At 37.8% G+C, this 241,234-nt stretch overlaps 1 protein-coding gene across 5 annotated transcripts; it reads right to left on the minus strand.

Moving 5' to 3' along the window:
• Positions 1–28,510: 28,510 nt before the first annotated feature.
• PTPRC (protein tyrosine phosphatase receptor type C) lies at positions 28,511–154,807 on the minus strand. 5 transcript variants are annotated; one of them, XM_038541952.1, is made up of 33 exons: positions 154,651–154,807; positions 154,454–154,569; positions 95,098–95,118; positions 91,433–91,624; positions 88,863–88,994; positions 86,556–86,696; positions 85,686–85,751; positions 84,481–84,507; positions 82,174–82,380; positions 79,933–80,061; positions 78,624–78,764; positions 74,374–74,493; positions 69,387–69,590; positions 67,589–67,800; positions 63,321–63,381; positions 55,063–55,171; positions 54,308–54,342; positions 52,318–52,427; positions 51,670–51,760; positions 51,503–51,579; positions 47,608–47,644; positions 47,416–47,513; positions 46,578–46,703; positions 44,191–44,348; positions 43,848–43,983; positions 41,790–41,939; positions 37,765–37,855; positions 36,371–36,504; positions 35,071–35,205; positions 33,142–33,264; positions 32,744–32,919; positions 31,096–31,231; positions 28,511–29,600 (listed from the first exon to the last, which is right to left on the minus strand). In XM_038541952.1, the coding sequence occupies exons 2-33, from the start codon at positions 154,524–154,526 to the stop codon at positions 29,322–29,324; spliced, it is 3,927 nt and encodes a 1,308-aa protein (XP_038397880.1). In that variant the 5' UTR covers positions 154,527–154,569; positions 154,651–154,807; the 3' UTR covers positions 28,511–29,321. The 5 variants fall into 5 exon arrangements, with proteins under 5 accessions (XP_038397880.1, XP_038397881.1, XP_038397882.1 ...); XM_038541953.1 differs by lacking the exon at positions 91,433–91,624; XM_038541954.1 differs by lacking the exons at positions 88,863–88,994; positions 91,433–91,624.
• Positions 154,808–241,234: the final 86,427 nt, after the last annotated feature.

Here is a 241,234-nt window from a genome sequence, read left to right on the forward strand (position 1 = left end):
TTCTCCCTCTTCCTCTGCCCTTCCGCCTTGCTTGTGCTCTCACTCGCTCGTGCTCTCTCTCAAATGAATAAATAAAAAATATTCTAAAAATTTAATGATTCAGTAAATACTCTTCTACAGTTCCTTTTTCTTTACTTTGTTTTTCATACCTGTAGCTGTCGTTCACTCATTTTCATTCATTTTATAGTCATGCAAGACGTTTTCAAGTATCTATGAAATCACTGGGTTACAGAGCATGTACATCTTCAAATTTGCACATTTAAACCTAAGTGTTTGTCGCAGCAGTTGTAGCAAAGTACGTCACAGCAGTGGATGAGAGTTCTTGTTCCTCACCAACCTTTGGGTCATACCTTTAATTTTTGTTTTCCTTGTTACTAATAAGGCTAAACTATTCTTTCGCATGTTTAGAAACCATTTATTTTCTCCTCATTACTATATAAAACCTTCCCAACTCTTTTCGTTATGTTTTCCACTTTCCATAGGACTTATATGTATGTGTATGTTTATATCTGTGTGCATGTGTGTACATATTTAGATATTAATTCAGCACTGGTCATACATGTGACAAATCTATACTCCAAATTTGAGACTTGCCTCTTCACTCTTCGCACAGTATGTTTCAATGAACAGAAGTTCATACTTCTAATGCAATGAAAATCCTTGTCCATCCTACCCAATGAAGTTATGTTCCTATTTGTTTATCTAAAAACTTAAATTTCTTCCTTTTGCATTTAAATCCCTATACTAAATGGAATTAATGTCTGTGTATGATATGAGATGGAAATTCAATTTATTTCTTTGTCATATGACTAATTATCTCAGTGGTTCCCCCCATTGATCTGCTTTGCCAGGTGGATCGTGAATTATGTCTCCCACATATCAGTTCTATTGGTCTATCATGGCTCCCTGCCATCCTATATGAAGCTGAATAGCTTTAAAATATATGTTCAGGGATGCCTGGGTGGCTCAGTGGTTGAGCATCTGCCTTTGACTCATCAGGTCATGATCCCAGGGTCCCGGGATCAAGCCCCGCATTGGGCTCCCCACAGGGAGCCTGCTTCTCCCTCTGTCTGTGTCTCTGCTTCTCTCTGTTTCTCTCATGAACAAATAAATAATACATATATGTTCATATTTGGTGATACAAGTTCTTTGTTTGGTCTTTCTGATGATCATCTGTCTCCTTCATCTTTGTCATCCTCTTTCTTCTACCCGGCTCCCCAACTTATTCTCCCACCTATTTCTCTCTCTCTTCTCCCCTTCTCTCCTTCCCTCACATCCCACCTTTCCCCTTCTCTTCTCCCCCTACAGTTCATTATATTTCTTTTCTCCCTCTCCCTCTTTCTCCTCCTTCTCTCTTTATTCCCAGATGCCCATTCCATTACTTTATTCTTGAAGTCAGTAAAAGCTGGATTGCCACTCAAATAAATGTCAACTGAGTTGGAGACAAAAATGTTGAGTAAGATTTGAGTTGAGGGGGAAATAACTTCCAAGATGAATATATACAAAAGGAGAGGGAAACAGGATCCAGAAATCATTCTCACAACATTTTTGTTAGGACTTAAAAAGACAGATCCCTTTTAAGGTGCATATTCACCAGGGTCAAAGCCTTTTAAGCAAGGGAACACACTGAAATAAGTTCTAGGAACAAAAATGGTAGATGATAGTATGCAGTGAGTAGACTGTTCAGCTAGTATATAGGGTGCAGATGTAGGGTGTCAAGCTGATGAGAGAGTGACCTTAGTGACCTTCCCCTGGGAACCATTGGAGAACCACAAAAGGATAATGTTATGATCAGAGATATATTATAGGAATATTATTGGACAGCAAAGTGTCACATAAACCAAAGATGAGAGCAAATGGCATCTAGGATATCATAAATTAGTCTTGAAATATTCTAGTCAAAAGATGGGAAGGGCATCTACGGAGCTTTGGTGGCAGGTATCAAAGTAATGGATACCTGCCAGGTCCTTTGCAGAAGGAGAATCAACTAGTTTTGGTGATCCTGGGCAGTGAGGGAGAGGAATAAGTCAAAGACAACACAGGAGCCTTAATCCTGGAACATTGGGAGATTCTGGAGTCCATTTACCAAGGCTAACTGGGAATATCCAGTACTAAGTTGAAAATGAAAGTATGGGTCCTCAGAGAAGGAGTTGATGTCTACATTTTTGTTTAGAGTCTATATAAATAAGACACAAATAGCACCACCCATAAAGGAAAAAAAAAATCATACACTTAAAAGTAAGAACTTTTGTTCATTGAAATATACCATATTAAAAGTAATACTATATTGTGGAGGAAGCTAAGGAAAAATTCACCGCATCATTGAACATGGCCAAAATGGATGTCATCATCCTACAGTAGGGAAAAGGCCAGCAGGACCTATTGTCCTTGGGGAAATCAGTGTCCTTCCCCAGGTCCAGTGTTCAATGCCAGGCCATGACATTGAAGAAGGAGCAGCGGGCGGCTGGCGTCTCTAGGTCCAGGTTAGTGGGCGACTGGGATGAAGGAATCAATGTGCAGTGCCATCTGCCACAGAAGTCAAGAAGCAGAGGACTAAAAGGAATCATTCAATTCGATAATCCCGAGATTATTAGATTTGGAAAGGCTGGTTTCAAGAGTGGGTTTCCGGATAGACGTTCGATTGTGGGTAGTAAGGGTGACAAATGAAGCAATGTAGGCAGCTGACTGACGCCACTATTTTGAGAACTTGGAGTTGATCCAGGGGAAGCTCTGATGGGAGGAGCTGGGGGGGGGATGGCAAAAGAGAAAACTGTTGTTGGGATGGGGGAACCGTTGTTTGTAGCTCAGCAAGAGCCAGAGAAGAAACAAATCTGAAGACGTGGAGGCTGATAAAAGTGGCGAGGGGGTGTGAGGCCCTGCGACCAAGGACGCAGGTAAGGGGGCCTGGTGGAAAGAAGGACAGAGAAGCAACACCTCCCACCCAAGGAAGGAGGCTGAGGGAAGGAAGGCAGAGGGATTCTGAGTTAGGAAGAGGCTTGCCAAGGAGACACATGGAATCATCCTGCTCTCAGTGAAGCAGAAGGAAGAGTCATCTGCTTTGAGTAGTAAGGGGGCGGAGTGGACTCAATGCCGATGCCGGAGAATCACAAAGGACTGCAAACAATAGCTTTGCAAAACGTGATAGAGATTTAATCACTGATCTGTGGTGGAATGCACGAGAATGCACCCCTTCCTCTCTCTTTTTTTATTATGCTGCAGATTTGCTGTTCTCGTTACATTTTTTCATAATTTCAGAGATTTACTTCCCTCATAATATCAGCACTGAGTAGTGGAGGGAAAGATTTCAGCTTTCTGCCCCACTGCTTATAGAATATGCTAATAGGCAAAAATATAAATCAAAGCCATCTCTCTCTCTCTCCTTCTTTTTTTTATGTGAAATTACAGAGTCCACGTTTAAAAAACAAGTTTTCCTTTAACTCTAGAGGCAGACCTACATCTTGAGGGGTATAAAAAAAGGTTTCACATGGGAAGCTGGATTTTTAGGCTAATGAATACAACTCTATTTTTGATACTATGCTGTGTGTTTATATAAAATCGAGGAGCATTTTAGGCCAATTAGTGGCTTGCAAACCCTATACTTTTTCCAGCAAGGGCTAAGCTTGACGAACCCGAGAAGTTAATACAGAGAAGTGTTGGCAGTGAATAATGTGGTTGGCTTGATTCGAGGCAACAAAGCTTTAGCATAAATTAGCTTTTAGTTGTTAAAAGAAAAACAAATTCTGTTTGTTTTTGTAATACGGTTTGTTAGTTCTTTTAATTTGGGGGAAAATTTGGGGAATTCCAGTGCTCGGAGAAGTGGGAGGCGCGCAGGCCCTGGGTCAACAGCCCCACGCGGCTGGGCCCCTGGACGGCGGCCCGCGGCTGCAGCCGGGCCTGTTATGCCTGGACCTGGGCTGGGCCAGTGCTGCCAGCGGGCGAGGGCTGCTGGGGAGCCACCCGGGTTATTCCGACCACCAAGAGGGAGCCCCTGGCCCTTTCCCCAGCACCCTCTGCGTCTTGGCCTGTATGTGGTGGCTACAGGGAAACCAGAGGTGGACAGAGAAGGCTCCTGCTCGGGTGCAGTGGGAAGACCAGGTGCCACCCCCAGTTCTGCAGGTGAGGGAGGTGCAAGGTGAGACGCAGGCCCCTCGCTCCCCCTTGACAAAGTCGCTTCCCGAACTGCGTGACCCACAGCCCCCTTTGCTCAGCAGGCCACGGCCTGAGAACAGCAGGAAACGAGAGGCTTCGGGGGGGCCTCCAGTCGGGACACGGTGACACACACAGGAATCAAATGACTCGCAGCACAGCTAACGGTAACACCTCCTGAATTCAGGCTTCCCGGGGTCGCTTGCCCTTCACTGGGCAGCGGGCATTCGAGGCCTGGGCTGCAGCTCCCCCTGCAAGGAGCCCGGCCCCCCGGGAGGCCGGATGGGGGGAGGCTTGCCACGTTCTCCTTGGGTGAGTGGGTTGGTTATTTCAAGATTTGCAGGGCAAGGGTTTCTTTAGAAGGAGCCTGCGACTCCGAGGAGGTCAGGGGTCATGCTGCGCTCCCCAGGACAGCGCTGCGGTGCCCTGGCAGCAGGCCTACTTGTCCCCGAGGCCCATGCGTTGTTTTCTGTGAGTGTGTGTGGTTTTATCTAGAGCAGTGAAGTGTCTGTGTCTGTCCGGGTTCACCAGAGGAGCAGGACTAAGAGGATGGTTAAGGCAGGTATGAGGCCAGCTGCAGGCCCAGGGAGCTGCAGGTGTAGGGAGACAGATGAAGGGGGTACTAGAAATGGGCTCACAAGGTCGGGGAGCCAAGAGGCCCACAGTGAGGCAGCTGGCAGCTGCAGGACCAGGACAGGCCCGAACTGCTTAAGAACCAGCAGTTCTGCTGTCCTAGCGCAGGAAAAGATGGCTATTTTTGTTCTGTTGGGCCCCCAATAAACCGGATGATGCCTGTGACTCTGGGGGAGCGGGTCTCCTTACCTCAGTCGCCTGGATCGAACGCCTAACCTCTTCCAGAAACAGCCTCACAGACAACCCCCACCCCCGAAATAATATTTTGCCAGCTGTGTGGGCATCCCTCAGCCCAGAGAAGTTGATGCACAAAATTAACAATCACAATCCTTAATTTTGATATGGACACAAATAAAGACCACACGTGCTCGCCTGTTTTTTGTTTTGTTTTGTTTTGTTTTGTTTTCCATCTAGATGTGACCCTACAGCCAAGTTCTGGCTGATGGGCTGAGGCTGAAGGCAATGAAACGTGGGTAGGATTCAGGGATTCTGCCCCCCAATTACTCCATGACGAGGCAGTGGTGCCCCATCCTCCCCTTCTCACTTCCCACCAGAGTATGACACGAGTGGCTCCAAGCTTGGGGAACGTTCTAGGGGACTTAGCCTCACTCGTGAATAATGAATGCAAAAGATTGCTGTAAGTGTTAGTAAGTCCCGGGGGTGGGGGGGCGACTGGGGAAGGTGGCAAGGCCAGGGACGCTTGGGAGCAGACGCCAAGGCCCATGTTGGAAGGTGCTTTTCCCTCCGTGAGACCACTGCGGGGGTTTCCTTAGTGGACAAGACAGGGCCCTGTGGTCAGTGCTGGCCTCTGTGTCCTGAATTCACAGTAACAGGAAGAGTGACTCAATATCCCGCCTCCAAGGATGGAGAAGCTGAGTCTGGTTTGGAACTTCCCCCACTCAAGTCAGGATAGGTCTGGAAACCAGAAGAGGATAATGGAATGTTAGCATGATTCAGAGAGACCAGTGGGCCCAGCGGAGGTCGCGGGGGTGGGAAATGAGGCAAAGGGAGCAACAGGGGGCCGCCAGCGGGGAGTTATGGGCCTGGTGGTGTGAGCTAAGGTTATGTAACAGCCAATGGGCCTACGCGTGAATCCCGGATCGACATTACTTAGCAACTGTCCTTGATACTAACTTGCACATCTTTAAAGTCGGGGAATGACTACCTGTGGAGACTGTCACTAAGAGCCATTGGGTACTGCGTTCTCATTACAAGTCTATCATTCTGGTAAACAGTTTTTGCACATTTTATCAGGTGTTCTTCACAACGACCTGGGAGGTAAGAACCCTCATGATTCTGGAGCCGTGGCAGGTCACAGAATAGGGCCGTCACCAGACCCTACTGCATGGTTGCTTTTCCAGGCAGGAGCATGTAAGAAAACCTAAAGTGCTCAACTCCATGCTGGGGCTGTTGCCTTTGAATAAAAGGTAATTTTAAAAAATATATTGTCCCTATTATAGAGATGCAGAAATGGAAGCTGAGAACAGTTCAGGAACTTGCTCCAAATCGCGTGGCCGGGTTGGTGGAATGAGGCTGGAGCCTTCAGCTGCAGAGCCGCTACCTGGCCTCCACGTTCCACCTTGCACCTCAAGAGCTTCCAGATGCTTCCAGGCAGCCGCCTCCCCCAGGGCCCAGCAGCCGTGGTCAACCGGCGCTGGGAGGTTGAACAGAATGCCCGGGTTCTTAAGGACACGACCTCATCCTTCTCAGAGAGGATGTTTTCGTTGTTTGCTGCATCTCGCCCACAGCAGCCAAGAGCAGCGTGGAGCCCACTGCCCCGACCCCCTCCCTCCGCACATCAGCGGCCTGCAGGGCTCCAGTCACATGGTCCCTCCTCACTTCTGTTTATGGAGTTTCTCAGCCAAGAGGAAAACCATTAGGTGTCAAATTGCAAGTAGAAAGCATCCAAGAAGCTGCCTATTCCAGCACAAGTTCCTGCCAGAGAGCCTTAAATAAACTTGGTGGAGGGAAGATGTCTAAACCGGTTCTGTGCGCCGTATATTTAGTTTGTGAGGTTAATGCCTAGAGCTTGGTTTCATCGGATTCATGAATTTGGATCCTGAAAGCAGATTAAAAACGCTAGGCTGCTTCTTCTTCTTCTTCTTCTTCTTTTTTTTTTTTTTTTTCTTTTCTCCTTTCTTTCTAATTCTCTTCATGAGTTTCTCTTGGGTAAAAAGTTAGTCTATCCACTCCTTAGGATAAAAGAAAAATCTATGTAAAGAGTTAAGTAACTCCTTATTTATTTATATTTTTAGCCAAAGGTGTGAGGTAGAGTCAAGCAGTGTCTCTAAGAATCAATGGCCATGGACAGTGGGAATATAGAAAGAAGGTCTGAACATGTAAGGGGAAAAACATCGATACAGTTAAAAACTAGAATCAAACACTTAAGAGGCTTTGCCTCCATTAAAAAAAAAAAAGTCTATTGTTTTAACACAAATATTTCTGAAGGAATCTGAACAGTTACCTTCTTTTAATTTATCATCTATCATCTATCTATCAATGTATCAATCTATCAATCTATCTATCATCTATCATCTATCTATCTGTCAACCTATCAATCTATCATCTATTTATCATCTATCTATCACCTATCACCTATCAATCTATCATTTATCTATCATCTATCTATCAATGTGTCAATCTATCATCTATCTATCTATCTATCTATCTATCTATCTATCTATCATCTATCTATCTAAAATAAGATCAGATTCCCTCATGTTTTACATGACTTAATGAATTTCGTGCTACCTGACAAATTTCCCTACCCCAAGGTGCATTAATATAAATGACTCGCTAAAGCAATAGAAGCTGGAGGCGAAAGCTCCTCTGCCCCCAGAGGTCCCCGTTAGGAAGAGAGGTGAGCAGCAGCCAGGCGAGTCCTAATTTCTAAAACTGAAAAGGAGGGAGAGCTGGCAAGGACAGGGAAGAAAACAGGATCTGACACTTTACCTTTAAGTGAAATTTATTTTCTCAGAAGCAAAGTCACAGGGGAGAGAAAGCAGATTTCCCCTACGCTCATTTCTCTAAATGCTCCAGGAAACTTTTTTTTTTTTTTTTTTTTTTGAGCGGAAGCAAGGTAGCATTCAAGACAGGTGCTCAGACTTTCTGGAAACCCAGAAAGCAGTCGGAGATCATTCAGGGTGGAAGGCTTGAGGTCTGAGAGATGAATGCGGCTCCAAGAAAATGAGGCAAGAGTTAAAAACTGTAGGAATCAAGCACCGAGAAGTAGCCACCTGGGTATCTAGATGGTCAGATGTTAGGGTCGCCAGTCAAGAGGAAAGCAGGGGGCAGTTACTTGAGTGGAGAGCAGGCGAGGGGTCAGCAGGACAAATAAAACCCTAAAATAAAGGGCAGGAAAGTGATAAACACAAAAGCAGAGAAGGATCTAAAAATCCAAGCTGTGAGGTCAGTTGGTTTAGAGGGTGGGTCAGGAATAGTGCGTGAAGGAAAACCTACAGTGTTTACAAATGATAAAAGGAACCTCCCTCTCCTGAGACACAGCAGCTCAAAAGGGAGAAAAAAAATGCATTTATACAAAAAGCAAGGTCATTTGGCCTTTTGGCACGAAGCTGTGGAAAAAGGGAGAATGTTTGGAAAGAAGAAAGGAAGGCACCTTAAGGAAGATGGTCTCCCTCCCCGGGGCCCAGTCCTCCACACCCCGCACCCCAGGGTGAGCGTGTCCTGCCTCCCCCTGGGCCGCAGGGCAGCAGGTGCCTCAGCAGCGAGAGGACAGGCCGCAGGCTCCCAGGCACAGAGTCTGCATCACGGGAGCTAGAAATCCAAGGCCACTTCGGGGCCACAGCGAGTCCCAACCCAGCACGGTCCCTGAGGACCCGCCGATGGTGAGCTGCTCCGCAGACCACAGTCCCTTGGCCCAAGTGATGGCTGACCGGTGTCTCATAAGGGTCCGCTTCCCAAACTTGGCCACCTCAGGGGCAAGACACTAAGTGAAAGTAGTTGAAAGGCACATGGGAGCGAAGAGCAAATCGAAGAAGCCAGTTTTTACACAAGGATTCTTATCCCTGTAGGTGACCAGGGTCAAGAGTCCTGTGGCTTCAGAACCCTATGCAGGTCAATGTCGAGGTGGACTAAGGTGGCCCGCTTACCTGGTTGAGAAGCTTTGGCTTGGGGGAGACTTGAGACCTCCTGAGAGAACTGCCCTTAGAGGCAGATATTCCCACAGCAGAAGAAATGGCTGGAAACAAATATCAAAGCTAACTAGAAAGGCCTGAAAACGGTTGTAGAGAGAAACTGAGCCCAGCACAGGTTAAAGTGATGTTTCCAGTCGGAGGAACAGCAAAAGAAGCCACTGTTTCTTTGAACAAAGGAGACACTCTCCTCTTCTCCTCCTTTTCCTCCACCGGTTCCTGCTCCTCTTCAGGGCATGGAACTTACTGGGTAGGAAGGCCCGAGGCAGGCGAAGAGGACAGACCCAACAGACCTACCACCCAGTCACATGATGGAAGAGGCATTTGTAAGATGTGGTGCAGGGATGGCAAATGTTCAGGCTGCTGGTGTGTTTTGTCAGGCCAGAGCCACGTTTTTAGAATAATTGAATTTGAGTGCTTTTATAGGTAAGGTATGCAATTTTTATGTTTTTGAAGTTGCCACCACTTAACATTTCACAAACCTGTTTTATTCTTTTTTTTTTTTCTTTCAAAAAAGTGTTTTTAACCTTTGAAGATATCTGGATTTGCACACTCCAGCTCTTAAGCAGTTCTGGGAAGACCTTGAAGCCAGCATTTTTAGAGGCATGACCTCTAAAGATGGCCAGCCCCACAGAGATAAATCTGGAGCCTAAGGAGAGGAATGTACAAAAACAAGATGACAACTAGCATGAAGGCAGAAATGATTTCTAGGAAGGAAGTATTGTTACTAAGAATTATCATGGCAGTTTCACATTTTTATAATAAACCACCCGGGTTTATACCCATGTATTTTTTTTCTAATAACACTACTCCTAAATTATCTTTTGAAACATATATCAAATTGACCGTCATATTTTATTGAGTTCTCTTCAATTTTTTCGTTTCAAGAGGTATCTAAAGAGGATGTTGAAGTACCTAAATTTACATGAACTCAATCTGCCATCTGATAAACGTCTAATTGTTTTGGCAGTAAGAGCCCTTGAGTGAGTCTCCCAAGTATCCCAAAATACGCAGTACATGTTGACTTCCATGGTTGTATTTCTATACCTTGTTAGAGACACAGGCTTTTGTAACATTGTTCTGGTTTGGGACAAAGCAAAATATGGGTCAACCTGGAGCTCCTTATCTGTTTTTGGATAGAAAGGAGGTAACATGTGGGATAGATCAAAGAATATGCCTGTTAGAGAGAGGTATGAGATCTAAACATGGAAGCCCTGATCCTACAAGGCACTCACTTCCTGGGAGTTCCTGCTGTCAGAACAGTGAGATAGGGATGGATTTCTGTAATGGGTCAGTGGAGATATCATACCTGGTCCACCGTAGAATGGTTGTATGGGGAATCTGGTCTAGAGCAAAATAATTTTCCATGGAAAGAATATGATTGGTTTACCCTAGTAGTATCATTCTTAAGTAAGTGTGAATGAACCAGATGTCATAAAATACCAGCATGCACGTGGAAATCTGTAATGGAAACATGTATGAATATACTATGTGGTTTACTGACCTAATACGCATATAAGTTGTAGTATTTAGAAGCACCCCCTCCTGTCTCTTTCTGAATAAAACCATTGCAAAGGTTTTAGCACAACCTGGTGGTCATTCTACATTCTACAGTAAGGTAATGGAAAGTATTCAAATCTATCTACGTAAAAACACTTCAGCTGAAGAAAATCATACCAGAAAAAAATACATTTTTTCCCATGAAAGTTACTATTCTGTTACCTAATACTAAGATGTGAGCACAGATCAGTAAAATAAAATACGAGTTTTCTCAAATTTGTTTTTATGTAGCATTCATTCCAAAAGGGTCTACGGATTTTGGATGAAAAATTGTCTTTGGCTAAAAGTCCAGTCTTCACAGACTTTTTTTTTCCTTTTGCTCAAAGAGTTAGTTATTTCCATAGAACTAATTTTTAAAAATATTTTAAAGTTAATTATTTGGTCTTAGCCAAAGAAAGGAAAAATTGGGGTCCAAAAATAAGTTAATGATGGTTTGTTTATATAAGGAAAAAGTCTTAGAAAGTCCAAATTTAAACACTGAATATTTACATTTTGTTTCACCAATAAATGAACATTATAGTTAGCCTAATAAAAAAGTAAGTTTAAAGTAATTGTATAACTTATTTGCCTGGTTTTCACATCCTACCATACAAATCCCACTAAAATCATTTATGTTGTGTGTGAAGTTCATAAGCTTAAAAAAAATTCTATTTCTCATAAAGCAAGGGATATAATAGTTAATATGGTTGAGATAAGGATGAAGCTACCAATAGAAGATTTACTTTCCAGGGGGCATTCAGGGACTTATTTCTTCTGAGATTTTAGATTACAAATTATTGAGGGTCAAAACTGTTTATGTCTAAAAATTTTGAATCTTTTTCTAAGATGTTTTTTATAGTTTTTGAAGGAAATTTTTATTAAGCAAATGTATAAGTAAAGCCCAGAATGTCCCCATTGCGTGTATTATGAAACCACAGTCATACCTCTTTGGTGATCTTTACAGTTTCTTTAAAGATGGTATGGTTTTTAAAGGATTAAATATCAGTTTATTTCTAAATTAATGAATTATGTTAAAAATTAATAGCTAAATATTAGTATCTCAATAACTGAAAAATGACTATCTTACTGAAATTGGAGTAGAATATGTAACTAACTCTGTATCATGGGCTCCCCAATGTTAAAGAGCTTTATACAATGAAAAAAATATATAAAAGCTTCTTTTTTAAAATACTACAAGGCATTTACACTTTCCCTTGGTGAAACTCCCTTATTTGGGAGTTTAGTCCTATAAAGATGAGATATTTGAAACTTATAAATGATCATTTATTAAAAATACTTATAGGGAGGGCAGGGCAAGATGGCGGAAGAGTAAGGTCCCCAAGTCACCTGTCCCCACCAACTTACCTAGATAACTTTCAAATCATCCTGAAAACCTATGAATTTAGCCTGAGATTTAAAGAGAATAGCTGGAACGCTACAGAGAGAAGAGTTTGTGCTTCTAAGAAGTACAACTCATTTTTAGCCACTCTGCACTGAGCAAAATGACTAGAAAGAAAAACTCACCACAAAAGAAAGAATCAGAAACAGTCCTCTCTCCCACACTCCCACAGAGTTACAGAATTTGGATTACAATTTGATGTCAGAAAGCCAACTCAGAAGCACAATTATAAAACTATAGGTAGCTCTGGAAAAAAGGATAAAGGATTCAAGAGACTTCATGACTGCAGAATTTAGACCTAATCAGGCCAAAATTAAAAATCAGTTAAATGAGATGCAATCCAAACTGGAGGTCCTAACAACGAGGGTTAATGAGGTAGAAGAAAGAGTGAGTGACATAGAAGACAAGTTGATGGCAAGGAAGGAAGCTGAGGAGAAAAGAGAAAAACAATTAAAATATCATGAGGAAAGGTTAAGAGAAATAAATGACAGCATCAGAAGGAAAAATCTACGTTTAATTGGGGTTCCAAAGGGTGCCGAAAGGGACAGAGGACCAGAAAGTGTATTTGAACAAACCATAGCTGAGAACTTCCCTAACTTGGGGAGGGAAACAGGCATTCAGATCCAGGAGATAGAGAGACTCCCCCCACAAAATCCATAAAAACAGTTCAACACTTCGACATTTAATAGTGAAACTTGCAAATTCCAAAGATAAAGAGAAAATCCTTAAAGCAGCAAGAGACAAAAGATCCCTAACTTATGCAGGAGAAATATTAGATTAACAGCAGATCTCTCCACAGAGACCTGGCAGGCCAGAAAGGACTGGTAGGATATATCCAGTCTAAATGAGAAGAACATGCAGCCAAGAATAATCTATCAAGCAAGGCTCTCATTCAGAATAGAAGGAGAGATAAAGACCGTCCAAGATAGGCAGAAACTGAAAGAATATGTGACCACCAAACCAGCTCTGCAAGAAATATTAAGGGGGACTCTGTAAAAGAAAGAGGAAGTCCAAGGAAACAATCCACAAAAAACAGGGACTGAATAGGTATTATGATGACACTAAATTCATATCTTTCTATAGTAACTCTGAATGTGAATGGGCTTAATGATCCCATCAAAAGGTGCAGTTTCAGACTGGATAAGATAGAAAGACCCATCTATTTGCTGTCTACAAGAGACTCATTTGAGACCTAAGGACACATCCAGCCTGAAAATAAAAGGTTAGAGAACCATTTACCATTCAAATGGTCCTCAAAAGAAAGCAGGGGTAGCCATCCTCGTATCAAATAAATTAAAGTTTATCCCAAAGACTGTAGTAAGAGATGAAGAGGGACACTATATCATACTTAAAGGATCTGGGATCCCTGGGTGGCGCAGCGGTTTGGCGCCTGCCTTTGGCCCAGGGCACGATCCTGGAGACCCAGGATCGAATCCCACGTCGGGCTCTCGGTGCATGGAGCCTGCTTCTCCCTCTGCCTGTGTCTTTGCCTCTCTCTCTCTCTCTCTCTGTGACTATCATAAAAAAAAAGGATCTAACCAGGACCTAACAATTATGAATATTTATGGCCCTAATGTGGGAGCTGCCAAGTATATCAATCAATTAATAACCAAAGTTAAGACATAGATAATACGCTTATACTGGGAGACTTCAACATGGCGCTTTCTACAAATGACAGATCTTCTAAGCACACATTTCCAAAGAAACAAGAGCTTTAAATGATACAATGGACTAGATGGATTTCACAGATATTTACAGAACTTTACATCCAAATGCAACTGAATACACAATCTTCTCAGTGCACATGGAACTTTCTCCAGAATAGACCACATACTGGGTCACAAATCAGGTCTTAACTGATACGAAAAGATTGGGATTGTCCCCTGCATATTTTCAGACCATAATGCTTTGAAACTAGAACTCAATCACAAGAAGAAATTTGGAAGAAATTCAAACATGTGGAGGTTAAATAGCATCCTGCTAAAAGATGAAAGGGTCAACCAGGAAATTAGAGAAGAATTAAAAAGATTCATGGAAACTAATGAGAATGAAGATAAAATGGTTCAAAATCTTTGGGATACAGCAAAAGCAGTCCTAAGAGGGAAATACATCTCAATACAAGCATCCCTCAAAAAACTGGAAAAAACTCAAATACAAAAGCTAACTTTGCACCTAAAGGAACTGGAGAAAGAACAGCAAATAAAACCTACAGCCAGCAGAAGAAGAGAGTTAATAAAGATTCAAGCAGAACTCAATGAAATAGAGACCAGAAGAACTGTGGAACAGACCCACAAAACCGGTAGTTAGTTCTTTGAAAGAATTAATAAAATAGATAAATCATTAGCCAGCCTTATTAAAAACAAAAGAGAAAAGACTCTAATTAATAAAATCACTAATGAAAAAGGAGAGATCACCACCAATACCAAGGAAATACAAACGATTTTAAAAACATATTATGAACAGCTATACGCCAATAAATTAGGCAATCTAGAAGAAATGGACGCATTTCTGGAAAACCACAAACCACCAAAACTGGAACAAGAAGAAATAGAAAACCTGAACAGGCCGATAACCAGGGAGGAAATTGAAACAGTCATCAAAAACCTCACAAAAGTCCAGGGCCAGATGGCTTTCCAGGGGAATTCTATCAAATGTTTAAAGAAGAAACCATACCTATTTTACTAAAGCTGTTTGGAAAGATAGAAAGGGATGGAATACTTCCAAACTCGTTCTATGAGGCAAGCATCACATTAATTCCAAAACCAGACAGATACCCCACCAAAAAGAAGAATTACAGACCAATATCTCTGAAGAACACAGATATAGAAATTCTCAAAAAGATCCTAGCCAATAGGATCCAACAATACGTTAAGAAGATTATTCACCATGACCAAGTGGGATTCATCCCTGGGATGCAAGGCTGGTTCAACACTCATAAAGCAATCAACGTGATAGATCATATCAGCAAGAGAAAAAACAAGAACCATATGATCCTCTCAATAGATGCAGAGAAAGCATTTGACAAAATACAACATCAATTCCTGATCAAACTCTTCAGAGTGTAGGGATAGAGGGAACATTCCTCAGAATCTTTAAAGCCATCTACAAAAAGCCCACAGCAAATATCATTCTCAATGGGGAAACACTGGGAGCCTTTCCCCTAAGATCAGTAACACAACAGGGATGTCCACTCTCACCACTGCTATTCAACATAGTACTAGAAGTCCTGGACTCAGCAATCAGGCAACAAAAAGAAATAAAAGGCATTCAAATTGGCGAAGAAGAAGTCAAACTCTCCCTCTTTGCAGATGACATGATACTGTACATAGAAAACCCAAAAGACTTCACCCAAAGATTGCTAGAACTCATATAGCCTTGTGGCAGTGTGGCAGGATACAAAATCAATGCCCAGAAATCAGTGGCATTTCTATACACTAACAGTGAGACTGAAGAAAGAGAAATTAAGGAGTCAATCCCATTTACAATTGCACCCAAAAGCATAAGATATCTAGGAATAAACCTAACCAAAGAGGTAAAGGATCTATACCCTAAAAACTACACAACACTTCTGAAAGAAATTGAGGAAGACACAAAGAGATGGAAAAATATTTCATGCTCATGAATTGGAAGAATTAATATTGTGAAAATGTCAATGTTACCCAGAGCAATTTACACATTTAACACAATACCTATCAAAATACCATGGACTTTCTTCAGAGAGTTGGAGCAAATAATCTTAAAATTTGTGTGGAATCAGAAAAGATCCCAAATAGCCAGGGGAATATTAAAAAAGAAAACTATAGCTGGGGGCATCACAACGCCAGATTTCAGGTTGTACTACAAAGCTGTGGTCATCAAGACAGTGTGGTACTGGCACAAAAACAGACACATAGATCAATGGAACAGAATAGAGAACCCAGAAGTGGGCCTCAACTGTATAGTTAACTAATATTCAACAAAGCAGGAAAGACTATCCACTGGAAAAAGGACAGTCTCTTCAATAAATGGTGCTGGGAAAATTGGACAGCCACGTGCAGAAGAATGAAACTAGACCACTCTCTTACACCATACACAAAGATAAAATCAAAATGGATGAAAGATCTAAATGTGAGACAAAAATCCATCAAAATCCTAGAAGAGAACACAGGCAACACCCTTTTTGAACTTGGCCACAGCAACTTCTTGCAAGGTACATCCATGAAGGCAAGAGAAACAAAAGCATAAATGAATTATTGGGACTTAAGATAAAAAGCTTCTGCACAGCAAAAGAAACAGTCAACAAAACTAAAAGACAACCTACAGAATGGGAGAAGATAATTGCAAATGACCTGTCAGATAAAGGGCTAGTATCCAAGATCTGTAAAGAACTTATTAGGGATCCCTGGGTGGCGCAGCGGTTTGGCGCCTGCCTTTGGCCCAGGGCGCGATCCTGGAGACCCGGGATCGAATCCCACATCGGGCTCTCGGTGCATGGAGCCTGCTTCTCCCTCTGCCTGTGTCTCTGCCTCTCTCTCTCTCTCTGACTATCATAAATAAATAAATTTAAAAAAAGAACTTATTAAATTCAACAGCAAAGAAACAAACAATCCAATCATGAAATGGGCAGAAGACATGAACAGACATTTCACCGAGGAAGACAGACATGGCCAACAAGCACATGAGAAAATGCTCTGCATCACTTGCCATCAGGGAAATACAAATCAAAACCACAATGAGATACCACCTCACCCCAGTGAGAATGGGGAAAATTAACAAGGCGGGAAAATTAACAAGGCAGGAAACCACAAATGTTGGAGAGGATGCGGAGAAAAGGGAACCCTCTTACACTGTTGGTGGGAATGTGAACTGGTGCAGCCACTCTGGAAAACTGTGTGGAGGTTCCTCAAAGAGTTAAAAATAGACCTGCCCTACGCCCCAGCAATTGCACTGCTGGGGATTTACCCCAAAGATACAGATGCAGTGAAACGCTGGACACCTGCACCCCGATGTTTATAGCAGCAATGTCCACAATAGCCACACTGTGGAAGGAGCCTCAGTGTCCATCGAAAGATGAATGGATAGAGAAGATGGGATCTGTGTATGCAATGGAATATCACTCAGCCATTAGAAACGACAAATACCCACCATTTGCTTTGACATGGATAGAACTGGAGGGTATTATGCTGAGTAAAGTAAGTCAATCAGAGAAGGACAACAAACATTATATGGTCTCACTCACACGGGCAATATAAAAAATAGTGAAAGGGATTATAGGGGAAAGGAGAGAAAATGAGTGGGAAATGTAAGAGAGGGAGACAGAACATGAGAGACCCCTAACTCTGGGAAATGAACAAGGGGTGGTGGAAAGGGAGGTGGGCAGGGGGTTGGGGTGATTGGGTGATGGGCAATGAGGGGGACACTTGACAGGATGAGCACTGGGTGATATGCTATATGTTGGCTAATTGAACTCCAATAAAAATTTTTTTAAGAATACTTATAAAAGAATCACAGTTTTAAATGCTTATTTAGTAATAAAATCACTTCACTGAGACCCTGTAAAATTCATGAGACATTACACTATTTATACATAGTGTTTATTATTTATTTATTGCAATGGTAATAATACCTGTGTAGTTGGGTAAAGTGGAATTGTCAAGTGTGTATCCAAATGGAAGTCAATCACATATTTAATTTTGCTCAAGTCCAATAGAAAAAAAATGTCATTTGACACCTGATGTGTTGTATTTTATTTTTTTTAAAAAGATTTTGTTTATTTATTCATGAGAGACACAGAAAGGGCAGAGACACAGGCAGAGGGAGAAGCAAGCTCCCTGTGGGGAGCTGGACTCAGGACTTGATCCCAGGACTCTGGGATCACGACCTGAGCTGAAGGCAGATTTCAACATTTGAGGCCCCCAGGCGCCCATGAGGCACTGAATTTTAGTAGTAGTTTCCAATCAATCCCCACTTCTTATCTTAAAACATGGTAAGAAAAATGTGAAGTTATTTATGAGATAAGAAAACTAGACAGAAAGGACCTAAAACCAGAAGCTTCCCTCCAGGACAAAAGCTCCTAACCAGAAGAGGCCTCAGAACAGCAATTCTAAGTTCGTTTAGCATCATTAAGTGGCTCCTGGAAGTTCCTGTCTGCGTTCCCCTCTCTGAGCCCTCCCCTTCCTGTCTGGTGGCAGGAAGATGGCCCGAGACTGCATGCCACACTGTCTCCTGAGCAGTTATATTCTGCTTTCTGGATGGGGTTTGTGGCAAACCACAGAGTCCCCCACAAACCTGCTTCCTTTCACTTATTAACCTTTTTCATGAAAAAGCCTCTGGAGCCTACCATGTGACAGGTACTTGAAACACAAGTGACAAGCTCACTGAGCCTTCAGCTCTGTTAAGATAAGTCATGATGAAGAAAAATCCCAGGGGCTGGAGGAGGTATTGGAAATAATCTGCAGTAGGGGGAGAACTAAAGCAGCTAAGAATTCTAGAAAGTGAGGAGAATAGCACAACTTTTGTTCCAAAACATGGAACTTAAATGTGGGGTACTTGGTTGAAAAAAACATGGTAATTAAGTTGAGGATCATCTACAGGAAATAGTTCACTTGAGTTTGGTATAAATTTATACTCAAAAAAAAAAAAAAAAAAGGAATGCCATGACTGAAATGGGAGGTAACTTGCAGCGTCTAAAACATGCTTACCCACCCTTCCAATGTTCTTGCTGTTGCAAGGTGCTGGAAAAGGGCTACACAGATGGGTTCAGGTACAGCTCCTGAAGTTGAGGGACTATGTTTCCTGAGAGAAACACTTGTAAAAAAGCTACAGTGGAGCATGACCAGCACTATGGTAGAGTTGTAATCACTGTGGTGTAAGAGTCAGATGAAGGGAGCATTGAACTCTGGCTGAGGTTAGGAAGGAGATATTTACAAGTTTAGTGATCTTCAGGATGTGTCTTAACATAAATATTTAGCATTCAGTGAAAAGAACTCACCTTACCGCGTCAGAAAAGGAGAAATATCTGCAGTGGAGCAACCATAACGCAGATGCAAAGACAATATCTGGGATGGGATATCTCTGGGTAATTAATATGCCCAGAGAACTATCCCCACCATCAAGTATCAACATGAGCTCATTAAAAATGAAGATTTTGAGAATAAATAAATAAATAAGAATTCTTGGTGCACCTGGGTGGCTCAGTAGGTTAAGTGTCTGCCTTCTGCTCAGGTCATGATCTTGGGGTCCTGGGATTGAGTCCTGTGTTGGGCTCCCTGCTCAGTGGGGACTGTGCTTCACTCTCTCCCTCTGCCTCCTCCCTCTGCTCATGTTCTCTCTCTCTCTCTCTCTCTCTCGCAAATAAACATCTTAAAAAAAAAACAAAAAATTCTTATAGATAAAATTATATTTTAGAGAGAATAAGTCAATATAAGCTCGAAAAATAACGTTGAAGACCCTCAGAGAGATATTAAAAGGGCACCAAGATTGGGCAAATCGCAAAGTAAATGTGAGAAAGAGAATTTGGAGTTTCAATTTAAAAAGAAAGGTGATCCTCAGCTATCCCAAATGTACACTTGAAACAAAAAAAGGACAAGATGGGGGCAGGTAGGAAAGAAAGATTGAGAGTTAGAGCATGGGAAGAAGCCAGGGGAGAAATAATTTAGGGAGATTTATCCAAACTGAACAATATTCTTTTCATATAGAAGGGTCCGCCAAAAGAGTAAAACAATCATCAAACATAAACATACAACACCTGCCCACATCGTGTCACCTTGTGAAAATTTAATTGGTGGCAAAGAAAAGATTCCCAAGATTTTAGGAACAAAAACAAAAACAGGTCGGTAACCAGGAATCAGGAGTGAAGTGGCATCAGGAACTTATTCACAGAAGCAAAAGTCAATGCTGGAGAACAAGAGAGGTGCCTTTAAGAATCTGGAAGAAAAAAAAAAAAGGAATCTGGAAGAAAAAAAAATTGAAAAGAATTTGAAAGAATCCGATGGACAAAGAAAGTTGAACAAGATTCCCTGAAGGAAACCAACAAGATGGAGGAAAAAATTCAAAGATACATTAAAAGAAAAAAAGCTTATGGAACTTATGGAAACACTGAAATCTGCACCTAAAGATTGAAAGTTTACACCGTGTCCCAGGGAGACCTCATACAGTTGATCAAGATCAAGATTGGGCAGAAGGAGTTTCTGAATTTCAAAGATCAAGAAAGAATTATGAAATTACCCAGGAAGAAAACACAAGTTAATGCTTAAAAGAGGAAACGTTTGGGTCGGTGCCAACATTCCACTGCATCAAAGACAGGATTCATTGAAACACAGTCCATAAAATTTTTTTTGGAATGAAAAACGTGACTCCTAAATTTTATACCTCCTGCATGCTGTCCTCCCAGTATAAAGACAACTGTGCACATTCTTAACTATCAGATCAGAGGGAAACAGCATCATAAAGAATATCTGATAAGACTCATTTCATAATGAAATCAAGCTAATTAGAGATGAATCAAAAATAGAAATTCAGGAATTTAGAACCTCTCGCAAGGACTCAAGACTCTGGCTTGGTTTAGATAGAGATCTAACTCAGTACCAGAACTGAACTTGTATTGTGAAATTAGGGATACAAGCAGGAGAAGTATCAAGAGGTGGAGAGAGACAGTGTTGGATGATATGTGGACATGATTCTTTCAATAGCAGAGAGATAAATAATGACAAGAGAAGTTAAAACAGTTTGAAACTTTTATAAACTTTGCCTTAAGCTTGATGTAAAGTTATTTAAATTTAGTACATGTTGTAAAAAAGAAAATTTAAGTATAGGTTAAAGTCTATTTCAACTCATTCAAATCCCTCTTTCAATAAGTTCAATCGAATTAAACATAATCCTTTTATTAAAAGAATAAGAAGAAAATCTATATTGTCAAAATTTTGTTATCCTAAATTTTTCTACACTTTTCCTGATCTGAAAATATCTATTTTGATCTTCTTCCCTCACTCTTTGCCTCCTTTCTTCCTTCTTTCCTAACCTCTCTATATATGGAGAAATGACTACAATAATATTCACGAAATTGTAATGATACTCCTATCTGAAAGTATGTTTGGGAATTTTTTCTTTAAAATGTGTTGTTTTTCAAGTAGGTGATAAATTGAGTTTAAATTTCAAAAATTTATGCCAAGACATACAAGCTTCTACTCATGTCACTATCCCTCATCAGCCCCTGTAGGTAAGCATATATTTCACTGAATGGTAATACGTTAATTTATTTATCCAGACATCTATAGATGGACACGTGGGTTTTTTCCAATAATTTCCAGTTTGCAAGAAAGGTATAAAATTTGTACATGTGACATTTTATGACTTTATAGATATGTTTGGATGGTTAATTACAAGATGTGGGGTTTCTAGGGTAAAAGTGGAAATTTGTCTGTAAATTTGATAGCTATGGCCACATTGCTACAGGGTTGGTTCTTTGTACTGGTAAAATCATGAGAGTCCTTATTTTCCCACAGCATATGGGAAAACAACAGCATATGGACAAGCATTATTTTTCATTTTGTGGTTTTTTTTTGCATATATATCATTATGAACTGGCTATCTCAATGTAGTTTTTTACATTAGTGCTTTTCTGATTGCTTGTTTTTCTGTCAGAATCTATCAGTTGTATAAAACAACGCTTATTCTAAAAAACATAAAAATGTATGGATAAAGAGTTTGGCCTGACAAAGTGTAAGGAAGCCTTCTCTGAGAAAGGAAAGAAAAAGTGAGTATAGTAAGGATAGAAATATATATATATATATATATATATATATATATATATATATATATTAAGAAGTGAATAAGAAGAAATTCAGGTGAGTGGATTCTCTTTTTTTTTTTTTTTCCCCCAGGAAAAAAAAATCAATGGCATTTGATGAAAGTAGTAGCCTTGGGGTTGGTTCGAGTTTGGAAGAACACCAAGGAAGACAGTAAAAGAGATCAATTTAGAACAGAAAATAATCCAGTGTGGTCCTGAATCAAATTTGGAGTCATCCATATTTAATGATACCAGTAGGAAATTTAAGTTTCTGTTGTTGTTGTTGTTTTAAATAATAGTAGTTTCAAGCAGAGAAGCTGCAGGGCTGGAAGTGGAGACAGAGATCTGAGAAATCGGACTAATACACACTTACTTACTTGTCAGCTGGACAGGAGTGCTCGTGGCCCAAGGTGGTACAAGGACCTGATAATGCTGTTGCATAAGTATTTGAAGTCAGGGTACAGAGAGAAAAGAAGAACCAGGGTGGAAAGAAGGTTTAGAGTTCTCCATGGAGGAACTAGAAATCCCAGACTTCTTCTTTTGTTTTTTGTTTTTTTTTCTCGTTTTTTGTTTTCTCTTGTGAAAATGAATTACCAAAACACGTCTTGCCCTTGACATAATTTCAGCAGCTACATAAAATTACCAAACGTAAATCCCAGGCGATATTCCCACAGAGATATCTTATACGTAAATCCCCATAGGATTATGTCAGATAATGAATAGCCTACAAAGTGTATCATCTTGCAATGCTACATAAAATTAATCTCTCCAAGGATGCCTGGGTGGCTCAGTAATTGAGAATCTTCTTTGGCCAAGGGTGTGGTCCGGAAGACCTGGGATCGAGTCCCACATCGGACTCCCTGCATGGAGCCTGCTTCTCCCTCTGCCTGTGTCTCTGCCTCTCTCTGTCCCCCCATCTCCCTCTCTGGTCTCTCATGAATAAATAAATAAAATCTTTAAAAAACCCAAATATTGTTAAAAAAATTAATCTCTCCCTTCAACACTGTATACATGTAGAATTGGTATTAGTTCTGAAATTCATATATTCTCCAAATAACTATAGGGCATTCAGTTGAAACGTACTAAAAAATATAATAATAAAATCTGTAGAAACTCAGTGGGTTTTAGTAAATTGGCTAAACTTGTCATGGATTTGACTGATCTTGACCTTTCTAACTTCCTGCATTTAAATTGTGAACAAATATTTTGCTACCTCTTGAAAGAACAAATAGAGTTTATTTCCTACTGATTCTCATCAAAAAGAAATTTGACTTCCATGATTTAACGCTACTTTAAACAAAGAGAAAACTGCCAAATCATGTTTTATTTACAAAAATAACTTGTTTCCTTTAAGAAGTCATTCTATAAAACTAAAACGGACTGTGATTCCAGATGAGAACCATTAGACCATCTTAAGGAAAACCCACACGCTTGCACACACACACTGAAAAATCCAGACCAAATGTACTGGATTTATGTCACTGATACATATATGCTCACATAATTAACATGACTCAGGTTCTTAAAAAAAGTGCTTCTTGTATGTAACCAAGTGTAATTCTTTATGGTGTCCTTGTGTCCTTCAATAAGGAGGGAGAATTATTTAGAATTACCAGATAATCAAAGATATTATGGGGAACAAAGTCAAGGTGCAGCTTCAAGGACAAAGATCTCATGGATTATTAAAGACTTGTCACCAGATCAGTATGCACCCCTGTGGGAAAAGAATAGTGTGTAGAGGAAGGAAAGCATGTTTTCAAGAGATAATGTCAAAATAATAATTGCTAAAATGTTCTACAGCGTGTTCAACTTTAGATAGCCAACCGCTCTTTGCTATTCTTTATGAAGATCCATCTCAAGATGCGATAAATGATGGAAAATGTATTGGCCAAAGCGATTTATTTTTTTTTAGTTTTTAAAGATTTATTTTATTTATTTGAGAGGGGGGGACAGAGGAGGAAGGAGAGAATCCCAAGTAGGATCCCCACTGAACACAGAGCCTACCAGGGAGCTCAATCCCACAATGCTGAGCTTATGACCTGAGCCGAAATCGAGAGTCAGATGCCCATCTGACTGAGCCACCCAAGTGCCCCTTGGCCAAGACAATTTAAAGTAAGTTAAAACAGTTAATAAGTGACCATTAAGTTTACTTTTTTATTTATTTCAGTTATGAAAAAAAGAAAACCTATCCTAATTTATGGTATTAGATTTTCTGCATATCCATCCCGGTCTTTAGGTTGTCAATGCAATGAAAATAAGTAATTAAATTAAATATAAATGGGATTTGCTACATGCGAATTTCTTACAAATATAATAATTCCTTTCTCCCCTTTCTGTTTTATGACTTATAACACATAACAAAAGCCATGAAGTATAATTCATGAAGGATAATATAGTCTGAATTAATGAAAAATCTGAATTATTGATTACCAGTAAAAATTCTCAGTACACAGTTACCTAAGTATACTGCCAGGAACCCTCTGCTTTGAGTCTGTGTCAACCAGTGGGGTTGGGGGGGACAGGTTCTGTGGGTGTCCTGATACTATCCCACCCTCCATCCCATGTAATTATAATGGGCAGATTATTTCCCTTCCTAGTGCCCCATCTTGCCCCCACTTCTTAGAGTGTACCTGAAAAAAGATTGCACAATTGCATGAAAACTCAAGACAATACTTTTATTCTTTGACAGTTCATCAGCCTCTGCAGATCTGGTTTGCCTACTATGTAGGAGAGATAGTAATGAACCCAGGAAGTTCTTCTTTCCAGGAGAATTAAATATGTGGACAGAGGTCCCACGTTAACTGTGATACAAAGGTGCCTATGAATCAAGGAGGTCCTGGTTTTTCTAAAGGGCAATGCATGTGTGATTTTACATAGAAAGTCCATTGCCAGTTACCTGGCGTCCTAAGTTTGGGGACAGCGATAGGTCAAAAGAACCAAGCTCCCTTGGACTCGCTTACCAGAGAGACTGGATGAGTCATTCTCTCCATAAATGTGGTTTGCATTTTATGGTGCCCTGTTAACTTGTTTCAAGCACTGATTGATGGGTTCTCTGACAAACACACTGAAATGTGATCCAAACAGTAAGAACTTGTTCTGATTACCAAATTGAGAGACAATGGAACAGTGACATTTGTGATTTATTGTTGCATTTTATTTCCTGGCACTCACTTTAGCGATGAGGTGATCTTTGTTTATATGCATTATGAGAACGATCCTTTCCCATGGATGTTTAAGAGTGTGTTTATTTTGTGTAATAACTTCAGTGCTGTGAGTTCAACCAAGCTGACTACCTTGTGCAATGCTGTTGAGAGCGCATGTTACACGTGGCTTTGTTTTGTTTTTGTTTTAATCATGAATAAAGAAAAGACGTAAAATAAATTCAGATTATCTTCTCCACTAATTTTTCAAAAACGCATGAACATAGTTGATACTCAGAGCCAGAAGAGCCAAAGGTTATGAACACAGCCTGTGGTGCCAGTAAGAGCTGGTTCACATCTTGGCTCTGTCACCTGCTACATGTGTCAACACACGCTGGCTACCAAGCTCTTCTAAGCCTCAGTTCCTTGTCTATAAAATGGAGATACTAAGAGTCGGTGCTGCACAGAATTTGTCCTGATAAACAAATGCAGGCAAAACAATTAACAAAATACCAGGCGTGCATAATGCCTGGATAAACATTAGTTATAACGATGATTATTACTTTTTTATTTAAAAATAATGACACAGCATGCACACCCTTTCATTTGGGTTAGTAGTGAACAAAAAAAAAAAAGTGTTTGCTGAGAAAATGTAAAGAGAAATGTAAAGCAGTTCACAAAGGAATGGTTACAGAAAATAGACCCTTTAGCAATGTAAATCTTTTCACCTGTAATAGGAAATGAAAAAGCTCAATTCTGAAATGTGTCTCTTTGAAGACCCTTCAGATAGTTCCAGTTGTAAAATTTGTATAAGAGAATGAAAGCATAGCCTATTCTACTCATTTTAACAAATGCTCTTTTCCTTTGAAGTTGTACATTTGAAAGTCTTCATACCAAGAAACATGTTATGATTAAGCAGGAGCAATTACCACCTATTTAATTTGACCTATTATAGTGCAATGAGAACATTTTATAACAAATCTCTGGTGTCAATTAAAAATTAAGATCAATCTTAGTTAGTTAAAAGAAATAATAAACTTTGTATCCAGTGTTTTTAGGGGGAAAAGAGAAAAAAATAGATGTGAAAATTTCACTGCACATGTATTAGAGTTTTGACTAGAAGCTTATACTTCTAAATCATTGCAAAGACATTCAGGTAATCGCTACACAAAGTTTTATAATTGCAAGGGACTATTAAAATGTATAAATCTTTTCTGCAAATATTTACTTGTAACTGTAAAAAATTAATGGCTTGGGAGCTGAATTTGAAGAATAGTAAATGTATCTCCAATTAATCTTGGTACCAGAAATAAAGTAAACTCCGAAAGAAACATAGCATAGTCTCTTTTTGCCCAATAAGTACACAAGGGGACCCGCAGCTTTAACCCTAAAATGGACCAAGCTTTATTAAACTGGAGCTTTTTGCTTAATTTTTCTAACGAGGTCTTGGAATTCCTAATGGCAGTGCCAAACTTCAGAAAAAGAATCTTCTACATCTCATGATAGGTTCTCTAGGAATGCAACTGATAGTCCTAGACATAAGTCTATAACTCAGGTGTTATCTTCTTTTTAAAAATAAAAATCATAGACATATAATTCCATGTTCTAACACAAAGGGCCCCGTCTTCTGATAGTCTCACAGAGTAATAGGCCTTCTGACCCCTTCCTCTAGCTCTTCCTTTACCACAACTTCTCATTGAAAAAAGAAAAAAAATGAAGTTTCCAACTTGCTTCTTAAACTAACAGAAACTACCAGGGCTCTATTTTTCTAAGTATTTACTCTGTATCTCAAAGGAATAGACTCAAGTAAAAAATACACATGGAAAACACACAACATCCACATTTGGAAGATGCCACTTGCAGCTGGGATCTCAGAGGAAAACTTTACTTGTACACTATTTAAAATTCAGAACTTTTGCTGGTTGTATTTTGAAGCAGCTCGCAGATAAAATAGACACTAGTCTGCCACATATAAAACTGTATTTTTTAACATTATCTAGTAAATGGCAACTGATCTTGTTTCAGTTGGAGAAACCAAGGCATAAAAGTTTGAGTGACTAACGAGAGAAGTGAAAGCAAGCTTTATTTCTTCGTGGTCCCCTTAATGGGTGACTCTAGGCTCCCCTTTCACATTAATAAGTAAGGCAATAGTAAGTCAACCCAATATAAATTAAAAATTACCCTTTCGTTCTAAAATTCACTTCTTTTCTTATGTGAACAGGGTACTGTCCAATAATGTAAGAATTAATTGCTAACTTCCCATGTCTAATAAAAGAATTAGAAAGATGAATAAGATAAATTGAGTTGAATGGAAAGTAATTGATGATGTATAGTTAAGACATTTAAAATCACTCAGGAGTGTGAAGATATAGAAAACCAACCTAACCTAAATGTAGCGTGTGACTAATGTCATAAGCTGATGCAGAATTCACCAGAAACAGCGTTGTTCATTACTTTTTTGAAAAAAAAAATGACATTTTTCTTAAATTTTGTATGATCCTAAACAATTAATTAGATTATGGATCTTTTAAAATGAAAATTGAGACTTGTGACAGGGGCACCTGGGTGGCTCGGTCCTCTTGATTTCGGCTCATGGTCATGATCTCAATCGTGGGGATCCAGCCGCCTGTCAGCCTTGACACTCAGTGGGGGGTCTGCTTGAGATTCTCTCTCTCCCTGCCTCTGCCCCACCCGTCCCCCATGCATGGGGTGCACTCTCTCTCAAAAATTTTTTTTAAATGGAGATCTGTGAAATGTCCCACAAATGTTCATTGCATTATGCCTACAACTTAATATGCACTTATATAATTCATATAGGAACATGTAACACAATACATGATGTATAAGAAAAGATAATGATTCAATTTCATTATGATTATTGGTGTCAATTTCTGGTAAAAGCAGTCTAAGAATATTTTTTAAGATTTAATTTAAATTCTAGTTAATTAACATACAGTATTTATTTGTTTCAGGTGTAACAATACAGTGATTCACTTCCATACGTCACCTAGTGCTCATCGCAACAAGTGCCCTCCTTAACCCCCATCCCTTATTTCACCCATCCCCCACCCACCTCCCTACTGGTAACCAGCAGTGTGTTCTCTATAGTTGAGTCTGTTTCTTGGTTGGCCTGTCTTTCACTCTCTTTTTTTTCCCTTTGCTTGTTTGTTTTATTTCTAAAATTCCACATGTGGTATCTGTCTTTCTCTGACTGATTTCCCTTAGCATAATATTCTCTAGCTCTATGCATGTTGTTGCAAATAGCAAGATTTCAGTCTTTTTTTTTTTTTTTTTTTTGGCTGAGTAGTATTCCATTGTGTATATATACCACATCTTCTTTATCCGTTCACCAAGCTACGGCCCTTGGGCTTTTTCCAGAATTCAGCTATTGCAGTTTAAACATTTGAGAAATTCAATGCCAATGCATTTCTGTTGTGATGAGCACTGGATGATGTATGGAATTGTTGAATCACTACATTGTACACCTGAAACTGATATAACACTGTATATCAACTATCCTGGAATTAAAATCAAATGGATAAAAAACAAAGTAAAGGCACTTGAGTGAAAGTTAAGGATGGATTTTAACATGAAAAGTATGCATGTGCAATATTGCATTTCTCATATCAGTGTTGTATTCCATAAAAATAGCTAGATCATGTTTCAAATGTAAATATTTCACACAAGTATGTTGACATAATTCTATTTTCGCCTATGAATATTAATATATATGGTATTTGTTTAAAGATGTTTATTTAAATTCAGCTGCAACAAACATAATTCTTGGTCAAAAGTATCAAGCAATGAATTTCACATATTATACAGAAGATAACCCAGGCTGCAAAATTATAAACACCGTGTGAATCTAACAAGATAAGCTTGCTTGAAAATTTTAAATTAGATTAAATGAGCTTGAAAGATACGGACTAAACGTTAACATATGGAATATAAGATTTCCAAATGTTAATTTTGTTAACTTTCTTGTAGTAACCACACACACACATACTACATTTATGTCTATTTCTAGAAGTAAACTAGTAAACTATAAGATATATATGAGTAGAACAAGGAGGACATCTTGAGGTCATTCTAGAAATGTACATTTTATCCTTAGAGGCCACACACAATTTATGATTTAAAAAGTAGGTCCTGTAAACTAACTTAATATGTTCTGTATAAAATGTATTTTTTCTTCAAAAAAAAGGGCAAGGTTTCTCAAAAGCATTTAAATTCACTTAAAAGCAACCCCTTTCTCTCTTTCTGTTGCTGTCTCTGTCTCTCACACACACACAGACACACACACCCAAAGACTACAAAGAAGTTATTTTTTTGCTAAGTGATAGGTAAAATTTTAAAATATGCATAAAACTGTACAAAGTTTTTAGCAAAATTGTCTTAAATATGTTTCTACAGTAGTAAAATAGAAGCTTCTCACATATTGGTCCAATGTACTGCATTAATCCACTGTATATCTATTTTGTCCTCCTACTCCTAAAAAAACAGAAATAACACCTAATACAATGCTTGAGTCCTGTATATGTCTTTTCCTATGCATTTTGAGTTAAACCTGGACTCGCAGGACCATTGGCAGAATGTTCTGGCTCCTCAGGGCTACTTGTGACTTTAGTACCTTCATCTTCTTTGTTTCCTTCATTGGTCTTATCAGGAGCACCAGGAGAACTAACACAATTAGCATCCTGCTTTGCTTTGTCCACCAATTCGTTAGCAAATTCAACTTTATCATCTTGATTGTTGCTTTTCTTTATTTGTCCATTCTGGGCAGGATAGGTGTTAGCAATGACATCATAGAGGAATTGGTATTGCTCCTGGTAAAAAGAAAGAAGCAAGAAAGCGTATGTAATTATGATAAAGAAAGTGTATGTGATGATTTTTTATGTCAAGTGAAAAGCAGCAAGAACTAGTCGTTGACTTGAAAGTCTTGGATAACAGGAACTACTCTATGTTGTTATCAAAAGAGCATTTTAAATGGCTTAGTCCCCTTACAGTTCTAAAGGTCCTACTGCGGGGTAGTCCTCAAAGTTTGCTGTGGAGCAACATCAAGCATGTTCATACCCCTCACGCACCACCACGTGGTGTCTCCTTTCCATGGCCCACGAGGCCACTTTTTGTGCTTATCTTCTTGGTTAAGGCCAATGCATCCTTCATCTAAGTATCGTAGCAGAAGTCACTTGCTTCTGGAAGCCAATCTGGGTAGCCACAGATTAAATTTGGTGCTGTCATTCAGGCTCCTCGCATAATCTCTCTGTCATTTCGATTACTACATTGTTTAGTAAATCTTTGCCTTTTCCTCACACTAAACAGTGAGTCTCTTAATGGCAAATGCACATAACAGGCACTCAGTGCACTTTTAAAATCAATTATATGCCAGCTCAAGGTCCTGCCCGATTACATGCTGCAGAGATCTGAGTGACTGGTTAGGTTGATATGGTGACTAGTTATGCCTTTCCAGACTACCCTCTACAGATGATCCATGTTAGCTTGACTACAAAAATGCCACGCTCATTATCCTCTGTATCCACACCTGTTTGCAGTGTGGCTTTGCAGACCCTTTCAAGGAGAGGTGGAGCCAACTTTCCCATTCCTTGAATCTGAGCTGGCCTTGTGACTTGTTTAGATAAGGAAAATGCAGAGGAAGGCAGGTTGGGCCAGTTCCAAGCCTGTACCTCAAGAATTCTCACACACCGCTGCCTACTTCTTGGAACTCGGTTGCCTTTATATGAATATACCTAGGCCAGTCTTCTGGAGAAGGAAAGACCTGGTGTCTACCCACCTCCGTTGCCGGAGCTAAAAGCTAGCAGCCACCATCTGTTGGTAGTAGGGATCATTTTGGACAAGCCAAACCCTAGCAGACACATCAGCCGCCGCAAAACTATGAGCAAGCCTGGTCCAAACTGGCTGAAGTTGATATTGGCAGAATTATTCAGTTGCTCCAATAGACTATTGAACTATAATAATTTATTTTCTGTCCCTAATTCTGGGGTGGTTTGTTACATAGCAATACACATTAATACAGGAGTGAAGATGGAGGAAATTAGGGAATTCATGGACGTTTGAAGAAACGTTCTCCGTGGATTGCCACAACAAGTTGCTGGCAGGCTCTAATTAGTTCTTTTATTTATATTAATAATGACTTCATGTGACTTATGTAGAAAAGGAAGATAGAAAAGAAGACTAGAAAGGTGGATGGAAGGGAAGAAAAAGAAGTAGAGGACTGGAGAAGAGGAAGAGGAAGGAAAGAGAGAAGAAGCCATCAAAATAAGAATGCAAAACACTTCAAAAGCAACTGTGAGGTCTACTTACAAACGTGGGAACCATTCCTGGTCTAGCTCTGCGGAGAGATTTTACTACTTGAAAAACATCTATTACTTCTTCTGTTTCTGCGCTTTCCAAGAGATTTAACAAAGCACAAAATAGTCCTGTTTGCTGAGATCCATCTCTATAAAAGGAAGAAAAGTTTTAAAAGGAAAAAAATCCTACATTTTATGGAGAAAGTCATATGAGAATAAAAACTGAAAGAGATGGAATGCATTCTTCACTTCGTGTTCTCTTAAGAGCAACACATTTCTGCTAAAAGCATTATTTGGACAAACCTTTTCAGTTTGAGACTATAATAATCCTATAGTTTTTAAAAAAATACTTGTCTCAGGCTTTAAAAATATTTTGTTTTCTTCTGTTTAGTACCTTATGGGTTATAATGCATTTTAATTTACATCTGGAGTTGTAAGGAAGTTGCTAGGACAAGTGCCAGAATGCCAATTTGACAGATGAGGACGTCAAGATTTAGGGAAGATAAAGACATGCCTAGAAATCAATAAAACCAGAAATACTAGACCCAATATTTTGTATATTGCTAGATCGCCTGCTTTTTCTCCTTTCTTCTGCCTCTCTCATGTGTTTTCACAAATGTCCAGATTTCTGCGTCAATAGAAAAATGATACGTAGTAGAATTATTCATTAAAAAGAGGACAATTCAATGATTTACTTAACTGTAGGTAAGTACGTTATAATAAAGATTCAATGTAGAGAATATGTTATTAGCAGGATTTTATTTATGGCACGTAAATTTAGTTAAAGGACATAAAATAGGCTTTCAGCCATATCCTAGGAAACACATATAGTTTTAAAGCTTAACCTTGCCTTCTTTAGCTTTCTTTCTGCATAAATTTTCACCTTTGAAAATGCTGATAAAGGCTGAAAAATAGTGTATCTCTAAGGACTTGATAATAGTGTATGCAATTCTAATAATAGTAATAATAATAACAAAGCTTTCTCAAAAATTCTAAAAGCATCTTGCTAAATTTACATTTCTCATTTTACTTTATATTTTTCATTTTGCACTTACTTTAATATGTTTTATGTAAACATTTTATATTATGCATCCGTCTTTCAATATCTCTTATTTAAGGTAGATATGTAGGCATCTCTCACAGAGGAAAGTTAAGAGCCTACAGAGCAGAAACTAATAAGGTCAAAAATTATACGTATTATTAAAGTCTTTTGGGTGAATACATAACTTAAGAAATGTTTACCGAAGGAAAGCATTCATTCCTCTGGATTCTGTTAGTACCTAACAGAGTGGATCAATGCACATAAGCATAAATAAAATGTGGGATCCATCCATCTGTTCACGCATCCTACCATTCATTCATTAATTCACCCAGGACACATGACATTCCAGATTCAATGTTAGGCACTGGGAGTCAAACATGAGGTGACGCTGGCATTAAGAAACTTATAAACTAACACTAAAACTGTAGCATAATCACCGCTCTCATATTTCTATATAGTTAAGCTGTGGGAGTGAAACAGAGAGAGTGACGCCACAGGAGGCTTTCACTGTGGTCATGCATTTTATAGGTCAGGATAAAGAGAATTTAACAGGAAGTGTAAACCATGAAGTCAAGCATTGTGATGATTTTTAGAGAATATCTTATCAAATCCCACCCACCTGCAGTGAATGAGGAGAGGCACATTCTTGTGATGCTTATTCCCTTCAGTGGAATTCTTGGGAGATTTTTCTTTGAGAGCCTGAATCATAGAGATTAGTTCTTTGGGTTCTGCAGGAAGCTCATCCACATTCCAGTTATTATATTGGTACTGGTACACAGTCCGAGAATCTTTCCTCTAAAACCAGAAAAGAAGGGAATGTGAATTCAAGTCAGGTTCAGTCCATTTAATAATTTGATAGTCACACTTTGGCCACAATTACTTTCTTTTAACTCCTCTTAAAGTTTGATTCTGAAAACAGGTGGATTTTCCTTTGCTTTTAGAGAGTAATTTACATTTGTTTCTCTAGAAGATCAATTCCCAGATCAAAAATAGGTATTCCTGAAATGATTTACATACCTTGGAATGTCTCAGTTCAAATACACGGAGGGTATAAGCTGAAGATTTGTTGGTCTCTTTCATATCAACTTGTACATCTCCATATGTTTGCTTTCCTTCTCCCCAGTACTGAGCACAGGCTTCCTAAGAAAGAATAAGATTCAAGATTCAACAACTTCCACACAAGTGTTCTGTTTGCTTTTAAGGTATACAGTGCACCTCTTACTGTCTCTGTCTCTCTCCCCTCTCTCTTTCCCTCTATTTTATTAAGTGGAAATGACTAACTGTCTTCTAAAATGGAAAGCTGGCCATAAAACTCTAAATCTACCTTACGTATGTGGGGCGTCCACTCCACAGTACCTGGTGTTTCCTTGTGCAAATCAAGGGAACTGAGGAATAACCAAAGTGGCCAGGACACCACAGAGATGGCTCTGTCACCACTGGTGTAGGTCTTTGAGATTTGATTCTTCCTTCCATACCCTTATTTTCACCTCTTTGAGATTTATAGATTGAGCTGGTGTTGATCGTGACCACTGCAATCACAAGTGTCACTGCCCCTCCAGTGGTCCTTGAGAAAGCATCTTTGGGAGTTTTGTCTCTGTACCTTGAGGACCATCACCCTGAGCAGCTTTATATGAGTTGACTGTGTACCTAAGTAAAGGGTCAGACTGAAGAGCAAGTGAATTACAAAAATGTGTTCTCTCTCTGCAAATGGTCCTACACCAACTACAGTCTCACAACCGCTGACAGCAACAAGTGTTCCTGCCTAAACCAGCATTTGGTACCTGGCTTTCACAATTTAGATGAAAGAAAAGATCACTAGGATTCCATGCCGGAAATCTGAACATGTTATTTCTTTTTTAAAAAGGAAAAAGAGGGATCCCTGGGTGGCGCAGCGGTTTAGCGCCTGCCTTTGGCCCAGGGCGTGATCCTGGAGACCCGGGATCGAGTCACACGTCGGGCTCCCGGTGCATGGAGCCTGCTTCTCCCTCTGCCTATGTCTCTGCCTCTCTCTCTCTCTCTCTCTGTGACTATCATAAATAAAAAAATAAAATAAAATTTAAATAAAAAGGAAAAAGAAAAAAAAAAGAAAAGAAAAGAGAAAGAAAACCTAAAATAAAACAGGTCCTATGTTCAGGGGTAGGGAATTAAAGAAAAGAAAGAAGGTGAAGGCATGTTTATGAGAGTATTCATTAAATAGGATTTAACATATGCCACATAATGTGCCACAACTATGGAGCGTCTACTACCAATGAGATTTTGATAACTCAAGGTATTAAGGAAAAGATCAAATACACAGCTCAGACATTAAGCAGATCAAATGAGATCTTAGGTTCACCTCCAACTTCATAATTATAAATATTATATGAACATAAAGAAGGCATTTTGTAGATAAATTTTTCAGGAGTTCTATTTAGCTAGAAGAAAAGGATCAAAATGGGAATAGAGGACACATTTAGACATATGGAATGCCACTAAATTAAGTCTCAGTGATGAAAATGAAATGGTGTCAAGATTCAGTCAGGAAATCTGCTTCTCCAGAATAGAAATTATGGAAAACATTAAAAAAATGAAGAAAATGGAATGATATATGAGGGTCTGGTTATTGAAGATCTTAAATATCACACTGAGGAGTTTGGTTTTCATTTGAAGAAAATAGAAGGAAAATGTGTCTGTTGCTTGTTTGTAGCAAGCAGTGATGCTGGGCTTGCTGTGCACTAGACGATCCACAGACGGAGTGTAGGACCAGAGAAAGGAGGGCAGGAGAACCCAGACATGAGATGCCAACTGCCAACACTTGGATGGAAGATGGGAAGAATGAACAAAGGCAACTTTGTGACAGAAGGGTCAAAAATCCTAGGGTAGAGCAATCAAGCAAGTCATCCGAGAATAGAGAATGATATTTTATGACAGAAAGACAAAAAAAAAAATATTCTTAAAGACACAAACCTGGTCTCCATCCTTCAGCTGTGTCAGCATAACAATGACTTTGACTTTTCTTTGGAATATCATCTGCCAAAAGTCACCAATGGTCTCTTTTAGGGGTCCCTGAGCAGCAATCATCACTTCAGGTTTCCAGTAACTCTTTAAAAAGAGAGGGAGAAAAAGATTCTTTTACTCTCGCTCACTGATGAGAGAGCAATGGATTCTTAAAATAACCATTTGAAAATATCGTCACTTAATTTGATATCAATGTTGTTACATAAAAACCCTAAGATCCTTAGGCCCAAGAAACAGTATGATGTCTATATTTATTTAATTAATATCTTATTTCATTAATGATAATACTTAGCTAATAATATGAAGTCAAGTTTAGAACATCTTAACAAAACAAGTTTTTTTTTCCAAAAAGAACTAAAAAAAGTAAATGTGGTTGTAAAAAAAATACATAATTATTTGATCCTCATCATGTATCTAGTTGATGTCTACACAGTCTTATGATAACTTTATTTATTTATTTATTTATTTATTTATTTATTTATTTATTTATTTGTTTTGATAACTTAGATATAAACTAATATTCTATAAGTGTGTTTTAGAAAAATTTGGAAAATAAATCCAACTTGGTATATATGCAAAAAGTATTTTTCCTTGTTAGAATTCTATTTACTAAAAAAAGAAAAAAGGTTATGTGACACAGACTCATCTAATAATTTAGATAATCTGAATGAAATTTTTTAGCTATGCAAATATGCAAATTCTTACTTGCCTACAATTTGTGTATCTGAGTAAGTATAAACATTTTCAAATACTTGTATTTTCTCAAATTGTATTATTTTTCAAATTCGTATGAAGAGTCCTATTGGTCCATCAATTGTAACTAATAAGCATTGTCTTATTTCATATCAACACATTAAGTTTTAATATCTTTAAGTCTTTCAGTAAGTTAAAATATAGTATTAAAAATTGAGGGACACCTGAGTGGCTCAGTGGTTGAGTATCTACCTTCAGCTCAGGTCATGATCCCAGGTCCTGGGATTGAGTCCCACATCGGGCTCCCTGTGAGGAGCCTGCCTCTCCCTCTGCCTCTGTCTCTGCCTCTCTCTCTTTCTGTGTCTCTCATGAATAAATAAATTAAAATAAAATTGAAACTTTTGTATCAATCAATATATAGTTATGGCCAAGCTCATCATTCTTTTAGAAAATCACTTAATGAATGGCCATAAAAATATAGATTTTTTTTACAATGTATTTCAAAATACATTTTTTAAAGGGTTAGATCTTGGGCTTTGGAAATTTAAGTACCTACCATAACAAAAGACGCATTGATGTATCTACTTGTTTCCTCTGAGTCACTGTCATCATCAGAAGATTCATCTGAATCATGCTCACTCTCTTTGCTCATCTCCAGTTCATGTTTTAGTGGCACTCTGTTAAAGTCATCTATGTAAGATAAATTAGTAGTAAGTCTTTCTTTAAAAAAATTCAAATCTCTGCTTGATTGTCATGTGAAATTAAAGAAGTGACAGATTGCATTATGCAAATGTACTGATGTACATGAAATGAGACCCTACATAAAATTCAGTTCATATTGATAAACAAATTATAAAAAAGAAATCTAAGAAAAAGAAGCTTTCAAAAAAGTTCCTAGAAAAAAAATGGGATAAAACACCATGTTAAACAACAAATAGATATCATAATATTCCATATGATCACTCAATCTTTGACATACCTACTTTCATTTTCCATGAAATATCATCATTCTGCTAGATATGTTTAAAAATACATATATAAAATTTTAAAAATACATAGCTTAGGTAAAAAATCTAATTTCTCTATTATATCCCACTAACAGCAAATTAACAACCTTAGTTAAAACGGTATCTCAGTTGATTTATTATTTGATCAAAAAAATTATTTAGTCCATAATTTCTCACTGTTTTTCTATTTCTTTAGTCTATAATATCCTGATCAAGTGATCTGATTAGCTACATCACCATCAATTCCAGATTTTGAACGCATATTTATAAGGACTTCAGAAATTAACTAGGTCAACCAATCTTTAATATGATGTATTTGGTTGTCTAGTTGATTAGCTTGGGTTATATTTTCTCCATGCTAATTTTAGTTTATGCAAATGAATAAAATTAAAGTTGTACCAGATATAGTCCTGTAATATTCTTAGGTAACAGAATTCAAGTATTGAAATTGTACTTTTGTTGATCTACTAAACTTGATGATTAACAGTTTGCAGGGTACTTTTTATCTACGGTTAATCTCCCAGATAGGAGGAAGGGATAAAAAGAAAACAGAAAGGAAAAAAAGGAAGTAATGTTTGCTATTGGCAATTCCCCTGAAGCAAATACCTGAAATTAGCTAAAGATGAGAGAGAACTAGTAAAGAAGACTTGGCCTTTTCCCTCTCAGCTTCAGAGGTTATGTCTTTCTGACAGCCCATTTCTAAAATAACTGGTAGAAGGAAAATACTGGATTCAGTTTATCCTCCAAAGTCTATTGTAAAGGTTTGGGGTGCAAAGTGTTTGCTATAATTAAATTTAAATAGACAGTTATTTTTTACTGTCAACCCAATGTTGAAAACTTGCTTCAAAATCATTTGTGTGTGCACATCTTACATTAAACAAACCTGAAAAAGAGTTTAATTTTATCTGATACCAAAAAAAATAACATAAAATACTCTACATACATGGAATGATGTAAGAATTCCTGTTTTTGCTTTTATTTTGTTCTTGATTTCCAACATGCTGTGTCCTCCAGCTCCTATATGAAGGAAGTCTCTGAGAGTGAGAAAATAGAATGGAACACCATTGTTAAGATGTGAGTAGTGGTTTTGTTTATTACTATGGCCAAAGATGTTCCCTAAAGAAAAGTATGTCATTAAGGTTTGTGAAATTTGTATGCATTCCTTATAGTTCATAATTTTTAAGTTTGCCTCTGAATTTTTCCTTTTATTTTTTTTCAGGCATTTAATATTTTTGAATTGGCAAGTTTGGACTCAATGCATCCAATTTTATAACAAAATAGGTTTCCTACTTAAGAGCTGCTGGAGAACAAAACAGTATGGTTTGTTCTTGTACAAGTTGAAGCACTGTACAGATGGTGATGATTATCCATATTGCAGCGGTACATCATTGTAAATGATGAGTAATAAACTCTCCAGATACAGAAGGCTTGTCTCATGCTTCCAATAATTGATACTTCATTGGTTTATGCCTTCCCTACTGCTTTCCCTCCCATTTACAGTAGCTAATCAGTCAGCAAGACTTCTCATTTCTGCTGGTGAGGTTCTCAGATCCTCTGGCTTTTCCCTCTACTTGGTACGTCCCACGTTCATTTCTCACTTGACAACATCAACAGTTTCTTAACTGGCCTCTTGATCTTCAATCTCACCTGCTCTAATCCTAACTCTGGGAAACAAACTAAGGGTGGTGGAAGGGGAGGTGGGCGGGGGGTCGGGGTGACTGTACAGGCACTGAGGTGGACACTTGACGGGATGAGCCTTGGGTGTTATTCTATATGTTGGCAAATTGAACACAATAAAAAATAAATTTCTAAAAATAAAAAAAAAAAACAAAAACAAAAAACAAACAGAGTCCCACAGAGGCTCCTCAGCAGTCTTTACGGGTGCATTCTTGATGGTCAGGCCAGCCTCACCCTTTGATGGTCCCCTTCCACCTCAGCCACACGACCTCCTCAACTCTGGGAAGAGGCTGAGTTGTCCGTTCACTCCGTGTGTCCTGTGCCCACCCTTTTCCCTTATTGTCGCTCTGCTAACATCTACTTGCCTTTGAGCTATCAGCGTGAATGTCATTTCCTCTGGACGATCTCTCTGCCTACAGCCCTGTCTTCCCATTAGTCCTTAAATAAATATTTGTCATGCGGATGAATAATCTAAACCAAAAGACTGCATCATATATAGTTTAGTAGGATTTTATACACGCACAAACATACGTGCATATGGATGTATGTGTGGTCTATATATGTATCTTTTAACATGGTGCGCTCTTTCAAACTAATCATGGCATCCTGTTTCAAACCCCATGCATTGCTGTGTCACCGAGTGAATGAAGACCTCATCATGGAATACCAGGCCACTTGAACTCACCCCAATGAACTGCATGAAGGCTGACTGCCTTGGAAGGCATCACACTTTTTGCTTGTCAAAATGGTCACCCAGTGGCCCCTGTCCTCCCACCAATACCCAGTATTATAGATAAAGCCAAAGGCTTACCTTCATTTAAGACACAAATGGTTTTTCACACCTCAGTCCCTGCAACAAGTCTCAGCCCCAATGCATTGTATTTGCTAGAGCTCTATTACTGAATAATTACCTAGATGGTCCTCCTCAAATGCAACTCAGTCTCTTACATCTCACCAGTCTCTGGTACTCAGGGTCTGTCAGCAGCAAACTGCTATCCATCTTAATGCTTATCTCCCAACAGGTCCCTTCACCTATTATTTCTTGGGGGAGGGGGAGGAGGAAGAGGAAGAGGAAGGGTGGGAATGGGGGCCTGCACACCAGGTAAAACCTGAGTGTCCCTTGGGAGCACCACCAAAAATGCAACAGTAGCTCTTTTTAAAAAACACTGAATTCCCCACTTATATCCCATATATATCACATCCAATGTGCTGTTTCTACATGTAAACCGTTTCTATTCATTTCTCCTTCAAAAAGCCCAACTGCTTTGATTTTTCCCAACATCATGCCACATTCCTTTGGCTTTTCTTAGAGGCTTCGGGTACGGATTACTGGATCACTCCACTTCACTTAGTTTTAGATTTGCCTAATTTGTCTCCCCAGATCTGTCTGTCATCATTCTTGGTTACTTCAACATTGACAAGGATGATCTATGCAACTTTCTGGTCCATTCTTAGCTTCTTTACCTCTTATCATCACCTTTCCCTCCACTCTTCTGCCATTCATGTTTCTCCATCTAGCTTTGTAAGAATCATTTCAAACATTCATTTAAAAATTACAATTTCAACCATCTGATTATTGAAAATTACCTCTTTTCTCCCTACTCCTTTATTCTAGTATCTTCAGCCTCTCAAGGTGGGATTCTATTAAAACCTTCCACATACTGGCCTTACTACTTTCCTTATGGACCCCATGCCCTTCTCTGGCCAGTTTTCTCTGTATCATCCACCACTGTATCATTCATGTGCAAACACCCTCTATTTGTCTGTCTCCAACTTTCAGTCACTTTAAGAAATTCTAGATGAGTTTAACTCAACTATCTGTATACACAGCCCCTATTTTCAATGTTTCTGTAGAAAACAATAAAACCAACGGACTCTCTTTAAATTCATGACCATACATTTCAAATGACCCAGCAACAATTTCCAGCAATCTACTACCTTTGTCTAGGGAGACTGCTTTCCTATGTTGATATAACTGTTTCATATACTTTTCCCTTCCTCAAGCATAAGCTCTTCTTTTCCCTACTCATTCCTGTCCCCTTGAACTTTTAACTGATGATTTTGCTACATACTCTCTTAAGAAAAAAAGACAATTGACGAGAACTGTCTTAACTTCCTATCACCAGATCTACCAAGTAACCTACATCTCTCCTCTTATTTTCTGTCTTCCTTTATGAATAATTTCACTGTTTCTATCAGTTACAGTCAGTACCTGTGACCTGGGTTACACTCTATCACCATGTCTACCTGCAAACCACTTTGAATCTCGTGCCCAGAACTGTACTTGACACAGAGCAAGTACCAAGTCATATTTGTTCAGTCACAGAATTTACTCTTTTCTTTAGTGACTTTACATATGAATGTTCAAGTTACAAGTATTTACAAACAGTATCTAAGTATATGCAGTTTAGCAGGGTGAGCGTACTGAAATGTGGTTGACATGTCAGCTAAAAGAACAAGAAAACAACAATTAAACGTCCTTCTACTCAAGACTACTCTGGGAGCCTGCTAGTTCCTCCAGGATACCATGGTCTTCGGGTGGATTGTGCTACGTGGTGATTAGTGTATGCTCCACCTCCACCAGCACCCCCCCTTCATCCTCTCTTTGAACCAAAACGTTAAACAATTCTGCATCTGATTAAAACCATGTTCCTGGTCTTATAAACTCTCCAAGTTGACCAGTTGGGTAGTTTACTGAAAGTTTCAGTACACTGGGAATCATAAGAGAAAAATGATAAAAAATTTTTTGACAACTGAACAATTAATTTGGAGATAGTTAAAAGAACTCTGAATGAGCGAACTACATCCTAAGCTAGCTTTCAGAGTAATGGCCCAATAAATAGGGTAGGACACATGTATTTATCTTTTAGTTTCTGTCTACCAGCTTCAGCCAGTTAAACTTCCTAAGTAGTCATAAACTCCTCTAATTATTTCCTTTACAAACCAAAACCAGATGTCGTTTTAAAAGGTGAGATGCTACATTGCCTTTGGCGGACCAATTTTGTGGGTATATACTATTATTTTGACACTTTATTATATACCAGCTTAATGAGGAATGGTTAAAAGTGTGGGCTGAAGACATGCTTGTAGATTAAAACAAGTCTCCTACTTAACAGCCGTGTGTTTTCAGGTATTTTTCTTAGACTCTCTGTCTTAGTTTCCTCATCTGTGCTCTGTTGGTTATGGTAAGGCCCAAATTCGAGAACCATGTCAAACATATAGTGCAGTGCTAGAAAACAGCCCTCAATGAAAGCTATCCATAACTATCATTATTGCTATCGCTATTATTACCTGGAATTCGGCCTCTAGTGGAGATGGCTCACTGGGCGGGTCTCTTTTCTTCATGTTCAATAGATATGGGTGTAATTCAGACAAACTCACTTCTGTCTCCCCAAATTGGTTGTATTCCACCAAGGCTTGATGGATCAAGATATACTGGGCCTACAATTTCAAAGAAAAATGTGGATAATTAACTGATAATTTACAGTTCTATAAATCACATTTAATAAATTATGCATCTCCATAATTTTGCCCATATTGATACAATGTATGCAAAAGAAAACTGATACATGTGACATTTAAATATTATGGAATTTGGCTCTCACAGTTCTCTGGAATGTGAGCAAATTCCATATCAGATATTTTTCCAGGAAAAAATAGCTTGCTAAAAAGATTAAATATCTACTATATAATGCCTTTTATTTTATTTCTAAAAATTAGAAAGCATTGTCTGTTACTTCCTTCAGTGACTATTATTGAGCAACTAAGTCAAGTCACTGACATATAAAACTATAACAAATTTCACACTGGACCTAAGAAGAAAAGAATGCACGTTAAAATTCCATAGAACACATTTTTAAAAAGAGTCTTTTAGAATCTTTTAAAATAGAGGAATTTATCAAAAAAACCCACAATATGCCAAATCTACATTTAACGGCTTCTAACTTTTTTTTTATCACATTTGAATCCAATATTTTTAAATAAATGACATATTTCTGATAAAGCTCAAGCCTCTTTAACCACTAGCTCCAGTTCCCTGACTTTGTACTCTTTTGCCCCATTTACTTTTTCCACAGGAAGTAATTTTTCTTTTTTTCTTTTTCCTGGTTGAATTTTTTTTTATACTTCTGCACTAATATCTATGTATCTCTAAACACTGTACATTTTTGTGTGCTTCCTTAAAATTCCATAAATTGTATCTTATATGTTTTATTCAGTGATTTTATTCACTCATGGTTTACAGCTGAGCATCTAACCACATAGATAGATACAGACCAAGATTATTCCTTTCAACTGCAGCAGAGCATACATTGTATGGAGTCCATATGTCCACATTTTTTTGCCTTTTCTCCCTGAGATATGAATAAAGATACTCCTTCCTTCCATCCTTGACTAAGTTGGATGTCTTGTCTGAGGGTAGGAAGGGGGTTCTGATGAGCTGACGGGCGGAGCGGGAGAGGAGGAGAGGGCTTAGTTAGGCTGGGAGTAGGGGAGTTCGGAGATATTATAACCTCCTCCTCCTCCTCCTCCTCCTCCTCCTCCTCCTCCTTCTTCTTCTTCTTCTTCTTCTTCTTCTTCTTCTTCTTCTTCTTCTTCTTCCTCTTCCTCTTCTTCTCCTTCTCCTCTATTCTATCAGTGCTGAATTCAAAGAACATTCTTGCACATGTTTCTAGTTGTGCACATTTCCAAGTGCTTCTCTTGGATATAAACATACATGTGAAATTGCTGGCTTGAATGCAGTCATTTTCAATAATAACCATCACAAACAATTACTGACTACATACATGTGCCAGGGACTTGCCTACATACTTTCCTACATACTTTCCTTCTCATCATAACTCTGTAGGGTAAATAGATCATTGTTTCCAGCTTATAGATGACTAAACTGAAGCACAGAAACATTAAAAATGTGTGAAAGAATAGACAGTGTTAAGAACAAAAAGTGAGATATGAACTTTGTAAGCCGAGTTCCAAAATCCAGGCTCTTAATCACTATACTATTCTGTCTCCTTCGTTTTAATTTAATGAGCTGCTGCCAAATCAGTTTTTGGTTTTTTATTTATTTATTTTTCCTTTCTGACACACTTAAATGGTATTTTATTATTTATTTATGTGTTTATTTGTTTATATATTTTAGAATCATCCTTCCTCTATGGCCACATTTAGCCACATGCAAAATGCTTCTGACTATGATTGGTGCCTATCAGTTGATTGAGTTTTCAGGAAATGAAAATAAAACCATTTCACCCACTGTTTAAAGTTGAGAAGAATTTAGATTTCTTTTAAGATGACCATTCCCACCCACCCTTTTATCAAAGGGGAGAATAGTAACTGAAGGCTAGCACATACCTCCACTTGGACCATCAAGCATCTCTGTCGCCTTAGCTTGACAACATAACCATAAACATCTACTTTGTTTTCCGCTTCCAGGCCTTCTAGCATGGCATCAATTCCAATATAGGTGCCTGTGCGTCCCACACCAGCACTGGCAAAACAAACAAACAAAGTGAAGGCATGATCGTGGTAGGGAAATGAGTAGAAAAGCTGACAAGGGCAGAAGCAGATGAAAGAATATAAGTTTCTCCTCGCAAACTGTTTTCCAAAAGAGCAATTGTCAAAGGGAAAGATGTCCCTAACAGCCCCAGAGGAAGGACTGGAATAGCCCTGGTGCCTGCTGTGGGAGTTCCCTTACCTGCAGTGCACCACAATGGGGCCACTGAAGAAGTTGCTGAAAGCGTTCACTCTCCTCCGCAGCTTCAGAAGCAGGTGAGGATCTTCAGGCACCCCATGGTCTGGCCAGCTGGTGAACTGAATGTGAGTCACCTCTCTTCCGGTGGCCTTCTCTTTTTTCTAGGAAAGAGATAATATTTTCTGTGAGATTTTTTTCCTTTTCTTTTTTTCAGGGCAGACTACCTGACATAAATTAAGTAAAAGAGAACATCAGGGCCCAAAACTCCTCATGCAACTTTTTCAGCCATGATTGCATTTTCCTTTCCAATTAATAACTGGTAGCTGAGATGTCATGCAAGGTTGGCATGCATGAACCAGTGAGCAATAACTTATTGGTAAGGTAAGTAAGGTATGACAAGTTAGCTGAAGCTGCTAGGAACTTTCATGCCGCCACACCGAAAACAAACAACAAAAACAAATACACACACACCAAAAAATGGAGATGTAGGTGGGTGGAAAAAGACATAAAGTAAAGGCCATTCTCACAGCTGTTTGAAATACTTCCACTTGGTAGGCCAGCTAATTTTCTTCATGTGAAGAAAGTCCGATAAATTGTTTGGTTAATGCTATATTTCTTAGGCCGTCCTATATTTAGAAATGTCAGCTCAAACTGTGGAGAGACACCTGAGGAAGGTCAGCCCCAGACTACAGCTCATATTTGCTCCAACGTCAAAGTAACCACTACAAGATGAATTCTTTGACCTGGTACGAAGAAGAACCATCTACATTTAGATACCAGAAGAAACAACAAAACTTGGTTGGTTTTAATTTTCTGATAGGAATATAATTAAGAATAATAATGAGACCAATCAATGCAGCCAGCTCTAAATAGGACCCATATATGTGGCCTGGAGATCTCATGCCTCAAGTCCACCATGTATTTTACCATGAACTATTGGTGGTAGATTCATTGTCTCACAGCCCTCTGGGGGCCTAATGCCATGGGAGCCTTAGAAGGCCTTGGAAGAAATGTACAATTGGTAGGGATATTTTTTTGCATCTTTAAACCACTTTAAGATATATTCACATACCATAAAATGTATTCATTTAAAGTATAGCATTTTTTATTATATTCCCAGAGTTGTAAAATCCTCACCATGAACTACAGGACATTTTCATTATCTCCCAAAAGAAACTTACTGATTAATAGTCATCCCTCCTCCTGCTTCACCTCCAACAGTTCCAAGCAATCCTAATCAATGTTCTGTCTCCATAAATTTGCCTATTATAGAACTTTTCATAAACATGGAATCCCAGGAAGTGCCTGGCTGGCTCAGTCAGTTAAGTGTCCCACTCTTTTTTTTTTTCCTAAGATTTTATTCATTTATTCATGAGAGACAAAGAAAGAGAGGCAGAAACATAGGCAGAGGGAGAAGCAGGCTCCCTGTGGGGAGGCTGATGTGAGACTAAATCCCAGGACCCTAGGGCACGACCTGAGCCAAAGGCAGATGCTCAACCACTGAGCCACCCAGGCGCCCCAAGTGTCTGACTCTTAATATCAGCTCAGGTCTTGACCTCAGGGTTGTGAACTCAAACCCCACATTGGACTCCATGCTGGGAGTGAAGCCTACTTAAAAAATAAATTTAAAAGTAAATTTAAAAAATTTTTAAAAATCCCCCCCAAAAAAATTTTAAAAATCCAATAACATGCGTGAGGACCTCTATTTTAACTATTATCTAAGGTTATATTGACAGTTTTCTTTTCTGAACTAAACATTTTATCTTTACTACATAATTAGAACTTTGTATTTCTTACAGTCTTTAATTTTGGCATTTGGTTTTGGGTTTTTTTGTGTGTGCAAGAAGGTGGTTTTATTAAAGCACAGGGGAAAGGACCTATAGACAGAAAGAGCTCTCCAATTGTGCCATTTGTATAAATATTCTTTCCGTAATGATAACAGACCAATGAGAAAAGAGCCATTGTACCATTCATTCAATAATTCAATCATTTAGTCAATATAATTAATGAGATGTTTATACATCAAGAGTCACAGCATTTTACATATATATATTTGTTTTTTGAGAGACAGAGTGGGATGGGGAAAAGAGGAAGAGAGAATCTTAAGCAGGTCCAACCCTGAGACTATAACTTGAGCCAAAATCAAGAGTTGGATGCTTAACTGACTGAGCCACTCAGGGGCTTCTACAAATACTTTTGATACCAGTAGATTTGACTAGGTTTAACTTGACCCCGTTGGCCCATGTTATTGTTCCAATGCAAATCCTCCTCCCGTAGGCTGTTAAATATATTTTTTCTTAAATATATTATAATTTCTCATATTACACTTACTTCCATAATTGTGTTTTTAGACAACCCATATGGAAATAAATGTCATGTAATAAACTCACATTTGTAATGTTCAACTTCTGAATGATATAATCTGGGCATCTTTTGTGCTCGGTGATCTTTACAATGACATCTCCAAAAGCCCGTGTGCCCTCTTCCATTGATGGCCAGTATTCTGCACACTTGTTCTGTATTTTAGAAAACATTAAGAATTTTACAAATTTGCTAGTTATTTAAACAAATTTGCTTGTTAAAATTCTTTTAAAAACAAAACAACAAAAGTCATCCATCTGAAAGTCTCAAACCATTGGTGTATTCTCCTTTCAGCACATGTACACCTGAAGCTGTGATGCTTGAAAGGTATTCCATTTCCCATTAATGTGTCCTGAAAGATTTCTTCATACTACCTAGTAAACCTAGTAAAAGGATGATCTTGCCAGGCTTAGCTGCATATTTAAAGGGGATGTGCTGGGTTGTCAGTAGAAATGATGTGATTGCATGCAGTTGATTTCAGGCTGGAAGATGGGGAGGCTTTCACTCTTCCTAAAGTCCTATTACATAAATTACCACCTATATCCCCAAGGACAGTTTTAAGTTTTCACAAGTCCTTGTGAAATCACCTCACTGAGATGCACCACTCTTACCACAATACTGCAAAGAAATAGGAATCAAATGTAAGTCCAGCAAGTAAGCAGAAACACTTAAACTGTATTCCTGTATACATCTCTTTCGGTATTACACATTTTATTTTTCTACAGGTATAAAAAGTTTTAAATCAAGTGTTATACTGACTAAAATGGAGAACTGTCTGTTTTTGTCACTAAGCACATATATATGGTCTTTTCGAAATGCAATCCAACCCCCTTTTCCTAACCCCAATCTTCACCCTATGACTCTTACCCTGTTTCCTTCCTCACATCGAGTGACCATGACAATGACTGTGGCTTTCTGTTCCCAGATCATCCTCCAGAAATCATCAACAGTTTCATCCCTTGGGCCTAGGAGGTAAATAAATACAAACTGATAAATATCTTCTTCAAGGTGCTATGAAACAATTTTCAAAAAAGAATGTTAGACTAGCAGATAAATTACCTTGTGCAGCAATGTATTTCCTGGGTTCTTTGAAGCCCTGTTCAAAACACACACAAAGGCATATAATTTATTGAACACTCAATTACTCATGTACATGCAAAACTATGAGTTAGAGGAAATTGATTTAGACCCACCGTTTCTTGTGGATTTCTCTGAACATTTTCAGATTATAAGGGGGATTTTATTAACTCAAGCTCACTCATTAAACTGTGCCAAACGTGTTAGCATTTACAGACAATATTCATGGCTTTCGTGTGTCTTTGCTATATACCCAAAACAACTTCATTTTATTTTTTTCCCAAAAACAATTTTAAAAACTAGACTTCATCCTCATCAGGGATGGTGCAGCAATTTACAAAAGTAATCTAGACATTCTTATATTTTATGTCCTGCCAACCGTTAGAGTGCCATCTGTTACAATTTAAACCTTCTTACAAGCTGTATGGTTGCTTTTGGGATTTTTATTCAATTTCTTTCAATAAATCATTCTGATATGATCCCCACACTTCTTCCTTTAACTAGTTCTGGGATAGGCCACAGATTCCCTAGACTTCTTCTCTGCCTTTGTAGATAAGAGACACGATAACTTTCATTTCATTACCTACAATGTCTACTTTTTCCACTCCTTTCACCAAAGCAGAGAAGGAGTACAGAGGCAGATAAAACACTGTGCTAATTTCTTCCAAATGACCATATTCCTTAAATTCACCTCAGCAATCAGAGAAGCCCTTCAGAGAGATAACCTTTGCCCATTAGATGAAATATAGTGACATGGGACACAAAAATTCAGGATTAATATTAGTAACTTCTGGAAACTTCTACCTTATGACATGGTATTATTCATATATTAACTCATTTGACATTTATTGAGGGGCCACAATATGTCAAGCAACTATCCAAAGGCTGAAGACATGCTTTTCAGGAACTCCCAGCTCTGGTAGAGAAAAATAAGTGTAACTCAATACCCTAATTATTATATATATTTGAATAAAAATAATAAGTTTTTTTTCCCAGAGACTATCTAAATCCTTATAAAAATCTGTTCTCAGTTTATGTTGAAAAACAATGTGGAAGAAACACTATGCACTGAAATAAAGTTTATTAGTGCTAATTGTGAAAGCCTGCAGAAATTACCAGCAGAAGCAGTTAAAATAGAAGTCAAAATTATGATGCAGTACTAGTGATTATTTTTAAATGATGACCTCACATTTCTAAGTCTTGCTTGTCATTATAAACAAGCCTTTTGATAATCATATTAAAAAGGAATAAAGTAAGTAATTGTACTGTGACTACCAGGACCACATGTCAATGGAAGAGATATTTGTTGCTTGGGAGATAACTTACAGGGGCAACAGTTAATAAGGTTACAAAACGTGTCATGTATCAAACAAAGGGGATGGGAGGCTGGACATTTCTATAGGGTAGAGCGCTGTCTCTAGGGACAGAATGCTTTAGAAGAAAAATCCCAGCTCTCATGAATGATTCACGTAAAAAAATACTTTTACATTTTTCTATCATTTTGCATAATCTGTGTGTAGAGGCTTAAATAGCATTCCTCAAAAACACATATCCAGTCAGAATGTGATTTCATTTGCAAATAGGATCTTTGTGGAAGATGAAGCTATACCCATGGAGGATGAGCCCTAAACCTAATGACTTGTGTCTATGGGAGAAAGGTGACACAGTGAGGTAGAAGCACACAAGGAAGAAGGTCACGGATGATGGAAACATAGATTAGGATGAAGGAAGGATCTCCCTGGGACCCTTCCAAGGGAGCATGGCTCTGTTGACACCTTGATTTTGGACTTTTTGTCTCCAGAAACTTCAAAGAGAATATATTTATGTTGTTTTGAGGCCACCCAGTTTGTGGCACTTTGCTATATCAGCGCTAGGAAATGAATACATCATGTGAATAAATAGATAAATATGATTTGACCATTTTACCTATTCCACTAAACGTTCATGTATTCACATAGATTCAAACAAACAAACAAACCTCAATTTCAATTTTTTTCTTTAAGAAAAGATTGTGAATTACCTTACACACCAGCATATATAGTAGTAGCATGATATACACTGTCAACTATTTGACTGTCAAAAAATTTTTTGTTAGTCACCCTTTTGGCAGTCTGTGGAAATAAGCACCCTTCGTACATTGCTGATGGAACGTAAATTGACATGACCCTAGTGGAAGACCATTTGGAAATGTCTTTTAAAATTACAAATGTAATCTGGGTGGCTCAGTCAGTTTAGCATCTGTCTTTGGCTCAGGTCATGATCCTGGGTTCCTGGGATCAAGTCCCAAGGGGGCTCCTTGCACAGCAGGGAGTCTGCATCTCCCGCTCCCCCTCCCCTCTGTTCATGCTCTCTCTCTCTCTCGAAAATAAATAAATACAATCTTAAAAAAAATTGCAAATGCATATTCTCTTTGACCTAGAAATTTTTCTGAGGGATTTATCCTAGATATACTAAAACCCCATGTAAAATAATGAGTCAAGATTATTCATTGAACCATTGTGGGTAAAAGCAGATTAGAAAACACATTTAATGTCCATTAATATAGGAACTGATTAACTAAATCACAATTTGGCTACACCATGAATGATTTATAAAATATAGAAGAAAGAGGTACAAGTGCTCTAACCAGGGTCAGCAAACTACAACTTGTGTCTGATTTTGTAAAAAAGAAAAAAACAAAAACAAAAAAAAAATGGGAACACATTCACATTATGTATTAAAGTGTGGCCACTAAACTTCAGAACTAAGTAGTTGTGACAGAGTGGTATGTCCTGGAAAACCCAAAATACTTGTTGTCTGGCCCCTTATACAAAAAAAAAAAAAAAAAAAAAAAAAAAAAAATTTGCCACTCCCTGTTCTTGTAGTGATGTTTTACACATATATCACCTACATTTAAAAAGCCTGGCACAGAACAATGTGAATAGTATGTTAACATTTTTGGGTAAAGGAGATGATAAATAATGTTGGCGTTTTCTTGTTTATAAAGAAATTGCCTGGATAAAGAAGAAGCAACATAGAGGTTACCTCTTCTGGTAAACGGGGGCTTTGGGCAAATGGCAGAAGGAAGATTTTTTTCAGTCTTTATCTTTATACTGCTCAAGTTTTTTTTAAAAATTGTGTGATTCATCACTTATTTTACAATTATATAATAAGTAACATTTTAAAATATTTTGGATAAGTCAACCATACAAAATATTTGGTTTTAAGTAAATACAATGATCTGGGGCAATGGAGAACACCTCTGCTGAAAGGCAATGTTGTATAATTGAAGCACAAGTTTGGAGTCACACAGACCTGCGTTTGAAATCCCAACTCAATCTTGTACTGATTGAGCAAGGGAAGGATAACTAATTCACCAGAGCCTCCCAGTCCTCACCTCTGCAGTGAGCATGGTGCACGTGGTCGGGGCAAATGTGGGGCTCTTATGAGAAATACATACATGGATCCTTTAGTCTAACACCCCACACATAGTGGTCACCCAAGTACTTTAACTATTACTATCATTTTTTGGTGGAGAAAAATTCTACAATGTGCCTAGTACCAATAACAAATCATCAATAGCTATCCTAGCAGATATTAACGATTTTGTTGTTTATATCAGTGACAATAGGGGTTTACATCAAACCATTTCTTTTAACTTTTTTCTGATCTTTAAAAAGATTTATTCTTTTTCTTTATTTGATTTAAAATTCAATTTCCCAACATATTGTATAATACCCAGCGTTCATCATACAAATTATTTCTAATAATATTTCTAAAATTTTGCCATGACAAAGAAGGAATCGGATGGAATGCATGATTATAAGGAAAATGAAAATGATCAATGGCAAAATAACAAAGATGTAAAATAATCTGGCAGTTATGCATTTTTACTCACATCAATGTAACTGGCATTTATGTAATTTGACCCTGCATCTCCATTTATATCAGAGAGTTCAACACGGTTATAATCATCTGTTCAAAGAAAAGAAATATAAACAAATGAAATAATGAATAATCAAGTAGCCTAAATACATGTAAATCCAATTCTCAATGAGTACTTACAAGGAAGGATGTCAACGTAACGGTTTTTATTCTGGTTAAAAGGTTTTCGAGCATCCTTGATAGAAAACTTGCTGAACACCCGTGGAATGCTCTGAAAGACATAAAGATCCTTTGGGTCACAGCAGATTCAAGAAAAATAATTTTCTGCTGGCCACTGATCATTTTGAGCAAAGGAGACATTCTATAAGGTATTTCCTTTATGCTCATGAACAAGTCCTGTATGGTAATTGAAATTAGCATTATTAACTGTTATGCAAAAAACACCTAGAAAATGAATGATGGGCTACTTTGAGAATAAAACCCACGAGCAAGAGCAAATTCAGAATTAATTGCCACTTGAAAATTCATTTAAAAACACATACTTAGATAGTTAATTAGACTACAAGTACAAAACCAGCCAAATATGTTTTGTGACACAGCTTCATAACTGATAATGATATATGGAAGAATTATTTTGAAATATTTTCTAGTTCCATGACTATGTGTCTCTCTTTTGTTCTATAAATATGTTAATAATATCTGCTTTGACTATGTTGTAGTGTTACGTGGGACAAACTACAAAGTCAAATAGTTATATAATACCTTTAAAACAGAATTTAGGTTAATAATTGAGTAAATTTCTCATCATATATCAAGAGGAGCACACACCTGAAATTCAGCCAGAAACAGTCTTCCTTCATCAGCGATCTTCCTCTTATAAGTTTCCAACAAAATATCTGCATGGATTGGCTCCACAGTCATCAGTTGTTTTTCATCATCTTTAAACATATTAAGGATTCATGACAAGGGTTATGTCTATCTTTCAAGTGTTCATATGAATTTCACTAACTTTATAGCTTGGATTCCATTTTTCATTTCTTTCCTTCCCTCACACACTTCACCCAGAAAATCTCACTCCCATACGAGGGTTCACCTAGAAGCCTATGACATCTGAATCTTGTGCTCCAGCCCTCTTCTGGACTTTATAATAACCTTTCAGACTCTCTCCCAGAGTTTCCACACAGTTATCCTACATTTACCTCAAAGTCAAAATATTCAAAGTAAAAATAATTTTTCCTTTACTCTAGTATTCAAATCTCAGGAAACAAGATCACCACTTGCAAACTAATTTAAGGCTGTAACGTTCATGCTATCCAAAGTTTCCCCCTCCCTCCGCATATCCAGTAGGTCACTGGGTGCTTCCCATCCCTTCTGTCCCTGGTCAGGTGCAAGCAGTCCTCCTCATCTGTGGAATGACAACCTCCTAACTCCTCTCCCTGTCTCTGTTTTTTTCCTCATCCTGATTTATCTTTTCAACTGCCTCAAATTTGTCTTCTGAATACACATATGAGCATGTAACTCTATTTGTTAAAAAGATTCTAATACTATTATGTGTTCCATTGCCTAAATCCAAAGTTTGAATATGTAATGCAATATAAGAATTACTATACTTTATTAGCTATACTATAGTTATAAGAGAATACGATTAATACCTTCTACTCAAGACTCAGCTTCATTTGATATTCCCTTTACACTATGCTATAAACAAGTTGCATTAATTTGTTATGCCTCCAGGGTATGGAACATATTATATGCTCTGCTTTTATAATAACTTAGTAAAGAGTAAAAATATATTAACCATAAAGAACTACAATTGTATATGGCACCTGAAAAACAAAAATTTCAGAAGAATAAGAGAATGTGAAGTGTCACACATGTAAAAAATATGTTCCTTCTATTCATGTTAGTGTTCTCTACTTTTCAGATCAAGAAAGATGTCCACTAGGGTATCTTATTGTCTGTGGAAATTTATTATCCAAATACGAGTATCACATTGGGCATGTACAGTTGCTCCTTTAGGTCTCCGAAAACCTCTGATATTCATTCATTCTGAAATTAGGGCCACCTTTCAGGTTTTATGGAGTTTGGGTAATAGGAGTACTTAAATTTTTCCTGTCCTGAATATGAGAAAATACATTTTCTTTATTGTAAACAGAGTTCCAATCTTTAACTCCACCCCCTTTTACCAGATCAAAAATCACATTTAAAATATTAAAGGAACAATGTAACAGTTGAAAAAAGAAGAGAAAAATGAAATTCCTTTCCTCTTCTAAGTCAAATTGCAACTTTTTTGTCATGTCCATTAGTGGTCCTTTAGTGGAAACAGCCACCATCCCACCGGACTTGTACACACATACTACCAAGTCTTCCACTTTGTGACTTTCAATCTGTTCTTCCATCCACCACTCCCTCATTTGTTGATCTAATGTCTCCCCACAATCTTAGAAGACCCAGATGGCTGCCTTTGCCACTCACAGTCTTCTATCTTCTATCTTTCCATAGAACCATATACATTCAATTCTATGGCATTTACCAAACTACTGTCATATTTGTTGATATTTCTGTTTTCCTCTATTAGATTTCAAACCCTTTAAGAGTGGAGTCTGTGGCCTGTCACTGCCATATCTTCAGTGCTAGCACAATATATATGTATAGAATAAATAAAAAAAATATATATATGTATAATAAATGAATTAAGTTTCATCATTATATCATCAGAATAAGTCCAGATTATATTTTTAAATGTTGAATTCTTATTTAAAATGAATGGATTCAAACATGAAGGGGATATTCACCAGTAAAAAGTAAGTATACTTACCCCTTTCAACAAGTTCCTGCTCTTCATCTAAATCACTGTGAAAATAAGAAGCGTAAGTTTATATATTTTTAAGAAACATAGAATTCAGTTGGGGTTCAATGTATATTTAATGAATCAATTCACTTTATATTTATTGAAGGAAGGAGGGAATGGAGCCAGGGAGTAAAGAGGAAAGGAGAGGAGGAAGAGAGAAGAGGGGAGAGGAAGAGGGAACGAGGAGAGAAGGGGAGGAGAGGAGGAAGGATCATGGCAGGGGAGGCAGGAAAGAATGAAGAAGAGTTGTAGGAAAGAGAGAGGAATAAAGAAAAAGTAAGGGAGGAAGACATCAACCAAGGGTTGTCTGCTAAATTCAGGTAAGTGACTAAATTATTTTATTTTTTTATTATTTTATTTTAGAATTATTTTTCATAAAATGCAGTTGTTCCTGGCCAAAGGAATACATAATTCCCTAGGTATTTTCTCTTTTCTTTTTGCCTTTATCATTTCTAGATTCCTCTGACCTACTTTGTACTAAAAGAATAAATATCTATTCTTTTCATTGGTTATTATTTTTAAAACTCTATAACATTATTAGTAAATGTAGAAAATATTAGTATTTACTATAAACCAAGAAGACTACAGTAAGTTTTTGTTCACAAGTTCATTGATGAACTGAACTTTGTGCTACTTTTCATTCTTCACTTAATTGGTTTTAAACTTACCTCTTAGATTGGTGCTTTCAGCATTATTATATTATATTGAAATCAAACTCTTACCTGGACCTCTTGTTGCGTAGGTCATAGATTTTATAGAGAACAACAAGCAGAGCTAAGAATGTCACAATGATGAGAAACACCAGAAATATAATCAGTGCTCTAGAATTATCTAGAAATGAAAAATAACATGAAGAAAGATTATTATGTCAGATATTTTGCTGAGTTCTTTGAATAATCACCTTTAAAGTATTTTCATTTTAATATGCTCATTTCTTTTGAGGCTTTCAAAGAATAAATTTTTAAAATAATACTAGATACAATAAATCCCTGATTTTGCATATTTTGCCTATATTATTCAAAACAAATAAAAGCATCTGATACTTTAAGAGAACAATTAGAATTTAGAAGAGAAACTCTCCTTCCACAAAATACTATTCCTTCTGTGATACTATCATTTCAGCTTACTTCTTTCTTTTAGTCACTCCATTTTGAAGGCATCAGAGAGGTAATCTAGTTATTATAAATCTCAGAGAGAAACTCATATAGTTTAACTTTATGTGCAGAAGTAGATAGTCTCCCAAAGGGATCCGAAAGGCTTCTGTCCCACACAGATAAAATTTCTCACCTGCTCACTGAGGTATAAAATCAATTTAACAGGGGACAAAACTGTTTCACTCTACCATTAGGAGTACTTATCCTGATGTAAATTTTCACCAAAGTTTGACATGAAACCATGCCTTTTCTGGAAGAAAGCCAGAGAACAGAGAATGTACTGGAAATATCCCTTGCCCTGGATTAATATCTTACACTTTTCACATACAATGGGAGTGCAGAAAGGAATGTAGTGAAATCCAGGGCCTCACTTCTAGAGCCAGACTGCTTGGGTTCCAATCCAAGCTCAACCACTTCCAAGGTGCGACCTTGGCTAGAATCTTTATTACCTTTGTGACTCCATTCCCTAATTCTTAAAATGAGGTTAAATGAGCTGATTTACAGTAAAAATGTGACACAGTGTCTGGGATATAATAAATAGCAATTATTCATGATTTGCAAAAAGTAGTGTTGAATCTTACTGTATGTCAAACACTGATTTAGGTACTTAAGATATCTTGGAGAACAAAACAAGGATCCTTGTCCTCATGGAAATAACTTTGTGAGAGGAAAAACAGACACTTAACAATATACATAATGAATAAGCACTTGGTAAGAGAAGTTAGAAGACAATAAAGACTATGAGAAAGTGAGGGAGATAACGAAGCAGGTATCTGAAAGTTGCATGTTTGAGGCAGAGTATAGTTAGGGCAAGAACCCAAAGGCAGGAGCATGCTGGGCATGTCCAAGGAATAGCAGGGAGACTCATGCGGCTGGAATGGAGAGAGTGAGGCAGCATGAGCTGCCACCTGAAAGTACGATGGGGAGTAGGAGGAGGCAAAGCTCAGATTTGTAGGGCCCTGAAACCATTTTAAGGATACATTAGTTTTTGAGTTAAACAGGTAGCACCTGCAAGATTTTGAACAGAGAAGTAATATGCTCTGACTAGTGCATTTTACAGATTTTTATGACAATTTGAGAATACTATAATCTAAGCAAAGTAGGGCAGTGGTTCAGACCAGGTTGGCATCTCTAGAGTTAGGAGAAATAGTCTATATAGAGTTACAATTAATGGACTGATCAGGAAGACTGTGGGTGCAACAGTTTAAACATTGCTGGTTCTTTGACATAATTAACAAAATTTATAAGCCCCTCGCCAGATTTATCAAAAAGAAAAGAGAAAGGACCCAAATAAATAAAAACACAAATGACAGAGGAGAGATCACAATCAACACCATAGAGATATAAACAATTATAAGTGAATATTATGAGCAATTATATGCCAACAAATTGAGCAATCTGGGAGAAATTAGACATATAAATTACTAAAACTGAAACAGGAAGAAATAGAAATTTTGAACAGACCCATAACCAGCCAAGACATTGAATCAGTAATAAAAATCTCCCAACAAACAAGAGTCCAGGGCCGGATGGCTTTCCGGGGGAGTTCTACCAAATGTTTAAAGAAGAGTTAATACCTATTCTCCTGAAGCTGTTCCAAAAAATAGAAATAGAAGGAAAACTTCCAAACTCATTCCTTGATTCCAAAATCAGACAGAGACCCCACTAAAAAGAATTATCAGCCAATATCTCTGATGAACATGAACGCAAACATTCTCAACAGGATACTAGCAAATCAAATCCAACAGTGCATTAGAATAACTATTCATCATGATCAAGTGGATTTTTTCCTGAGCTACAGAGGTGGTCCAATATCTGCCCTTCAATTGACGTAATACACCACGTTAATAAAAGAAAGGATAAAAATCTTACAATCCTTTCAATATAGGCAAAAAAAAATTTTTTTGACAAACTACAGCATCCATTCTTGATAAAACCCCTCAATAAAGTTGGGATACAGGGAACATACTTCAACATCATAAAGGCCATATACCAAAGAGCCTCAGCAAATATCATTCTCAATGAGGAAAAACTGAGAGCTTTTCCCCTAAGGTCAGGAACACAAGAGGGATGTCCACTCTCACCACTGTTGTTCAACATTGTACTGGAAGTCCTAGCCTCAGCAATCAGACAACAAAAATAAAGAAAAAGCATCTACATTGGCAAGGAAGAAATCAAACTATCACTCTTGACAGATGATATGATACTCTATGTAGAAAACCCAAAAGATTTCACCAAAAATTGTTAGAATTTATACATAAATTCAGCAAAGTCATAGGATATAAAATCAACATACAGAAATCTGTTGCATTTCTGTACACCAATAATGAAGCATCAGAAAGATAAATCAAGGAACTGATCCCATTTACAACTGTACCAAAAATCATAAAATACTTAAAAATAAATATAACCAAAGAGGTAAAAGATCTATACACTGAGAATTGTAGGACACTTATGAAAGAAACTGAAAGAGACACACACAAAAAAATGGAAAAATATTTGAGGGGTGCCTGGGTGGCTCAGTTGGGTTGAGCCACTGACTCTTGATTTTGGCTCAGGTCATGATCTTGAGGTCATGTGATCTAGCCCTGCGTGGGCTCTGCCCTGGGCACGGAGACTGCTTAAGATTTTCTATTCCTTTCCCTCTGCCCCTCTCCCTTCATTCGTCCTCCCCACCCCCACCACATTTAAGCTTGATCTTTCTCTAAAAAGACAAACAAACAAACAAAACTAAAAGACATTCCATGCTCATGGATTGAAAGAATGAATATTAAAACATATATATCACCTACAGCAATCTATACATTCAATACAATTTGCATCAAAATAACATCAGCATTTTTCAAAGAACTAAAATAAATAATCTAAAATTTTATATGGAACTAGAAAAGACTCCAAATAGCCAAATTAATGTTGATAAAAATAAAAAGAAAGAAAAAAAGAAAGAAAGAGAAAGAAAGAAAGAAAGAAAGAAAGAAAGAAAGAGAAAGAAAGTAAAACCAAAGCAGAAGGCATCACAATTCCAGACTTCAAGCTGTATTAGCAAGCTGTGGTCATCAAGACAGTGTGGTACTGACACAAAAACAGACACACAGATCAATGGAACAGAATAGCGAACCCAGAAATGGGCCTTCAACTCTATGGCCAACTAATTTTTGACAAAGCAGGAAAGAATAGCCAATGGAAGAAAGTCTCTTCAACAAATGGTGTTGAAAAAACTGGGCAGCCACATGCAGAAGTATTAAACAGGATGACTTTCTTACACCACACACTAAAATAAATTCAAAATGTATGAAAGACCTCAATGTGATATAGGAAACCATCCAAATGCTAGAGGAGAACATAGGCAGTGACCTCTTTCACCTGGGCGGTAGCAGCTTTCTACTAGACACATTTCCAGAGGCAAGGGAAACAAAAGCAAAGATGAACTACTGGGACTTCATCAAGATAAAAAGCTTCTACACACCAAAGAAAACAATCAACAAAATTAAAAGGCAACTTATAGAATGGGAGAAGATATTTATAAATGACATATTCAATAGGAAGAAGATATTTATAAATGACATATCCAATAGAGTGTTAGTATCCAAAATCTATAAAGAATTTATCAAACTCAACACACAAAAAACAAATAATTCAGGCAAGATATGGGCAGAAGACATGAATAGACATTTTTCCAAAGAAGACCTCCAGATGGCCAACAGACACATGAAAAGATGCTCAACATCACTCATCATCAGGGAAATACACATCAAAACCATGATGAGATACCACCTCACACCTTTCAGAAGGGCTGAAATTAAAAACAGGAGACAATAGAAGTTGGTGAGGATGCAGAAAAAGGGGAAGCCTCATATACTGTTGGTGGGAATGCAAACCGGTGTAGCCATTCTGGAAAACAGTATGGAAGTTCCTCAAAAAGTTAAAAATAGAGTTACTCTACTACCCAGCAATTCCATTACTAGGTATTTACCCAAAGGATACAAAAATACAGATATAATGGGGGACGTGCACCCTGATGTTTATAGCAGCATTATCAACAATAGCTAAACTACGGACAGAGCTCATGTGTCATCAACTCGATGAATGGATAAAGAAGATGTGGTGTGTGTACATACAATGGAATATTATTCAGCCATCAAAAAGAACGAAATCTTTCCATTTGCAATGGCAGAGATGGAACTAAAATGTATTGTTAGGTGAAATAAGTCAGAGAAAGACAAATACCTTATGATTACACTCATATGTGGAATTTAAGAAACAAAACAGATGAACAGAGGGGAAGGGAAGGACAAATAAAATAAGGTAATAACAGGGAGAGGTAAACCATAAGAGACTCTTAACTATAGAGAACAAACTGAGGGTTCCTGGAGAGGAGGTGAGTGGGGAATGGGCTAACTGGATGATGAGCATTAAGGAGGGCACTTGTGTTGAGCACTGGGTGTTATATGTAAGTGGTGAATTACTGAAATTTTACTCTTCAAACCAATACTACGTTATATAGTTAACTAACTTGAATTTAAATAAAAACGAGAAAAAAAATTTAAATAAGTAAAAAGTAGATGTTATCTAAGTAAATAGTTAAGTAAGATTTTATTTACATAAAAGTAGGAAATAATAATAATTATGATGATGATAATAATAATAATAATAATAATAATAATAATAATACAGGGGATCCCTGGGTGGCTCAGCAGTTTAGTGCCGCCTTCCACCGAGGGCGTGATCCTAAAGTCCCAGGATCGAGTCCCGCATCAGGCCTGCTTGGAGCCTGCTTCTCCCTCTGCCTGTGTCTCTGCCTCTCTTTCTCTCTCTCTCTCTCATGAACAAAAAAAAAAAAAAAAAGAATTTTAAAAATAATAATAATACAAAGAATCTCAGTCAACAAACCCTCTGAGGATCACAGAACTTCTAATCAACTTTTCCTATTGTCTCACAATAGCTTTCATCCGACTGCTGATAAGAACCAAACTCTCAAGGAAACCCTCAACAAGAAAGGGGGATTCTAAAATAACAAACTGACATACAATTTCCAAAATGAGATTAACAGGAGCTCCAAAAGGACTACAGAGAAAAAAAAACTGGAGCAAAGAAAATTTCTCAGAGATTGAAGTCACAAAAGCCTATAGTATCCAGGAAAATAAATGAAAAAGACCCAAGCAAGACCGAGAATAAAGAGGAAAGTCTAAAAGTTCCAAAGGGAAAAAAAGTATGGGAATATAGAAAAAGAACGAGAAATGGGATGGCATTAGAAAGTAATGCCAGATGTAGGAGAACAAAACAGAAATACTTTTTCAAGTCTCGATTTTTTTAACTTAGAATTTTACACCAAGTCAAAATATTGATCAAGTGCCAGAGTAGAACCAAGCATTGCATTTTCATGTGTGCAAGAACTAGAATATTTTCTTCTTACGCTAGAGAATATATACCACTACATTTTTTTAAAAATGAAATTCAGATGTAGCCATTCTAAAACAGGAAACCAAAGAAGGTAAGTTTTACGACAGCCCCTGAGCTGTCCACCTAGGGAGTCCACTTCAGTGCAGGAAGAAAGGGGCCCCAGCAGTTCAACTGGGAATGTTGTCAAAATACAGATGATGAAATCTTATGCCAGAGAAGCTCAGCAATACTTTTCTAGAAGGTGTATTCTTGGCAAGTCACAACCTGAGACCTCCCCTGGAGACGATGTCACTATTAAAAAGTCACTATATTATTTATCTCTAATAAAGATGCCATTGTGAGCAAAAAGTCAATAAAACTTTTTCTGTGTTATGGAAGGAAGGCCATGGGATGACTCTCTAGCTCCACGGACATGGAAATCTGGTAAAAGTGGGTGATCAGCTGTTAATAGGCAACATTCCTAATGGTGAAAAAGACCCTTGATTGCTAACCTGAATCTGGACAGGGAGGTTTGTGTATGAACTACACTGTCCTGGGAGAAGCCCTAGCTTTAGGTGTCCCTGAGCGGAGTCACCCAGGGCAGCACATCTCATCTCTGGACACACTCCTGCTGACGTGTCTGGAAGCCCTGCCTGTGGAACTATTCTAAGAGATATTGGTTCCTTTCTTAACATGGAGCTGCTAAGCCAGGACATCTCTCACCACCACACACATGATCTGATGCTCTCACTTGCCCCAGGGAGGGTGGCAGTACAGCTCTGGCACTGCCATGTGCACTGCTACTATCATTGCTGCTGCCAGCCTTCCTTGCTGGCACGCTCTGTTTCCTGTTCTGTGTCTCTCTGAGCGAAGTGGTGTCATGTCTGGCTTATTAAGATGTGATTGTGCAATGTCCAGTTGAGTCTGTGACGACACCCCCCCCCCAGGAGTGGGTGCTGCAGCTCTAAGTGACCTGCAAGGTAGAAAACAATTCAACGAAGCTGTTTTTATTGTAAGGAATCATAAAAGAAAAAGACTTATATGAAAATAAAATCAAAGCCCTCTCACTGAATTTGGCGGGCATTTCATATTGGCAGCTTTTCTTTTGACCTTTGAGTAGAAAGAAGAAAACTGTACAAGGGCCTTAGGAAAGCTATTTGGAACACGAGCTTTCATAGCTTTTGGAAAAGAAGGCATTAGTGATTGTGCAGATGCATAGGTGTGTAAGAGAGTAAAACTGAGACGGTGCAATGATAGCATCAAAAATTGTCTACGGTTGATAACACAACACATAGAGATTTAAATAATTTAATTTAATTTAATTTAATTTAATTTAATTTAATTTACAAGCCAACAACCAGAGAAACTTAAAATAGTGTAGTAAGTCTTCTTCCTCGATAGGATCAGATCAATGGGCAATGTTAGTAACTCTAGAAAGAATAGCAGCTAATACTCTTGACATATACTGAGGGAGCTATAAGGAGAAGTGAAAATAGAAATGGTGAAAAGTGGTCATCTCAGCGAGCAGGACAATGAGGAGTGGGGAGTGGTGATATGCACCTGTTATTTTCATTATTATGATGACATTTAAATTTAAGTGATTTTTAAAATCTGCAGCTTTATTTTGATTAAACTACTTAAAATATTAATGATAAAAAATTAAATAGCCATATTGCTATTAAGCAGTGCTTATCTTAGCTTTAGTTAAGTTAAACCAGGACAGATTTGTATCTAAGGCCTGCTTCTACCGAGCTTACTTTGGAGGGACAGAATAAGATAAAATGAGTAACAATCTCTAAAACAGTACACGAAACAAACCTGCCGTGTTAACAAACATGAAAAAATGTCATAAACCTAATTGAATTTTAAGTCTACACAGATAAATCCTCTTTTGAATTATGTTATGAAATCAATGAGCCCTTTAATAATTGAATCTCCTAATTGAATTTAAAATACTGTATTTTACAGGGAACAAAGTGATGGTTGTCTATGGGAAGAGAGGTAGGGGGATGGGTAAAATGGGAGAAGGAGAGAGGGAGGCCAGGCTTCCAGTTATGAAATGAATAAATCAGAATAAAATAAAATAAATCAGAATAAAACGCACAGCGTAAAGAATATAGTCAATGATATCATAATAGCTTTTTTGCATGGTGACAGATGGTAGCTTGTGGTGAGCACAGCATCATGTATGGATTGTTAAATCACCGTGTTGTACAACTGAAACTACTGTAACATTGTGTGTCAACTATACTCAGATAAAAAGTTAAAAATAAAATAAAATACTGTATTTTATTTACCTATACATGTTTTTCAGACAACTTAAAATACTATGTTTATGGAAAATATATGAACATTTAAAAATTAAATATAAGTTTGAATATAAAATAAAGCTTAAGTGCTAATATATATTTAATAGAATTATAATAAATAGCCATGTAATGACTTACAAGATGTTGTGTGAGAAAAATTTTGTGAAGCTCCATCAAATTTTCCATTGTTATAGTAGACCTGAATTTCAATAGTAAAAGAGAAAATAGTTTTCCAATGTAAATTTATTTATGTAGCACATACCTTACTTCTCATACAATGCTATTTAATTTAATATATACAGGATAACTTTAAAATCAAAATCAAGGTTAGGTCAATATGTTGTTATCAAATATTTTTTAACAGAAAATATTTAACAGTGAAAAAGTCAAGGAAATATTAGCCTATTTAGCAGTAATAATAATAATAATAATAATAATAATAATAATAATGGTTATAATCAGCAAGAATAAGTGAAACTGAAGATATAAAATCCACACATCAAAGTATTCAAATCTTTAAGGTAAAATTCCCTATTGATAAGCTAATATCTTTACATTGGCAAATTTGGAAAATATGGATCTAAGTTTTTACCCTTTGGAGGATATAAAAATCCCTAGTATTCACAGAGTATTTGTAAACATTCATTATACATTGAGCTATAAAAAATACTTTATAAATTCCAAAAAGTAGGAATTGTAAAAGCTAATTATCTTTTTACAGCTAATAATTAATAACAATAAAATCCAAGCACCAGAAATGCAAAAACACTCTCTTTAAAAACAGATAAATTAAAAACTCTTTCAAATTGCAGATATAAATTCTTTGAAAGTTATCAATAACAAGAACATTCTACTTTAAAATCCACTCATTAAACTTTATGTCAGTCACTTAAAAATTAGTAACAAATAACACAGTCATGGCATACAGTCAAAATTTTACCAAAGGACAGTTCATAGCTTTAACTTTTCTTTTTTTGTTATTTTGTTGTTAGATAATAAAGATAGAAAGAGATGGACAGAAAAGTACTTTTAATCCCAAATTACCAGGAGAACATAAAAATAAATCCACGTTAATTAAGTATGATGAAAACAACTTTATCAATCTACTAACCAGAGATCACAATGAAGAATAAAGCTAAGGTGATTGGTTCCTTGTGATGGCATAAATTTTGTAGTGGAGACAAAAAGAAACATGAAAATGAATTATGTAATGTGCAATGAAGAAAACAAGAGACAATCTTCTGGAGGGCAGAGAAAAGAATGAATTACTAAATAATTATATACCAATTTAAATTTGAAGATTGTATTTTAATATGATGTTTACCTGTATTTTTCCAGAATAACTTATCATATTGACAAATAGGAGAAGAAAATTCTAGAGAGAGAAGAGCATCAGATAAAGTACCTAAATATATGTACTTGAGAAACTAAAAAGAAATAGAATTTAATGGGTGGGTGCTGGAAAAGTAATGGGAGATGAAATATAACGTATATGATATGTGATAACAAAATATTTCTTTTATATGGACTATTCTTTGGAAAAAAAGTGTAAAATATCTGAAAGCACAATGATATTGAAAGAAAATGTAAATGGTTCAGAAAGAATTCCTCTGTGTTAAAAGGCTTAATTAAAACAAATTACTCAGAGAACAAATCATCCCTGTTCTATTTAAAGTTATAAAATGTAGAAAAACAGGAAAATGTCTCCAATGTGCTTTATCAGGTTAGCACAACCTTTATACCAAAATATAATAAGAATGATGCATGGCCACGCCTATGCCAAATGCCTATGCCCACTACCTCTACCCCCTTATTGAGTGATCTCATTGATGAATATCCATTCATAAAGACAAAAAAAAAATAAGCTATTTAATTCAATTATACTTTCAAGGAATAATGCACAACAACAGAGCACGATTTTCTCTTGGAATGTGACATGGTTTAGCATCACAAAACCTATTACTATAATTCACCATATAAACAAATCACATCATGTCATCACAACCATGGCATCATCTAATATAGTGCAATTGAAACATTTGATGTCTCTGATTAAACAAACAAGAAGAAAGGTTACATATTTATATACATTATAATATATAAAATATATTATAAGAAATATATAATATATACATATGTATATATAAATGTATATAATATGTATAATATATTATTATATATATGAACATTTCTTTAAGTGATAAAGGATATGAAACCAATTGTCAACATTATATTGAAGAGTCAACTATTGACTGTGGAAATTTTCATTAAATCAGAAATAAAACTGATAAATTTGGCTAAATAAAGGTAAAAGGAAAAACTGTGTGTCTTAAAGTATTATAAATAAAATTTAGAAACAAACTCCAGACTGGGAATAAAACTTGCAACTCATAAGACAAAGATTTGAATATCATCAATATCTGAAAAGTTCCCCAAATAAAACTAGGCAAAGGATGTAAAGAGTATGTTACCACAGGAGCCATAATAGTAACAACAAAAACTATATTTATCTTCAACAGCAAAACAAAGAGACGTCAATACCATATTTCACCTACTAAACATCAAAGAAAAAGGACATGCCCAGTATTGGTGAGACTCTCAAGAGCAGTCACTTCATATACTGTAATAGGAAGGATAATTTGGTAAAATTATCGCAGAAAAAAAAAATCATCGCAAAAACTCTTAAAATACATGTAAATTCCTTTTGACCCCAAACATTTGTTATCAGGAATTCATTTAAACAGAAATGGCTAAAGACACATTCAAAGATTTTGCTTTTTACCCGTAAGTGTGTTTGTGGATTGTTGATTATAGCAGAGATGAAAACAAACACAGTTCATAGAACGTGATAAAGCCATATGATAAAAATCTTATACGACCATTAAAAATTGCATAGTAGCAGAATATTTAATGTGGAAAAATGTTCACGATGTAGTGATATATGAAAAAGTGTGTGTTCAGAATGTTGATAATATATAAGCTGCGTACATATAAATATGCATCACATGGGATGGAAGTTGTGAGATAATGGAAAATATATTTTGGTCTCTGCCTGGTTCCTGTTTCAGGAACAGAACTCCTGAAACCCTTAGAATTTCCCTGATAGGAGTGTCTTTCATTCTAACGAGGTGAATGAATGGGCTCCCGACCGAGGGCTAGTCATTGGAAGGATAAAGCCATGAGTAGAAGCTTGGAATTTTCAGCCCCGCCGCCCATTATCTCAAGAAGGTAGAAGGGCTGAAAATGAAGTTAACGGCTGATTATTAATCTTTCCAATCGATTTTTTAAAAATCTCCAAAGAACAAAGTTTTGGGGAGCTATCAGATGGCAAACACACCCACATCAGGAGAGTGATGCACCCCAACTTCATGGGAACTTCATGGGAACAGAAGCTCCCGTGTGTGGAGCCTTCTCAGACATCACCCTACATAGCTCTTCTTCTGAATGCTCATTTGCATCCTTTATCAGATCCTTTAATAAGCTGGTAAATGTAAATAAGCATTTCCCTGAGTTCCATGAGCCACACAAATAATCAGACCTAAGGAGAGGGTCATGGGAATCCCTGATTTGTAGCGAAGTTGGACAGAAGTTGAAGGTAACCTAGGGACCAACTACTTGCACTTGGCATCTGAAGTGGGGTGGGAGCAGTCTTGTGGGACTGAGCCCTTAACTATCTCCAGGCGGATAGTGTCTGATTTGACCTAAATTGTAGGACACCCAGCTGGTGCCATGAAGACTTGCTTGATACGGGGAAAAGCCCCCACCCATTTAGTGACCTGAGGTGTCATCAGTGTAGTCTTGCCTGTGAACAGTACAGGAGACTCACAGAGGACACAGAACAGAAGACTGAGCTGGGGTTTTTCCCTACAACCAGGGCAAAGATGGAGTTTTTTCATTTTCGAGGTACATTCACAAAATGATTAGTAGACACTAAGCTTACGGGTGAGTCTTTTCATTCCCCATGTTCACTGGTATTTCGTAATGTCTATTTCTACTGTTTTCTAACCTGGATGTACCTGTAAGATATTTTGTAATTAAAAAATTCATGTTAACAAAGACAAAAAGTCAAGGTAAATACAAGATTTGACAAAGTCATATGCCACGGCATTAAAATGTTGTGCTTCTTGACACAGGAGCAATACTTTTGCTGTAAGTAAATCATTTTGAAGGTCAAAAATATTCCAACAAAATATTTACCTGAAACCACTATTTTAAGAACTAGAGATGCAGAGTTTGGAGTTAAACATAAGGCATTTCTAAGTCTTCATTAGACTTTAAATGTGATTTCATTAGACACAGAGTTTCTCCAGCTCACATGAACGCTGATCTTAGTATTATTTAAGTAGGACCTAACAGTCATATGATGTATATCAGTACTACAGTGACTATAGAAGTCATACTCTTACCTTAAACTTATATTCTGTTGAATAGTGAAGATTTTCTACAAGGAATTCGCAAGCTTTGTTAAGCAAATCATTAACCAGGACATCTCCAATTCTGATTTGCAGGTGGTAGTTGCCATTCTTGGGGCCATTATAGGCAGCAGGAGGCTTACACCTCACTTGCACACTATTATCTGACTTCCGTGAAAAATGTAAGTCCCTGACTGGGCCTGGATCTATCAAAATGAAGAAACATTTGTTACTTTAGTCCCTTTGCAAATGCATATTTAAATCACTGGGCAATATACGTGTACAATGTAAATTATCTTAAGTGTTGATTTTGCGGGTTATGGATGAGGAAGTTATAATAGCATATACATCAAAACGCTGTAACAAAACACCTAAAGATAAGCCACCTAGTCATTTAATAAATATTAGCATATATGTTGTACTTGAAGTCATGAGAGTTTATGCCACCCCCTAAGGGGAGTATATAGAATTAGAGGAGAGAAGGAAAGAAAGGGAAGTGGAGAGGAGGGGAAGGAAGGGGCAGGGAGAGAAGAGAATGATACGGGACCCTGAGGGCCTCTATAAAGTCCAGTACCTCCATTTTTTTTTTTGAGATTTTTGTTTTTAAGTAATCTCTACACCCAACATGGGGCTCGAACTCACAACCCCAAGATCAAGAGTTGCATGCCCTACCCCCTGAGTGAGCCAGCCAGCTGCCCCGAGCTCCTCTGTTCTTGAGGTACGTACAGGACCCTAGTAACCACCTGGCTGGCTGCTTTCTTCAGGAGCAGCAACAAATTATCTTTGTTTTCTGTGACTTCACAGAAATTTAGGAAAATAAACCTATAAAGCTCAAGGATCTGGACTTTTTTTTTTTTAAGTTTTATTTATTTATCTGAGTAGACAGAGTGAGCGAGAGAGAAAGCGTGCATGCAAGAGCGGCAGGGAGAGAGAGGCAGGCTCTCGCTGGGTAGGGAGCCCAACGCAGGGCTCGATCCCAGGACCTTGAGGTCAGGGCTTGAGCTGAAGGCAGGTGCTTAACCAGCTGAGCCACCCAGGCACTCTGAGGATCTGGACTTTTAAAACCAGAACCTAACCGACATTACATTTCATTAAAAGCATTCTACTGTCAGCCCCGAATAAGACAATTTTTTTTTCATGAGCCTGGTGCCAGATACTGGCTGACACCGGGGCGTTTCTTCCTTCCTGACTTCCTTCCTCTCCTGAGAGATAGATTTAGCTTTAGATCCTGGAAACTATAACTACATCATACAGTTGGCAAGAGGCCTTTGAAAGGAAACTTCGAATGCAAATATGCCATAAAATAAAATAGGTAGTTAAGCGTAACAAAGAGAAGAAAAGGCCAATAAAGTAGTATGTTTTATAAGGTGGTTTGTCAGGTAAGCAGAGGTTAGCAAGTGAACGATTTGCTCTCCGAGTGAGACGTTATTGGGCATCTGATTACAGTTAGTATTTCTAGATACTAAAGAAAACAATAGATCATGCATTTTTATCTAAGTTGATTAGGTACCTAAATGGCCTGAAATCTTAAAAATTGTACCAGTTAATATGCCCTCATGCTTCATTCTTATGATTCTATGATAATACACAAGGAATACAGAGAACCCAGGGTATCAGTTTTCAAATCACTGTATTTTAAGTCATTATAAACCCTAGATGTTAACACATGAGCCACTGAGCCACGTCAATGTGTTTCCCAAATGAAGCATAAGGATGGATGGATGCTGTACTCAAAAGTTCATACTTCGCTCCTTGCCTTTCACAGGACAAAAAAACAAAGCATATAACTTACTTGATTCATTTGTCTTAACATCACACACTTCACAACTTCCTTCACGTCGCACTTTTCCATTGGTGTAGGCTTTTACTGATACCCTGTACTTTGTATAAGGGTTCAACTGTTGCAGTTGATGTTGTTTCACTGTTTCACCCAACTCTTGGCACATTTCCTGATGAAAGTAAGCTTCTTCTTGGCCAGAGGCATGTGACTGAATCTCTATAAGGGAAAAAAAGGAAGCATTACAAATGAAAGAAGGAGCATTCTGAATGTAGGGATGAGCCTGACACGAGCAGCAGATTCTGGCCAGAAGGTGTAGGGGACATAGGACCAAGCCGTAGAGTTAGCATTTGTTAAACTGCAAATTCACCAGCTACTATTTTTGAGTAGCCGAGTGGCATCAGTCAAGACGTATTAAAAGAAGATCAAAGTTGACATCATGAGGCTGGATAGCAATTACGTGATAACATGATGATCTTGATGATGATGATGATGATGATGATGATGATGATCAAAATAATGAATAGATAGATCATCCTATGTGCCAAGCACAATCATACGTGGTGTACACGGATTCATTAGCACCAGAGGCCAGTTCTCTTAATATCATCACATTTTACAGATGAGAAAACTGAGCCATAGAAACACTAAGCAATCAGCCCGTGAGCTCACAGGAAAGGAGGAACAGAGTCAGGATGGGAACCAGGCTTTGAGGTTCCAGAATCTATGCTCTTGTCTTCACCACTGTGCATACTGTCTGGTGCGGAAGAAGGGACAAGGGTTTGCAGTGGGGCCAAGACGGTTTTTTGGTCTTGGACACCTCACTTCTCTGGTCCAGCTTGCTGTGCCTGTGGACTTGCCAAAATAGTATCAGAAAAGATCTAACACGTACTAATTTCTTGTCTCCATAATACGGAGATTCTACATAATATCTCTACTTTACCATGGAATCCTAAATAAGTAAGATACGGTGCTCCAGAGGGTCTATTTTCCCAGAAATCCCCAAAGCGAGAGTTAACTGAGGCACACTTGCCAGCTCAGTTCTACTCTCTCCCCAGTTAGAATTCTCTTTGAGGGCAGGAAAGGTGTGAGCTCACGAGAGGGGCAGGCACCCAAACCCCCACTTCCCCACCCCCTCTCACAGCTTCTGCATGCTCCTTCCATGGCATCTGGCAGCTAGAACGATGCCCAACTTCTTACTCAGCTAAAATCTAAATATCAAGATGCTGTTATCAAGGCCATTCTGGCTTCCACTCAGTGACCTAATTTTGTATGTTTGCATATATAACCTCACAACCTTTCTGTATCAAAATGGTTCATTTATGTAGTTCTATGAAGCTTTTATCCTAGCTCATTTGATAAAAGTCAAATTTCTGATTTAATTTTGAAGAATGTGTTGTTCAAAAGATACTGCTATTTGGGAATTAAAGTTTTCAGTGCTTAAAAAGGTGGTTCAGAATGTTCATTTCCAGTTGAAAAGGGTTTCAAGCTTTTGGTTGCAATGCCAAGATATTTTATGTGCACATCTCTACCTCTTCTACTTTGTCTAAAGGACACTGAATCCAAAAGCACATGGTGTACAGAACATGTTAAGGATTAACTTGACATAGTACTTTGAAATTTGTCTTTTCTTAGAGCAACAGAGAGACAGACCTAACTTTCAAGTCACATATGTTACACTTAAGGGTTAGAAAGACACTGGCTTCCTTACTTGTCATTTCCTTTTTTTTTTTTTTTTAATATATCAATACCTCAGGAAATCCATTAACAGCTTCCTAGATGGCTCTAAAGTATCTTCTTGAACACTATGCCACATAGTGTAAACCTGTTGATCCCCAAAGAATTTTGTGCTGGAATGAAAAGAAAAAAAAATAGCCTTTTCCTGGAGAAGAAGAAGAAGAAGAAGAAGAAGAACGAAGAAGAAGAAGAAGAAGAAGGAGAAGGAGAATTAGAAGGAGAAGGAAAGTAGAAGGAGAAGAAAGAAGATAACGCCGAATAAGAATACAAATCCGCCTACGAATCTCCTAAGACGACGCATAACCATATCCGAATACATGCTATTCTTCTTATTCTTCGGATGTCATTCTTCCTCTTTTCCCTTCTTCCTCTTCTTCTTCTTTCTTTCTCTTCTTTTTCCCCTCCTCACCCCAAAAGATATTATACAAAATTTCCAGCAACATTATTACAATCTTGAAGGGTGCAGACTGGTTTCAGTAACCTTTAAAAATAATACTTTAAAAAAAATAAAATTAAATTAATACTTTGGATGCAACAAAGCATAGAAGTCTGTTCTCCATTGTTGAAGCTTGGCACCTTTAATTAAGCTAATACAAAATACTTCAGTGCCCCAAAGTAGCTCATGCTAAAAACATCACAACACAGTAACAAAAAGAGCTGCTGAATTTGAACATTTTTCAGAAGTTCTGTGACCCTCAGTTGCATCATATGAACTATGAATACATTTATGCAGCTCTCCTTTCAGCATTATTATTGAGATGTTTAAGAGAATCTTAAAATATTACAAAAACGGGCAGCCCAGGTGCCTCAGTGGTTTAATGCCGCCTTCAGCACAGGGCCTGATCCTGGAGACCCGGGATCGAGTCCTACGCCGGGCTCCCTGCATGGGGCCTGCTTCTCCCTCTGCCTGCCTCTCTCTCTCTCTCTCACTCTGTGTCGCTCATGAATAAATAAAGAAAATCTTTAAAAAAAATTACAAAAACACCCAATGAACAGAAGAAACTAAATAAATGTTAATACCACTTTCCTCCTCTTTCAATACCTAACATTCAGAGACCTTGAAATGAATGAATTTTGAAATAATGAAATCAAATGTAATACCTAATTTTAAAAAGTAATATAAACCGCAATAGCTTCATTCCTGTGAATTTTTTAGAGATTTATGTATTTATTTTAGAGAAAGAGAGAGAGAGCGTGGAGGGGTGAGTGGCAGAGAGAATCTTCAAGCAGACTCTGAGTGCAGAGCTTGATCCCAGGACCCTGAGATCATGACCTGAACCAAAATCAAGAGTCAGAGGCTTAACCAACGGAATCACCCAGGAGCCCCAGTCCTGTGGATTTTGAATAGTGACATTATTTGAAATAATGAGAATGGTTAAAAGAATCACTTTAACAATATTATAATCCTATCAACTTCATGATAAAATGGAAGGGGATCCCATGGCAGATGTTTGAGATTAGTGGAGGAACAGAAGAATGCTCTTCTGCTTAGGGCAGTTGATTTTGATAGCTATAGGGGAGAACGGACTGTGTGTAGGCTGGTTCCAAATGGTTCTTCAAGCAGGTGCAGGATCCAAGGCAGAGGTTGGATTCAGTTATCAATCAACAGTTTTGGAGGAAAGAACACACATACCGCCATATGGGCCCGCTCGCCCTTTTCCTCCTCCCAATCCTGTTCAAGTGTTACATTATTTAAATGTATTTAAGCCACATATTTGGGTAGCTCTAAATAAAAAGGAGCCACACTAGTTGCAAAAAAAATAAAAAATAAAAAACTTGTCAGTCTGCTAATAAATAATTACACCCCCCTTAACCTGACTTCTTAAAATACAGGCTTAAAAAACTGTACAGAGTACAAAGGGCAATAAACACTGCTCATAAATTTTCACCATATACCCTTCCGTACAAAATACTCTGTGGCAGACAGTGTAGAAAAGAAAGAATGCAGAGCAAGGAGTAGTGAGTAGAAGATTCAGAGGAGAGAAAAGAAAGCCAGACAATGTGTCCACGCAGAATCCAAACCAAGAAAGTTTGTACAAGTGATGTCTGATGAAGCAGCAAGTATCTAATTGTCTTGCTATTTTTTCCTCCTGCGATTTCCATTTTTTCCTTTCTCTTAGACTTAACTTTTGAAATTACCATAACATCAAATACAAGACATATATTTCTTCTCCACAACCGTTGAGCCCTCTTCTGCTAATTTGAAAATGCATTGTGTATTTGACTTTGCTTTACTAGTTTCATTATTAAGATTCAAACAATCGGCAGCATTAATGTCACTAAAATATAAAACAACATGCTAAAAATAAGTGATTTCAGCATTTTAAATTTATGTCTGTTTTGCCCACCAAACAGAGAGATGGAACTCTGTGTGATGTTTGGCTCGGCGCTACTGTAGAGCTGCAAGTAAGGGATTGGCAAGTGGGTCATGTCATGTGCTGAGTCTGCTTGGAGAGGGTCCACTGATGCTTGCATTTTTCTACAAGCATTTTGGATACTTTAAGTTATCTGGGAGATGTTTTTCTCTTAAATAGCTTCTCATTTGGAGGACTCATGGTTGAACGAGACATAGCACATTTTGGGGGGCAACATTTATGTCCCCAAAGCCTAACTAGAACTATGTTCCAAGATTCCATCTGCCACCAAACTGGCTTCCATGACTAAATGGGTACATGTTCATTTTTATTTACCCGATATTTTGTGTGCATCACCAGGAGCAAGGTTTGGAAGGCATTTGTTTGATTGTTTCTTTCCAGGCCTGAATAATGAGTTCAAACCGTGCAACTCACATATATTTGGAAGACAATAATGAGTATTATCTTCCGGAGATTTTCTTTCTCCAGACTTTGGAGTTAAAGATTGGAAGTTACATCAGGAAAGACAAGCAAATATTGGGGATGTTCTGGGCTTTAGTCATGTCAGAGGCTGGAGAGCCCATAGTGAGTAGAGGCTGTTCTAAAATCAAGGCCTGGTGGCCCAGCGGTTTAGCGCTGCCTTCAGCCCAGAGTGTGGTCTTGGAGACTTGGGATCGAGTCACACATCGGGTTCCCTGTGTGGAGCCTGCTTCTCCCTCTGCCTGTGTCTCTGCCTCTCTCTCTCTGTGTCTCTCATGAATGGATAAATAAAATCTTAAAAAAATAAAATCAAGGCAGATTGAGTGCCTATCACAGTCACTCTGTGGTTCACTAGTTCAATCCACATTTCTAGTGCTTTCCACTTCTGGATTTATTTTTCCTGACATAGAATTAAATTGCATACAAATTACCTTCATTAATGTGATAACAAACATTGTAACCATGAAAAGTATTTATAGGGGGTTCCCAGATGATCACTACGCTATTTGCGTTTTTACTGCTGCAGATAAGATTCTTAGGTGGGTCTGGACCTGTTAAAAGAATAAGAATACAAAATATTAAAAGTAAGACATGGAAAATACATTCTTCAAATCATAATTATGATGATCAATAAACCACATATTGAGGATGGAATTAATGAAATTAAAAGAAAGACATCTGGTCTTATTCAATTTGCTTTAGAGGTCACTTGACAGAGGAAACGTCACTCTAAAGTGGCACTGTGGACCCAAAGTATTCTACTGACATGAAGATATTTAAGAACATCCTCAGGATCCCTGGGTGGCGCAGTGGTTTGGCACCTGCCTTTGGCCCATGGCGCGATCCTGGAGACCCAGGATCGAATCCCACATCGGGCTCCCGGTGCATGGAGCCTGCTTCTCCCTCTGCTTGTGTCTCTGCCTCTCTCTCTCTCTCTCTCTGTGACTATCATAAATAAATAAAAAATTAAAAAAAAAAGAACATCCTCTTCCTCTCATATACATTATTGTTGACTTGTCTTGGGATTTCTAGATTTCACTGTGCTGAAAATCTGCCATTGGTAGTACTGGTAAACTTAACCGTCATTATTTGGAAGCTTCCAGTAACTAGTCATCATAACTTGAGATGAAGAATATAATCAATGCGTATAAATTAGAACCCTCGCACATTGTTCACGGGAATGTAAAGTGATGGAACCACTTTGGAAAACAGACTGACAGGTCTTCAAAATTCAAAACATAAGGTTGTCGTATGATCCCCAAATTCCAATCTGAGGTGTGAACACAAGAGTAATGAAAACATATGTCTACACGAAACTTAGAAATGGACATTCATAGCAGCATTATTCGTAATAGCCAAAAAGTGGAAACAACCTAAACAACTGATGAACGAACAAACAAAACAAGGTGTGTCCATACAATGGAATATTATCAGGCGATACACAAATTGAAGTATCGATACATTTTACAACATAGAAGCACCCCTAATACATTATGCTAAGTGAAAGAAGCCAGTCACAAAAGACAACATACTATGCAATTCCATTTATATGAAATATCCAGAATAGGCACATCCATTGGAGCAGGAAATAGATTGGTAAATACCTAGATGCGGAAAGTAGGAGGGAAATGGGGACCAACTACTAACAGAGATGAGGTTTCTTTTTGGTGTGATGAAAATGTTCTACAGTTGATTCTGATGGGGAGTCTTAATATATTTTTTAAACACTGAATTACATGCTTTCAACTGGTGAATCATGAAGTAGGTGAATTAATAAAGCTTTTTCTTTGTTGTTTTTAAGAATGTGGCTCCTTTTGCAATGGTCTTGGAGAAATGCCTTGTTTCCTGAATTAAGTGCTATGTAAAATGGTTGAACTGCTATTTTCTAAGGCTGAAGGATTCTTACATTACTGGAGTAAAACTTACTTAAAAACATTATTATTATTATTATTTATTATTATTATTAAGACTTACTTTTTTAAGAGCAGTTTTAGATTCACAGCAAAATTGAGGGGAAGGTACTGAGATTTCTCATATTCCCCTGCCTTCACACATGCATAGTATCCCCCATTACTAACCTCCCCCACCAGGGTGGTCCCAGTGATGAGCACACACTGACACATCACCATCTCCCAGGGTCCATAGTTCATATTAGGGCTCACTCTGGGTGTCATATTCTACGGGTTTGAGCAAATGTATCATATGACATGTACCCATTATTATGGTATCGTACAGAGTATTTTTACTGCCCTAAAAATGCTCTGTGCTCTATTTATTTCTCCCTCCTCTCCCACTCCTGGCAGCCACTGATCTTTTTACCGCTTCCATAGTTTTTTCAGAATATCATAGAGTCAGAACCATACAGTATGTAGCCTTTCATCAGGTAGTAATGGGCACTTAAAGTTCTTTCATGTCTTCCCATGGCTTGACAGGTCATTTCTTTTTAGTGAGAATAGTACTCCATTGTCCGATTATACTATAGTTTACCCATGAACCTACTGAAGCACATCCTGGTTGCCTCTGGGTTTTGGCAATTATGAATAAAGCTCCTATGAACAACCCTGTGCAGGTTTTTGTGTGGACATAACTTTTCAACTCCTTTGAGTAAATACCAAGGAGTGTAGATTGTATGGTAATAGTATGTTTCGTTTTGCAGAAACCACCAAAATGTCCTCCAGAGTGTGGCTGTACCACTCGCATTCCTACTAGTCAAGAATGCTTTTATTTTTGATTGCAGCCTTGTTCCGTGTGTTGTAAGTACCTGATGCTCTGAGTGTTCCAGATTCTGGACATTCTAATAGGCATGTAGTAGTATCTCATTCTTGTTTTCATTTGAATTTCCCTGATGGCATAGGATGTAGAGCATCTTCTCATATCCTTATTTGCCACTTGTATATCTTTTTTTTTTTTTGGTAATTATATATATTTTTAATACACTGAAGGATCCTACTTTGCTAATACTTAATTTACTATTTGGTATGTATGTTCACAGGAGAGACTGGCCTATAGTTGCCTGAGTCTTTCTCAAGTTGCAAATTCACTGAACATTAACCTTTAGCCTATCCCAAACCTTAAGAATAATCAAAATGAGCTGATAGAGTTCCATGTCTTCTATTCTGTTGAGTAGTTTGAACACGTGGCAAATTTGTCTTCATGTTTTTTTTGTTTTGTTTTGTTTTGTTTTGTCTTCATGTTTTCTTAAGAGCAAGCGAGAGAAGCAGACAGTGAGTGGGAAATGAGTAGAGAGATATTATACTGTAAGGTTAATTCCAATTTTCTAACCCCTCCCAGGTAAATTTTCATAATTTGTAAGCTCTAGAAAATTATTCATTTTACCTGACTTTTCATATTGGATGCAGAATTGCTTTTAATTTGTAAAAATAATTTACTCTTAGTTCTCTTTTTTTTTTTCAGTCAATAGGAGAGTTTCATTTTTTTGCTAGAGGACTACTTTATTATTCTTTTAAAAAACAAGTCTTTACGTTGCTGAATAAATTCTTACTATAATTTTGTTCCTTCTTTCAATAACTTTTTTTTTCTCTTCTTTCAGTAACTTGATACTCTACACTTGGTTATTTTCTCCCTTCTACTATCTTTGCATTTTGTTGTTTTGGTTCTTAAAAGCACTCTCCATTGGTTGTCATTCGGCATACAGCAAAGTGATAAAATTTCTCCTAAAATATCACTTGCTATCCCTTCAGGCTACAAAATCCTGCCACATTATGTCTTTACTCAAGTCTGAGTATCTGTCTTTCAAAAGGTAAATTGAGGCCATATTTATTTGTGGTGATTTTTGATATATCGTGGCATATTTCTGCTGTCTTACTGCTTTCTACTAGTATTTTTTTCCTCTCCCTTTCTCTTTCCCTCCCTGACACTTCCACTCCTCCACCTCCTCTTCTCTCTCCCTCTCTCTCTCTCTCCTCTCTTTTCCTCCTCCTCCTCTTCCTCTTTCTTCTCCCTCTGCTTCTTCTTCCTTTTCTCTACTACTTTTTCCTCCTCTCTCTGTCTTTCTTTGGTGGTTACTCATCAATTGTCATACACATAATTCACATATTTTTTCCTAATAGAGTCTACATTTTGGAATCTCCATCCTTCTGTTGAATAGGAGTAGGATTTTAGCACTTTTTCCTCCCTTCACCGAATCTCCAACCCCTCAAATGCTATGATTTTTCCAGAATGGTATTTTCCAACTGTTATTGGCTATTGCAGTCTTGTGATTTACATTGCCGGCATCCTAGTAGTGCTAATTATTATTTTGCCATTGATATTTAGATTCGCTGCTGTGTTTACTAGCCATGTGCTCACTCCTGTCAAAGGCAGCGCTTGACAGAAGGGCAGAGGGTGCAGTAGCACACCACGAGAATGATGCTGCAGGAGGAAAGGGGAAGTGAGTGAACAAACCATATCATTACCTCAGTTTTGTTTCTACCTTAATCTCACAACAGCCTACAATTTGCAGTTGAAACAACAAACAAGCAAACACACACACACACACACACAGAAAAACTTGACAAAAGTTTGGATCTTTGCTCATGCGTTTTGAAATCCTACTTTAAAAAGGGGTACGTATCCATTTCCTGAAACCTCTTCACACCTACGACATCATTTTCTGTGCTCCTCAAAGAATTGTAAGAATATAAGAAGAAATTTTACGCATACGCATAAGCAATATACTCACTTCCAAAATCTGTTTCAATAATTTTACTTAAGTTCAAAACAAGCTGGCCATTATAGGATACATTCAAGTAACAGGAATAATCTGTTTCAGGTACAAAGCCTTCCCATTCAAATTGCATGTCTTTAGATGGAGTACGATTATCTGAAAGAAATAAATATCCCATATTAGTATATGAATACAATATATCACATTTAACTTTCTCTTTAGATTGCATAACTATAATATCTGTCAGATGGGAAACTTTTACAAATAGTAAATAATATGTAAAAGATACTAGGAACTATCATCATAATGCACAATTTTCCCACACTCAATTTTAAAGAAAATATTAAGAAGTCTAACTGAATTTGAGAGTGTCTCTAATTTAATTGATGGAATGAGTTCTCTGTTCGGAAGCTGAGACTGCATCTGTGCTAGCCTTTGCCTAATAGGTACTTTAGATACATCATTGTTTTGCCATCAGTTCATCGTGAGTTTGTTCTTGCTTTCCTCACACTACCTGTCTTATAGCCATGAATCTTCTTTTTAGCATGATGACTACAACCAGAGTCACTCTGCACCCTTGATGTATGTGTGTATGTGTGTCTGTCTATCTGAATTGCCAAGTATGGCTCAGCAGATGGATTTATACCAAAAAAAAAGGAGCTTCCACTTTAAGAAATTCCAATATAAATAAATCATTGTCATTAGTTATTAAAAAGAACCTGTATCTCAATTATTGTCCCTCATATGAACCCAAATTCCTATTCCTCGGGGTACTTACTGTACTTTTCCCATTTTTGTCTTTCATGTAAGTGTTCTTGAGGTCGTCTATAAATTTTGTTGATGGAGGGCTGACCACATAAACTCTTGAGTAGTATGACCTTACTTTTGCTTTTTATTTATTTTATTTTTTTTTACATTTGCTTTTATTACAGTATGTGTATCATAATTATCCTATAACATCCTTCTCTGATAATCCTTCAACAATGCCTTGGGCATTGTGTATAACAGTTGCCAAGAAAATTCTTGTAAATTAATTGACTATTTACTATTTCAAAGATTATCTTTTTGGGAATGTATTTGTCTGTTTGGTGAATGTGAGTGGTATAAAGAATACAAAGTTTTGACTCCAAGTATACTATGGATCAAAAGAGTGGGGGGTGGGAGGAAGGTAGAGGGTGGTGGGGGGCTTAAGAGGAAGGAGGAAGGGAAGGAGGGAGGGAAGGATACAGGAAGGAAGAAAGGAAGGAGGAAGGAAGGAAGGCATAGATAATATCTAGAACAACTTTCTACCATAAAAATACTCTAATCAAAGCTATATTCTTACCACACTGAAGTCTGTATTTAATTTTACTTTTGTCACAAGTAAAGTTTTTCTTTTCTTCTACTCTTACACAAATAGAAGTATTTGCTTTCTCTTTCTGTGTACAGTCTTCCAGATCAAAATTTCCACGATCTGTCAAAAACCAGATATAGAAATAGATGATGAGTGTTTCATAATGTGTGCCGCATGCTCAATTAAAATGACTGAAATTATATTCATAATATAATCTTTGGCAAGCGTTTAGAGTGCTTTTGACAGAGTCTAATAATTCAGAGTTAGGCATGTCTCAGTTTTTTAGCTTATTCTTTTTAATATCACACATTTGGGCAGCATTTTATTGAGAATTTATCTTACCTTTAAAAAATGGGACCCAAGCAAATGTATAGATGAAATTGCATTTTTTTTTGCACATTTTAAAACACTCTCTTCATTCTTCTTCTTACTTATATCTTCAGTTTTTTAATTACTCTGATTTTTTTATTAAATGATTATTACACAGAATTATGGGGGTTTCTGCCTCAGGGAATGCGTCTTTTAAGTTGTCACTTTCTGTTTCTAATTGATAATTAACTTCAGTAACTTTTCAAAAATATATCAAACTTTGACCTATGTATTTTTAAAGTTTTTACTTTAACTCTAGTTGGTTAACATACAGTGTAATATTAGTTACAAGTGTACAGTATAGCAATTCAACAATTCCATACAGTAACAAGGGCACTCCTTAATCCCCATCACCTACTGATCCCCTTTCCCCTCTGGTAACATCAGAGTATTCTCTATACTTAAGAGTCTGTTTCTTGGGACACCTGGGTGGCTCAGTGGTTGAGCGACTGCCTTTGGCTCAAGGCCTGATCCCAGGTCCCGGGATTGAGTCCTGCATCAGGCTCCCCACGGGGAGCCTATTTCTCCCTCTGCCTGTGTCTCTGCCTCTCTCTCTGTGTCTCTCATGAATAAATAAGTAAAATCTTCTTTTTTAAAAAAAGAATCTGTTTCTTGCTTTCTCTGGCTCTCTCTCTCTCTCTCTTATTTTTCCCTCTTTGTTTGTTTTGTTTCTTAAATCCCATATATGAGTGAAGTCATATGGTACTTGTCTTTCTCTAACAATTTCACTTAGCATTATACTCTCTAGCTATATCCATGATGTTGCAAATGGCATATCCAATAAAGGGCTAGCATCCAGAATATATAAAGAGGTTATACAAATCAACGCCTAAAAAACAAGTGACCCAATTAAAACAGGGGCGGAAGGCATGAACAGACTTTTCTTTAAAGATGACATGCAGATGGCCAACAGACCCATGAAGAGATGCTCATCATCACTTATCATCAGGGAAATGCGAATCAAAACTACATGAGCTATAGCATCACACCCACACCCATCAGAATAGCTAAAAGCAACAACACTAGAAACAAGAGGTGTTGGTGAGGATATGGAGAAAAAGGACCCCTCCTGCACTATTGGTGGGAATACAAATGGGTGCAGCCCCTGTGGAAAACAGTAGGGCGGTTAAAATTAGAACTACCTTAGGATCCAGCAATTTCACTGCTGGATGTTTACCCACAGAATACAAGAATGCTAATTCAAAAGGATCCATCCAACCCTATGGTTAAAGAAGCATCATTTACAATAGCCAAGATATGAAAGCAAACTTTAGCCTATTTAGATGTTAACAAATCAATGTTCTTGAATTATTAGGTGATGGCAGAGAGTCAACAAATTTACACAATTCCTGAATCCCTTTTCCAAAACACATTTTGTTAAGATAGGCTGTAGTGGAGTGGGCCCGAGGCCCTAGGCCCTTCTTCCCAGCAGTAGCTGAGGAGCAAACCTGCCTTGATCACCTTAACGTGATTATAGCTCTCTTTTTTTGTGTGAAAGTATTTTTGTTCTTTCCACTACCATCAAATCCTTGACTTCATGTTTTCCCCCAATATACTTCAGACACACCTGTATTTAGAAAGCTTGTGGATAATCACTTATCCACAGTGGAATAAATTACACCTAATCTACACGAAATACTGTGTAAAAGGAGTGTAAGGAAGGGAAAATAATTAAGAAGGCTTATAAGAGTTTCTAACTTCACTGGGTCAGGAGAATGGAAAGTTCACCCACTGGCCTCCAGCTGACTTCCTGTCCCTCATCCCTGCTCACTCAGCCGACAGATTCCAGCAACCACTAGAATGCAAGACACATAGAATTGTACTTTTTTGCATATATACAAATAGAAACCAATTTATATTTACCTGGTGGTACCTCTAAGGTTAAGGTTTTATTTGGACTGTCACATGAACTGTGACTTATAGTAATATTCAGGTTTTCACATTCTTTTAGGTTAGAGATCTCATTTTTCTTACATTGGTCACAATTCACGGTATCATTAACATTTAGTTTTGCTACAAATGAGTTAGGTTCATAATAATATTCCACGGTGATATTTGCGTATCTGTCCTCTGAAAGAAAAAAAGTGAGGGTTATTTATCATTTAAAAATTTTTTTTCAGAACAAATAAACCTACCTCAAATGCAAACGCCTTAATATAGATTTTCAAAAATATCAAGTATCTAACAAAATATCCCCAGAAACATTAAAATGAGAAGAAACACATCAAGTGTATCCTTAATTGATTTTTCAAAATTCCCTTTTATTGCTGCCCATCAAGGACCTCAGCTCTTAAGTTTATACTTGGGTGGTTAATAGATTACTGTCTTTCTAACTAGACTGTATTTTCTATGACAGCAAAGTCCAGTCTACGTTGATCATCATAAACCCAAATTGTTGCATGAAACTTGTCATTAGCACGGGCTCATTTGTTTGAATTATTTGTTGAATGATGCACAAATGAATGAGGTGTCTAGCAAATTTCTTCTTGCTTATCGTTTTCCTTTCTTTCTGAAATGCAGTTTTTGATTACCTGTTTCTCCAAATATGTGGAACGTTAATTCTAGGACCACAGGCTTTATTATTCCTTTACCTATGTAAAGTTATTTATAATAAACCCTCCGAAGTACCTCTCCTGGTGCCATGTCGCATTCTCTCCTTTATTTAAACACATTCCATTGACTGGTAAAAATATCTTTTCCACAAATGCTAATTTATTCACTCATTTTTAATCCAAAGAACATTATTAACCCCTTATTCTGTTTAAGACATTGTCCCGGGACCCCTGAGGGGCTCAGCGGTGGAGCGTCTGCCTTCTGCTGAGGGCGTGACCCCAGGGACCCAGGATTGAGTCCCGCATCGGGCTCCCCGGGCAGATCCTACTTCTCCCTCTGTCTGGGTCTCTCATGAATAAATCAATAAAATCTTTAAAAAAGAAAAAAGAAGTCCCAAGCCCTAGGAATGATCAGCTTTTAGAAACATGGAGTCTAACATAGAGACAAGCACAGGTGTGAGTTGCATAAGATATGCAAACACTAAAACAAGATTATGCACAAAATAATATGGGAGTAGGGTGGGGGGACACTTATTCTGATTGCAGGGATAGGAGAGGCTCTCCAGAGGAGATGGGTGACTCAGTTTGTGTTTTAAAATACAAGCAGGACATAGCAAAACAGATGGGGGGGGCTGGATAAAGATGTAAAGATGGAGTGGGGTCCTAAGTGTGGGGGACGAAGAGCGGGGAAGAGCACAGAGGCATTGTGCAATCACTGTGTGTTTAGAAAACGGTAAGTAGTTTCACACTGGTTAAGTGACGAGTGTAAGGAGGCAAAAATACAGGAGGAATGTGATCATAAAAGGCCATATTGGGATCCCTGGGTGGCGCAGCGGTTTGGTGCCTGCCTTTGGCCCAGGGCGCGATCCTGGAGACCCGGGATCGAATCCCACGTCGGGCTCCCGGTGCATGGAGCCTGCATCTCCCTCTGCCTGTGTCTCTGCCTCTCTGTCTCTCTCTGTGTGACTATCATGAATAAATAAATAAAATCTTAAAAAAAAAAGGCCATATTAATTAAGCCAACATATGAGGGCTGATCTTTGCATCAGGTGCATGGGGAGCTGCTGAAGGCGGAAACTTTAGCGGTGAGATTCCCAAACATTTGTAGGGTGAAGCCCCCACCATGGAAGACTTTCTCCGAGAGGAGAGTAGGAAGGTGGGAAGAGTTGTACAAACTGTCCTCAAGCACCTGCTTTGAGCCAAAACCCCAGCAAGACAGAAAGACAGGGGCAGAGACAAAAACAGATTCTTCTTGACCAGCCTTGAAGGCCTGCTCCCCATTGCACGTGTATCATCACACTGCATCCCCACCCCCGGCAACCCTAAAGCAAACTTGCTATCTTCATTTCACGCATACCCAAACTCAAGTTAAGTGGCTTCACCAAAGTCGTTTAGCTAGTAATTAGTATTCCTGGTGCTCCAAATTAGGTTTGGACATGACGTCAAAGCTTCTTGCCCCTGAAGGTCACTGGCTCTGAAGATTTGGGACTAATCATTGCTGGGAAATGAGAGCCAGTGGATTTAGTGTACTACTACTGGGTCTTGAAGCTTGGAAGGAAGAAGGAAATAATTAAAGTGATATTCTAAAATGATATACACAACCTCTAGATAAACTTACCACATGTTTGCCTAGGTTCTGGGGAAACTGTAAGAGAAAAAAAAAGGGAGTGCAAATTATTAAAATTTCATTTACAATATCTCTGCTATAGTCATTGTGGGAAAGGGTGGTTTATCATGTTTCAAGTTCATAAATTGTCAAGTCTATGAATTAGGTTTAATAGTGCAGGGTTTGCCTAATACGATGTTTTCCCATCAAAACTTCAAATGTTATAAACTCATGAGCTAGTTCTAGAAAAACGTTTTCATTAATTTCCCCACTAAACGTGATTGTGATCGTAATAATATTCAGATTTTTGAGCACACATTTGATTACGGGGTGGTGACATGCCCAACTATCCACGCAGCCAAAGACATTTAAAGCTCCTCATCCCCTTGATTAATCTCAAAACAGACTTATATAATTATAACCCCTGGAGAGTTCAGCTTACACCTTTGCTTAAAAATTCAGAAAATAGGCACAGGCTGCTTCATTCCCTAGTTTAACTGTTGCTAAGTTGTTTGCGCATCTACTGGATCCAGGGTAATTAATGGCTCTTTCCAGAAACTGAAACACATCTTGGGTGAAGCACATGTACTAAACTAAACAACGAGTGGAAATGTGCTTTGTGAAAGCCGAGAGAGCTCTGCTAATCTGGTCTCTGCATTGCAAGAATTGGGGAAAGAACGGTGGGCCTGCAGTCTCCGCCACCGCCGACCCACCCACTGGCACTGCTGACTGCTGGGTTCGTTCTCTAGAGGCCCCTCGCCTTGGCTTCCTGCTCCACATCGCATGACTGGGGCTCTAGAAACAATCCCCTGCTATTCACCACTTGGAATGGAGAATTCCATTGATAGAATCATTCTTTTTCATACTAATACCTCAGCCCACTCTTGGAGAAAGAAGTCTCAGTGTATGCGATTATTTCTCTACGCATCTGCACACAGTACACAACTCCTGGGGGCTGCTCACTAGAGCAGTGGGGTGGTAGGGTATTCCGGTAGCAGGAATGCCCTACAACAGCTGGCCCTGATCTCACCAGCTGTTGCCCTGCTAAAATACGTGGTGCGAGGCTCACTGCTATGCCACAGCCCCCGTGGTTAGAATACTTCATTGAACTTCTCAAGAGAAGGAGCCCAGTGTAGAGCAAATGGAAGACCCTTCTAGGAGCCCATCCCAGGTACATGGTGGTGGTGTGATTGTATGGCTGGGGGTAAGATTGTCACCTATTGTTGTGGGAGCAGTTGTATGGTTAGTGCTTGTTGCGGGTGAAGTGGACGTATGAGTCTCATCTGCAAGGAAATGAACAGAGAATAAAAGTTAATGAGTTTGTCATACGGAAGGGCAACCGCATCTTCACTACAGGAGTCCTCCTTGGAATGAACGCTTGCTCTTTTTTTTTTTTTTTTTTTTGTGCTTATTTTTAAAATAAGAAAATGAATCAGCACTTTCTCTGCCAATGGCCTTTTAAGATAACCAACATTTCCAATAATTAGGGCTTGACGTCATGTAAGTCTGGAGAAACTATCCACTCCTTGGTGCGCTTCTTACCTGATGTGCCATCTTCCTCACACTACTCCTTTCTCCTTCAATTACAACTTCCTTATTTTAATTCAAATACGGATTCCAAATACGGATACCAGTTACTCTTTATTATTATTATTATTATTATTATTATTATTATTATTATTATTAATTGCCTGCCAGCCTTTCTACATATTCAGTTCCCATATCAATCCTATAACATGGATATTATAATATCCTTTTTTTTTCTTTTTAACAGAGGAGACACACACAAATTATGAGTAGCTTATGCATAAGTCAACGAGGCTGGATTTGACCCCGGGTGGGGCTAGAGGACACAAGAGCCTGTTATCTTTCTTCTTTGCCATCAACGTTCACGGTGCGAATAACAAAATAAAATATGCAAAGAAAAAAGAAAAAAGCTTCCTGGCAAGTTTATTTTGTCTAATTTAATATCAATATGTGAAACTTGGTAAACCGGGAAACCTCCAAATGATGTCCGGCCTGAGGTTAAAGGGCTGCAGGGCGTCCCTAGCTTGCACGTCACTGTCCCCCCGACCCGGGGCTCGAACCTGAGGAGCTGGCATTGGCCGGGATGCTGGAGGCGCGCGGAGGCGCCGCGGAGCTGCTGCGTGCGGGCGGGGGGGAGGCTACTGGGGTGGCAGCTGGGTCCGCGGGGAAGGTGCGAGGGGTGGTCCACTCTCCCGAGGACCCTGCAAGCACAAAGGCCGTCGCCGCTGGCGTCGTGTCTCCCACACAAGGGGACGGCCAGACGGGCCCCCCAGCGGACCCCGGACCCCGAGGCCCAGCCCCGGGGGGCCCTTGCTCTGTAGAACCGCGCGGACACCTGCAAGGTGCGTGGGACCCCGGGCGCACGCGGCACGTGCCATCGGGGCGAGCACTGCCGGTCCGGGGGCCCCACCCAGAGAAGCCCCCCCTGGGTGGCGGGTGGCCTTGGGTGGCAGTGGGAATGCACCCAGGGGACCGCGTGGGGGGCTGACACCCCAGGCCGGCCGCGGAGCTCCGGGTGTGCAAGCCCGGGTGGAGGGTGGCGGACGGGGAAGCGCAACCTGCCCTGTGCACCCATGGGTGCGCCTCTCTGGGTGCAGAGAGGAGCTGGGTGGGGTGGTGGGTGCAGGTGCTTCGGGCCACTGTCGGATGCCTCTGCCTCCCCGCCCCCAGGACACCCCCTCCGCCGTAGGAGCCCCTCCCCGGGGGAAAGCAGGTGGCTCTGGAGCCCGCGGCGCCCGACGATCCTGGCACCCCTCCCCTGGGGTGCAAGCCCCCCCAGGAGCACACCGATAGAGAGGCGGGGGTCAGGGGGTCAGAGCTCAGGGCCCCCCCAACCCCGCCCCCGGGCATCGCGCAGCGCTCACCGCGGGGCCGCACCCAGCGCACCCCAACCGCACCTGCCAAGACTCTGGGTTTGGGTCTCTGCTCGTCTCCCCAATCCGCCCCCCCACTCGCCCCCGGTTTAACTGCGCCGCCACGGAAACCGTCAGCAGCCGCTCCCCAGGCCCTTTCCTGCTTTAAAAAATAATAATAATATATATATTTTTTTTGACCCAGAACTGGTCCTCTGCCAAGTTTTAAGAATCGGCGGGTTTGTCTCTTGCCTTCTAGCGTGTTCTTTCCCAGTCCCCTGCGCAAGCCTGGCCTCCCCCCCACCCCACCTCCCTGCCCGGGCCCTTGCTCTCCAGCTCCCCCCTCCCCCGCCCCCTCCTTAAATCCCCTACCTTCCTATTTTATAGGAAAACTACAGTTCCCTTGCGTAGGTAATCTCTGAGCTGCTTTCGAAGTGACTTTTACAATTTTAATTAGGGGAATTAATCCTAATCAGTTTTTAATCAGTGCAAGGAGCGGCTTGGAGGGGAGGAGTCCCCTGGGGAGGGCAGGGCGCCTCCGGTGAGGGACCGCCCAGCTCACGCACCGCCTGGGAATTCCTGGCTTTGCTGGAAGCTCCACTTTTTTTTTTTTTTTTTTTTTTTTTTTCTCCCTGCGGTTCTGGGGCAGCTGGCCTGGGTGGAGCGAGGCGGGGCCGAGGGCAGCTCCCTTGACAGCTCTTAAAGCAGGTGCACAGCCTGTCATGATCTTTGCACCAAGGGAAGAGCGTTAATACTGCAAAAAAAAAAACCCATCATTCTCCGTGATTTGCTTGGTTTCCGTGTTCAATTCCCGCTTGAGGCAAGGCCACTGCGGTGCCAGCCCCGTGGGCTCCCCCGTTTAGATCTCTGAAATGATCCGAGGCCCTCGGGCCACTACAGTCTTGCAGGTGTCTGCCCGCATCGCGGTTCTCGGGATAAAAAACGACACCACGAAGCGATGGAGATGCTGACTTTGGAAAGACCAGGGGGAGGATGCTTTGCCTTGTTTCTATACACGGAGATGCTCAGCTGGAAAGAAGCTTTAATGTTTGAATGGGGACTGGGAAGCATCTATTTCTTTTTTTTTTTTTTCCATTCTTGAAAAAAAAAGCAATTAAATTGTGGTTATGATTTCTTAGTGCCCTTCATTGATGATGGAAGTCATTCACCCTTCACGATTTTGTTTATTGGTCAGAGGTCTTTAAGCAACAAATCACATATACTGTTCTTTATTGCCAGCAAGAAGTTTTCACTGGGCAACGGTGCTGGCCTCAAATATAAACGTATAGAGCACCCTACATAACTGTTTCCCCCAAAACAGGTCTGTCCTTTATTCTCGAAAGATTCCTTCTGGGCAATCTCCTCTCTGCCACAAGGACCTGAGTGGTGCGGCCTCACAGACTAAGCGTAACCAGGAAAGTAGGAAATTGCAAATTCACCAACTGGCAGGTGCTACCCGTTTAGCAAGTGGCTGGACTCCCTCACACTGGTCTTAAGCCTGACAGCCCCGCAAACCTGATGGGTCATTCCTGCCTGGTGCAGGGGTGCGTGCGAGAAGGGCAACAGTGCTGTTGGGTGTCTGCGGGTCGGGTCCGGCAGAGGATGCCTGCGAGCCTGTGTGCGTGAGGAGAGGCGGCTGTGTGACACCTAAGGTAAGAAAGCAAGATCATTTCAGTATTTCCCCGCAGATGAGACATTTAAATACTAGGAGGTTATAACTATATTGGTTACCAGACCGTGAAATGTGTGTCTGCCTCTACTTAAATTCACCTGGCAGGAAGGTGGCACCTGAGTCCTTGATTTACATATTCCCAGAGGCTCCCTTTGGGCCATGATATCACAGATGACTCAGGTTTCCAGGTGGCTTTGGACCCCCTAGGCCCTAGGAGCTTTTTGAACCAACTCTCCTTCAACTCGACACACTGAAAGTTGAAAGAGTGCTTTGTAGGAAGAATCAGGAAAGAATCCCTCAATATACAATATATAATATGCAAATCGAAAAAAGAAAAATGGGCAAGACATGTAACAGATATCTAATATATACAGTGGCCAAAAGGCATATGCAAAAATGCTCATCACATGACAGTTTTTCAATGTAAAAATGAAACACTTTATCACACTACGTTTATTATATCTAGTATTGGAAAAAAATGTGGGGAAACAGTTGCACACACGCACACACATACACATTGTCACAGAATCCATGTCTAGAGTCTGGAGGGTTTACCACCCATATAAACAGTATCTTTAAAGGATCAGGATTTGCAGATTTCATTGTGCCTGTGTGTAAAGTAAATACTGTGTGTGTGTATATATATATATATATATATATATATATATATATATATATACGTTTTAGTATATATAAGCATAAGTATATACTTTGTATAGACTTCTATAGTGGTGTTTTGCAAAAGGCATAACACATTTTTATAAAAATAATATTAAATGATTATGTTAATTATTGTTGAACGATTCTGAAAACGTTTGAAGATATTACAGTGTTAGAAAAATGGATTGAGGGAATTTTCCCCCCTATACTTATCAGTAAGCAGGAAATTCCAATTGTATCCCACAGCATACATCAATTACAAACAAAAATTAAATAACACATACAGATTTTACCCCAGTAGATAATTGAAATATCACCTGATAGCAAGATGACTCTCTAGAGGAGAAAAAATGGGTTCTTTTATTGGAAAGTGTAAGAAAACCTTCCAAGCTAATCTCACTAGCAGTATTATTGTGCCAGGGCAAGTTAGTATTAATATTGTTCATCTTCATTCCCAATATATTCCATTTTAAACTTTTCTTCTCACATTTTGCTTCATATGGAATGGTGTATGCATGTGTTTGTGTACAAGAAGTAAATGCGGAACCTTTGAAATGGAACCTCTGAAGTGTGCCATTTATTTAGGAAAAACCTTTAGCCTGAAATGTTCTACTTAGCCATCAACACCCTCATCCTCACATTCATTTTTTTTTTTTTTAATTTTGGGCCATGAAACCGATTGCTTGCAATGTTCACAGAGGTCCTGGCCACTACTCTGCTAGGGCAGCAGAGAAAGATGGAATGTTCGGTTCTGTAATCAACATAAGGAGGCATTTATCATTTATTTAACTGCATATTACAGGCAATAAACTTTATCAATATGGTATTCAAAACATTACAATGTACCCCCCCAAAAAAATTTCTCAGATAGTGCCATACATACGTGTTTTCCAAACCGAGATTAATGGCAGTGTTAAGCAAATAGCTGAGGCTCTGATCGGAGTATGTCTATAAACCTACTTGCCTCAGAAAACGACAGGATGGCACATTATTTCAGAAAAGGCATAAACAAACCTCACGATGGTTGATTTAGGTACTGAATACGCTGACAGAACTAACAATAAATAAATATAGAATGAGCAAATCACAGATTTATTGGGATTCCGAAGAGCCTCCGTGGTCTTCCGTGGAAAGAAAATGCCTCCCACGTCACTGGTAGTTTGTTATGAATGTGGCCACAGAACCTTAAATTAAACCATTAGGACTCTCAACCTTGATTATTTTTTTAATAATGAAAATATCCCTGGAGGAAGTGCACATAGCAAAACTGGATTATTCATCCTCAGTGTGGTTTTTTAAAAAAATAATTTGTCTATCTCCACTAATTTTCTGATATTGAGAATCTGGAGTTGAACAGAGAAAGGTTCTTCTTCTGAATTACAGCCAGGGAGGGCTAGACTGACAAAGCCTTGAAATAGTGAAATCTGATGTCCAGAGCTGCGAAAAACTTAAGTAAGCAGAAACCGGGCCGATGATGCAGAGCGTGTAGCTCAGAGGTTGCCCAAGAAACTCCCCTCCTACCCCCCAACGTGACTTGTGGGGGCCCCCCTTCCACCCCTCCTTGCCAGTATGCATTCATTACTTTGGTCAGTCAGTATCGCATGAACACCTAGACGTCCTACACTTTGCACACTTGAGTAACATCACACATAGAAACTGCACATAGAATTTAGAGAAAAGCTGTTCTGATAACTTTCGAATTCAAAAAGACGAGTGCTCCCAAACTCATTTCAATTAACACTTCTGTGCCAACCTTTCACATCATGAGAATTAGCATTATCCAAAGAATTCCGGGATTCTTCAGTCGATGTACTGTCTGGACTAAGAGGAGGCGTGGTCTCTGATGAGTAATTTTCTCTTTCAGAGATGCTTGGGAGTGAGAATGCAGTGGTGCGGGTGGGTAAGGGGTCGCCTGGAGCACTGGGCTTTTCTGTTGAGTTCAGTCCTATTGTGTTCATGGGAGATGGAAGAAGGAAAACAAAATAAGTGTGTGAATCATATCCTGCAACATATATTCATCTGAGTTTACTAACTGCCCAGTCCTTTATGGCACGCATATAAATATTTATACATATATGTGTATATGCACGCACAACATACAGACATGATATATGGTCTGTGTATATATACATATATGTGTACACGGTGTGTGTATATGTTAGTAAATACCAAAACATATATACACACATGCGTATATATATAAATATAAATATGGAGGTACAGATGCATAGACTTAGATATAAAATGAGCTATAGAACAGAGGCTAAAGATACAAATGGGGAAGTGAAGTTGAAAGCAATTATTCCCTGCCCTCTTCCCATTTAATTGCTAGATTCTCAGAAGGGTGGAGCACATGCAGAAAGAAAACTGATCAACAGAAATTGTAAAAAAAAATATATGGATATACATATGCATATAATATATATGACTTATCAATGAGGAAAAGAGAAAGAGAAACTCCAAAGGAGATTATAGGAGGACTAGTGTTCCAGGAGAAAGAATGAAAGATAAAATCCTAAGTACAAGTGATTATTTTTTAAAAAATCAGAGTCAAACAAAGCAAAGATTGGGTAAAAGGGAAACAAAGTCTCAGGTACACAAGTGGCCCAAGTCTACAAAATGTTTTCAACTTTTTGAGAATATAAGAAATACAATTTGAGAACTTGAAATAACATTTTCCGCAGTTTCAATTCCCCTTGGAAGAAAAAACCATGTGAAAAGGTGGTGTTGAAATAGGTATAGGCCCAGCTGACTGGAGTCTATAATTGGTAAAAGCTTTCTGCAGGGCACATTAGTACCCTATACTAAAGGCCTTTAAATTTTTGGTATTCTCTTACTCACAATGTGTATTTCTTTATACAAGAATGGGGGGAGGGGGTGCAGAGATTACACCAAACGTTATTAAAAAACAAAACAAAAAAAGTGCCACATTGTGATTTCTGGATATTGAGGTTATAGTATTTTTTCTACATCATCTATCTTTACCATGCATTTGCTTCTACGAATAGCCAAATTTATGTTTTTCAATATTCAATGAACAAAAAATTGCATGATATTACACAAGTATTTTAACAATTCAGTTCAACAAGAATGGGTAAGAGAACATGGCACGAATAAGGGAAGAGAAAGAAGTGGAGAAACTGTAAAGAGTAGAAGTGATAAGAATCAAGAACCAAAATTAAAAGATTACTGAATAGGGAATTAAGAAAATGGAAGTAGAAAGGACACACAGAAGTCCTAATTTCATTCCCTAATACCAAAGGCAAAGTGAAATTGATGTTTGCTAAATAGGTAAAAAAAACATCTATACCCTCTTGAACTGCCCCAAGGTCATGCACATGAAATAATGTGGAACTCTTCTGTGGCTACAGAAATCCAAAGTGATAGTACAGTTGTTACTATCTTTGTTTTCCAGGGAAAATTTTCAGTCTCTAGAAGGTCGTAACCCAATAACTCCCAAATAAACATATTTACTGACAAACTTTCACCCATAGTACAAGTCAACAGATCTAGCTAAGTAATAGGCAAGTGGCTCCTTCTTGGCTTCAGTGTAAAATTGTAAGTCTAGCTTGACTTATTCTCTCATCTGCTCATTGTTGAGTAAGAGGGAGGCATGGGGGTGGAAGAAAAGACAGCAGAAAGGAAGAGAGGGAGAGAACAGGGAAGGGAGAGAGGGAGGAGCTTACAATTCTATGCAATAACATTAGTACACTTTCATCATTAGAGACTTGAACAATTTCTCATTTGTTGTTTTCAGGTTAAACTATCTTTGGTGTTGGCAGGATTCCGCTGATACATCCACTTTGAGAGAAACGTCCTAATGTCGTCCCTTTATCACCCACTCCCACTTTTCTTTTAGATTTGAATTACAAAGAGACTAATGGGAAAATCACTCCAAATACCTCGCATAATAGTGCTGTGCTTCGTTGAAGAGTAGCATTCCTAAAGATTCTATCTCACCAAGCAAATTCACTTCAAGATCTATGAAAAAATGGTGTTCAGAAAATTGCCTTCCTACCTAGAAGCCTTAATATTCTTGCATATGTCTGAAGCTCAATGCACTTTCCCTAATTCAATGGAATAAGAATTTAATTCAGGATCAAAAAAAAAAAAAACCACACTCCAATTGCCAATTCTACATTGTCCTTCATCTTCACTTTGGAGATACTACTGGTTTCCATTGATCATTTTCGTGCTGGCAACATTCACCAGAGCCATTCTCGTTTGCATTTGGGGTCACTATTTTGACTTACCTGATGTCATCACTTGGAGGCTTGACAGTTCAGACACAATGGGAACTCTCTCAAGAAGATGATGAGTCATCTACCATTTTAAACATTCACTCCCCATCCTACCCCCTTCTTCCTCCCCTCCTGCAACAATAGCTAATTTATATGATTGAAATGAACTTAATCTTTTGTAAAAGGTGGAGATGCTAAAATGCATGAGAGTAGCCGGCATAAACCAATCACATCTATGCACTAATGATTTTCATGTTTTTATGAAACTTCTCTGCCATACCATGCACCTATAAAATCTTAATATTACATCTTTTAAAAAATAAGAGAGTATACTACTTACACAGATTCAGGAATGTTTTATTATTTTTCACATAGTTCTTTGTTTTAATAGTTTGGAATGAATTTTAATTACACAAATAATTCCTTTAATTACCCAATTCCCAGAACATTTTGAATGCACCTAACTGGAACTCTGCATTAGAATTATGAAATCAGAATTATCGTAGTGGCTGTACTTACCTTTTTATTGTATAACGTCAACCATATGGTGAATCAAGAAATCAGTAATACATTTTAAACAACAATAACATTTAAGTGATATAACTTATTTTCTTATTTTGCATGTAGTATGTATGAAGTTATTTTTAACATTTTCATTGTTTAAACTTAACTTATCTCAGGGTTAGAATATTCATTAAGGCTACTAATTCCATTGTGACAATAGAACTTAGACATGATTATGATAAAATATCTTACTAAACTCAAAGTTTCTCATTTTTATATATATGTATATACATATATATAATATGTATAGAAGTCTAATTTCTCAGATAATTCCTTAACCAATTTTTGAGCTACAAAATTTTGTGATCTAACTTGAACTGTTTGTAACGATAAAATTTAAAGAGATTGGAATCCTGCCATGTAATTTATTACCAAGTTTAAGAAAAGCTATAAATTATACACAATAATATGTATACAAATGATACATTCAAGTAGTTTCAAACTTTATGTCTTATAAGCAGGAATATTAAGAACAAGAAAATATCAAGAATGATTATTATAACATTCGTCCTTATAAAATGATTTTACTAGATAATAATAGAAAATTCTATCAACATTAAATACGTAAATTTGCAAAAAAATAAATAAATAAAATGCAAATATTAATTCTTACCAGAACTGGAAACATTCACTCCTGAAAATAAGAAAACAAACATCTCTTAGAAAATGTCAAATTTCATATATATGTGTATACATACATGAATACATATACACATTATATATATGTATATATATAATCTCCATGCTAGTTAACATTCACAAAGTGGCAATTTTCAGTACATTTTACCCCACTGAAGCTACATTCCTTCGCTGAATGTCATGTTTAGAAAGCCCAAGTGTGTGTGTCAAAACTATGTTATTAGTTTTTGAATCTCAGGTAAAATAAGAAAAATAATAAAATAAAGGAGAGCTATTAGAATTAATCTCAAGCCTGCAAAAGATTCCCCCAAATTGATTCATTTATTTAGATAACGATTATTTATTGAGTGCCTACTTTGTGCTAGACATTATGCCACGTTCTAGGGATATAACATAACCAAGATGTAGAAATTTCCTGTCCATTGAGCTGAGTTCACTGTGAGATATAGACCAAAAAAAAAAAAAAAAAAAAAGTCATACAATGTGATCAATGAGACAGAATGTGCTATAGAAGCACATAGAGGGATCATCTAATTTAGACTTCCAGGGTTGATGGCCAGCTGGTGGAGGAGGTAATAGAGAGGGTTTCTTGAATACATTTAAGGTGTGACCTAAAGGATTATGGACAGTTAGCTTAGTCCTAGAGGAGTAAGAAGTTGGGATTTGTCCTACAGGCTTTCGATAGCCATCAGAGAAAGGTGTTTAAGGGAGGTCTAATGCAGAAGCATTTTAATTTTTTATTGACCCTGTTGTAGAATGGAAAATGGGTTATCAGGGGACAGAAATATCGGGAGACCAAAATAAAAACGTGAGAAAGATGATGTTCTACATGAGGAAAATGGTACCAAAAAAAAAAAAAAAAAAGAAAGAAAAAGAAAAAGACACGAAAAAAAATCTGTGAAATATTTGAAAGCAGTTATCAAGATTTTGTGGATCCTTAAAAATAAAATAAAAGACTTTGTGGATCTTTGCAAGTAAGAAAGGCAGGGATTGAGTCAAAAGGAAAACGTTCAGGTTGATGGTTTAGCATACTAGGCAATTACAGTTAGATAGATTATGGAGGCTTTCACCAAGCTAAAGGAGAAAGAAAAGCAAAAGACACAGGAAAATTTGGTATGTTTGAGACTTTTGTTTAAACATGTTTAGTAATATGTGGAGGTGGAGGTTGGTAGCTCAGGATGTGCATTTGGGCTAAGGCTCTGGATCAGCATATAAATGGATATTGTGGCTACAAAGGGGAAGGAGATCCCCAGTCATAAAAAAAGAGGACTGCCCAGGATAGAATCCCGAAGTTGAATAAATATTAAAGGAGAGGGACAGCAAAGGTGACTTAATTTTCTATGTAGGAGGGAAATTGAAGTCAACAAGAGTTACGAATAGAGGGTGTTATCAAGAAGGAAATAAATGAAATCAAATGAGATGAGAGCTAACGTGGATCGATTGGATGGATTTATCAAGTGGGCTGGTGGGAATGTTGGAAAATCCAGTTTTATTGCTGTGATGGGAACTGGATTGAGTCTGCAGGGGAGTGAGGCATGTTTTCATCCCCCTTCTTTGTAATGGCTATTAACAAGATCATAAAGTTCTTTCCCAAATGATAGTGAACTGATGTGAAAAGGAATCAAGCATCAAATAAAATAACAGGTGCACTAGTATTTAAGGCACCTTCCTGCCTTGAGGTTTTATTTTCTGATCTGAAAAAAAATTTTTCCCCTCAGAAGTATCATCAGATGAGTATGACCCAGTAGTCTTCAATGATGTTCCCTGGCTTACTCCTTAATATAAAAAGTATTTGTGTATTATATGTTATATATTATCATGTATTATTTATATTATATATAAATCATAATTATCAAATTATTAAAGTATATATTATTAAAATTTATACTGTATCAAATATTTTCTTACTTTCTCATTACTTTTTTTTTTTTTTTAAGATTTTATTCATTTCTTTGACAGAGAGAAAGAGCAGAGCACAAGCAGGGGGAGCTGCAGAGGGAGAAGGAGAAGCAGACTCCCAGCTGAGCAAAGAGCCTGATATGAAGCCCATTCCCAGGACCCCGGGATCATGAACTGAGCCGAGGGGAGATACTTAACCGACTGGGCCCCCCAACGGCCCCTCATTAAAGTTCTCTACTTTTTCTCTTCTTTTTTTTTGAATAGAAATTAAGTAGATCAATTTATTTTTTTGTATATTTCACAAGTATAATTTTGGAAGGGCCATTTGACAAATTTCAGCATTAACTGCCAACTCTATATACATGTTCAACAAAAAAGGCATTTACTCTTGGCCCTTTTAATACAGGCAGAGTGTCCTATTGCATCACAAATGAGAGATGCAGTAACAGATCTGAGAGCTTATTAAAAGAAATTAGGTGTTTTTTCCAAACGTTATTTGGTTGATAACATAATACAAACATAACATGAATGGTTTCATGACCACCAGCAATTTGCAGAATAAAACCCGTAAGTCTACCTACTTCAAAGGCCAAAACTAGTGAAACAGTATTAAATTTGGTTTTTAAATCCTTAAATTAACAATCGCAAAACGAGATTTCTTTGATCTCAATTTTGTAAGGTGTGGTGGGGGATCAGGGGGAGAAAGGATGGGGGCGCGGCGAGAAGACTGGCAGTGCATGCTGAGTTTCAGAGTTGGGACAGTGGCTCAAATTAGTCATCCAGATTAGGATAGTGTTTTAGAAAATTAAACATGTGTCCTAAATGTGGCATATTGAGAAGGACATTCAAGGATGATAATTCATCAGCCCTAAATACCATTTAATGAAAGCCATCTGGAGGTTTGAGGGGTAAGCAAGATGGGGGCAGGGTGAAGTAAAATGAGGTGAAAAAGGAAAATGAAAAGTACAAGAAATGTGTTTAATGCTGGGAAGTGTGAAAAGGCCACCAGAGAAACTTCCTTTAGTTGACACTCAAGTGTGCTCTTCCTCTAGGCTACCTGCCTGTGGATCACCAAACACCAAATTTACAGCACAATTTAAGCAGAGATTACATTTCAGCTTTGATAAAACTTCACAAGTATGGTTTTGTTACATCAAGTGAAAAGAGCAACTAATTCCAACTTTTGAAGTAAGAACAAGTAGAGAGGTCTCCCTCGGCCTGCCGTGATGAATAGTTAAGACTTATTTTTAGGTCAGCAGCACATGAATATTGAATAACTTGTAAATAGACTGCAAACATGCTGCTGCCAGTTCATCAAAACATTCCAACAATTTCTTACTATCCCAACATGCCAAGAACTGTAGTTGTTTTAGTTAGATGTAGCCTCCCAAAAAGAAAAGTTTCACAAAGTGTACCACCAAAGTAGGAGCTACTGGACACAAAACAGGTAATTTATTCCAGACGTTAGCCAATTTTCATGAAATATTTGTTACCCTCAACTTCAGTACACTCCAATATTCATTTGTAATAAGCAAGACAATTAAAATTAGCCATTTTTCAAACCACAACTCTGAAATTAGAGAAATGGACAATTAAACTCATCTAGTCAACATCTTCATTCAAGCAATGGTGAAACAGTCTGCAAATAATGTCAATAAACTGAGATTTGAGGCAGAATAAAAAATAGAAAAATTAAAAACCTATCACAAGCACCAATAATGGAGGCTAAGCAATTATACCTACAAATTCTTGTTGACAGGTCTTTCCTAATGGAAAATCCTGAGATTTTAAGTACTGTGACTTTACAGAAGGCAGGTTGGTTTAATGAGGAAACTTTTAATAAAAAGGCAATCAACAGTATTTTATTTTGGGCACTTACTCAGTATTTCACAGATCCTCAACAAGTTTTGAGGTAGGTTAAATATCAGCATTGTAATTTACAAAATAAAACTTAAGAGGTTATATCACTTGTTGTAAACTTTAGCAGGAATCCTATCATGGTCAAGAATAACATGGTCTCTGTGATCTTTCAGATTAATCATCTCAGATGTGTAAATTTAATGTTGACAGCTTGCAAGTACCCACCAAAATTTTTTCTTAAAAAGACAAGATATCACAGAAATTCTACTTTGGGGTATTGCCTATTCTTAAATGGATCCTACAATGATCATACATATTGTGGAATAATCTACTTGCTCCCATCATAAATATGTTTATATATAACTGATCTTTAAAATTACAAACTAGAACATTACTGATTTCATTGCTTTCCTGCCTTTTGGGGTGGGTGGAGCAGGAAGATCATCAGCAAGTCTCACTGAGAGCGCTAGGCAGCCTTTAAGCTCAGGTGCTATGCTCAAGGCACCATTTACAATGATTTGGGGTCATAGGAAAGCAAGTACACAGATGGAGCCATGATCTAGAAAAGATGCCTGGATCGAAAAAGAGGGGAGGTCCTGTGCAAGTCAAAGACAAAGAAAAAAATACTATCATCTCAGGCTACTGATCTTCATTGTCATGCTATAGCATATCACCTATGGGAAGAACTCTTAAAAGAACAGTAAATATATCCCAATGAAGTCTGTTAATTAAAATTCTTTACTAACTAGATAAACCACAAGTAAAATTAAATTGGTTATTTTATTAAAGTGACATCTATAGAAGCAAAATATCTAATATTTTAATGCATGTTCCACCTACCACACAAACGACTCTAAAGGTCACAAGTATAATTCACTTAGCTTACTTAAAATTATTTACCAGAATTCAGCTCATCCTGACATGGGTTCCTGGGCCAACTTTCTCAAGGATTTGTTTCAGTATAAAGTTCATTTTACTTAAACAAGTCTCAAATATTAGTAATTATACAGGATTAAGAGTGGTTAATGAACAACTGAGAAATTATAAGAAAAACATTATTCTGTTCGAAAATATAGAGCAAATTTTAACAGTGAGGACATACACTTATGCTTCTGAATAGACTAAACAGCACAGCTGAACAAGATTTGAGTCAAAGAGGCAAGAAAAAAAGGAGGAAAGGGCCACAGGAGGCAGAGTATCGAAGCCTTTTGTTCTAGTGGCCCCCGAGTTGACTTAAGCTCTTTCATTTGTTACTAAAATCCATGACATTCAGTGGCCTTGTGCAGATATGCTATGTTGCTTAAGCATATCTTTTGTCCTATGCAGAACATCTCATTTTGACTTTTATGAAAATTGCAATTCGTGTAATTTACATAAGCTTTTTTAATGTAGAAAGTTCTCTACTTTTCCTTCATAATTTATACTTAAGTATTGTTTTTAATTTACATGATTTGGAGTTTTGTCCCTCCTCTTGTTTAGTTAGCTTTCATTTTTCTATCACATGTAAAATAATATTTTAATTTTTTGTTTAATTTTTATTTTCCCGTTAGTAGTTTTCTCCTCATTTGTTTTTATTTTCTTCTAAATCAAGTTCTTAGAATTGTGTTGATTTCCATAGGAAGTAATTAGGAAAATTAAAGAATATATATTACCATAGAAATGGCTGACAGCTCTTGTGTTTTAGGTGAAAGAAAAAATAATCCTCATAAGCATAAATAGTTTAGCATATTGCCACATTCAAAATGTTCAAGTTAATTTGAGTGTGTAAACACATTTCATATGATACATTTCTTTAAGAAGTCCATAAGTTTTTAGATATCTAAAACGATTTTGACATGCTCCTTCTCAATATAAAGTCCTAACTCCTTGGAACTTGAAACAAGTTAATTTTATTCAGTAAGTTCAAAAATATTTATTGTTTTGCTGGTGTGATATTAGGTGTTAGTTTGAAAACGTAAAAGGCATGGTCCTTTGCTCTGGGAAATATTACAATCTGTAAGATGTCTATATCCTTATCAATAGATAACTCCAATGATCTGAAAAGACATTTCGGTCATAGGTGAACCTGATGATGACTCATAATAAAATTCTTGCCATTGGTGATCAGCAAGTCACACAACAAGATGAGGAGAAAGAGAAGCAGCCACAGATGTGTAGCTAAGTGCCCTGCTTAGCCGTAAGTGGTCGATAAGTAATTGGTGAGTGGTTTTGAGCAGGAGTAAATGCAAAGGAGAAATCCAACAGCTCTGATGACATCACCTTTGGGAGAGAAGCCAGGAGCAAGCCTCCTTATAGGCTATGATAAAGACATTAAATTTTGTTCCTGAGAATGATGGAAGCCATTGGATCAATAAATGTAGAACAGAAATCAAATAGTAGATTTGATGACAAAGAAAAGAGGAATCCTAATGTTGCCTGTACTAGATCCGTCACTAACTCGACAGACCGCGCTATACTCTATTGTTCTGATTTACTAGTTTGTTGCACCAAAATATGTAGCACAAATGATATAGGACTTGTTATGGAACGGATTTATCATTTGTCAGATATTTAGTATGGAAATGGAAAAAAAAGGATTGTTGGGATAATAAAGAAGCTTTCTATTTTTTTAAGGTAGGCTTATTTATTTATTTATTTATTTATTTATTTATTTATTTATTAGAATGAGAACATGAGTAGTGGGGAGCTGCAGAGGGAGAAGGAGATGGAGGCTCCCCACTGAGCCGGGAGCCCAAGGACTCAGGGCTGGACCCCAGGACTCTGCAATCATGACCCGAGCTGAAGGCAGGTGCTTAACTGACTGAGCCACCCAGGTGCCCCAGGTAGCTTCCTTTTTCACATAACCATGAATACTAGACTAAATATGCTGGAAATGATTCTAAACAGTAGATTATTCATCAGGTCACATACATGTTAAATACCCCAGAGATATTAATTTAATTCTAACTGCTTCAAAAGCAATGAATTTTGGGGGGGGGGGGGGGACCTGGGTGGCTCAGTCTGCGAAATGTCTGACTTTTGATTTAGTTTCAGGTCATGATCTCAGGGTCCTGGGATTGAGCCCTGCATGGGGCTCCACACTCAGTGTGGCATCTACTTGGGATTCTCCCTCTCCCTGTCCATCTGCCCTTCCCTCCACTCATGCTCTAAATAAATAGATAAATAAATAAATAAATAAATAAATAAATAAATAATTTTTTTTTTTTTAAGGCAGGGAATGTCTTTATTTTTTTTTCAGGGAATGTCTTTAAACGAAATATGTGGTATATAATATTTTAATCCAAGAGGTGAAAAGGAGAGCAAGATAAATTACCAAAATGGAGAAGACAATTCCTTGAGTTCTAAAGCTTTTTGAGGAATCACACTGAAATGATATTTTATTATCATTAATTGCTGATATTTATTGAGTGTTCACGGTATGCCAGGCACCGTACATACTATGTCTGTTGCTTGTATTTTCTCTCTTAAGGATCACAACACCCTATGAAGCTGAAGAAATCAAGTACGTTAGCCAAGTTCACAAGGCCAGTACATACTAGCCCAGGCTTGAACCTGAGCAGGTCTGACTCTGCAGACGGTGCTGTCAACTCTCGGGCTTCCTGCTTTCCTCATTAATTGATCCTTATCGCCTTTCCTCTCCACCTGACCTTTCAGCATGGAAATTCTTTAAGCCAATGTGTGAGGTTACATAAAGATTGGTATGTATTAAAAGCTCATTAGCTAAATAAAGAAGCATCTTAATCAGGATTGGACTACAGAGTAAATGACTAATGGTGCTACAAGTGCTAAAATAAACTTGACCCTAAATGTAGACATTTAGGCTAAATTATAGTTTGCTGGATACATGCTCTATGTATGGCAGAGGTAAATACCAGAGAAAAATCAGAGGTGTGTCAATTTAATTTACTACAGAATATGATTTTGACAGGAAAGTCAACCAAACTACAGTGACATCCAACAAAAAGTAGTGCAGCTCACAGACTTCGTGTTTATCTGAGAAGAGGCTTCCATAGCTCGGAAACAGAAAAATAGCTTCTCTCTAAGTGTATATCTACATCTATGTATTTCTGGTCTAATCATGGGCCCGTTCAACATTTCCCCAAATCCTTTAATCTTCAATGCAACAAAATTTAGTATCCGTGGCAAACAACGTAATATCTAAAGATGGTTCACATGATCATGCTTATGCTCCATAAGTTTCTCAAATTGAATATGCGTTTTCCTTTACACCCTTTTATCTCAGAATCTGATTCTAAATTCCTCTGCTGGGTGCTTTTTCAGGATATTTTGCAACACTGTAGCTTATTTTATGTTTTACTTCATTTTCTTTATAGAGTAGTACACCCACAATCTTTTATCTCTTTGAAAGAAGATTCCAAGTCTTTAGCATCACTGTTTAGACTCAATATGAGACTAAACTTATTCCCATAGTCACAAAATCCCTATAAACAGATTTTTCAGTCCCTGTACCACTTCTAGTCAACATGATAAATCACATGAAAATTACTTAGGCACTCAATAAATCTTACGGAAGCACACTAACATGAACTTTCAAAAACAACAAACCACTTCCTAATTTAAGTTAATGTCCTTAAGAGAATATTCAGGAACTATAGCAATGCAACTTGAAATGACATTAATTTCAATAAACCATTATCTACTAGATTTCATAAATTAAAAAGGCTTTCAATTATCTTTAAAATGTCAAAAAAGTTAACTACAAATCTCCACGGGGGAACACCTAGAAAGATAATCCACATTAAATAGCCTAGTTAAAATCTAACTAATATCTAAAGGACACATTCTCTTAAAAAAAAAAAAAAAACTACAACACTGTAATGACTTATATAAATACAAGCAGTACAGGAAAAAATACTTCCATGGAGACTGTTTCTACCTATCAGATAAGGTAGATAGGTGAAGTTACTTGAATATTTAGAGGCGACGGTACCAAATGTCTGCAGTACTTGGTTGACACCTCCCATCACATTTTGTGATTCCTCCTAAAGTAGATGAGCAATGACCTCAATTGTCTATTGCATTGTACATATGCAGACATTATCAGAACTTTATAGAAATCATAGGACGGAGCGACTGGCCGAAGCCTCATCATTAAGAAGACCTGCTCAGACCTGTCGCGTGCAATATTTAATTATTTCTTGTCCTACTCCCTCTGCTGCAGCACATGGTGACAGTGATCTGTGAGACCAGTGCAAAGCAAGAGGACTCACGGAGCTATCTCACCTGTTTGCCATAGGCAGACACCCCTGGACTCTCTATGCCCTGGCTCGTGTAGAACTTCAAAGTAATCATATCCTGTTAGTGGAGCCAACTAGACTTGGAAAAAGCAAATAGACGTCTGCATAAAGGACTTAATAACCAGGACATAATAAACACCTATTTAATATTAAGAAGTTGTATTAATATAAATAGCATTAAAAATATATATATATATATATAAATAGCATTAGGATATGTTAGTGGGGATTAAGAGGGTGTGTGTGTGTGTGTGTGTGTGTGTAGACAGGAGGGCGGGGGTTATGTGTGTGTGACAATAAAAAGAAGGCATCAGTTCTTCTAAAAGTATAAACTGCACTGAGCACTCTGAAATTCTATAAATATAGGAAACAAATGCAATGAACTAGAGCATAGTAAGCTACTTAGTGTTTCTACGTATTATCTTTTTTTTTTTTTCTTTTAACTTCAGTCTTCTGGGACAGCATTTTCTACACTTTTTAAGTAAGCACCTATTTTCGTTATTTAGACAAGGGAATATTTAGAAACATTCCAGTAGGTGGCACCAAAGCTCCAAAAATCTGTAAATCATTGGCCAAGCGCTCTTTTCCATTATAATCCTGTTGTGAATCACCAGTGGAATTGACTAAGTACATTAAACACAGGAAAATGTAGATAACAGAGCACTTGATCTTCAAAGCTGTGTTATTCTAACAGATGTATTGTTACTGAATTTACTTTTCCCAATATGTTTCCTTTAGGACTCAAAATGTTTAAGTGATCCTGAATCAAAGTTACCTTGAAGTCACACCCCTAAGTCCCTGATCAGAAATTTCAGCAAAAACTGGGAATCGGTTGAGTGAAAATGACATTTCAAAGGACCTACTTGGGCTTTAAATACCACCCGTTCCCACCATCACCCCTACCCCCAACCCTGGCCCCCGCCCCAAAGAAATGGAACGTCATTTCCAAAGGAATTTAAACGTCTAATACGGCAAATCTAAGAACAGTGCAAGGACAGAAGAGTGAAACAGAATAGATGAAATAAATACTTATTCTCAGCATCTGCCCTAAAATGAACGGTGGCATGTTTTGAAGGCTGAGAATGTATATCTGACCTCTATAAATATAAAGGCCATACAAAAGTGAAATAAGCACATCAAGACAAAAAAAAAAAAAAAGGATTGGCTAAGACAGATGTGCATGGTTTTCCTTGTTTAGTAAGGCAAGATAATAATAAAGCACATAAATAAAAATCAAAAGATCCTACTTTTACTTACTCTGTGGACCTGGTATATGATCCACAGACCACAAATCCCACAAATCACATCAAATTAATAAGTATCTATGGGGTAAGCACTCTGTGCAAGGGACAAACAAGTTTTGATCTGGATTTCAGAGAAACATAGGAAATAGTCTTTCCTCCACTAGCTTGTCAGTAAATATAATAATGACAGCAGCAGTTTACTGAAATGCTATTATGTATCAGGCATTATGCCAGCAGCTTTGCATGTTTTTGCATTTAGTCATCCAAGCAAGCCAGTGGGTTAGCAAGTATTTTTCCTCTTTTATAGGGAAAGAAACTGAGACTCAGAGTTTAGTAAATTGCTCATAGTCACACACCTAGGAAATCTGAGATTTGAAGGAGTGTCCACCTCCTCATAATTTATTTTCCTCTTCTTTACTCAGACCTTATGTTAAAACATCGGTTGTATTGTTATTATGCCTGGAATCTCACGAATAAAACAGCTACTGCTCACCACCAGAAAATAATTTCAGAGATTTCCAGACATGTGGAAACATAGGATGTGAACATCCATTGACGTGTAGTTCCTTTGATAGATAAGGAAATTAAAACTCAGTGAGCTTCAATGCTTTTTTGATTTCATGCAATTTTGTAAGACCCATAATTCCCAAGCTCCACCAATTACCACAGAGTTGCAACACACTTTAAATACAAATGGACATTCGAGAAACACTAGACCAAAGCCTCTAACAAGAAAGACAGAGATGGAGATAAACAGAAGAGAGACTTGGGAGAAAGAGAGACAACGCAAGGAGCCGACGAAGCCCTGACACAAACTGTAATTCATATCCTCAAAAACTGAGACAACATGGTGTTGTCCTGAACAGAGAGCAAAGGGTTATAAAAACCAACATTTCGAGATTAAGAAAGGAAGCCAACAGATACCGGATCAAATACTTGAAAACAAAACAAAACAGCAGTACAGTAGAAAGAGCCATTTAAAATGCCAAAATATCTCCAAGGGTTTATGTTTGTTTGCTTCTGGAAAGCAGGAATTGAGGATGGGAACCAGGATGGGGACAAAAGACTGATCGTTTTTACTATAAACCTCAAACTTTCAAACTACACACACACATTTGAATAAAAATACAAATAAAGTTATCAGTATGTAAAACTGAATTGAGCATAAGGAGGGCAAAAGGCATAAGGCCTGGAGTAGAATAAAATCAAGGAATTCATTATTAAATATAGCAATCATATCTAGCGGTCTCCTAAAGAATTTTTATGTGAAACACCACAGATATTCTTGTTCAGTTGTGAGGACATATGAGCACGCAAACACATTCACCTCTAAAACCAGGCATGCATTTATATGTCTTTTACATTTGGCTTTAAGACATTATATTATCAAGTTCAGCCATGTTGATGAAACAAATCCCAACAAAAATTAATAAATACAAGATGACCTTCCATAAAAGATTAGTTATTTTGCCTTTATTTTTATCTTTAAATAGTTATCTGTAAGTCAGGGAGAAAGACAAAAAATTAGATTAACACTTCCTGTGTACTGATGGTCAACCTGAGGTCTTTGATTTAGATTCTCAAGTCTTAAAAAAAATCCCACAGTCAAATTTATTTCGGAAGTATTTCATGGTAGATGTCCCTCAGAGACTTTTATAAAGTGCTAACATATTAAAGGCAAAGAGAAATTTATGTAGCTTTGTTTAACCCAGAATCTTCCAGAACCATTTGCCACCTACCCATTTTTTTTTCATGGACATGGTATAAACATTGTCATGAAACAAGAGGATTGTGGAACCTCAGTGGAACGCACTTTATGAATCTGGTTTGTATCAGTTACATATAACTTTATACACACACACACACACACACACACACTCACACATAGAGAGAGAGAGAGAAAGCGAGAAAGAATAAACACTATTATAATCCCAATTAATACAAAATTAGGATTTGTATTTGCACCAGATTAAAATTTCAGATTAAAGCAGAGTCAAACTTCTGGGCTGCACCTCTCCAGGAGATTTGAGGTGTGATTTGTGCAGGGGTAGTTTCTGAAAGCTCTAATGGAGATTACCGTGGGGAACAAGGATTGAGAATGATCCGGAAAGGTACCTCCCTTGTGCGTGTACGGTTAACCCTTGAACAGCACAGCTTTGCACTGCACAGCTCCACTTACATGCAGATTGTTTTATGGGACAGTACTGTGAACATTTTTTCTTTGTAATTTATTTTTTTCTAATAATTTACAATTTCTTTTTTTGTTAAGATTTTATGTACTTGAAAGAGAGAGTGAGTGAGAGAGGACAAGTGAGAGAGAGAGAGAGAGGACAAGCAGGAGGAGGGGCAGAGGGAGAGGGAGAAGCAGGGAGCCCAATGCAGGACTCGATCCCAGGACCCTGAGATCGTGACCTGAGCTGAAGGCAGACGGAGCCCCCCGGGTGCCCTTCTTTGTAACGTTCTTAACAGCATTTTCTTCTCTCCAGCTTACTTTATTGTAACAAGACAGCATGGGAAACATATAAAGATATGTATGAAGATATAAAAATATGTGCCAGTAGCCTGTTTTTCTTACCAGTAAGCCTTCCAGTCAACAGTAGGGCTCTTAGTAGTTAAGTTTTGGGAGAGCCAGAGGTTATACTTGGATTTTCCACGGTGCAGGGCAGTTGGCCCCCTTTACCCCCTGGGCATTCAAGGGTCAACTGGACTCTAAAAACATTTCCCAGAATAGATTTACAGGGCATACCTCGGAGATATTGCCAGTTCAGCCCCAGACCACCACAATAAAGCAAATAGTGCAATAAGAGAGTCAAATGAATTTTTTGGTTTCCCAGTGCTTGGGTTATATTTACACTATACTGTGGTCTGTTAAGTGTGCAATACCATATGTCTAAAAAATGTGCATGACTCCAATTTAAAAATACTTTATCCCCCCCCCAAAGTTCTAATCATTATCTGAGCTTTCAGCGAATCATAGTCACTGATCACAGATCACCACCACAACTATAATAATAATGAACACGTTTGAAATACTGCAAAGAGTATCGAAATGTGCCACAGAGACACGAATTGAGCCAATGCTGTTGGAAAAATGACGCTGACAGACTCGCTGGAAGCAAGATTGTCACAAACCTCCCATTTGTTAAAAAAAAAAAAAAAATCTGGTGTCTGTGAAGCACATTAAAGCCAAAGTGCAATAAAATGAAGTACGCCTGTATTCTCATGTTAAATGTCAGTTTGTTTCTTGGCAAAATACCTGTTTTTATTTGTCTAAATCCAGGGATAAGTACCTAATTTATAAAATATACCTCAGATAGCAAAAACTTTCTAAGTATATTAGTCCCTTTGTGTCTGTTTTTGTAGCTGTGGGTTTTCTGTAGGAATAGAGCAAGATCATAGCTAAAGAAATACAAAGAGTCACCGAAGGATGTTTGTCTAGGTGATGAATTTGCTTTGTCGGTGTCCTTAGTAGTAGTAATAATAATTACTATTTAATAATCAGCCACTATGTAGATGGCACTGCCCTAAATAATTTTACATATGACTTCAGGTAATCATTACAGGAACCCCACAATGTAAAAAACACTATCTTCTTTTTATGGATGAAGCCTCAAAAAATAAATACGTTTGTGCAAGGCTAAAGAGTGTGGTTTTTAAATGCACATCTGCCTGACACCGAAAGCGTCGGGCCTGTTCCAACCACACTGTGTCTTAAGGGAAAACCTGGGATGCTGAACCCAGTCGCTGGGTGAAAGACCTATCGCAGACTGAGGTGGGAGTCAAATATCACGTGTGAACCATGAAAATGGGATTCAGAGGTAAGCCGCACATGAAAATTTATTCTTAAGAACTGCAAAATGCTGAGTAATGACTATGAGAGAGAGAGAGAGAGAAAAAAAAAACATTTCTTTAGGAAAAAGAAAAGAGGGGAGGGTGTGGACAGGCCTGTGACCAAGTAAAGCCAAGGTATGGAGCTTTCCCTTCAGTCTTTTTAGGCAAGTCCTCAAGGAAGGAAAAAATAAAACATGCTTGACAATGGCTTGGCCTTACTATGCCCACCTGTAACACGGAACAGCACGGAAAGCTTGTGCTAATGAAATCTGTACCTCGTAGGGGCACCTGGGCGGGGGGGAGGGGGGGGATAGTCCATAAAGCCTCTTGACTCTTGGCTCCGACTCAACCACTGAGCCACCCAGGGATCCCCTTGGCTCCGACTCAGCTCATGATCTCAGGGTCCCGGGATCCAGCCCCCCGTGGCTGCAGCTCCAGCCCTGCAAGGAGCTCCATGTCCAACACGGAGTATGCCTGGGGTTCTCTCTCCGCCTCTCCTCCTCCCCCTCCCTGGGCACACTCTCTCTCTCTCTCTCTCTCTCTCTCTCAAATAAATAAATCTCTTTTTTTTTAAGTGCTGTAAAAAAAAAAAAAAAAAAGGGAACCTATATCTTTTAGAAGAAATGGGTGCAGGAGTGAATGGGTAGGTGAGCCACCCGGTGGGGAAGGAAGCCAACAAGGAAGGGGGAGCACCGTGTCCTGAGTCCACTTCTGGAGTTAGTGACTCACAGCATCACCCATGAGACCTTTTTTAATGAACAAGGAGTGGACTCTAAACAATAGTAATTGTGTGTGTGTGTGTGAGCTACGTACAAGATAATAGGAAATAAGCAGAAAATAAATGCTAGGTTTGGGGGAGGCCACCTACCAAACCAGGCCCTTATCTCCCAAACAGAATCACATGGCCGCTGAAGCTGCACAAAAGCCTTCTCTCCTGAAGGGAAGGGTAATAGAAGCAAAGGCTGATAAATGCAACACTAACTTCTCATTTCCTCTTAATGAAAACTCTGAACAGAAACCTTAGATTTGCTTTCAGAATCATTAAAGGAATCCCAGGTTTAACGGGAAAAGGTACACTTTCAAACAGAGAAGGTTTTCAGTGTGTTGTTCTCACGAGTGTGCTGTTTGCACAGCTAAAAGCTAACAGCAGTGTCTTTGCTGCTCTTGTGGTTTCTTGTCTTCGTTGTACTTCTGTTTTTCTGATTCTAAGTCTTTATAGGAAAGGAAGAGGCGCAGCTCCTGTGGTTAGACACACAAGCAGTCCGAATGGTGAAACGGGTTGCCATAGCACCGGCATAATCAGTTCTATCTCAGGGTTAAACCACAACTTCTCCAGTTCATGCTGAAGCTGTCTGATTATACATTTAACTGCTACAAAAAAAAAAGAAAAAAGAAAGAAGAAAGAAGAAAAGAAAGAGAAAGAAGGAAAAGAAAGAAAGAAAGAAAGAAAGAAAGAAAGAAAGAAAGAAAGAAAGAAAGAAAGAAAGAAAGAAAGAGAAAGAAAGAAGAAACGAAAAGATAAAAGGAAGAAAGAAAACAGAATATCAGGTCGATGTGCTTTTATTTCACCAAAAGGGCATCTCAAAGATAAGGTGGGTTATTATGATGATTTGTTTCCTGGAGAAAACACTTCGTTTGGGAAACATTTGCCAATGGTGTTTGAAAGACCAAAGAAGCTAGATCCAATCTTATCGTTCGTGACATAGAAGGTCACCATCCCTTTGGCCCGCGATGGAATTGGACTCGTGAGTCGCCCAATGAAACTTGGAGAAGACAGATCACAAACGAACAAACCAACAAAAATAAGGCAAGTCTGGTCATTTGTTAATAGATGCCGCATTCCTTGGACTTCAAGATTGTGAAATGAGACAAGGCCATGGTGTTTCCTACATGAGCAGAACCCTTCGTCACTTCGTCGCTCTACTGCCAGGACGGTCTGCATCACACCATTTGCAGGCAGATGTAAATAAGTCGAGTGACTTCCTTCAAATCCCACTGCCGCCTCCTGAGAGGTAATGCCAGACAACACAGAAGTGCATGCGAGCATTTGCTGCCTTGTCACAGGCCATGCTTCCGCCCTCGCTGCCGACGGGTATCCAAGCTGAGTATTTCTACCAATTGTCTCATATATTCGACTAAAAGCAATTGTTTCATGATGCAGAAAAATATATTTTTAAATGTATTAACATACATAAATATTAAAAGAATAAAAAATTTTTTTCAATTAAAAAATAGTTTAAAATCCATAAATAACATATCCCAGAAAAGGTCATGAGATAATAATTTCTTTAGCTTCTTTGGAAAAATTTCTAGTGGGTCAGTTTTCCATGCCTTCCTTAAGTCAGAGAATTCATCCTCTATCTTGAGTCAAAAAGAGACAATTTTTGAATGCCTCCTATTTTTATACTATCTTTATGCAGTATTATTACTCTTGTTTTATAAGTGAAGACACATGAAGACGATAGCTCAATCCCAGTCCACCAGATGCCAAAACTCCTGCATTTCCTACTAACCAGCTCGTGCCACGTCCTGGAAGGAGAGGATTCAGAGCACGCATGTCATAGTATTCTTTTGAACTTCAATAACTAACCCTTGAATATCTAACACTCGGGGTCTCTGCATTCTTCCCCTTTCCATTGCTTTCACCCTAGTCCAAGTACTGCCCATGTTCTAGTTCCCTGACTTTTTTTTTTTTCTTTTTGTACTGAGCTCTATGCCCCGTGTGGGGCTTGAACCCACTACCAGAGATCAAGAGCTGCACGCTCCGCCTACCTAGCCAGCCAGGTGCCCCTGCTTCACTGACTTCTATACTCAGTTTCTAAACTGCAGCTTCCTCCCCTTTCTCCACACATGCTGGAGGATTGCCACATCGGTCTACTTTTTAAATGTACCGATATGTTTCCTGTTAAAATAGTTTAGAAATTCCCAAATCTTTACTATTATTGTAGAAAGCTCCTCGCACTCCATCTCCAACCTGCCTTTCCTCTGACATTATCAATACGCTTAAACAAAATCCCTTTTTTTCATTTCAAATTCAGCTTAAAGGCATTTTATCATAACCCAGCAAGGCTTCAGCACACGCCCTCCCCTCTCTCTCTCGGTTTACCGTGACCCTAGCCTGGAATATCTTTCCTTCTTTTCATGACCCTAAATCTGAGCCATTTTCGGATGTGGCTCAAATTCCAACTTCATGACAGTTTTCCTGATCTCCCAAGGCCACCGAATTCCCCTAATGTTTAGAGCGATAATCACGTGTACCACTCTTAGGGATGCGTATCACAAATTGGATTATGTGATGAGCTATCTTTTTACAGGAAGTGGTTCCCGTTAAGACCATAGACTTTGGAACCAGCACACAAGAGTTTGGATCTCTCCATTGCAACTGTCTAGGTATGTGGCCTTGGGAAAAACGACTTGCTGTCTCTGAGCATCTGTTCCTCATCAGTTAATCCATAATACCTACTCAGAAGGTTCTCATGGCTACTAAATAAGACAGGGCCATGTCTGTGAAGTACCAAATAAGCAAGTCAGCACTGAGCACCTCCTCACTTGGAACTCAGTACCTGGGTACTAACCATTGCTATTCATCATCATGATTACATCTTCAGGCATTTGACTCTATTTGTGTTGCTCAAGGGCACCGGTGAAGTTGGCATCCCTTACATCCCACACAACAGCCAGCTGACGGAAGATATATAACAAATATTTTTGTGTTTTTTTATATTTTTGGTTTTAATCTTAATATATTTTTGTTTTAATCTTAATATAGTTTTTTATATTTTGGTTTTAATCTTAATATAGTTTAATCTTAATATAGTTTTTTTATATATTTTTGGTTTTAATCTTAATATAGGCCCATGGTCCTATGGAAATAAAACTTTGAGCAATATACTTTTGAAACTCATTGTAACACACGGCATGTGTAATTTCTCCTTTCATAAGATGGTATTGCATTTCCTCTTGGCATTTTCATATGCTCTCAGATTTTCATATCTATCTACTTTATGTCATGCAAGGAAGAACAAAATGCAAAACTGTACCCAGAAAGGGCTGGGCTTTGCATTGTACTCAAACTGATACGGGTTTGAATCCTGGTCCAGCCAACTGGGGCCTTGTGTGGGTTCAACAATGCTTGTGAGCTTTACTGTCCTTGTACGTGGAGACAGGATCATCATACCTAGTGGATGAGAGGTTGACAAGGGGATTAGGTGGAGGAATATTTGTAGACAGCTTTCCAGAATGGCTAGCAGGCACCAGGTGGTGGTAAAAAAAAAATATTCATTGCAGTTAGTACCAGTCCATCCCTGTGCCTTTTCCACTTGTTGCCCATCAGTGGACAAAATACGGGCGAGGGGCAAAGAGGCCTTGGCTCCGGGACAATTTTCAAATGAAATTCAGAAATTCAGTAATAGTTCAAACTATTTTAAGAACCTTATCAGGGCTGAGCCATCTATTTGTATAACTGGCACACAAAATCTCTCTCTCTCGCTCTCTTTTGTTTAAATTATGAGTTAGGTAAGAATCTCAGGCACCTGGGTGGCTCCGTGGTTGAGTGTCTGCCTTCAGCTCAGGTCATGATCCCGGGGTCTGGGATCGAGTCCCACATGGGGCTCCCCACAGGGAGCCTGCTTCTCCCTCTGCTTGTGTCTCTGCTTCTCTCTGTGTCTCTCAGGAATAAATAAATAAAATCTTCAAACTCTTAAAAAAAAAAAAAAAGAATCTCTCTGTGCCTAGTGTCTTGAATTCTGGATTTGGGCATAATTGTTCTATGATTAGTCAATTTTTGCCCAGCAAGGAATAAAAGACAGTTGCATCGCCAGCTTATAGGATTGAGTATATCCCCTTAGCTTGAATGTGCTCCATCACATCCAATGCTGTATTTTATCATATTCCTTCTGCACTCTCCCTCATCCTTTGGAAGGCTTCATTTCATCAAGTCCAAGTCTTACAGGTCATGGTAAAGATCTCAACCGTCAAACCCATGGGATCTTCCAATGACCTATCTTCTATGACTCGATCTTCCTGCCAGCAGTGGACACAGCTGCCTCCCATAGATTCCCACGGGTTCTGAACCCAGGGTTCCCCTCACCAAGGTGCTCGGACAATGCCTGTGCCCTCCCGTCTCGAGGGCCAGCTTCCTGGCAACCATCCCCAAAACTACCTCAGAACGCTCTCACTGACTGATAGAGATCTGCCATCTGTTTAAGTTTAACAACTGTAAACAAAAAAAGTTTTTTTGCAGCTGGAAAGAAAAGGATGTGACCCCTTTTTCAGCTTCATTTTTAGTTTACTTTTCCACCTTATTGATCAGCAGAGGCACTCCCGAAGTCAAAAGAACAACTTAGGCTCATGTCAGGCCTCTGCTCAAATAGTCACCATTTTAAAACCTCAGGACATGGCTCCTTTGGACTTGGGTCCTCGTAGTGTCCGGTGCTAACCGGGGCCTCAGAGAGGCCACCAACACCCCGTGTATTACCTTTAAAACTGGTTTGACTGAATTAAGTTATTTAAGAACAACCACAACAATGGTGAGTCCTTCAGCTATGTTTGGAGATCTCTGTGGACTTTCAACGGCCTGAATAAAATGACTCATTTCAACCATTTCTTTTACTTATTTTTATCCTTAAGATAAAATCTTATTTTAATCTTATATAGCACCCACAGCCTCACTTTTGAGGTATAGTCCTTGATTTTGAGGCGGGAATAGTATGCCAGTCATTGGCACAGTTCTAGAATAATGCTTCTAATACTCTCCAGTTATCCTTTCAAATGAAATCAGCAGGTACAAGAAACATTACCCCCGCATTTCAGAACCAGGAATGTAGCTGTTGGTTGGGTGAGGCTAAACATGAAGGAAAGAGGTGCTGCCTCCTGTTCATAGTAATAATACCTCCCAAGAGAGAAGGCCCCCATATTTTGATTGATCAATTGATTAGCATATTTTCATAACTTATATCAGAATTTACAGAGAAAGAAAAATATTTTTATGTCTAACCTATGACAAGGGAAATCTGGTTCTTGACGCAGTACGTCATTTCATGTCACAAAACAAAGAGTAACTTTGGACTGCAATAATTCTTTTTTTTTAAATATTTTATTTATTTATTCATGAGACACACAGAGGGAGAAGCAGGCTCCCTGCAGGGAACCCGACACGGGACTTGATCCCAGGACCCTGGGATCATGCCTTGAGCTGAAGGCAGACGCTCACCTGCTGAGCCCCCCACCCCAGGTGTCCCTGGACTGCAATAATTCTTATGGAAAATCTCACAAGAAGTTCATAGATTTAGTTTCTTTCTTTTTTAGGGGGACATTATTTTGTTTCTTTATAATAATCTATTCCAGTTGATCCTAATAAAGTGGGAGGTGAGGCTAAAATTAAGTAGATTCTTATTATCAGCAGGATATTACCAAAGGCATATACTTTTTAAAAGAATAAAAGCTAAATATCGGTATTGAAATAAAGGTAAATTTGAGGCATGTTTATTGAGAAAACATTAGGATTTTTTTAATAATAAATGCTTCGTTCACAGTCTATCACATACTTCAACAAAATTATATTTTCTTTAAAATTTAGATGTTTGTTACTCACAAAAATTAATTCCATGTTAATGACTACAATTATAGGACAGCAGAGTAGTGGCTCAGTCAGTTAAGCATCTGACTTGGTTTCGGCTCAGGTCATGACCCCAAGGTCATGAGATCAAGCCCTGTGTTGGGCTCCCCGCTCACTGGGGAGTCTGCTTGAGATTCTTTCCACTCCTTCTTCCTCCCCCTCTCCTACTCCCCCTGCCTGCACTCTCTGATGCGCGTACTCTCTCTCAAATAAATAAATTAAGAAGATCTTTAAAAAAAAACCCTACAATTACTATATTCATAAAATGAATAGAATTGAGAAATAATTCAATTTTGCAAGGATGGCTGCAAGATTTGTTAGAGTCATTCTTTGCTCTAAACCCTTGAAACGAGGCCTTCAGATCAGGAATAGGTGAGAATCGCATACTCTATGACGTTCATAACTTTTAAAGGGTTATGCAAACTAATGGTGGCAATGATCAATTTCTGAAAGTAGAGTGTGAATTCTCTTGGTTTTAAAATATATGGTACAATTAAATAATTTGGTAAGTTAAATACAGACACTTTGATGAGTGCCTGGGGAAGGAAGTCTAGAAGCACATGTGTCATTACATTAACATTAACTATTTAACATCAACTATTAGCATGACTAGCCAGCTAACTCACATATTTCTGTGTTAAAACTCTTAAAATGAACCTATTACATTTGTAATTAGAGAATTAATATTGATTATATGTGTCTGAGAAAATATTATTTAAAACCATATTTAATCTCTATATGTTCTGCTGATTTGGTTTTGATACAATGATGGAAACAAAATAAAAAGGAACATAGATATTTTTTAGAAGGTAAAGATCATGTTATACAGCATCCTTTACTTGTGGAGGCTTCAATAATATGCCAACACATTTTGAATAAATCAGAAGAGTTGCCCCATTGAGTATCTTAGAACAGAGAGGAACATCCTTTTAAGATGAAGCATATAGAATGGAAGAATCAGGAAAATGAGAAAATACTTAAAATCACTTGGCGCTTCTCCCTGGTGTAGAAATAGTGGCAGTAATAATAATGATGGGAGTTAATATTGAGCCCTCTCTATGTGCTAATATTACACTGACGTGCTTGAATAAGCCCTCACTTCAGGTAGCATCATGCCACTCTCTGCGCATTCTTTGTATAATATTATAATCTCCCTCCCTTATTGTTCCCTTCCCCCATATATGTCTCAATCCAATATCTCTTCAAGATCACTATTTCTTTAATATATGTCCTGGGAGAGGCAAGGCCATGGACTGGAGGGCCATATAGATAGAGTGGATGGTCCCCTGCTCCACGGTAATGTGGTAAACGCCTGCTTCTTACCCCTGCTGGGATAAGGCCTCCCCACTGAGAGTAAGCTTTGCCTTCTTATCTGAAAGCTGGGTAGATAATATGTATCTTGCAGTGGTGTGGTAAAGATCAGAGATATGTACAGGGTCAGATATATGGAGGCATTCAGAGTAATAGCTGCTGCCATTACCAGGGATGCAGATTTGAAGTAGGAAATGACCAGCTGCAGAAAAGCTATAGCAAATTCTGGTGGGAAGTTTCTGTAAGGAAATCTGAATTCAGTAAGATTTGTGAAGTGAATCTGTGATGTATGCTCAACTGTGTGATTTTCACAGAGAGCAAGCAAATGTAACATTGATGGGAAAAAAAAAACAGCTATGCTAACAATACAGCTGATGAGGAAGACCAGGACTCAGAATCACAGATCTCTGAGCTTCAGTGTCATCGTGAAAATCAAATGATGTACGCTAGTAATGATGTTGTAAAGTACTCAGTCCTAAAAATGTTAGTTTTAATACAATTCTCTTGAAAATTATTTATGATTAGCTTCTACGTTCAAGAAAGAGCATTACGATTCAATTTGTACAGCAGACAAACCCAAGTTCAAAGATGTTCTACAAACTATCTGACCAGTAACTCTTCAAATGTTTCTAGACTATGAAAAACAATGAAAGACTGAAAACCTGTCACAGATCTGAGGACATCAAAGAGACAGGAGGAAGAAATCCAAAGTGGTATTCTGGATTAGATTCACTAGCATAAAAGTGACATTAGTGAAAAAAAAAATGGGTGAAATCCGAATGATTATTTCTCAGTTTTGACAAAGGTTTGTAAAATGTTAACATTAGAGAAAGCTGGGTAAAAAGTCAATGGGAACTTTATGTGCAACTTTTCTGTAAATCCGAAATTATTCTTAAATTAAGAGTTACTTTAAAAAAAATGCTTCTGTAGTTCAAAGAAAAATGAAACAACTTTCCTTTCATTTTAAAAATAGATATTTTTGAGACTGGGCACTGTCATCGCACAGCTGGTACATGTTTGCAATCCTGGCCCAGTCATCATAAGTCACAATGCAGATGCTGCAAGTCACAATCCTAAAAAGACAATGTTATATGTCATGGTATGGTTAAGGAATCCAAATGTCATAACTGAGAGATATAATAAAGCTTAGCCAACCAGCTACTTAATACCTGAAATGTTTTATAAAATCCCTACAGAGGGGACGTGGGTAGGGGAATGGGTGAAAAGGCTAAAGGACATCAAGAGGTACAAGCTCCTGGTTATAAAATAGATAAGTCACAGAGATAAAAAGTACAGCAGACAGACTATAGTCAATAGTATTGCAATGACGTTGTTTGGTGACAGATGGTGACTTCACCTCTGGTGGTGAGAAATGAGTGACACTTAGAAGTGTTGAATCAGTGTATCTACACCTGAAATGAAGATAACATTGTGTGTTAATTATGCTTCAATATAGAAAAAAATCCCTACTCCCTAATTGTGAGTTCATTCTTAAATATCTTTATTGAAAATGTGCTCAAAACTTTTACGGATGTTTATAGTATTGTGTTATCTAACAGCAAAATGGCAATGACCATGAGATGCTGCTCCAGTGCACATCACAAGGGACGAGGTCGTTGGGCCAAAGGGGCTGTGTCATTTCTACTGCACATGAGGAGCAGATGATTGCAGGGAAATAAAGCTCTTTGGTTTAAGAAGATAAATCTAGATTAGGTTGGAAGTGTTTAAATACAATTTTTGCATTAAAACATTTTTGGTTGCTACTTTACAGTATGCCAAAGGAATACACAGAAGTTTGCTGATCAATTAAAGAAGCTTGGTTTTAAGGGTTTTTGGCCCCATAGGAATACATAGTTCACACATAGCGCAGAATTCATTGAATTAAGGCAATGTCTGGAGAGAAGTATATTGTGGACATCTCATGACTTCAAAATTCCTAAAATTGAGTTTGTTCTTTAAAAAATACCAACAAGTAAAAAATATATATATTTTATTATATATATGCATATATTAAAGCTGATATATATATATATATGTGTGTGTGTGTGTGTGTATACTTTATTCTACTGTATTCCTCAGGAAATATTTTTTCACTTTGAATGTATATTATTCTGTAGTTTTTCATCATAATTTGTTTATTTTCTCCATAGATTGCTTTCCTTAGTATCACTGGAGGAGTGACAAAAATGAGCTATTTCACTTTTGTGAATAACAAACTGAGGATATGGAAGGGGGTTTTGCCTCTGTAATGGAAGCAAAAGCAAGGTCTTTTCATTTATTTAAAATAAACACTTCATTCACTCAGTAAATCTTTTCAAATCTCTATTACGTATAAGATACCATGCTTAGTGCTATGGACACACAATCCATGGCCTCAGCCAACTTGCGGCCTAATAGAAATAGCAAGTTAATCTAGGCACAGTCATAATAACAACTAATGTGCACATAGCACTTATCGATGTATTGCTTGGATATACTTATGTGAATCAAACACTATGCCAGGCTATCTACAATATCTGGAAATATGTACCATACATATATAAGCTTTCTCAATCATCATGATCATATAAGGTATGTAGAATTTGTGAGTGGCAGAGACAGTATGGCTCAAGGTCAATTCTTTGAACCACTTGGCTACAACCACAGGTGCAGTGTGCTAAGTGCTACGGTGGAGAGAAGCACAGTGTGCGATGGAAGCAGAGAGAGAGAGTGCCTAACCCATTCTTGAGGTAGCAATAGAAGACCCCCTGACAAAAAGGAATATCTAAGTTGAAAAGGAATTAGGCAGGAAGGGAAGATGGGTCCTTCAGAGAAGGAGAACATTATGGTTCAGAGCTGAGAACCTAATTCATCTCAGAAAGTAAGAGCTCTTTGTGGCTAGAAAACAAGATGTAAGGTGGAAAAGGGGCTAGAAATGTTTCTGGAAGGGCTGTGAGATGCTGCTGATGAAGGCATCTTCTTATATGCCCAGAAGTTTAAACACTATCCACAGGAAACAGGAATTACTGTAGAGCTTTAAGCACGGAGCAATCCCACTCAGGGGTTGCAGAGTAGAGTTTAGGCATGCAAGAGGAGGAGCATATAGGTTAGGAGGTTGTAGAAGGTCTTTAAACAGCTGTTAACATACTTTCAGCCACAACTAACAGAAGAAGAAAAAAGCTCAAACAGGATACACAGTAAGGAGTTTATTTATTTCTTAAAAAAAATTTATTCAGTGACTCAATAATAGTACCAGAATCCAGATTTCTTCCATATTTTTTTCTCTGACCTTCACAGGGTATGGGCCTAACTGCTCTGAAGGTGTCAAAATGACAAGGAGTCACATTTTCAGACAATAACAGCCAGAGACAGGAAAGGGGCCTTGGCTTCCTTTGCCTTCCTTTTAAGACTAAGGACAGTTTCCCCAAACTCCTTTTATATTTTGCTGCTCTAAACTGCATCACAGTCAAAGAGAATGTAGCCGCCATGATTCACATGGACCAGTCAAGACCCAAGTTTAGCTCACATGGAAACAGTGAGCTCTCGTTGAGCTTCAAGTCACATAGAAAGGCATAAAGAGCTAAATAATTAAATAAATACAAAATCAAGTGGTGTTTTTTTTTTTTGTTTTTTTTTGTTGTTGTTTTTTTTCTAATGAATGTCCCATTAGCTAGAAAACACAGAGGCATGGGGGATAATAACAACCTCAGAGACTACTGTAGGCAGCAGAGTGGTCTGGATCAAGGCTGTGGCTATGGAAGCAGACAGGGTATTTCAAGAGATATGAAGAAATTTAGAACCTGTTCTAAAGTCCTGGCTTGGGCAGCAGTATGGAAGCCAATAGAATTCACTGGCATAGGTAAAATGGCAGCAAAGCAGGTTAAGGGAAGCAGATTTTGAGTTCGGTTTTGGGAATGTTGTGTTCGAGATGCCAGTGGGTACCTGTTGAAGATGCCTCGCAGGCACACGGGTGGACAAATGAGCCTTAAACACAGAAGAGAAGGCAAAGCTAGAGAGGTTGGTGGGGAAGCCACCACTGACAGAAGACAAAAGAAGCAATGGGGGTGGGTGATATCACCCAGAAAGATGCCAACACCATCGTTTAAGGAGCTCTCCCAGAAAGAGGAGCCAGAAGGCTGGGATCAGTTTTATGGAAACCAAGGGCGGAAAGAGTTTCAAAAGGAAGGAAACTGTCAATAATGGCCAACGTCTCTGAGAGGTGAAGTAAATGCTCAAGCTTGGTCCGTTGGATTTAATTTTTTAGAACCTGCGGGCAGAGCCGGCAACTCTAGTGTAAGCATGCACGTAGTTTCAGTGGCGTGCTGGGAGAAAAAACCAGAAAGAGGTAGGCGGGTAAGTGAATGGGAAGTGAGAGAGTATAGACTGGGAGGCTGGAAAAGAAAAAAAAAAAACTTTGAAAAGTCTACTCAGTTGGTAGAGCATGCAACCAAACTCACAGCCATGAGTCAAGCCCCACATTAGGCATGGATCCTACTTAAAAAAATAAAAATAATAATAATAAAATAAAGAGTCTGGAAAGGAGAAGAAAGAGCTAGTGAGGAATAATTCGATAGACACATGGAGTGAAGAAAAGGTTGTTATTTGTTCATTGTACTTCTTATAATTGTCCCAAAATTGTGTTTTGAGGATTGTGTTTATAAATGGTTTTGGAGTCTCTGGAAGTAAAGCTTTGGATTTAACAAATAGGGATCCCTGGGTGGCGCAGCGGTTTGGCGCCTGCCTTTGGCCCAGGGCGCGATCCTGGAGACCCGGGATCGAATCCCACGTCGGGCTCCCGGTGCATGGAGCCTGCTTCTCCCTCTGCCTGTGTCTATGCCTCTCTCTCTCTCTCTCTCTCTCTCTCTCTCTCTCTGTGACTATCATAAAAAATAAAAATAAAAAAAATAATAAAAAATGTTTGGATTTAACAAATGTAATGTGAAATTAAAATTCTTTAAAAAAAAAAAAAAGCTTTAAAGAAATCTCTCGGGGACGCCTGGGTGGCTCAGCTGTTGAGCATCTGCCTTTGGCTCAGGTCGTGACCCCAGGGTCCTGGGATCGAGTCCCACATCGGGCTCCCCGCAGGGAGCCTGCTTCTCCCTCTGCCTGTGTCTCTACCTCTCTCTGTGTGTCTCTCATGAATAAATAAATAAAATCTTTAAGAAAAAAAATAGAGAAATCTCCTAATGCTTTTAGCATGCAATAGATCCTTAGGGGATTTCTTTAAGGTTTTTTTCTTTTTGAAGTCTCTGTTAAGTATCAAATGTGTTCAAAATTACCTCGCATCCTATTTTCTACGTATTCCTTCAGTGATGTTTCTTTTTAATGCCATCATTAAACCCCAAACTGATCAGGTTTCATATTTAGGAATTTTTATACCTAGTGGGATTGGATAACAATAATAAGTTATTATAAAAATGTTGTCATGGAGATTTTGTCTTCCAGTGTCTTTCCTTTAAAATGCTAAAGAAAATCAACAATAGAAACATTCATATTTAGCATTGAAGGCTGGGTCTGTCATGTGGACCCTAGCTGAGCTATGCCAGGAGTATATTTCACTCATGACCTAATTTATAAAATGTCTATGTCACTGTCAAAACTCCTGAGATAAGTATAAAAGTAAATTCAAAGCAGAAGCTAATAATAATAGTTGAGTTCCTTCAGCATGAAAAAAATAGCATTTGCCCTTGCAGTTCTGAATTAAGATGCTCATAACAGAAAATTAAAAAGGGAACATATTTTAATTTTTCTTTACTAAAGTCTTTTGAGTGAGGCCAAAGAAATATTTGATTGAAATTTATTCTCTTTACAAACGTAATTTTCAGGATGATAAGAACAAAAGGTAGAGAAGAAAGTATAGTTTGGGAAAAAATGACTCCATTATTCATTGGACTTTTCAGCTCAAAGATTAGGTTATTAGTTAAGTTAAAATACAACTTGATTTTTAAAAATTCCTCAAAACATTCCCCAAAAATGTCATTGTCCAAGAAATAGGTTTTTCATTTGCTTGGGGGTGGGGAAGAGGTTCTGGATGAGAAGCTGCATCTGTTTTAACAGAACGGGCAAGTCAAGGATTCGTCATATCCTTCATTTTCCCATAGGATTCAGCAGCGGGATGTTCAACGACAGTTAAATTGAAACTATAAAAACGTGAAACTTTAAAACTGAAGGAAAATATTTTTAAAAAATATTTAGCTTTTAAATCTAATTAAATAATTTATTTCAAAAGAAGTCAGTCCATGTACATCTCAGATTATGAGTTGAAAAAATCTGGATCACACATCTCCATTATCTCCCACCCCCTACATAAATGAAGTCTATAAGGAAGTGTTTCTAAGTCATCAGATCATTTCTTAGAGAATCAAATAAGTTATTTTATTTTTCTCAGCATGTAATAGCTTCTAGTTATGGTCAAAAAAACAGACGTGCTCTCATTTTCTCTGTAGACACATGCATACCCACGAGCAAACATTATCTTCACCTGCTGAAGAGAGCAATTCTTGAACAACTGGTTGGACGTAATATTAGGACGTATGAAGGTTAAAGAATGAAGTTACTCAAGGTTTTTTTTTTTTAATTTAAATCTAGTTTTATGAGGACATAGCAGATTAGAGGTAGGGAGGCCCCCATGGTGCAAGCAAGGAAGGCAGAAAGCATAAAAGGAGGATGTTGTGTGCAGGTGGGTGTGTGAGAGCACCGGAAAAGCGGGCAGACAACCAATGTGAGCGTGACCAGTCAGAGATAAAGAACCTTGCACAGGAATCTGGCGCCAGAGGAAACAACAGTAAGAATTAGTCATTTCCAAACATACTCTAAAATGTACCATGATTTGAATTCTGAAAATAAGTGTGTTCATATTTTTGTGGTTATTATGCAAACACTTAGCTATTTCTTTGTAATTTTTGCCCACTGCGATAGTTGTGGGCACTATTTCAACCGTGCTATTTGCGCAGAAGTCACTCCTTTGAAACTCTTCCCATTAGGCTGAATCATACAAAAGGGTTTCTTTGTAGGTCACCAGCAATGATCACATATCGGTTCCACGTTTCAGGCTCTTATGTCACGTGTCACCCAGGGAACATATATGAAAATGCCTCTTGTGGCTGCTTGTATTACGGATGGATGGGAGGGTTGTGTTGTGTGCCTCGAATCTTCCATCAGCATATGTCTCTTCACCACGGGGCTCCAATTCTTCCATTGGGAGAAATGGATTCCTCGATCCTGAAAGCCTAGGACATCTATCTGTGCCCTTTGAGGCTTGGTGTCTCTGTGACTCCATCTTTCTCCTCTCCTTTACTTCTGCTCTTAAATGTGTACCCTTCCCACCTAATCTGGAAATGTCTTTGATTTTTCCTGGAGTACATTTTAGCTGCTGCTATAATTCAGTCTTCCCCATTTAAAAAAAAAAAAAAGATTTTTATTTATCTATTCATGAGAGACAGAGAGACACAGGCAGAGCGAGAAGCAGGCTCCCTGCAGGGAGCCCAATGTGGGACTCGATCCCAGGACCCCGGGATCACGCCCTGAGCCAAAGGCAGACCCTCAACCACGGAGCCACCCAAATGTCCCCTCTCTTCTCTTTTAAAATCACTTTTCTTGATACAGAATCTACCTAATGCTGTCTCTCTCATTCTCATCTTAACCTTGACCATTTGATCTTGATCATTTTGTCTTTCCTCCAAACTAGGCTATTGGGAGTATTAACCTCACTTGGTATTTGCTTGCCAAAAGCAAGGGCCCTTTTGTACATCCTCAGGTCCCCTTACTTCCTTCTTCTAAACACTTTTTCCCCTTCTGAGTAGTGGTCTGGGAGGAGCTTGGCAAAAATCAAAGCACTCAGTTTGTAAGCAAGTCCATACGTCAGAGGGCTTACCGACCCCCCATCTCCTCTGTGAGTCGTGTCCTCCCTGGTCTTCCTCAGCCAGCTAATTCCCGTATGGCCTATAAAACCCTACGTTAGATGACAGAGTATTTTGCTACTGCGTCCCTCTGGATATGTTTATATAAAACTCATCACATTGTGTTTTTACCTTTGGTTTGAGTACCTGGAATGCTCTTCCCCCAGGTAGCCACTGGGCTGGCTCTACTTTCTGTTATTTTTTTTTTAAGATTTTATTTATTTATTCATGAGAGACACACAGCAAAAGAGAGAGAGACAGGCAGAGGGAGAAGCAGGCTCCATGCAGGGAGCCTGATTCGGGACTCGATCCCAGGCCTCACACCCTGGGCCGAAGGCGGCGCTAAACCGCTGAGCCACCCTCTACTCTCTGTCCTTTGTGCAGTGCCCACCTCTGGAAGCTATGCTGACCATGCTACAATTAACATTCCACTGTTTTGTCCTTTTACCTCTGGCTTCTGCATCCAGGGTTAGCTACAAACGAAATCCCTGAGTAATTTTCTAACATTTCCTTGTTTGCTCTGCAAGCAAATATGGTACCAGTTGGCTCCCTCTCCCTTGGTTTTGCTTTTGTCACCATATTTTCTCATGCCCTATGCTGCCTACAATGCCTGTGACATCTTAGGGTTTAAATTCTATTAATTACCTGAATATTTCCCTGAACATTCCAGCTTTCATTGGTATCTCTCTCTCTCTCTCTCTCTTTTTTTTTCTCTGTTTCCATAGCATGTTGACAACTCCTGGCTGGCATACCTGTGTATGTGTCTTGTCCAACAAATAAAAGCAACATATTTTCAAGGCAAACGGTGTGACTTTTTCCCTCTATGCTCTTCCCGTCATGCTCACTGCTTTGCGGGTAGTAAGAATTCAGAAACACAGCTCAAATGACAGAATGAGTGGATAAATGGCCCCATTTTCTGTTATCTGTTGGTAATGCCAGCAAGCCGAAATCTTGAATTTCCAAAGTCACTTGGCCAAAGAAGTTGGGATCTTACATCATCACTTACTGTAAGAGAGAACTGTTCCCATCTGAGGCAAGCTTACCATTTTTTAAAAAAATCTGTATATATTGGGAAACTTATCTGAACAAATGGTCTGATACAGATTCAATCATAGGCAGTGACCACCAGCTATAGCAACTAAGAGGCAAGGGTAAGTACTCAAAAGCCATTCACAACCCCATTCTTCATTGTCTAACTCTACAGTAGAGTCTGGAAAGCTAACGTGTCCTTTCTCAGAGCTTCCTTCCCACCCCTTACAGAAATGAATGGCCAAATGATGTATTTCTGGCCAATAAGGGAACACAGTCTTTTGGAGAAGGCTTTCATTCCCAAATAAAAAGACAGAAGCTCGTTAGGAAAAATCTCTTGCCGCTCTGTCCTTCTCTTTCTTCCTGCCTGGAATGCAGATGAAAGGTGTGGATGCACAGCAGCCATCAAGAGACAGGAGATGACTAGCACAAGGACAAAGGCCTACAGTATAGGATGGTAGGGAAGACACATGAAAAGAGGTTGGATTGCTTAAGCCATCCTGATGCCTCTGTGCCAGGCAGGGACTACATTCCTCTAGATCCCCAGCTGTGTAGCTCTTCTTTCGAAATTTAGAAATTCTAATTTAAAATAGAATTACTGTTAAGCCACCAGTAATTCTGTTTTGTTTGCCAAATGGATACAAAGCTGACTGATACAGCGACCTACAGCAGCATTCTTGCTGAAGTTTCTTGCAGTCCTCTGAATTCAAGCAAAAATTGCATTTAACTTACAAAGACAAATAAAAACGAATCTACTATTTTAAAAAGTAGATCCACGGCAGAAGTATGTATAGTCTACCTTGAAAATAGTGCTGTAGGATCACTTTGCTCATGGACTATGTTATGCTGTTAACTTCCGGGTCCGGCCTCACTAAGGCTGGATAAAAAAGCTCTATTGCAGACCCCTGCATATGCAAAACCCGCTCTTATATATCATCTCTTAAGCTGAGTTTCATAGATTCACAGAATCTTTAGTTTTACCTTTGCTTCAGCATCTAGACATGTTTGGCAATTGCTTCCATTATTTCCTTGTTTCATAAAAATAGAATGGTCTTATGAATATTTTCTTGCAAAACTTTGGCCCTGAAAAGATTTGTTCAGGCCCAAGAATCCGCCTGGGGGGCACCATGGTCACCAAAAGGATCTTTCCCTTGTTTCCTGCCCTCTCCTTCCTACACCAGTGAGAAAACCTGCTCCTCCACATGCACGTGTGTGTCCTATTGTTCAAACGTCTCGGAGTAGAAATCCACGATGCTACCTACAACTTTATTGAAGCAGATTGAGAGAGAGGGAGCTGCCCTTCGCAGATAAAGATAAACCAGGGGCAATATAAACAGTGCGCAGGCATGAGCTTGTCTTTCCAGGACAAGGAAAAGCTTCCTTGGAAGGCCCCCCACTCCCATTTTATCCTCAGTGTGCCAGTCAGAAGTTACTTGCCAACCAGTGCAACACTTTGCCAAATACACTTCTTGGGCTGTGCCATGGTACTTATTGCCATGCTCTATATGGGACGTACTGGGACGTGTCTCCTGGGTCTATCAACCCCAGAGGGTAAGGATCCAAGAAAAGGGGTCACACCAACTGGGTTCAGAGTTTTTCTGTTCTTGGAGACACGTAAGTGCTTGGAGAGGTTGGGATACAAGTATCATTACAGTTACCTTCGCTACCTCACGATGGGAAGCTGCTCACACTGGGCTGGCCACTGCACATGGTACCCTGGGGACTTTGCTCTGTGCATCACTTACTGTCTTTGCCTCCACGTGGCTCTCACTGCACTCGTGGCTAACTGGACTCCGTTAGCCCATCCCGGTGTCAAAACATGCCCATCAAAATGATACCAAATAATAGAATGTATTCCCTTATGAAATATAGTCAAATGATCTATTAGGGCCCTATAAAAAGCGATAGGAACACTCCAAAGGAGTCCCCCTTGTCCTGGCTCCAATCCCACTCAGATTCCAAAGGTACTCTCCAAGTTGGGAGACCTGAATTTTTCATGACGGGTCCCCCAGAACATCAGCCTCAAGAGGATAAGGGTCATATTTTTTTCTTTCTCTTATCATAAACCACTAATGATATAGGAGTATCTGAGGGTCAAATGGAAAGAGTTATTCAAGCATTTCATCCAGTGTTAGAGTTATAAGGAGCGAGGAGGAGGGCCGGGCCAGTGGGAGAGTCAGTCTTTCTCTTGGCAATCTGGCAACCCTCAGGGTCAGGTTAGCTTCAGAAAGGAGATTTGGGGTTCCTTTCCAAACAGCCTTGACCCAGAGCTTCGCACACACAAGCCTGCAATAAACTCCTGAGACAAAGATGGAAAACAGCCCCTGGCACATCTGAGTTGGCACTTTCGGAATTTTCAAAAAGTATTTGCTAAATATCTGAGTTGGGATTTTTGAAATTTCCAAAAAGTATTACCATTCTCCTTGATGTTATCATCAAGTAGCATGACTAGTAAAAATCATTAGTTGACAAAGGAAAAAAAAAACAAAAAACAAAAAACAGTGGTTTCCTACAGGGAAACAGCTCCCACATTGGGCCCCAATGAGACAGTAGTAAGGGTACAAGGAAAAACCATGTTCTCTGAAACCTGTTCTCAGAAACATAGGTAGGGGCTTGGGTTTTCTATACACATGACAACTCTAAGTCTTTTCTTGCCAACCAAATATTTTTTTATGCTGTCAAGACACTTCATAGGCCAGAATTCATATCAAACAGCTGTTTTGGACAAATATTTTCCCGTTCTTATACATTTCCCTTTCAAATGTGGGAAGATGGTCTGTTCCTTATTTCTCAGGCCACAGGCATCGTCTGGAAGAAGCAGATCAAAATCCCACATTCTCACCTCAGTTATCCACAGAACAACCTTCCTAAAATATGCAAGCTGACCTGGATATATCAACATGATAGTAGACACTGCCTTAAATCCTATAATTTCCTTCCTCTTCATCCCCGGGTCCTCCTGCTACTTGACATACTATTCCTTAGAGGACCTCGAGGCATGTATTGGGGGTGGGGGACTGGGGAGGAGGCACAGTTCCAAAGTGCTGCAAGTGTTATTGCTATTATTAATTTTGAAAAGTTATTTTGCTTGTGTTCTCTTATTCTGCTGGTAGACAGATAACCTGCTGTCGCGCAAAAAGGAATAATAATAAAAAGAATAATAGCACAGCAACGATCATGATAATTACTGACATATATTTAATTCTTCCTGTGTGGCAATCATCTATTCTTCAGTACGAGAGAGGTAGATACTCGAATTATCACCATTTACTGACAAGGCACAGAGGCGGAACAACTCTCCCAGAGGAATATAGTATGGGGCAGAGCTACGGTGTAATCCAGGTGGTCTAGTTTTTAAAGTCTGCCATCTTATAAAAAAATAATAATAAAAAATACAGTCTTAACCAACCCTAAAACTACCTTGTAATTGATATGATTTATCAAGACCACCAGGTCAGCTCTGCATTCAGGGGGAGGCCACGGGTCACCAATGTCCACATCAGGTCATTACTCAGCAGACTAAGTAAGCTGCTCAGGGAAGTTTCCTTTGACTGGTTCCAGAAGCTTGCCAGCACCTTGAATTGTTCAGGCTCAGGATTGCTTCCGTTACTTCCACAAACCCACCTGTGCCTTTTTACACTTCACAAGAAGTTTAAGCTCATTTAATTAGATAGAAAAACCTTGCAGCTAAAAGTCCTCTCATGAATTCTATTTCTTTTTCTTTCTTTCTCTTTCTTTTTTTTTTTTTAAGGAAAGAGAAAAAGTTAAAGACCATTATTATTCAAATGGTTACCACTCCCAGCTTGGGTCGGCTCCCTTAATGGACCGCAAAGAATGAAATGCGGACAGGTAGAGAGGGGAGCAGGTGTACTCAGCAGAGCCCAGGTCGAGGGAATTCAGCAGGACACAGAAGAAGGAAATTCAGGCCTGCCTGCCAGGCCATTGTGTGGGGAGGACACCCTCGTGCGACAAGAGAGTGATCACAGACTTCGGAGTCTCTTGCATTTCCCAGTTGTGGAGACCTGGGAAGCAAGACACAGATGCTCCATTCCTCCCACCGCGAAGGGGTTGCTGCTCCAGCTGGGACCCCGGTCATTCAGCTCCTGTCTCCCACCTTTGCACAGTGGGCACAGGGCAGTTCCAGCAGCTGCACAGAGGGAGTGGTTAGTCCAGAAGCAAGTCCTCAGAGTTCAAGGAGAAGCCACAACTTTCATAACTCCTCTGAGAACACCTAGATGACACAGGTACAGGGGCAGGAATGCCTGGAGGACACAACTGCAGCGGTCAAGCAGCTAAGAACATGCCCCCTGTCTGTCAGGCTGTCCTCACAGAGGAGAGAGGGAAACTACCCAGTGGGTGGAGGGGCACTGTGGATGTAAAGCTGAAAAACAACAACAACAACAATAAAAAAGCAAGAGAATCTGGAATAAGGAGTGGATGCTTTTTGAGAGGTCTTCATGTCTTCATAATTACTTGGTTCCTTCCTCCCTGTCTCTCCATCCTTTTCCATGTCTCTCATCGCTACCCAATAAGCCACTCCTATGGATGACATTCCAGTTTAAAATAAGGGGCGCCTGGGGGGGTTCAGTGGTGAGGTGGCCAACTCTTGATTTCAGCTCATCACAATCTCAGGGTCCTGAGATGGATCCCCTCACTCAACGGGGAGTCTGCTTGTTCCTCTCCCTCTCCCTCTGCCCCCTCCCTCCACCTTGGCCCCTCTCCCTGCTTGCACTCTTTCTCTAAAATAAATGAATCTTTAAAATAAATATCGCTATTTATATTTATAGTAATGTAGGCTTCTGTTTTATTTTTGTCTGTTTATCTGAACACACAGCTCCCAGAATATTCCCACTCCAAATGACTCTGGGATGGAGTTGTTTTGGACAAAATCCTGGCTTTGTTTCCTCTGAGCTATGTAATCTTAAACAATTTATCTAATTTCCTCTGTAACTCCCATCCTTTATCCGTAAAGGGGGGATAATAAATATATGCACACAGGATTATTGTAAGATTTAAATAAGTGGATGAATATATGCATTAAGCATAGCATCTGGCACATTTCAAATACTGACTATTGTCTGTGATTGTTATGATTATTCTCGTTGATATTGTTATTCAAATAACAAATACAGCATGGAGGAAACACATTACTTGAACCTGGTGAGGTTTGACTCTGAGATGGCTGGAGTTTAATAAAATATAAAAAGTTGGATAACCAGATAAACACGGTAGCTTCTCGCTAGCCATTTTTTGGAATGTATGTGTGCTGAGTCCATCCCAGATCCCTGAATTGCTGAGTCCAGTCTAGGATATCATACATCAGCAATGAAGTGGACACCGAGGAGTATTCAGAAGAGGTTAACCCGAGGGCAGGAGGTAGGATGGGATGCCATATAGCCTGCCAAATAGAGAAAGGCTATGTGAAAATGCAGGATATCTTTTTCTAAGAACAGATGTGTGAGAATACAAGAAATACATTTCAATACTTAAAAAAGTATTATATGGAGGAAGTATAGTCCTATTCTATGCAGCTGTGAGGGAAAGAGTTTTATCCAGTTGGTTTAAGCCATTGGTTCTCAAAATATATTCTGGAGACACAGAGGGTTCCCCTGAAACCTTTTAAGGGGACTTCAAGGCCAAATTATTTTTATAATGATACTATTATTTGCCTTTTTTCCCCTTACTAGTAGAAAATACATGCTTTTAGGTGTTGCATGGCCTAGGATATTGCAACAGATAGAATGTAAAAGCAGATAGGAGAGTCTAAATATCCTTTTACTCAGGGAAACATTCAAGAAATTCGTAAAAATGTGGAATAGCACCACTATTCTTATTAAATCTTTGTTTTGTAATTTGTCATTATCTTTTATAAAAACATGCTATTTAGGGCACCTGGGAGGCTCAGTCAGTTGGTTGAGCATCTGCCTTTGGCTCAGGTCATGATCCCGGGGTCCTGGGATCAAGTCCCGCGTCAGGCTCCCGACTCAGCAGGGAGTCTACTTTTCCCTCTGCCTCTGTCTTTCCCCCCTGCTCATCCTTTCTCTCTCTCTCTCTCTCTCTCTCTCTCATTCTCTCTCAAATAAATCAATAAAAATCTTTTAAAAGTATGCTATTTATATCAACATGTATTCGGTTTACTATTATTAAAGTAATAGTAAGTAAGTATTCTTCAATTTTCAGTTTTAACATTCATTGAGATAAATACACATATAACCCGAATCAAGAAAAATTCTTCAGGGTCTATAATTATGTTTAAGAATGGAGTTTATGTTCTTTTTAAGACCATTTAAAGTATATTGAGGTTAAAATGTTTGAGAACCACAAGTTTCAGCCATAGCATAGGAGATTTGGAAACCACAGATTTCAAATAATTTGAGCTATTCACCATTACACTGGGCTTTTCATTTTAAAAAGCCATGTTTGAATTTATATTCAAACAGTGAGGGTTTGTGGTAGAAGGGATTACATGCATTGACCTTCATGGCCTCTAAGATTTCTTTCACTCAGATAGCATAATGCCCCTCCAACAGGAATTGAGAATATTGAGCTTACTGAGAATATTGTTCTCAAAAGGCTGCTGTGAAAGTTGGTAGATAGGCATGTGGTTAGGAGTGGAAGTTTTGGGGTGAAGCAAAAAGTGAAGAATCCCAGTGCAAGATACAGTGCACTTTGAATCACTGTGCTGCCAGTAGGTTCTCTGAAGATAAGGAGGCTCAAGGGTTTACTGCCAAAGTCACCCAGAATTTGTAAGGGGGTCTCTTCCTGGGAGGATGGACACCGGTCTCCATGATGGCTTCCCAAGTATACCCTAAACGTTCCAGATACTAACAGTTAAGAGTTTTTTAAGAAGGACAATTGACAGACGCACATGTATTTCCTTCTCTAGACTACATCACAGCTGCCAACCTAGTAACCTCAACGTATGGTCCTCGTTCTAACATTTGTATCAACTCAGAGTATATCTATTCCTCTCTTCTTCTATCTAACTTGGAATAAAAATTTAAACACAGCTGCACAAAAGATAAGCGTGCAAACCACGTGAATGCAATTCACAGAAGAGAAGCAAATGATGTGTAGGAAGAAAACAATAGCTATCACATTAAATGCAAAATAGAAATTTTCAGAAATACCAGTTGCACTTATAAAATGAATATATGTTTTAAAATGATGAAATAAATTCTAGCAAATATGTGCAAAAGGAAACTCAGACATTGCCAGGAAGAGCAGAAGCAAGAGAATCTTTCTGCAGAACTGTTTGTTACTATGCATGAGGAGACTTAAAATGTTCCTGGTCTTTGAGGAACAGTCATGTCAAGTCATGTCAAGTCATGTCAAGTCAATGACTTTGAGGACAGTCATTCCAAGTCTGGACTCTATCTTAAAGAAATGGTCAAATGCCTATGGACAAGGGTTCCTGTATAACTATATGCATTTAAAAAAAAAACTGCCAAAATATTCTTCTTTGGCTGGAAACTAATGAACTAGTTCCCCAGGAAAAAAAAATGTTTTATTTAAATTCAGGTACCCCATATAGTACATCATTAGTCTCAGATGTAGTGTTCAATAATTCATCAGCTGCGTATAACACCCAGTGCTCATCACATCACATTTCTGCTCCACAGGAAAATTAAACAGACTACCCTTCAGGCCCAAATGGGCTGGTCATCAAACATACATCATCCATTCCTTCAGCTAGTCCCCACCGATGGTGGTCATGGAGTGAGCATGCGGGGCCTCCCCATGTGGAACAAGAGGGAGGGGCACATGTCTTGTCACTGCTTTGTATTTCGTTCCCTGGCATAGAGTGATACATGAATATCCTGGCATAGAGTGATACCTGAATATCTGTAGAAAGGACGTCTATTTTTCCTACAAAATCAGCAAATTTGTAGCTTATGACAAAGCAGGCGCCAGGTGGTAACAAGCAGAAGTCAAAATTTGAAGACGCTTCCACCTCCTTCTTAAAGACTGCAGACTTATTTGGATACTACTTTAGGCCCAGGTCTCATTGGTCCATTCTAATCAGCCTCTGAGTTTCTGACCTTAATGAAATAGAATGTCACATCTCTAAAAGTGTTGGTTTTACATGAAATAACTTGGTCTTTGATTTTTAAGTTCATCATTAAGACTCTTTAAAAATGTTTATATTGAAACATCTTGTCGGGAAGGAAAAGCTCTTTTCTCCCCCCCTTTACCACCCCAAATGCAGAATGTGGCCTGCCAGTGTGGGTATTTGCTGCACGCTTCTGAAAGGTAGGCCCATACCGTGCATGCCACTTAACATTCTCCAATGGTTGGAGCAAAAAATACTTTTTCTTCTAAACACTTTTACTCCAAAGGGAAGGGGGAACTGGATTTCTTTTCTGATTGTTAAGAAAAGCAACCAGATAACTGTGCTAGTTTCTCTGAAGTTTCACCGGGGGAGGTGGGGGGGGCAAATTATCATAATTTACCAAAAAGAAGCATAAGAAGAACAGAAAAGCAATTCCATTAAGTCTTGTCATATGTACTCATGTGTGTGTGTGTGATATGTTCCATTTAGTATCCCAAATACTGAAGTGTTAACCACCTTTTTGGGGGTGAGAGGGACAGGAAAGCATAGAAGAGGCATAGAAAATGTGTTACCTTCATCCTTAAAAGGTCAAGCAAAAAAAAACTTCACAACTTGTACCACTTCACATAGAAGAAATATTTTTTCCATATACTGGAGATTAATGAGTCAGGGTGAACATTCTAGGCTATCCATTTCATTTAGTCTCAAGAAAGCGAAGCATTGATGTATTGTGCTCCTTTCATGAATACCATTACCCACATATTCCCTTATTTTATCCCCTCCTTTTATAAGAAAATTATATAGTAAAATAATACTCAAGTTCAGGAGTTCTCCATCATTCTTTTAGAATATCAGTCATGAGTATTTGTCTATCTACTACACAAAATAATCTAAAATATTCCCATGATACCGAATTATCTGAAAAAATTATAGGGTTTCATTCATTCATCCATTTCATTATTAATTCAATAAATATATGTTTAAAACCTACTCTCCAATGTCAGGCACAGAAGATATAAAAGCAAAGAAGGAAAACTTTCTCCCTCAGTGGAGCTCACAGAGAAACTAAAAAGTGAATAAGAAAGGGCATTCTAGGGGATCCCTGGGTGGCACAGCGGTTTGGCGCCTGCCTTTGGCTCAGGGCACGATCCTGGAGACCCGGGATCGAATCCCACGCACCCGGTGCATGGAGCCTGCTTCTCCCTCTGCCTGTGTCTCTGCCTCTCTCTCTCTCTCTCTGTGACTATCATAAATAAATAAAAATTAAAAAAAAAAAGAAAGGGCATTCTAGTGAGACGGGGGTCAGAAAGATGCCCCTGCTGGCACGTGGGATGGCTTCAATCTACATGACCTTACACCTCTTCCCTGGAAAAGTGAAAAAACAAAAACAAAAAAAAAAAACTGTTCTATTGCACCAAGCTGGTTAGTGGATAAGCTCAGTCTAACACACTCATTGAATAACCATGATTACACTTCTTTCTGTATAATTATGGAAGAGATGGCACCAATGCATACCTTTATGGGGTACGGAGGTAGCCAGTGGCGATAAGAAACCTAAAAGAATTCTCTTGGTATGAGGACAGGGATGTTAAAACATGAGCAGCAATTCTGATTGGATAGAGGGGAGCTCTAAAGACATAATTGAAGACATAATCCAGATGTGGAGATGCAACACCAAATTGGACATTTAGCAAAACTGGACTTTCCTCTCAGACTTCTGGTATTTCCATTCGGGTGGAGATCGAAAAAAAAAAAATAGAGTAAAAATTTTCTCACAGTGTTTTGCAACTTCTGCTTCCGGACTCAGTCATAACCCAGAAGTAGCAACAGAGATCAAAATGAAAACGTTTATTTTTTAAAATGACAACTGATTTTCATCCACAAAACTGACTATGCTTTATTCAGGTATGTTTGGAATTTTAGGTGAAAATCTATAATGAATCTATTTTTATGTAAAATGAAAAAAAGTAGTTTATTCATGACATCCTTTATTATAGCTTGGGGGAAAATTAAACCTCCACTGTTTGACTCCAATAAAAATAGAAAATGGTAAGTCTTATTAACGTTGAATTTCTTTAATGGAAAACATCTAAAGCACTAGTAATAATCTGATGACAGTATACAGTATCAGAAAAAGATTTTTTTCTCCATTCATATTTTATCAACTAGTAAAATTAGAAAAGTTGCATTTCTGAAATATTATAAACACTGTAATTAGGAAAAAGACCCAGCTAATTTTCTCTTCTCCAGTAACCAAGTATTTTGGATCTCAGTCTAAACTTTGCTTTACTGAAAACAAGATAAATCACAATATTTATTTTACATATGAACACACATATATACACTAAGTGTATGATGATCTTAATTCCCTCATGGTGCTAAAATATTTTATAAAGTCAAGAAAAAGATCTTCTAATTTAAACAAAATCGATTTCCTCTCTCTAATTTAGTCACCTTGTCTTGTGCACTTTACTATTATTTCCGGATATAAGTCTGCCCACTTTAACAATTTCTAGTCACAGGATGTGGCTGCCTCAGGTTTTATCTCCATCTGGCAAAACACAACCAACCTATTTGAGCTCTCAGCTCCCACTTTGTCACAACTAAACTTTCCTTGTGCAGCCACCCCCCACACCACCTCCCCGACATGCATTCCTCCTCAAATCACAAGTAATAAAGTTCCTTAGGGGAATTTGTAGCAATGTATGACAAAGTCACCCTGTGGCATGTTGCCCAGTTCATCAGACTAGCTCTCTGGTCAGCTATCGATTGCTAGAGGCAAATTCCCAATGTCCCTTTGTAGCTCCTGAGCATACACTGTCTCTATAAGAGGCTCTTGTCAAAAAAAAATAAAAAATAAAATAAAAAAAAAAAGAGGCTCTTGTCTTCAATTGGCAGGTACCTGAACCCACTTGCGGGAAAAATGGGGGTGGACAAGAGAAAGAAAGGGAAACGATAAAATCTTTTAATGTAAACTGAGAGTAGTAGGAGCCTATTTCTTCCCAGTGCAAAGGATGAAAATATACCTGCAATCCTATTCACTATGAAATACCTAATATTTGTTCTAGAGAAGTCTTACTGGAAATAACTGCCCTAACAGTTAAAATGGTCTTAGAAGGAAACATGGATAGTGGACACCTATGATGTGTAGTGAGTCTCAACGATGGCTAAACTGTTGTTGTACCTTTTGGTACAACTGGTAAATACACAGATAATTCTTATGTGAAAAAATTATGCCAATTACATTGAATAGTTTTGATATTGTTTTGTTAAGTCTTCCTAAAATCTTTCTAATATTTAATATTTCATTGCTACTCTAAGTTTCTTACTTGTGAATATTTCTGATCTTTTTTTTTTTTCTAAGTAGGCTCCATGCCAAGATGGAGCCCAGAGTGGGGCTTGAACTCACAACCTTGTGATCAACGCCTGAGCTAAAGTTCAAGAATTGGACACTTAAACCATTGAGCCATTCTGGCCCCCCTGATCGTTTTTTGTTGTTGTTCTTTCCAAAAATTATAGGATGCCCCCTTTGGTCAATGTAACAAGTACACAACAAACCTCATGGAATAATGCTTAGCAAGCACTTTCTAATGAAGCATCCAAGACTTAAGCATATAGTCTAGACTAGCACAGTGTTATTATTGGGTAAGTCCTAAAGAAATGATTTCAAATAAATTAGTGTTTCTAAAGGAAGGTGGTGAGGGCTGGAAATTTTGTCTTCAAGGGACATTGATGGGGACATGTTTTGTTGGTTGCCATGACTGTTGCAGGAAGAGAGAAAGGAGGTGAGCTACTGCATCCGGTTGCAAGGCCAGGGATACTGCAAAACATCCTCAGGACAGCTCTTTTATCCAAGCCAACATAGCAGTCCATTCAAGGCTGAGCAATTCAACTCAGCAATTCATTTCATTAAAAAAGAAACTGAGGTTTAATTAAGTTAAATAACGTATCCAACACCACATGTCAGAGTCTAAGTCTAGTGAAAAAGAGTTAGTGATAGATCAAGGACTCAAGACTTGTCCCAGAAAGTCTAATCTGATACTCATTTCATTATATCAGGCAAACTTGATAAATGGGTAAAACCTCGTGATCCACTGGAGGACTGCTGGACCAATGAAGTCCCTTCATTTTTGGTAAAACATGGGACAAGTCATTAGATGTTTTTGAGTTTCAGTTTTCTATTATTTTGTAAAATAGATGAGTTACATTAGATGATTTCTAGTCTCCTTTTTCTCTAAAATTGCACTGTTATGTAAATATTGTTGGCTTGTCTTATTGTAGCCTCCAAACTTCCAAATTTTCTTCCTCTTTCTTTAAAATTTCTTCTCTAGGAATCCAAACCCAAATACAGGCAGGAAATAACATTGCTACTTCAATAGAATCCTATGTCTTGTACAATTCTTGACTCTTGGTAAATAGTGAAGAATATAATAAAATTTAAATGTATTATCTAAAAATAAAAGGCATCTTCATTGTCTTTTGTTTTAATGTGAAGACACGTTCTTCTGGTCCTTTTATATCCTGTGTGTATATTAATTTCTTTTGAGTATATACCTGCAATACAAAGACCATAAAAATAAAGAGAAAATCTGCCTCTGAATAGTAGTGTTGTTAATTAATTCACTGACTGGGTTTGACAGGTACAACCCATTGATATATTTCCTGAGATAAAAGTTCCCCAAAGTATTTATGCATCTTTAAATTCATTCTTAGTAATTTAAATATTGTAGGCAAGAAAATTGATCAGTTTTAAATTTTTCATTTTAATACTCATGTATTTAGAGTGAGAGAGGGACCAAAGTTGCTTGTTACCTGTTGCATTTTGCAGACTGAAGAGTTCAGTAGATCAATTGCTACAATTGTAAAATAAGACAATAGATAACAAGAGAAAACGTTTCCTTGTCCTCTCTTCACTGAAAACAAACTAGTACTTGTAACATGTGTGAATAAATTTTGGGTTGCCACATAACCCCTAAATCCTAATTTCAAATCCCCTTTCCTTGTAAAACAAGAGAGTGAAAATTTAGATGTCAGTGTTTCATTCCACTAGCTATATTGTTTTTAATCAGAAGAAAATAAGATACTAAATAAAATTTAAGTAATTTTTTTTCAAAAAGAATTTTAATCCGCCCCATGTGCCATCATTATTGTTAACCTCTGGACCTTTTAACAACATGTTGGTGGATCTTAAATCAATGACCACAATAAAGGAAAATATCTGTGTTTCTAATACTACTTTTAGACTGGCTCTTAATATTATTTTCATACAAAATTAAAATGCATTTTAAAAACTGGCCAGTAAAAATTCTCTAATTGCATGTTAAAACAATAGACATGAAAATTAGGTCAATTTTACTGACAAACATGAAACATGTGTATCTGATAGAGAAGATTATTAGAAAAGTCAGAGGAAGGAAATGTTTTCTTGGCCATCAAATCCAGATGTTCAGCCCATAAAATGGAAGCCTAGAATGAAGGACAAGTTATGGTATCTGATATCCTTCAGAAGTCCTACCTCAGAGAAAATTCATGCATAAGAGAAGCCAGAATTGATTTTTAAATGAATCATGCTTTACTTTTTGTTTTAAAGGAATTATAGAAATATATTCTAAATTAAATAAGGAATAGAATAATGGATGATTTAAAATAAAGAGCACATGATTTTTTTCCAGAAACATCATTCTGTATATATTTTTATTTGAAATCTAAAGGTCATAATTTAGAAAAACAAAAGTCCATGGCAAGCATTTCCTTTCATAAACTGACAAAACATATACCAGAGCAAAGATTCTACAAAATCATGGCATTGCAGATTGCACTGATTCTTTCTTCTCTTTATTCTATTAGCTCTTTAACAAATACAAACGTTTGTAAGGTAGTGTAATTACAAAATAGGAATCTACACTGACAGTGGTTTGAACATTCCATATTTCTGTACTTTGATTTAGAGTTAGGATGAGAACACTTTCTTATTTTTTTAAAATCGAGATTTCAATTTGTAAGCCAACTCTCAAAGTGAAAAACCAAAAGAGAAGCTAATTATAATAGTAATAACAACTTCTACACTCCTTTATAGTTTTGCAAATGCTTAAAGAATGCAACAATCTTTTTATTATTTAATTTCACCCTACTTTATTATGTGATTTCACATTCATTTTCTATGGCCACCCTCTACATAGAAATGTCAATATTAAAATTTAGTTTAAGGGAATGCATTCTATTAAGGATAACCAAAAAAAGACATTTTAGACTCTGAGCATAATGCATTTTCTTTTTCTTTAGGAAAGTTGACTAATTATGATAGATGAGAAAAATATGCACAGTTAAATTGATGTCAACAGAAAATATCTTTGGTTTTACAGTTCTCTTGAAAAATAAAATGTGGCAAAACTGGCACAAATTTTACATCTGACAACTAAAGATATTTTTATTATTCTTGTTCCCTCGTCTTTGAAGTACTCCTTATATTGTATCTGACTTGTTCCATTTCCAGAATTTTGAGGTTCTACTGGTCTTTGATCTCCTACTAGCCATTCCCAATAGTTCTTTATCGTGCCTTCTCGCTGCCCTCCACATAAAACCACCTTCTATTCTTGGAACAGGGATAATCTTTTATTTCAAAGGCCTTCATGATTTTCTGGTGTAGATCACCCTGAAAATATTTTTAATCTCCCTCTGTGTGAGAACCTCTCCTTCTTGAACCTATAGATGGGCTTGTGGGTTCCATTTGTTCTAAAGTTGCCATGTGGTATCACAGCTCTACACATTGAAATGATACTGACTCCTTTTTTTTTTTTCCAAGATGGAAAGTTATTTCCTTCATTCAAACTTTTATTCTCAAAATAGGGAGGAAAAAAAAAAACCCAAACCCAAATAGTGACATTTTCTTGCATAATTGAGTTAACACATCTTAAAATGGATGGCTGAGGTTTCCCAGGCTTTTTAGTTCCCTACTACCTAGATACAGCTAGATTTCCTGCATTCCAGTAAATTATGCATGTGCCTACATGCAGGATTATTTATTTTCCACACACTAAAATATTGTCTGCAAAAAATTGATTCACTTTCTCTCCTTCCTGGCCTCTGCCCCCCACCCCTTTCCTCTCTCCTCTCTCCCACTCTCAATCTCTCTCCCCCTCTCGTTCTGTCTCTCACATGCTATGAAGCAGATGTGCTAAAACTATGGCTTTATATCCTTGTGAAAATGAAGTAGGACAGGAAGAGAAAGCCGCACAACTTTCTCCTGTGCTGAGCCTTTTCAATATGATTTCATTTTTGAGATCATTGTAAGCTGCCCAAACATCTGACATACCCATTTTCAACTTAAGCAAAATACCATAATAATAATAATAACAACAACAAATATCAAGAATAGTTAGATTGCTTATTCTTTTGGCCTAGGCATAATTCTGTTTTCTGCTATTCACACTAGTGACCAAGGTTTATCTGAACATTATTTAATACTCTGAACGATTAGAAACAAAATGTAGAAAGATAAAGCTCAATAACACAATACAGGCGAAGCATCCTACAGAGTAACAGGCACTTGGGAAAAGCTCATTATTACTTCCCTTTCTTCACTCCTTTCTCAATTTTAGTATTTAAAATTAGAACAAGAAAAATTACAATTAGCTATTCCCTTTTAGGTCATGATAATCAGTAAACTATGAAAAAATATCAGGAAACTGACAACTTTACTGATATTAAAGTCAAGTATAAGCTAGACTTCATAATGATTTGCATATGCATACTTAAGTTAAATGAGATCATATTTATAAAGTATGAGCATAGTGCCTGGCACATGGTAGCACTATTTTTCTTTTTAATGAACAATTTATCTTACTAATTAATTATCATTTGGTACAAAAGTAAGTTGAGCTATATCTACAGCTATATCTCTTTTAGGAAAATCTGCCAAGGCTGAAATGAACATATTTTAACTTCAGCCTTGGCAGTTTTTCTTTGGAAATACATATATTCCCAAAAGGACAAATTTCTATTTGTAAGCTGTATAATTATGAAGGCTATTTGGTCCTACCTAATACAAGCCTAAGTAATAACCAATTATTTTTTAAATACCTCAAAGAAGTAAAAAATTTTAAATTTGATTTAGAGATAAGCCTTTTGTGTAACTTATTAATGTTCAACAAACCCCCTAACCTGTCCATGTATTAGCTTAAATAGTACTTTTAAAGTTTTCTATCAGTGTGCATCGAAACAAACCATACCACACAAGGGATTCAACATAACATTGTCTTTTCAAGACATTTTCAATTAAATTTTTAATTAATTTGTCTCTCAATATATTTTATATAGATTTTATTTTAAAAATTAGTTTAAGTCATATCTTTCTTTTTTGAATAGCCAAGCTAGCAAAGGAGATATATGTTGTACATATGCACACATACATACATATATATTTAATTCTTACAAATATTATTACAAATTATTTTCATACTTTTGTGACAGTATTAAAGTTAAGTAGGGATATTTGACAATAATTAGTTCACAATCACTGTTCAATCAACTTTTCAAGAGACACGGATTTGGACTTTTATGTGAAATTAGCTGGATTCTTATTATATGCCAGCAAGCATGCTAAGCCCCTTTTTCTCAACATCCAAAACAATTTTTTTTCCTTTCCCACTTTGGCTACCCCTTCTCACTTTTCTTTTCCTAGTCTCTCCTCTCAACCCCTCCAAATATGGAGTGTCCCAGGGCTCAGAATTAGGTCCTCTGACTCTAAACATTCCTTTACAGTATCACATTCAGTCCCTTGGCTTTAAATTCCATCTGTATACAGTGACTTCCAAAGGTATGACTCCAATCTAGTCCTAATGAGCCCCACACTCTTAACTCCAATTGACTTCTAGATATCTCAAGTTGAATGTCTAATGAGAATTCAAACATTAATATGAATAAAATAGAACCCTCGATTGCCTACTCCAACTGGGGTGTTTCTCATCCTAATTGCTCAGGAGGAAAAAATGTCTTGTTCTGTATAATTTCCTATTTTTCTTCCACACAGAAACTTCTCTTGATCCAATATACATCTGTCCTTTCTTTCCAACTCCACTGCCAGCACCTAGTCCAGATACCACCCCATTTCTCTTTTCCATCAATCTAACTGGCTCCTAACTGGTCTCAAGGTTTTAATTCACTTCCAATCTATTCTCACAGCAGCCAGAGTAGTCTCTTTAACATGGAAATAAGATTAGTCATTCTCTGCTTAAAACTTCCAAATAGCTTCTTCTCTTTATACTTAAGGTAAAAATCCAAATTCTTTCCATTTTCAATAAGGCCATATAGGACCTTCTCCTTCTACATATCTCTCCAGCTCCACCACAAACCACTTAGCTCTGACTCACCATACTGCAAGCATTTGACCTCCTTTCCTTTAGTACCCACCAAGTTTTTGGTTTTTCTGAAGAAACTTTGCACCTGCCAGTTCTCCTTTACATAAATCTTTAAACTCTTGTTAGCCAATGTTAGCAGCCTAATGATTCTACTTCTAAGAGGCCTTCTTTGATCACTGTCTAAAGAGCCAGTCACTCCCCGAATTTAGCCTGTCTCCATCATGTCATACTGTTTTATTTCACAGGACTCATCAATATCTGAACCCTTCTCAGTTATTCACTTGGTTTCATCTCTTTTACTAAGATGTAAGCTTCATAAAGATTGGTACTTCTGTTTTATTTACCACTGTGTCAGCACTTAGAATAGTTCCTAGCACATAATAGGGGTTCTATTTTTAAAATGGCTAAGTGAATGAGTAAGTTATCTCATTTAATACCTACTGGTATAATTTCCATTGTATACATAAGGAAACTGAGGATTTAAAAGGTAATGTTTCCAATTGGAAAGCTCAGAATGGAATCCAGGCAACATTTCCAAGCCAATTTCTTAAGCATATTAAAGGTTAGAGCTTGTTTGAATCCAATATTTCTAGTATTATCTCTTTAAATTATTTTTGTCAGCATCCGGCCCTTTTGTTTTGCTTATCTACTTCCCACATATCATCACTCCCTCTCACAGTCAATACTCTGAACTGATATCTTCTGCTTTATTTTTTCTTAGCTATTATGTATCTTGAACATACCTAAAGGTTCCATCAGTAAATTTCGAAATAAAAACATGGTCACTAAAAAGACAGAAAGACTTAGGACTTATTAGGCATAAGTTAAAAATCATAGTTTTGAAACCAAAAAAAAGGGGGGGGGATTTGAAAATCTGAGTCTAAGAATTTAAAGTAGAATACTTGACCTAAGTTACTTGATTGACAGCCCAAATTTATCATAGTAACCAAACAATAAACATATTTTTTTCTTTCCTCCCCCTTGAGTTTTAGCCAACCTGTCCCTGAAGTAGAAAACCGTAAGATAGCTCTACCAGATTTATTTAATATGCCTCTTGGATAACTATAAAAAGCGTATCTGGTGTCTACACTTCCTGGAATAAGATGAGAACCTCATGTGTTTTCCATGATCAAAGAGTTTAACAAAGGTCAAGTTACTTCCCTTGCACTTCAAAAATTAAAAAAAAAATATATATATATATATAGATACTTTGGTAAATTATTCAATGGCTTTCACTTTATGTAATATCAAAAACAAATTAGGTTGGGGAAAATCCATTCTTTCCATCATATCACTCACCTCCGGACAGACTCAGTGGTGTACCTTCTTAAGCTCCATTTCAAGATGATGGCAACATTACTTTTGCATTATTAATGCAGCATCAATATTCATAGTAAATACAAATTAATCAAAGATGTCCTTTGTCTTTTATGAGACAAAATCTTAGCTTAGATCTTGCTAAAGATATGAAAGTGATTGGGTGCCCAATGTTTCACCTACATAGCTAAATCAGGTGCATTGGGCTGAAATGTATGTTTCACACAAATGACCTCTGAGACACTACCAAGCACCTTTCATCTTGGTGTGATTTGTGTATCATCAAGTAGTCATGTCCTCATTACCTGGTTACTAGGCTAATGACTAACCAGGCTGAGTAATCCAGTGTAAAAAAAAAAAAAAGACCTAGAATCAGACTGACATCCTTTCATCAAAGGATGAAATATCAGCCTTTATTAACCAATGACCTTGGAAAATTAATATGAAAGATCATTGAAAAAATTTAAGGATTAGTTTGCATGCTGTGTATGTTTTAACATGTCTCTCCAAATGAAGCTTTAATTTTCAGCTTAAATCACAAAAAAAACAAACAAACAAACCAAAGGGAATTGGAACTCTTGGCTAGTTCCTCTTTGCATGTACCACCTTTATTTATTAAATATCTAATAATAATCTACGCAACTCAATGGCAGCTTCAGAACTTCTATAACTGAAGGCATAGAGAAGAAATCTAGTTGGAACAGGGGCCTAGATGTTGTTTGGCAAGAACAGAGTTTTTACTTAAATGGTATGTTATATGTAGATTTTTAAAATAACAATTTTTAATCCGAATTTATAAAAGATGGAGAACATAATTAATGATCTGCTGCAAGGTATATTATTACTTTGATGAGAAAGCTTATGGAGAATTTGGAAGATTTAAAACCCCATCTCCAAGCAGCCACTGCCATGATGAGAGTATAGATTTTCCGAGGCTAGGCATAGAGTATGATATTCCCAGCTGAAGATACAGGGAAAGCACTCATAAAATATTTGTGCATGAAATGAATTAATGAATAAATAAACATATTTAGCTAGACTGGTGAAATAAATATTCAGGATGATTTTAGTGATGGGTTTTGAGAATCTGGGAGATTTTAATTTTTCCTATTTATTCATTTCTGTATCTCTCAAGTTGCCTAGAATAATCATGGTTTACTTAGAAAAAAAATGGGATATGCAATTTAACATATAGCACATAATATAGCACATAATCAAAACAGAGATAGAAACCAAGAGAAAAAAATGTGAGCAAGGATTTTAAGTAATTTTTTCTTCCTCCTATTTCCTGAGCTTTCCTATCATATAGAAACTTTACCATAAATAATTTGCTGAAATAACAACAACAAAAGGACAGATTTAAAAGTGTTTTTATACGTTGTTAAGTACTTTCTACATACAGGGTTGGACTATACAGACAACTATCCATTCATTTAACAAATAAGTTCCAAGGATCCACGGGTACTTATCTACCTATTGATAAATAAAGCAGAGACCCAATGATAATCTACATAAGCTCACCAGCTACTATGAAAGACACCCAAATAAAAAGCTCTCCAAGAGGATTATTCATAGGATCATCGCAGCAGACAAACACCTGCCTATGTGTGAAAGGACTGGAAGAGCAGGGAATATCCAAGAGGGTTGCCCAGAGGAAGTGACAGTTGAACTAAAGTTTGAAGAGCAATTATAATTTACCCAGTTAAGAAAAATGTGGAGGGAAGAAGAAACAGCATGGCCAACAGTTTGGAGACAAGAAAACATTCTATTTTTAGGAAAAAATGCAAGTTACAAGAGGATTATACAGTTGATGTTTTTTTCTCTTCCTTATGATTTCATTTCCCTAATAACATTTCTTTTCTCTAGTTTACTTTATTGTAAGAATATAGTATATAATGCACATGATATACAAAATATGTATTAATCAATTTTTTATATTATCATTAAGTCTTATGTTCAAAAGTATGCTGTTAGTAGTTAAGTTTTGGAGGAATCAAAAGTTAAACCATAGACTTTTGGCTGTGCAGGGCATCAGTATCCTTAACCTCCATTGTTAAGGTTCGACTGTGGAGTACACGTTGCAAAGTAGTTACAGATAAAGCTAGAAAGAAATCTGTGTGGATTAAATTAAAGTTGCGCATACCATGCTAGTAACTTTATTTTTCCTAACTGCAGAGACAAGAGTAGAATGATTTGACACCTTATTTTGAGCTCACTCCCGATGTACATTGAAAACATTAAATTTATCATCTTGATTCTTCTAATTTTTGCTATAGCAACTAGTAAGAATTTGGCATAAGCTGTGTAAACTAATAAGAATGGCACATGAATAAGAATAAAAATACAAAAAAAAAAAAAAAAAGAATAAAAATACAGTTCTAGTCTATATAGCAATCTGGTAAGTACTTCTAAAGTTTCCATTGGCTACTTGAGAAATAATCAAAACCCTTAAAATCTCAAAATGAATCTTGCTTAAAGAGCTCTCAATAACAAAATGATTGTTGCTGATAGAAATTTCAACACAATATAAATTTGAAAATGTCTAACATGGCCCAATTTAAAACTTGACAGAAGTAAAAAAAAAAATTGACAGAAGTAAATAATTACATTAGATCCATTACATTTTGTGTAACATTGAAATATAAAAAAAAAAAGAAAGAAAGAAAAAAAGGAAGGAAGGAAGGAAGGAAGGAAGGAAGGAAGGAAGGAAGGAAGGAAGGAAAGAAGGAAAAAAGAAAAAAGAAAGAAGCAATGGCTAAATTTGCACACAAGTAATGTTGTTTCTGGCTAAATAGAAGAATTAAAACATTTTTGGGAAATTTTATATTTCTATTATTTGACAAAAAAATTCACTTAGAAATATTATAACCACAAAGGAAAATTCTCAGAGGCATAAGTCTCTAATCAGTAAAATTGGATGTGGATAAAACTTGATTAATGAATTTAATAGTAACTATAAAAATTGAATGAAAAGTAATGCTATTGAACATAAGTTTAGTAAAATTCTCTTCATGAAAAAAATTGGTCATGATTTAATCAGGCTATATAATAATATTCAAGGAATTAAGCTGGCTTAACAGATATTTTTTTTTTTCTGTAGAAGCTGTTCTCAAGGAAAACTCATAAATGTAGGTATATTTTAATTAAATGCTTATTTTCTTAAACATCCTTGGGATCAAAATCATGGGATCAGTATATTCTCTATCCAATTGGGAGCCACTGAAGGAAGGATGTACAAAGGTAAGTTTTACCCTTTTACATCAATCCTCCTGGTGGAGGTGGGTATGGAAACTCTATGGATTGAAAGGAGGCAAGAGTGCAGGCTCTTGTTACAATAAACAATGAGAACCTTTAGCAAAGAGTTGGATTTACAGACTATTTAAGAGGTAGAATCCAGAGTAGCCTGAAAATCCCTAAAACAGGGGGTGCAAAGTTAAAAGAATTCAAAGATCTATTAGGGTTTATTCCTCTGTCACATAGCCTTAAACTGTATCTCCTCCCAGTTTCTCAAAGGAAGAGATGTGATTTGGAATCATGTGTCAATGATAAAGAGCTCTGTGCTGTGATTTTATGGGATCACATGAGTAAAACACACAACTTTGCATGATATCTCATAGTTTTCAAAGCATTTTCACAAGTGTTATCACTTTTAGTGCTTAAAGCACATTATAGGTGAGGACACTGTATATCAAAGATAGAAAATTATTTGAATGGAGATCATATAATTCATTGAATTCGATTTTCAAAATGCTTCTCGATCCAAATGCCATCTCCAGTGCAGAATGGCGCCTGACTCATTTCCTGTGATGGTTGGTATTTCTTTTATCAGTAAACAAATTACTGTTTTTTTTTTCTTTAAGTGGAGGCATATAAAATTTGGTGACCACACTTTACTGCTATGATATCGGCCCTTTGCTATCATCTCTTAACATCATTATTATTTATATAAGATTCTCTAGTCTATATTCATGACTATCAGGACAATTTATTATTACTATTATTTACAATGCAGAGAATTTCTTCTTGCATATCAGTGCTTTTTGTTACGTTTGCCAGAGTAGGTGTTCATTTTCTAATACATGTGAGTGTGATGCTGAATTGCCCTTAGCTCTTGATTTGTGCTCCAGCATTATCAGATCACCTTTTTGGAGGGCTGATGATTTTCCTGCAGTTGTTCATGTTTTGCTTGGAAGTAGTTTTTAACTATGTGAATGGCAATCATTTTCATTTGAATATCATGGCATGTAGTTATAGTTTTATCACACGTGCAGTATATACAGGAGAAATTGAAGTTATAGTAAAATAACTTTTTCATTTCAGATATTTGTGGCTCATTTTTAGTAGGAAATAAACATTTACTTTTTAAACACAGTATTCTATAGCTAAGCACCATGGAAGATGTTAGTTTGTTTGAGTTTGAAGAATCTAATAAAAGTATTGATAATCTTGCTGATGATCTTTTCAAAGGGGAGTCAATTGACGATATTATGAAGGCACGTGGAAGGTGCTTATATATTTCACTAACATTGGCTTTATGTTTATTTATGTCAAAATTTTATTTATCTTTTCTTATTTTTGTTATTATTCCTGAATACACAATACTCTGCTTATAGTAGCCATTCCCCAGACTCCAGGCAAACTGAAATTGAAGTAGCACTTGGACATATAAAAATGAATGCATATTAAACATTTGAGGCAATGATTAGATATTTTCCCATCTAAATATTGGTTATAGCCATGTACACAAAATATGTCTATATATTTCAGTATTATGTAGAAATAGATATCACATCATATGGCTAAACAAATAGCTTACAGTATTTCATTTTTTTCTCCATCCTTCCCTAAAGAGTATTTTTCTCACATATATAAAAGTCACAGCACTAATCCATTAGTAATAGGCAAATAGTATGTAGTTAGGTATCCAGCACTGACACAGCTATTTAGGCTGAAATTAAATTTAAACTGAGATTAAGTTCAATTTCCATTCTATTGTGCAAATATTTCCCTAAATTTATAAGATGACAGAAAAAGATCAACGGTATTTGGTGATGACAAATTTCTTACTCTGAACCCAGATGACTTACATATATACATGATCTGAACAGAAAACCTTGTCTGTGTTAACACTCTGCTTTCACCAGCAAAATTAATCAAACTAACTGTAAATCTCTGCTTTCTACCTACTCAAATTGAAATTCATTATCTTGTTATCTAGTAAGAAATGATGCCCAGACTCCCTGCAAACTTTCTGTGTGCACGCAACGCAATACGTAGAGTGAGCCCTTGAAAACAGTCCCACAGCACTACCAGTGTCCATGCCTGTACCTGCAAGGACTGGACCTGACTCTGTGTTTCATCCCCCTTTTAGATGAGTATCGCCTTCCCTGCCTCATTCCTTATTTTTCTTCCTATAGTTATTTGTACCTGAAGAACAAAACTACCCCACCAAATGAAATGCCATTAGCAAAAATGTCCAAAGAGCAGGCCAAGAAAAATTTAGGAATAACACTACTGAACTATGGATTTTTAAGAAATTAGGAAGATCTTCCAGATAAGAAGGGAAAACAGGGAGATGAAAGAAGGAAATAGCAAAATAATCAATTAAATTTTGAAAAAGGCAAAGCCCGTAGGGATCCAGATCCAAAATTATTCTATTTAATCTTGATGACATTGTCTAACTCCCTCTATCTTTCCCCTTTCTGGCTAATTTTTTCATCTCATGTTTCTCTCTTTCTCTCTCCTCTACTTCTGAATTTTTTTCATATTCTTCCCCTTTCTCTCTCATTATTATAATCTTCAGTTTTGTCAAAGAAACCCACCCATTACTTTTTTAGTGTCTGGTAAGAAATCAGATACAGATGATACAGAAAGAGTCATAAGACATAGTTTCTTCCTTATACACAGGTTGCAATGAAAGTAAACGCACTGATTAGTAAATAATAATATTAATACCACCATCAACAGTAAATTGAAATAGTATGTGAAAAATGCCACAGAAGAGTGGCAAAAAGTGTGTGATTTCAGTGGAGATATTTTGTGGCATGAGTGACGGAAGGAAACATTCAACAGGAAATAGGACTTGCACAGAGCCTTCGAGGTCCTGAGGAAGTGTACAGAAGCCAAGCAGAGTGTTGAAACTGCCTACTGTGGCTTCTATTTTAATGAATCATACAAGAAAAAAGAAAAAAAACAATCCCTGCCCAGCTCCAGGCCCAGCTCTAGCTCATTGGTGGACTCAGTTGCTCTGGCGAGGTGTTTTGCATAGCTACCAAAGGCAATGAGAAGATATCGGAGGGATTTTTCTTCTCCCTTCCTTTTAGATTCTTAAGGTGTAGAGCATAGAAAGAAATGAATGAGACTTCAGTTAGATTAGGAAACTATAATAATACTCCAGGTAAAAAATGATAAAGGCATGAATTAAGATGACGTCAAGGGAGAAGAAGAAAGAAGAAAAGATTTTAGAGATTATTAAAAAGTAAAATTATAAGACTCAGGAGCATTAAATACACTTCAGATTTTTTTCTTTTCTTTTCTTTTTTTTTCTTTTTTGCACCTCACAGGAATGAGTATGGAGATGAGAAACAGGATCATCAATACGTAGCAGGTAATGGTAAGGAACTCTGAGCACAGAAAACAAGAATAAAACTGGCCAAGAATTAGAGCCCATAGAACCCTGATATTTAAAAGTAGACAAATATGAAGAACCAGAAGATAGATAAGTAGATATTTGTGTGTGTGTTATATAACTCACACATAAACACTAGACTATAATGTGTGTATAGGTATATGTATATTTATATGAAGAATATAGAAATATCTATATTCCTACACTAGTTAATTGTCATCGGTGAAAGGATATCAAGTAGCCCAGAACACAGAAAAGACCCAGTTCAAGCTAACCTCTCTGCCTCTCTACTTAGTTATATAGAATGAGACAGGAATAGGAAAGACAGACGCCCCTCCCCAAGTGCACTTTACCCTTTCTCAAACAAAATGCATTTCAAAAAAAAAAAAAAACAAAATGCATTTCAAATTCTAAGCAATGATAAGAATCACAGGCAGATTTTTATTAGAAAAATGCTTGTAAAAGACTCATACAAAATAATGTTCACATCCCCAAATCTCTAAATTGTGGAGAATTTAGAACTTAATAAGATTGCTTATTAAATTCAATTCGCAATTTGTTTTGAAAGCCTGTGATGTGCAAGGCATAATACACGTTTGTAACATGAAATATGTCTTTAATGTATCTGGGGAAATGGAGAATATGACCAGGAAGTGAAGCTAAACTGTTATAACTCGTAACTCACACAACTCATATACTCTAGCTGGTATGTTATAGAGGGAGAGATTTGCCCAGCATTACACCTTCTTTAGAGTCAGGGAACATTCATCCCTACCTGCATTCTCAAAACTATCATTGTCCCCTAGAATTATTTAGAAATGTTCAACAAATGTTTCCAGTTATCGTGGCAAAGAGGCACAGAGCAAGGAGATTATAAGCATTTGGGTAGAGCTCAACCCAGCATTGTTGCCATGGCAAAGTTAATTATGCCTGGCCTGCATTTGTAGTTTAGATATTAAATAACACAACTGAATTATGCATATATTTATCCATTAATTGATGTCTCTCTACATTTGGCTCTGTGGGTTTTTTTTAATTCCTTTATAGTACACAATACAAACTTGATGCCCAAAAGCCTATTATTTCCTATGATCACTAAACTCAATTTTAACATGTTAAAATCAAACATGTAATCAAACTCATTTGTTGCTAATAAGGAAAAATACATAATTTAAAATACTAACAACTTCCCAAATCATACATTGAATCACAAAATGTCTCTCAGCACGTCAAAGGTGATAAGTAAGATTTTCAGACACAGATAATTAGATCTATATGTTAAACAAGATTTGCAGACACAGATAATTAGACCTATACTATTTTCTAAAACTAACTTTAAATTTCAGGAAGACTATCAATACCTTTTAGAAAAAGTATTTGCTTTAGATATATATGTAAGCAATTGAAGTTAAGCTTGATCCTTCAAAATAAATCTACATCTATCTATCCACTTATTTAAGTACAAATTGTTCGGCACAATTGATTTAAAGTTTTCTAGATAATTTTATACTTTTGATCATAAATGCAAAGATATTCCTTACAGTAAAAATCCTTAATAGAGTGAGCTGAAATTTTATGATGATTTGCTCTGTGTCCTACAAAATATTTCAGTGATTCCTTGTGCTCATTTAAAAATGCTTCACAATAGTTCTTGAGGGGGAATTTTTAATCAATATTCACTCTGATTTATGAGAGTACACATATTGTCACCTGGTTAAAATCATTATTCATTACAATTTGGATTTGATTATGATAACTAACTTTATAAGGAAGATAGCTTGTTAAGCATTTTTTGTACTAAGACAAAAATGCTATATCAAAAAATTTTTAACCCATCTTTGCAGTAAAAAACAAAACAGTGTCTTATGCTGCTTTCCACTCTTCTTGGTTACACAAAATATCAACGAGCAATGTAACAAGCTCAAGAGGTAACTACTGCCCTGCCTTTCAGAGGAAAGAAGAGTGGTGGAAAGTCAAAAACAGATTTCAAAGTGAATTCCAGTAGGCGAGACTTTTAGCAAAGATTTTCTTTTTTTGTTTGACTTATTTGGAATTCCTACAAAAATGTCATTTTCAATGCCCTTTCAATAATGAAAAACAGCTTCTAGATACATCGTAAGGAGTCATATTAAATACCAATTTATTAGTTACATTTAACAATCAACCGAAATGCACTCATGACTCAAACTAAAACTATTCAAGAAATGTCCATTAAATAGATAAGTATACAAAGATCTTCAACTTAAATGAGTGCTTGAGAATCCCCATTACACTTTCCTATAGAATACAACATTTGCACGAATATTAAGAGTTTAAATATTTTTATCTCATTAGGGCTCTGATATTTACCCATCACCCAGGAAGGGCGGTGGCCCCGTAAAAATTTCCAAAGCAAATAATCATTAAAACTATGAGGAAGAAAACCATATACTTCTTTTAAAATACATCTGTGTTAAGAATATGCATCAAATTAATATTTTATTAAATACCCAGATGTACAATTTTAGACTATCATATATAGCTAAGTACTCAACAAAAATATTTTAGTGGTAATCAAAATTTGAGGAAGCAAACTCCAGTTCAAAAAGAAAGAGTGGCTTACGTGCAACCAAAGCCATATTACGACTTAAAAAACAAAAAACAAAACAAAACAAAAAACCATTTTTTTGTTAAAAGGATGAAAATTCATTTACTTTGTCATTAAGAGTTCTTTAGGCTTTCATAAATTTACATTCATGTATCTGAGGGTTAGGCAACAACATCACTTTTGTAATATCCTTAAACAGTTTGTAAACAAAGATACGGAGAGACAGCGTCTCTTTTAAGTTGTGATTTTTCTCCCCAAACATTTATGCCTTTTTAAACAGTAACAATGTATCCTATCACATAGAGCCATGTCTCTCTGAGCTACAACAGCCTTGACCATTTTATGGTGAGCTTCCTCATTTCCAGTTCCAACACTTAACTTATTTTTTTTGCCTATTTCAAACCAATGTCCCGCCACAAAGAAAAAAAAAATAACTAGGGATATATAAATATACTTGTACTTACCTGTAACAAACACTCCTGTATCCAGAAAGGCAAAGCCGAATGCCAGAAGTTTAAGCCACAAATACATGGTCATATCTGGAGATCAGCCGTATTCCTATGAAACAGCATGCGTCCTTCTGAAAAGCAAAATAATAGTTATCTCTGCAAAAGGTTTTCTTTGTGAAACTGAATCAAAAATAAAAGAAATGAATGCATACTCTTTGCTGTTGTCTTATCAGAGAGGGAGCAATTTCCTCCTCTGCTAACCCTAAGGACAAACCACTTTGCTAGCTACACAAACTGCTAGGTAGTGATGTCAGATTCGGTTTTACTAACTTCTCCAAAAATACTGTAAAGGATCTTCTTTGCAGGAAGTCAAGAAAGTTGTTCAAAGTCAGTGCAAAAGCCTCCTACTTCCTTAATTCAAGTAATTAGACCAAGTTAGTAGGCCTTTTAAACCATTTTTTTCCTTCAGGGAAGATGTTTTTTAACTCTCCAAATAATACACCCTTATAATATTCATTGCAGCTTTTAAAAAAATCATATCCCCACCCCCCAAATAATCAATAATTCTCTTACCTAAGAGGATAAAACAGATTCAGGGGAAGGATGACAAAATGGGGGTTGGCAAGATGACATACTGATTGAATCAGTAGAAACTACCTGTATTTGTTTCAACAACCAAAACAACAAAAAAAGCACAATTACCTATCTGGTTATTTTTTTGCAACCAGTATCATTCACTAGGAAGACATTCAACCCCCCACCAATAGTCAAACCCATTTTCCCTGCAAAAGCACTCTCAGGAAGCTGAACAGCTTTGCCCCTAATCTTCCACAGATACCCTGGTGGGGCTAGCAATGGGATCAGTCACATCTAGAGCAGCAAATCCTGCTTCAAAAAAAGAATGCTTCTGTGACCTGAGGTCTCCTTGGTGCTATTGGTGAGGGAAAGAAGGCCAATGAATTGAGAACTGGTTTTTGTGTTGTTGTTGTTTTTTTTTAATAAAAGCTAACATTTTCTCCCCCCACTCCCCCAGTGACACATTCCCAATCTTTTTTATTAAAAGACAGCAGGTTAAAATATGGCACTTTTCATGATTCTGATGGTGTTGTTAGCAAGTCCCTTGATTGGGAAAATGGTACTGGCACAAAGCTACTAGGAATTCAGTCATACAATTAAACCAATTGGCATCATTATCACAGTGTCCTATTCATTTTAAAAAAAATAGTGCACCTGTACAAAGACACTATTATTTGAGGCACCTACGATACTTAAGAGACTTGCAGACAAACCGAATCCTTGCAGTAACTCTACGATCCTGGGTTAGAAACCTACTACTGCAGGGTTCTTGTGTTTCAGGGAATAGATCTTTTCATATTTATAAACTTACTGTCTTATTCTGTCACTGACTACTGGGAACCCAGAGCCAAATTTGCACACCTTCCTTTGAGCAAATGAAAATGGTCTCACGTCTGAAATTCTGAATAATGACATTGTAATGAGATATTCGGGGGTATGATTTTGATTTTATTATGATTATTACCACAGCTAAGTTACTGGGCTGTTGCTAAGTCCAGGAATATGCTTAGCCCTTGAATTGTGTGTTCTAATTTGTACAATAATGCGTAAGACGGACCGTGGTGTTGTTCCCCATCTTACCTATAAAGGTCAGAGGGCTTAGGTGCTATGCCTAAGTTCTCAGAGCTAAGAAGTAGACCGGTTATGTTTCAAATCATCTCCAACTTTCATGTCACTTTCCTTTCTTGCTTTACTAACCTTCTTCATTTTTCTCACTTCTTTCCCTAATCTTTCTTCTATGTATTTAAAACAATTTTTAATCTCTAAAAGTTAGAATATTGATTCCATAAACATGTTGTTCTCTTTTGTTTTGATTTCTCTCTCTCTCTCCCTCTCTCTCTCTCTCTCTCTCTTTTTTTTTTTTTTTTTTTTTTTTTTTTTTTTTTTTTTTTTTTTTTTTTTTTTTTTTTTTGCAAATGTCTTCTTAAATAAAATAGCTGCAAATGTGGGCACTACTCTTCAGGAGATAAGCCTGATGAGAAGGGCTTGTCAGGAGTCAGAAATTCAAGTACTCAGCTCCAGAGCCTATTTCTCCAAAGACATTTGCAATGGAAAACTACCTGGGGTTAGCCTTCAGTATCTGTAATCAAATACTTGTGTTCTCTTCACTTGCTGTTATGGCAGCTTATTTGGCAAAAAGAGAGGTCAGAAAAAACTAGAAGCCAGGAAGAGAGCCCCTGACATGCAAGGGAGTTAAGTATTAAAAGTAAGCTCTATAACAGGCTCAAGGTAGGAGGGGTTTCGAAGCCTTCAGAAGAGATTTTTAAAGGGGCTTGTAGATCATGACTTTGAAGAAGTGGGAAGAATTTAGGAGATTGAATTCCATCTTAGACAAGTGGGCAGATTCTACCCAAGAGAGACTGAGATTGATTAGCAACACATGAGTTGAGTTCTATACATACATTTTTAAGCATATTACAATTGAATTTGGTGTCTATGGGAAATATGAGACTTTGGGTAGTAAAATTCATGTTGTATCCTACAAAGGTGTGAAGAAATAGAGCCTCATGAAGACAGAGAGCAGTGGCTAAGTATGTGCTCAGTTCAGAGAGCCTCAGGGTGGAAGCGAAGGTGAGCCTGAGGCTTGATGTTCCTGAGACGCAGAGCGTCAGTAGGGAGACACAAAGGAAGACCCTCCCCCCCCCCAGTTAGCTGGGGGAAAGAGCACCGCTCCCCTCTGAGAGTGGACAGCACTAACCTGGATTCTCTAGGCAAGAGGCTGGTCAGGAGCTGGCCTTCCCACAGGGCAGCTGAGGAACCCTCTGCTTTATCACGTGTAGGCCTAGCATCCAAGCCCTACCCAGGAGGAGCAAAACAGCCTCAGAGAAATGGGACTCTTGTGACAAACTGATGGGATCTACTCTCTTGATTCTGAGAAAGAGAGAGAGAGGGCAGGCTGCTGACCAATGTATACATTCAAGAACAGCTGAGGCTGGAAAGGGACCAGGAAACAGCATCAGAATTTAAATGTAGTAAAGAGTGTGGCACTTCTTGCGTGGTTGAGATGGTACGAATCCAGAATCATCTCCAAGCTTGATCAATAAGATTTCAGAATAATCATAGCTGACTAACTTCTAATAGATTTTTAAAAGCTGTACTATTAAATAGGTAAATAACATTTTATTTAAATTAAGCATCATTGCCCAGATATTTCAGTCACATATAATAAAGGTTACATAAAGAACAGAGGGTCCCCGGGGTGGGGCAGTGAGTCATTGGCATCTTGGTTTCAGCTCAGGTGGTGGGATCCAGTCCAGTGTCAGGCCCACACTCAGCACCAAATCTGCTTAAGACTTTCTCTCCCCTGATCTTCCCCCCGACCCCCTCTCCCTCTCGCTCATGCTCTCTCTCTCAAATGAATAAATTCTTTAAAAAAGGAAAGAAACAGATTATATGAGATAAACTGCAGAAGCAGACATTATTCATCCACTCCTTCAATAAATACATAGTTGTCTCCTAGCATGTAAGACAATTATTTTTTTCTAATGTGAAGAGAGAATGGTGAGCAAGACCAGACGTGCCCCCTCCCTACTCCATGTTGGTGGGAGGGACAATAAGAAATTAACTAATCACCGTGACAAGTTCAGCACACAGGACGTTCCTGATGTTATTATTGAAACGTACAATAGGGTATTTGGCCAAGTTGTGGGTGAAGTTTCCCTGTAATAAAAAGCAATGGATGTAGACCTAAAAAAACATAATGGAAGGTGAGTGGGCATGGGGAGGGAAAAAAAAAAACATTCTGGGCAGAAAGAACCTTATATTTAAAGAAGGAGAGTGTGTGTGTCCAAGTGTCCAAGGAACAGAAGGAGACACGTGTGGCTGGCACAGACAGAAGCAGAGCCTGGAATGTGTGTTCCATAATATATAATGTCAATATATGAAGTCAACACATAGTATCCTTTAAACTTATACCACGTGATGTATCAATTACATCTCAATTAAGAAAAAAGGAGTCAGAAAAAGAAAGAAAGAAAGAAAGAAAGAAAGAAAGAAAGAAAGAAAGAAAGAAAGAAAGAAAGAAGGAAAAAAGAAAGAAGGAAAAAAAACAACCACAAAGAAAAACACATGAGGTTTCAGAGGGAGATGATAACCAAACTCTGAGAGGCTTTGTGGTTCTAAGAGATTTGACTTTATCTTAAGAGATATACGGGGAGTTGTTGAAATTTTTTAAGCATTATTCTTGAATCGTCCTGCCAATGATTTCCATTTTGCAGGATCTTGTACCGTCACTTATTTCTCTACTCTCATCTTATGTGATTTCTCAGGACCATTAACTATGGTCAGCCTCCCTCCCTCCCTTGTCTTTTGCCAGTTTCCAAAACACCATTGCCTTTGGATTTTTCTTGACGCTCACTAGGTCTTACCCTCAGCAGCTCCCTGCTGAGTCCTGTGTCTGTACCTGACTTCTAGGCATTGTGGTACATGAAAGCCCAGTTCTGGGCCTACTTCTCTCTACCTGGGTGAGCTCTTCCATGCTGGTGACTACCTCCCATCAGAGCTCCAGTCCAGGTCTCTGGACTCCCGTTGGGTCCTGCCTTCTTGACCTGTACTCTAGATTGCCACATGGCCAACTCCAGAGGATGTGAAAGCCTTCTCTAAATCTCACCCAACTCCCCATCTTATCCATATCTGCAAATGCACCAACGTGTATCAAATGACTTATGAAACCTCAGTGTAATTTTTTTTCATTTCTCCTGCTCTATCACAATTGCATTCAATTTATTATCAAGTCCCATTTAGTCTATCTCCACTATATTAACTGTGCTCCATTTCCAATTATATCACTGAGGACCAAGCTCCCATCACTGCTGAAACCATCTTGTAACTGATCTTCAAGCTTCTATCTTATCTCCCTTCAGTGTTTCTCCCATGGAGCAATAGATTTGAACTTTTTTTTAAAAAGATATTTATTTTTTTTGAGAGAGAGAGGAGGATAGAGAGAGAGAAAGAGAGAGAGAGAATGACCAGGGAGGGGGCAGGGGCAGAGGGAGAGGGAGAAGCAGACTCTCTGCTGAGCAGGGGGCCCAACACAGGGCTCCATTTCAGGACCTTGGGATCATGACCTGAGCCGAAGGTAGACACTTAACCAACTGAGGCACCCAGGCGCCCCTGATCTTTTCTAAATACAAAGCAAGTTGTGGTAGATCCTAGCCTCTCAGTGGTTCTCCAATCTACATGTTTACATAAAATCCAGCCTCGGTACACATTTCTCAACTCATGGAATGTCACTTGCCACCTTGTTCACACTAAACTCTGGCCCTTCTTCTTTTCTATTTCAAAATCATGTTTGGTTCATTTTTTATTTTTTTCCAAATCTAGGGACATATTTGTTTATTCTTACCCATCTTCCCCATTAGAACATAAACCTATGTTCTGGATGATAAACCATGAAGCGTGAGGGATGCTTAGTACAGTGGTTGCCGTAAATGATACTTATTGAATGAATAAATGATTGAATGAATGAATAGATGAATAAATGAACAAATGAATGAAAGAAGACTTACATATGAAGCTATGGTGTGGCCAACATATTGGGAATCGGCAAGAGTGGGGCCAGCAAAATGGTTGGGAAGCTTTGCTGTAGAACAGAGTAGAAATGGCAGTGGAAATGTTTACCAGTTAAATCAATGACGGAACTAGCGAACACCAGCACTTATAGAACTTGGTACACACTGCTATCAATTAACAAAATATTAGAAGAGCGTAAAGGAGGGAATACTTGTACATCTTTATGATTTGCTCTAAAAATACATTCCTGCATTCTGCCAATTTGCCTTTGAAAATTTAGTTCTTGAGCAAAGAAATCAGTGCTACTTGATAAATCTGCCCCTCTGTCTTTGTGTAAAATGCAAATCCAGACAAAAATAAGTCTCCCCAGCATCAAGCTGCATAAGGGGGGTGGGTAGCACTGCTTTACAGATGTTCTTACTCTGAACACCAGAACTTTAACTGATGCTGACTGATGCAAAAGATACAATACTGATATATATATCTATATATATATATCTATATATATATATCTATATATATATATTTAGTCCTAGTGGTCAAGAAACAGAGTTAAACTTGAGTTCTAGCAAGAATTAGAATTAACTCTCTCCAATATGGAGCCGATCGTACTACCTTACTGTTGCTTTCAGAACCAAACTAGTTAATGAAGCAAGCATCCAATTAATATTATAAACACACTGGGTTTTAATTAAAAGCATGTACAATAGAATATATATTATATTCCTTCTTCCAACCATAACAAAGAAGAAAGAAAGAAAGAAAGAAAGAAAGAAAGAAAGAAAGAAAGAAAGAAAGAAAAAAGAAAGAAAGAAAGAAAAAGAAGAAGAAGAAGAAGAAGAAGAAGAAGAAGAAGAAAGAAAGAAAGAAAGAAAGAAAGAAAGAAAGAAAGAAAGAAAGAAAGAAAGAAAGAAAGAAAGAAAGAAAGACACAAGGGAGGGGTGGAGAGGAGCTCCCTTAGGACCTGACCCTGCAAGTTCCTTCTGCAAATCACACAGGCAAAGTTCTGGGAGGGGTGAAGGAGTTAAATTGAATATGAAATGGAAGGGTTTGACTTGGTGGAACAAACCTTTTTTGTACCCAAAAGTAACTAGGAGGTTATGAGAACTGCCCTATATACTGTTAAGGCATGAAAAAAGGAAATGCCCTATTCTATTTCCTTTAATGGACTTCAAGGTGCTGTCACTTACAAGATGCATCCTGATTTCAGCGATGTTAAAATATGTATTATAAAATGTGCATCTCAGAATCAACGGAATGTAGCAGGATAGGCAACCAGCGGCAGGCAGGACGTGCGATTATTTTATTTATGTCTCTGTGAGTTCAGGCTGTGTGATAAATGAGTAATACATGTGAAGAACTATGAGATGGGCAGTGAGTTCTCATACCAGTTTCCAAATCGGCCTTGCTAAGAAAGCCCTGTAGCTTTCATCAAACTAAGAGAATATTCCACTTATTGACCTGATCTTCTGTGGACTCCACATTATTCTTGTTCCAAAAGGCCTAAGCTGAGATGTATGTGTTTTACTTCAGGCCCCACACTCGGATTACAAACCACGTTTAACACTTGTTGCTTCCTTTGAAGGCTTCAGGAAGCTAAGCCCTCTCTCTGCGTTTCTTTCTATGCTGGCTCCTGGCAACAGAGGACTTTCCTTTCTGGACTATTCCAATTGGAAGATTTATATATATATATATAAATAACACATAGCAAATGTAGCACGGGAGCTGATATATCAGCTTCCAAATTTATGATGAAATATGATGTTGGTAAATAGAATGACAGCATGTGATGGAAGATGACTCCCCCCAATGACTCTTCCATGTGCATTAATTATAACTGGTTTGCTCTAAGTCATTTATTGCATGCTTGTTTAATTAGTTAACTTAGTGTCACAATAGCACTCAGATAATATATTTTCTTTTTCAACAGATAGAAAATCAAAAGCAAGAGGTGATGCACACTTTTCTATATCCTAACTGTTACTGATGCTTCCCCCGCACCCTGTCCACTCAGCTGCAGTCCTCACCGCCTGCGTGGATGTGCTTGCCTGTGCATGCACTTTTCTATCACTGAACTCTCCAAGTTTTCATCAGTTTAATATGGAAGCAGGGGCTGGTGGTAACTTCTTTCTTGGTAGCTCTGACCATTTGAAAATGATGTTAAATAGTAGGCATAATTTGTTTCATTTTTTTTCATAAAACATTTCTAAAAGCCCATCTTTGAATCACTCAGTGCTTGGAAGCGCTGTGGAACAGCGGCATAACACCAATAAATGACCAATAGACAGTGTTATAAACCAAATAAAGTTGCAAAGTATGCAGGTTTAAGTTATGATTTCTGAATCCAGCTTGAAATTACGGCAAAGGCATAAATGGACACTAAAAAACAAAAAAAAAAACAGATTTTTTTTTTTTCTAAAAAGCTAACAGCAGATCTCATCAATTTCAAAGCATATAGGTGTGCAGATGTTCCCAGGCTCAGAGTCACAAAGTAAACGGTGTTAGATGAGCTGTGGATTGGACTGTACTAAATTAAATTTTAAAAAGCTAAATTAAGTAAAACAAGGGCCAGACACATGAGAGAATGGGCAAATTTGATGTAATGACTTCCTAGAACTTCAGTCTGTTGCGATTCTTTTTTTTTTTATTCTTTTTAAATTTTTTTATTTATTTATGATAGTTACAGAGAGAAAGAGAGGCAGAGACACAGGCAGAGGGAGAAGCAGGCTCCATGCACCGGGAGCCCGATGTGGGATTCGATCCCGGGTCTCCAGGATCGCGCCCTGGGCCAAAGGCAGGCGCCAAACAGCTGCGCCACCCAGGGATCCCTGTTGCGATTTTTAACAGGCAGGTCCTTGGCATCTTAGAGCCATTGCATATCGCTTTGGCCAATCACTGAAACACATTAAAAAGGCTCACCCTCAAAAAAACAAAACAAAACAAAACAAACAAACAAACAAACAAAAACCTAAATAAATAAATAAATAAATAAATAGGCTCACCCTCTACTCTGATTTGTCTAAAGCCTTTAACACATTAGCTCGGGTTATGTTGGTTTTAGTTAGATGCAATCTTAAATTTCCTCTTAGGTTGACAACATGGGATACAACATGCTGTTTGGAGGGTGGAAAATCCTGTATTATTTTAGAAAACCAGTTTGAAAAACATAAATCGCTCCATGTGTTCGCCTCAGGAAGGTCCCATGGAGGGGCCTCATGCCACTTCTTCTGAGGAGTCCTGGTCCTCCAGGCCCCTGTGTGCAGAATTATAGCCAAGATGAAGTACTTGATGAGGAACACTCGACGGGTCGCATTGCCCCTGAGGAACAGAGCCAATGTCCTGGGCCTTGAAGGCGCACACACTAGTTTACAAACCAATGGAGGGAGAGTGGCGAGAGCTGCCATACTGTGCCTCACAAAGCATCCGAGCTGCTGCTTCTGAGAATACAAAGGTGAGAAAACCTGCTGCTTGGGCCACCGAGTTGGGCAAAAGTACTTCTTTGTGTGATTTCTGAGAAGCCAAACTCCCTTGGAGAGTGAGAAGAGATGTGTGGTATATAATTTTATGAGTCACGTGTGTGAGAGACCCACACTCAGCTCTCCCTTTGGTCTGATCTTCTGTGATGTTTGTTTCTCACTCTATTTTTGTATACTTGACTCTGTCCCCCGTAGTTAAAATGAGAGTGTCTTAGTCTGGCGTGAGAGCATCTGGTAAAATAATGAGAGCTCTAGCAGTGTAGCTACCTTCCAAGGGCCTTATATGCTCAGAAAATGGACCCTGTGGCCACATTGAGGGAAAACCAGTGAAAGAGAAAGGATGAAAATTCAACTCCTAATCTTTCTTCCCCAAATACGATTTTGTTCTGGCTTCTCTGCCTCGGTCTGTGGCACCACCAGCCGTCTCGCTGTGAAAATAGAAACCTTGGGATCGCTCCCAAAACTGAATTCCTTCAATCCATCACTAGCTTCTCTCCGCATCTCCTCCTAAATATAGCCTCGACTTAGCAACTTCTCTCCATGTACCCCACCGCCCTTTAGTCCGAACTACTAACATTGTTTGAATAAACATCCACAGTGGCCTTCTGACACGTTTGCCTCTCTCTGCCCTACTACGATTTCTCACTCCCCCATTCATTCTCCACCCTCTAGTGAGAGAGGTCTCTTCCAAATGAAATGTGTCTCGTGCACCTGACCCTCATCCCATCAGTATTTCTCCACTGAATCTGGATTCAAAGAAAAATGCTTAAGAGGACCCCAAGGCCTACTGGGCCCAATGTTCATTTCCCTCCACAAGCCTATCCTTTCCCATCAACTTTGCCTCAGTCAGGCTCGGCCCCTCCTGTTTCCCATGGCCTCATCAAGGTAAGAGACTTTATATACGGTGCCCTCTCTCCTTTAAGAACTCTCCTATCTGGCAATATCCTTCCAATCCTATAGGTAGGATCTACTGTCCTTGTCTATAAGAAGTCTTCCTTTACTTCAATGATTAGGACAGAACAGCCTCCCATTCTTCTCCCACTATTTTTTTTTTTCATCTGTTTCATGGCACTTGTCACATTATTTGGATAATTACTTAATTTCCATCTGTCTCTTCCACCTTATGTTTCATGAAGACTGCTACTCCAGCCCATGGGCAGAGGTGTATTGTCCTTCGTTGTGAAATGCATAGCTAACTACAGCATCCTTTTTAACGTGTCTGGAAAGCCTGAGATTTACAGAACTTCTTCACAACCCTGAGAAGGGAGTGAAATGTCCTGCCCTTTCTGGTATAAAATACAGCAGAGGGTTCGAGCTAGACTGAGTCACAGAAATAAAGAAGTATGGCAAGTTTTGAACACCTGGATTAAGGTTACAAAATTCTGTCTGCTATACTTGCTTAGTTGGGCACCTTTAGTCTTCCTGTTTACCAAGAAAAATTCATTTTCTGCACTGTGTGCAGAAAGAAACAGAATAAGCACGTAAAACCAAACTCAGCTTCCAGAGGTGTAGCTCTGTTTTAATGCAAGTCCCTTTCACTCTCATGAGCCCTCGGTCCATTAGGGTTAGTGCTACCTGCTGGAACAAATTGCACTTCATATTTATAGAAGCTCAAACACAGACAGAGCTTCGTTCTCACAAAACAGACCAAGCTGCTGTGCCAAGGTTGGCTGTTGGTCTTCTCCACACAGTGATTGAAGCCTCAAGGTAGAAAGGACCCAGTTCCTTGGCCTTGCTATTATCTTTGTTGAGTGGCAAAAGGGGAAGGAAAGCATGGATAAGGCACAGACAGTTCTTAAAAACCTAGGCCTGGAGGTGACAGACGTCACCTTGCCTCCCGCTCTCTTGACAATACCTTGTCACATTGTCAGACCCAGATACAGGGAGGAGGAGTAGCAGGAAAATGTAGTCTCGGTTGGGCATCTGGGCCAGCACACTATGGCAGGGGAGAATAAATATCAGTTTTGGGGGCCAGCTAGACATTTCTACCAAAAATGCTCTGACTTTGGATAAGAAAAGAATTTCCATAAAAACTTAGTAGTAGAAATGAGAGTGTCAAAGCATTCTACTATGTGTAGAGTACAGTGCACATAAAAATAAGTAGTATATTATCCACACCCTCTAGGAGTTCTGGTCAGAGAGAAGAATAACACATGCACAACTAACTACAGTATAATCTAATATATATGTAGGTGATACACGTATGAACAAATACATGTACATGTGTGTGTATGTTCAATTTTTTGATGAATATGAGACAGTTCAAAGCTTCAGGGTATACTCAACTCAGGTCTTAAGATCTGCTTAGTTTTCTCTCCGACTAATTGTCAAGCACTGGGGTTTTCTTAGTACTGAAGGAATATTATCTTTAAAAAGTTACCTGTTTCTAAGAGAAGATAGTATTACTCATCAAGTAATCTTGATGCTTTAGTTTCTGTGCGTTGCTGATATATTTAATATATAATGTAACAAGTTATCGTGGTAAAAAATTGTAAACTAAGCACTATCGAAGGACACCACAGTAGTGAGTGAACTAGAGTAAAAATGGAAAAAGAGCATGTACTTGTACAATTTCACAGGGCAGGAATATAATTTAAAGCACCCAAGCGGAAGTCTCAGCTCTAGTTAGTTATGTTTTCTCCAATCCCGTGACTCCTAACCACAGCATCCTGCTTGGACGTAGTAGTGACAAGGTGGTGGTAGTATATTCAGTACTTACTATGTGTCGAGCACTGTGCTAAGCACTCATGTGAATTTACCCTCTTGATCGTTGCACCTCTATGAGGGAAGTGTTGTGTCATCATTTTTTTCAGAGACATTAGAAGGCCCAGATTAGTAAAGAAAATTTCCTTGTTCATTTATAAGAGACAGAACCTAAATTTGAACCCAGGTTCCGAGGGTAAGAATCTGAGCCCAACCCAGTTCCGCAAAGTCCTGCCTTCAGGAGTTTTCACTTACAAGTGAATGTAGATGTGGTCTGTGTATCCAATGGAATATTCTTCAGTCATTAGAAATGACAAATACCCACCATTTGCTTCGACGTGGATGGAACTGGAGGGTATTATGCTGAGTGAAGTAAGTCAGTCGGAGAAGGACAAACATTATATGGTCTCATTCATTTGGGGAATATAAAAAATAGTGAAAGGGAATAAAGAGGAAAGGAGAAAAAATGAGTGGGAAATATCAGAAAGGGAGACAGAACATGAGAGACTCCTAACTAGGGGTGGTGGAAGGGGAGGTGGGCGGGGGGTTGGAGGTGACTGGGTGACGGGCACTGGGGTGGGCACTTGGCGGGATGAGCACTGGGTGTTATTCTGTATGTTAACAAATTGAACACCAATAAAAAATAAATTTATTTTTTTAAAAAAAGGAAAAAAGAGGAAAAAAAAAACCAAGTGAATGTAAATCTATGGAACTCAAATGGAAATGGAAATGACACAGAATCAAGTAACATTTTTAATCAAACACACCTACCTGTCTCTCAGAAGCCATCAACAGTGCTAATACATGTAAAACAAAAAGCAATTTCTCAGGGGTCTACCACCTAAACTCTCCCATCCAGCTTTTAAATATTATGGCGCAGAGCCCTCGTCTTTTTCCACACCTTCTCTCATGATAATCTTACTGACTTCCGTGAACTGAAAAACCAGAGATGTCCATGGATTCACAGATCCATTCATACTTCCTATGCTCAGTGCAGACCTCACGTGTGTGTGTCCCTGTTTCCTATGGCCCGAAAGCTCAAGGCGCTTGGGTGTTCCACAGGCAACCGTGTTGAATCTGAACCCTCGACTTCACCCCACCCCAGGCCTGCTGTCCTGCCACAGCATACTTCCCCAGCTTCATGTTGGGTACAGCCACCTACCCGGTTACTCTCAGCTCAGACACCTGCAGATGACCTCGCATCTTCCCTTTTCCTCGCTCTTCTTCATCTTCATGTCGAGCTACCAAGCCCAATCCAGAAATGCATTTTCTCAACTGTGCATCTAAGCTGGATGTCGATGCCATCTCCTTCTTCCCCCCTCCACTCTGCCATGCCGGTAGGCCATCACTCCTCTCCTGGAGTGCCTCTCTGCTTCTACTCTTCCTCTCCTCCAAGCCATTCTCCACGAGGCAGCAAGAGAGTTTCTTAAAATGTAAATATGTCTATGTTGTGTCCTTGCACAAAATCTGTTAATGGGCTCCATTTGCCATTCAAACCAGACCCAAACCCCTGATCAGAACCCATGAGGCCCTGTAAATTCCAGCCCCAGCCTGGTTCTCACCTTTGAGCCTACTGACTTTCACTCTATGGTTCTCCAGTGCTTGTTCTGGTCCGACGTTGGTTGTTACACATGCTGTTTACTTGAACGATGCTCTTTTCCTCTGACCTCCCATCATCAGGTCCTTCTCATTTTTACATCATGGCTCAACCATCCATGACCTAACTATCCTGGTCCCTGACCAGGTTCAAAAGAAGAGGGCCAATTCTCATCCTCTCCTTCATCTCAACTTTTTCATCTTCCCCTTTGTAACATTTTTCAATAATTGTGATGTTTTATTTGTATGGTTATTTACTAGCCTTTCATCTGTTCATTCCACTTGAATTTAAACTCCCTAAGGACAAGGGGCCTGCTTGTCTTGCCCACCATTAAGTCATGGTGCCAGGAACAATGCCTGACTTCTAGAAGGTGCCCAGTATGCATGTGTTAGGGAAGGAGAGAATGATGGTATGTATAAAAGAACAAGTAACTTAATACACAGATACATGAAAAATGGGCATTTTTTTCCCACATGAGGAAACATTAACATACAAATAACTTTGTTAGATGGCGATACAGCGTAATACATAGAGAACGCACACTTTCTAGTCAGTTTTTCTTCCTAAAAATTTAAATGCTGCCACTAAGTTTTGAGACCTTATGAAAACCTATTTTGTTATCTGCTTTGACTGGCACCTTCTCTTAGCACAGTTTCCTCATGGTAGCTATTAATTTATAGCGTTAGAATGTGAACCAAAGGAAATGATATGTCAAGCATCCAGAGCCATGTCCTATACACGGAATTGGCTCAAGAAATGCTAGTTCCTTAGAGAACAGTTTGTGATCTAGACAAGGATCCAGGATCCAAGAGACCTTCTTTCTGTTCTTGCATTTCCATTTGTTCTCTGACCACTTGGCCATTCTTTTTCTTATTTCTCTATTTATGGGAAATTAGTCACCTCTTCCTACCTATAAAATTATCTCGAATACCTTAGCCTCCTCAGCTAATGATTTGCACAATCCATTATTGTCTCAACTGGAAAAGTTTAGGATAGTTTCTTAGTGAAACTTACTGGTAGCAAAAAGGACAAAAATTGAAATGTTAACTTTTTCCACGTAAGATTCTAGTCATAGTTCCAAAATATCCCAACGCCTAACTTGTAACCATCTTTAAACATGAGTTTCAAAAACCGGGGGTCCAACTTTTCCAACCTCTTACTTAACAATTTAATAACCATGTATAAGTTCTTTAGAATCACTAAGCTGAAGGAACCTGCCACCATGCATCAGGATGGCACCTGTGTTTTGTTTTCATATGTAATCAGTTGGCTCAGATGGGCTGTGAGGGGTTTTTACGTTTCTAATCATTTCATTATGTTTTGGGGAAATGGGCCAAGGAAGCTACCCACCTATTTTCTAGTCAGCACACTGGCCAAGAATCACACTCAGATTTCATTGTTCAGCCTGGACACATGAAAGTGTTACCAGCTAATATTGCATTTCATTGTGATTTGGCATGAACTAGAAAATAAGGGAATTGCTATTTAATAATCATTGACTCCTTTATTAAAAAGGAATCGGTTTTCCCAGTTCGGAAACATCTGGATGAATAACGAACACACTGTGATAAGATCAAAAACAAAATGTTTTAAAGTTTATTAGAATGAGACCAGAACACTGACACTCATTAAAATGCTAAAACCTCCAGTCCTACATTTTATCATCATTTCCAAATTAAAGGTGAACACAAGATAGAACTAGCTTTTTTTTTGTTCATTTGGAGGCAAAGAAATGTTATCACTTGAATAACTCAATAGTAATTACAAAAACATTCACTTACTTAGGAAAAAATAATTCAACAAATGCCCTCCGCCCTCCAAACATTTTCTCTTTTGGAAAGTGTGAGAGATCAAAGATGGCCACACACTCCTCTTTTTTTTTTTTTTTTTTTTTTTTCTATTTTAAGAGAGAGAGAGAGCCAGAGGGCAGAGGGAGAGGGAGAGAGTGACTCTCAAGCAGGCTCCATGCCTGAAGAGGGGCGGGGTTTGATTTCAGGACCCTGAGATCATGATCTGAACCAAAATTAAGAGTCTACCGCTCAACTGACTGAGCCACCCAGCCACCCCAGCTACACAGTCTGTGACATCACTTGAACAATAGAAAAGACTTTAATGGCAGCTCTCGTTTCCTGTCTTGTGAATACTTACTCTTGAGCCTTAAGCCTAAGGCAGCCACGTGTAGAAGTCATTTAAAGTAGAAGTCAGCAAATTTCTCTGTTAGGAATCAGAGTAAGTATGTTGGGTTTTGCAGGATATATGGTTCCAGAGAGTAGACAATATTTAAGCAACTGTATGTTAACTGTGTCCCAATAAAGATTTATCCTGGGATACAAAAATGTTCCAGACCTCTTGGTACATTATCCTCCTCAGATTTTTTTTTTTTTACATTAAAAAAATTTTTAAATATTAGGTCGCAGTACACACAACAATAGATTGCAGACTGGGTTTGCCAGAGTGAAATCTAGAGAGAAAAAAAGATATTCAGCAAAGTCTTCAATTGCTCTAGCCCTCAGACATTTGTGTGACCCTCAGCTGAGGCCCCAAATAGCAGGGCAAGATGAGTCATCTGCACTGTGTCCGATCTAAATTCTTGGTCCCCAGAATCATAAGATAATTCTGAATTGTTTTAAGCTCTAATTTTTGGCATAGTTTGTTAAATAATAATAGACAACTGGAGTAGTAGTTTGGGTTTTGTTTTGTTTTTAAGATTTTATTTATTTATTTGAAAGCAAAGAGAGAGAGCAAGCATGAGCCAGGGGAGGAGGGGCAGAGGGAGAGGAAGAAGCAGACTCCTCGCTGAGCAGGGAGCCCAACTGAGGATTCAGTCCCAGGACCCTGGGATCATGACCCGAGCCAAAGGCAGACGCTTAACTGACTGAGCCACCCGGAGGCCCCACTAGAGAAGCTCTTATAATAAACACGATGGTGAAAGCTACATTTAATTTTTTGAAAACTGTGACTATTTCACTAGCCTTATCCCTTACATATGCCCTTTCCCATCGGGCCATATGAATCAGCAATTTTGACTTTTCTGATCAAAATACTTTGTTTTCTTGGTGCCATAAATACAACTCCATTATCAAAATGAACAAAATTTCCATTTAAAAGATCTACATTGAGTGGTAAGAGTCACACTAAAATCAAATGGATGACTTTTCTGATCTTGCCACTAAAAATTAGGCAACAAATGAAGCTCCCAACTTCTCAAACTTAGGTTTAAGGAACCAAGTATTTCCTTCATTACTCTATAATTGACCTATTGCTTTTGCCCACCCAGTGGCATTCTTCCTCCTTCTGGGGACTCTGTGAGTATATGTCCTCCTCTCCACGGTCAGCCCTGTGGCTTGGAAGAAGCTGCCTTCACGGATGGAGCACAGATTTGGCCCTAAACCCCTCTGGGTAGAGCATTCTTCTGGCCAGAGAAACGGGCTCCACAATGAGCACATAACCCAATCAGAGTCAGTTTGGCTCAGGTGAATTTAACTGGTATTTCTGCGAAGGAACTTTCCTTTTTTTTTTTTTGTCCGCTGGACTGAAAATTGAAAAAAAATTAAAAAGGCTTGGACCTTCTTTGGCTCTTGCTACCATATCATTTCTAAAGCTAAAGCCAAAACAGCCTGTATGCAACCATGGGTGGGAAAACATGATATTTTTATGCATTCAATGTAGTTATTTCGAATCTAGTGATAGCCCTAAGTGTTTTATCTCACTTTAGCCAATAATATACCTCTTTGCTTAAATTAGACTAAGTCAGATTTTGTGACAGTTGCAAGAGAATGTGCCCTGAGCAACCACATGGGGCAAGACTTTCTTACAGTGGAGTATTCAAGTATTTACTCTTTAACGAATACTTGTAGAATTGCATCTAGCATAGTCCAGGCATTGGTAATAGGATATAAGAACACAAAGAATAAGTAGGAGCAAAGCTTGTACCCACCAGCAGCTTACTGTCTAGTTAGGGGAACAGACTTATAAACAAATAATTAAAGTGCAGTGTGATAAAAATGTAATAACATTGTGGCAAGAAGAAGGAAGTGATCAACTATGCTTGAGTGGTCAGTAGAAGGTGCACAAAGGAGATTATCGAGCTGGGGTGAGGGGTTGGAGGAACAACAGGCACAAGTGTACTGCACAGGGGTTTCCAACAAAACGCTCCAATTTCACAGAATCATGGTGTGCAAAAGTGGGAATATGGAGAGGCAGGCCCTTCTCGGGCCAGAAAAGGCCTTGACTGTGTTACTAGCAGTTTGGATTTCAGCCTGCAGGTCGTGAAGAACCATCAAAGCAGTCTAAGTAAGGGAAGAATATAATAAAATGTATCTTTGCTAAATCTTCTTGTCAATAGATTTGACTGAGTGGAGGGACAATAATCACGACACCACGAAGAGGTCCAGACCCATAGGACAAGCCATGGAGCTGATGGTAGGAGCCAGAAGCAAAGGGTCTAAAACATGTCTCATTCATGCATTTGAGACTGTCCATTTCAACGAAATGAAAACCTCTGAGTATTCACCAGTATTTATACTGGTCAGACTTATAAGGTATGGTAAATGTGGGTAAAAGTAAAGACCTCCCTTTTCTGACTCTATCCCATCTCCTCCTCTTTTGTATCATTTAAATAAATGCTTCCTTTTTCTCACTGCTACCAACTCATTTCCATTTTCTCTCAAAAAAAGAATGTGCAACTTGGTAACATCTCATTTTTAAAATTCTATCTTTTTTTTTTTTTAAAGATTCATTTATTTATTTTAGGGAGAGAAAAAGAGAGTGGAGAGGGAGGAGCAGAGGGAGAGAATCCCCAAGAAGACTCCTTGTTGAGCACAGACGGTCTGATCTCAGGACCCATGAGATCATGACCTGAGCTGAAACCAAGAGCCAGATGCTCAACCGACTGGGTGACCCAGGAGCCCCTAAATTTTATCTTATGTCATGGCCCTTTTAATAAACTTTTGGTTGGTGCATTCTCTCTCTCTCTCCCTCTCTTCCCTCTTCCTCTCTCTCTCTTTCCACCCCTTCTTTATCTCACCCCTCTCTTCCCCACTTCCTTCCTTGTTTCCTTCCTCACTTCATTTTCTCCATGCACTCAGAACGGGTCTAGTGTCATAAAATCCCAGGAGGGAGAAGGGAGTGGAGTTTATCTGTGAAGGACGTTGTTGGAAAGCAAGTGTGAATAAGGAAAGACTTCTCAAAGCCTCAGCACACTTAGGGCTAGGTTCCCCTACAGCGCTGCGTCCACGTGGTTCCCCACTAACACATGGTGTAGGAAGTGGCATCTCAGTCTGTGAGATGTAAAACAGCTAATGGAGGGCCCAAGTGCAGCTCTCCACAAACTCCTCTGTTGCTTCTGATGTGGGCGGAAATGAGCTCAGCCTGAAATGCTCCACTGGTTTCACTCCTCCTCGCTGGGTGCTGCAGCTGCAAAGTGTGTGCTGTGAACCTTGTGAGCAAACCTCTGAGAGTCACAGATCCATGACTTGTGGCCGTAAGTCAGGGACATAGCAAACCAGAGGCCTAGTGACCTTCACACGGGGAGCGTGGACTTTCGTCTCACTACAGAATGCCCTCCTCACCCACAACCCAAACTCCTTGGAGCAGCACCTTCAGGGTGCTGAGAGCTCCTCCTCTGTGATGAACTCAACAGCCTCTACTTTGCAGCAGAGCAAGGGTGACACAGGAACGCGCGCTCACAGGAAGTCAGTGGTTCCCTTTTTAACCATACCTGCTCAGCTTAGGGTGCACTAACGGCCTCGTAGAGCTTCTCTGTGTTGGATGGGCAAGAGGACCGTCGTCTTGGCCCTGCCCTCCTGGGGGACTTGTTTCTAATGGCTGAGTGGGGGGTAGGCGGTGGGGCAGGAAGCCACCAGCTGAGTCTCACAGCACAGGTTCTCTCCAGGGTGAGGCCGAGCTCCCAGCTCCCGGCTGCAGGAGCTGAGGTCAGTGCCCCAGGTCAGAGTCCCCCTGTGGTTGCAGAGGAGAGCAGCACCAGTGGCCTTCCTGTTTCCTGACAGCACATGGGCATTTGGCTCTCCAGGATGTGCAGCTCCTCCTAAACAGGAGAAGCCTGCTCCCCTCTGGTGACACCCCTAGAGCTCACACAGTCCCCGCCCCTGGCTAATGTGTTCATCCTAACTCATGACAGGAGCCTTCAGTTAAAGAATGTGTGATGGAGGACACCTGGGGTGGCTCGCAAATATCCGCTAGGCCTAGAAATACGTGAGGAAAGACCTCTTTCCCTGTCACCATGTCATCGATCATCTCTGCCATGGTTAGGCAATGATTGGAAAGAAAAAAAGAGTGGGGAGACGAGGACATATCGATGACAAAATTGACTTTATCTCCTCAAGTATATTGTGAAGGAAAGCGCCTATTGGGGCCCTAGTCAGCTGACTAATGACTGCGGAAGGAACGCCCTTCTATTAGCTCGATCCCTGTGATCCCAAAGGGTTCAGATGAATAGGATCCTGGGAAGCCAGCTTGTATTTGTTGCTTGTTGCTTTAATCTTTGTTTGTTGGCCATATAAGGACCAGGCCCGTGTTTTACTGTGTCTGAAGACGGTGACCCGCTGCCCGATGTTCTGCAGTAATAGTTTTAAAGGGATATAAGTGAACCTAGGTTTTCTGAACACAAGAGGAGCTAATTGCACAAACACATAGTGATTCCATGTCAACGGATGTACACAGCTCTTTTACCTTAAGGTTTACAAATGTTGACACCCAAAGGATCCTCTATGTATACACAAAATCGAGCACAAAGTAAATTGCGTGTGAAATTCACGCACAAATATTCACCACCAAATATTCACTAGACACAATTTCATCATGACATGAAAAAAAATCGCGCTGTTATACATGTGCACATGCTGTTATGACGGTTATATTTGTGTTTATGTTCACCTGGAAATCACGTAACACGCTTGTAAGATAAAATCATGACTCAACGGTAGTTTAAAGCCAGCTCTTAAAAAACTATTTGTTTGAGGAGACTCAAACAGACCCAACTGTAATGAAAAGGAAATTTTTTTTCTAACTTGTACAAATTGGCTTTCAGACCAAGTCATCTCTCCATATTAAATAATGTCAAGGGATTTCTGGTAATTTAGTTAGGTATCCAGTAATAGTATGATGATATGAATGCGGATGTAGGAGGATATCCATAATTTTTTGTTTACTCAGGCTGAAGTCTAAGAATAAAGTGTCAAGGGTTTTTTTTTTTTTGTTATTTATTAGTTTTCTTATCTCAGAACATAATAGAGGAGATTAAAATGAGAGTTTCGTAGGCCAGCAGACAAGGAAAATACAGCAAAACGCTAACAAATTGGTGAATCGACGTGCAGGTGTGTGGATGGTCACTGTACAATTCTTTTTCTTTTTGTTTAAATACTCATAATACAAATCTTAAAAAAGAGTAAGTATAAGAAACATGCAAATTTGCCTCATGGGTGGGCTTCCAGTTGATGGTGTCTTAGCATAACTATTTGATATGCACCCTCTGACATTTTCAGTGTTGTATAATTCAGTAGTGCTCACTTTGCTGCTGTGTTAAAAATGTAGAAAGGGGTGACTCAAATGCACATTCTTGATGACCGTGTCCATCTTTCTGTGAAATGGGCAAGTTTATTGATGGATGGGGAGAGTCGATTCTGCGCATTTTGTGAGATCCCATTTGTGTACACGTGTGTGCATGCCCGTGTGAACACAAATGTGTGCATAGAGAGATGGTCCAGAAGTATGTATCAGGAGAGGAAAACACGGATTATCTCTGCGTGTCAGATTGTCGAGTGATATTATTCTCTCCTTTGTAGATTTTAGTATCATTTAGTTTTCTGTAATGGGCGCTATATCATTTTAAAACACGAACGTTTTAAAAAGTTTTGCTCCGCATGAAGAACACACTGACTTTAATCCCATCCTATTTGAAAAATGCATGATCCTGTTGACCAACATACGCTGTGCTTGGGCATGGTATTGACTTTCTCAACAAAACACAATGACATTAAGCTCTTTTTAAGGTTTAGACTCACATTTCTTTTCCTTTTTCACTCAGGATGGCATTTGAGTATGTGGTTTTTATTTCAAAGAATTTGAAATTCTAAATAAATAACTTCCTTAACACTGTCTTTTCCTCCATATCTAAGGAAAGAATTATTCATATACTGTAGGCAGGCTTAATCATAAGAAAAGTCAAAGTGACTGTTAACATTTTCAAGGAAAATCTCTTTCTACTTGTTTAAAGCACCATTAGCAAAGCAAGCCTAACCATAACCAGAGAGCTGACATTTGACTTTCACTCCCACTCCATTGGCATATCTTACAGATGAATTGCACATGTATTGCTTCCATATAGGTGTACCCGATTATGAAATTGGACAAACCCGAATCACATTATTGCGTGGTTTGTACTTTCCTGCATCATGTGTATTAAAGGGAGGAAATGTATTCTTAATTTTAAACTTCTACAGTCGTATTTATTAGATATTCACCAGGGCTAGCCTCAGACCCCTACTTACAAAGTAGCACGCTTACATATTTAAAAAGTCAGAAGCGTGCAACAAACAGAATAAGACACCAACTTTTGCTTGATAAGGACAGAGATTACTCTCTACTCTCTTCCTTAGTGGATTAGAATGTGTTTGACGTTGTTCTTGCAAATGTACGTGGGGCAGTTCAAGCAAGAAACGGTAAAGTGACACAATTACTAGGGCCCTTCTTCTGGTTTGTTCCATTCATTCTTCTGAGTAAACCCATTCTCAAGAAAGGATCAGACAAATTCTGTAATAGTGCTATAGCGGATGGGGTCCGCAGCTGAAAATCGAAGATCTAGAATCTAGTTTTATTTCTGCCATTAATTAGCCGAATGAGTTCTACAAATTCATTTATCATTTACCTGAGTGACTGTCAACTTGGTAATTGGAAAAACACATGCTTTGGACTTAGGGGTTTCCAAGGTTCTCATATACTAACGTTCAAATCTGGAAAATAGTGTTAAAGTGCGGGGGTGGCTTTCCTCTGAATAGAGGAACGTGATGCCCAAGGACGATTCAGCACCACCAGGTCCTGGGGCTGTGTCCAGATAAACTGATTTCTTCTAATGCTGGCAGGTCTCTTCTATATCAGTTCAAGGCAACCAAGTTCTAAGCCTCCTAACTCAAGGGTCCCCTCTCTTGGTTGTTTGCATCAGATGCAGCAGATAGACTGGTTGAAATCAGAACATTAGACTATGATTTCAATTGTCTTTTGAAGCTATTTTTTTTTCTTCCTTGCAGCTAAAGAGCTTTTCCCATCCCTCTTTGTTTCTGGGGCTCCTGTATTTTTTTTTTTAACTTGACTTCTCCCCCTGGCCACTTCCTCCTCCCTGCGTAATAGCGTATGTTGCTTGCTAACATCCAGCACCAGTTCAAGTCCCCTGGATCCCTGCGATGGAAAAGAAGATGACAGCAAGCATGCAGCTGAAATCTAAAAGTGCAATGGTACAAGGTGTCAGAGAAATGCTGCCGGCCGCTTCTCCAGCCCCAGGCTGTGGTGCTGCTGGTGTCCACCATGACCCTTAGCGTAGACAGTGCCCCCCTCGGTGGCATGCGTCGGCCGCCTCGCTGTGTATGGCTGTGGATTACAACAGCAGCAGTGGCAGGTGCCAGCAGCACCAGCACTTTGAACAAGGGACGCAGTGCAGGAGACCTGTCATCAGAGCTGAAAATAAGAAAGACCAAAGATGGTAAGAGGGGTGGCGTATGTGGCTGAGTCGGTGGTGGCACATGGGAGACTGCCCTCTCCTGAGCATCATCACAGGTGATGAAGAACGCAAGATGGAGTTCAGAAGTGGCAAAAGGGGTATTGTGAGCCAATTCTTAGCACCTCCCGAAGGTGGGGTAGGAAACACATGTTACATGTGTTTTGGTGACACTTAACTAACTCCAGCTACCTGAAAATCATCTGTAGCTATTCTGAAACATCTATCATTAGCTCTAAATTCCCCCACGATCTCCAGAAGCCTAACATTAAGACAGTATAACACGATATAGTATATTCCATCAAAATAATGTCAAATATGCTGAAACTCTGAAGTATATAAATATAGGTCATTATTGATCAATCAATTCACACATACGTAAGCCGCAAATCTCTATGGAATATCCACTCTGTGGTAGATGCAATGCTATTATAGTACGATTACAATGAGATTTTAGCAAAAGCTCCATCAAAATAAAAGATCATCAAGATAAATTTTAAGAGACACGTTATGATTTCAAACAGCAACATAACCGTAGCCACCATATCTCAATCACTTGCTCTACCCCAGACATTTTAATAAACCCCTCCATACATTTTTTTCATTTAAATGTTGAAATCAGTATTGGGTAGCGTAGGAGTATCCCTGTTATAAAACTGAGAGATGAATTTCAAAGCAAGCACTAAAGACTTGTGGCTATTATTATTGTTTTTGGCCCACATTGTTGTTTTTGCGGTTGTTTTTATCTGAATTGGTGGCTCGCGTTGAAAAATAAGCAGGATTTAACTAAGATAATGATGTTAGCTGTACTGGAATTAAAATAACAGAAGGATTTACTTAAAAATTTGCAATTTTTTCCTCTTGAAAACTAGAAGACTGTACTACTGTACATGCAGTAGTAGTAATTAGGGCCTAATTTTTGCATAAGAATAATATGGGAAAGCTGAGTAATGGTTGCCTGCTTTAAACAAGGCATCCAACTTTCCACTAATGTATTTATTAGAAAAACGCAAAAGAAATCACAGTCAGCTTGATGAATTTTCGCAAAGTTCATACAAAATTAATTTTCCAAAAGGCAAGAAAAGATAAATAGATCCTTGGCAACATTTCCAAACCTCCCACCACCTTGTGCTTATTCCTAGTAATTCCCCCCTCCAAAGTTGGGTCCCCATTCTGAAGGTCGCTGCTGTCTTAACTCTATAGCAGGATTGGTTATTTTGCTTGTTTTTAAATTTCACAGAGATAATACATAATCGATTGCGTGGGGGGGGGCGTCCATCATGCATCATTGTATTTTTGAGATTCATTCATGTTGCACTGTCTTTGTAGCCTGTTCATTCTAGTTGTGTTCTAGAATTCCATTCATGAGTGTATCAGTTGTGTCACTCCGCTCAATTATTGATAGACATCCGGCTCTTGACCAGTTTTTGGTTATTGCAAATAAGGCTGCTGTCATATGTCTATTGTCATACTCTGACGCATGTTCTGGTGAGCACGCACACAATTTCTTGTGAGACCCAGTCTCAGGCTAGAATTTCTGGGTCAGATGTTACGCCTATCTCCAGCTTTGTTAGATGCGGTCAAAACTATTCCCAAAGTGATTGTACCAATTTACACTCCCGTGTGTGAGCACTGCAACTGCTTCCAGTTCTCACCAATATTTGGAGTTGTTGTGCTCGCTTCGGCAGCACATATACCAATATTTGGAGTTGTCTTCCTTTTTTCCTCCCTTCCCCTCCTTTCCCTTTTAGTTATTCCAACAGGAGTGTAATCTTATCACCTCATCCTGTTAATCTGAATCCCCTGTTTGATGAATAAAATTGAATACTTTTCACTAGACTATTGACTATTTGCATATTGTCTTTTGTGAGGTATGTGTTAAAGTCTTGTACTTATTTTTTTTGAGTTGTCCTTCCCTTCCTATTTGATTTGTAGAAATTCTTTATATATTATAAATTTAAGTCTTTGTCGGACATATGTATTGCAAATCATTTCTTCCCACTGTATGGCTCGACTTTGTATCGCTTAACACTTGTTTTTAATGAACAGAAGTTGCCCTTTTTAATGTAATCCATTTTGCCAGTTTTTATTTCATTCTGTTTTCATTCATTTTTTTCATTCATTCATTTCATGTATTTTTATTTTTCCTTCTACAAATTTTTGTGTCCTGTTTATAAAATTGTTTCTATCTGAACTTCATGAAGATATTCTGCTATGTTTTCTTCCTGAAGATTTATTATTTAACTTTGACATTCAGATCTATAATTCCTCTGAAATTGACCTTTATCCATGGTTTTGAGGTACAGGTCAGGATATTTTTTTCTATATGGATGTACAATTGACCCAGCACCATTTATTGAAAAGAATAATTTCTCCCTCTAGTAAATTCCACTGGTACCTTTGTCATAAATTGTTACACTATTAATGTTGGGTCTTTTCTGGACTCTGTTGGGTTCCTTTTTTTAATTTATTTTTTACTCTGTTGGGTTCTTTGTGCAATTATTATATCAATACTTTGTTACTGTCACTTTGTTTTAAAAACATTGATATATGAAAATATAAGCCTTCCAGTGTTGTTCTATGAGATTGCCTTGACTAATTGTTTTTGAAGATATTATCTATTTATTTGACAGAGAAAGAGCAGAAGCAGAGTGAGCAGCAGGCAGAGGGAGAGGCAGAAGCAGACCCCCCACTGAGCAGGGAGCCCTGATGCAGGATTCGATCCCAGGACTCTGGAATCATGACCCGAGACGAAGGCAGATGCTTAATTGACTGAGCCACACAGGCACCCCTGCCCTGACTAATTTTGGTCATTTCCACAAAAATTTTCGAAAGAATTTGGCAATTTTCTTAAAATATATTGTGAGATTTTGACTTAGATTATATTGCATAGATCAATTTTGAGATAATTTATATCTTTACATTATTTGCCTTCCAAATCATGAATAATATGGCATATACCTCCATTTACTTAGAACTTCTTTAATTTTTTCTCAGGAATTTTCTGGTTTTTTTTTAAATTGTAGATGGCTTGCACATTTTTATTAGTTGCTTTCCTAAAGATTTGATGTAATTTGATACTATTGTAAATTGCATTGTGTTTTTACTTTCATTTTCTATTTGTTTGCTCTTGATATATAGACATGTAATTGGTTTTTGTATAATGACCTCATATTAATCAATTGTAGTTTCCATGTTGTTTAATTCACTTGTGAATTTTAATGATTTGCAGGTTCATTTGGATTTTCCATATACCTGACCATATTTCTTACATTATCAAAGTCTTATGTCTTTATTCCTTTTCTTGTCTTATTGTACTACGTTGGATCTCCAGCACCTTGTTGAAAAACAGTAATGAAAAAAAAAGAAAAAGAAAAACAGTAATGATACTTGGCAAGAGTTTCTCAGATTCAAACTCAGGAGAAAATCTTTCATTAATGTACAATTAACTATGGTATCTGCTATAGGTTTTTTACAGAAATTCTATATTTAAATTAAGGAAGTGCCTCTCTCTTCATAGTTCACTGAGTTTTTTGTGGCATGGTGTGTTTATTTTTCCTGCATCTGAGGAGATGATTATGGGATCCCTATCTCTTCTTCACTCTTAATTATGTAGTAAAATATATTGATTGGTTTTTGAATATTAAAACCAATTCCCTTGCATTCTTGAACTAACTTGTACATGGTTAAATATTTTTCCTCTTTATATTTCTTTGTATTTGTGTGTTGATATCTTATTTAGTATTTTTACATTCTTTTATATTTTCCCTTTTTTGTAATGCCAGTGTAAGCTTTTGATAAAAAGATTTTACTTTTCTTTTAAAATAAATTAGAAATTGTTTTCTTTTTTACTGTTTCCTGATAGAATTTGTATAAGATTGGTGTCACTTAGAAAAACTACCTTGCCTGGAGGGTATTTGAGGGAAGAGGACAGCAAACATTTTAATAATGGAATCAACTTGTTTTAAAAAAAGGCTTTTATATTTCCGAATTCTTGTTGAGAAAATTTTGATAAACTGTGTTTTCAAGAAATTTGTTTATTTAATCTTAATACAAAATTGCATTTTTACAAAAAATACAAAACTGCAACTTTCTTGATACAAAATTGCACTTAGCATTCTTTTACCACCTTTTTAAAGTTCATAACGTCTAATTGGCACAGCCACTATGAAAATCAGTATGGATTTTCCTCAAAAAATTAAAAATAGAGCTACTATATAATCCAGCAATTCTACTTTCAGATACATACCCAAAGGAAACAAAATCACTGCCTTTAAGAGACATTTGCATCCTCATGTTTATTACAGCATCGTTTACAATATCCAAGACATGGAAACAACCCAAGTGTCCATCAATGAGAGAATGGATTTTAAAAATGTCATGTGTACATATACAATGGAATATTATTCAGCTATAAAAAAGGAAATCCAGCCATTTGCAACAACATGAACCACAACATGAACCACAGGGCATTATGCTAAGTGAAATAAGCCAGACAGAAAAAGACAAATGCCAAATGATCTCATTTATATGTGGAATCTAAATACATTCTCACAGGCACTTGTGTGTGTACACACACACACACACACACACACAAAACCATGAACTCATAGATACTGAAAATATATTGGTGGTTGCTGGAGGTGAGAAGGTGAGGGATGGGGGGCGTGAAATGGATGAAAGTGATCAAAAGGTACAAACTTCCTATTATAAGGTGATAAGTTCTGGAGACGTAATATACAGAATGGTGACTACAGTTAACAGTACAGTATTGTATATTTAAAAATTTTTACCAAAGGACATCTTAACAATTGTCATAAAAAGAAAACTAAATTATAACTATATGAGGTGATGTATGTTAAATAAACTTACTGTTGTAATTATTTCGCCTTATATACATGAATCAAATCATTATGCTGTACACTTTCATGTATTATATTTCAAATTATATCTCAATGAAACTGGAAAAAAATTAAAGTTCATAAGATCTGTAGTGATCTCTTTTTTAAATTAGCAGTGTTAATATTTTATCTTTTCTGTCTTTTCTCGTGATCAGTTTTAGTGATCTAATCTTTCCAAAGAACCAATTTTGGGCATTTTGTTGGTGTTCTCACATATATTTAGTTAATATGGTTTTTGCTCTTCTATATATTATTTATCCTTTCTTGTACTTTACTTTGGCTTGCTTTGCTATTCCATTTCTAGTTTCTTGACATGGAAACTTAGATGATTGATTTTCAGTATCTAATGTTGTCTTATACCACCAACTTAACTCATTTATAGTACCTCCTTCAAGTGTTGAATGATTGTTGTTGAATGCAGTGTGACACGTTCATAAGTTAATAAGAAATAACAGAACAAAGGTTCAGATCTAAGTTGTCTTACTCCTAAGTCCATGGTCTTTTGTAGTCATATAGAGTTGATCATGTAAGCCATTTGGTAGAATGAGGTAGTAGAAAAGCAAACATAAAAGAGTCTTGACTAACACTTCTTACCAGGTAAAAAGCAGCTTCTGGAGGAGGCAAAGAGAGGAGAACTGGGCAAGTTGTGTCTAGATATTTTCTAAGTTTATGACTCTGGACAACACTTTCCATCTTCTATGGCCATTCTGTCCTCATCTCCAACACAGAAACATAGTCTTATTATTTCCAATGTCCCTCTCCATTCTAACAACAAAGTTTTAAAGAGGAAATAATGATCAATATTATTAAATATTATAGAAAGTTTAAAAATATATACTTTGAGAACAGGGTAATGCATTTTTTCATAGTGACCATTGTATTACTGAAGGTGGGAGCCAAATTATACCACTTTATAGATTGAATGGATTTTCTACTTTTCTCAAGTAGATAGGGAACCCTACTCAGTGAGATAGCTCCAACAGTATTGCATAATTGAGGAATGTCATAGCAGGGGTAGGTACTATAAACCTCTGTCAGCCAGATAGTGACACTTGAGGTACGGGTCCTCTTTTTCATAGTTATAGAATTACAAAATTACAGAGATATAAACATGAGGTAGGATCAATTAAGAAAGATTGCACATAGCAAAAATATATAAATTACTTTGGGTTTTTAACATAAAAATTTCTGGAAAGAATTTGTGTAAAATATCTAAGAAGGAGCTCAGTAGGTTGGGTGTCCAACTCTTGATTTTGGCTCAGGTCGTGTGATTGAACCCTATGTCTGGCTCCTCACTGGGTGTGGAGCTTGCTTAAGATTCTGTCTTCCTCTTTGCCCCACTCCCCCACCCCGCTCACATGCTGGCTCTCTCTCTCTCTCTCAAATTTAAAAATAACATCTAGACAAGACAAGCATCAATAGGACAAGTCCTTGCACAGAGATGATTCATGAAACACCTGTAACAAAATCCTCTCTCATTGAGCTATATTTTTCATCTATGACATTGTAAGAGCAAATTCAAATTAAATATAAAAGGCTTAATCTTCTCTCTTGAAAATAAGGAAAAAGATTTTTCCCCATCCTTTTTCCTAGAGGATTTACATTAGAAAACTTGTCATTTTAAGTACTCTCTCCTTAAAATGTACATATATATCCTTTAAGAAAACTAGATGGGCCTTTTGTTAGCTTTGTGATCCAGGACCCTCTCAAAGACCTGGGAGCCACCATTTGGAAATGTAAATGTTAAGGGAGATTGTACCCTTATCTTTCGGTGTTTGTGGGAGGGTAAGAACCTAACTGTGATGGGTATCTTGCTCCTAGTTGCAAACTACCTTCTGTCATAAAGATAGTAGAAGTTTGTTTCTCCTCTGAATAAAGCCAATCAGTTTCCATAGATAGTGATGCCAATTCTGGTAGAGTTAGGATGAACTATGTGTGACTATCAAAGTTCTCCTACTCGAGGACTAGCTATTTTTTTTATCTTGAATCTTAAAAACATGTATGCAATGGACTATATCCATATGGCTATATTAGGAGATGAGATTTCTTTCTGTCTTTCCATTCTTTTAAGTGGATTATGAGACACATCACATTCTGGATTAGTACTTATTCATTACTAAAAGTGGGGATTTTTTTTCCTCAGCTTTTGTGGAGAGGGTTTCTGGGTTCAAAGATGATTTTGTTTTTACTTATATTTCCCGAATACGTATCAGGGTTGAATCCAGAACTGAGTCAGCTGAGACTTGAGCATATTCCAAGACAAAGAAACTTCCCACTCAATTAGACTACTTTGGTGTCTGTCCTCAACAAAATAAGTAGATCACTTGACTAGATGTAGATTGTGCTGGAAGGGAAAAGGGAGAAGGGAAGAGTCACATACAGTCTAAACATGAGGAAGAGGGTTTCTAATATCAGAATCCTTTTGCTTATCTCACAGTAATTTTTTCTTTATTTTTTATTTAAATTCAATTATTTAACATATACTGTATTATTGATTTCAGAGGTACTATTCAGTGACTCATCAGTTGCATATAACACCCAGTGCTCATTACATCACATGCCCTCCTTAATGTCCATCGTCCCATTACCCCACCCGCTAAACCCCCTCCTCTTCTGCAACCCTTAGTTTATTTCCTATGATTGAGAGTCTCTTAAGGGTGGTCTCCCTCTCTGATTTATTTTTTCTTCTCTTCCCCTATGATCATCTGTTTTGTTTCTTAAATTCCACATATGAGTGAGATCATGTAATTGTCTTCCTCTGATGATTTATTTTGCTTAGCATAGTACCCTCTAGTTCCATCCACATCATTGCAAATGTCAAGATTTCTTTTCTGTGGCTGAGTAATATTCCATTGTATATAGACCACATCGTCTTCATCCATTCATCTGTCGAAGGGCATCTGGGCTCTTTCCATAGTTTGGCTATCGTGGACATTGCTGCTATAAACATTGGGGTACAGGTGTCCCTTTGGATCACTACATTTATAGCTTTGGGGTAAATAGTAGTGCAATTGCTAGTAGCTCTATTTTCAACTTTTTGTGGGACTTCCATACTGTTTTCCAGACTGGCTGTACCAACTTGCATTCCCACCAACAGTGCGAGAGAGCTCCCTTTTCTCCACCTCCTTGCTAACATTTGTCATTTCCTGACTTGTTCATTGTAGCCATTCTAAGTGGTGTGAGGTGGTTTTGATTTGTATTTCGCTGATGCTAAGTGATGTTGAACATTTTTTCACATGTCTGTTAGCCAAACATATGTCTTCTTTGGAGAAATGTCTGTTCATGTCTTCTGCCCATTTCTTGATTGGGTTATTTGTCCTTGGGTGTTGAGTTTGATAAGTTCATTATATTTTGGATACTAGCCCTTTATCTGCTATGTCCTTTGCAAATATCTTCTCCCATTCTGTGTCTTTTGGTTTTGTCAACTGTTTCCTCTGCTGTGCAAAAGGTTTTTATCTTGATGAAGTCCTAAGAATTCATTTTTGCTAGTACGTGAGCTTTCTCCTACATGAAAGAAATAAAGGCAAGTATTAAATTCCAGTGTGCATAAGTTCGGAAATAAAGCATTCCCTTGAAACAGAAATAAAATTCCCTTGAAACTATTAAAGTGGGTTTCAGGGCTTCTGGCTTATACAGGTCCCTTTCAGGGTCTTAGCAAGCTGTTTACATGGTTGTATACTTCAGTGACATTTGCAACGGTAAGATCTTTCTGTGTTCCCTAAAGAGGAGCCACCAAATTATAAAAGCTTTAGACTCCTACTGTGAAAGGAAAAAGAGAAACAGAAAAAGAGACCAAGAAAAGGTAGGAGGATAACACTGAATTTATGTATGTTCCAAAGACAGGATTTTCATAAGGAAGTAGGCACTTTCCAAAAATAGCTACTACAATTTCTTAGGAAAAAATATTTAAAAAAAAAATTGCTGCCAAGTAATAGGATATTCAACGACCCAAATGACCTGAATTCTTGACATCCAACTGAAAAACCTGTCAGAAAACAGTTCACCAATACATCTGCTTTTCTTCCACATAATTTATTTCACACATTTAAATAGTGCCAGCTAAACATAAAATAGCATGGGTATTAAAATAGTGCAATCTTTTGAAAATAGAATGTTTTTAAAAATGACAAATTTTAGGGTTTTAAATTATGAAAATACTATCAAATATTATTTATGTTCTTACGTAATAAAAGTATTTCAGCAAAAATGCACAAATCAAAATAAAATAAAATAAAATAAAAAATAAAAAAATGCACAAATCACTATTTACATGTAGTTTGTTCATATTATTATAAATATATCAGCTATGTGCAGAAGATAATGACAACTCTTCCCCAAATATTGTTTTTAAAAGACTCTGCATTAGAGAAAGACAATATTCATTAAGCACAGTCCCAAGCGGGTCCGAGTATGGGGTATGTACAGAAAGAAAAGCCAGCAAAAGCAAACTTACTTGTTTTGTAATGGGCAAAAATCTCTAATACGAAAAGGAACATAAAGGAAATCCTCTGCTGCTGGCATCATAAAGGATCCTGAGATTGAGATCTCTTCCTTTGCGCAAACATAGAGCTTTACTGACAGTAGAAGAGTGAGTAGAATTCAGATCCAGGGACTAGAAGGAAATAGATCTGGGAATGCACACACAGACATGAATGAAAGACCATGTGACCTAGGCTAGCTTGCTATCAACCCCACCTCACTCCCCCTCTGCAGGCCTTAAGCTTTTCAAAGATTTACTCTATGAAACCTATGGGGTTGTTGATGTTGGCTAGAGCTTTACCCTCTGTCTTTCCTTCATTCCAAATTCCCTCTGAGATTTCTTTTGCCCTTTACAAAATAAATGGGCTGTAGAAGCTGAAAAAAAATCTCTTCCACTCTGTTATTTTTCAAGCTCCAGTTGAGAAGGAGTTTTGGCCTTCCCCCAGTCTGCCACTTGGAATTCCGAGGAGTGGTGATAAGGGATAGCAATGCACAATGAAGATAGAGGTTGGATCCCCTGGAGTACAGACAGCATTTGGACAAGGTGTGCTCCTTGACAGTAAGGTGATTCAAGTTAGCTAACAATCCCTCTTGGGCACGTGTATGGTTGGGGAGAGGTATAGGGAGTTATGAGACGGAGGAAAGGGACCTCAATAAACCATGTGTTCAATTTTTTACACCCTCTTGTAAATACAATAAGCCTTGGTGATTAAACACATCTCAATATTTGCTGCAATAAGAGCTTTTTCCAACAAGACTAAAAACTCCTAAAAACATCCTCCCTTTTTTTTTGTTTTGTTTTATTTTGTTTTTGATTTTTGGCTCTCTCTTTCTTTATGAGAATGCTATACAATGATTCTCATAGAGCAGTGTTGTGTTTGATAATAACAAGTAATTCATTGTAAATTAGTAATACTATAATATTCGTAAGAATTCTTATTCAAAATCACAAGTGGAGAGAAAGTTCTGTTATATGCACATTTAATTATTAAGTTATTTTTGGGACGTCAACTTTAAATACCCAAGATGTAAATAAGTTGCTCACATTTTACGAGTAAAGAAATCAATCCAGCTTTCTTTTATATTTTCTTGAACTCTTAGAAATGCATCAGAAGCCTTAAAATTTCAAGTAGTAACTTAAAATTAAAAAAAAAAAAAAACCCTAACCATTTTAAGAGCTTGAAGTGTTGAGATTATCTGTTAGATATCAACTATGCACATAATGACTCCAGGAATGGCAATAGTTCACCAAATTTAAAATAACTCTTCCAAAAACTCAACTATTTTAAAAGGATAAGATTTTCTAAGGGATATACTTAATGAGATGAGCTGACCGTTTCATGCAGTTCTTTCATTTTACATGGGAGGCAACTGAGGCCCGATGCTCATATCCCTATAGGCCAATGGCTATTGGCTATTTATTGTCAGATGTAGTTGAATCATATTTCTAGAGTACCATTTCTAGGTACTATCTAAAAGAAAGATTTTATAATTGTCTTTTTCATTTAATCTGACTTAATTGGAGTGGCCTTTGGATCTTTGTGGTTGCTAAGAGCACTTGGTGTGGCCACGGTCACAATGCTAACCCAGTGGTAAATAGAGACAGCTCATTATCATAGCTCAGAGGCTGCCCCTAAACTCACCTAATAAAACAATGCATCTTGAAAGAGTTTAATGAAAATCTATTAATGGGAACAATATTAAAAAAAGCTCTTCAATTTTCACAGCAAGTATTCTCTCATGTATTTTACACGATCATGGCATGGTGTTGATTTGACAGACATGAGGATTTCAAATGTTAAGTCATGTGCTTCTACCTGTAGAAATCTGAAAGTTGCTAAGTACATCTCCCATTAGCACAAAGACTTTATTTATACAGTGTAAAAGAAGCTGTTATTTGGGAGCTTGCTAAATTTGGCAGAAAACGTGTCTCGTTTATTTTAGCACTTCCAAGTATAAAAGAAAATATAAACAGTTAAAGGTAAGAAAATGCCAAGAGCATGATGAATTACATAAAGTACATATTTTGAACACTGAGTCATATAACCAATGCTGACCACCTAAGTGATTGCAACAATAGAGCACTTACATAATTCATAACGAATCCAGCCATGTAGGCTGAGTTTTATATTTTACAGGATCGAGACCAACAATTTGGCCCAAGAAAACAGTGCATGGACCTTAACTCAAGATGATTTAGAATCTGTATTTTCCTAAATAATTTTCATCTCAGGTCTTTTGCTTTTCTATACTTGATCTTGCAGTATGAAAAAGCAGGCAGATAATTAAAAAGAAAACAACAAACACTTGGTATTTAATTATATTTTTAAATTAGTACTTATTCTTTTGAGGTTTGGACCTAGGTGTCCTGAAATTTTAATAGCCTACATCTCTTTGGAGCCTTTGAGACTTAATTGTAACACAATGATTATAACATAAAGGGATTTAAATGTGTCTTTATAGGCAAAACTGCCATATCTGGCTTATACGAGATAGCTCATTCATTTATGAACTCCTGTGATTATTTTGTATTTTGCGGTTGAATATTCTAGAGCTTTGTTTACTACTCATAACTTAATTAAACTAATTTTCTCTTCTGGACAGAGAGGTGTTCTTGAAGTGATGTGTCTGAGTGGGTGTCAGTTGAAAATATTTGTCAACTAATTCCATACTCAAAATCTAGAACATGATTATCTTTGAGAGGCATTATTGCTTTGATTGGCAGCATTATTACGGAGTTTCTCTAATAAGTAGAGGGACTATTGAGCATTGAGTTCCATTTGTGTCCTTGACATTGGATTAGGCCATGCTTTCTCAGTCTTGGCCCTACTAATCCTGTGGCCGGATAATTCTTTGTTGGAGAGGGTCTGTTCTGAGCGCTGCAGCAGGTTCAACAGCATTCCCCCTAGACGCCCATCACAATGACCAAAAAACATCTCCAAGTAATGGCAGTAGTCCTGGAGTGGGGCAGAGGGGACAGGGAGGAGGTAAAATGAAACCAATGAATTGCTCTAGGCGGTTTCTAAAACAGATAAAACACAATAGAAAGAGAACATCATCTTTTCCCTGGCATTGCTTGAAAACCATTTCCAATCCCCTTGGAATTGTGATGAAAAGTGATGTCATTCTTTGTCTCCTTCGTTGTCCTAAGAGAACTGAAGCAGGAAGGGTGCTGGTGATAAGGGATCAGGGGGGGATGGAGGGCTGGCAAATGCCACCACCTACACTGTGTGCAGCCAACAGGCCCAGGAATTGTGGCCTGGTAGCTGTGGGGCCCCACGGACATCATCTCTTGCAGAAATCCGGAGCTTTTCAAGGGGAAAAGAATAGGCTTTGTATCATCCAAAGTGATTTTTCAATGCAACAGAACATTTACATTTGTCCCTGCCCCTCTCCCGGGGTGTGCCAGGACGGAATGGGCACACAGGGTGAGCCTCCCACCGAGGCCTCCTCACCCCCGCCCGCCTGTTGTCATGTTTGATGTGGGCTTGCAGAGTCCTGCTCGAGCTGACTTAGCCCCGGGCTGCTCCTTACAGAAAATGTTAACAAGCGCAGGCATTGAGGAAACGGCTCTCCTGCAGGGATGCTGACCCCAGGCCACAGTTTCGGGAGTGAGTTTATAGCTTCATAGCATGTTTTTAATTTAGTCACCTCAAAGATTTGTATTCCTCAGACTTGCAAACGGCCCGCCCCCTCCCATCCCTTGAGTGCCCCCCTTCCCCCCATTCCCAACCCCAGAGGAAGTTTCTCTTAAAAAGAACAGAGAGTCCAGTTAGGTAACTAATGAGCTACATACACTCTGCTTGAGATACAGGGTTTTTTTTTTTTTTTTCCTCCTTCAAAAGGCAGCTCATAGGGGTGCTTTGTGTTTGTGCACTACCAAAGTCGCCACAAATACCCCCTACTTTGTCCCCTCCACCAAATTATTCCCCATCTATCAGACTTGGTCACTCTGAGCAGCTTTAATCTGGATTCTGAAATTTTAGATGTCTCTAAAAAAAAAAAAAAAAAAAAAGGAAGAAAGAAAAGGTTTACTCTTAGAATTAACTTTTTTTTCCCCACAGAAATGTCACATTCTGATGACTTAAAATGATAGATTTCCTTCAATCCAATAATTTACATTTTGGTTGGCTCTTCTTTGCTGTGGGGTCTCCTCTGGACATCAGGGATGTTCAGTAGGACCCCTGGCCTCTCCCCACTAGGTGCCCATTGCACCCCCTCCCTCACCCCCATGAGAGACAACCTAAATTTTCTATCACTATTTCCAAATGTTCCCTGGGGGTAATATTACCCCTGACTGAGTGAGTACTTGTCGTTTGATTATGTGCTGGATCTTTAAGATTATTCTACATTTACTGCTACAAATGATGATAGCCACAAAATCAGATGGCTTTGCTTTCTCCTGAAAGGAAAATGTTTATAGAGTTCATTTTTAAATTTTGCCAGGTATTTTGATAGATATGAAATGGAGAGAAACCCACTCATTAGGATGCCGTAGTTTTTTGTTTTTGTTTTTGTTTTTTTTTTTTGGCTTAAACAAAAGTGGATTTTTTCACAGCCAAGAGAAATATGACAATTCTCTCTGTCTGTTACATACCATATACCTCTGGTCCTCCCATGTGTCCCCGACCAGGTCCAGGACCTCTGTGTTGCAGAGTTTCAGGGGAAAGCTGTGCCTTAAGATAAGTGAACTTGTCCATATCATACATTTGTGATTAGATAATAGGGAACCAGATGACTTAAGATTTTAATACAAAATACTGCCAAGGCAAAAACTGTCAAATAATGTCACTTAAAATTCTTCGAAATTTAGTTAATTAATGTAGTTTTTATATCACTAGTACATATGATACATTTAAAACATATTTTTGTAAAGATTTATTTATTTATTGGAGAGACAAAGAGAGTGGGAGGAGGGGAGGGGGGCGGAGATGTTCAAGCAGACTCCCCATGGAGCGGGGAGCCCTACACAGGGCTCCATCTCATGACCCATGAATTCATGACATGAGCTCAAGCCAAGAGTCTGACGTTCAACCTACTGAGCCACCCAGACACCCCTCCCAAGACTATTTTTAATGAGTACATTTTGATGGTATAAAATGGCATAGGTATCAATGCAACCAAGTAATTTCTGATCTAATTCAAGTAAAGGATTCAAATAGAGCTTACCTATTGCAGTGTACAAGCATTATTCTTGACACAGAAACTTTAAATAAGGGCCATTTGCTATATATATTCATAAGAAAAGCTATGGTGGGGACAATCGGGATTGATATGTAACAAGTGAAAAAAATCACAAAAATCAAGAAATACGGAATTAAAAGAAATAGTGACATTTAAAAACACAACATTTTACATTTCGTAGCTTTGCAATTGAGAGGACAGTTTTGTTATCACACAATAAAATATAAAAAATTGCATAGTGAGACCCCAGTGAATGGCAAGCAGATGGATTTTAATTACTGTTACTTTTTCTAGGAGCACAAGTAGGATATAGAGTATACATTTTGTCATGCAGTAGGTAAAATAAGGTAGAATGAAGGGCTGCCGAGTAATATTGGAGAGAGTTTTCAGAGTAACAGTAGAAACAAATGTTAGTCTCTGTAAAACCTCTTTTGCTGTGCAGATTTAAAAAGGAAAGCAGGGGGACCCCTGGGTGGCGCAGCAGGTTAGCGCCTGCCTTTGGCCCAGGGTGCGATCCTGGAGACCCGGGATTGAATCCCACATCGGGCTCTCGGTGCATGGAGCCTGCTTCTCCCTCTGCCTGTGTCTCTGCCTCTCTCTCTCTCTCTCTGTGACTATCATAAACAAATAAAAATTTTAAAAAAATGTTTAATAAAAAAAAAAAAAAGGAAAGCAGGCTTGTCCATAAGCATTATGTAACCAGCAACTACCATTGGAAGGATTCTATTGCCTGGATCTGTGAGGTGCCAAACGCGAACATCAACAGCAGAACTGCAACAGTAGAGTTCAAGGTTAATTAAGACACCGTACTTTAAATGACTGACTTTGGAGTAAGTGTGGAGAGACAAGAGATCATCTTTAATTAGTGTATGATTTCTGAGGTAAATTACCATCCACGTGAATTGTTTTGGCTTAGCATGGGATATAGACCAGAGTAAGGCACAAAAGATGAACAGGGAGATGTCAAAAGAAGAAAATTGTCATATAGGGCCAGGAACTAAAAAAAAAAAAAAATGCATTAACTGCTTTTAAGATTCTCATTAATACTCTAATGCAAATAAATGGAAACTAATACAGAAAACATAGTTAAATTTTTATATTCCTTGTAGCTAGTAGATACATGTTTATGGTTAAGTTAAACTGTTTAGCAAACTAGACATATTATTTCATAGTAGAGGATTGTTTTTGCTGCCAGACTAGTTATCCTATTTGCTTAATATAGTTGAATGTAAAAAAGAATAGCTCTGAAGTATCATTTTAAGACAGTAAAATGGTGGATCGAACTATTTTTAGACAAAATGTTGACATTTAAAGTAGGAAGATCCTGTGATATAACAGAATTGAAAATACCGTGTTAGAGATGCTAGGTTTTCATTTACCTAATTTCAGTGTTAACACGGTTTAAATCAGTCAATACTATTTTGTCCCATTTGGCTAGATGATCTCATTATCCAAATGGTTGTGTAAAGGGGCCTTTGGAATATCTTTTCTATGAAAAGGAAGAACTTTGCTCAAAGAGTTCCTACTATAAATCTTTCATATACTATGATGATAGAAACTTACAACTCTAGCATTCATTCGTTCATCTAATACACACACCTGCATATATAACAGGCATTGCCCAGTTTGTTAAATGTAGAATATTAACTAGAATATTAACTTCTTTCGCCTCAAGAAGTTCTCCATCTAGGAGGATATGCTGCATATTAAGGGCTGTAAAAGTTACACAATAGGAAGATCATGAAGAGTGTTAAGCAAGGAGCAGCATAATCTGACTTACATTTCTAAATCTTCTTGAACTACTCTGAGAAGAATATCATATAGGGAACCTGGAAGGGAAGTGAGGAAATCAACTTGGATACTATTGCATTGGCTGAAAGGAGAAATGATGATGCCTGGAAATAAGCATGATAAGAGTAGAAGAAAATTGTGAAAATAATTTTGATGTAAAATTGACAGGACTTGACATCGCTATTTAGGATATGACGGTGAGGATAGGATGGGCATGAGATTTGAAGGTAGAAAGTTTCAAAATTGGAAGGCTCTTTCCACTGAAATTAAATGCTAATTTAATGGCACTTTAATGCAGGAATCAAAAGAAAATATTAAAACTGGAAGAAATTTTTGGTAAATTGGATGATTTTTTTAAATCTTTAATTGAAGGTAATATTGAAACTGGGTCATGAGGTGAATTTCAGGGCTGAACAAATAAACCATTTTTGAATCATTTGATACTGTATTGGAGGCATAGGGCAGTCATAGTTGGCTAAACTTTCTCATGTTAGTTCCCTAACTCTTCTCCCCTTTCCACCACATACAATAAATTTCTACCTTTCTTCTCTTTTTTTTTTTTTTTGCGCATACTACAAATTTTGGAAAAATACCAACCACAACAAACTTTGAAAAAGCCATATTTCCTTTGTTAGCCTTCCTTGTAGATAAGGATTGCAATGTGCACTTGTTATCATCGATAAGATGTGAGAGCATGCTCCTGCTGCATCAGCTTCTGGGAAGTTTTTATCTGATAGAAGAAAGTCAGAAGAGATTTCTCTTTCCCTCTCCATTGTCTTTCTTTTGCTCTCCCTTAGATGTCCTTTTTGCTTTCTACCCATTCTCTCTGACGTTGGAGCAATGAGCCATCATCTTTTTAAATGATGTGGTATAGTTGCCCTACTCAAGTAATTGTCCAGCCATTATCCTTGCTTGGATCAATAAAATGTAAGTAGGAATGATGTATCATTTCTGGGGAGTACCATTAAGAAATCCTGCAGAATGACAGAATACCAACTCAGGATTTTGGTGAATCAACGTTGATATCACCTACTCCAGACCTCTTGTTAAGAAAGCAATAAATATCTTTATGCTTGAAACTATAGTTAGTAGAGTTTTCAGTTATGAATTAACTTTTGCTGATAGAGAGAGGAACACTCAAGTAGCAATTTAGGCAGGAAAATAAGTAGAGGGAAGTTAAGTCATGGATAGAGTTCTAGAAATTCGACATACCTGAAATTTTAATTGGTAGCATATAATGGAATAAACTAGATTTTTAAAAGTCATTCTTAGTTTAGGATTTTTTCTCAATAACCAAAGCAACTTGATATAATGGAATAGGATTTGCCAAACAGACTAACGTAGTACAAAAATCCACTCCTTTATATTTTAACTTTAATATTTTGACAAAGTTAACCTAACATTATTGTGCCTGTTTTCTCACTTGTCAATAGCTATCTAGTTACCTAAAGTTGTTGCGAGAATTAAATGAGATAACCAGTTAAAATATGTAATGCACAGGGCCCAGAATACGGTAAGCACTTGGTAAACAGTCTCTGAGCATCAAATTAGTGATGATATACTCACAGGAGTGATGGGAGAATCAAGGGATATAACGCATATCAAATGTCTAGCAGGGAGAAAGTTCTCAATAAATATTCCTCACTCTCTTTCTAGAACAATAGCCACAACAGCTTTATTATGGGACTGTAAATAGATGATTAAATATAACTTTTCATATGTAATTTCTAGTAGAAATAAAGCACACAGTCAAGATGTCTATTTCTACAATATGGTGAAATACTTTGAAAAGGGTCAGAATCGACTTAGTTTGAAGTTCTTTGAAGTCAGGACCTGAATCTAAATATGCAGCGACTGTAAAAAAAAACAGACATTCTTTGCCATTGGGATCAACATTTGAATAAACATCAGGAAGAGGAGATGAGCACAGAAAGCCTCTCGATATCCATTCTACATACTCTAAAGAGATCCTGCTATCTGCCTCTGCAATCTATTTTGCTAGAACAGAAGTTTGAACTTAACCCAGCTAAGTCTCACTTTGGGTTTTCTCTCTTTCGAATGCTTTCCCGACCTGGGTTCCTGGCCTTGGATCATTAAACTTGCAGCTAGTATAGCCCAAGATATTGGCAGCTGTGTTTCTAACCACGGCCTGGTAACCCTGCCATGAACCCCGAGAACCACCATCTACTTTAACGATGTGGTTTTGTTGTTCTCTACTCAAGCCTGAATAGTTTCACCAGCATATTTGCTTGGCCCAATAAAAATGTGAGTGCAAGTGATGTGTGACTTCTGGGTGGCAGTATTAAGAGCCATATATGATTCACTGGGCTACCTATTCTCCGCTGTATGATGGATCAGCCATAGCTGATCCCCAAATGACTACAGTGGGCAGAGAGCAAAAGAAATCCCCCGCCAATCCATGTGGTATGAACGAGAAACAGAACTCTGTTCTGCTACGTATCTGAGATGCTGAGGTTGTTGGCTTCCACTGTCTAGACAAAACTGCCTTATCTAGACAAAAAGGAAGCTCTTCTCCCCTAATTTAAGAACTCAGATATACAGATCAGGTCTGGCCATCCTGGGAGCACTCAACAAAGATCCCCTAGTTACATGTAAGACTTCTAATAACAAAGTATATTTTTTTCAGAGGGAGGCCATGTTTTAACCTCATTATTTTATTTGTTAAGCTCAAGAATGAAATGGAAGGTGTATTAGGGTTCCCAAGGCAAACAGAATCAATAGAAGAAACATTGAAGGTTCCTCAATCAGTTAAAAATATACCTGCCCTACGACCCAGCAATTGCACTGTTGGGGACTTACCCCAAAGATACAAATGCAATGAAACGCCGGGACACCTGCACCGCGATGTTTATAGCAGCAATGGCCATGATAGCCAAACTGTGGAAGGAGCCTCGGTGTCCATCGAAAGATGAATGGATAAAGAAGATGTGGTTTATGTATACAATGGAATATTACTCAGCTATTAGAAATGACAAATACCCACCATTTGCTTCAACGTGGATGGAACTGGAGGGTATTATGCTGAGTGAAGTAAGTCAGTCGGAGAAGGACAAACATTATATGTTCTCATTCATTTGGGGAATATAAATAATAGTGAAAGGGAATATAAGGGAAGGGGGAAGAAATGTGTGGGAAATATCAGAAAGGGAGACAGAACGTAAAGACTGCTAACTCTGGGAAACGAACTAGGGGTGGTGGAAGGGGAGGAGGGCGGGGGGTGGGAGTGAATGGGTGACGGGCACTGGGGGTTATTCTGTATGTTAGTAAATTGAACACCAATAAAAAATAAATTAAAAAAAAAGAAGAAACATTGATATAGATGGATAGATAGATGATAGATAGATGATAATTTTATATATATTTTAAATAAACTATAAAATATGTATATATATACACACACACTTACATATATACATTGTGTATATGTATTATATATCTGTCTGCAAGCTGAAGACACAGGAATGTCAGTGATATGATTCAGTTTGAGTCCAAAGGCCTGAAAACTAGAGAGACCAATGATGTAAATTGCAGCCTGAGTGAAAATGTCCCAGCTCAACGGGGAAGCAAAAAAGGGAATAATCCCCTTTTCCTCTGCATTGTCCTTTTCAGTCCCTTAACAGACTGGATAATGCCCACCCACATCAGGGAGGACAATCTAATTTATTGGACCCACTGATTCGAATGATGATCTCAGCCAGAAACATCCTCACAGACACCCAGAAATACTGTTCAATCTGAGCACTCTGTGGCCAGTGAATTTGACACATAAAATTAACCATCACAGAGGGTGAGATTAAAAAAAAAAAATCTATGACTCAAAGACTGAAAAAGCAGGAGAGAGGTTCTTACTTATTTCCTTCACTTTTGTGTGAGAGAAGTTCTGTAGCTTCTGGTTCTTATCACACTTCAGTACCATTTATTTCAAAATTTGAAGCTATATGGTTGAAAATAATAGATTTAGTCCCCATTTTCTTCTTTTACTTACTTTCCAGACAGATAATTGGAATATTTCCTTTGTGAGGTTGAGAGGAAGAGCTATCAAGTGGGCTTGCTGGCTTCTTGCACCTCTATGGAAGCGCTGCTCTCATTGGTGAAGAGTGTCACTGGCAGGGCCCTTGTCACTGGGGGCAGAGTACACATTGACACCAAACACCCACTTCTACTCTGTTTCTAATCCTTAAAAAAATCTCACACTATGTTTTCCCCGAGGCTACCACCATGTCTGATAAATAAAGTGTTTGCTTTATTTAGAAAATATATTACTCTTGGATCGTTTAAACCTCCCTAAATGGCGTCTCAATGATTAAATAAACAAGAGATGTATTGTACAAAGTAGAGTCAACTCAGATATAAAGAATGTAGTAGATTAAATGAGGCAACTGCATTTCTAAAGTTAAAATTAAACCAACATGTTGAATCAGGCACATAAAATATCGAGAAAATTAACGAGCTTATTAATAGACATTTCTTTTAAAATTCCTTTTTAGTGTTTAAATAAAAAATTATCTAAGGTAAAAAAACACACAAACAGGATATTAGGTTTTGCAGTTAATTATTCTATTTTGAAATTTTGTTCTTATATTTTTAATCACAGATGGAGTGAAGTATTTTTAATGGAATGAAAAGTAGAGTGTATTCTTTATTGAATTGTACCTTTGAGTTCTTACGGATTTCAAGTATCTTTGGGGGTACATATATATAGCATGATAATATTCAAAAACAAACAGAGAAACTTTAAGTGGACTACTGGCTTCTTACGTTAGATTGTGGTGAAGAGAAGTTAACTCTTCCCTAGGCACAAGGTGAACCCTTACCCCACGAGGTTCTGCTCACACTGTTAGAAAGAGCTCCACCGGGCAGTCCTTCTAGGAACATATCCTATCATCCCTAAGATGGTAGGGCACTGGATTCCCTATTGAGCTTTAACAACCTAGTGAGTAAAAAAATGGGAAATATGGAATATCCCTTGATTTAAACACAGACAAATAAGAAAAGCAAAATTTTCATCCAAACTCAGGAGAAAAAAAAGTGAGCATATCATGAAACTTAATCTAATTAAATAAATGGAATGCTTCCCAAACTTGAAGATTTGTGGAATAATAATAAATGTACAATTACCAAAGACCTATATATTGAATAACTCAGTTAATTCTCAGTTTTATCTCCTTTGATCTCTTAGTAACATTTGATATGGTTGATATGGTTTTTTTCTTCAAACACTTTCTGTGCTTGGGTTCCAGGATGTCACACTTTCCTGGGTTTTGTCTCACCTTGCTGGCAGCTCCTTCTTGGTCTTTTGCTGATTAAATTTCAATTCTCCAGCCCCGCATCTTAAAATGCATCAGAACTCAATCTTTAGACTTCTTTAAGCCTCACACATCCTAGTGATCCCCATACATCATACGTATGCTGATGAGTTGAGAATAGTGAACACAGAAGAATTGAATATTCAACTGCCTTCTTGACAAACTTAAATCTCCCCATCAAAACTTTTCATTGTTATCTGTAGTAGTAGTAAATGAAACCACTATTTAGACCAAAAACTTAGTAATACATCTTTACATCTTTCTTTTTTATACCCTGTATTCATACCTCTTTCATTTCATACCTCACAATTTATTTCATATTCAGCATCTCCTTTAAAATATTCCAGATTTTAATCAGGTTTTACTACTTCCAAAGTTAGTACCCTTGTCTAAATCAGAGTCTACACTTGAGCCTTCATAATCATTTTCTACATAACATCTAGTATAGCCCTTTAAAATGTCAAATCTCTTTCTTTTAAACATGTACCTTTGCTAAAAATCCTATAATAGCTTCTCATAATACTTAAAATAAAATCTAAAATCCTTCCTTTCCTATGAGTTTCAAATTATTTGAGTACCTGGCTCTCTCTCCTGTCTCATCTTCTCAGTCCTGTTGACTGTCTCAAGCCACATTGACCTACATAGGGTTCTTTGGCAAGCTAGTGATGCTCCCATCATTGTTCTTAAATTTGCTGATCTCCCTGCTTCAAAAGTTCTTCAAGATAGCTTCATGGCTCACTCCTTCAATTCCTTCAGTATTTCTTCAGATTAATCACTCTTAGAGGACCTGAGTAGCCTATCCAAATCTATACTCTATTCCACAATGATCTATATCTCCTATTTTTTTCAATTTTTTTCATAGTCACCAAACCAGGACTAAATAAATATATGAAGCGAAGATTATCACAAGGCAATGAAGAAAAGTAGTCCCTGAAAGACTGGAGACAAACAAGGGAAGCTTTACAATTGCCTTAGCTTACCAATTTGAATGAGACTGCTGGCCATGGTATGGAGCTGAAAAAAATCCCCTGAGTTGAGGAGATGGAACTGTGAGTCTGGGAAAACCAATACAGCTAGAGTGTGTGGGACAGAGTAAAGAAAATTAGAAAACTACACAGGAAATCTCCAAAAGGTTCTCTTGAGTATTCAGCAAAATAATGACCAGCAAATGCATGTGAGGAAACAATACAGGGCCAGAGAAAGAACTGTTCAAGAGGATCAGAGGAAACAGGATCTGGCATTCACACATGCTGAGAACAATGTTTGCTCACATCAATTGGAATGGACAATATTGTAATTCACAAGATATTGATAGGATACTTGGAAGAGTCTTGCCTCAGTAGTAGAGAATAATTAGCCTTAGAATAAATGCCAATCTAGACCAACCTAACAAATCTTAAAAGCAGAATTCAAAAATACAAAATGATTTCAAAGTTTTTCTCAAAGAAGAAAACTCAATATGATGTAGAAATCCAAAAATATGCAGCACCTACAAGGCAAATTCAAAGTTTCTGGCATCGAATCAAAGTTTACCATATACGGCAAAGAAGTAGGAAAATAAGACTGATAATGAGAATAAAAACCAATCAATAAAAACTGAGGTAGAAGTAATGCAGATAGCAGAATTAGCAAACAAGAGCATTAAAATAGTTATTAAAATTGCATTCTATTTACTCAAAAAGTTAGATAGACATATAGATGTTATTAAAAAAGAGCCAAATTGAGTGTCTAGTGGAGATACCTCTTTGGAATAGTGATTTCATTACCTTTGGCTATATAACCAGAAGTGGGGTTGTTGGATCATACGGTAGTTCTATTTTTAATTTTTAAAAGAATCTCCGTACTGTTTTCCATAGTGGCTGCACCAATTTACATTCCCATTAACAGTACACAAGGGTTCCCTTTTCTCTACGTCCTCACCGACACTTACCTCTTGTTCTTTGATAATAGCCATTCTAATAGAGTAAGCTGATATCTCATTGTGATTTCGACTTGCATTTTCCTAATAATTAACGATGCTGAGCAACTTGTCATGTACTTTTGGCTCCTTGTATGTCTGTTTTGGAAAAATGTCTATTCAAATTCTTTGTTTTTAAATCTACTTGTTTGTGTTTTAGCTCTTAACTTGTATGAGTTGCTTATATATTTTGGATATTAACCCCTTATCAAATAAATGATTTGCAAATATATTCTTGAAGAACTCTTTTTAGCATTTCTTGTTGACGGGTCTAGTGATGATGATAAACCTTCTCAACTTCTACTTGTCTGGGGAAGTCTTTATCTCTCCTTCGTTTATGAAGATCAACTTTACCAAATAAAGTATTCTTGATAGACATTTTTTTTTTCAGTACACTTGATGCATCATCCCACTGTCCTGATCTTGCAGTTTCTGCTGAGCAATTTGCTGATGGATTTATGAAGTTCCTCTTATAAGTTACAAGCTTCTTTTCTCTTGCTGTTTTCAAGATTTTGACAGTTCATTATAATATGTCCCCAAAAAGATCTCTTTGAGTTGAACTTCAAGTTTGTGGACCAATGAGCTTCTTGAACTTGGATTCCAAATGTCTCCCTAGTTTGGAGAAGGTTTTAGACATTATTTCTTTAAATAAGCTATCTGCCCCTTTCTCCCTCCCAGGACTCCAAAAATGCATAGATTGTTTCTTTTAATAACATCATAAAAATCCTGAGGGCTTTCTTCATTCCTTTTCATTCTTTTTTCTTTTGCTCCAGTGACTGGATAATTTCAAAGGCTTTGTCTTCAAGTTTCACTGATTCTTTCTTCTGCTTGATAGAGTTTGCTCTTGGAACCATCTATTGAATTCTCTGGTTCAGTCACTGTATTCTTCAGTTCTTTCTTATGTTCCTATCTGTTCTGAACTTCTCGTTTTGTTCTTATATTATTTTCCTAATTTTGTTAAATTATTTATCTGTAGCTCTCCAAACATTTTTAGAACAATTAGTTTGAGTGCTCTGTCAGGTAATTCATGTATCTCTACTTTGGGGGATCAGTCTCTAAAGGCTCACTGTATTTCTATGGGGGTGTCATGTTTCCTTGATTCTTCACAATCTCTGTCGTTTTGTGCAAGTATTTGCATATTTGAAGAAACAGTCTTCTTCCCCAGTCTTTATAGATTGACTTCCGTAAAGAAAGGCCTCTGTCTGTGGGTAGGGGTACACTAGAGCATCCTAGGATCCTGGGTCTAATGTTGCAAGGTGCTTGGTGCAAGAGCATGTGGTATGTGTGCTGACTCTGGGTTCAACCTGTGTGATGTCTTGATGGCTCAGGTTGCTGGGATCAACAACTGCTTGGTCCTTGACAAGCACTGTAGGGTAAGTCTTCAGTTGGCTTCAAGGACCGTTGGAATCCGCAGGAACACCTCCAGGTCCATCAGGTCAAAGGCAAGCAGTGGTGGTGGCCAAGGTGGTGAGCACACATTAGGCTGCAGGGCTGGTTGCAGATTCTATGTAATAATGGCTGATTTCAGATATATGTAGGAGTAAGGCCCAGGGCCAGAAGCAAGGGCTGTGGTCAACTGCCAGGACACAACCACTGTGGGGGTCCTGGCTGTTAGCGTCCACTCCCATGGCTGCGGGCTGTTGCCATGGCACTTGCACAAGAGAAAGCCAGTAGCAAGAGTCTGGTCAGGGGCAGGCAAATACACAGATATTTATGCTAGCTTCAAGTAAACCCAATGATACATGCTTGTAACAAGAGATGGAGCTGGATCTGGGCCCACAAACAGCTGTGAGAACCCTGGCTCTTGGTGTGCACTACCATGGTTGCACACACATGTCAGTGGAGGCCTGAGGTGGGAATCAGGACAGTAGAGTGCAGGCACACAGCTGGAGAGGTTAGCCCAGAGTGTGCACACAGCAGTGACAGCCAGCTGTAAGGGTCTGAGCTTGTGTTTTACTGTGCAACTGCAGAGGCCAAGGCTGGTTGCCAGTGTGAATCCTGGGCTCCAGCAGAGAATGGGGTAGTAGGAGGAACAGAGAAGGTATCCAAGCAGCTGGAACCTATGAAAATGAAACCTATAGGGAAGAAAACATGAGCAGTGAGATCTACAGGGTCCAAAGAGACTGTGCTGGCCTTTGATTTCTTCAGCAGCAAAATCTGCTGGGATCCTTTGTAGAGCAGGCCATTGGGAACCATGGTCACTTCCACTATGTGGCTAATCTCCTTGCCCCTGCCCTTTTCCTTTTCCAAGCTGTCTCTATTTGCCTCAGCTTTGCTGATATCTGGGTAAGGTGAATCTAAACTGGGTCCTTTATTCCATGACCCCAAAAGTTTCGAGATGCTAATCACCCACCCTTTCCCAGCAAGGGAAACTCTTTAGTTGGGGAGTTCCCTCTTGGCACTGAGAAATTTCAGTCTGGGGTGGGGGTGGGGGGTTGGCAAAATGAAGTTGTTCTTCCTTCCCTTTTTGTGTGGTTATTCTCAGGGTTTTTTTGCACCAATGTGTTGCCAAAGTGTCTTAAGTGAACTCCTGAGCTCTCCCAGAGCTATTTTTGTTCACTTAGCTGCCTAAGTGTTTATTTTTGTGGGGTGACAGAGGCTGGATTCTTCTACTCTGCATTTTGGTGATGTCAGTCTCTAATATGCATTTAATTGAAGTCCTTTGGAAGGGATGGATCGAAAAAACATTTGAAAAAAATGGATGGAAAATGTCCAAACTTGATGAAAACCATAAACCCATATGTGTAAAAGAAGTTTGATGAAACCTAAGTGAAAAAGAAGAAGAAAAAGAACAAGAAGAACAAGAAGACTATAGTAAGGCACACCATAATCAAATTGCTCAAGACCAATGACACAGAAAAAATACTGAAAACATCCACAGAAAAATGGAACTTTGCATAGAGAAGACCAAAGATAATCATGACCACAGACTTCTCACTAGAAACAAGGCATATGAGAAAATAGCATTGTTGGAATGCTGACATTAAAAAAAGAAAACTATTGAAAATGCTATAGAGAAAGTACTTTTCAAAATTAAGGGCCAAAGACTTCTTCAGAAACACTAAAGCTGAAGAATTCATCACCAACAGATCTACACTACAAAAATATTAATTAACTAATTAATTAACGTACTTCAGCAGAAAGAAAATAATGCTACCCAAAAATATTAATGTACAAAAAGGAATGAAGATTACCACTTTTCTAGAAGGGTAAATGCATACATGTTTTTCCCTATTATTTAAATGTATCTAGAAGAGAATTCATTACCTGAACAAAAAACAACAAGGTAGTATGGGGTTTATGACATATGTAACAGTAAAATGTATTCAACAATACCACAAGAAACAGCAGAAGATAAATTAAATATACTATTGTGAAGTTCTTATAGTACACATAATATAATATAATATCATGAAAATTTGACTAATAAGCAGGTATAGAACCAATCTTAGAAAATCCCTGATAAAAGTGATGTAGCTAATAGGTCAACAAAGATATGATAGAAACAAAAAAATTACTCAATTCAAGAGAAGACAGGCAACAGAAGAAAATGGAATAAAGAACAAATGAGACAAATACAAAGCAAAAAACAAAAAACAAATAATATATTTAAATCTAAGTATTAACAACCACATTAAATGTAAATAGCCTGGACACACCACTTAAAAGGCAAAGACTGTCATATTGGATATAAAAACAAAACTTAAATATATACTGCTTATAAGAAATGACATTTAAATAGAAACAATTAGCTTAGAAATGGAATGGAAAAAGATGTGCCATGGTGACACTAATTAAAAGAAAGCTGGACTGGCTATATGAAGATCCGAAAAATTCCATTTCAAATAAGAAATATTATCAATAATAAACATGATCCTTTCATAATGTTGAAGGGATGTATTTTTCAACAGACCATAACAATCCTAAATATTTATGCAGATTATAGAGCTTCAAAATGTGGGTAGCAAAAACTAATGTAATTGCTGTAAGAAAGAGAGAAATCTATAATTATAATTAAAGGTTTCAATATGTCTCTGTAACAATTGATTTTAAAAAGTAGACAGATGTCATGAAGTATGTGGAATACTTAGACAACACTATCAACCAAATTGACTTAATTGACATTTATAGTGTGCACCTTCCAACAACAGGAAATTATACATTTTTTCAGTTGCACATGGTATACTTACGAAGATAAACTATATTCCAAGTCATAGAACAAGACTCAATAAATTTAAAGGAGTCAATTCTTTTAAAATATGTTTTCTGACAACATGGAATTAAATTAGAAGTCAATAAGAGAAATATCCTCAGAATATCTTTATATGGTGGAAACTAAATAATATATGTATAAATAATCCATGGTTCAAAGGAGAAATCAAGAGAAAAATTAGAAAGCATTTTAAAATGAAAATGGAATTATGACAGAACTGAAAAAAATTAAAACACAGTATATTAAAATTTTGGGGATTCCACGAAAGAAGTAAGTAGGGGAATTTGTAGCACTAAACAATTATAGTTCCAAAAAAAATTCTAAACTGATAACATCAACCTTAATAAACTTGAAAAAAACAGCAACTTAAATTCAAAGTAGGCAAAAGAAAGTACTAAGATTATAACAGAAATTACTGAACTAAAATCCAGAAAAACAATGAAGAAAAATCTGTAAAATCAAAAGCTCAAAAGCTCATTCTTTGAGGAAAATCAGTAAAATTAATAAAATTTGAACCATTTAGATCATGAAAAAATAGGGAAGTCACAAAATTCCAATATCAAGAATGAAAGAGGGGCACCTGGTGGTCCAGTGGTTGAGTGTCTGCCTTTGGCTAAGGTTGTGATCCTGGGGTCCTGGGCTTGAGTCCTGCATTGGGCTCCCTGCAGGGAGCTTGCTTCTCCTTCTGCCTGTGTCTCTGCCTCTCTCTGTGTGTCTCTCATGAATAAATAAATAAAAATCCTGAAAAAAATGAATGAATGAGTTGACATCACTATAAAATTTATAGATTTAAAGGTACAATAAGAAAATATTACTAAAAGCTTTGTCAATAAAATTGAAAAAGTAGGTAAAATGGACAAATTCCTTAGAAGACATAAACAAACAAATTCACTCAAGAAGAAATAGATAATCAGAATAGCTCTATAGCTACTATATAAATCAAACTTAAAAATCTTTTTAATGGGGGCACCTGGACAGCTCAGTTGGTTAAGCCAACTCTTGATTTTGGCTCAGGTCATCATCTCAGGGTCCTGGGATCAAGCTCCACATTGGGTTCAGCACTCAGCGGGGAATCTACTTGAGGATTTCTCTCCTCCCTCTGCCTCTCCCCTTGTTCATGCTCATCCTCTCTCTCTCTCTCTCTCTCTCTCTTTCTCTCTCTGACTCTTTCAAATAAATAAATAAATCTTCAGAAAAAATCTTCCTAGAAAGAAAAATTTTAAGTCCACATGGCTTTACCGGTGAATTCCACTAAATATTTAAGGAAGAAATTATACTGATTCTCCATAAACTACTCAAGACTGTCGAAGAAGGAATACTTCTCAACATTGTGTATTGGGTTAGCAATATCGTGATATTAAATCTAAGCAAAGACTTCACATGAAGAGCTACAGACCTATATTCCTCATGAATATAGATGGAAAAATACTAAACAAAATTTTAGCAAACTGAATTCCAGTACAGTCTACACCCAAAACACAAGATTGGCTTAACATTTTAAAATCAATGTAATAATTTACCATATACAAAAAATAAAAAATACGACCTCTATGATCTTCTCAATTGGTACAGAGGACATATTTGACAAAATTTGATGTCTATTCCTGATAAAAATTCTTAGCAACACAAGGAATAGGAGGAAAGTTCTTTAACCTAATAAACTGCATCATGAAAATTCTACAGCTAATGTATTCTTAATGTGAAACCTAAATGCTTTCCTCTTCAGATCAGGAATAAGGTAGGACACCCACTATCACCACTTCCTTTCTTTGTGTGAAAGATTCTGGCAATTAAGGCAAGAATAGCTAAGCCAGCCTGACTAGAAGGAAGAAATACAGTTTTTTTTTATTTGAAGACAACATGATCATCTTCATAAAAAATCTAATGGACAATATGCTACTAGGGGGAAAAATTAATTTAGGGAAGTTGTAGAATAACATATCTCTATACAAAAATCAAAATTGTATTTCTATGTTAACAATGAACAATCAGAAATGGAAAATTTAAAAATAGTATTTGCAATAGCATAAAAAAACAATGACTTTGAGATGAATCTGACAAAAGGTCTTTCCATATAAACTGAAAACAGTAAAGATTACTGGGAGAAATTAAAGAAAATCTAAATAAATAATGTTCTTTACTCATGGGTCAGACGACTAGACTTTTTTTATACTGATTCTACTCAAATTGATGTATAGATTTAATGTTACCCCTTTCAAAAATCCCAGTGGGCTTTTCTGTACAAATTGATAAGCTGATTCTAACATTTGAATCTAAAATTTGCATGAACATTCAAGAAACATAGAGAAGCCAAAACACTTTTGGAAAAGAAGAGCAAAAGAGGATTAACTACCCAATTTCAAGGCTAAAGTAATGAAGACTGTGTGGTATTGGTATAAAGATAGACAAATATATCAATAGAACAAAATAGTATCAGAAAGCAGACCATTGGTTGTCTCTGAGCAAAGCAGGTTGGAGAGGGGCAGGGGGCACTGATGCAAAAGTCACTCAGGAAACTTTTGGAGATGATGGATATGTTTTTTGTCTTAAACGCGATGATGGTTTAGCAGATATAGGCACCTTTCAAAACATATTAACTTGTACACTACATATGTGCAGTTCGTGTATGGCAATTATTCCTCAATAAAACCTGTTTCAGAAAGACGAGTATATATAGAATTCAGATTGTAGTTAGGGAGAGAGGTTTTGTGGCCATCATCTTGATGATGGTAGTTCAGAAGTCCCTAAAAGAGATTCAGGAGGCCATGATTCGGCTAACAATGTGTGCAGAATTTGACTGTTCAGGTTTGAAACCTAGCCAAGTGACCTTAGGAGGTGTGAATCTTTAGCAAGTTTCTTTATTCAACCCAACTCAAATTCCTTACCTAATCTCATGAGGTTGTTGTGAGGATTTAGTAGATCATGTAGTAAGTGCTCAAAACTGTTAGCTCAACAAATGTTATATTCTCATGGCAAAATTTGAGTGAGGGGTCCATAGCTTTGGTCAGCTACTCAAAAGAGTTCCATGACTCAGAAATTCAACAACAGTGATGAGGGAAGCTGTGGAAGGAAGGAAAAATTACTCAAAAACAGTGGACAGAAGCCAATGAGAAAAATTAGTACAGAGTCTTGGAGGACTATCTGAGCTTAATGGGCAAGAGACAGAGGAGGAACCAAATAAGAAAATTGAGAAGTAATACAGAGGTAAGAGGAAACCAGGAAATGACAGGGTCACAGAAGCTAAAAGAGGAAATATTTTCAAGAAAAAAAATCACATAATCCAGCCATGTGAAAACAGCTTAAATATAAGAAAGATCTACTAGATTTGACAATTATAAGTTTTTGTTGATTTTTTTTACCAAGATATAATTGATTATATTAGTTTCAGGTGCACATACAATGACTTGATATTTGTACATATTGCAAAATGATCACCACAGTAAGTCTAATTAACAGGTTGACCTTTGAGAGAGCAATTTCAACTGACAGGTGGGGAAACAAGGCATATGACCAGAGGATATAAACGAATGGTTAGGAAGTTAGGCAATTAACTCCGAGAACTTTTCAAGAAATTTGGAAATTAACTGAAAACAAAACAATAAGGCTGTAGCTGTAGCTGATGGTGGGGCAAAGAGAGTATTTTCCATGGTAAGGAGCATCTGAGCATGCTTTCAAGATAATGGAAAGAAGTCCAGGAACAAAGTGATTGGAAATGAAAAAAGATAGTGAACTATTTCAAAACCAGGTATTGGGGATCCCTGGGTGGCTCAGTGGTTGAGCGTCTCCTTTGGCTCAGGGCATGATCCCGGAGTTCTGGGATCCAGTCCCACATTGTGTTCCCTGCAGGGAGCCTGCTTCTCCTTCTGCCTGTGTCTCTACCTCTCTCAATCTCTCTCTCTCTCTCTCTGTCTGTCTTTCATGAATAAAGAAGTAAATAAATCTTTAAAACAAATAAACAAAAAAACAGGTTTTGAAAGAAGTAAAAGAGGAAAAGAAATAGGGTACACATGGATGTCTTAGAAATACCAAAGACCTTCCATAAAGGAAACTAGAAAGAAGAAAAGAAGAGTGAGGACTGGTGACATTTTGAGCTGAAAAGGAGGAAAATTGAGGTCTCTGGTATTATCATCAAGGTCATGATAAAAAAAAAAAAGACTACAATTGACTGGCATTGTGAACACAAGCATGGTAAAGATAAGCGATTTTAATTATCAAGGGTTTGATATTACCACATACATGATGTGCTGGATGTAGATTTGCTGAAGAATTAAAGAGATAGAGTATTGTAACCTCATATGCCTGACAATGGATAATATCACATACTCAAGGTTTTATTTTGTTTCTAGTAAGTGATTATATTGATGTCAAAAGCCACAAGCAATAAGCCACAGTACATACAACCATGAAATGAAGGACCTGGTTATTAAGCACACTGGTTCATCTATTAAGCCCTTGGTTCTGCTTCTGATTCTGCCCAATGACCTTGACCAAGAATCTTTGCCTTGCTGAACATCCATGCCCAGCTATAAAGTTTGATCCAGGTTGAACATAGTAAAATTAAATATTTTGATTTCAATTCCAGAGATGATAACCATTTGGGGTTTAATGGGGCTTGTCAAGTTGGGTTACTTTTTCAATCCACAACAAAATATGTTATTTTCATCAGTAGATGAGAATAAATAAATAAGAAAACCCAAAGTCAACTGCCAACCCCTTATACCATGGGGTTTCAAACTTCACAAATTCCAGTAGTCACCTTTAATCTCCAACAGATAAAATGTTTGGCTACATAGGCATCCTCAATCTCAGCGGAAACGATTGCCCTTCTGGCTTCATGTAGGTCATCCTAAACAAAATGTAGAGTTTTATTTTAGGAATAATTCTAAACTATTTATCCTTATGATATTTTCCAGAGAACCTGATCTCACACCAAGGAAAAGCAGTGATTTACTTCAGAAGGACCCAAGTATAGTAATTAAATATGAAGTTTCAGGAATGAGGATATCTGAGTTTGAATTCTGACATTCCTGCCTACTAATTATAGCTTAACCCTTCCAAGTCTCCTTTTCTCCACCAGCAGGATAGCGCTGTTAAAAGTTGCAATGAGTGGGTGCATCAAATATGCTTAGAATAACATCTAAGCTCATAGTAAGCAGTAAATGTTAGTTATTCTTAATAGAAATGCACTACATTTTGAGGAAAACATATTTTCCTCAATGAATATTTTTTCTATTTGGATAATATTCAGTTGGGTAAGTTGTATTTGCAGTCCAAATATAAATGAGTTTCAATAATCTTGAGAAAGTGTGGTCCCATGAAAAGCCATTGAACGGAGAGTGGCATTTAGAGTATCTTCTAAAGTAAATATGATAAACCTTCGACTTCTCTTTTCTGCTTTCTTTCTTCCACCCACCCAATTGTCTCCTCTCCAATGGGAAACCAATCAATGGTCCAGATATTGTTGACAAGGAGTCCAGAGACATAGAAGGGGGCCTACAAAGAACTGCATATGCCAGTTGAAACAGCCAAGAATTTATGTTGCAAACAATGGTGTGCGAATCCAGAATTAAACAGTAAAATTAAAAGATTAAACGTGCATGTTAGATGATTTGGGGAAAACTATAAAACGTGGACTGCCAAACTCTTTCTGTAAATGGTCCCATAGTATTTTAGCTTTTGCCAGCCTTTGTTACAACTGCTCAATTTTGCTGCTATAGGACAAAAACAGCCACATGTAAGATGTAATGTAATGGGAATGGCTGTGATCTAATAAAACTCTACTTACAAAAACAAGCAGCAGTAGCAAGCAGAATTTGACCTTGCTACAGAAGAAAAATTGGACAATGTAAGATTGAACCAGAGTCAGACATTTCCAATGAAAAAGCATCAATGACCAAGGGAGACCTGAGAAAGACTTGAAGAAAGCCATTAGCAGAGAGACAGATAGGCAGCAATGGATATTAAACATATGTAGGAGCTAGAAACCACAGGTCTTAATAACCAACTAATACCAATAACCAATAACCAATAATAATAACCAACTAATAACCAATAACCAATAGGTAGAAGTGATAATGAAGATCCAAAGTTTAGATCTGATTTTTTAAAGATTCATTTATTTATTCATGAGACAGAGAGAGAGAGAGAAACAGAGAGAGACAGAGACGCAGACAGAGACACAAACAGAGGGAGAAGCAGGCTCCATGCAGGGAGCCCAATGCGGGATTTGATCCTGGACCCCAGGGTCACAACCTGAGTCGAAGGCAGCTGCCCAACCGTTGAGCCCCCCAGGTGTCCCTGATTTGGATGATCGTGTGCAGGTGGTAGTCCCCACTCACCCTTGGGAAACCTTATGGGGCGTGAGCTATTACTGAAGATAGCACAGTACCCAAAATTCCCATCCCAATGCAAGACCAGTTACATAATTTCCACGACCCACCATAACATAAATGAATTTGTGGGAATCCTTATTCAGAATGGTTAAGATTCCCAAGACAATAACAGTAGAGCATTAAACCAAGCATGGAGACTTTCTAAGTGTTGGGCCTTGTGCACACAAGGGTTCATAGGACCACGATCTGCCCCTGCCCATATCTCCAGCCTGGCATTCTTCAGAATTCCAGAATATGCTACATTTACACAATTGAGCCTCCAGTCATGTTTCTTTTGACTTGCGGATTTCAAGGATGTTTTCCCACAGTGTATGGCTTTGCTGTGCCAATAACTAAGGAACTTTTTCCTGGGGGTCATAACTCTTTACCATGCCTCCACAGACCATTTTCGTGAGTTTCCCAATCTGTCACAGAGAACAAATAGCTGTACTTCAATGGCGACTTTAAGTTAAAGGGGCTTTTTAATTTTTTCTTTCCTCAACTCACATCCACAATATGGCAGAATGACGGTGTGCATTCTCCATGACTGACTGAGAATGCCTTTTGAAGAAGAGTTTCTCTCTGTGAATCAAGGTGACAAGTGCATTTAGGGAGCTGCACTGCAAAGGAATGTAAGCTCAAAGGCCTAGACAGCTGACTATGTTCCAGGGCAGCTTTCCTTTGGGGGCTTACAGATGTCTTAAAAGGCTAAATCCACTAGAAAGCATGGAGAATATTCTATGGCCAGTGGAGAAAACTTCCTTTGACCAGAAGTCCAGGCATACATGCTTTCTGTCCGACTTAGCCACCATGGTTTTCTACCCTTAATCAACTCACTTGACGTTGCTTAGTACACCCTCCTTGTTGGTGACACACTAGGTGTGGATCTTCAAGACCTAAAAGTCACTTTTTGTGTTATTTTTGCTCTTATTCCACAAAGTTTCTGAGGACCTATCATGTCAGGATATCAGATAACTAATATTCATAACTAAGAACAAGAAAAAAGATGTCATCTTACCTGATTTTGATGTTTATGTACACACACACTCCATTTACAATCAATTACTCCATTTACTAAGAAATATTTCTTTCCATTTGGAGAAGGGAAAGCTGGCTACCCATATGCTAGAATCCTACAGAGTGGTCACCTATGTAGGGTTGTCAGATAAAATATAGAACGCTACGTATTTGCAAATATGTGTGGGACATAGTTATACTTCAAAATGTGTGGTTTGTTTAAAATTCCAATTTAATTGGATACTCTGGTTTTTTATTTGTAAATCTGGCAACTCTTCACCTAAACTAAGTAGGAAATTAAACTATATGACTTCTAAAGTCCTTCCTAGCCCTGAGATACTTAATCTAGAAATGATTTTACCATTCACAGTAAACCAAACTAAGACCAAAGAGTAGAGGGAAGATAGTGATTCAATGGAAAAAGAATCTGTTAATCAAGTAGAACTGTAACCCCAATGTAATCCACTTAACCCTAACCTACCCTAATGGTCTATAAAGTGGGATGTGCCCCCCACAGGAGACATTCAAGGCAGTCCACTTAAGTGAAGGAGAAAAAAAAGAGAACATTCGATTTCTAAATGAGAAAGAAGTTAACAGAAGAATTGAGCCTGATTCTGTCTCTGTCAGGAGGTAAAGTTATTATAAAGGAGTTGTGACAGTTTCACAGCATAGGTAGTCAACAGAGAAATGCATATATTAGTTTTCTGCAGTATTAAAATGGATAGATATTAAATGTTTCCAATTTATGTGCTTTGTTTTGCTACAAAGGACATGGCATCTTTAAAAATGTATAAGCATTTATATTGCATAAGCATAATTTTTGAAACTTAAAGTTTCCTGTATAATTTCTGTAGAGTTTAAATTATTTTCAGAAATACAAACTGCAAGTTTTCCAATTATTGTGTAACAATAGCTCATGGACACTAAGGATGGCAGGAATTTAATGGATAAATTTCAACAAAAATTAGTGGATGAAATTTAGTACCATAATTTAATAATCATAGTTAATAATCCATTTCTTCTTTTGGATCTATATACCAATAAGGCATATATTTTTCAGTTATGATAACCTTTATAACCAAGTATCCAAATATCAGAATTGCTTTACCATAAAACTTTATGTAATAATAAAATACTTCCATATTTACATGTATGAAAATATTCTTATACATTTCTTTGTGAAAACAAAGATTTTTATATTTTACTTTGCATGTTAAAACATTTCAGGGAAATTAAAATGTGTTGAATCATTCATAAGATGAAATATAGGGTTGCTTGGATGGCTCAGAGGTTGAATGTCTGTCTTTGGCTCCAGTCATGACTCCGGGGTCCTGAGATCGAGTCCTGCATCCCTCTGCCTATGTCTCTGGCTCTCTCTCTGTCTCTCATGAATAAATAAATAAAATCTTTTTAAAAATGAAATGAAATGAAATATATTATAAATTATATCTTTGATCTTTACTTCACTTAGTTTTTTAATTTTGAGGATATTTTGTTACATTAGGGTACATTGGAAAATTCATATAATTTTTAAATAAATAATACTCAGAAATCAGAGGTGTTTAAAAATTTCAATTCGAGAGCTATTGTAGTAAAATATATGTTTCAGTGAACTATACAATTGCTTATCAGAGATATTTAGGAGACATTTCAAATGAGTTGGGAATTTACTCTAAACTTTACATTTTGTTATTTTTTTTCTACTCTGAGTTTATTATTTTTGACAATTCTCAGTTATCCCAGGTATAACTACTCTTTATTTTGAAGAGGTGGGTGGTCTCCTGTTTAGGCAAAAAAAAAAAAAAAAAAGAGTTTAATTTGGAGACCTAAGCCTGAACTACTCTTAAACTGTCTTTGTCTCAAAATTAGACGAACATGGATAACCCTTCATTTTTGTGTATAATACATAGTTCAGGGATCCCTGGGTGGCGCAGTGGTTAAGCGCCTGCCTTTGGCCCAGGGCACGATCCTGGAGACCGAGGATCGAATCCCATGTCGGGCTCCTGGTGCATGGATCCTGCTTCTCCCTCCGCCTATGTCTCTGCCTCTCTCTCTCACTGTGTGCCTATCATAAATAAATAAAAATTAAAAAAATTTAAAAAATTTAAAAAAGATATATAGTTCATCAGTGCTGTATAAGAACTAATTTAATAATTTTTATTACAGATTAAACCTATTTCCTTCTCTTATAACCATCCAAAAAATTACTTACAACTCTGAACTTGAAGATGATGGTTAGGTTCTTTCCTTAAAAACTGTTTTGTCATTTTTAATTAGGTAAAGGAAAGTGCAATCCATTCTTTCTCTTTTTTTGTTAATTTACCTACTTTAAAATAATAATGCATTGGTAAAGTAATTGAATTAAAAAACTAGTGATTGTATTTGGAATAAAGAGCTAACCAACAAATTCAGAAAATATTAGAGCAAAGAATGGATAACTTAGTGTTCTTTAAAATTGCTATGAATTATTGGAGAGCTGAAAAGAAATAATAGACTAGACTAGAAGCCACATGAAGTTAGATAAAAGTTAGTAACAAAAATAAATGCGACTTTTTTTTTTTTTTTTTTTTGTAAGCTCCAGGAGCAATATGGGGCTTGAATTCATGACCCAGAAGTCAAGTCACATGCTCTACCGACTAAGCCATCCAGGCACCCCCAGATATAAATTTTTATTAGTAGCAACTCAGTCTCAATAATTGAAAGTTAAGAGCCATCTTTAATTTAGGGAAGATATGGGTTGACAACTTTATGACGAAAAATGCTTTTAATGTTTTGACTAGGCCATATTTTATATGTAAACTAAGTATAATTAAGGAAAATATTTGAAGAGTCTAAATTTATTGTTGGATGTCATCCTTCTACATAAAAGATATGCAGTAGAAATGATGTATATATGCAAAAACAACACATATACTAATTTATTTTCAACCTGGCTAAAGTAATTAAATTTCTAAAATAATGCTTTGGTGGCTTATCAAGAAAATCCCTAGAAAGTGAAGAAAGGGGAAAACATTTTATCTTTTTATCTTTTAAATTTTTTGGGGGGGGCGAAACATTTTCAATCACTCACTGAGTTACTTTACACTGATGGGAGATTATGCAAGTAAAATGACGGTGGGCCTGAGTGCTCAAACCTTGTGGGGGACATTGTGGTCTCTTAGGGTTTCACTTGACTATGGAACTTTAAAATATGCTATATTTGCAATATGAGTCTAGTGATAAAAGGTCACCAGCTTTGTGGTTACCAAAAACCACTCTGAGAAAAATGAAAAAAGAAAGGGAGGGAATGAATAAAGTAAAGGCCCAAATGAGAGATTTTGACATAATAAACAACTATTTTTTGTTGGTTTTTTCTTTTTCTTTTTGAGATCATAAACTCCTTCTCCAGGATCAGCTAAGTTCTTTCCCTCAGGCTAATTCTATTCAATTTTAAAGGAACATATGGAAATCCAGTATCTTAATTCAAACTCTAGTTCCCGGCACCTCTTCCTCAACCATCTGAATAACTTATCTCTGAAAGTTCAGCAAATGTTGCCTCTTTTGTGAAAATATCCATGATGAACTCAGAATATTTTATGCAATGTTATTCCACTGATTATCATCAACATTTGTTAAATCCTGTCTTCTCTGTTGGAATATAAGCTCTACAAGGCAAAAAATATACCTTATTCATCCCCATATGCCCAATACTTAGAACAGACCAGCTTAGCATTGATAAATACCTGACAAATTCAAGGATAGGAAGAAGGAAGTGGGGGCCGGGGGAGAATACATGAAAAAATGAATGAAGAAATGGTTTTTGGAAGAGATGGGATGTGCCACTAGTTTTTAGAGTTATAGGAGAAGTACAGCACATTTCTTATTTAATATCCCTTGTTAGACAAGCATTAGTCTCAGTCCTGAGCAATGAATGGGGTGAAAGCCCAAGAGTTTGAAGTCCAAGCCAAGTGTAGTAGGTAGCAATAGAAAGTTAGTACTAAATCAAAGCTAAGCAGATCATTAAAACAGAGCTGTCAATTAAGATTCAAAGTAAAAAGTCAGAATTCAAATCAAAAGCTAAGGACTAGAAACTAGATGAAAGAAGAAGAGAAGCAGAACCAAGAGAAATCCCAAGGCAAAGAAAATAATTACTACAATTCTTTGTGCGCTAGTAATGACCTTAGCATTTCATAGTGACTAAAAGTTAGTTCCTGCATGGGCTGGATTCAGCAGAATTACCAGATCCTTTACTTTATTGTGACACTTTGCTCATTTGTATACCAGAAATGATAATAATACCTGTCTATCTCATAGGGTTGATGTGAGAACTAAATAAAACATGTCTGTAAAGCATTTAGCATACTTTCTAACACATAATCAATAATAAATGTTTGTTATTGTTATTAGGAGGTCCTAATTAGATTTGGACAGATAAACTAAGGTTAAGAGATGGGGGGAGGTCCTTGATAGAGTGACAATATTTATCAATTTACTTAGACCAATCCTGATTTATATACAGGTACATAAATCCTGTCTTGCTATCTTACTTCAGTAGTATGTTCTTTCACTATCATAGAAACTTAAAAAAAAAAAAAAGAAATGTGTTAGAATATCTTTAACAAGTCAAGATAGGGAACAATCTTCTTAAACACGAAATAAAGGATATAAATTATAAATCAGTCAAATCAGACCGTGTCAAAATTTAAAATTTCTGAACAAAATACAAAATGAAAAATTGCACTGGTGATCAAATAAATGCAGATAAAATACAATGATGACTTGGCTTCTGTAATAACACAGAGATGGCTGCAGCGCAAACCTCCCACATGGACCAAGAGAAGCTGAACAAATTGCAAAGGATTTAAATTAGACAGAATCTATTCTTTGATTACATTGCCAAACTAGAAACCAAATGCAAAAAGATAGCTAGAAAATATCTATTTAGAAATTAAACAATGTATTTATAAATGATCTACTGATCAAATCATTAAATTAAATGTGGTGATATCTATTAGTTAAATTAAATCATTAATTAAAATATGGCATATCAAAACACTGGGAAGTAGCTAAAGCCATGCTTAGAGGAAAATTTATAGCATTGACAAATATATTAAAAAAGAAGAAAGGCTGAAAAGTAATGAATAATTTTCATTGATCTAAGTATTAATTTAAGACACTTGAAAAGAAAGCATAAATTAAAACTAAAGAAGGTAGGAAAAAAGGAATCATAAAAACAGAAAGAAATGAAAGAAAAGATGTCTTTTAGAACAAATTAACAAATCCTAATGTTTCTTAAAAACAAAAAAGACTTATAAAGGTAGTAATTCATGTTCCCTGACAACTTTTTTAAAAGGTAGAGGTACCTAATGCCAGAGATAAAAAGGAGGTCATCATTACAGACAGGCATTTATATTCAAAGAGCAACATAATATACCACATTAATGTGATAAAGGGAAAACATGATAAGGTCTTTTCAATAGATACAGAAAAAGCAGCAATAAAATCCAACATCTATTCAAAACTTCTTTTACTAACCTAGGAATAAAAGGAATTTTACTATCTGAAATATTTTTAAAAACACAGCAAATACATACTTCATGGAGAGCTATTAAAATCTTTCCTCCGTGGATCCAAAACAAGACAAAGATGTTTCCCAAATCAGAGTGGAAAAATCTGATCACATTTATGTTAAAAATATATGCAAATCCCATGCATCTGAACTATTTTCTCCCCAGAGGTCTAGAGGAGGATAAAAAAAAGGCAGAAGACAATTAAATGTCTCAGCTTGCTTGCTTGATTTTTTTTGTTGTTGCTTATTGTCTGTTCTTTGCTTGTCGGGCGGGTTTCTTGTGTAGCTAGGATGATGCTTGTATTTTAGTTTGATGTGGGAGTTGGTCGGTGAGGGCGTTGGCGGATTGATGTCGTTCTTCTTGCTTTTTTTCTTCTTTTTCTTCTTCTTCTTCTTTCTTATTCCTTCTTCCTTCTTCCTTTTTCTTTCTTCTTCTTTGTCCTATATGAAAAGGCACATAAAAGACAGAAAAATATAGGTAGTATCAGAGCCTGGTGCTAAAATGTAGATGCTGCTGGTGTAAAGGAAAGAAGGCCAACACAGCAGAGAGCCAGACTGCTTGGTGATTTACAGAGACACGGGGAGAAGGGCAGGCAAAGGCTTGGGAAATGAAACATTTGGGAGACTGAAGGAGTAGGTTTTTGAATGCTCTATGTTTTATGTTTTGCTTCTATTTCATTTTTTTATATGGTGTAATAAGTGCTCTTAAATCCTGATACAAATTAGATTATTTGCTTTTCACTGAGCCGGAAATAGTCATTGTTTCTTTTGACTAGGTGGAGGAAAAATGATCAAAACAAAGAAGTAAAATGGCTTAAGATGACCTTAGTCCTTTTCAAAGCCCCCCCCCCACCAAAAAAAATAAAACCACTTCTCTCTATTATCACCCTAACAAAAAGACAGTCAGCCACACCCTGGATACATGAACACAAATGACAATAACCAAAGGCAGTAGAAAAAGCCTAATACTCCACAACAACTTATAAATTGTGTTAACATGACCCATACTACCAGAATTATTTAATAAACCTGCTCATTCCAACTAAATTTAACATTTGGATTTCAGGTAAGGTGAATATTACTCTCTGTTGTTGATCTTACAGGTTAATACAAACAAGTAATTTTCCCCTACGGAACCTATATGACCAAAAATCACCCACACAAGTCTTCTCCACAGTACACTTTCCTACATGGACATCAATGACTCTCTTCACTTCCTGTTTGTGTGAAGTAGTCGGGTATCCCTAAAAAGTAGCATCAGCATTGTTAGACAAAACAGCCAGTTATACTGCATTTTGCATCTGACCGTGTTGGCATGTTATAGACATAGCCAGAAATTCTTGATAAAATCTAGGGTTCCTAGCTATCTCAGGGGTTGGTGGTGTAGACTATGAAATTCTGGATTCAATCACAAATGGGCCATTAAAAGCTAACTTTCTATAAATAAATAAATAAATAAATAAATAAATAAATAAATCAATCAATCAATCAATCAATCAATCTACCAATCTGTTGGTTGAGTTTTGCCAGTGCCTCTAGAACTGAACCTCACCAGTCCACTCTACTCAGGACTGTAAACTGCCTGTTATTAAATTGTTTTTCCTGCACTAAGCACACAAAGATACATTGAAGGCAGGCAGGTAACAGCATTAGCTCCCGATTCATTCTCCAGACTTTATGGAGCCAAATTTCGTGTTGCCAATCAATACGGAGCCACACGGTTGTTTTTAAATGTCTTGCCACAAGAATTGGCTTGCAGCCATGGTAGCAGGGTGGTGTAAAGGAAACTGAGATTATGGAGGAAGGGAGCGAATGCTTTTTGCCTCCCTGGAGTCTGTTTATTTGTATATTTTGCTAGACAATCAGTATTTTAAAAGAGAGCTATAAATTTAGATCCCTCAAGTCAGAACTCTCAAAATATGGTTTTAATCTAGACAGGATAATTCTGATATGCAACCCTTGCTTGAAATCTTGAATCTCCCCATATGTCCATCCTAAACCTAAAGGGTCAGAGACTCAAGTAGCAATTTATTGCATTTTAAATATTTGGTTTACTAGTTTTAATTTTTACTGTATTCTATAATTTTGGGATTCTGTATGCCCTTGCACCTTTGCAGTGTTCAATGTCTCTAGCAGAGAGGGATCCAGTTTTTAGATATCCAAAGGAACAAAAGATAATTAAAAGTAAGATAAATAGCCAAAGGAATTTAAGTACATAGTTTCTGAGTCTGCCTTTACAACTCACTGTCTTGCCATATATATGCCTTTTATGTCCTCACCAGAATATAATATTCCTGCTGTTTTACAGTGATTCTTCAGCAAATAAGTCAAAGGTTATTTAAATTTGTTTAGTGATAGAAGAACATATTTATCAAAAAGGTCATTATGAGTAGTGATAGGAAGTGGAGCATTTATGTATAATTATTGCACTTAGAGATAAGTTTCTAAAGCAGAAAGCCAGATTTTTGAGAATTATTTCCTCCATAAATAATCTACCATAAATAATAGAAGATTTCCTGTTTTTTTTTCTGCTATGTAAAATGGAATTCCCTTGGCAATTCAATCAAAATATGCATTGATATTTCTCATATTGCGTTTTTTTATCCTTTTATTATGACTCAAGCCTCTGAAAGGTTGAGCAGGTGTATCTCGGAGTCAAGTAACATGGGACCTTGTCTTCTCTAGTTACTTTTTCTCATTCTGGACATACAAGCACTTATTATTTTTTTCTCTCTAGGGAACATTATATCCTCCAAATATGTGCAATAAATGTCATAGCTACCCACAGGAGGTCCATTAGTTGTTCAGAGGAAGGGAGTGTGGAGTATGATTACGGATCTGGGAGGATCAGGAATAGTTTCTTTCAATCTAAGTTGTAAAATGTCTTAAAAGCATGTTCAGATGTTAGAGATTTCTGATTACCCCTGGAGCTAGGATATTGCTCAGCAAATTTACATTTAAAATGTATGTTGCTTAACTGAGTTGTTTCTCATCTCATTTACCAATAGACAAATAGCAACACTATCAGGTTCTGCCTTCAGCTCACAATTGGGACAGGCTGTGTGGTACATTTTATTTCTCCATTTGGGTTTATACATACCTTTGCAGACACTGAGGGGATGCAAGAAGGTTTGGGAAATCACAGGATGAATATGGGCACTTACTGGAGTGGCAATTTTCCTTGAGAGAGGAAGAGAGAAAGAGTCAAATAATGTAAAGTAAATTGATAAGTTGTTTAAAAAATAATAACAAAGCAAACATGTAATAGACTACTACACTAAATTTGCACAAATTTTTTAAGATAAGCAATTTTGGATACTTAACAAAAATGTAGTGTTTCAACAAGACATGTTCAGCTGCAGCATCCCACAGCATCCAGGGTTGATTTCTTTTTGAACTTTTCTGCATTCTGCTTTAGGATCACTTTGGTAAAGAAGCATGAGAAGTATGGTAAAATGAGAGTAACACTGAGTTTCTGGTTTTCCCTCTGCTGGTAATATGAACCTGGTCAAGTCCTGCTCAAAATATATATAAAATGACCAAAATACTATTACCAAACCAATATTACAAAGATTGGATTAAAATAATTCAATATGGGGGTGGGGGCGGTGCCTGGATGGCTCAGTCGGTAGAGGGTATGACTCTTAATCTCAAGATTATAAATTTGAGCCCCATGTTTGGTGTAGAGATTACTTAAAAATAAAATCTTCAAAAGATCAAATATGATAATGTAGTTAATGCTCTTTATGAATTAGAAAAGAAGAAAAACGTACTTTTTTTCATTTTTTTATTCTTTTAAATTTAGCAGATATTTATTGAAGATTTCCCATGTGATAAAACTCCACTAGGTATTGTTTTCTTCAAGGAGCCTACAGGCTAAGAGAAAAGAGACAACTCAATCACTTCAGGGCAAGGCATGGAAGCCAACGATAGCTGTTTTCTCTGAGTTTAGTTACATGTGAGGGAAAACCTCCGTCAATGATAAAGGAGTAAATCACAGAAGATAGCTCAGGAAATGGATTTCTGGGCAGAGAAGATGCTCAAAGATCCAGGATTAGAAGCATATTTCCCCTTTAGGACACCATGTTTCTGGAATAGCATTTTGAGGAATCCACTCAGACGTATGTTTCTCTCCAGCAGTGTTTCACGTAGAATTGAAAAGTAGGTTCAATTTTTTGAGATTTGGAGCTCAACCAGGTGATTACAAAGAAAGGAATTTGAATGTACAAGCAAGGAAGTGATTTTACATAGGGATCAGGAAATCCAAAGGAGACAAGGTAGGAATTCCTGATATGAAAAATGTGGTATGCATAGGTGGGTCTGCAGGAGGAAGGAGAATTGTCCCAGTGATAACCTAAAGCAAACTGAAAAAAGGATATGTCACATAAAAACACATAAAAGTCAGGGGGAAAAGCAAGTTACAAAGCAACATGTAGACCATCATCCCAGTTTTATAAAACTAAATACTTGGAACAATACAAAACAAAATGTTAGTAGTGGTTATTGCGGGATGAGAGAATTATAAGCCAGTTTTGTTTTATTTTCTTTGTCTTCTATAAAGTTTTGGTTTTGACAAAGAATGTGTCGTGGATGAGTGGAAGGGTAGGGGAATGTAGAGGTTGAGGGGTGCCTTATCAGGTGTAGGGAAGTAAGGGTTGAGGAGGGGGTGGGGGAGGGAGAGTTGATTGGGAGGGGTAACTCGGGTAGGGGGGGGGGAGTGTGGTGTGGTGGATTAGTGGTGGTGTTGAGAAGACGGGATAGAGGGGGAGGGCAGTGTGGAAGCTAGTAAAGGAATGAGCTAGCTGGGGATGAAAAGTGTGAGTAGAACGGATGTGGTGCTATAGGGGGTGGCGTAGATTGGGGACGTAAGAGAGGGATATTGAGAGAGGGAAGAGATGGTTGAGAGGAGGGAGATTGGGTAAGGAGGGGATGGGGCGGGAACATAAGAGGGAGTCGGTAGTATGGGAGGCTTAGTGAGGGTGGGAGTATACGGGCAATGGGATGAGACTAAGTTGGGAGTAGTTTGGGGTTGTTTTTTTTAGTTCTCAAATTTTCTTCATTGAATATATATTGCTTTTGCCATTGAGAGAAAATTCGAAACAGATGTGGTAGCCCAGAACCAAGGAAAGAAAACCACACGGGTAATTAAGGACAATCACTCCCAGGCCTGAAGAAATGGAGAGTGACATTGGGCACCATGGAAGCAAGCGGATTCTGAGATGGACAGGCGTGCTGCTTTTACTGGGCTTCCTTCCCATCTCTACGCTGCACCCATCCTCCCTTTCTTCACCCAGAAACACACAGCGAAACACACATACATGGTGAGAAACTCACACACTAACGCGCACACACACGTACTTCTGCACTTCCTCCTTCTCAAAGACGACAGGAAGCCCTAAGTGCCACTTACACAGGCACCACACCCAGGGCATCTCTGAACATTTCAGCACTGCTCTGGGTAGTTTTGACTGTTTCCTTGGGCATCACACAGTAGGCTTTGGCACCAGGAAGACTAATTTAAGTCAAGAAAATTCCCTGTTGAATTATTTCATTTCCTCCTTCTGCCTCCATCTGTCTACTTTCCTTTTCACTTACAATAAAAAGCAAAACCAGAGATGAATGTATTCCAAGTCCAGTCCTGAGGCTGCAGGGTGCCACACGGACAACAGATGACCCTCAATCAAATTATAGCGATGTTTCCTTAAGTAACTTATCAATACCACTCTCCAGGCAACTGGAGACGTCTCTCCAAAAGATCATCCTCCTGAAATCCATAGAATTCTTCCTCTTACACTCCTCTAGCCATCTCTGTTAACTATGATTCCAGTCCCGCTGCAATGCAGCGCATGAGACTAGCTATTTAAAATTATTGAATTTAAATTTATTTAAAAGAACTATGAATAGGTACAAACTAGTATAGATGACTCAATCTTTTTTATGAAACTATTTTTTTTCATTATCCTTTCCCTCCCTTAATCCTAACTCTTGGATTTCCACTGCTTTTTGGCTAGTATATTCCACTCATCCAAGGGCTAAGTCTTTTCCTTTAATCCCATGTTGGTCCTTGAAAAGGCAAAATTGCTTTTTTTTTAAGCAAGAAGTCTCAACTTCTGTTTCAGTTTGTGCAGGGTATATCTTATACTTAACTGGAAGCGATCTCCTAGATTTGCTACACAAAGTATTTTCTAGTGCAACTTTAGATTTGCTCTTCAGTTTCAATTCTGTGGTAACTAGCATTAATTATTCTGAAAAATGCAATCTATATGAGTTTAAAAAGTACTTGAGACCTTAAGGGAAACCAAGATAGTGTGCACAGGGAGTCTTATTGGCTAAGGAGGCAACAGTATAAACAGGAATGATCCCGACCCTGACTCAGACACACCTGTGTTTAAATTCCTCTGGTTTCATTTTTTGGCTAAATGTCCTTCAACAAATTACTTAATTTATTTGAAAACTATTTTCCTTAACCAAAAAGGGGGTTATAATCACCTAGGGCAGTCATTTTGAAGTTTTGGACCTAATGTGCACATAGTTTCCAGTATAGTGACTGGCAGTAACAAGTAGTAGTTGACTTCTTTCTTTCTGTGCCTTGCATTTGGGAGTATCTTCATCTGTCAGATGTCAGCTATAATATTAGCCTATCTTTAACCTAAGGTTAGCCCCCAAAACAAAAACTTTTTTTTAAGACCAAAAACTTTTGAGAAAGAAATATCATCCCACCTAAGAATTCAGATGAGAATTGTCAAAGAATAGTCCAATTACACCAAAATTTCCTGGGAATAATCTAAGGCCAACTTGAGAGAAGATTTACTTCAAACACCCAATTGGTCCTAAAATTAACCTGATTTTCTTTGGATATGAAAGAACCTTCTAAGGTCATTTGCAAACCCAGCCTAGCAGAGACTTCTAGGATCACACTCCCCTGGAGCTGAATCTGAATCTGAATCTGAATCTGAATCTGAGTTTGAAGAAGAGGGAGGAGGAGGGGGAAGAGGAAAGAAAGAAGAAGAAAGAAAGAAAGAAAGAAAGAAAGAAAGAAAGAAGCTAAAGAAAGAAAGAAATAACTAGATAAAGACAAGACGACATGACCAAGAAAGAAGAAAAAACCCCGACCTCCTCCCCGAATCCTCCCTCCTCCTCCTCCGCCCTCCCTCCCTCCCTCCCTCCCCTCCCTCCCCTCCCCTCAACTCCCTCAACTCCCCCCCCTCAAATGCAAAAGAACAAAAGAAAGAAAAGAGTAGTTGAATTCTTGGAGGAAACACACAAAAAAATCTGTTTATGTTCACCTTCTGGCACCCTGTAATTCTGTATTACACATCCAAGGAAACCATTAAAGTGTAGAGACATACAGCTATCTAACAAAATTAATCTATTTAATTTAGACTTCAATAGTCTTTCAAAGTTATCAAACAAAATTTTCTAATTGAGCTAAAGAATTAGAATCTGTTTTGAACATATTTTTTTAGTGTAACCTCTCTCCCTGTTCTCCATGACCATTTTTTTCCTCCAGCTTTTCTTTTTCCTAAATTAAGAAAGTAAAACCTCTGCCAGAAAAAATACTCTCAGAAAGAGCCCACCAGAAAGATTCAAGAATAAGAAATCAAGAGGGATATAAAAAGAAATAATGTGATGATCTTGCCTTTGGATATGCTACTATTTCTGACTTGCCAGTTGAGAGGACTCCTCAGTTTATTTCAGGACTTAGTTTTTGTATTTGAGCATCTTGAACCTCCCAGATTAAGTGATGAGGAGTATCGTGTGCTTATCCTTTGTTTCTTTGCTCCTACTGAGGTCACAGTAAAGAGAAGAGAAACACAAAGAAGGTAAAAAGAAACTAAGGTCCATTCTGGCAACACCCAGAAGTTGCAAAGGACCTAGGTGTGAAAGCAAAACCATCGATGCAGAAAACACAATCACAAAATCTAGTCTCTTCCAAGTAAATATTTAGCTTTCCTTATTAAATCTGAATTCCAAAAAAGCAACAGCAGGTTGTAGAAAGGGCTAAGGTACATTTTTCTGAGTGTTTCCTGGCAAATATAATGCTAGTGATTTTAGGCAGAATAGTCTAGAAGCTCTTTGGAATCAGCTGGGCTTTTGAACACTAGAAACTCAGGGCCAACAGGGAGAATTCTAAAGCATAGACTCAGATCCCTAAATCAGTCTGGAGACTACACTGTCCTCATGAATCCTTCAGATTGCAGATTGGTGGACAGGGTCCTACGTTCCCCAAATCCTACAGTAGATGAGTGAGTATTCACTGGTCTACAGCAGCAGCCCTGGGAATTGGCCTCCTGAAAATGGGAGACAGAGCATCATTGATAGTCTAGTAATTTTATTTAAAGTCTTTATATCTTAAAATATTGATAATGATCCTGTTCATTGTTATATTCTTAACACCTAGAATTGTGTCTATCCTGTAGTAATAGAGAGCTGGTGAATGAATGAATGAATGGATGGATGGATGTAGTGCTTGCCTTGTGATAGACTCTTAGGTTAACTACTTTTTTGTACATCACTGCATCTAATTTATAAGTTTACAATCATTCCACAGGGCATTAGGTATCACTGTCCCTATTTTACAAATAAGATGATCTTCAGAAAGGCTAAGCAACTTACCCACGCTAGAAAGAGCTGTCAGATTATAAAACTCCAATAGCAATGCACCACCTTCCCATCTCATCTTCAGTCTTAAAATCAAGAACGATTGATGAACCACTTGATACCGGCCCTAATGGCAACAAAAGAATTACCTTAAATTATTCTAAAACTTCCTTTGAAGAAAGTCAAATTTTCCTTTTTTTTTTTTTTGAGAAAGAAAGAGGGCAAATGTGTGGTGGGGAAGGGGCAGGGGGAGAGAGAGAGAGAGAGAGAGAATGAGAGAGAATCTCAAGCAGGCTCAGCAATGAGCCTAAGGTAGAGCTCAATCTCAGGACCCTGAGATCATGACTTGGGTTGAAATCAAAAGTCCCATGCCTAACTGAGTGAGCTACCCAGGCATCCCAAATTTTCCTATGTTTACTCATGCATTCAGGTAACAAATATTTATTAAGTACCTACTGCTATATGCCAAAGATATTGCCAGGTTCTGGGATGTTATATACAAAGAGACCTTGAGTCCCTGTCCTTGGAGATCTGAAGAGACCCACACATTAGTTAAAAATCATGATACAGTGGGCAGAGCTCTTCCATGAGATGCATAGAAGAAAGAGCTCAATATCCTCTTCCTTAAAAATGTCGAAACAAAACAAAAACCAATATCAACTAAAACAGTACAAAGCTGAAAATACTCTGGTGGATTCTCAGGCAGAATCAACTGAGATTATCACAAAATAATGCCTGTTTTATCCTGCGTTACCCTCACTGCCTCAGATTCATTTGTCATTTCCAATTTTAGGAAATTGTTACTCATCCTTCTCCCAGTTTAAAAATTTTGTGTTTTTGTTTGTTTGTTTTTAGAGAGGGAAAGAGTGAGCAAGAGGGGGGAAGGGGCAGAGGGAGAGGGGGAAAGAATCTTAAGCCAGCCCCACGCCCAACGGGGAGACATCAAGGGGCTCCATCTCAGGACCCTGAGATCATGACCTGAGTGGAAATGGAGTCAGTTGTTTAACAAATCGAGTCACTCAGGTGCCCCTGTGTTGTTTTCTTTTAAGGGTTAAAAACTCTGTGTTAAATTTCTCTGTTCTCAGATACTTCATTTTCTAATCTTTTGATCATTTTTACTGTTCTTTTTATATATCCATCACATTCATTTTAAATTATGGAGCCAAAAATTAAAATCATTCCCTTAAAAAGCACTGGAACTATGATGCATAGCACATAAAAGAGGAACTCTCCTATTATTCTACTCCTGTGTATATATCCCAGGGTTATGTGGATAGATTTCTATTTGTGCAAGCAATTCTTAAATAACATATCATATTCTTGATAGCCTATCGAGTCCTTTAAACTACACCAAATGCAATTTTTCTATTTCCTCTTTTTCTTTTTAATCACACTCCTCCAATTCCACCACAGCTTTTGGGCTTTCCTTGTCTTTAGAAGTGTCCACATGTTACGGGTTTTAGGTTCACTTCTGAGCAAATTAAAAGTAGTTTAAGAGAAGAAACAAGCCAAAGCAAACACACATAAATATGTAGATTCTAATTAAACGAGTCACTAATTCCAGTGTCATTTCTTCTTATTTACAGTAAACAACCAAAAACATTTGTCTGTTTATACTAAAATATCCGCCCTACCTTCTGTGACCCTGCATTGTGTGTTTCCTGTCATGGTAGTCACAAAACAAAGATGTTTTATGGGAGCCCACATTTTGAAAAGATTATGAAACTATTTTGAGAAAGAATTAAATTATCATTCCAACTATGAGCAAAACACTTGAGATGCTTTTCATAGCTATAACAGTGAGCTGGAAACATAGAAACACATCCCCATTCAATCTTTTCCTTAAGTGAGATCCATCTTTGATTTGTAATTGCAATTCACTGAAACTCTAACAACAACAAAACAACAAAAAAAAGACGAAGAAAATTAAAGAAGAAGAAAAAAGGGAAGAAAGAAAGAAGAAAGAAAAGAAGAAAGGAAAAGAGAAGAAAGGGAGGTAAGGAGGGACAGAAATAAAACTATGGTAACAGCTAAATTTTCTATATCCCAGGTGTTCCTCCAAATACTTCGCATATATCAAATGATTTCATCTTCATAACTCAATTACTTTACAGTTGAGGATGCACAGCAAATAAATGGCAGACCCGGGCTCAAGAGCAGCAAATATATTATGTCCACTACAAATATATTATGAGCAACATATATAAATTTAAATTCTCTAGCAGTCACAATCAAAGAAGTCAAGAATTGGATTAAATTAATTCTTAAGCATTTTATTTCACACAGTACATTCAAAATATTATTTTGTCACCCAATTAATAAAAAAATGCTTTACATTTTACATTCTTTGATGCATACCAAATTTTCAAAATCCGGTATGCAGTTGCTTTTGTAGCACTCTGGAGTAGAGAGTCACCCTTGAAGATCTTAATGGGCATGTATGGCCAGTAGTCACCATTTTGCACAGGCTGCTCTAGGGTCTGGGCATTTTTAATGTATGATATTAGTCAATCTCAGTCTTTAAAATGATGAACCTTTCATGCCGGGTAAGTATATTCAACTTACATAAAGATTTATCAATTCTACATAGTAATGCAAGTATTTTATTTCTATTTTGACTTGGGAGGAACATGATAGAAACAGAATTAAATGTTGCTTATTTGAAGAGAATGGGAATTTATTTCCTGCAGATGAGCTCAGTCACTCACATTTCGTTACATGCCTCAGTTCCACTCTGCAACGTCAGGCCTCCTTCTTTCTCCTTTTCCTACCGTAACCCATTTCCTTCTTCTTGAGCCTACAGCTCCTCCTGCTGCAGACTGTTCTTCCAACCAACCCCTCCTTCTCTGGGTTTCCAACCCAGATCTTTTAGAGCTTCAGGTGGTTCTTGGGGACTCCCTAATAGCTCTGAAGGCTCTCCTGTACTAATGGCCTGTTACATCCACTGCAGTCAGGTGTTTCTTTGGCCAAGAGGAGATAACATTTTTGGAACCTGAGTCTCAGAGCTGAGAGTGTCCCAGAACACAGAAAGAGTGCATGGGGACAGGACCTGTCCCGGGGGAAAAACACACACCAGACAACATTTCCTTTAGCTCTGGTTCTTGGCACTTTCTCTTTGATACCGAGATCCTTTTTTTGAGAAGGTTGACCATGGTCCAGGGCCACTGGTGAGTAGCTCAACGAGTGTTTCTTCTTTCCTTCTCCCATACACCTGTAAAGGGGCAAGGAGGTCAAAGGAGCATGTGGAGCAGTCCTCGAAGATTCAAGTACAAGGTCATAAAAGTGTAGCCTTGGGGGAGGTGAAAGGAAAGAGGAACACCGCCCCCTCCACGGCTCTCGGACAAGTTTCTAGTGAGGGAGGTTATGGGCAGATGGCGTGCAAATCAGTCTCAGTTCTCTATACGACGAGCTGGGAAACACCCTCCTGTCTCCAATCTTATGATGTCCTGAGTCTCCTGGGAGCAATTTTTACCGCAGCTGAGAACATGATGTCGCCAAGAGCAGCCTCATCCATACCTTAGCGATGGTTCAGCACAGGGTGTCCCAACCCCTTTTTACTGCAAAGCACTGCCTTGGAGGCTATGCATTTTCAGGCACCATCTCAGGCTTTTACCTGCAGCTTGCTTTTTTTTGATAAGGGTGACAAGAGGTCAGGAAAAGACAGCTATAGTGGCCTCTGATGGCGGCTGCCTACAAGACGTTTGGCTACACTGCCCTCCTGCAATCACCTCCTGCCACGTGTAAGCAATCCAACCTATCAGCAGAATACTTGGTCTTTTCCATGCAGATCCATGATTTTTTTTTTATTCCTAAATCTCTTAAGAGGAAGACAGAATGATAAGTAGAAAGAAGAGATGCATTTAATCTGACTCTTAGAGTCAGAATAAATGTCAAATCCTGGTCCTAACTTGACCTTTTAAGAGCCAAATGAGTTGGGCAAATTACTTACTTAAGTTCTCCACATCTGTATCTTCATATATCAAATTGGCAAAATTATGCTGGTTGAGCCTGCCCCGTGGTTTTATTGTGAGATTTAAATGAGGTTATACATATGAAAGTGCTTAGCAAAGTGTCAAGTGCTGAAAGCACTGTGAAATTTGTGGAGTTCAAGTCAATTAATTTGTATCACAAGAAGTACAGTGCAGGATACATTGATTTTCCATAACCTATAACTTCTAGGCTGATCTAAAACATCCCAAATTTTTAAAATGCCTTTTTATACCATTTCTTTCCCTTTGATATAGAGCTACATCTGAGAGACCAAGCGTGAAGGCTCTATAGAAGTTTACTACACTGACAAAAAAAAAAAAAAAATCAAACTCTGAATGACTTGCTTTTCCATTATCTTGTTTAATCTTCATAAAACTAAGCAAATCTAATGGTGGACTTTGTGGTTACAGATCAATAGTAAAACAGAGTAAAGCAAATGTTCAAGACCATAGGAACTCTTCCCAATTGTCCAAGCTCCCATCTCCGTTAAGCATTTGAGAGTTGCCTGAAAGCCAAAAAACTGGAATACTCAGATGTTTTTTCCTTTTGTTCTTTTCTTCCATCTATGTCAGTGGTATTCAAACTTTAGGATACATGGAATTACTATACATAAGTTTTTGTTTTTGTTTTTTTAAGCAAATCCAAGTGAACCAAGTTTTACAGAGCTTCTAAGGGGTTTCATTCAAATCCTGACATAGGCAAGCCATGGACTTTATCAGACACAAGTCAACTCCAGGGGTAAGACTCCATACTGCTGTCCGGGTCTTTCACATGGTCCTTCACATGGTGATGCCAACAACTGGCACTAGTAACAACCATTTATAGGGATCCTTCTGTATGCTGGTGATTGCAGTAGGCGTCTTTTATTTATTACCTCTGGTGCTTACAATGACAGAAAAAGGTGGATGCAATTACAATCATTTACAGCAAAAAACAGACTCTCAATCAAGGTAAGGGACATTTTGAAGCTTACATGGCTTGAAAACGATAGAGTCAAAACCTAAGCCCAATATGGATCCAAAGTCTATGGCTCTTCCTACCATGAGATACCACAATAATGATTATCTGAGTAAAATCTTCAAGAAAAACATCTCTCCTGGAGTAAGCAGCTCCAGATGGGTCAAATGGCCTATGTGGTATTTCTGTTTGCTTGTCTGCCTGGTGAAAGAGGTTTCTGGACCTGTGCTTACAATTATGCTAACACTGATTAAGGAAGAGGTTAAAGCTTTTGGTGGTGCTCCTCACAAGCTGCTAACAAGAACTGAGTAGCCAGTCACATGGTCAGTATGAATGAATGGAGTGTTTACTAGGAGCAGTCTTCACTGGCTTAGTGAGATTTCTCTTCTGCGTCGCAGAACATAATGCCAGGCAAGCAATTTTAGACTATTTGCCATTGACCCAGAAGAAAGAAGACTACACACTTCAGAAGGGTACTAGACAAAATTACCATGATACCTGAGGCCGTGTGAAAGGCAAGAAGGTTAAGTACTCCTTTCTGGTGTGATCTCTGCTTTACCCAATGGCTAACAATAATAGCCAACATCTTTTGAGCAATTAATATATAACAGGCATTTTTCAAACCTGATTCAATTTAATCTTTATGAGTTCTATGACATAGGTACTGTTTCATCTACAGCATTTTATAGATGAGGCTAAATAACTTGCCCAACTTATGAGTGATGGGACTTTGATCCCCATTTCTTGGTCTTTTGGACCCCAGTACTGAGCCACTCTATGCATCTATGAAACATTTCTAAGGATGCTTTTTTCTCTGATAGCAGAAACAAACTATTCTATTAAAAATAATTACTCTTTATCTCTCTTCTTTTCTTCAATTCCTTCTTTCCTTCCCTCCTTTCTGCCTTATTAAGTTTTAGGTATATATTTGATTAAAATGTACAGGAAGAGAAGAAAAGAGGTAACATCGTGGTGAATGTACTATAGGAAACAAATCTCCACAGACCTCTTACACCCAAACATTCCCGTTTATTACCAGATAGATTAGTTGCAGTGATGATATCCTCCCCGCCCCCCTCGGTAGCTTCATATTTATTTGCTCACGCAATAATATTTGAACCCCTACCATTTAGGAGGGACCATTCCAGATGCTGAACATAGGGAATGAATTAAGCAGGTAAAATCTATGCCTTCATGGAATATAGTATTCTAGTGGAAAGAGGTAGATAATAAACAAAAAAATAGTAAAATAAAATGTAAGATGGTGCTAACGACTATGGAGTAAAATAAACAGAGAAGCAAGGTAGTATCTGAGTAGAAGAAGGAGGAAGGGTCTGGCAAATTTAGATCAGATGGTCGAGGAACTCTTCTCTGAAACAGAACATGAGGGTGGAGAGGAAGCAAGCCATGCAGCTGTCCAGGGAGGAGCACTGCAGACAGAGAGAAGAACAAGTATATGGGTTGAGGCAGCAGCATGCAGGAGCAGGGAGGTCAGAGGGACTGGAGTGGAATGAATGGTGGAAGCCTTTAGATCCTTGATAAGGATCTGATCTTAACCCAACTGGGCTAAGCAATCATTATAAGACTTGAACAGAGAAATGAGATTGTTCTCATTGATTTAATAGGATTATTCCCACTGCTATATTGAAAACAGATTTAGGCAGGGCAAGAATAGAAATAGAAGAGCAGTTCATAGACTATGAGACATCATCTTTCAAGAGATGATGTGGCTTTGACCCAAGTATTAACGGGGAGATGAAAAGAGGTCAGATTCCAAATTTATTTTGAAGGGAAAGTCCACAGATTTGTCGAAGGATTGGATATGAGGAATGAGCGAAAAGACTTGCTTTGAGCCAATGTGTGAATGGAGGTTTTAGTTAGTTAGTTAGTTAGTTAATTAGTTAGTTAGTTAGTTATAAGTAGGCTCCATGCCCAGCATGGAGCCCAGCTCAGGGCTTAAACTCACAAGCCTGAGATCAAAATCTGAGCTGAGATCGAGAGTCAGACACATAACTGACTGAGCCACCCAGATGGCCCTGAATCTATATATATATATATATTTTTTTTAATGAGGGAAAAATCTAGGAGGAGGAGCAGACCTGTTGAGGTTCAGGGACTCTATTAGGGCATGTTAAGTCCGAGATACCTTTTAAACACCCAAGTGAATATGGGCCTGGCATTCAGAGTGGGAGGTGCAAAGTAGGGATTTAATTTGTGAGTCATCAGCATAAAGATGACATTTAAACTCATGAACCAGATGAGGTCACCCAGGAAGTGAATATAGATAAAAGAGAGAAGTGGTCCAAAACTGAATCCTGGGTAATTCCAACATTCGCAAAGAAAGAAAGAAGAATGGAAGAAAAAAAAAGAAGGAAGGAAGGATGAAAGGAAGCAAGGAAGGAAGAAAAAGGCATAGGCAAAGAAAAGTAAGGAAAGAAAAAGAAAATGGGAAGAAACCAAATAAAGAAAAAGAGACTGAAAGGGACCTATGGGAAAGAACCATTTCAGGAGATCCAACCAGGAGTAGTGGAATGGAGTAAGGGAAACTGTAGAGATGCCTGTGCTTACCTTGCAGCACAACATGGGTGCTTAGGGTGGTATCTTTCATCTGTTTGAATAAACACCCAGATACTGTAGTGAAATTTATTGTAGCAAGACACAGTGGAATACGGAGTTGGGGGGAGGCCAGACAATTACACAATCTCAGAGCAACTTCCTCAGACTCAGATTTCCCACAGAATCCACCTCAAGAAGCAACATGAGCTTCACTAGAAATGGGGAAGCCATGTAACACTGCAAAAGAAACACAAAACGAAGACCTAAAGGGACAGCAGTTGTTCACTGTTATAGAAATAATGGGAAATACTGTCAGTTAAAATGGCCTCTGTCTACCACTAAGACAGTCCAATATTTCTTTGAAATTTGAAACTATTCTCATCATACTGATAGTCAACCTTCCATTACAGTTATTTCTATTAGACTTCCAGCGGAAGGCAAGAAGGGAAGTCTGACAGGTAATTTAGCACAGCACAGGTATTTAAAACTTTTTGTTGAGTGCCTAAGTGAAGGTCAGGGTTTGCAGGCATTGAGCAAAAAATAGACAGAAGGGAGATGCAATGTACTCTTCGAGAAAACCCAAAGAGAAGTTGAAAAGTCTGAATAACCCAATCTTGAGAGCACGAAATGATAGAATCTATCAAGGAATCAATTTGCATAATCTCACCATAACTAGGAATATTTTATTTCAGCTCTAAGCAACTACCATATCTAATTAAAATGTTTTCACCTTTATTACTTTTTTGCTACAATAAATGTTATCAGCTTGTTCCTTTGATATATGAAGGGCCCCACTTTGCAAAATGTTTGAAACATGGCAGGATCCCTGCTAAAATTTCTCGCAGTAAATAGAGTTCATTGTTGTACTTCATCTGAAAGTGTTAATTAACACAATATCTTAAAAAATGTTTGGTGTCCACAATGTGCAAATCGTTGCTCCTGAAACAATCACAAGTAAAATGCCAGCTTGATTCCCTAAAAGCTTATATAGTCTGTAAGTGAAAAAAAAAAAAAAAAAGAGCAAATGAAGCTTGAAGCTTTGGGAATGTCCTCTGACAGTAAGACCTAAAGCCCTGGTAAGTTCCAGATGAAGAAGGGATCAGTTAGATCTGAGAGGATCAAGGAAATTTCGTCCTTTAAAGTAGACATTAAAATTAAATTTTGAGTGATTTTTATTCTAGGGAAATATGAGAAATCTATTCCAGGAAGAAGAAAGAGTCTGAATGAAAGAGTAGAGAGATGTTTCTGGTGTTGACAACAGGTAGCACGGTGAGCAAGCTGGAGGGAGAGATGGGAGAAGAGCTAGAGGATGAGAGACCGGGAAAGGAGGGTCATTTCCCTACCTAGTGGTAGAGATAAGAAAACAGAATATGGTCAATAATTCACTTGCATTTGCTTGATATATTACTGCTCAGCTCCAATGAATAAATGCAGTAATAATACTGTGCTCTGTAGAAGCACCCAGACCAAGTCTGAGAGTTTTGCTTAATGATTGAAGTTGATAGCTTTGAAATATCTAGAAGCTCCAGGCCTTCAGGAAACCAGGGATTAATCTACTTTTCACTGTTGATCAGATTCAGGGGCTAAGCCAAACATGTGCAAAAGAAGGAAGGATCATATGATTAGTTGAAATATGCAGAGATGATGATGGAATGGATAACAAGAGGAAGTCTGAGTAGAAATGAAACTTCAAATAAAAGAAACCAAATATATATATATATATGGATATATATATGCATATATATACTGAACACTTGCTAAATTTATAATTACAGCTATTCAAAATATTCAATGTTAAACTTTTTTCAAGTTAAGTGCAAATGAAAATAAGAAGTGTTTCATTGTAATCCTTAACATTCAACAATTAAATTTTTCCAAAGGAAAGAGATTTTTAAGACTTTTCCATTTTTAACCACTTTTTTGCATTTTTCACAAATAAAAAAATATGAAAAATAATCAAAGAACAGAGACCTAAATATACTCTATACTAATTTTTACACTTCCTTTTTTACAAAGTTGCTGTGAGTGATATATCCATTTCTCTATTTCTTCTGAAAAGCCAAATCCTATCTATTCCTTGGGATTTTTATAAAGATGTATAGCTAAGTAGCCAATTTATCATTGAAAATAATAGTCAATAATAATAAAATAGCACTGTATAATGTAATAAATAAGATAAATAATAAGTAATAGTATCAGTAAATTTTGTGTCTTACGTGGTTATACATAGAAATCATCAATGTTAATATTCCATTAACATAGAAACCAAAAATGATTTATACCACTCAAATTAAATTATATTATTTAGTTTAATTTCTAAATTAAAAAGAAAAAATAGAATATAATAAACCAGATGACCAGGGCAAGTGGTCTCAAATAAACAGAATAGAAAGAACTCTAGTTGCTTAACATGAGCATTCCTGGGGCGCCTGGGTGGTTCAGCGGTTAAGCCTCTGCCTTCAGCTCAGGGTGTGATCCTGGCGTCCTGGGACACAGGGAGCCTGCTTCACCTTCTGCCTGTGTCTCTGCCTCTCTCTGTGTCTCTCACAAATAAATAAATAAAACCTTTAAAACAAAAAAACAAACAAAAATGAGCGTTCCGGGGGGAGAATCTTCAATAATCAAGATCTCAGTTAAGCCAAATCTCATTGTTTTGATATTTTTATTATCAATCGTTTGAGCATCCAGCCTTTTAATTGACCCACATTTTCATAGTTTTTTATACAGAGGGAAAGGTCAATAGATATTCCTTGCTTTCCATTTATCTTTTTCATCAAGAAAAAAAAAATATGGAAGGACCTTGTTCCTGGGAATAGAACGCATTGTGCAGCAGGAAGATGATTGATCTTGAGGTCAGTTCAGTCCTTCCATGTGACCTTGAGTCTCTCGGTCATATTTTCTGAGCCACAGTTTCTTGACCACTAGTCTTGCTTATTTGACAGAAACCCTGTCTCTTTACTGATAAAGTCAATGTGATATGTGATAACCATACCTATGTGCAGTGCTACCATGAGAATCGAATGAGTTAACGTATTGAAATATGAAGTATAAATTGTTTACAATCAGACCCAGTTTTGAAACATAGTTGGCATTTTACTAGTGAATAGAAAAAGAATTGCTTGTCTATTGACACTTTAATGCTAGAAAATATCAAAAGCACAACTCAAAATCTGGGTTATCAGCAGATAAAGTTCTTCAAAATATGATTATCCTTAAAGTGTAAATTTTATAAATAAATAGTCACATCAGGCATTAGCCTGATAAAAGGAATAACTCAGTAATAGTAAGTTAAGATATAGGAATAATACACTAATAATATAATAAATAAATAAATATGATAAAAATAATCCATTGCTTGTGTGATAAAGTCCAAATTCCACTGCCAGGCATCTGGCTCTATCTACCACCATATGGCCCACTTCTCCTTGACTTTACCTTCTTGTTTGTTTTGCAATTTAGATCATAAGCTTCTGTTCAGCATAGTTTTATCTCTATGGAAGACCCTGTTAATATAATTTCAAACCAACACAAGTATATACTTATTTTCACTTTTTTTTTCACCCATAGCCCAGACTAAGATGAATACCTTCTTTGCTGTTTTTCTCTTTGGGGTGGTTTTTCCATCCCTCCTTTTCACTGGGAGGGTAATCCTTTGTGGGTCAGGAGAAAACAGAATCCATTTCCCAATCAGCAATTTGAGAAAAGTCAATTTATTAAGTTATGCCCAAGGTCTTTATCTCCTAAGTAGAGACTTCTCCCAATTTACATCTTTTTGTCAAGAAAAATTATGCAATGTCCTGTCTATATTTTTGTGCCGAGATCTTTCCATTAAATAAAAGAAAAAAAAGGCTTCTGCCATAAAATTAAAAATTACATGTTGTGATCGTAAAGAAAATATGATTAAGATTTTCTACCATTGATGTGTTCCCTGAATGTTACAGATATTTAGAAAGGGTCTAGCAACACATGAAAAAAATGCTCCACATCACTCTGCATCAGGGAAAAAAAATCAAAAGCACAACGAGACACCACCTCACACCAGTTAGAATAGCTAAAATAAACAAGTCATGAAATGACAGATGTTGGTGGGGATGTGGAGAAAGGGGAACCCTCTCACACTGGTGGTGGGAATGCAAGCTGGTGCAGCCACTCTAGAAAATATGGAGGTTCCTCAAAAAGTTAAAAATAGAGCTACCTTATGATCCAGCAATTGCACTACTTGGGATTTACCCAAAGGATACAAACATAGTGATCTGAAGGGGCACCTGCACCCCAATGTTTATAGCAGCAATGACCACAATAGCAAAACTATGGAAAGAGCCCAGATGTTCCTTGACAGATGAATGGATAAAGATGTGGAATAGTACTCAGCCATCAAAATAAATGAAATCTTATCATTTGAAACCACATGGATGGAACTAGAGGGTATTATACTAAACGAATAAGTCAATCAGAGTAAGACAATTATCATACCATCTCACTCATATATGGAATTTAAGAAACAAAACAGAAGATCATAGGGGAAGGGAGGGGAAAATAAAATAAGATGAAATCAGAGAGGGAAACAAACCATAAGAGACTCTTAATTAGAGGAAACAAACTGAGGGTTGCTGGAGGGGTGGGGGGTTAGGGGGTGGGGTAATTGGGTGAGGGACATTAAGGAAGGAATTTGATGTAATGAGCACAGGGTTTTATATGTAACTGATGAGTCACTGAACTCTACCTCTGAAACTAGTAATATACTATATGTTAATTAATTGAACTTAAATACAACTAAATAAATAAAGGGTCCAACAATATGATTGTATCAGCAGCAACTAACAATGGGTAATTCTTTAGTTTCATTGAACATCTAGGTTATTGAGAAGCTGTCATGACTACTACCCAACGTTACATGCAGGATTCTGATAGGAGTAGGAGAATATTGTCAGACTAAAATTTAACCAAGGCATTGCTGAGTTCCAAATGTTTGAATTTGCTAACAGTACAGTTGGCCCCAATGTGAATCATCAATATACATTACCAGGTGGTAGTGGCAGGAAGTGATGTCAAGCATTTTACACATTTCACATAATATATATTTTCTGTTCTAAATAGATGTCTGAAAGTATTACGTCCTCTAAAATGACTTGAGTTACATGCAGATTCATGTTATACTATTTCTGTAAACCGGTTTTAATGAAAAAAAATAAAGCACACAGGAGAGGATGAGAATTAGGCCACAAAGGTGTTCCTTGTGGACTAGAGCAGCCTTTGCTGGTGAGCGATTAAGTACTTTGTTCAAATTATGACAAAATCATATCTGTCTCTTCAAGCTTTTAGGAGACATTGAATTTTCCTATATCAGTGTGAAGGATTATCTTTCTCACAAAGTCCTTCCTATTTAAGTCCACTCCAGCAATCTCATTCTACCTGAATTATCCTTTCTTGATAATTCAAGATTGGCCCTCATTCAGGAAAATGCATGCAGGAGATAGTCGATAAATACTGTTGGTACAAAATTAAAGCAAGTTTCTTCTCATAATCGTTAACTCAACCATTCAGAGAAATCATTGATGGTCTCCATCCCTCTGTGACTATAAAAATACTAACTGATGCCTAAAACAAGCTCATCCTGATGCTAATGAACTAATCTCCAGTTTGCCTTCACTTCTCTCCCTATGGGTTGAAGTATCTGTTTACCAGAGCCATATCTGTTCACATATCTGTCTATTCCAATTACACTAATTATTGTAATTATGCAATAAAAATTAAATTTTATAAACTGATTAAATATGAATGCAAAAAGAAAGAAAGGTTTTCCTATGAAAAAGAGCTGTTCCTTTGAGAAAGATTTACTAAAGACAATGTACACATAACGCTGTGCCACAGGCATGGGTGATGGGATAACTCTAAACTATTAGGGGAAAGTTATTAAAATCTTAAAGAGGGGCACCTGGGTTAAACACCTGGGTTAAGGCAGTTAAGCATCTGCCTTCAGCTCAGGTCATGTTGCCAATGTCCTGGGATGGAGCCCAACTTCGGGTTCCTCTCTCAGCAGAGTCTGCTTCTCCCTCTGCACCGCCCCCCACCCTCCACTTGTGCTCCTCCTCTCATTCGGCATGCTCTCCCTCTCCCTCTCTCTCTCAAATAAATAAATAGAATCTTAAAAAAAAAAAAAAAAAGCTTTAAAAGATTTAGCTCTCAGATTATTTTACAGTTATCTTGAAATCCAGACACCTATAGAATTCAACCTGGTGTTTATAGCTAAGGCAATTAAAGTGTAGTGAATGGAAGCAATAATACAGTCCTAAATCCCAATTTGCAGACCATTTCAGGAAAAAAAGAAAAAAAAAAAAAACATCGATGATAAGTTAAAAGATTAACCTTTCATTGCACATAACAATTTTAGGTGCATATAAATGAGATTTTACGATTCTCGACTGTGATCAACATTCTCCTTTGTCCCAATCACTATTGGATTGAATCAAATCAAGCGAGATGGACTTCACTGTACTATCTTAGGACAACACCCAGTATAAGCAGTGAGTAATATAAAATGCATGCTTAGATTATTTTAATTTAACCTCAAAACCTACAGTTATCATTTCCCTTCATGTTGATTTTGTCACCGTACTAAGATCTCCCTGGAACTCCAGCATCCAGCGTTACTAAAAAAGCAAAACAATGCCCTGAAGAAATCTTTTCATTCCTATCACCTGAGGCCTACAGAAAGAAAAAAATAGATTCCTAGCCTACCTTCTGTGTACAAAGCCAGGAAATCTCCTTCCTAGCAAAAGGTTAATAAAATTTGCCCTCAGCAGATAAATGAATCT

This window comes from Canis lupus, chromosome 7 (genome assembly GCF_011100685.1).
Source record: "Canis lupus familiaris isolate Mischka breed German Shepherd chromosome 7, alternate assembly UU_Cfam_GSD_1.0, whole genome shotgun sequence".
NCBI classification, from domain to species: Eukaryota; Metazoa; Chordata; class Mammalia; order Carnivora; family Canidae; genus Canis; species Canis lupus.

Bases quoted from the DNA above. Each gene is read 5' to 3' on its own strand.
- PTPRC (XM_038541952.1), bottom strand. From the start codon at position 154,526: ATGACCATGTATTTGTGGCTTAAACTTCTGGCATTCGGCTTTGCCTTT. The intron at 47,645-51,502 runs GTGAGTAAAAAT...TGTTTTGAACAG, and splicing joins TAAATGCCAGTTACATTGAT to GGCTTCAAAGAACCCAGGAA. The intron at 33,265-35,070 runs GTTTGTGTCTTT...ATTCTTTCTTAG, and splicing joins AGCTGAAGGATGGAGACCAG to GAAGCCTGTGCTCAGTACTG.